General features: G+C 39.0%; 4 protein-coding genes across 5 annotated transcripts; 1 reads left to right on the top strand and 3 right to left on the bottom strand.

The window, feature by feature from the left end:
• Positions 1–78,343: 78,343 nt before the first annotated feature.
• Positions 78,344–199,254, top strand: LOC108714928 (anoctamin-3). 2 transcript variants are annotated; one of them, XM_041560858.1, is made up of 27 exons: positions 78,344–78,557; positions 114,827–115,015; positions 118,675–118,799; positions 120,402–120,467; positions 128,673–128,831; positions 129,314–129,414; positions 133,357–133,401; positions 141,261–141,392; positions 144,590–144,696; positions 145,603–145,658; positions 146,904–147,025; positions 149,120–149,254; positions 152,451–152,547; positions 156,433–156,493; positions 176,584–176,666; positions 180,192–180,332; positions 181,852–182,016; positions 184,240–184,276; positions 185,714–185,825; positions 186,675–186,732; positions 188,038–188,135; positions 189,425–189,570; positions 190,250–190,402; positions 191,318–191,465; positions 192,723–192,803; positions 195,000–195,105; positions 198,420–199,254. In XM_041560858.1, the coding sequence occupies exons 1-27, from the start codon at positions 78,512–78,514 to the stop codon at positions 198,600–198,602; spliced, it is 2,952 nt and encodes a 983-aa protein (XP_041416792.1). In that variant the 5' UTR covers positions 78,344–78,511; the 3' UTR covers positions 198,603–199,254. The 2 variants fall into 2 exon arrangements, with proteins under 2 accessions (XP_041416792.1, XP_041416793.1); XM_041560859.1 differs by lacking the exon at positions 133,357–133,401.
• On the bottom strand, positions 160,834–171,191 carry LOC108715187 (mucin-15). The gene is made up of 4 exons (XM_018260096.2): positions 171,096–171,191; positions 165,254–165,911; positions 163,031–163,186; positions 160,834–162,282 (listed from the first exon to the last, which is right to left on the bottom strand). Exons 2-4 carry the CDS (start codon positions 165,894–165,896, stop codon positions 162,128–162,130), a joined length of 954 nt encoding a protein of 317 aa, XP_018115585.1. The 5' UTR covers positions 165,897–165,911; positions 171,096–171,191; the 3' UTR covers positions 160,834–162,127.
• An 8,214-nt stretch (positions 199,255–207,468) lies between the features above and the next one.
• On the bottom strand, positions 207,469–227,599 carry slc5a12.S (solute carrier family 5 member 12 S homeolog). Its single transcript, XM_018259907.2, has 15 exons — positions 227,055–227,599; positions 225,075–225,140; positions 223,543–223,594; positions 222,935–223,002; positions 221,882–222,036; positions 220,198–220,338; positions 219,493–219,622; positions 218,167–218,255; positions 216,799–216,911; positions 215,952–216,019; positions 215,439–215,525; positions 214,569–214,774; positions 214,192–214,295; positions 211,907–212,034; positions 207,469–208,045 (listed from the first exon to the last, which is right to left on the bottom strand). Exons 1-15 carry the CDS (start codon positions 227,409–227,411, stop codon positions 207,881–207,883), a joined length of 1,929 nt encoding a protein of 642 aa, XP_018115396.1. The 5' UTR covers positions 227,412–227,599; the 3' UTR covers positions 207,469–207,880.
• Positions 227,600–236,939: 9,340 nt separating this feature from the next.
• On the bottom strand, positions 236,940–275,545 carry LOC108715183 (mucin-5AC). The gene is made up of 50 exons (XM_041560857.1): positions 275,433–275,545; positions 273,552–273,813; positions 273,188–273,302; positions 272,340–272,427; positions 271,511–271,617; positions 270,935–271,151; positions 270,477–270,602; positions 270,174–270,291; positions 269,942–270,080; positions 268,113–268,223; positions 267,876–267,945; positions 266,321–266,458; positions 265,891–266,055; positions 265,650–265,744; positions 265,367–265,493; positions 264,980–265,235; positions 264,586–264,638; positions 263,813–263,913; positions 263,095–263,246; positions 262,625–262,763; positions 262,316–262,426; positions 261,895–262,074; positions 261,512–261,751; positions 260,793–260,949; positions 260,483–260,611; positions 260,081–260,231; positions 259,917–259,960; positions 259,118–259,330; positions 252,959–258,942; positions 251,744–252,091; positions 250,119–250,524; positions 246,482–249,595; positions 245,865–246,160; positions 245,577–245,751; positions 245,081–245,328; positions 244,638–244,821; positions 244,055–244,448; positions 243,376–243,554; positions 243,156–243,225; positions 242,849–242,961; positions 241,728–241,759; positions 241,212–241,389; positions 240,586–240,690; positions 240,440–240,480; positions 239,740–239,868; positions 239,519–239,617; positions 238,198–238,326; positions 238,078–238,117; positions 237,844–237,967; positions 236,940–237,749 (listed from the first exon to the last, which is right to left on the bottom strand). Exons 1-50 carry the CDS (start codon positions 275,506–275,508, stop codon positions 237,074–237,076), a joined length of 16,944 nt encoding a protein of 5,647 aa, XP_041416791.1. The 5' UTR covers positions 275,509–275,545; the 3' UTR covers positions 236,940–237,073.
• Between the last annotated feature and the right edge of the window lie 12,813 nt (positions 275,546–288,358).

The raw sequence follows: 288,358 nt of genomic DNA, 5'->3' as shown, positions 1-288,358 counted from the left end.
TTTGTTTGGCTGCTGGGGGGGGAGGGAGGGTGGCGATATCACTCCAACTTGCAGTACAGCAGTAAAAAGTGATTGAAGTTTATCAGAGCACAAGTCACATGACTTGGGACAGCTGGGAAATTGACAATATGTCTAGCCCCATGTCAGATTTCAAAATTGAATATAAAAAAAACTGTTTGCTTTTTTGAGAAATGGATTCAGTGCAGAATTCTGCTGGAGCAGCACTATTAACTGATTCATTTTGGAAAATAAATTTTTTCCCATGACAGTATCCCTTTAAGTACATATTCATGAACTACATTAATATGACAATTACAAACGGTCTGTTGGGTTCAATATGGAGATCAAATACATATTCTTGAATTGCATATATATTATATTATATTATATATTATATAAATAATTATATATTATATTATATATTATATAAGATATTATTCAATATCCATTCATTAATTTAATTTAATATACTTTCAATTATTACATTCATATAAACTACTTTATTAAGAGCAGGTTATTGAAAAAGTTAAAAGTTCATTTCTCCTAATGTGCTTTCAGTTCAAAATTCCAATAAACAGCAATAAAACTTAATTACCATAGATATTATTTAATGGATCATGCAATTATTTTTCTTACATCCAATTAGGAAGAGAAAACAACATTTCCAGAATAAAGAAGAAAAAATGAATAATTTTGACTGATGATCACAAAATGTAAAATCAAATTAGTTTGTAATGAACTTCTTTATAAAAAAAATGGAAAGTATACGGGGGAAAATATGCTCAGATCCTGGGGCTTTCTGGATAGCGGATCTTCATACCTCACGTCTACTAGAAAATGATATAAACATTAAACAAACCTAATAGGCTGGTTTTGCTTCCAATAAGGATTAATTATATCTTAGTTTGGATCAAGTTCAAGATACTGTTTTATTATTACACAGAAAAAGGAAATCATTTTAATTTTTTTTGGCTTATTTGGATAAAATGGAGACTCTGGGAGACAGCCTTTCTGTAATTTGGAGCTTTCTGGATAACTGGTTTATAGTGATGGGTGAATTTATTCGCCAGACGTGAATTCGCGGTGAATTCTGGCGATTTGCCGCCAGCGAATAAATTTGCGAAACTGCCGCGAAAATTTGAAAAAACACCACCGTTTCACGAATTTTTCGCCTAAAATTTGCCCATCACTACTGGTTTCCCATACCTATTTGAGTATTTTAGAAAAAGAAATATTAAAAGTTTATATTAATAGTGGCATTGTAGAGTGATCATAATTACCTTGAGTGCAATATTTTAGCCTTTAGGAAAAAACATGCTCAATACAACCATTTGTGAATAAATATGCACTGCGCAATCTTTAGAAATGACCCTATCTTTATTTTCCTTCTTACTAAATGACCAGAACTAAAACTTTGCTCGAACAAATTCAGTTCTCATTTGCCTCATACTTTAATGAACAGGCATGTATAATTACCCAATCAGTTTAGGTGAAAGCATAATTATTTAGTGACAAAATAAATGAGTGCCTAAATTACTGTTGTCATTTGTAAATATCACTTTCGTTTGCATAATTCATATCACCCAACTTTACCCGGCACCAACTCAGCAAACACACAGTTTGTGTAAATATATTCTGTATCTGTTTATTTTTATTTTTGAAGATGCTCAAGTGCATCCAGAGTTCCAGAACACGGTGTATTTTATAGTTGTGTTGACTGATATTTCATTCTCGCTTTGGGACTGTTTTTGCATAAAAAAAAATCCAGAGCAGAAATTAAACCCTGGGAATTGTGAATATGAATGCAATGTGAATTGTTGTCCCCTTAGGCTCACTCCATCTTAATGAAAACTCTACTTCCAACAAGGGTTCAATAATTGATTTACATGAAGCTTTGGGAGTGCAATGCCTTGGAAAGGTCATAAAATAAGAGTGAATTAAGAACTGTGATAAATACAAATTGCCCTGGAAAGCTTTGTATATCCCTGCATATCTGAGCACACATGTGGACGCACAGAATTACTCAAAACAAAATCATTATACCTATACTGTATGTACTGCATATACTGTGCTAACAAAACAAACTGCTAACAGGGAGAGTAACAGAAGCTTTTTTGTCTTGTGTGATAGATTTATACCTGTAAAGGAAGACTACCATAAATCTGACACACAAGGCTACACGAGTGCTTCGGTTACACTTTGTAAAAGCAATTAGGGATATTAGCACATCCATTGTGTCACAATGCCTACAGAAACCCAACCATCACTAACCATTTCTTCAATAGATGCTCCCCTGCCATCTCCAGTCCAACACCCATTGCAGGGCTATCTAGGTATTCTTTGTTTCTTTACCTTTTTCTCAGGTATTGCAGTATTATATTATGACAGATGTACATATTTACAAAGTTACTAGGACTCTAGAACAGTGATCTCCAACCAGTAGCTCATGAGTAACATGTTGCTCTCCAACGCCTTGGATGTTGCTTCCAGTGGCCTCAAAGCAGGTGCCTAGTTTGGAACTCCTGGCTTGGAGGCAGGTTTTGGTTGCATAAAAACCATATCTACTGCTATATAGAGTCTCCTGTAGACTGTCAATCCACATAGGGGCCACCAAATAGCCAATCACAGCCCTTATTTGGCACCCCAGGAACATTTTGCATGCTTGTGTTGCTCCCCAACTCTATATTTTTGAATGTGGCTCATGGGTAAAAAGGTTTGGGGACCCCTAGAACAACAGTGCTCTAACTTTGATGGGTAAATGTTTTAGTTATATGTAGTTATACATATATTTTTCTAGCAGAGCCCAATGTGAGTTGTAGCATAATAATGGGGAATGAGCAAATTTATGCTGTCATCTCACATGTTAATGTCAATCTTATGAAAAAACACATAGGGGGTTATTTATCAAAATGCAAATTTTTCTGATTATTTAATTAAAAACAAGTCTGACCAAACTAGAATCCGTGATTTGACCTTATTTATTATTAAAAAAAAAAAAAAATCACAATTTAATCGGACCGGGGAAAAACTCAATAGAATCATTTCCCTCATTTGACAATTCCTTGAATTTTACACTGTCCATTTTTCTGTATAGAAATATCTATCTATCTATCTATATATATATATATATATATATATATATATATATATATATATATATATATATATATATATATATATACATATATATATATATATATATGAATTCATGGTCAACTTTCATACAGGTTCAATTCTAGTTAAGCAGCAATTTCTAGAATCCAATTTACACAATGTACTGTTCTTCCTCGTAGAGAATCATTCCCAATCTCCACGCAGATCATAGTGTTCATTTTAATTGTTAATATCCGGTCTTTAATTATAGATAAAGAAAACAGTTGGAAAGAGAGTGGAAGCCCCAGTGAATGACTTAAGGGTCTTGTTGTCTCCTATTTTATGACTCTCATTAACACATACATATTTCTCATCTCACCCCTTGGTAGAAGTATCTGTCTCAAAGCAAAGAAATACATTACTTTATATAAAATACTGCGACATACAATATGTTCCCAAATACAATCAAGTCATTTTTATTATTCATAGACTTGCAGCTACTTAAGCATTATTTGAAAAAACTTAGAATGTATTTTTCTTGCTGAGCCTTTAAAGGAGAACTAAACCCTAAAAAATTCATATTTTATACAGTATAATGGCCTAATTGCACCATTCTAAAGATTCAGCTTGTCAGTAGCAGCAATGATCCAGGACTTCAAACTTGTCACAGGGGGTCACCATCTTGGAAAGTGTCTGTGACACTCACATGCTCAGTGGGCTCTGATTGGCTGTTGAGAAGCTAAGCTTAGGGCTCGTCACTAATTATCCAGCAGAAAATGAGCTTCCCTGTCCCTGGTTGTAATATAAGCTGATGCTACAGGTTTGCTGATTATTCAATTCTGATGCTAATTGCACTGGTTTCTGTGCTGCCATGTAGTAATTATGTGTATTAATTACTAATCAGCCTTATATTGTGACATTTCTATTCTATGTGTACTGTATATTGTGAGTGGCTCCCTAAGCTCAGTAAGTGACAGCAGCACAGAGCATGTGCAGTGAATCAGCAGAAAAGAAGATGGGGAGCTACTGGGGCATCTTTGGAGACACAGATCTTTACTGCTAAAGGGCTGTGGTTGCCTTGGGCTGGTACAGAAACCCAGCATAATGTACAATATTTCTAGCCTACGTCTTCGGTTAAACTTTAGTTCTCCTTTAATACAGGTTCAATACCACTGATTGGCATTTGTTTAACAGCTACATTAAATAAGCATGACTCCTAAATTACATTTCCCAGAAATCTCACTTGCCCCTTAGCAAATAGCCAGACCCATCATGTGAACTGACAACAGACAAAGAATAGCCCATTTAATTATGTATGTGTAATTCTATCACTAACGGAGATGTGAACAATATCCCCTTGGACAGGGTATTGAACAGGGCGTCAAAAGAGTGTGGCAATGCTCAGGCCCCTTACACGCATATAATTGGAGGATGGTGTATTTAGCTATGTGGTGCTGTAAGTAATTATCAGAAGACAGATTTTCTGGGTGACAACAGATGATAGAGTACAGCATTATATCAATGTGAAGCAATATCACTAATAGATCACAAACATATAGTCAATCTTTGTAATCTGGAGTATCGCTAACCCTAGGCTTTTGCAATGGATCTGCCAACTGATGCTTATCCTTCTCAGCAATCATTGGATGAACTGAGGACTGCTCAGCTTCTAGTCCTAATTCCTTTTGCTCCTGAAACATCTCTGAATGCAACTCTTAAATTGCTTATTTTAATTCAAAAAGTGCTTAAAGTATTTCTGTTTAGACCTGTACTGTATCTCTGCTTTGGTTCCTACTGGGATATACACTACCCTAAGCTATCAAAATATTGATCCTCAAAAACATTTAGAAGGAAAAACAGCAGCCTGCCAGAAAGCATTTCTCTCCTGAAGTGCAGGCACAAGTCACATGACTGGGGGCATCTGGGAAATTGACAAAATGTCTAGCCCCATGTCAGATTTCAAAATTGAATATAAAAAAAATCTGTTTGCTCTTTTGTGAAATGGATTTTAGTGCTGAATTCTGCTGGAGCAGCTCTATTAACTGATTCATTTTGGAAAAAAAAATTTTTCCCATGACAGTATCCCTTTAAATAAACATTGTTTTTGAACAAGCAAAACTGTGCGTTAAGAAAGAATGACCTTTTATGAATCAGCCCCGTAGTGTTTTAGCAAAGCCAATTATCGCTATTGTCTATTTTGTAGCCATGAAAAGTCACTGCTATTAGTAGCTTTGTGTGTCTTCACCTTAAGACCTTATGGAATACTTATGTACATTTTAGTATCAGAGTCCCTTTTTTATCTATAACACTTGCATATAAATATTACTTGTATTTTAGAGGCTTTTTTCTCATACAAATGATACATATCATGCACCTTTGCAAGCAGTGGGTGTTCATTTATTGCTTGATTAATCCTGAATATGTTGTTAGAATATTGCTTTTAAATTGACTTGGGAAATATTTATACCATTCAGCAAACGTAACAGAGCAGGATAATGTAGAAATTATGGATTGCTCTCACCTGGTGTACGTATTACTTCCTAAAAATGTTTATTTGATCGTGACCCAGTAACTTCTAAAATTGAGCAATTTACGAATCAGATTTCTATTGATGGTTCCGAAAGGGGGGTTCTTTAGTGAATTTCTGATTTCTTTCAAATTTATTGCACTTGAGACATAATTTTGAAGGATATTTAGTAGCCCTACAACTGACCAGGATGTAAAATCACTGAAAAGTATTTCTTAATTGTGTTCAGATAGATAAGGGAAAAGATTGAGTCACATTTCGGGGCCCATTCACTAAGTTCGAGTGAAGGAATAGAAGAAAAAATACTTCGAATTTTGAAGTGTTTTTTGGCTACTTCGACCATCGAATGGGCTACTTTTGTGCAAAATCCTTCGACTTCGATATTCGAAGTCGAAGGATTTTAATTCCCCAGTCGAATATCGAGGGTTAATTAACCCTCGATATTCGACCCTTAATACATCTGCCCCTTATACTTTGCTTTTTCTTGAAATTCAGAATCCCGTGTACTTTCCACCAATCAAGGCCACGCCCTAGCAGTATGTATGCTTGGACATTGGAACAATAAAGAGCACTTATCTTGGAAAAGTTCCCCTCGCTTGAGATGGGGGCTAAGAACGCATGTGCATATTCTGAGCTATTAGGGGGAAATATAATAAAATTTGCAAAGAGCAAAAATGTGTCTGTTGCAGTGTAATATTCTTCACAAGGCTTTTATTGCATCGCAAATCTTTTTTTTTGTTTTTTCCATTTCCATTTTTATTCATTTTCTTAAACATAACACATACACTGCGATTGTTCGCAACAGCAATTTGGTTGCAAACTTTTCGAGGAAGAAGCTAAGGTCTTGAATCAGTCAAACATGGTCGCTAATGTTTGCAAACGTGTTTGTGAATGTTTCAAAACGCATCAGTTAATAGTGCTGCTCCAGCACTGAAATCCATTTCTCAAAAGAGCAAACAGATTTTTTTATATTCAGTTTTGAAATCTGACATGGGGCTAGACATTTTGTCAATTTCCCAGCTGCCCCTGGTCATGTGACTTGTGCCTGCACTTTAGGAGAGAAATGCTTTCTGGCAGGCTGCTGTTTTTCCTTCTCAATGTAACTGAATGTGTCTCAGTGGGACATGGGTTTTTACTATTAAGTGTTGTTCTTAGATCTACCAGGCAGCTGTTATCTTGTGTTAGGGAGCTGCTATCTGGTTACCTTCCCATTGTTCTTTTGTTTGGCTGTTGGGGTTGAAAAGGGAGGGGGGTGATATCACTCCAACTTGCAGTACAGCAGTAAAAAGTGACTGAAGTTTTTCCTTAAGATGGACAGCGAGAGACACATCTTTGCTAAAACAAGGACGATGATTGGATGACACAGGACCTGCCCCTTGTGGGAAGAAATGGTTAAATGGCAAAGTTTTTGTACAGGAATGGCTTCCACCATTGTCATGAACTCTCCCAATGTAAGAACTATTATTTAATAGTCCGTATTGTATTTACATTATTATGTATGTCTCTAAAAAAGCTGGTTAATATCTTCAGTGGAGCATAATGGCTCTAGTGAGGCCCACTGGGGGATCTCCTAGAACCTGTTTGGAGTCAATTGGTGGAAGTTTTATTTTTTGGGGGGGAACTTTGATTCGAATTCGATCAAATGTGCTATTACTTCGATTCGTATGATTCAAATTCGGTCAAATACGGACCTATTCGATCGAAAATGGACCTATTCAACTTTTTTCAAATTTGAAATTTGACCCTTGATAAATATGCCCCTATGAGTTACAACAATATTCTGGGCTCCACTAGGCTCTTCATTAACAGTAATTTTTGTATGTTAACTAACAGCGAGATGGCTGATGAAGATCTATTGACATGCTTAGGCTGTCTATTTTACAAACCCTAGGGGTGTGATGGTACCATTTTATGGAGGGTTTATATTCCCTTTGCATATTAAGAAGGCATGTCACAGTTATAGCTCTTGTTCAACAGAGGATGCAAAATTCTTTACGATTTGGAAGATCTAAAACCGCAGTATATTTATTCATATTGTCAGATGAGATTATCATATTTGCAAGTCTATGTCCTGTTGACGTCCTTTAATTTAAGCTTTCATATTTATGATTAATTATAAAATAATATCTGTAATTAAATGGAGGATTGTGAAAAGAACATCGGGAGCCAGAAAGTCTTAATACCTAATGTGCCATGAATAGAAAAACTGTTCTTTTTCCCCATTTTCCAGCTACTGAGCAATTGAAAGCACAATTTGATTTAATGTGCTGGCTTGCCATGAATACCCCTTTGGATCTTATACTTTATTAATATGCATCAGCATTAAAAAGAAAAGCAGATAATACATCGCACATTCATCCTCTTTACAAGATAGTCTGAATTTAAATAAAAGTCAAAGTGGGGAATTATTACAAGATATGAGGAACATAAATATTGCACAATTAATCCCCTGTACTATTAATTTAAATTTCCAACGGAACACGTTTAAAATAATATCTGTACTAAAAACATAAAATTTAACTAGAATGTATATATTGCTTGGCTACCAATGTATCTCTGCTAATGAACAATTAGTGAGTTAACAGTCTGCTCATTAGAAAATACATGGTTTGGTCACTGGACGTATATTCTTCTCCAGGAGATATAGAGAGAAACAAAAAGGTCTATTATTAGTGCTTCAGAAATGGGGAAACTAACTAACCCACACACAAGTTTTATAGATCATGAAGAAAAGGTGTTGAAGTGATTTAAGAGAATTTTACATCAAAGGCCATTGAGATGATCATGTCAAGGATAGAAGCACATCTCCTATTATGGAGACCTTGATGTATGAGAAGGACTAGCTCAGTCCTTGTTTTATAGAGGCACAAATTGCTGATGTGGAAATTAAGTGGAACATTAAATGCTTTCAGTGCCCTATCATTTGGAGCATTTTTTTTTTAAAGAAATATACGTTCATTTGTAGAAATAATTTTTTGGTATGTGATAGATCTAAAATTCTAAGCAACATATGAATCAATCTTCAGCTGGTTTGTTGCATTATTATTATTACGATTCTACTTTGAATTGCAGCTGAATATGTTTCCTGGTTATCTCTGACCCCAGCAAACAGAAATGTATCCTTATTGTTAGTCTTATGTATTAATGCCTATTTTTCTTTTTATGTTCCTTCATATTTATTTTATATTCTGACTTCCAAACTGCCTGTTAATTGCTGGTGGGGTAATTATGCTAGAAGCTAATTTTAAGGTGATGTACACTTTTAAATAAAGTAGATATCAAAATAAATAGAGGCCAACACTTTTAGGGGCCGATTCACCAAGGGTTGAATATCGAGGGTTAATTAACCCTCGATATTCGACTGGGAATTAAAATCCTTCGACTTCGAATATCGAAGGATTTTAGCGCAAATAGTTCGATCGAACGATCGAAGGAATAATCCTTCGATCGAACGATTAAATCCTTAGAATCGAACGATTCGAAGGATTTTAATCCAACGATCGAAGGATTATCCTTCGACCAAAAATACTTAGTCAAGCCTATGGGGACCTTCCCCATAGGCTAACATTGAGTTCGGTAGCTTTTAGATGGCGAACTAGGGGGTCGAAGTTTTTTCTTAAAGAGACAGTACTTCGACTATCGAATAGTTGAACAATTTTTAGTTCGAATCCTTCGATTCGAAGTCGTAGTCGAAGGTCGAAGTAGCCCATTCGATGGTCGAAATAGCCCAAAAAACACTTCGAAATTCGAATTTTTTTTACTTCGAATCCTTCACTCGAGCTTGGTGAATTGGCCCCATAAAGTGCTAAATATTGTTCAGAGGCAATTTTTTAGAAACTCGGTCCTAATCACTGGCAAATTTTGAAAAAAAGCTTAAATCAGAAAAATCAAGTACAAAACTCAATCACCATGAAAATCCCATTATTCTATTTATTATACAAAAATCATTACATAATAGCTTCAGCCTCCTACAGCCGCCAAATTTGTTTATCGACATTTCAAGATTTTTTCGCTACATTTTAGTTCAGAAAGCTCAAATTCAGTCATAACAAACAGCAAAATGGACATGAAGGTTCAAAAGCTGGACATAGCTGATAAAAATATGCACTAGAGTGGCTGTTTGTAGGCAAATGGAATATATGCTATTATTTCAGTTATGTGCATACAGTATATAATAGGTTTCCACAGTTGGATGGAATATACAAAGTTTTAGCTGAATTTAGAAATATGTACTGTAAGACACATGACTCAAGAAGGTACTCATGGAATATCAAGCATCAAAAAGTCAGCTGTGACCACTTGTTCACATGCTCTTACATTTCTGCTCATACCACATAGTATTTTTGTGTAACTAAGGTGCACAACAATTGTCAGGGTGATCAGCTGTTCTGTATTTCAGATATTTGTGACTGCTTCTTCCTAGACAGCATGCAAGAATGAAATGGCTCAAACAGTAGCTCATTTCCTTATTTCCGTCTTTGACTAGACAGAAGGATCAATTTTCCATTTCTGTTCTAAGCAAAATGACTATATAACCTGCAGTACAGTCCTTACTACTGAGTCATTATTCACTTTCTACTCATTAAAATATATCTCTAGTGATGGGCGAATTTATTGGGCAGGCGCAAATTTGCGGTGAATTCCCGCGATTCGCCGCCGGTGAATAAATTTGCGAAACTGCCCTGACAATTCGTAATCATACCAAGGTCTATAAGTTCTTCAAATTTTAAAAAATTTGGATTATTTGGATAAAATGGCGTCTATGGGAGACTCCGAGACTCCATTCCATAATTCGTAGCTTTCTGGATAATGGGTTTCTGGATAATGGATCCCATACCTGTAACTGCTATGTAAATGTGTAAGCCTTCTTGTCTTATTCAATTTGAATGGCTGCCCCAGTGGCTACACAGCAGCTCATTTATATAAACTATAGAAGTATTTTTGAAGGAAAGAAGCACATTTTACCAATTCACCATCATATTAATTTAATTTTACTTGACCATTGAAAGGACTTTGAATTAGGGTGATATAAATTAAACAAATACTTAATAAATTCTCCAAGGCATGCTAATAAATAAAAAAATACTTTATTTACATCAGTTATTAAAATACATGAGAGATAACCCCTCTAGCGCCTAACGCGTTTCATGCTTACCCAGCACTTAGTCATAGGCAGAATCCTTACAATTGATATCAATTAAAACCCTTTTTAAAGTTAGAGGTAAAGATGGAGGTTAAACGGAACTTAAATGAATCCCTTCTCTGCAACACAACGCAGCTAAAATACGGATACAAATATGTTGTGCATTCTTAACCCTTTAAATGTTTTAATAATAAAAAAAAATAAATTGATTTATATTCAAGGCACAACCCCCGTTTTTTAACATATGATCATTGTTATGGTCCTTTTCTAAAATCAAAAACACTTATGTGCAATTATTTTATTCAGCGAAGCAACGGCTCTAAATCTGAAGTAAGTGGATTAAAATTGATTCTGTGAGTAGATTCATTTGGATTCATTGGCAGTAATTACAAACAGTACTGTGGGCAGAGGTTTAGAATTGAAAAAAAAAAGCCACTTTCAAGCTAAACTTTAAATTAATCACCAGGACAATGCGCATTATTGATTTTGTAGTGAATGATGCCTGGAATTATTTGAATGTAGAAAATAAGTCACCTAATAGATTGCTTTATATTTCACCAGTCATCTGATGAAGAGACTTGAGCAGTCTTTAAAGGTCATGTATCAAAGACCTTAATAGGATTTCTATGTTGATCCGGTGAATGTATGAAATGTATCAGAAATAACTAACAGTGCAACATCTATTGCATGTTGATGTACTCACTCGGAATAGCAGCATAAATTAACATCCCAGGAGTTTATTAATCAAAGTCTACAGTATAAAGCAAGGGACAATTCTCTTTAAATAATTGTTATAACAACCACTGTAAAATTCTCCTTTATAGAAGTCCACGTTACAATCTTTGGACACGTAAGCTGTATAATCCTGAAACATTATGACATGAATTGACTTGTCTAAAGACAAAGGTTTCTGATCTCATCTAGAAACAAAATGAAAGAACACAACTATGAACAAGCTGAAAGATTGAAGTCATTAGTGATATTACAAGATATCATCATGTTTGCAGAAACATAACATCTAGATATTTCTAAAGCTTAAGATATTTCTGTCACGGCCGGCACCCGATACCAGAACAAATGCCAAGCACCCTGGTCTCGGCTCGGCTTCACCAGTAGTGTGACCACCGTTGGGCTTCGGGAGGAGCCCTCAGCTTACTTGGGTGCCACCTGGACTTAACAAAGGGTGCAAGGCAAGATGTTCTGGCTGGCGAAGGGGCACGGCTGTTAGCAGAGTCTTTTGGGCCGAAGGTCACGGTTCAAATGGAGCAGGCAAGAAACTCGTCAGACAGGCAAGGTCGAGGCAGGCAGATATCAAGAATCGTCAGGCAGGCAAGGGTCAAATCGGGTTGTCAATCAAGGGGTTAAGCAGGAAGAGTTGTCGTAGGCAGGCAGGGTCAGGATACAGAATGCAGAATAGTTAGGAACAGGCTGGGTCAAACACGGGTAATCAAACAGACTAGATTCAGAACAGATCAAACGCACAAGGCTCAGGAACCACTAGAAACAAGTTCTATCACGGGCACTGGCTGGGAGTATGAATGGGCCTTAAATACATTCAAATTTCGCGCCAAAACGTGCGCCAATGCGCGCTGGCTTAATCGCGCCAGCGCGCCTGTACCTTTAAGAGGCGCGCCCTAGAGATCAAGATGGCGCTGGATCCGGCGCCACAGAACCACGCGGCGGGCGTCCCCGTCGATGGCGTGGTGGGGGACCCCGCCGCACAGGTAATATTATTACGATTTCATACTTCTTTCTTTACTAGGGATGTAGCGAACCGCCGCCGATGTGTTCGCGAACGCCGTTCGCGAACACCGGCATAATTTGCGAACTGTTCGCGAACTGTTCGCGAACTTCGATCATCCGAAAATCGTTCGATTCGAACGATCGAAGGATTTTAATCGTTCGATCGAACGATTTTCGTTCGAATCGAACGAAAATCGTTCGATTTTAGCGATCGAATGGTCGAATGGGCGACCGATTTTGACGCGAACGCCTATTGGCGAACGTCGCGCGACGTTCGCGAACTTGCGGCGGACGCGAACAGTCGAAGTTCGCGCGAACTAGTTCGCCGGCGAACAGTTCGCTACATCCCTATTCTTTACTTTGTTAAGTAGAACATTCCTAACCAATATCAACTGAAACATTCTGGATTTATCCGGATCACGCCCTAGAGATCAAGATGGCGCTGGATCCGGTGCCACAGAACCACGCGGAGGGCGTCCCCGCCGATGGCGTGACACCCCGCCGCACAGGTAATATTATTACGATTTCATACTTCTTTCTTTACTTTGTTAAGTAGAACATTCCTAACCAATATCAACTGAAACATTCTGGATTTATCCGTTTTAAACAGTGTAGAAAAGCCTGGAATGTATCCATAGCCATTGCCTCAAATTGAGAGAAGCAAATAGACGTTGCGTGTTTTAAGTGACAGTGATGTTTCGGCCAGAAATGCTAGGTATAGGTAAAAACAAAGTGAGACAAAGGAAAGGATATATAGGGGGGGGAAAGGGGGGAGAGTTGTAGGGGGCCCAGAGGGTAAGGGGGCCCAGCCACGCCACACTTACTTGATTATCCGGCCACCCATCTTTCTTAGAGCTGCTGACTTCGGGAAGGCATGGACGTTTAAGGGGCACTGGCCACCAATTTTCTTATAATGTGGGGGGGGGGCCTGGTGCATTTTGCACCATGCCTTACATATCCTGAATGACCTTTTATGAGTTGCACCATAATAGTTTTCTGCAAAAACATGTGACACACATGCAGAAAATGTTACAGATTAAATTATGAATTATTGGCCTCCTTGGATAAAAAAAACTGGTTGAAAAACAGATTACAATAACATTTTCCATTTGGAACAATGTTTTTTGTCTTGAAAAAAACTTTGATTTTGGAATTATTCAAAAGCAATTCTTTACTCTCATCTGTAGCAACAGTCTTGATCTAGCATTCTAGTGGTAATATTTACCATTCAAAATGGTATACTGTCATTAGTAAAAAAAAAAGCCTAGTAAGAAATCTCTGGCGGGATGGCACTCGGATCACTTAGTTTTCCGAAGTCGCCCAAAGTTTCCTTGTGAGGCAACTTTGGGCGACTTCGGAAAACAAAGCACTCCAAGTGCCATCTGACTGGTGATTTAGATTCTAGCTGGTGGGAAGGCTTTTTGGGGAGATTAGTCGACCAAAGAAGAGGCGATTTGTCGCCCAGCGACTAAATCTCCCCGAATCTTAACATGTGCCCTAAAGCAAATGCTAGCATTTTACCATTTACTGTTAGGCTTTTGGCTCATGCATAAATAAATGAGTCAAACTAAAAAAGTTTTTTTAAAGGTTCACAGGTAAGAAAACTAAGTTGTGGTGTCTACAAATATATCAAAGAAAAGAATTCAGCAAATACTGTCATGTTGCTAAAACTGACTGCAAAGAAAGACATGAAACACATTAAAATAGAACAAAATGCTACCTAGAAATCTATTTCCTATAGGCTTCCCTCCCTGCCCCCAAACTGTATCACCCATTTAGACCAATTCTGGACAAATCAGCTTACCTGGCTAAAAAATGAGTTATGTAGCAGAGTTGACATGCGCTACCTTTTGTTGCTTTGGGTCCTCTTCTATTGATCCAGGAGCATATCCAGTTGAAGATGATCTGGACCTGGCTTCCACTATGTATGCTTAAAGTCAGCAATCAGAATATTAATGCACCGATCCTGATGTGGGCATGAGTAGCAGTAGGGGTATGATATAAAATGTCTATTTCAGAAACGCAGAGTTGATGATTAATATAGCATGAACTTTTTAAAAATGTAATTTTTGTGACTGGCTGAGAACTACTTTAGAAGTGATCTAATGAAAATATTTAAAATTAAGTTTCAGGGAGCCCATGTGTGTCCACAGGTAGTTGATAAGCTTTTTCAGTCTACTACTCTCAATCTTCAAGGACCACTTGATGTTTGGAAAAATGCCAAGGAATGGAAGTATTCTGTGCCTAGTGCCATTATTCAGCTATGGAAAAGGATCTCAGCTAGAACGGATTCAGCTTGACATCTGTCGCAAGGAAGCAACATGATACATTATTAAGAGATAATCTGCAGGAATGAGTTTCGGTATTTAATTTTATCAGTGGGATTTAACATGGGTTTATGATCTATAGATCTATAGGGTTTTTTGAGCAGATGAATGACAAATTAAACAAAGTTTTTGCAAAAGATTTCACTAAAACATTCAATATTTTGCCTGAAATAAGGTTATTTCAGAATGACTAAGTGACTGTGGTCTGTCTGAAGAAGACTAGTAATGAATACCAGTTTGGTTGACTCATACAGAAATTCTCACAAAGCCATATTTATATATGACTCAGCTAGAAGACTCATATTGCCTGCCAGCTGAGACAAGTGCAATTCCAATCCACTGAAATACTCATGCCAAAGTTGACACTTATTAGGCACGGGGAAATTGATTAAAGTATTTCTCCAGATCAGTGGCAACATGTATTTCTGAGCTGAAGACAGGTTTGAGGACATTTTAATTTACTCTGGGCAAGTTTGAATTTTACTATAGCCTCAAAAATACTAGAATGTTGCTACTCAAGAGATATATTATGTTTGTCATTAACTACCTAAAAATTTAACTGATTTATGTTTTATGACTAAATATAGCATAGTTATTTTTGGTTGAAAAGGAATGATAGTCTTAGACCTCCTATCTCAGGATCTCCAGCACTCCTCCTCCTCCTCCAGCAAGTGAGATCCAAAAGGACATACCTGCAAGTTGCAGTACTTTCAGGTAATATTTCAGCCTGGAATGGAAAATAGCTCCATCTCCCAACTCTAAAACTAATCCAGTCCTTGGGTAGACTTTAATGGAAATCAGGGGACCCTTGGTGGGTTGCGGGGCCCCTGGGGCGATAGCCCTAGCGGGCAGGCTCGGATTTGTGGTGAGGCCGTGGTGCTCATGGACCGTGGGCACTAGGACCGCATGGCCTTGTATGGCGGGCGCTAGGACTGCAAGGCCTCTGGGCTCCTCGTACACAAATTCGGCCCTGCTTGTGGGTCCTGCACCGACCCTGGACCTTGTAAGATAGGGAGCAGTGCTAAGTTAAAATGCCAGCCCCCTCTTGGGAAAACAAGCAAGCATTCTTTATTAGTGACGGGCGAATTTGGGGCATGTTGCTTTGCTGAAAAATTTGCGAATTTCCTGCGAAATTCACGAAACGTCGATAAATTAGCAAAATGTCCCTTTTTTTACATCGGCATCCGTTCTCTGGCGAAAGTGCGCCGGCGTCCAAAAAAACAAAGCCATCGAATCTTCGCAGGAGTTTCGCGAATTTATTCGCAGGCGTCGAATCGTGGGAATTCGCTGTAAATTTGTGCCTGGCGTATAAATTCGTCCATCACTATTCTTTATTGAAAGAGTTAAATAATATATTTCACATATAAGCTTGATGTAATGCTACAGTAACAATCAATTACTATTAATTGAGGGTCAATGTTGGCTCATCAGTTATTTATTTTACATTTTCAATAATTACGTGCTGTAAGCCTATGGCTCAAGGAAAGTTTTCCCAGGCAAAAAGCATTCCTTTGTTCCTATGTTAAATGTTATTATATATGAAAACACTGGCAGTCTTAGAATGCTGGTTTTAAACACTTTCAGATTAAACTGCATATTAAAGCCAGTAATTGATTGACCGTAATTAATTTAAACTGATGGATTATATTGCCATTTCTGTTGACATGACATCCTTGTAATATTCATCCCTAAAATTTTGTATAAATTATTTTAACTGCCTGCCCAGTTAATGTCAAAATGATTTCACTAACGTGCCCATTATAATTATGTGACTTGGCATATGCGGTCTCATGCTCATCAAAATTCTGATTACCGTATATACTGGAGTATAAACCGTCCCGTGTATAAACCGAGGTACCTAATTTTACCTCCAAAAACTGGTAAAGCTTATTGACTCGAGTATAAGCCTAGGGTGAGAAATGCAGCAGCTTCTGGTAAATTTCAATCAAAAAATTGAGGGTTTCTGCTCCCATTGGAGGTGCCGGCGTCTCGTTTTTGGATGCCAGCAACCATTCTTAGACGTCGGTGAATATTCTTGGAGACTATTCTTGGACACCGGCGACTATTCTTAGACGCTGGCGACTGTTTTTGCGCTTGACCCGCGTATAAGCCGAGGTAGAGTTTTTCAGCATATTTTGGGGGCTGAAAAACTTGGCTTATACTCGAGTATATACGGTATGTTGGCTAAGAGGTGTAACATATCTTAGTAACCATTAAACTGGCATTACTTGCACTAAAGTCATGTTATCTGTTCTCAAAAACACACAATGTATTTGGTTTCTTATCATCACCATGGCAAAAAGTATAAAGTTAGTGTATGCCGAAAAAACACAGGCATGGCTAGGGGATCAGAGAAATCCTTCTCCTGTTTTTCTGTCTGTGACTTCATCCACACCAGTTACAGGCTGGAGAGCCATCTGATTGGCTGGGCGCCCCAGTGCATCCTTGGGAGAGAGGGAGTGCCTGACTTTGGAGCCTTTTGTACAGGGTCTCTGACAGAGTTTAACAGGGGTTGTGTGGTGAAACCCAGGAACAAGCCCTTGCTCAGATATACTGTACATCTGTTTGAAATATAAAAGGAAACCGTGAGGAGACATAGGGGTTAAAACACAAAAGCTGCACATAATGTATAATACTATAACCTGAATTTGTTGAGGTTGTCCCCAACATACTAGAAATATATATAATAATTAAGCAATTTGCTAAAGAGGAAAGATTTTATTTCAGCATAAAGAAAACAATTTTAGGAAATAACATTAAGACGACTGGGGCCAGATGCCAGAATTGCTTTATTCTCAGGTGATTAGCATTCAGATACTGCCAACGTTCTCAAACTTGGCACATGCTTGAAAGACAGTTTGTTTAAATCCAGGGAATGGCTGTTGATCAAACACACATAAAAATATAAATTATTTTCATCCGGTATTGCTAATATTAGACCTGGAAAAATGCATGGCATGTCATGAGTTCCGAAAATACTGGATCATTCGGTATTGTAAAATATCTAACACACGGGAGCAAGATAAATTCATTTTTATATTTAAAAAGTGTACTGAATTTTACCCAATCTTACAAAAACGACTAATTCTCTTGCTTGTAACAATGTGCCTAAATTTTATTATTTTTATTAACATGTATTTTTAGAGTGCCAATACGTTGAGCAAACTCTGTACCCTAAAAAACATTTACGATCTTTTTCAGCCTATCACCCTGAAAAACTGAAAAGTCGCCAGCGTTTTTTGGGACTTGGAGGAAGTCCTATCTACTGTATTGCACTTCGCCTGGTCTGAGGTGGCGAAGGCAAGTCTGGCGCAAGAGGTAATGTTCATTAAAATCCGCATCTTACGTCTATTTGCCAGAGCAAAAATTCGGCTGGCATTAGAGTGCGAAGTAGCGTTACAGTCTATTTCCTTCGCTAGCGAATTTACACCAAAATATTTTGATAAATCAGGCCCTTAGAGTTTTGCTGGTGTGCAACTTTTCTTTCCTGTGAAAAGATGCATTCGTGAATATTTTGTTGCGTTTTTTTTCTAAAATATGCTAGCATTTGAGAAAAAAGTTGCACAATTTTTTTCCCCACGATTTTTTTCCCAAACTTGATTTATGATAAATCAGCCCCTTAATATAACTTTATAAATACTTTATAAAGTGTGCATTTGTGTTTACATTGGATTATTATGGCATGCTGCTTCTAGAGTGAGACTGCTACGAATTACAGGGTCATCACCTGCCCGTGAAACAACCAATTTGGTTTTCTATGTTGTTAAAGAACAGGGAAGTCAGGGACCCAAACATTTCACAGAGATTAGTTCACAAGTACAGTGAACTTTTTTTTGTTAGCAACTATATCTTGGATTTGAATCAGATTATTTTTTCCATGTAATTTTTACAGATGAATCTTATATTGGTATTACATACCAGCTGAGTTTAGTGCTTTGGGGTTTTAAATGTATTTGGTTTCTTTTTTTTTTTTTTGGCATTGCTGCTCATTATATTTTATTTTTTTAATGCAGATTTTTGCATTATGGCAATTAGGCCCACAGTTTTACATATTCTGGGTTGAACTGTAATTTCAATTTGATCTGCCGACGCATAAAATCCCCTGTACAGTTACTTTTGGCTTTGACTAATGCAATGATCTTAAAAAGGCGCATAAGTGATGTCAACTTTCTAAGCGCACTATAATTAATCCCCGAGTACTTGATCGCATCGCATGCTGACAGCACACTTTATAGTATTGAATTCTAAAAAAGAGATGTAGTGACCCATAGGCTTAAGCTTTTCTGTATACTGTATGTGCAAATGAAGTCGTATTTATAGTTTAGTTTTCAATGGTGAATTCATCATATCATTTCCTGGGAAAAACTACGAATTTAAAGATTAAGAAATAAATTGGCTTTTAGAAAATGTAATAGTCTCGGGTATTTTCTTTTCTTCTCCAGTTTTACACATCCTGTTGGCCATAGCATATGCAGATATTAACAGCCATTAGTAGACTAACCATGAGAAATAATAGAATAGTAGAATAATAGAAGGACTGAGGGACTGAGAAAAATATTCCATTCGGGTTATTTTTCTTTTAATATTTCTTGTGTTCAATCTGAAAGGCATCAGTTCACATAATAGTTTGTATTTTTAAAGGGATACTGTCATGGGAAAAAACATTTTTTTCAAAAATAAACAGTTAATAGTGCTGCTCCAGCAGAATTCTGCACTGAAATCCATTTCTCAAAAGAACAAACAGATTTTTTTATATTCAATTTTGAAATCTGACATGGGGCAAGACATATTGTCAATTTCCCAGCTGCCCCAAGTCAGGTGACTTGTGCTCTGATAAACTTCAATCACTCTTTACTGCTGTACTGCAAGTTGAAGTAATATCACCCCCTCCCCCCCCCAGCAGCCAAACAACAGAACAATGGGAAGGTAACCAGATAACAGCTCCCTAACACAAGATAACAGCTGCCTGGTAGATCTAAGAACAACACTCAATAGTAAAAACCCATGTCTCACTGAGGCACATTCAGTTACATTGAGAAGGAAAAACAGCAGCCTGCCAGAAAGCATTTCTCTCCTAAAGTGCAGGCACAAGTCACATGACCAGGGGCAGCTGGGAAATTGACAAAATGTCTAACCCCATGTCAGATTTCAAAATTGAATATAAAAAAATCTGTTTGCTCTTTTGAGAAATGGATTTCAGTGCAGAATTCTGCTGGAGCAGCTCTATTAACTGATGTGTTTTGAAAAAAACATGTTTTCCGATGACAGGATCCCTTTAAGTGTAAAATGCATTTACACTGGATTGTTGACTATTTAGCTTTCAGTGATTCATCAATCTCAGCCTATGCTTAAAGGGGTTTGTCCACCTTCCAACGCTAATGCAGCAAAATTATAACAGTTGAGAATCTGCACCTGGATTACTGAGCTGACTGCCAGACTGAAACCCCAGAGAAAGGAGCATTCAACTTCAATTCTGGGAAAAACTGTCAAAAATAAAAAAAATGGAGAGCAACTGTAAAAAAAAGTCTTTATTTCTGGTGAACTATCTGAAAACAACTAAACTGAAAAAAAAAAGTGTTTGGAAGGTGCTCAGGTGCTTCAGGCTTTTGGCCCTTAGGAAGATAATTTGACACAACAATCCCTTCTATAGGACAGAAGTTGTGTTAGAAGGTGGAAAAACTCTGCAGCGAGGATATCATTATACATTGAACACTTAGGGGCACATTTACCATGGGTCGAATATTGAGTATTAATTAACCCTTGATATTCGACCATCGAAGTTAAATTCTTCGACTTCGAATATCGAAGTCGAAGGATTTACCAAAATTCGTTCAATCGAATGATCGAAGGAAAAATCGTTTGATCGAACGATTAAATCCTTCTAATCGAAAGATTCAAAGGATTTTAATCCATCGATCGAACGATTTTCCTTCGATCCCAAATTGCTAGGAAAGCCTATGGGGACCTTCCCCATAGGCTAACATTGGTGCTCGGTAGATTTTAGGTGGCGAAGTAGGGGGTCATAGTTTTTTTTAAAGAGACAGTACTTCAACTATCGAATGGTCGAATAGTCGAACGATTTTTAGTTCTAATCATTCAATTCAAAGTCGAAGTCGTAGTCGAAGTAGCCAAAAAAATACTTCGAAATTTTAAGTATTTTTTATTCTAATCCTTCACTCGAGCTAAGTAAATGTGCCCCTTATTATTTCTTTAACAAATAAGCAAAGGGGAAACCCATAAAAAAATATATATTTTAGTGACTTTAAAGATGATACAATATTCTTTCAATAAATAAATAAAATGACTATATGATCTGCTATCCTTGACGAATAGGAGTCAGTTATTTTGCACAAATAAAAACTCACATAAAAAGACTTTTATTTCATATTTCCTAACTTTATATTTGCAAATTTTTCATACCATAAAATCTCACACTAGGTTTAGAAATTGCAAATAGTTGTTTAAGAGCTACTGCCATCTACTGGTAGAATGTTTTTCAGCCGTACTATGTGCAAAAGGCTTGATGAACCCACGCCATGCCAAATGAAGGTATTATTGCTTATATTCATATCTATAAAATTAAAAATCACTGTTCATCTCATGTGCTTTATGTATCTGTATATGAGCAAAACAATTATCTAAGTATGGAGCTAAAGCTAGTATTTCATATTAATCAATTTATTTTGGGAATGTTTTGCATGATCTTCTGGAAGAGGAAACACAGTTCTAATACACAGCAACCAGACCCAATATACGGCTTTTTTTATTGTGCCAGTTTATTTTACATTTAAAATAGCTGTTTGAGCTGGTCCCTTTAAGAGGCCCATTTATCAAAGTCCGAATTCATCTCAATATTTTCTAGAAAAAACTCAGACCAAATCCGCACAGGCTTTTTCACCTATTTATTAATACACTTTCCCAGAAAATTCAGTTTGTGGGAAAAAATCCAAAAAAAGTAGTGTAAAAAAAGAATTTTGTGAATTTTTCGGAATTTCCACATGAAAACTCAGATTTTTTTTGATTTTTGCCCGAAAACCCGGAAAACTTTTTGCACGAAACCCAGCGCAGATCAAAAAATCTTTGGGACTTCTCCCATTGACTTATATGCAACCTTGGCAGGTCTGAGATGCCAGATTTTCGGATTTGGACTTTTCCCATCCTTGACGTATAATAAATTATGAAAAATTTGTGTTTTTTTTTAAAATTCAGATTTGTATTAAAAAGCACATTTTTTTTTAAATCTTCTGCATTCGGAGTTAAGTAAAAATTAAAAAAGTCCTTGGCTATAGATTTCACATGAAGGAGAGGCACAGAAACATGTCCAGGACCCATTTTCTTATCTTAAGTTTATGGAGTTTGGTAACCTAGGGAAAAGAGAGCCAGTTAGTGAAACAACTACTGTAATTACTCTAAGGGGTTATTTATTAAAGTTTGAATGCTCAAAACTCGAAAAATTTGAGGTTTTTTTTTACTATAAAATCCAAAAATTTTGTGATATTCAAGATTTATTATACACCGAGGATGCAAAAAGTCCAAAATCAAAAATACTCCATCTTTAACCTGTCGAGGTCCTGTAGAAATGGCAGAGGCCCTATTTGCATGGTCAGCACTGGGTTTTGTACGATAATCCAAACATTTCAGGCTTTTCAGACTATTTGACGAAAAATTCTGAATTTCCGGGTGTCACATCAGATAAAATTCAGATTTTTCACGAGAAAAAGTCGCGTTTTTCATGCAGCAATCCAAAAAAGTTGCTGTTTTACCTAATCCAATTTTTTGGTAGCATTTTTTAATGATAAATAAGACAAAATCATAGATTCTAGTTTGGTCAGACTTTTAATATTTAAAACATGAGAAAAATGTGGATTTCGCTAAATAACCCCCTTGGCAGCAAAATGTGGTACTAGAGACCCCCCCCAAAAAAAAACTTTATTTAGAAATATGGGAAATTCTACTACACTGTTGCAACTGTCTTAAAAGCATAAGTTAAAAATGCAAAATTTCTCAGGGTTCTTCTCTAAGCACTTTTACAATTTATTTTGATTATTTCTTTTTTTCAGTTTCCGAGCTATTTAAGTTTTTATTAAGTGCTAAGATTCTGCATCTTGTTACAACAGTGCCACCTGCTGGTCAGTTCCTTTACTTGTACAGTTGAAGAGATATACCTTCAGAAGGAAAACAGAAACGTGTTCTGATATTGTTCTACTCAGGAAAGAAATCAGAAGCCACAGAGAACCTTCTCTTCAGAACATTATCATTATTATTTGCTGGTGCCAATGTGAAGAGACTTTTATAAGTCTGTAAGAATCCTCAGGCTCACCTTGTCCTGTTCTCCCACGTAATGCTGGGAGTGAATCCTTGTCTGGTAGGGTTAGAGAATGAGCTTTCTCTAAAAAAATAGAGAGAAGTCTGTGAATATATTAAAAAAAAGTTGACAGCTTACTGGCTAGATCAACTTACAGACCTCATTCTGTCCCAGTGTTTATTATATTTTAAGTTTATCTGTTTGCCTTCTACATTAAAGAAGAAGGAAAGGCAATTTACATTGGGGGTGCCAAAAGTTAGGCACCCCAAGTTATTATATTTACTTATCTGACACCCCGGGCTCCTATCAGGAGAAAACTTAATGGTTCTGGGGTTCTTCCGGTGAGCACCATGGAGTGATCCTTTTCCTTTGGTTTTCAAATTTCCCAGGGCAGACGCAAGCGCAGTAGAACGAAATAGGTGGCTTTTTCGGTAAAGTACGGCTTTTTGCTCTACTGAGCATGCGCAGCCGCGACAAAGACAGAGAAGAAGCAGTAAGAGGATCACTCCATGGTGCTCGCTGGAAGAACCCCATGCTGGATCAGTTTTCTGCTTATAGGAGCACTAGCCCTGGGGGGTGTCAGGTAAGTAAATATAATCACTCGGGGTGCCTTACTTTTGGCACCCCAAGTGTAATTTGCCTTTCGTTCTCCTTTAATTAAAAATAACATTTCAAACAAGTGTATATTTTATCATTTTGCAAGTTCCCTGCATTGTGACATCCCCGGCAACTCCTGAGTGATTTGCCATTTCAGTAACCGAGAGAGTTTTATTGTACAATGACAAAGACCTTTGATCCGAATCAACTCTGCATGAAAAATACAATGTTAACATTTGGGTTATGTTGAAAATACATTGATACCAGGAACAAGGCAATGGAAAGGGCATGGACTTTTATGAAGAATGAGAAAAGTAACACATGGGACAAGATAAGCCTTTAGTAATTCATACTGTAGGTATTCACTAAAACCTAATCCTCTGAGTTGAAGGGAATACAAAGCAAACTCAAACAGCAGGGAATTCTATCCGATCTGTAGCTAAATAAGGAACGTGTGTATTGTTCCCTGTATTTTCTGCTTCTGCTGCTACATTCACATTTCAGCAAGTGGAAATCACAGTTGTATAGGGATTGAGTTAATACGTACAGTACTGTTTATTCTCAAACTCAGCAAACATTTTTCCCTCCAGTTGGCAAGTTTTTGGTGTTGAAGTATCATTATCCTTGGGTTTCATTTACCATTGGTAGGTCCATTGTTGGAGCCGAAACATGTGCAAACTCAAGCATGTTTGTAAGACTACAAATAAAGCACTTTTACATATATTCCCTTGCACCTAGCATTAATAAATCTGTTGCCCCAATTTGTGTGAATTAAGTGCAAGGCACAGCACAGCAAGACGAATGGAATTATGAGCTTTAAACCTGCTATTTATGATAAATGTACAGTCTTTTTTTTTAATGCAAGATTGTTTGCAATTGGAGGCTGTGTAATATAATGCTCATATTCCACCTTCATTTTACCCATTTGGAATTGAACAGCATTTATAAATTGGCTCCAGTTTTGCATGTCAGTTCTTCAAAGCTTGCTAACTGCATTGGGGACTGCGAAGTGTTAATTTAAGTTAAAAGAAATAAACAAATAAACTGATACAATAAGCAATGAGGGCCCAGCCAGCAAGGACATACAAGTTCAAGGTATATGGGGTTGCCAACGGTGTCAGACTGGGGTATCAGAGGTGCATGCACACATCTCTCCTGAAGCCGCAGACTAGTGATGGGCGAATTTGCGCCGTACGCAGGAAAATTTGCGAATTTCGCGAAACGGTGAAAATTTGCGAAACGGCGCCGGCGTCTAGTCTTTGGCGCCGGCGCCCATTTTTGACGCCGACGCCGTTTTTTTGATGCAGGCGCCCGTTTTTGACGCCTCTAAAGCGAATTCGCGCCTGGCGAATAAATTCGCCCATCAATACCGCAGATCTCTACCCACATGGGCACTTTCTCCAAAAGACATCCGGATTATTTACTGCACTTGCACAGTCGGATTTTAAAGAGAACCTGCAAAAAAAAGGGAATTCGAGGGAATGCTTTAAATTCAGACGAACGTGGCAGGATTACAGGAGAGGATGACGGAAGTGCAGTGGTATAACTAGAATGCAACAGGCCCCCCTGCAAAAAACCTTCAGAGTGGCCCGGTGCACTCCAATCCCTATCCTTCTGCCCACTTCCCAGCCCACCCACATCCCTCATCCACCCCACCCATGTCCTGCCTTCACTCTGCCCACTTCCCGCCCCAAATTGTGTCCCCTTCCTCACAATTAAGAGAGCGCCTGGGAAGGAGGGGGGTTTTCTTATTAGCTATAGAGGAAGCAGACCCCACAGTCCAGGCACCCCTGTGACTATGGGGTCTGCTTCCTCTATAGTTACACCACTACATAAGTGCATCAATAAACAGGAGACTTATTCTTATATCTAATTAAATAGAAGATAAATTGTGCTTAAAGGAGAAGGAAAAACTGTATTTACTTGGCGGTGCCAAAAGTAAGGCTCCCCTAAAGTATATACTTACCTGAAACCCCGGGCTGGTGCTCCTATCAGCAGAAAACTGCACCAGTCGAGGGGTTCTTCCAGCGAGCACCACAAATCGATGGGTTACCGGTAGTGATGGGCGAATTTATTCGCCAGGAGCGAATTCGCAGCGAATTTGCACGATCGCCGCCAGCGAATAAATTCGCAAAACGCCCGCGAAAATTCGCGGCAAAAATTAGCCAAAAACGGGCGCCGTTTCGCAAATTTTTCGCCGTTTCGCGTTAAAATCACTAGTTACCGGCTTCTTCTTTCTTCGTGTAGGTGCGCATGCGCAGTAGTGTGAAAAGCCAAACTTTAACGGACGGCTGTTTCGTTCTATTTCGCATGCATATGCCCCCTTAAATTTGAAGAAAGAAGAAGAAGAAAGCCGATCACTCTGTGGTGCTCGCTGGAAACCCCCCGGAGCGGTTAAGTATATACAACAATACTAACTTTTGGCACCCCCCAAGTAAATACAGCCTTTCCTTCTCCTTTCAGATATATGATGAGTGGTTGTAGAATTCTCAGCTTCTGGCTGTGTTGGAAGGTGAGGGCATTCCTTATCATAGCATATTTTATTCTTCTAGAGCAAGAACTAGTTAAAACCTTTATAAAATGAAATGTGGACTTGGCATCAAGACCGTGGCATGACGTCCTTCCAAGAGTTTGGCATTCCTGCCATAAATAGCCACGTGTGGCGTATTTTGTCTGTTTACATTTTTTCGGATATTGCTGATAGTCTCATTCCATCACCTTCAGACTATCCAAGAACAACACACACAGAAAGGTATGCCCGTGCTGGCTCGTCCATACATTCCAAAACACAACGAACTGCAATAACGGTTATGTATAATGCACAGTGTTGAAATAAGATATACCATATACAGTAAAGCACCCAGCATTATATTATATACTGCACATGATGCTATGGAAGCAAGAACATTATATATTGTATGGGCCTTGCAGTCCTATAGTTGTAGGTTCAATTCCAGCCAGGGTACCATCTGCAAGGAATATGTGTGTTCTCTCTGTGCTTTACAAGTCTGCAACCTCCAGAAAACCAGATTTCTATTGTTATTAGTGATGGGCAAATAAATTCTCCAGGCATGGATTTGCGGCAAATTTCCAGGTTATACCACCATGAATAAATATGTGAAACTGCGCCAAAAAAATCTTCCATGACAAAAAAAAATATTGTGCGTCAGAATTTTGCGTTTCAAAATGATTCGGACTCCCATTGACTTTAATGCATTTTGACAAAGTAGTCATGCGTATAAAAATTGTCAATTGCGTAAATGATTTTGACGCTCATTGACTTCAATGCGCTTAGCAAAGTTTTCGCAGTTTCACAAATTGTGTGGTAAATTCGCCAATTTTTCATAGTTTACATATTTTATTTGATTTTCACATTAAACAAATAAAATCAATAGACAGCAAATATTATGCAGAAGAAGGAAATACATTACAGTCGACTCAATGGTGTGTTATTATCAGAAAGTATAAGAAAATTAACAAGAACTAACAGAAATGAACTAAGCCAGTGGATGAAAATATAATAAAAGAAAGAAAAAGTCCATTATTCATCTGGAATGTCGGATAGATCTTTTTACAATTGAAGAAACCACATTATTTGATCACCAGTGTTAGAGTTGCATATTTCAAAATAAGGAGACCAGATCAACCTAAAAGAGTCTTTAGAATTACTTTCTTGAGATTTAATTATTCTTGTCAGCTAAGCTGATTCATATAAGAAATGGTGTCCGATATTGAGGGGGGCGCAAATTTTTCATCACTAATCACTAATTGTTATTATACAGACATTAATTTACTTAAGTTTCTAATATCAAACTCATCATATTTCAACACACAACTGCCTGGTTTCTAGGGTCTATGGAAACAGAATTGTAATAGGGGCAGCAGACAAAGCAACAGCTCAAGAGTTTAGAAGGCTAAATGGGATCCCAACTGGGGAACCATTCACCAACACCAAGTTTGGAATCTTCCAGAAATGTTCATGTTTTTGAAAGTAATTGATACCTTGATTTACCAGGGTATAATTACATTGATCAGAAATTATAGCCATTGCATTGACAATGTCATGCCACCCGTTTCATTTCATACTGTTCTATTCATGGATCCGTATATTAAGGGGCAGATGTATCAAGGGTCGAATTTCGAGGGGTTAAATCCCTTGAAATTCGACTGGGGAATAGAATCGAATAGGGAATTTACGCGCTGGCGAATAGTCGATTGGGCGAATATTCGCCCGGCGAATGAAGGATTTTCATTTGATCGAATGATCGATCGAATGCCTTTTTATTCAATCAAAAACAAAGACTTTCCCATAGGCTTTTAAAGCAATTTGGTAGGTTTAATCTGGCGAAGTAGGCAGTCTAATGATTTTTAAAAGAGACAGTACTATCGAATGGTCGAATATTTGCAGCGTTTTTGCGCTCGATCTATTCGAATCATTCTACTCAGGCGAATTTATGCCAATTCGATAGTCAAGGAGCACAAAAAACTACTCGAAATTCCAGTTTTTTCCCTCTATTCATTCACCCGAGCTTGGTGAATGTGCCCCTATTTGTTCCACTTATTGCAATTCAAGATTTGCAGATCTTTGGTATTCACCCAGTCATTTTCTGAGAATACTCAGGGGACATTTCAACCAGTGACTTCTATACCGTAGCTCTTCCTAATGGTACATCTGGCTTGTAGGGCATTGTTACTCTGACCTTAGGGGTGAAGCTCTTCCAGCAAGAGCTCAATAGGGTTGAGATGGGACAATTGTACTGGTCAGTGTATCAAAAGAAAAATATTCTGGCTTCTTGTTTTTCCTCAAACTTATTTTGCCTGTCTTAGAAGTCTGTTTTGGGTAGTTGTCCTGCTGTATGTTGACTTCAGTGGATGGCATGATATTGTATGTTACATCATGTTTTATCATGATGGGAATACCCCGTGCCATGCTTTGGAACTAGTGATGGGCGAATAAATTCGGCTGGTGCAAATTTGTGGCAAATTTCAGTGTTTTGCCGCCGGCGAATAAATTCCCGAAACCCCCGTGAAAATTCACTGGTGTCAAACAAACTTGGATGTGTTTTGGAAAAGTTGCATGCGTCAACACTATTCGTATGCCCATTAACTTTAACGCTGGTGCAAAATTGACTTAGGCATCAAAATTCGAGTTTTGCTAATTTTTTGCCATTTCGCAAATTTAGTGGTAATTCGCAAAACCGGAGAAATGCGCCCATCACTATTTAGGACAGCTGTCTACATGGTAAATAAAAAAATGTGTAAAAAAATGTATCTCCCCAGCCTCTGCCAGATAATTGAGGCTAAATCTAGCAGTGAAGCTTAGGGGTGGGAGTACCTGGATCTATCACATATAAGGAAGGACCTTCTGTGCCAATTGGTCCTGACAGAGCGGGATTTAGGCCTAGGGCAGCAATGGACTTAAAAAAAACCTGGAAATGGGTTGGAAGTTTTAAGTCATCTGTAACCATACTAAATTAAAACTGTATCATTGTTTAAGCCCCTAATAATGAAAGTGCCCTCTGGGTGCAGGCTGTATAGAGGTGGGTTATAGAGGTATTTTTTAACTTCTCACCTAGGAGTCAGTATTACATTACAATGTAAATAATAGCTTCAAACACTGCTGACCTGCCATGATTCAGTGCTATGACTCCCGTTGCCACAATAGGAAATATTTACATATCTACCAGGGAGTAAATAGTGATGATGGAATTTTTAAGCCATTTATGGTTTCACAGTAAATTTTTGATTTTCACAGAAAGAAATTTGTGAATAATTTCACAAAATGGTGCCAACTATTTGGTAGGCAATAAAAATGACACGTGGTAGAAAAAAAGTCATGCATCACCCACATTAACCAATGGGATTCGAGCAACTGGGGTTTGAACACCCAGATATTATCTGTTGGTAGTTGGATTTATTAGTTGTGCCTGTCTTTGTAGGTAATATATAAACTATACAAGGTACTTTTTTGTTAAGCAGCAACATAATTACTATTGCGGTCATTTATCAAAATGCAAATTTTCTGATTTTTTAAAATAAAAACTAGAATCCACGATTTTCCACGATTGTCCACGATCCACACTGCCAAGAAATTGGCAACATGGGAGCCATTTTTTCTATTGAACTTTATACTGAGCAAAATATGCATGTGATTTTGCCTTCCCATTGACTACAATGCAATTTGTATGCAAAAGGTATTTTGTTTAAAAAAAGTCAGCACGAAAAATGTCGCTGCAACAAAAATGTCGCCCATAGACTTTGATGTGTTTTGCAAATTTTTCATCTTTCTCAAATTTTCCCACAGTTTCCTAAATTTTTGGCAAAACAGATTTACTCATTACTAATACCCTGTGTTAGAATTTTAGGGATAAACATTTCATTTTAAGGTTATGCATGTTATTTCAAAGCAAACCAGAAGGAGTCAGTCTTGCAGCAGTCACTTTATAAATTATAGTAAAGTGTATTATATTAAAGTATAGGCACAATGTTGAACTGATGGGTCGGAGGCCCACCGGGGCTTCCACCACAGGGGCCCCCACCCCCACTCCAAGCCCCCCTGTCTCCTCCCTTCAGGCACCCCCACCTCAGTCACAACCCCCCTCCTCTGGGACGCCACTCGTACCTGTCCTGTTGTTGTACCTGCAATCAGGGCAAGATCAAGGGGCAATGCGGGTCATAGACAGATGAGGATCTGGGTCAGTAGGGCTGATGATGGGCAGGGCCAGCACGGTTTTATCCAGTGTCCCACCCAGTGGTGTTACTAGAGTGTGCCGAGCCCCCCTGCAAAAAAATCTTAGAGGGGCCCAGAGCACTCCACAAGAAATAATATGCCTAGAAATGCTATGTATTATATTCTGACCTTCCTGACAGTGTGCACCCCTAGTGCTTGGGCCTTGCAGCAAAACCCTGTCCTTAATGCCTGCCATAGGGCATCCTACTTGCATCCCCGCCCCCATGTCCTCATGATTCGGAGGACACCTAAAGCAGCCAGTGTACTCATGTGCACTGCAGTAACTATAGAGGAAGCAGACCCCAAGGTCGTAGGGGGGCCCAGTGAACAGTGGGAGGACTTAAAGAAATCCCCACTCGTAAGGATGAAGCAGAATGGGCAGGTGAAAGGGAGGGAGGACGGGCCTTGGCCAAGAGGAGTGCAGAGATCATGGGTGGTCAGCTGAGAGGGAGGGAGGATGGACAAGTGGCCGAGAGGGAGAGACGGAGGGAGGATGATGGGGCGGTCATGAGGGAGGGAGGATGGGTGGGTGGGTGAGTGAGTGTTCAAGAGGGAGGGATGAGAGGGTGGTTCAGAGGGAGGGAGGATAGGTGGGTGGCCAAAAGGGTGGGAGGATGGACCGGATGGCAGTTGAGAGTAGGGAGGGAAGGTGAGAGGAGATGAGGGTGGCCAAGAGAGGGGGAAGTTGGGTAAGTTGTGGCCACAAGGTTGACGAGCACTAAAGGGTGGCTGGGCCTCTCAAAAGTACGCTGCTGCTTGTGGGGGCAACCACATGTCCAAAACAGAGCACAGAGACCTGCAGCAATTAATTTTGGCATTTTTTTGTAGTTTGCACTTACCTTCCATATCATAAATGACCCCTATGGTGCAGCACTGATACCCTAATTCTTTGTTCAGTTTTAGTTCAACTTCCTTCCTCCCAAACTCCTCCTTTAAACTCATGTTATCCTTTTCATGCTTAAGATAAAAAGTCACAAACAGGCTGATGCCACACTATATCCCAGTGCTTGCTGGCACATCCTCAGCTGCACACAATAATATTCTGTTGTGTGGAATTCACTAGGAGTCAGATGGGCATTACTTAACTCCACTCGGTCGGTCTTTTGTTGTATACAAAAGTTGAATGGGTAAAAAAGAAACTGCTGCTAAAAGAAACTTAGACCTCGGAATATGCTAAACGTCTGAAGACTCTGCTGTTTATCCTTGTCCTGCCTACACGGGAGACGAGCTGCCTTGTCTGCTGAACAATAACTCCTTCCAGCCTGATGAAGTGATGAATTATTGAGGACACAATGGGTCACTGCTTTTAGGATGCACTGAACCTCAGTACCTGGAGTTAAAATTTATGAATTTTAAGGAAATCTCATTGTTTGCTCTTTTTTGTAAATACAATTTTGGGTGTGAGATAACTTTTTTTTGATTGTTTTTAATGGTGCAACATTTTGTTAACAATGGCAGTGGGGAGAGTTGGACTGTATAATCTCTCTCCAGAAGAAATTGAGTGTGAGAATATCTCCAAATCCAATTCTAACATGGGAAGCAGCAGAGAAGCAGGTTATATGGAACCTGAATTTCTGTCTCCAGAAGCTGATCCCCCTGGTAAGTTCCACTCCTTCACCTTGGGTCTCTATCTTACACATAATGGCTCTAATGATTAATAGTCTGTGTCTGCTTTATGTCAGCCTTATGGGGTTGCTACAGTATCAAGACTATCCCTGGATTGCTGTGTTTGCATTCAGCTTCCCCTACAGACTCAGTAAGTGGAGATATCACAGAGGGTCTAGATACAGTATTATTATATTTGTGTGCATACAGTGCTATAAGTCGTCAATAATACTGTTAGTGCCAAATTCCTTCGGTTAAAGTTAGTAATGGGCGAATTTCTTCAATTTTGCCTAAAAATTCACAAATTTCCTGCGAAATTCACGAAAAATATGCAAAATTTGAAAATTGACGCCTGCATTAATTTTGACACTGGCACTAAGTCAATGGGCGTAGCGTAGTGTTGACGTGCGATGGTTTTGATGAGAGTGACTTTTCCGACGCAAGTCCAATAGTTGAACCCAGAAAATTTTCAGTGGCGAATTTTCACGTGTTCGCCAGCAGCAAAACGTAAAAATATTCACCACAAATTCACGCCCATCACTAGTCAAAGTCAGTTGCTTCCATAGACAAAGGTCCAGGCTGTCCCCTCCAAGTAGTCCAAGTGTCGTAAATTAATACATTAGTTGATCCATTTCTTATATTTGTCCCTGCTGAGCAGAATCCTTGAGTTTCATTAAAGGCATCTGTTACAATTAATACAATAGTTGCTGATATTCCCCCACAGATGCTGCTGAGAAATGGATTAACTAATGGTGCATATTGTAACAGTTCAGAATGTGCACCTGGATCACTGAGCTGCCAGACTCAAACAACAGACACAGGAACATTGAGGGGGTTATTTATTAGGTCAAAAAAAATTAATTTTTTTTTTACTATAAAATACACATTTTTTGTGAGATTTATACTCCAAGGGTGGAAAAGGTCAGAAACTAAAACTTCAAAAAATATGAGTTTTTTTTTTAACTAAAAATATGTATTTTATAGTAAAAAAAACTCGAATTTTTTCAAGTTTTTGGCATTGGGAGAGGTATTATATGGATTTTCGCTCTATTTTTTTGTATTTGTCCCCAATCCAATTAAATAGTGGGGGTTTTTTATAATAAATAAGGTGGCGGGCATTTTTAATTAAAATAATCAGAAAAATTCAGATATAAATAAGGCCCTATGCAATTCTAAAACAGTCTTTATTTCTGGGGAATTTGAAAACAACTAAATTGAAAATAATGATTGTAAGATCAACTGCCCCTTTAATTTAAGTGCTATACAATGCAGTGGCTTACTGAAAGGGGCACATAAGATGCACAGTTTTCTAGAGTTCTTATCTAGAAATTCTTACAGTAGTGCTCCCCCACCTTTTTATACCCATGAGCCACATTCAATTTATTTTAAAATAGTTTTGGGGTTTTTTATAGCTTGATGATACCTTAAAAGATCCAAATATAAAAAGAACAAAAAAAATACGAATACATTGAACACCTAGAAAAATGAAAATTTCAGAGAGAGAAATCCAAAAAACCCTAAAATTGATTTCACGTGGTCCAATAGTAAGGGCACAGCTCCCTTTGACTTCTATAGCACCTCTACAACTTTTACTTGGCAAAGTTTTCATTATAGGTTTTTATGTTTTTTACTCTTAGGGACAGATTTATCAAGGGTCAAATTGAAAATCTAATTTTTTTTTTAAACTTTACTGAATAAAAGCTGTTGAGGTCCTGTAGAAGTCAATGGTAGCTGCACTGATCCAATTGGACCATTTTTAATCAATGCAGACTTTTAGAGCTTTTCTGATTTTTTTCACTAGTAATTTTCTGAAAAACTTTTTTAATAACTTTCATAGCATTCCTTGTTTTAGAGAAAGGAAGTTTATTTGTGGATTCTAAAACCTCTAAAAGAGAATGTTGATAAATGGGCTTCCAAGTATATCAATGCATCATTTACATAAAAAAAATCCAATTCTGTCTCTTCTTGCCAAACCTTGGACAAGGTTTGGTACACATCACTCCAGCCAACCCTGTTCTTGATACAGTAGTTATCTTGAATCCTGCCTGGTTGGACATTTGCAAGTAACCTCGATTTTGATGCTGCCTTATTACTGACTATGATATTTTTGAAACCAATTCTAGCAATGACTATCCTGTACAAGTAGTGATGGGCGAATACATTTGGCAGGCACGAATTTGCGGCGAATTTACGCATTTCACTCCTGGTGAATAAATAAGTGTCGCAAAAATTCGCCCTTGTCAAAAAAATTTGGACGTGTGTTAGAATAGTCGCTCGCGTCAAAACTGCCACGTGTCAACATTATTCAGACGCCCATTGAATTTAATGCCGGTGTCATAATTCCGCATTCCATAATTTTTTGCGATGTTTCACGAATATTGCCGGAAATTCGCAAATTTTTTGCCGAAGTGAAATTGGACAAATTCGCCCATCACTATGTACAAGTTCTCAACACTTCCATATTTAGCATTTGATAATTGAAGAGGTCTATGAACCGCCTCAAACAAACATGACAGTGAAACTACTTCTATAACATTCTGTTTAATGCTAATGTGATGTAAATAAAATCGAATGAACACCTGTATACATGCCACTGCTGATTATGTCTCCGTGTGCATGGGAAGTGAGTGGGCGACTGCTGAATTATTAACTGTGCCATTAGATAACATCATAATAAGAGCTGCTAAAAGGCAAACATATGTACGTACAAGATGATTAAGAGGGGAATAACAATGTGGCTGTCTTTCATTTACTTTTAAAAGTCACGGTAAATGTCATTCGCTCAACGTGATGCCTACGATTTCATGGATGTGCTCTAGCAAAGATGTTTAGATCAAACGTTTATTCAAGTTTCAAGACTTGAACGTTCCCGATTGGTGATAATGCTGTGACATTCACACCTTCTGAAATATATAATGACATCTGGCAAATATTTATACAAAAATATGGCACTAAAGGAGAAGGAAAGGTTAAAACTAAGTAAGTTTTATCAGAAAAGTCTATTTAAATACAGCAGTAAACCCTCAAAGCAGGGCCGGAACTAGGGGTGGGCAGAGTAGGCACGTGCCTAGGATGCAAAGATGGGAGGGCACCAGTCATGCACCTTCTCTGCCTCCTACCCCCTAGTCCGGTCCCCTCTCGCTGCTCTGCCAGGTGTGTGGGTCCTTTTTGTGCATGCGGTTGTCCTTTTCACACATGCGTGTGTGACATTTTTGTCCCTATTGGGCGCTGCAACGGTTCAGGTTGCATAGGGCGCCTGGACAGCCTGGCCAGTGCTGTCTCAAATGAATGCTGCTCTGAGTCCTCTGTCAATAGAAACACCAAATTTCTTTCCTTCTATTGTGTACTCATGGGCTTCTTTATCAGACTTCCTGTTTTCAGCTTAAACCTCCAGGGCACAGGCTTGAGCATGCTCAGTTTGCTCCTCTCTTTCTTCTCCCTCCTTCCTTCCTGTTGTAATCTGAGATCAGAGCTATGAACAAGCAGGGAGAGACTCAGGCAGGAAGTTATGTCACATGATATAGCATTCCAGCTTGCACCATTGTGGCTAAACTATTGGCTATAAATGGCTTTAGTAGCTTTCCTTCTCCTTTAAAACAATGTTGACATCGCACATTTATAAACCTTTGGTTAAAAATGTAAAACTATTTGACCTAGAGAAAACCATCATGAAAATGCAACCCTTGCTTTGCTTAGCTGTCATGTTAAAGTGACACTGTCATGGGGAAAAAATTTTTTTTCAAAATGAATCGGTTAATAGTGCTGCTCCAGCAGAATTCTGCACTGAAATCCATTTCTCAAAAGAGCAAACAGTTTTTTTTATATTCAATTTTGAAATCTGACATGGGGCTAGACATATTGTCAATTTCCCAGCTGCCCCAAGTCATGTGACTTGTGCTCTGATAAACTTCAATCACTCTTTACTGCTGTACTGCAAGTTGGAGTGATATCACCCCCTCCCTTTTCCCCCCAGCAGCCTAACAACAGAACAATGGGAAGGTAACCAGATAACAGCTCCCTAACACAAGATAACAGCTGCCTGGTAGATCTAAGAACAACACTCAATAGTAAAAACCCATGTCCCACTGAGACACATTCAGTTACATTGAGAAGGAAAAACAGCAGCCTGCCAGAAAGCATTTCTCTCCTAAAGTGCAGGCACAAGTCACATGACCAGGGGCAGCTGGGAAATTGACAAAATGTCTAGCCCCATGTCAGATTTCAAAATTGAATATAAAAACATCTGTTTGCTCTTTTGAGAAATGGATTTCAGTGTAGAATTCTGCTGGAGCAGCACTATTAACTGATTAATTTTGAAAAAAAAAAATTTCCCCATGACAGTATCCCTTTAAAGATTTTACATTCAGTTGGACCTGTTAAGGTTTGTTGCCTTGCAGCATTAGGGTCATAAGTTTGATTCTGGTCTTAGCACTATTTGCAAGGGTTTTTTTCCCATACCAAAAATACAGGCAGGTTAATTGACTTCCCTGACTAAATGACTTCCTCTTTTCTGTTCAAAGAAATGTTCCTTTGAATTCCAAACAATTATACTTTGCAAGAACTTTATCTGAATCCTGAACCTAATCTAAACCCTATTGTGCATATTACAATTTCAGAAAACTAATACATTTGCATGAATGGTGAACACAAATTCTTACATTCTTAGTTTGGTGGGCACATAGCATTCTTACATAGATTTAGGAGCCAGTATATTGAAATGATGTCGAGAGGCAACTGAAATTGAATTGAAAGAAATTATGTTTCAGGCAAAATCGGCCCTAAAGAGGAGGGAGAAAGGCTATATATATCTAAGGGGGTTGTTTATTAAATGAAACATTTTCTAAACTTACATTTTAGAGATTCACCAATTGGCAGCCAAAACCTGGCAAGTGTCTATATAAGACAATGGGAGGTGAATTTTCAACATTCAGGCTAGTTTATTTTTCTAGTATAGTTAAATATTTTTTAAAACATTTTAGTTTGCAAAAATTGATGGAGCAATAACATTTCTGTTGTGATCATGTTTCCCCACAAATCAAACGTTTCTTATCTTATGTTTTTTATATATATAAATATTAACGTGATAAATATAAAAAATTTGTATTTTCAAAAAAATCAAACTGAATCACATATTTTTGTGGTTGAATGTAAAAAAATAAACAGATTTTGAAACTTGATGAATTGGCCTCTTCTAAAAGTCCAACTTCTATTTTATTATTGCTTTAACATGTAGTGGGTTGTTTGCTAAACTCTGAATGCAAAAATCACAAAAAAATCGTGATTTTTTTAAAAAACAATTACGACTTTTTTGGAATTTATTAAACCCAGAGGATGGAAAAGTCTGAATCAGAGAATCCAGCATCTCAGACCTGTCGAGGTTGCATATAAGTCAATTGGAAAAGTCCCAACGATTTTTTGATGTTCGCTGTGTTTTCATTCAATAACCTGAAGTTTTCGGGTGAAAAATCAGAAAAAAACGTGAAAATCTGATTTTTTTTCCCCGCAAAGCAAATTTTCGGGAAAATGGAATAATAAATAAGCATAAAAAAATGAGCGGATCGGCGTTTTTAGCAGAAAATTTTGAGATAAATTTGGACTTTGATAAATAACCCCCGTAATGTTGATGAATTAGAATAATTAGCCGATTGTAATAAGTCTAACATTTCTAAATTCATATCATACAACAGATTTATTGTCTACCAAAACAAATAATGATTCCATGCAAAAACAAAACCCTTATTGTTGAACAGTTCTCTCTCACAATGATGATGAAAAGTACTTGGCTTACACTTTGATTTATGAATTAATTAACACTAATGAGGTGGAAGTTATCAAACCTTTACACCAATTTACAGCAATAAATACCAGCCATAGTTTTACAGCCCTAAGTTTTTTTTAAAATTTCGCATAGCTTCATCGTGGTTTTGTTGGCTATAAAGTGAACAGTATCATGGTGGGTAACTGAAATGATGTAGTAAGAAAATGTACGTCCTTAACGTTTCCCATAATTATAGCAACATAATTCTAATAAAACAGATTATTATTTATATTATTATATTATTTTTTTTGGACACAACAAATCATTAAATTCTTGTTTAAATTAAAATGGGGGTTTAATATGCAAGACAAATTCATGATGTTTGTGAGCTGCTCTAATTATTTGAATGGACGCTCCGAAAACACAACTTTAGAGTTGTTGCCCTAAAAACTCAAATTTAATGGATTATCAAATGAAAACCAGCAAAAACTGCTTGAAACTCTTGAGCATGTTCTTAACATGTTCCAAAGGTTAAAGGGACCATCTGCCATTGACCTTTACATGATTTCGACAGGTTTTACATGGAGCTTCAGCTACAAAATCTGATTTTTTGCCCCATAAAACTTGACCAGAGAAACTCGATAATAAATAGACCTCTTAAAGTATAAAAAGTATATAGTTACATAGTTAATTTGGGTGCAAAGAAAACAAGTTCAACCCCTCCAAATGAAACCCAGTTCACACATATAGATATATACACACAGATATAGACTACCTGTACCTATAATCCTGCAAATATAACTATATATCAGTATCTATATAGGTCTCTGTAGATCTTGAGATCACAAAAGACTTGGATATTATTCTTGTCCAAAACTCATCCAAGGCCCTCTTTAAGGGATCTTTTCTTTGGAGTAAAAAGATCCTTTGTTATATTTCTATAATGTCCTCTAATATACTTATAAAGTGTAATCACGTCTCCTCGCAATCTTCTTTTTTTCCAGTGAATACAAACCCAACCTTAACAGTCTAAACTCATGTTTTAAGGAAATTTAAAGAATTTTATTAACAGGTTTATGTACAGGTCTGAAGATCCAAACCTCTACTCATAAATATGGCAATAATGGTAGGAAGTAGAAAATAGTTAAATCCAATCTATCCCATATCCCACCGTGTTTTCTAACTTCTTACTGTATCTGCTACTGCTCCTCAATTTTTCTGCCTCGCCTACATTCTGGATAAGGGATATTTCCATAATTTGAATCTCCATTCTTTAAATCTACCAAAATACAATTTAAACATTAAGAGGCAGATTTATCAAGGGTCGAATTTCAAAGTAATGGCAGTTTTTTTGAACTCCCAAAACTGTGAAATTTGAAGGAAAAAAAAAAAGACCAACCGAAACTTATTAAAAAAATTAAAAAAAATATCTGCGGTTGAATAGTAGGGATGTAGCGAACTGTTCGCCGGCGAACTAGTTCGCGCGAACTTCGACTGTTCGCGTCCGCCGCAAGTTCGCGAACGTCGCGCGACGTTCGCCAATAGGCGTTCGCGTCAAAATCGGTCGCCCATTCGACCATTCGATCGCTAAAATCGAACGATTTTCGTTCGATTCGAACGAAAATCGTTCGATCGAACGATTAAAATCCTTCGATCGTTCGAATCGAACGATTTTCGGATGATCGAAGTTCGCGAACAGTTCGCGAACAGTTCGCAAATTATGCCGGTGTTCGCGAACGGCGTTCGCGAACACATCGGCGGCGGTTCGCTACATCCCTATTGAATAGGCTGTATTCAAATTGTTCTAATTAAAGTAACATCATATCGATCAAATTCGATTCAAAGTATTTTCAAAGTAAAAAAAAAACCTTTGATTTCTCAAAGTCCACCAATGGACTCCAAATAGGTTCTAGGAGGTCCCCCAAACAGCAATTCGGCAGGTTTTAGATGTCGAATGGTCAAAGTATGTATGATAAATTTTGATATTTAAATAGTGAATTTTTTTTCAAATTCAAATCGAATGTTGGGCTATTCAATAGTAGAAGTACACAAAAATAGCTTTAAATTTGAATTTTTTTACTTCGAATTTTTACTTCAATCCTTGATAAATCTGCCCCTAAAATAAACTCAAAATTTGAATTTAAAAATTCGAATTTTACAATTCTACCTCTAAAAGTTTATTATAGGCCAACAACCCCTTAAAGCTGAACTGCATTAGGTACGTATAAGCTGCATTAGGTATAAGCGGTTCTGCATATGGGACAGCTAAAGACATTCTTGGCTCTACTGTAACTTATACATAAATGTAGAAACCCCACAGTCAGTCATTAGCATTGAAAGTAGTTTTGATTCCTCTCTGGTTACATGCAGGAAAATAATACATTTTCATATCTATTGCTGCTCTTTCCTCTGAGAAGGAAACTATAGTAGAAGATAAATATTTCCTCACGCAGTACTTGAGTTGGCATATTGCCTCAGCACCGAATTCCCTGCGTATATGTTTAGTTGCATTAAAAATTTGATTGCGGAGAATTCCATGATATGTTCTGAGAGCCTGATATGCTGCATATTGCAGTAAATGATTTTTAAAGCCAGATGCTATGCTTGGGGAATTCTACACTTGTATAACATTAAGGATAGGAAGAATGCCAAGGAGATAACAAAGCAGAAGCATTACAGAATTTGGGTAGCCTTACGTATGCTACTAGGTAAGGGATCCATTGTCTGGAAACCCGTTATCCAGAAAGCCGCAAATTACAGGAGAGCCGTCTCCCTTAGACCCCCATTATAATCGAATAATTAAATTTTTTAAAAATGACTTCCTTTTTCTCTGTAATAATAAAACAGCACCTTGTAGTTTATTCAAACTAAGATATAATTAAATATTATTTGAGTCAAAACCAGCCTATTGGGTTTATTTAATGTTTACATAATTTTTAGAAGACATAAGGTATGAAGATCCAAATTACAGAAATATCCCTTATCCAGAAACCCCGCCATGTCCCAAGCATTCTGGATAACAGGTCCCAAACATGTACATTTCTCTTCTCATGTAAGCAAACCAAATCATAGGGTTGTTTTTTTAGTGCAAAACTCTCTCTTTTTTTTTTTCTTAAAACTCACATTTTTTGGGATTTATAGTATTAAAGTCCGATGCTGCAAAAAGTCAGAATCCAAAATCCCCCATCGTAGACCTGCTGAGGTTGTATATAAGTCAATGGGACAGGTCCCTATCCTATTTGGAAGTTTCCGTGGTTTGCACTGGTTAGCCTAAAAATCCGACTATTTCGGGCTTTCCGGACAAAAATCTGAAAAATAAGAGCTTTTCGTAAAAAAAACCCAAAGAAATCGTAGGATTCGGGAAAAAAATACGAAACTGAGCTCCAAATCGTAGGGTTTGGGTTTTTGCTCGATTTTATAAAGTAAGTCCCCGATCCAACTAAATTGTGCATTTTAATAACAAATTAGGTCACATCTTGGATTCTAGTTTGGTTGGACTTTTTTATTTTAAAAAAATTAGATCAATTTGGATTTTGATAAATAACCCCATAGTGTATGCAGTAAGCAATGGCTTTGGCAGAGGAAAAAAGATCCTAAAATTTTAAAAAAAGATTTCCTTCATTTCTGTAATAAGAAAACAGTACCTGGTCCTTGAACAAATCTGAAAAAAACAACCAAATTGAATCGAAATTTATATAAAAAAGAAATTTTTTTTAAAACGTGTGAATAGGATTGAGCTGCAAATCGATCAAATTCGATTCGAGTTTTTTCACCAAAATTTTATATATTTTTTTTTTTAAAAGTCCATTAAATGACTCCAAATTGACTGTAGGAGATCCCCCATAGGCTAAAACACCAATTTGGCTAGTTTTAGATGGCAAATAGTCAAATTCAAATTCTCAAAGGGACAGTACATGATAAATTTCAAAATTCGAACTACGAATCTTTTTAAAATTTGAATCGACTTTGGACTATTCCCTAGTCAAGTTACACTAAGGGGCCCATTCACCAAGCTCAAGTGAAGGATTTGAAGGAAAAAAACTTCGAATTTCGAAGTGTTTTTTGGGCAACTTCGACCATCGAATGGGCTACTTCGACCTTCGACTATGACTTCGACTTCGAATTGAAGGATTCAATCTAAAAATCGTTCGACTATTTGACCATTCGATAGTCGAAGTCGATAGTCGAAGTCTCTTTAACAAAAAACTTCGACCCCCTAGTTCGCCACCTAAAAGCTACCGAACCCAATGTTAGCCTATGGGGAAGGTCCCCATAGGCTTGGCTAAGTTTTTTTGATCGGAGGATATTCCTTTGATCGTTGGATTAAAATCCTTCGAATCGTTCGATTCGAAGGATTTAATCGTTTGATTTAGGGGCCGATTCACTAACTTCGAGTGAAGGATTCGAATGAAAAAAATTCGAATTTCGAAGTATTTTTTGGGTACTTCGACCATCGAATTGGTTAAATTCGTTCGAATTCGAACGAAATCGAACGATTCGAAGTAAAAATCGTTCGACTATTCGACCATTCGATAGTCGAAGTACTTTCCCTTTAAAAAAAACTTCGACCCCCTACTTCGGCAGATAAAACCTACCGAAGTCAATGTTAGCCTATGGGGAAGGTCCCCATAGGCTTGCTAAACTTTTTTTGATCGAAGGATATTCATTCGATCGTTTGATTAAAATCCTTCGAATCGTTCGATTCTAAGGTTTTAATCGTTCGATCGAACGAAAAATCCTTCGATCGTTCGATCGAACGTTTAGCGCTAAATCCTTCGACTTCGATATTCGAAGTCGAAGGATTTCAATTCGAGGGTCGAATTTCGAAGTATTTTTAACTTCGAAATTCGACCCTTAGTGAATCTGCCCCTTAATGATTATTCCTTTGATCGTTCAATCGCAGTTTTTGCGAAAAAATCCTTCGATTTCGATATTCGAAGTCAAAGGATTTTCATTCCCAGTCGAATATCGAGGGTTAATTAACCCTCGATATTTGACCCTTGATGCATCGGCCCCTTTAATAAACTCCAATAAATTCGAATTTAAAAATTCTACATTTTCAATTCGACCCTTGACCAATCAAGTTTCCTTAAAGGTGAATCACCCCTTTATATTATTTCTATAGCATACCAAAAGTTAATTCTAAGGTGACTCTCCTGATTGACATGAGCAGTTTTATCCTTCCTGGAGGTGCTGTCTTTCATCAGTCCCTGTACAGGCAACAGATGAGGAATGTCTACCTGCCATAGAAGACAGATATAAAAAAACACAAACAATACCAGTGGCAGAAATAGTCAAGGGTGTCCAGGGATGCCTCTAGATATAGTCTAAGAACAGCTGGAGGGCTGGAGGCTGAATTGCAGTGATCTCTTGGCTGCTGGGCTGCATATCTGATCACAGCTAGAACAATACACTATGAATTAATGTAGCTGAGAAATATATCTCCAACCCTTCTTTTTATTATACAGCTGTCACCCCGTCAAGCATTTTGTCTCTCTCCCTGTCGCCGCTATTTTATAGTACTCGGCATATGAGCTTCTCTGTCAGAATTCTGTTTTATCTTCATCAATCCGGGGGAAAGTTTAGGATCTCGTAAAAGGTTTACGCTGACGTTTGCCCATCTGTCGGTTGATATTTAGCTTTAATAGGGATGTTCAGGCACTCACAGCACTTTTTGAAGTTCTGAGTTCCAAAACTATTATTTAGATGAGTTTTTGAGACCAAGATCACGTTAGCATAACATTTAACAGTGAATAATGTGTGTGGGATCTTAAAGCAGTGGTTTCCAAACTATGGGGTAGGATTCTTTACGGGGTCATGCGCTGTGATCAATAATCAGTCTCTTCATAAATACTTCAGACAATGGAACACATTTACTAAAGGCCAAATTGTTGATGTCTAGCAAAAATTTGCCAAAAAGACAATTCGCCATGACTTCACCCCATCACAAATAACAGGGTCCTCCACCTCAGGGAGCATTAATTATTAGCTCATTGGTCGCCTGGTCTCCTGTGCAGAAGGTCCTAGCAACAAGTAGAATGGTGGCCCTGACTGAAGTCTCCAGCTTTGAAAAATTAAAAAAATTCAATGTCATTATTTGGTAACTGCTTTGACCTTTAAAAAATATGGGGTCGGGGTGTATGCATGTTGAAAGGAGAAGGAAAACTACAGAGGCAGATTATTGCCAATAGATTAGCTGCAATAGTGCAAACTAGAACACTATTTATTCTGTAGAATGCTTTACCATACCAGAGTAAACAGTTCTAGAAGTTCTGGTTGTTTAGGATAGCAGCTGCCATATTAGCTTGGTGTGACATCACTTCCTGCCCGAGCCTCTCCCTGCTCACTCATAGCTCTGGGCTCAGATTACAGCAGTAAGGGGAGGAGGGAGGGGGAAAAAGAGGGGGAGAGGAACAAACTGAGCATGCTCAAGCCCTAGCCCTGGAGGTTTAAGCTGAAAACAGGAAGTCTGATACAGAAGCCCATGAGTACACAATAGAAGGAAAGAAATGTGCTGTTTCTTTTGACAGAGGACTCAGAGCAGCATTACTTTGAGGGTTTACTGGTATATTTAGGTGGACCTTTCTGATAAGGCTTACTTAGTTTTAACCTTTCCTTCTCCTTTGAATACTACCATCATTGTGCAAAGACTAGTGATGGGCGAATCTGTGCAGTTTCGCTTCGTCTAAAAATTAGCGAATTTACGACGAAATTCGCGAAAAATTCACTAAACACATTGGTGTCCAAATAATTTTGACATGAGCAACAATTATCATACGCACGACTATTTGGTCCAAATGCATTAAAGTCAATGGGCATCTGAATAATTTTGACACGTGCCAATTTTTTTTATCGGTGGATTTTTCGCTGCCAAATTGAGGTAAATTTATTCGTCCATCATTTGCAAATACTCTGTAAAGGAATAACTAAAATAAATCCCTATTAAGGCTCGGAAACAGGATTTATAATTGCATTTCTATTTCATAGATCTGTCTGTCAGGAATGGGTCCAAAAGATTTATGGGTGCGTAAGGCACTGTTAGCTATAATTCCTTTGCTTTGTTTTGCTGTTCTGTGTTTCTAGTTTGGTGTTAAAAGCACTTTAGGGATTGTTTAATTTAATAGAGATTTATCGATCTGTTTAGAACCACGGAGAGCTCCACCCTTGGCTGCATTTTTCTCTTTGGATCTAGATTTTCATTTATAGACGGAAGTGCTGATGGAATCTGATATATATTGTAGACTGTATCAATACCTGGCCCCTTCTTGTAGATTGAGCCTTGGTTTTAAAAAGAATTGATTTTACATTGCTTTCTCATTGCGCTTGTCTTGTATTTATTATGCCATTAAAGGCTTTGAGGTCCTGTAGGGACCAGTGACAGAAAATGCTTTAGTGAACTAATGAAACTTTCTGGAGAACTGTTATTGGCCACTGTAAAAACTTAAAGGGAAATGGCATCAGGAAGAAAGTAAATGTGTTTACATTTAAAAGAATTCTATAAATGATAAATGTGCTGCAGAGAATCATAATAATTCAGGATTCCCAGCCCCCCAAAGTCTACTGTTTCTTTGTTCACCGTGCCAGTGGCATGACACCTTCATCTACTGCATTGTCCAAGGTGGCTTTATTCTCTCATCCTGGGGCAAATTATTTTCACTCTATTCACAAGCAGTAGGCCTACTGTGCAAGTACCTACTATGGGCGCAAGAGTTACGTACAATCTGCTTGACCTAAGCAATTGTTGTCATGTCTGGTATCCCAAAACCAAGAGCAAACCCCAAGATCCCGGTCTCTGCTCACTCTTCTGCCTATAGCAGCCGCCTTTGGCTCTGGGAGGAGCCGTCCGCTACTCAGATGCCGCCAGGACTAAAGATGAGAGGACCAAGGGGGAAGCTCTGGGCAGGCAAAGAAACCGTAATGTATACTGAAAGGACGGAGAACATGGAGCATGGTCAAGGAACAGGATGGGTGTAATAACTCACCCTGGTGGTCTAATGGGGGTGCAATGGGGACAACTGCCGTGTCTTTTCTCTCCTGCACCGATACGCGTTGTGAAGGGCTGACCACACTGCTCACTTCTGGGTTTAAGAGAGCGGCACGGATGACGCCATTGTGCATGCGCGTGAAGTTCAAATTTTTAAAGACGCAGGTGCCTTTCAGTAGATGCCCAATGTAAAGGTTCTTTATGTGTTTCTGGGCGCTATCTGGTCGGACTCTGAGTGTGTTTCCTGTGTATTGACCCTTGCCTGTCTCTGACTTTGCTTATTGCTGCCTGAACTGATCTCTGCCTGGCTTGACGACTCTCCTGTTTCTGAATTGGTTCCTGTGTTGAATTCTCTCTGTGTATGACCTTAGCCTGTGACATTGACCTTGCTCCAGCTACTCCCTTTTGTTACTGCATAGCTCATGTGTGTTTGATCCGGCCTGTTCCTTGACTCTGTTATCTGCTCCGCTGTCCTATCCATACACGTTCGGTCCCTGTGCTTGCTCAGAACTCTCTCCCTGGTTCTCCCGCAATAAGACCTGGCGGCATCTGAGTAGTGGAGGGCTCCATCCAAAGCCAAAGGCAGAAAAGCCGGCTGAGACTGGAACATCAGAATTAGTTCTGGGTTTTGGAATACCAATCATTTCACACCAAACAGACATGAGGTACTGAATCAGGAAGTGTAGTCGAGTTCACAGGCCTGCATTGTTGGTAGGGGAACATGACCAGAGGGCCAAAGGCATATATATATTTGAGAAAGGCTAGAGTGCTAGCCGAAACGTCAGTTGTTTTTTGATTTAATAAACACTTGAAAATTTGGGTCTTCGTGCCTTAAGTCTACTAGAAATTCATTTAAACATGAAATAAACCCAATAGTCTGGTTTTGCTTCCAATAAGGATTAATTATATCTTAGTTGGGATAAAGTACAAGCTACTGTTTTATTATTACACAGAAAAAGGAAATCATTTTTAAAAATTTGGATTATTTGGATAAAATGGAGTCTATGGAGTCTATGGGAGACAGCCATTCCATAAATCATGGTCTAGAACCTTTCTCAAGATTAGGGATGTCGCGGACTGTTCGCCCGCGAACTAATTCGCGCGAACATCGACTATTCGCGTTCGGCGAATGTTCGCGAACGTCGCGCGACGTTCGCCAATTTGGGTTCGCCTTAGCTGGCGCTTATTTTTGCCCTCTCACCCCAGACCAGCAGATACATGGCAGCCAATCAGGAAGCTCTCCCTCCTGGACCACCCCCACACCCCCTGGACCACTCCCCTTCCATATATAAACTGAAGCCCTGCAGCGTTTTTTCATTCTGCCTGTGTGTGCTTGGAAGAGCTAGTGTAGGGAGAGAGCTGTTAGTGATTTGAGGGACAGTTGCTAGTAACTTTGCTGGCTAGTAATCTACTTGATACTGCTCTGTATTGTAGGGACAGAACTCTGCAGGGGTTTGAGGGACATTTTAGGTTAGGTAGCTTTGCTGGCTAGTAATCTACCTTCTACTGCAGTGCTCTGTATGTAGCTGCTGTGGGCAGCTGTCCTGCTGCTGATCTCTCATCTGCATCTGTTCTTCAAACAACTGCCACCTAGCTGTCTAAATATCAATAATAATACCGTCTCCAGAAACACCACCCGAGTGACGTTTTTCAAGCAGCAATAATATATTCCGTATCCAACGGCTGTAGTGTATACGTTGACCTTGCAGGCATTATTTGCCCAGTCTTTAACCAAGTGCCACCTAGCTGTGTGAGCTTTTTCACATTCCGTGTCCAGAAACATCACCTGAGTGACGTAGTGTGATTTCTGCCCTTTACAGCACAAAACGCAGCGCTGTGTCAACAATGGATTTTTCAGATACATTTTTGCCCTTGATCCCCCTCTGGCATGCCACTGTCCAGGTCGTTGCACCCTTTAAACAACTTTAAAATCATTTTTCTGGCCAGAAATGTCTTTTCTAGCTTTTAAAATTCGCCTTCCCATTGAAGTCTATGGGGTTCGCGACGTTCGCGAACTATTCGCATGTTTTGTCGCAAGTTCGCGAATATGTTCGCGAACATTTTTTCCGCCGTTCGCTACATCCCTACTCAAGATGTATAACCATATAAAAGCATTGTTACAAAATTACAAAATTTAAAACCAGAGTTGCTCCTCCCATGGTGTGACCTCATTTCCCCACCTGTCGAGGCAAATCCCCTCAAAAGGATTAAAGGGAAAGATAGGCCACCACAGTATGTCTAAATACACATGCACAAGTACATGTAAAAAATCAATGTTACACCCACAACTCTAAGAAATGCTTTGCTACTGGTTTGGTGGTTTTCTGATCTCGAAAAGCGGTATTTATAGCTGATCTATGAGCATCCATTCGTAGCCGAAGCATTATATATATATATATATCATCTATCTACTGAATCTATTTCTACCAATCACTGCTGTTGTAGGTGAAAGAAAAGCAAAGTGACCCTTCCGACAATGTCTGCACTTTTCTGTACCTTATTCATATCCTCTTTTGTCTCAGTCAAACAAACTACCACTTCCCCTGGCTTCTGTATATGGCGGCAGATAACGCTGATATAAATGAGTTTCCATTAAAATCTGACACAATATCATAAATAAATTGGCTTTTAGCGTATTTCTCACAATGTTTCATATCTATCTGGTCACATATTATCAAATTGATTTCAGGGGTGACAAAACCTTTTTAAATGAGTCGGATTTTAACGTTTTACACATAGTCTCACTTATCTGCGGCAATTGGCTCGGGGGGGAATTGTATTGCCTTGTTGGGTTCAGAAATGATTCTTTTCTTGCCATCTTTGCTGATTAAAAGGCTAATGTCTCTGCGGTTGTTGTTTTGTTTGCCTTCCAGCAGAGCAATATAAACGGGATTATTGCAAGTCTGTTCAAGTTTAAGTGTGATGGACACGTGTCGTTTGTCATTCTCAACTACAATTTGAGTTTTTAGTGCCGCAAATAGCTTCCAGCCCAGAAGAAAAGACTTGATAATTCCCTGTCTTCTTCATGCTTTTTATGAAAAATGGAGCCATGCATCCGCTATTTACCTTGTATAAACTGTCTGCTATTGCTCTAAACAAAAAATCAACCATTTTGGTTATATCCTGATGGACTAAAACCTCTGTACTGCTTATTGCAATCTTTACATTTCTCAGATTTTCAGTGAAAATCTAATGAAGTGAACCAGCCCCAGACCCTCAGTTCAGGGAGGGGCAACTCAAGGGAATCCACAGGGCCAAAAATATAGAAGTAAAATCAATATTTATTGCTATAATAAATTATTATAATATTCCTGCGAGAGAGATTTGAGTACCTATTGAGCATGAAACGCTTAGGACCTATGGAGATGTATATTTTTTTAGGAATGCACCGAATCCAGGATTCTGTTTGATATTCGGGCAGGATTCTGCCATTTTCAGATGGATTCGGATTCGACCAAATCCTTGTGCCTGGCCGAACCCGAATCCTTAGAACTATGTTACTTTTTATTACAAAACAAAGACAGTAACTCTGATTTGCATATGCAAATTTGGGTTAGGATTCAGTTCGGTTTTCAGCCAAATCTTTCACAAAGAATTCGAGGGTTCGCCTCAATCCTAAATAGTGGATTTGGCGCATCCCTAATATTTTTTAAATATATCAACAAATATTGCTTTTACTTGTATATTTTTGGCCCTGTGGATTTTCTTGAGTGCTGAAAAATGAAATACTTTTTAATAATCTGGATTATTTGAATATAACGGAGTCCGTAATTCAGAGTTTTCTGGACAATGGGTTTCAGGATAACGGATCCCATACTTGTATTGACAATTATAAAATGGCATCTCACTTGATGCAGCCAACCACCTATGCCTTTCAAATATTCTCCATTTAATCCCCAAAACAAGGTACTTTCTATCCGCAATTGATTCAAATTAACGGATTCTATTGAGCGCTGAATGGCCCATTTCTGTTTATCTGCTCATAACAAAATGTGGTTACACGTTGAATCATATACACATGGTATTTACATAATGCCAACTAAATATGTAAGAAAGGGAGGCATATTTCTCTGTAATTATGAGTTCACAGGAAGGGGTGGACTGTCCCTTTATTACCAGGAAATGAATAGAAATAGGAAAAAACTAGCAAAAACAATTTGCATTTCATACCTCTATGACTTAGTCAATACCAGACACTTTTTTTTTTTTTTTTTAGAAACAAAAAGACCCTTTTTGCTTTATATTCAAGTCCCTGTATTTATTTTAGCTTTATTGACGGACCCGTGAATGTGAGGGATGATGCAGGGGCATTGCAGCCACAAAAGCAGATAAAACCAATAAACAACATTGATCATTTTTCCTGTTCAGTTCCTCAGTAATGCCATAAATCAGATTGTTTTTTTACAATGTCCTTTTTCTGGCAGCCATATATCTCTCACCAGGGAGCCTAACAGGGTTTTTTATGTCTTTTAAATAAACAGTAAGTTTTTGTATATATCTGATGTAGACAAGGGCTTGCTAAAATGAACAGTTTACACCTTAAATAAACTGCAGGTTAAAGTCTCATATAACAAAGGGCCTTAATGTAATATAATGAATTACTTTTAGATCTGAACCGAAGATTTAACTAAAATCTACCTTGGTACTGGTAGGACATTTTTTACTGGTGGCAGGGGCATAACTACAGAGGAAACAGAACCTTCAGCTGCAGGGGGGCCCAGGAGGTATCGAGCCCCATGAGGCCCTAATTCATATATTATTTCAATAAATATTGGTAAAAGAGGTCAACCTCTAGACATTTTGGGGGCCTGAGAAATAATTTGCTGTGGGGCCCATTAATATCAAGTAACTCCACTGACTGGTGGGTAGTGATGAGCGAAATTTTTTGGCTAGTTTGGCCATTAAAAAATACCAATCAAAATTTATCAAAAAATCAAGGTTTTTTTTTTTGGCCGAATAGGTCCATTTTTCGAATCGTACTAATCGAAGTAACAAAACATTTGATCGAATTCGATTCAAAGTTTTTCCAAAAAAAAACCCTTTGATTTTTCTTCCACCAATTGACTCCAAATGGGTTCTAGGAGGTCCCCCATAGGCTAAAACAGCAACTCGGCAGAATTTTTAAAGAGACAGAGATAAATTTCAATATTCGAATTTTCGATTTTTTTTTTTTCAATTTCGAATCGAATTTGGACTATTCCCTAGTCGAAATACACAAAAATGAGCTGGAAATTAGAATTTTCACTTCGACCTTTGATAAATCTGGCCCTTAGTATAGTTACTGAAATATTTAGTTATATATGAGTGTATAGATAGGTCTAAATGTGTAAATATGTGCACTGGGGTTGAAATTGATGGAGTTTTTTGATGGATCAACCCAAATGAACCATGTAATGCTGCCCCAATGTGTCAAATATTAAAAGAAATAACACAGACCAACGATATGGCATTTTAGAAGATGTGTAGAAGGTTAACTTGCTTTATTTTACACTGGTGAATCTCTCAATAAATCCTAAACTTTATGAGCAGGTAAAGTGCCCTGTAAACCAGTAAGATTACCTTTATCCCCTGTCAATCCTCGCTCATTACACCAGGAACATGAAGTTGTTTTTTCAGCTTACGTTTGCCTAAGAGAATTGCTTGGACAGACGTGCTTACATAGAAACTTATTATGTTTAGAAGGGAACGCAACTGTTGTATCAACCCTCGGATCATAATACCGAGCACAGCGATCGGATTCCACAAATGGAAGGTGTCACATCCCTAAACACGGCATCACTATTGTCCTCACCTCTTTGTGCTCATTGATATTTAATACTGAGTTTTCTGTAGTAATGACATGATCCCTTGTTTAGAGGGATGTAAGATGAGGCAATTAGGCCGGGAATAGAGAACTTCTGTACAGTCATGTCCTTGTGGCTCACTTTTGTAATGAAATCCCTTAGGCATTGATGATGATTTTACAACTCCTCTGCAACTTGAATACATGAGTAAGAGAAGCATATGCTTTTAAAGGGACTCCTTTTTAAAAAACTGTGTCTTATTATGGCAACACTGTTACTATTATAAAGGCCTGCTTACAAGTTCCTTATACTTGTACAGTCCTTACTCAGTCTGGCTTTGGGCAGGAGCAACTCCCAGTAGAACTCTACTCTTTCCTCTCAGGATGGCCTTTATTGCAGTTTTGGAAGAAGAGTTAGCCATAAAAGCCCATGTGTCTTCCAAGTAGGTCATGGGCTAAACAAGATCCATAGAGAATGAGCTGTGAGTTTTGCTATATTTCTAATTAATGAATTTTGTATTAATTAATTGTAGTGTTCTGTTGATTCAAAGGTGTAGGAGTCTTTTTATTTCCGAACAACCTACATTTTCTTAATCAGCCATTGCCCTAAAATAGAACCCTGGTTGGCTCTGCTTTGCTTAAAACAGAATAATCTGCAAATTGTGTTATTTACAGTATTTTTGTTAATGCCGCTCCATGTCGTAAATAATAGAATATCCTTTGTTTTTAAGGTAGTCAGTCGTTAATCTTGCAGTGACCTTTTCTTGACTGAGGAACAAAGGAAGCAGAAAAATAAATTACTGCAAAAAAAAATAATAATAACGTAATTCAGTTTGGTACAAGATGTTGATATTTTATTCAGCTAACACTTGGTTTTCACAGAATTAAAAATGTGCTATTTTGAGAAGATCCTAAGAAACGCTTTTGTGTATAGTGCCTACCAGCCAAGTGGATAACAGTATAACATTTGTTTGCAAAACAGAGGTATTAGGTTGCTACACTGACCGCTATTAATTAGTTAGTGCAATGCTTTAATGTTCGGTAATGTAGAAGAAAACATTGTTGTTAAACACAAGCAGCGATTTAAAAACACAAATTCAGCTAGCCATGCAGCATCCGCTTTCAGGGTATTAATAGCTAAGAATTTTTTAGAATTATTGCTGACAATAATCAAACAATGACTAAACTGCAAAGCAATAAGAAAAATTAAGTTCCCCCAAGAACGTTTGATTTATGATACATTTGCAAATAGACCTTCAGAATACAAAAAGAACATGTCCAAAGCCTAATGCAGCCATCAGCTGAGTGGATCTTCCAGTCTTCTCAAAGGATATCTGAATAAGTCTTTGCCATTGGTTGGCAAGACCATTATTATGGTTCTTTACTGTCCGTTTGACACTCTGTTCCTCTTCATTGCCGGATCCAAAATGGCAAATCCTGTGATTGCCCCCATCAATACACCACAATTAAAAAAAAAAATAGACACTGAAGAACCAAGTTAAATTCTTGTGAGTTCCTGGAAGCACTCTATATTTACCCCTGCCTGAATAAATGGATCTTGACCCTTTTGCATGAATCTGACTTGTCTATTTGCTACTAGTCCTGCCAACTGCCCGAATACTGATTATTCTACTAATTAACTCTCCTGACATGACACTTTCAGTCAATCTTCCTCCTTGGTCCTCACTCAGAAGGTGGTGTGACCCTGACACATCAACTGACTGCTGACTTGATCAAAAGTGACTAGTCCAAAACAGTAAGCTGCCCTTGATCCTATTTTATGTAAAACAGCTCTGTTGGCCAAGTTTGCAGAGCTTCCATATTAAAGGTGGTGGGTGCGTTGCTGAGTTATGTTCGTTTTGGGTTCTACATGGCACAGGTAGACATTGACTGTCATGCGTAGAAGAAAGCAGATTTGACTGGTATGCCTGAAAGACCTCAATTTGTAAACCAATGTATTGGCATGGCTAAAAACATAATATCATCAGGTACAAGGCAGCAGAATGATAGTTCTGACCTTTATGAAAAATTGGACAATGGAGGCTTGGCTATAAACTGTTCTCAAGTAGCTTTTAAGCTCCTATAAGTAACCTTGGTGGACTCATTCAACTGTAATGGTTTGCTCTATATATTCGGTTTAGGACTAGACCGGCAAAGTTGCACCAGACAAGTTGCAAGTGTTGCAGTTTTCTGTGAAATGTATGAACTTCGAGAAACATCTAATTGTAAAGGCGGATGGACATTTGTCCTTCAGTGAATACCTTTCCAACTAATAATTCGGGAAGCTGTAGTTTACCAACAGTTGGAGAGTATTAGACTCTATTAGGAACAGTTGGCACCAGTTTATCTATTAGGCTTTGTGTTGTCTATTTGTAGTATTTCACAAGTTTGTTGATGGAGCTGTATTCCATTGTCGTATTCTAGAATGATGTATAGCCTTATTGATACTGGTAACCTGCAAGAAATAAAACTGGGTAACCTGGGCTACCAATTATACAGATCTATAGACGGCTTGCCTTTTTCTAAAGTACATTTTTAACCAGAATTCTAATTCTAACCTTCTACACACTACAGGATAAATGTTGAATGTACAAAATAATTGACAATATAGACAAGGTTGTTGTAGATTTTTTGTACAACTTCGTAGACATAAATACTGCTGTCTAAGGCTCTTCAAAGATTGCTCTACCAATAAAATTTGTTGACTTCAAAGTACGGTAAACAACAGTCTATGTACACACTGACTGATCTTTTAGCACATAAGGTCTTGCCATGTCAGCTTCCAGCACAGTTCACTCACCAGTGAAGATTTTGGAGGTCCTGCAGATAAGCGCCACCGAGTAGTTATCCTCTGGTCAGTTGTTCTAGCGAGGCCTGTAAATTCGTGAAATTCCGGGAGGAAATTCCGAAAAATTCTTATTTTTCACGTATTTTCGGCAAAGTCCATTAATAAATGAGCTGAAAAAACCTGTGTGGATTTGGTCTGAGTTTTTTTCAGAAAATATTAAGATAAATTCAGACTTTGATAAATAACCCCCTTAAAGTTGACTGATATGTGGGCACATTAAAGAGGAGGTAAGCCTCTTAGAAAAGCAGCCTGACTTGGAATATCCCTGCAGATGATATAACTTTATTTACCAAAATGGGACTAAAATCAGGTACACTATTTGGTTCTCCGTTTTATATTTTTTACATTTTGTTTACAGTGTAATCAGGAAACAGGAAGATAAATTGGAAAAGAGATGCAGTGAAATAAAAATGTAATAACACTGGGAAAAAAAATCAGCTTTCAATTAATGTAAAAGAAATGAATTTAGGAATTGATGGCATCTCAAATCATGTATAACATCTATATAACATTCTTCTCCAAATAAAGGGAAAAAAAAGGCAGTAAACTGCAAATTGTTTCTGTTCCTTTCCATATAAGTCACTAAAAGGTGTTTTACAGATTGCAAATAAAATACTTTAGTTCTGCATTAAATACCCAAACCACTTACAGCCCAAAGGCCACTGGGGAAACAAGGATTCAAGCCCTCTGTCATCTCATTGTAGTCTTTGTGCTCAGGAATCTCGGCGAGGAGAAAAAGCAATTGTTTGGTGTGAACTTTACTTCCCACAGGGAGAGTAGGCTGAATATGAGCACAAGAGAGAGGAACATTATTTCCCTTCCACCAAGATTTTTTTTTTTTTGCATGAAGCAATAGAACAGACGGACTTAGATTATAAAGTAGGTGAACGGATTTTGGAATATTTCAGAGAAATAAACACAGAAATGTGTAACTCAAGTTAAATGCAAAACGATACAACAATCATCACACAACTTGACCTTGTCTATGCTGGAGAGGATCTGCTGCAAAGTATTCATCTTATAGTTAACAATAAAAAATGTTCAAGAATTGTAGGGAAAATGGTTTTTTAATGCCCTCTAGTGGATATTTTGGGGCACACGCTGGCCAGTGCAACCTATTTTACTCTGCTTTTCTGGTGGAAGTATATTTTTTAGATATTTTGAAGGACCTAACCTTGGCATGATAGACACATTCTATAATTGGGGCATATTAGATCAACCGCGCTAAATAAATGATGATGATGATGATGATGATGATGATCAACCATTGGCTTTAATACTTGCTTTAAATAGACAGACACAGTATCGGACTGGGATGCCAAGGGCCAGCCAGAAAACCTTAGTCCATGGGCCCACTCTTCAAACTATATCTCCTCTTCCACACCTCACTCAACCTCTATTCTTCAAGACTCTTTTCTTTCTATTCTATTATTTATTATTCTATCTATTTAGCCTCTCTGTTCCCATACAGAAGTAGGTAATGAACATAAAACAGACATACACTTCATGAGTGCTTCATAAGCCTTAACAATCTATAGGGGTCATTTACAAATGCAAGCACTGTATGCAAAGAGCAATGTTTTTTTACCCATAATGTAGCATTTCCCCTATAATTCCACCAACAATCGGGTCCAATTTGCATCAAGCTTTTTGAGAGTGTAGGTTCCATCACTTCCGGAGCTCAAAAATTGTGTTTGCATCTGATTTACTGGGTTCAAGTCTCAGGATGGCAGAAACTGCAGGGTTCTCCAGTGTCAACTGGCACAGGTATCCACCATTTATCAGAAGAGGCAAGATGGACACATTGGCATCAATATGGAAGTGTTTGGGCCCAATTAGTTTGATGAAGTATGTTAATATGTGACTTTAATTGCATTCATTCTAGAGCACCCGCTCTGTTTATTGATGACACCTAATGTTTGCGTCCTGCCTCTTCTGATGAATAGTATGCAATGGCACCCAATAATTGTTTTATACCCATAATGGATTTAATGGAATAGCTTCTATTTCTTTATGATTGGTCCCTATTAAAGGGTCTTTATAATAATTAACTGTGAATTTACGAGACACAACTTACTATTTGCCATCGGATTCAATGAACATCAACCATGGGAGCCAAGTCTCTGAAAGCCTTTGCTCCATACCCCTGTAGGATTAAACCACTTTAAATGCAATCAAGCTATGAACTGAACCAAAGGGGATTTTGAAAAATGTGCTCATCTCCGACAAAAGCTGGCGTCTTTATGGCACATTTATCAGTAAACATTAATTGAACATATCAATCGACTCTTGACCAGAATATCCTGGGATAAGCAGTGGGACATCTCCAAAATGTTTGTATTAATACAAATGTATAAAGAATTTCGTGTGTGTAAATTAACGTTGAGTTTATTAATTCAGTTGCTGTTTAAGTCAAACTAAAATCATTAACTGAAATATTCCTTGGGGCATTTTTCCATTATGTATAATGCAGCAACAATGGCTTATAATGAAATATGAATGTGTCCTTTCTCAATGGGCTGCCTAAAGACGGTCACACTTGATTTAACAAAGACAAGAGAAATCTACTTATGTCCCTGTCTTTAAAGTGTTGAAACCACAATGTAATTGTCTGCATTAAATATATTCCATATTACACCCTGCAGGGGTGTCAATGTTTCTGGTTTATGCATATATTTGTAAATACATAGTAGCAGAATTTAAGTAATGTTATCTCATAGATTGAATATAGAATCTGTCATTTTCTTAGAAATCATTCATTTGCAGATGTGTGTGTGTCCTTTAACCCCTTGTGTAACAAACCCCTACTGTTCTGTCTGGATGTGGGCTGGGCAGAAATCAACCGGACTCGGGAATTACTAGTTCAGTTATTGTGGGAATCCATTACCTGGTCATCCTGTGACTCTGTCCTTTATGACAATTATCTAAATGTAGGCTTGATACAGGGACCAGGGGGACCCAAAACATTGCCTTTTGTACATGTTTGGGCTGAATAATCATATTTTGCACTTGCACTGGATTTTCTTGCATTGACTTGTTGACCACTTTGGGGAAAAGTGGTCTTCTGGATCAGCACCCAGCACATTTGAGTGTGATATTGCCTGGGGTTTGAGCCTTCCACTATTGTGTATCCAATGATTCTAGATGTAATCATAGTATAATCTCAGTGTTTGAGCCAGTGCCCTGCAAGAATATGTAGGATCATTTACCCTTTATCTAAAATGATTAATGATCATTACAGTATTGAAAGGAGATATAGTAAGTCTAAAATAACTGGACTTTCTGAATATTCTTGAAAACGATTCAGCCCGCACCTGCATCAGTTAATAGTGCTGCTACAGCTGAATTCCACACTGAAAGACATTTTTCAAATGAGTAGGGATGGAGGAATTTTTTCACTCGTTTCACTGAAAAAATGACGCCCATAGACTTGTATGGCGCGCGACAAAATTTTTTTGACGCCCACAGACTTTAATACCCGTCTGCGACATTTCGCTGGCGGCAAATTTTTGGCGAAACGAAACGGGTCAAATTCGCCCATCCCTACAAATGAGTAAACAGATTTGTTATATTTAATTTTGAAATCTGACATAGAAATGTTAGTTTCCAAGGTGCCCACAGTCATGTGACTTGTTCTTTGTAGATACTGTAGGAGGATAACACTCAATAGTAAAACTGCAAGTCCCACTGTGACTCTTCCTTTTACACTGAGTAGGAGAAACAATCTGAAAGCAATTCTATTGTGAAGGGTTGGCTCTTTCTGAAAACACGTGATCAGGCACAATGACCTGAGATGGCTGCCTACACACCAATTTTATAGTTAAAAAAATACATTGGTTAGTTAGCGAATAACATTTTATATGGTAGAGTGAATTATTTGTAATGTAAACCAGGGATGGGCAAATTTTTTCGCCTTGTTTCGCCTCAAAAATGACGCCCATAGACTTGTATGGCGTCATGCGTCAAAAAAAAAAAAAAGACGCTCGTCAAAACTATTTTGCGGCGCATCAACATTTTTTCGACGCCCATAGACTTTAATGGGCGTCAGCGACATTTCGCCGGCGGCCAATTTTTGCTGAAACGAAACGGGTCAAATTCGCCCATCCCTAATTTAGAAATAAAAAGTGACATCCCTCACATGTCTTTCAAACCATACAGTATGTCGTCCCAATCCAAAATATGCTCATTTTCCTCCTTAAATGAGTGTCCCTTTCCTTTAGATGAAGATAGACTTTTGAGTCTTGTCCTGAGGAACTAGTCCTCCTACTAGGGCCATTCTTAGAAAGTCCACTTGCTTTCGACTTCTCACCATTAAATACTGTATATCATGACCTGGTTTATGGAAAACCCTTTTTTGATATTAGTCCAAAAGTCCTTTTATGAAATCTTAACCTTCAATTGTCTCCATTCATTGTCTCCAATGTCTAAAAAAGTAACAATAAAAGAGGTTATTATACAGTATCAGTACCCCTTCAAGTTTTGTGGTTTCTCTCAAACATTCATTCAATTGTACTGAGCTCAGGTTTTTCTTCCACCATCATTTGGGCAATTCATAGCCTGATATGCACAAGGCGTCTTTGTAAAACCACCAGCACTTGGGCACAGCGACGAGCGCTTTGAATTATATAAAATCATTAAATTTTTCAATTTACAATTCTTATTGATTTTCAGCTCACTCCATGTCTCAGAGGTGGTATCAATTTTGTGCTATAGCCTATCACTTGTATTTTTGTACTTAGCAAACACACTATTTCAGGCATCAATGCACATCAATACCGAGTAAAAAAGAGAGATATTACACTTGAAATTCAACTTAATAAATTAATCATTAGATGAATGCAGTTTGTGCAGAGAGTCCTTGAACTAGAACATGTGCTTTAACTGCAATGATAGAAATAATGTTGTCTCCTAGGAAACAGACAGTCTAGTAGCTATATTATTGTAGCAGTTTGCCTCGTTGCGGTAACCCATAGCTACCAATCAGACCTTTTCTTCCATTATTATAGTGGCATTAGACCAATCAAAATTAATTCTTTATATTTATGGGATACTGCACTGGAGCAGTTATTACTATGGTCCATGCATGAAAACTCCACCTACCATCATCACTTTCCATGTTTTTTTAATCTATTATTTCTAAATATGATGATTAATGTTTATAACACATTTTCTACAAATTTTATATTTAAAGCAGCTTATCTTTCTATTTAACCATCCGTATAACACCTTTTTGAAGATGTAGTACCTCCACTTTACCCTCCTACACAAAGAGGTCCATTTATCAATATTCACATTTTAGTGGTTTTAGAGTTTTATGATTAAACTCTATTTCTTTGAAATCGCGAATGCCTTACAATTTATGAAAGGATTCAAATATAAAAATTACCAAGAGAAAAAACAGTGTGTTAAAAATACGAAACTGCCGAAAAAAAATGTCCAAAAACCTGTAAAAGTCCAAATGGCTAAAAAAAAGTTCAATAGGATCAGTAGCTTCTGTAGAACCTCAACTGCTTTTACTTGCTGAAGTTTTGTATTAGAGTTTTTTGGGGTTTTATACTTTACAAATCGCAAATTTTTAAAGTTTTAGAGAAATAAACACAAATTTTTAGCAAAATTTCTATTTGTGAAAAAAAATAGAAATTCATATGTCTGTAAATAGGCCCTATAGTTGAAGTGGCAGTGTATACCCTTGTTTAACGTTAAGTTCAATAAAAAGGGCTTGTGTTGAACATTTTAATCATAGATCATTTTTTTGTCATTTACTCAAGCTACGCCATATTTAATTTGAAAAGATTCTTTTCTAGGTCACTAATTAGGATATAAATAATGTATTGATTAATTGCATGTTTTTAATACCCATCGATACTTTTCTTTTAAATGCTTTACACATTGTTCAGGCAAACAGGAATAGAGTTCAATCCAATCATAACATGAAAATTAAACACGTAGCAAACAGTCGTTTGGACTAGAGTAATTGCCAGCGGTAACTGCAATAAACTGATCTCGGCTTCTGCTTAAGGATGAGTTAAAGCTTCGCCTCAAAGAGCATTTGAAGAGACAAAAAGAACTAGAAATATTTGTATATAGAAATGACAGTGAAACTATCCATTCATCAACAGCTTACTTAAGAAAAGAACTCTGGCGCCATTGTCATAATAGAGGTTCTCTTGGAGGATTCCTTAGTAGGAAGCTCAGTGTAAGTAGTAAAAAAATAAAAAGTGTAAGAACTAGTATTGGATATATGATATTTGTACTGCAATCACATTAGGCAAGAGAGAGCATTTAGTAAGGGCTCTTAGCTTTAGAAGGGTCCCCTTGACCTTAGGGTTTCTTCTGAAACGAAGCATCCTTGCCAAGTACTCTACAATTCCAAATAATGTTTCTTTTCCAAGTTTTACTGCATTACCAGAGAACCCACGTCTACACTGTACTTATTACAAATTAGACAATATCACAGAGACAGATGCAGGGGCGATTCTGCCCTAATAGCCACTCCCTAACTCTCACAAGGTAGGCTGTATCACCAGTGCAAAGAGTAAAATTATACTCTCTAACTTGAAGAGCTGAAATCTCACTTTAAAATCATCATTTCAGCACATCAGTTAGAAGGAGTGGCTTCTTGCATAACTTTCTGAACCTGCCTTATGGCAATATGGATGGACGTAGTCACATAAAGAACTTTAGCTTTTAGTATACCGCCTACTAATCAGAAAACTACGAAGGTGAAACAGAGCAAGTGGAAGAGTGGTAGGAGTGCCAGATAAGGTCAAATAGGAGGCAAGAGCTTGGTCAAAGGATGGGCTAGAGGTCAAAGGGCAAGAGGCAGAAGACTTGGTCAGACGTTCAGACCAAGGTTCAGGGTAGGTAACAGTAATCAGAGTGGTTAAAACCAGGCAGAAATTAGCAATGGAAAATCCAATGGAACAGGAGTCCCCAAACGTTTTTTACCCATGAGCCACATTCAACTGTAAGAATAGTTGGGGAGCAATGCAAACATAAAATAATTTTAAAAATAAGGGAAAGGGAATCATTTATGAAGCAATTTTATCCCATGGGACTCTAGGAACTTTTACAGCAAGCAAGGCAGCTGTATAGGCGCACTAAGTAGCCGGAACATAAGACTAAGTGACTTGTACAGGGTCACAAGGAGTTGCCACAGGGAATCAAACAAGGGTCTCTAGGATGAGATCCCACATCAAAGGCTGATCATTCAACCTCTAGGTCAGCTCCACCGCCTAATAAGGGGTGTGATTGGCCATTTGGTAGCCCCTATGTGGACTGGCAGCCTTAAAAATGAGGCTTTGTTTGGCAGTACACCTGGTTTTTATGCAACCAAAAGCATCTGCATTTAGGCCATGGGGAGCAACATCCAAGGAGGTGGTGAGAAACGTGTTGCTCGCAAGGCACTGGTTGGCAATCAATGCAATAGAGCTACAGCATCCCATAGCAGGTAGGTAAAGATAGTATCAGAATGAGGGAGACTACTGATGAGCTTAAAAATAGTGATGGGCGCATGGCAATTTTTTTATCTATTTGAGTCTATGGGCCTCTTTTTTGCAGTGAAACCTGGCGAAAAATTCTGCTCATTGCTGCATAAAACTGATTTTGCTTTTCGGCTCCATCAATATGATGTGGCTGGAGTCAAAACATACATACAGTACATATTGTGGCATAAATGCTCAGGGCCTGGAGTTTCAGGATAACAGATCTTTCTGTAATTTGGATCTTCATACCTTTAGTCTACTAGAAAATCATGTAAATATGAAATAAACCCAATAGGCTGGTTTTTCCTCCAGTAAAGATTAATTATATCTTAGTTGGGATCAAGTACAAGCTACTGTTTTATTATTACAGAGAAAATGGAAATCATTTATAAAAATTCTGTATTGTTTGGATAAAATTGAGTCTATGGACATGGTCTCCCCATAGTTCAGAACTTTCTGGCTAACAATTGTCGAAACAATTTTCTTACCACACCCTTAAAGGGAAAATAAACATGAAATACACATTTAAAAAAGTTTCAATTGTGGATCAGACTAAACATATCTGAGAAGCCATATTTCCTATGTACATTGCACTTAATGCCAATTTTAATATTGAAGAAAACGTCAGTAAACCTCTGTTTATATGGTTACTAAACTACTAAACTGTTCTCCAGGTTTGTGAATGATGACAAACAGGTATAATGTGTATAATTTTTACTTTAGGTTTAGTTTTCACTTATTCATTCTGGCTCATGTATTTTAATTAGCTTTTGCACTACCGTAACTACTGTGGGTATCAAAATATAGAACTATGTAAGTGTTGGGCAGATCGGTTTGTCCTGTTTATCTCTTGTTTCCTTTTCAACAATACAGTATCTAGGAGAGAATGCAGGACGTACTCATAATGTCCTTTGACATACCATTCATTACATATCATTTCCTACTGGAGTTTTTAGGTGTTCCTGAACGTATGACTTGTTTACATTCAGTGTTTCCCTACAAACCTATATACATCCTCACTTAAAGTGTTTTTACTGAAAAAGAAACTCCTGTTATGTAATCATTAGCGATTATGATTGACAACAAGAAACAAAACGTCCCTGTGCTAATTATAGTCTCACCCGGCACCTGCGTGCTTATGCTACACCAGAGTTTTGCTTGACTTGTCAAATATACCAGTGATTTCATATAGCCTTTGGCCTGATCCTACCCATCATGCACACTGATCTGCAGTAAACTCTGTGCATTTTCCACTAATTGCAACCACTGTTTAGATCTGTGAGCATGCCCAGTGATGTACAAATTTCACAAAAATCCACAATTGAAACAGGCCTCCCCTAGAAGGTCCAACCTTTGGACACAGCTCCCTTGAGAGTTCCACCTTTGGATAGTGCCCCTTAAAGGTCCAACCTTTGTACATGTTCTCCCTTGAATGTCCAACCTTTGGACATAGCCCCATTTTAGAGCTAAACCTTTGGAGAGAGCCACATTTAAAGGTTTGAATAGGCCTTCTATTGAAAGTCCAACCTGTGTTCAGGGCAACGTTGGACAAACCCGTTCTTGAAGGTCTGACCTTTGGACATACTCCCTCTTTCCTTGAGCATCCAACCATTAGACATGCACCACCCTTTACCTTGAACTTCCAACATTTGGACAGGACCATACTTAGCTTATAGAATGAGCACAGATATAGGAAAATATATCAACAGTAGTGATGGGCGAATTTGTTTGACAGGCGCGAATTTGCGACAAATTTCCACGTTTCAAGTCGGTGAATAAATTCATGAAATTGCAGCAAAAAAATGCCGGCAACAATTAATAGGCGCCCATTAACTTTAATGCGCATCGGGACTGGCGTCAAAATTTGGTTTTCGCAGTTTCGTGAATTTCGTGGGAAATTCTCACATTTTTCAGCGAAGCAAAATGGGAGAAATTCGCCCATCACTAATCAACAGTCATTTAACCACAGTTACAATATCTTGGGCAGCAAATGCGTTACACCAAACGTTTCCTTAACTAACCTTCAACCTAGACTTTCAGGTTCATCTATTGGAGCCCATGACCATTCTCTCCAATTCTCAATCTAGTTGGTCTTCAGGCTGAGCTTTACTTGTCACTGCTCCAAGACCCCCAGGGGGTCTAGATCTACAATACCATTATTACCCTACAGAAGCACTTTAAAGCAAATTTGGAAAAATTCAGAGCTAAAGAGAAGCTTTGTTTAAAACTACTTTGTATAGACTTCTTACCATAGGTGCCCCAGTGTATTAAACCATTGCAATCTACTAGATATTTGCTTTCTTATTCTAACATTATGAGATTAATTAAAGCTAATTGCTGATTAGTTTCTCAAGGTTAATGCACTTCTGCTCCTTTGCAGTTATCTTTGCAAATGTAAGCCAAAAACTAGCAGGTGCTCATTGTGACCTGGGTCAACCCTTATTCCTGTATTAGTGTTAGTGTTCCTTTAAACATAATAAATCCTAGACAATTTCTACCTAAAATAGCAACAGTGACTGCGCTGAAAACACATTAAGCGTTGAGGAAGTGCTTTAGTAGGAAGTGTATTACGGCCGGCAGGAAAACATTCAGTAACCTAAATAAATGTCTGCAGAATCCCAAATGGAATAAACTTCTGTTATACATATCCCACATACTGTAGATGATGAGTATGATTCATTTATTCTCATTTTACTGTTTCTTAAAGGGGCAGTAGACTCCTCTGTTCAACATGAGTGCAATGAATAGGACTTCTGCTAAATATACTGTAGGTTTTGCCCATTGTTTTTATCACAAATAATCGATTTTGTTATTTCTTGAGCTAAATGGGGAGTGATTTACTTTACTCTGCTTCAGATAAGGTTTGTCTCTTCTATTCTTTATAATTCCCCTCCTTTTTTTTTTAAAGTGAGAAATGTAAATTTATTGTATCTTCTCCCTCAATTTGTACTGGCACAAATATTGTAGTAAATAAAACAGTTCCAAAACAATGCTGGATTTTTTTTTAGGAAGACAAAGAATATGTATATTACAAGGCACAGATAACCTTTAGGCACTGGCATATGTACTAAAATTAGTTGCTGGGACCCTCCTCTAGGAGTCATTTACTGTACCTTCTGTATGACAATTTCGGACATAATTGCCATGTTTTTTTTACCCACAATGCAGTGTTCCCCCCATGATTCCAGCACCATTAGGGTCACCAGGGGAATTGTCGTCTGATGCAAATGCAATTGTTGAACTTTGATGAGCAGTCTGGTTGGCATCATTTCCGATGTACAGTGACTAGTGATGAGCAACATTTTTTGCTAAATTTCCCAAAATGATACCCATAGATAGTGATGGGCGAATCTCTCCCATTTCGATTCTCCAAAAAATTTGAAATTTTCAGCTAAATTCGTGAAAGGTCAAAAAATTTGTGAAAAATCGTGAAATAACGTATTCACGAAAAAATTGTGAAATTCAAACGTTTTCATGAAAATTTTTTGAAATTCTAATGTTTTCACAAAAAATAGAGCAAGTGAAAGTTTTCACTAAATAATCGAGCATTTCGAACGTTTTCATTAAAAAAATCTAGCAATTCAAAATTTTCACAGAAAAATCATGAAAATCGGAAATTGACGCAGGTGAATTTTCACAGCTGAATTTTCGCTGGAGATTTACGAATTTATTCGCAGCGAATTTGTGCCAGGAGAATTTATTCGCCCATCACTTCCCATAGACTCTTATGGGTGAAAAAATTTGTTGCTTAATATGTCGCACTAAAAAAAAATGTTGATGCCCAAGACTTCAATGCATTTCTGCAAATTTTTGCCGTTTGGCAAATTTTTGGAGAAGTTAAATGGGTCAGATTTGCCCATCACTAAGGGGCAAATTTACTTAGGGTCGAATATTGAGGGTTTATTAACCCTCGGATATCGAAGTCGAAGGATTTAACGCTATTCGTTCAATCAAACGAAAAATCGTTTGATCGAACAATTAAATCCTTCGAATCGTTCGATCGAACGATTTTTCTTCGACCTAAAAAAGCTACCAAAGCCTATGGGGACGTTCCACTTAGGCTAACATTGACTTCGGTAGCTTTTAGGTGGCGAACTAGGGGGTCGAAGTTTTTTATTAAAGAGACAGTACTTCGACTATTGAATGGTCGAATAGTCTAATGATTTTTAGTTTGAATCGTTCGATTCGAAGTCGAAGGTCGAAGTAGCCAATTCGATGGTCGAAGTAGCCAAAAAAAACATTTGAAATTTGAACTATTTTTCCTCTATTCCTTCACTCAAGCTAAGTAAATGGGCCCCTTAGAGTGACCTGCAAACTCTATTGGTTTGGTTCAACTATGCTGCTGCCATTGTGGGAGCTCAGGAACTAGCACCTGGTTTGGAAGTAGTAGTGTCTGCATGAGTTCATTGGCTTGATTATGGGGGGTGCAGAAGGTGCAATGGCTTCCGAGCCTGCCAAAGCTGTAATAAAACATACTACTGGTGAAACAGAAGGGGTTTGTTATGTGTGCATCCGGGTGCTGGAGGGGTAGGGAGCACAAGTTTGGTGGAGGGGTCTGGGTGTGCCAGAGTTTTTATGAATAAAGAGGTGCAACTTTGAAGCAGGAGGTAGAGAACAGCACAGAACACAACTATACGGAAGTGCAGGGAGCACATGTTGATGCAAGTACCTTAAAAGGAATTTTTTCATGACTTTAAGGGCAGAGACAAACATGGAGATTTGGGGAGATTTAGACGCCTCTTCTATGGGCGACTTTAATAAAACTGAAATGGAGGTCAATTTCTATGTGCAAGGCAGGGAGCAAAAAATGCAAACAATGAGCACAATCCCCCAAGTTTACACCCCACTTTGCACCTTGTTCTGCATGTACAGGAATTTCTGCAGGTTTCTATGCTTCGTTTTGTCTATAGCAAGTTAACCCCAAAATAAAAAGTAGCCTAATAAAAGAGAACATAACTCTAAGCATCTTTCCCATACACGTTCATTACACATTTTCAGTGTTTTTAAAGTTATTAGAGAGGAGACTAGACAGGGACAGACACTGCTTTCAATATCAATACATATAAAATTAACTATAGAAATTTGTAATGAATATATATTGCAAAGTTGCTTAGAATTATGTTTATTATTTACATAGCAGCGCTAATATACACGAAGCCAAACAGAACATTACCTCCACAACAGTAACACACATGAAATACTGATATTTGTCCAGCAGAGAGCAGCATTACCTTCTGGAAAACGTAAAAAAGTTCTGAAAATACCCTTTTCATTGAGCGTTTCCCCAAAACTTGTGAATTTTATACCAAAACTCAAATTGCATAAAATTTACCTGTTTCCTATACTATTGGGGGATGTAATATTGGTCGCTAGCACAAAATTCATTCGCAATTCGTTCGCAATGTGAATAAATGTGAGCAGTTTTGCCTATGAGTACTCATAGTAGTGCTGAGCAACATTTTTCACCAAGTGAGGAAAACGGCAACCATATTGAATTCAGTGAGAAAAAAATGTATCAGGTGAAAAGTCATGGATGAGGTTCAATTCAGAAAAAACTTATCTTAGGGTTTATCACGATCCTCCTAATTCACTGGAAGTTTTTTCTCCTCAAATTAAATCTCGTCCATGAGTTTTCAAGTGATAAGTCATGAGATAACTTTTTATCACTGAATTGGATCTGGTCCTATGTGTATTTTTCTTTTAGTGTGTTTTGCAGCAGTTTTAGAAGTCTACAATGGTTTCAAGGAAGACCGGACTGTCCCATAGGATTTGTATATCAGCATTTTTATGCAAATAGACCTGAGCAGCCTCACATTTGCTTCATCTCCTCCTTGATCCTTGTCACAGTCAGTTGAAAAATTCCATCATGCAGATTCCCCATGGGAAACCCTTGACTAAGACTTTGTAGGTCGTATTCCAAATCAGATAATACCAAAAAGTTTTTTGTGATTCAGTTATTAGTGATGGCCGAATTTATTCGCCAGGCGCAAATTCGCAGCGAATTTGTGCGATTTGCCGCCAGCGAATAAATTCGCGAAACGCCCTCGACAAAAATTCGCCGGCGTCGAAATTTCTTTTTACGAAAAAAACGGACGCCGGCGTCAAAAATGAGACGCCGGCGCCGTTTCGCAAGTTTTTCGCAGTTTCGTGAATTTCGTGAGAAATTCGCTAATTTTTCGGCGAAGCGAAACGGCGCAAATTCGCCCATCACTATCAGTTATGCATTTCTTTGTTTCTATTTCCTCTGAGGTTTCCTCATGTGTAGTGTACTTCCCTCTGATGGACTTAGGGAATTAGGAGCAATCAAAGAGGAGGTCAATGTTTATGTATGGATCCTTTTTGACCCTAAAAGTGAGTGTTAAATCATCTTAATATCCCGTCACAATAACATGGTTGCTTCAAAGACCAAATGGCTCCTGTAACAAACAGGGTCTGTAAATGCACTTGGGCCCTGGAAGTCATACAGAATCTATAAGACCTTTTACCATGGAAGAGCCAATGGAAGGAGCCAATACATGACCCTATATACAGGGACTGAGGTTTATGGATACATAGAAAAGGATTGGAGGTGTTTAAAAAGGTAGGTAGAGAGCCCTTTGTAATTTCTTTTTAAAAAATATATCCTTTTTTAGATTTAGCTAAGAGAACAGAATAAAGAGGCTGTAACATTGACATAGGGGAGGTTAGACAGATGATAATATAAGCAGAAATGTAAAGCACTGTTTTTTGCTACAACATTTTGTGCAAGGTACCAAGGGTTTCTACCTTTGTATCTGCTGAAAAACTCTGGGAATTATACTGGGTGGAATGCTTTTTCAGGCATTGAATTATTGAATTATTATTAATGAATATTAGTCTACTAAAAAAAATAGTTAAACATTAAACCCAACAGGATTGATTTGCCTCTTCTAAGAATTAATTACTGTTTGGGTCAAGTATAAGGTACTGTCGTCTTATTGTAAGGAAAGGGGAAATAATTAAAAAGAAATGTAATCATTTGATTAAACTAGAGTCTATGGGGCAAATTCACTAAGCGCCAAAGCGGATTTCCGGATAAGGAATCCCATACATGTACATGTGTATATTGAAGACCATAACCCAGCTATACTTTAAAAAAAAAAAAAATTAGGTTAATAAACCTTTGATACTTGGATTCATGGGATAAATAATGAAATTTTTGTTTAAAAACTATACACTAAACCAAATATACATATTCAGTTTGCGACACCATTCAACAAACTATTGGAGAGTTTAAAGGGATCCTGTCATCGGAAAACAAGTTTTTTTTTAAAACGCATCAGTTAATAGTGCTACTCCAGCAGAATTCTGCACTGAAATCCATTTCTCAATAGAGCAAACAGATTTTTTTATATTCAATTTTGAAATCTGACATGGGGCTAGACATTTTGTCAATTTCCCAGCTGCCCGCAGTCATGTGACTTGTGCCTGCACTTTAGGAGAGAAATGCTTTCTGGCAGGCTGCTGTTTTTCCTTCTCAATGTAACTGAATGTGTCTCAGTGGGACATGGGTTTTTACTATTGAGTGTTGTTCTTAGATCTACCAGGCAGCTGTTATCTTGTGTTAGGGAGCTGTTATCTGGTTACCTTCCCATTTTTCTGTTGTTTGGCTGCTGGGGGGAAAAGGGAGGGGGGTGATATCACTCCAACTTGCAGTACAGCAGTAAAGAGTGATTGAAGTTTATCAGAGCACAAGTCACATGACCAGGGGCAGCTGGGAAATTGACAATATGTCTAGCCCCATGTCAGATTTCAAAATTGAATTAAAAAAAAAACAGTTTGCTCTTTTGAGAAATGGATTTCAGCGCAAAATTCTGCTGGAGCAGCACTATTAACTGATTCATTTTGAAAAAAATGTTTTTTCCCATGACAGTATCCCTTTAAGAGTTGGGATAACCCCGCAGAACATGCCCTGGCCACAGCAGCAGCCTGTCTAAAAGATAGTCTAATTATACCCTGACCATAGAGCAACAACAACTTTGCCTTATCTGAGCAAGGTTTGAAATACGAACTATACAAGGCAAGGTAAAAAATTGTAATTTTGACATTAATAATGTAGTAAAAAAAAAAGAAAAACGTTGTTTTTAAAAATGCAAAGCCACATGAGAGCTGGGAATCTGCTTAATGTAAATGCACTGTATCCCATGCGTTAAAAATGACCTTAAAATGCACATTAAATGTTTTATCAAAGCTTGGTAATCTAAAGTGTCTCTAAATTCCACATTTTAAATCCATGGATGAAGGCTCCCATATTTTATTAATGCTGCATCGTCTTTAATTCCTATCATCCTTGGCTGTAAAACACAGAAACAGTTCCTATTTAGTAAATAAAAATAGACAGCTTACATATACGCCGGTTATTCACCCATCTGCATCAAGGCAAATAGAAAAAAATCTCCCTTAATGTTTAAATATTGGTTCAAGATATTATTTTTAATGTTAAATGTAGCTTAAATATAAAGCCTATCTGACGCATTTTAATATTTTAGAGAAATTGACATAAATGGGATTTTAGATTTACTAAATTACTCTCAAATCAATTGATCTACTGAAAAAATTATTTGATATTGACAAAACCAGGTTTCACAAATGTGATTTGATTGCGTTGATGTCTTGTTATGGCTACACAACTGTGATTGGTCCTTGTATATGTTTTCTTATTGGCCACAGCTCCTATACAAGGAATGTACAGGGTGGGGGGTGTCCACCAGCGTATGCGTAAGACAAGAAACGGGTTAAACCTTTTGTCTCTCATATCCTAAAGAAATAATTTAGTATTTGTAACTATTTTTGATCTGCAAGGTTTTTTCTCTGCTTATTTATTACTACACTTTCCTGAAAATTTTGTTTGCGTGAAAAAAACTTAAAAAAATTTGAAAAATACAAATTTCCACTCGAAAACTCAGATTTTTGCCCGAAAACCAAAAAAACTTTCCACCCAAAAACTCAGATTTTTTTCGGATTATTGCATGAAACCAAAGTACAGACCACAAAAAATCTTTGGGATTTCTCCAATTGACTTATATGCCACCTCGGCAGGTCTGAGATGCCGGATTTTCAGATTCTGACTTTTTATCCATCCTGGGGGTGTAAAATAATTCCAAAAATTTGTGATTTTGTTTTCCACTAAAAATTTGGATTTTATACAAAAAAAACACAATTTTTTTTAAATTGTTGGCATTCGGAGTTTAGTAAATAATCCCCTTAGACTGGGGTGATTTGTGAGATTTTGCTCTGATTTAGATCTGGATTTATTGCTGGCAATTGTCTAGCAATTCCCATTCCTTGGTGTTTTTGAAGTGTGTTTTAGATTATTGTCCTATTAGAATATTCAATAATGCATTCAAAAATCCTTTGGTTATTTCCAGATTTCATGATACCATGCAAAGACTCAAGGCACCCAGTTTTAAGGGCAACAATGCATCCTCAACACATCAATGACCCTTCATGTTTGACTATAGAAATGGCGTCCCTCATTTTTTTCCTTTAAACCAATAGATGTGCTTCACAAAAAAGCTCTAATTTTTTCTTACTGTATCTGCCTAGAGGACATTCTTGCAGGAGGATTTTCACATGTTCAGCATGTTTTATGAACTCTACTCTGGCTTTCTTATGTTTTTCTGTCCATCATTGTGGTTCTCCTTCCATTAGGCCCCCTTTCATTGAATTAAACACCTGCAGCTGTGTTGTAGTTGCCCAGAACTTTATTAGAAACACATATTTTTTTCCTTACTTGAAATGAATTGTTACTATTATGTACTGCTTCCCAAATGGGAAATCTAAAGGACAGCTAGACAGCACAGTTCCAGTTTGTGCCAAAAAGGGCTTTTCTTGCTCTTCAAGAAGTAGAATGGTGGTACAGTATATCCTTGCACCTAATCAACAATGCTGAAAACAAATCTGTAGTCATCTCAATCTACTATAGGCCCATAATCCTTCCCAGGTTAAGGTCCACCCCCTAGTTCTGTCCATGTTCTATGGATAGATACCTTCAAATAAAATGCATCTCACATAGGCACAAAAATGCAAATGTACACTGATAATAAAATCATCAAATGTGGATGACATACAGGGGCCGATTCACTAACTTCGAGTGAAGGATTCGAAGGTAAAAAACTTCGAATTTCGAAGTTTTTTTTGGGCTACTTCCACCATCGAATGGGCTACTTCGACTACAACTACGAATTCGAATTGAAGGATTCGAAGTAAAAATCGTTCGACTATTCGACCATTCGATAGTCGAAGTACTGTCTCTTTTAAAAAAACTTCAACCCCCTAGTTCGCCATCTAAAAGCTACCGAAGTCAATGTTAGCCTATGGGGAAGGTCCACATAGGCTTGGCTAACTTTTTTTGATCGAAGAATATTCCTTCGATCATTGGATTAAAATCCTTCGATTCGAAGGATTTTATTGTTCGATCGAAGGAATTATCCTTCGATCGTTCGATAGAACTATCTGCGCTAAATCCTTCGACTTCGATATTCGAAGTCGAAGGATTTTAATTCCTAGTCGAATATCGAGGGTTAATTAACACTCGATATTCAACCCTTAGTGAATCGGCCCCTAAGTGCATACCTGCCCCAAACTTCCTTTTGCACTGCCAAATACGTTGTGTTTGGTTTAGTCGACATTTCCCTAAAGGAAGGCCCAGTCTGAAGGTGACATTTTGGATCAATTATCTCTTACAGTATATAAACTTGGAGCATAGTTTAAAGATCAATAAGGGTAAAATTTGGAGGTTCAAATGTATTTGTTATCTCGATATTTTTGAAATTGTGACTGCTTGATTATTACAATAATGTTTTTCTGTACAATTTACTGCTCAATCGTTAATTCCTTTAAGTGCTTCTATGCTTTTATTTCTTGTTTTAGTTATTCGTCTCTTTAGCTATTTATATAACCCTTAAATTGCTCAAACACATTTCCCATTCAGACACTCACACATTTTATGTTGTGGTTTGGATGCTTTAGCTCCGAACCTGCTGCTGGTTTAATATCATACATAGTGATTGGCGAATTTGCGCTGTTTCGCTTCGCCAAAAAAAACGCAAATTTCTCGAAACAGCGAAAAATTCGCGAAACGGCGTCGGCGTCTAGTTTTTGGCATTGGCAAATTTTCGCGGGTGTTTCGCAAATTTATTCGCTGGAGGCGAATCACGCAAATTTGCTGCAAATTCGCGCCTGCCGAATAAATTCGCCCATCACTAATCATACACAGTTTTTAAATACAGGGTCACTCATCGCTCTCCAAAGGTGGTTCAGGTGTTACACCCCGAACCTGTAGCAAGGGGAGAAATTGTCCGACAAAAAATCCACTTTTAGGCACACACTCCCGAACTTCCTGGAGGCGATGAAGATCTCCAAAAAGCTTTATTTTACATTAGTGCAGCCACACATAGTCATAGATACTACATAGATACTTTGGAATTCTTCATTGTCACCAAGAAATTCGTGATTGCGTGCCTAAAAGTGGATATATTGGTTATGACCTAAGGGAGCACTGATTAAAGGTTAGGCCTTCAGAAATGTCTGAAATTAAAAGATCCAGTTCGATTCCTGCAGTGGATCGGGTACCTGTGGGTTACCCGCAATAAAAGCAGGTACCCTGTGGAACGAGGGAAGGATTTTCAGGTGCGGGCATAGATGTGGTTCACGGGTCTGCGGATTGCGGGTCTCATCTAAATTTCTTATCTTATAATATATTGTCTATATTTCAGTCCTTTTAAATTTTACAATTTCCCTGCCCACTTTTGATGTTATCACTTCCAAGTTGAAGCAGCATCACTTCCTGTTTAATGGTGGTCAGTAGGTTGCGGGTCAGGTTGCTGATTAGTGATGGGTGAATTTGGGGCGTTTCGCCCACGAAAAATTTACGAAACGGCGAAAAATTTGCGAAACGGCAACAAATTTGCGAAACGGTGAAAAATTAACGAAACAGCGCCGGCATCTCATTTTTGAGAAAATAAACAAATTTTCGTGAATTTATTTGCTGGCGGTGAATCGCTGTAATTCTCAGCAAATTCGCGCCTGGCAAATAAATTTGCCCATCACTATTGCTGATAAGGCAGTTGCAGGTCCGGGTCGGGTAGCGGATCAAAGTACATGAAATTATGCAGCTTGCATATAAGTACTTTGAAATTCCTCCTAAAAATATAACATAAACTCTTTAATAGGTTAAAACAGTTAAAGTTTAGGCAATGCAGTATGCATCTCATTTAGATGTATTTAATGGCACCTACTGTGGCAAAACAGTAGGTTTTGATTTCTGCATGTTTACATGTATAATACTGAAAAGGATCAATATTAATGATGTCCTATAAATATTTTAAAACACTGGAAGGAGCCTACCCACTATCCTCTTAATAATATGAAAGTTATAGTCAATAAACTAATACATTTCCATAGGTTCATTTTGACCCTTTTAAGAATTGTTCCATCTTTTGGAGACTGATGGCTAAAAACATTTATGGCATTTGTGTAGACCTAGATAACTCAGGTATCTGATTATAACTATCTTGAGAACTAGCTTTTGAGAAAAACAGTATTATTACGCTTTAAGCGTTGAAAACTGTTGAAACAGGAAACGGAAACCCTTTGTTTTGTGTATGTACTAGTGATGGGCGAATTTGCGCCGTTTCGCTTCGCCGAAAAATTTTTTTTCAGAAAATTGTTTTTTGATGCCAGCGAATTTTTGCCGCGAATTTTCGCGGGCGTTTCGCAAATTTATACGCTGGCAGCGAATCGCGCAAATTCGCCGCGAATTTGCGCCTGGCGAATAAATTCGCCCATCACTAGTATGTACTTATTTATCCAGTACGTATGGATATAGATAGAATGAAAAACAGAATATGTTATAGAGAGATCTGTCAGTTGCTGAGTTTCTATTTATTGATTCCTTTTCTGAAGGTTACAAAGGACAGGTCATTGTAAGGCGGGTAGGTTAGCAGGGCAGACGTTATGAGTCTATTGGGAGAAAACAACTTCCCTTAGGAACAATTGTAATAAAGTGTATCATAAACAATAGTTTGAATAACAATAGCTTGAATAACCTCTTCCTATTACTGACTTCACTGAGAAAAGGAAAAGAGATGCAACATCTCTTAGGGCAGAGACAGTCAGATTCGGGAGATTAGTCATCCGGGCGTCAAATCTCCTCTTCTTCGGGATGACTAATCTCCCCGAACTGCCTTCACCTGCCTTCCCGCCGGCTAGAATGTAAATCGCCAGTGGGATGGCACTCACGAGGAAACTTCGGGCGACTTCAATAAACAAAGCGCTCTAAAGGTGGCCATAGACACACAGATCCTATCGTACGGATCGAGGATCGTGTGTGGCGAGTGCCGACATCTTTCGTCCGGCGGAGATCGGTTGTTTGGTCGATCGGTCAGGTTTGATTTTGACCCGACCGAGCCCACGGCACATCGTAATCGGATCGTTCGGCCATATGGCCGAACAATCAGATTATCCCCGATATAGCCATGCTCGTTATTGTCATATCGGGGAAAGATCCGCTCGTTTGGCGATGTTGCCAAACGAGCGGATCTTTGCATCTAAGTGCCATCCCGCCGGCAGTTTACATTTTAGTCGGTGGGAAGGCAGTTCGGGCAGATTAGTTGTTCAGGCACATTGGGATTACCATGTACCTACTGATTGTTAATTACCTGCGATATTCTTTATTTTGCATTATTAATGTTTGTAATTCAGCCTCACTCAATGTAAAACAACATTTATACATTTAATAAAAAGTCACACAAAAAAAAGAGGATTTGATGTATTCCTAAGGTGGTCCCAAAATAATCGGAACATAAGGTGCGACTATCATTGGTGCCCTGAATTAGCCTATCACTGGCATGTGCTTGTTAAGATCTAAATATGGCAGTCGGAATTGATTTAGTGGTTACTGTACTTGCAATAATGGCTGCCTCTGTTTATGTGTTAACTACTCATGACCTTCAGTGGGTCATATAAATATATTGCAAGCAAAGCAGTAAAAAGACAAGATCTCACTGCATCGAAAAATGATTTATAGAGCACTGCTAGGGACATGTCTGTTACATATACTGTATATATATATATATACACTTGATAAAATGTGTGATTATCTTGCAATGAAAATATCTGACTATGTAAGTCATCTGCAATACTTTATATATTATGTTAAAGAGGGTGAGTTCACCTTTAAGTTAACATTAAGGGGCAGATTTATCGAGGGTCGAATTTCAAAGTTAAAAATACTTCGAAATTCGACCATCGAATTGAAATACTTTGACTTCGAATATCGAAGTCGACGTTTTTTTCATCGAATTTTGGTATCCTGCGGTCAAAGTAAAATCGAACGGTTCGAAGGATTTCAGCGATCGATCGATCGATTTTACTTTGACTTCCAAAAACTTAGAAAAATGCTCTAGAAGGTCCCCATAGGCTAACATAGCACTTCAGCAGGTTTAATTTGGCGAAGTATTGAAGTCGAAGTTTTTTTTAAAGAGACAGTACTTCGATTATTGAATGGTCGAATATTCAACCAATTTTACTTCAAATCGAATTCGAAGTCGTACTATCCGATGTTCGAAGTATCCAAAAAATTACTTCGAATTTCTAATTTTTTTACTTTGAAAATTCCCTCAAATTCACTTCGACCCTTGATAAATCTGCCCCTAAGGGACCAGTAACATCAATTTTTTTAAAAAAAATATTCGTTAGTATACATCGAAAAAAAAAAAGTCAAATTAAACTTTAAACTCACAAAGTCTTTATGAAGAAATAACTTTCCAAAACACCGCTTGCGCTCCTTTTTAGAAAGTGATTGGGCCATCCATCGTGCGGTGCTCAATTTCTCCTCCCTGCCTTCCTTATAGGAGATAGCCAGGGAGGAGTAATCGAGTGCTGCGCAATGGATCATCGCCGCATTGCCTTTTCTGAAGAGGAGCAGAAGCAGAGTATTAGTAAGTTATTTCTTAATAAAGACTTTGCAATTTTAAAGTTTAATTTGTCTTGGAGTTTTTTTTTTCTATGTATACTAACACATTTCTTAAAAAAATTTATGTTACTGGTACTTTAAGGGGTTATTTACTATGCAAAAATCACAAAAAATTTGTCTGACTTTTAAAAAATCACAAATTTTTCGGAATTTTTTAAACCCCGAGGATGGAAAAGTTGGAATCAGAAAATCCAACATCTCAGACCTGTCAAGGTTGCATATAAGTCAATGGGAGAAGTCCGAAAGATTGTTTTGATGTGCGCTGGGTTTTCATGCAATACCCCTAAGTTTTCTGAGTTTTTGGGCAAAAATGCATAAGAAATCTGAGTTTTCGGGTAAAAAATTTTAAAAAAATCATGCAAATCAATTTTTTCCTGCAAAGCAAATTTTCGGGAAAATGTAATAATAAATAAGTTTAAAAAACCAGAGCGGAGTTTGTAGCAGAAAATGTTGAGATAAAATCGGGCTTTGATAAATAACCCCCTAAATGTCCAATTTTAATACAAAAAAATCAAAAATTTTTTGTGATTTTTTCCGGCAAACCACATTTTCGGTAAACTGTAATAATAAATAAGCGTAAAAAACCTGAGCAGATTTGACCGGAGTTTGTAGCAGAAAATGTTGAGATAAAATCAGACTTTGATAAATAACCCCCAAAAAGTCCAATCTTCTACAAAAAAATCACAAATTTTGAGGGATTTTTACCGGCAAACGACATTTTTAGGAAACTGTAATGATAAATAAGCGTAAAAAACCTGAACAGATTTGATCGGAATTTGTAGCAGAAAATGTTGAGATAAAATCAGGCTTTGATAAATAACCCCCTAAAAGTCAGATTTTATACTAAAAAATCACAAATTTTTGGGGATTTTTTTCCGGCAAACAACATTTTCGGGAAACTTTAATAATAAATAAGCGTAAGAAAAATGACGAGATTTGACCGGAGTTTGTAGCAGAAAATGTTGAGATAAAATCAGGCTTTGATAAATAACCCCTAAAAGTCCGATCTTATACAAAAAAAAATCACAAATTTTTGGGGATTTTTTCTGGCAAACCACATTTTCGGGAAACTGTAATAATAAATAAGCTTAAAAAACTGAGCAGATTTGACTGGAGTTTGTAGCAGAAAATGTTGCGATAAAATCAGACTTTGATAAATAATCTATTACAAAAAAATTGCATTCGGCGTTTAGTAAAAAACCCCCTTAAACTTAGGAAAGTTGAAAGTGAATTGGATGGGGGATATCTCTCGTTTGTCTCTGCTGGTTTAAAGCCTCAGTCTATTCTGCAGCATGCGGAGAAAGGGGATAAAAACACAATAAAAACAGCATTGCCGAGAATGATCCTTCAAGCAGCCACTAAGGGGAGTCTGACGCTGGACCTCCCTCTATGGTTTCTATGACAACATATGGGAGTAGAGTCTTTGAGGCTAAGTGCTTTGCTAGAGCAGGAGTCGTATTCCCGAGCTCTCTGGATTCTATAAGTAACGGCAGCCCAGGATCTTCACATTTCGCTCCCTCATTCTCATTTTCCTAAATTTGGTTTCATTCATTTGTATTGGGGCACCGCCGAGAGCATCAGTGGGAGAAGATGGTTCACCACTCGGGGTCGATTCAGTGCTTTATGCAGCATAAAGGTCAGTAGGATTGTGTGCTTTGTGCAGGGGGTCCCCGTGCAGCAGTGTGTGTCCCGGGAGGGGGGCTTGTGTCCTGAGCTTCCACCTGCACTTACCCAATTATACAGTCAAACTTCACTGCAACGGATGCCGCAATAGAATCTCGCTCTCAACTCGTGCAACTTGCTTCCGCGTCCCGACTCCTGCGGATCCACAGTTCAGGCGATGTTAACCCCTGAGTTGCAAGGCAGTAATATTCTTGCTTCTTTTTTTTTCCTTGATAAAGGAACAAACTGGGGGATCTACGAGTTAAACAAATATTATAATGGTGCTGGCATCATTAACCCTTTCCCTGCTGGCACTCTTTTTTTTTTCCGAATGCTGCGCCACGTGTTTCCTGGGGTAACCTGGAAATGTAAATTCTAGTACAGGGAGTCCTCGAGTTACATACAACTCATACAGTACTGACAAACAGAGGCTGTTACAGTAACATACTGTGGTTGGCTTGGCCTTTATTAGCATTTAGCTTTAAAAGGGGAACTAGCACGAAAATGAAAATGTAATATAAGCTTCATCATACTGAAATAAGAAACTTTGTAAATACAATCAATTAAATATTCTGCATTGTTTCTGAAATAATCAAGTTTATTTTCACTATTCCTCTCTCAGTATCTGTTTCTCTTCATTAAGTCTTCATGCAGCAGTTGGGTGTCAGATATTCACTGACAGTTAGATCCAATATATCTTATAGGGGGGCTCCTTTTGCCTAGAAGATGTATTAGATCTCACTCAAATAACTGATTCCAGTACAAACAAAAATCTAACAAAATAACTGCCTTTTGCACAAATTCTGCATGTAGAGAGACATGATGTCTGGTGAGTTTAATATAGTGAGCTCTAATACATCTTCTAGGCAAAAGGAGCCCCCCTATAAGATATATTGGATCTAACTGTCAGTGAATATCTGACACCCAACTGCCGCATGAAGAGAGAATGAAGAGAAACAGATGCTGAGAGAGGAATAGTGAAGATAAACTTGATTATTTCAGAATTAATTGTATTTAGAAAGTTTCTTATTTCAGTATGATGAAGCTAATATTAAATTTTCATTTTCGCTATAGTTCCCCTTTAATAAATCATCTGCCTTTGCTGTGTGTTATCTACTGCAGAGCACAGAAAGGTGAAAATAAAGACTATGTTATGACAAATGAATGTGTAAGTTGCATTTAGTAAGTAAATGTACCTGTTCCAACTTACATACAAATTCAATTTAAGAACAAAACCTACAGATCTCATACATAACCTGGGGACTGCCTGTCTTTCTTTCCTACGGTGGGGAAAGAGTTAAGCCCATACAGTTGCTTTAATTCTCCCCCCCCTCATGTTACTAAAGGTATCTTTTGTATTGATCCATGAGCTTGCTCTCTTTTCACACATTGTGCAAGGAATTTAACTTTCATTTAACTCCTTCCCTGCCAGGGTACTTTGATCTTGCCATGCAGAGTAGTAATGGGCGAATAAATTCACCAGATGCAAATTTGCAGCAAATTTCCGCATTTCAGCGCGAGCAAATAAATGTACAAAACTGTCGCGAAAATTCGTCGGCGTCAAACAATTTTAGACATGCGATGGAAAAGTCGCTTGCGCCAAAACTTTGGGCGTCAACACGATTCGGACGTGAATATTGACCCGAGCATCACAATTGCCGCGAATTGATGCAGGTGTCAAAATTTCGCAGAAAATTTGTGAATATTTGGGCGAAACAAAACGGGAGAAATTCGCCCATCACTAATGCTGAGTTTTACCAGTAAACCAGCAGTACAACATGGTTTAAAAAGTAACTTGGAAATTTAATTAATGTAATGTAATGTAAAAAGTGATGGGTGAATTTATTCGCCAGGCGGGATTCACCGCCGGCAAATAAATTCGCGAAAAGGGCGCGAAAATTTGCCGCGTCAAAAAAAAATGCCGTGGTAAAAAAATAGACGCCGGTGTCAGAAACTAGACGTTTTGCGAATTTTTCATGGTTTCGCGAATTTTGCGGGAAATTCGTGAATTTTTGGGCAAAGCAAAACCGCGCAAATTCACCCATCACTAAATGTAAATTCTACAGCACCATCAGTCAGGTCCCTGACAACCAACAACATAGAATTTATATTCAATGGCAAACAAGCAGTTAAACCATTACTATAACTTTGAATATCCTCAAACTCCTCCCCTGTATTGATCCCCAACATATTTGCTGGAAGGTTGTTCTGTGAATTTATTTAGTCTGTTTTATAAGTTACAGTACCAGTTAGGTTCTACTTGCTGCAACTGTGCCCTCTAGTTTTAATACTGAAGAGATGTTACCTTGTTAAATTCCATACACTGCCTTAAAGGGACACTTAAAGGGATCCTGTCATCGGAAAACATGTTTTTTTCAAAACGCATCAGTTAATAGTGCTGCTCCAGCAGAATTCTGCACTGAAATCCATTTCTCAAAAGAGCAAACAGGTTTTTTTATATTCAATTTTGAAATCTGACATGGGGCTAGACATATTGTCAATTTCCCAGCTGCCCCAGTCATGTGACTTGTGCCTGCACTTTAGGATGTAATTACTTTCTGGCAGGCTGTTTTTCTCCTACTTAATGTAACTGAATCAGTTTCAGTTGGACTTGGCTTTTACTATTGAGTGTTGTTCTTAGATCTACCAGGCAGCTGTTATCTTGTGTTAGGGAGCTGTTATCTGGTTACCTTCCCATTGTTCTTTTGTTTGGCTGCTGGGGGGAAAAAGGAAGGGGGGTGATATCACTCCAACTTGCAGTACAGCAGTAAAGAGTGACTGAAGTTTATCTGAGCACAAGTCACATGACTGGGGGCAGCTGGGAAATTGACAATATGTCTAGCCCAATGTCAGATTTCAAAATTGAATATAAAAAAATCTGTTTGCTCTTTTGAGAAATGGATTTCTGTGCAGAATTCTGCTGGAGCAGCACTATTAACTGATTCATTTTGAAAAAATATTTTTTCCCATGACAGTATCCCTTTAACCTTACTGTACTGCACTCAGGGCTGCCATCAGAAATGAAGTGACCCCGTACAGCAAACTGTTCTGATTCCCTCCCACCCCAGATCCTGCCCCCTATCCCCAACCCCAAAAAACATTTGTGGTCAGGGCTAAACACGGAAATTCGCCCCGAATTTGCACCTGGAGAATTTATTCGCCCATCACTAATGGCGAAGCCATCCGATGCGAAAATTCGCCATTTAGTGAATTTCCCCCCATATCTCTATTGTTTTAAGTTATTTGTACCAGCCCAGGGCATGTCATGTTCTATAACAAGCACCTGTGCCAGTCATTTGTGCTGGTGCAGCAATAATTCAGCACAATGATGTGACTCTAGCACTATGGGAAGCTGAATACTTGATTAGATGCAGATTACCCTTGCTTTCATGCAAATGATCTTTTACTGTCTAATTATGAAATCCGAGGGGAAAAGCGGTCAGAGCTGTGAATTTACATAAATGCATAAAATCTCCAATGGCGGTAAAAAAAAACTACTTTTTATAGTTATCCCAGACAAATGCGGTTCCAGTATCAAATCCCTTGCCTTCTCTTGAAATATGTATATGTGTATAATGTTACTATAATATCTGTTCTATTAATTAAGCTTCTGTCCCTTAATTAGTCATGTTCAGTCTAATGCAGGGGGAATACAGACAGCAGAAGCCCAAGAGCCTACAATATTTTTTATTATACAAGTTATAGATTAAGACCGGTAAAGGGTGGCTGTTGGTGACGGGCGAATAAATTCAGCAGAATTTCCGCGTTTCGCTGTCAATGAATTGTCGCTCATCAAAATTATTCAGACGCCCATTGACTTTAATGCATTTGGCCAAAATAGGCGCACATACAATAATTGTCCAATTGACTTTGATGTGTTTCGCAAATATTTTGCAGTTTCATGAATTTTGCGGGAAATTCGAAAATTTCTTTTGGTGAAACAGGACCAATTCGCCCATCACCTACTACTAGTTACTCCTTATTCAGTACTGGACTTAACCCCACCCCAAGCCCCTCCTACCCAGCCACAACCCCCTTCCATCTCACCCCTACACTTACCTTATTCTTGCAGCTGCATCGTAATGCCTAATGACCTTCCAATGAGAATCCCAGTAGATCTGTGTATCAATCTGGCTCCATGTTCTGTTTCTGCAACTTTAAGTGGAAGCTTTCAGCCCAGTTTCCCAGCAATGAACAAGTCTGTCCTTTATCCCCATGTCTGACTCCAGTGTCATATAATGAAGCCAAAATGACACAATAATCTCTATATGTAAGATGACATCAAGATGCTGGAAATCTGCATTCTAAGTGGTAAATTCTCTTGAATCTAAATACCTCCCAACTGTCCCGATTTTTGTGCGGGACAGTCCCAATTGTGACAGCTCAGCCCGCAGTCCCGGATTTCTTACTGAAATTTCCCAAGTTTTTCTTTGATCTCCTGCAATAACTCCAAAAAAAAGAGACAACATTTCTGAAACTTAATTAAATAAGAGGGTTTTTTTTGAGCAGAGAGCCCACAAAACTCCTGCATTTTGATACAACGGTAACTATTAAGATAAACAAGTCTCTTGGGTGAACTGAGTCACAGTTATCCCGAGCTCTCTCCCAAGTCACAACTTAAAGGGCAATTTCACCTACATTGGCAAAACTGTTAGAAAACATAAAACATGGCCCTAACCCCCCAGAATTGTGTTGAAACGTTTTATAACCTGCCACATTTTGGTACGAGCGGCAGATATTTTTGTCCCTATTTCCATTTTTCAAATGTTGCGAGATATGCATCTATAATAACGTTTTTTGTTTTGGTACAAATCTCAATGGTGTATTGTTTTCCATGTGTAATTGAACTGCACAAATACACAACTTATGGTTTTTGAAAAGTAAACATAATTTCAAGCAACTTTGCAATATACATCAATTAAAAAATATGCAGACTTTTCATGATTTTAATGGTTTGTGACAGTTCCCTAAGCCCAGCCCCCTGCTCTCCTGCTGATCTGTCTGACTACTTTGCTGAGCTGTCTGACTACTGTTACTTTGTATCAACAGCCATCTGTCCTCAGCCTGCATTCTCCAAACCCCACAATTCCTTGTGCATGTGATTCCAATAAGGAAAGGAACATCCCAGTGCAATGCATTGTGGGTTATGTAGTTCCTGCATGCTGCTGTAAGATGTGGAGAAGTTGTTACAATTTGTAACATCAGTGTTTAGTCCCTCCTTCCCTGCCAGGATTTCAAATGATGCAGAAAGAGAAGAATTGTTAAACAGCTGGAATTCAGTATAGAAAATGCCATTTATTCAGACTTTTTGAAGAAACAGGTAACTGTGATGGGTATATTAGGGGTTTCTCTGTTATGTGGCCTCTTTATCAAATGTTGGTTTGGAAGCCGGAGTTCCCCTTTAAGCATACAAATTTAAACACAAATACAGATTCAAAAAAAATCTAAAAATAATGTATCCATAAAGTTTGTGCCAATTTCACTGGACATTTATAGAAATATAGAATTTATTTAAATCCATCTTAAAAATAGGACATATTTTCACCTTCACTGTGTCAAGAATCAAGTGTCAGCCCCGAGAGGCAGTTCTTAGTATTCACATCTGTCACAGACCTGGAGAAACAAAGGGATGAAACTGAGACAGAAGCTTCTGCTAATGCCTGTGGGATTTGAGAAAGAAACCTCATCTTTCCTCCTAAATTTCACAGGTTTAGATTGGCTGCTTGTTGGGGCTGTGAGTAGAAATGGGAAGATATAATATAATGTATCTTGGATGGTGAGATCTGAACGAGAACTGGGGGGAAGATATTTACACACATTCATGGGTACAAACTGGACAATGAAAATAATGATAAACCTGGAGCAATTATCATACGGAAGAGTGCAACAATTGTCTGTGCTCCACAAAAACTGAGAAGCCATTCGAATCTTGCAACTTTTTCAAAAATTCCCAGAAAACTTTGAATTTATTGGATTATCGAATTAAAACCAGTTTCAAAGACCCTGGGGCAAATTCACTAAAATTCACTCTTCAACACACTTTGCACCACATTGTCAGGCTCAAATTCACTACCATTATGCTAATTCACTAAAATGCCAAGTTGCGTCTCTTCAGCCGAAAGTTTTGTAGCGTAAATTTGTCAGCGCGAGCATTTGCTAGCGAGCTTTCACTAACATTCGTTTCTACCTAGTGAAACTTTGTTTGTACTCTTACGCTTAGGTACATATAGGTCATATATTTATTAGAGATGTTGGTGCAAATGCTTGAAGTGGCCACTTATTAGTAAAAATGTCCAAGGAAGCAAAATAAAGACAAAAGAGATCCTCTTATGCCTTAGACATGAGCCCACCCTCAAACAAATGTGGCATACCCTTCAAATGGTTAAAAAAAATTAATTTTAATAATTTTTATGACTCTTCGTCATACTTCCCATACCTCCCCAAACATTCTCAATGTCCTCTGGCTCATCCCCATGTGATCTGCTGATTCATTGGTTTCAGTCATTGATGTTTAATCAGGTGCAAATAGTAAAGGCTCTGGAGAAATTAATTCATTTTGTAATTCTTTTTTCACATTATAATTCAAATATCTGCGTTTTATATGTTGACTTTTGTGGTACAACAGAAAGTACTGAGGTGGAGGCTCCTAAAGTGGAGTTTTTATATAGAACTCCTTCTCTTTTAAGCCATTATTCTTGCTTTGTGCATATAGTTTTTGATGGTAGACTCATAGCTGTAGGACCCTTACAAGGGAGATTGACTGTGTTATGGGAGCCACTGAACTTTCCTAGTGTAACCCTAAGCCACAGCAGAGGTTCCCAGGTTTGCCTCAACAGGTAACCCAAGAGCATTACCTTTTGAACAATGTGTAACCGTAAGCGTTTGATAGAACCGAGGGAAGGTTTGCCTGTGTATGGTTACGCTTAACCTCCTTCTGTATATTAGACCATACTGAGTGATGATCACTTTGCTCTACATGTATCTGGTCATTCGATACCAAGTGAATAGTAATGAGGACATTGAACACCTCTTCTCTTCTTGATGGAGGGTTAGTGATAAAGAGATAATGAATATTGGCTTATAAAGCAGGAATTGCCCATCTTACATTGGGTTAGACTACAGTGAACAAATGAAATCATTTTCTAATTGGACCAGTGTTATTAGTGGAGTACCGCAGGGCTCTGTACTAGGTCCCTTGCTTTTCAACTTGTTTATTAATGACCTGGAGGTGCCATTGAAAGTACTGTTTCTATTTCTGCAGATGAGACTAAATTGTGCAGAACTATAGGTTCCATGCAGGATGCTGCCACTTTGCACAGTGATTTGTCTAAACTGGAAAACTGGGCAGCAAACTGGAAAATGAGGTTCAATGTTGATAAATGCAGGTTATGCACTTTGACAAAAATAATATAAATGCAAGTTATACACTAAATGGCAGTGTGTTGGGAGTTTCCTTAAATGAAAAGGATCTAGGGGTTTTTGTAGATAACAAGTTGTCTAATTCTGGGCAGTGTCATTCTGTGGCTACTAAAGCAAATAAAGTTCTTGTATAAAAAAGGGCATTAACTCAAGGGATGAAACATAATTGTGTCTCTTTATAGGTCCCTGGTGAGGCCTCATCTGGAGTATGGGGGCAGTTTTGGACTCCAGTCCTTAAGAGGGATATAAATGAGCTGGAGAGAGTGCAGAGACTAAGTGCAACTAAACTGGTTAGAGGGAGGGAAGAGTTAAATTATGAGGGGAGACTGTCAAGGTTGGGGTTGTTTTCTCTGGAAAAAAGGCGCTTGTGAGGGGACATGATTAGACTTTACAAGTACATTAGAGGACATTATAGACAAATAGCAGGGGGCCTTTTTACCCATAAAGAGAATCACGTACCAGAGGCCTCCCCTTCAGACTAGAGGAAAAGAAGTTTCATTTAAAGGAACAGAGTAGGGGGTTCATCACAGTGAGGACAGTGAGGTTGGGGAATGCACTGCCGGGTGATGTTGTGATGCTGATTCAGTTAATGACTATAAGAGGGACTTGGATGATTTCTTGGACAGACATAATACAAAGGCTATTGTGATACTAAACTCTATAGTTAGTATAGATATGGGTATATATCATTTATGTGACAGTAGGGAGGGGTGTGTGTATGGGGCTGGGTTTTCATTTGGAGGGGTTGGACTTGATGGACTTTGTCTTTTTTCAACCCAATTTAACTATGTAACTATGTAACTATGTAACTATGTAACTATGTAACTATGTAACTATGTAACTATGTAACTATGTAACTATGTAACTATGTAACTGTGTAACTATGTAACTATACAAGAAGCTGGACTTTACTAACTGTGCTCAGAACATTTATGGCAAATCATGTAGAGCTCTTTGTATGGGGTTGCATGATACAGTGGGGCTGAGTTATAAATAGTGATGGGCACATCTGACCCGTTTCCCAATTTGCCAAAAAAAGCATTGAAGTCTATGGGCGACAACATTTTTTTTTTGACTTGTGACAATTTTTTTTCTCCCATTATATCAGGGATCCCCAACCTTTTGAACCCATGAGCAACATTCAGAAGTAAAAGGAGTTGGGAACATGTTGCTCAGGAGCTACTGGTTGGGGATCACTGCATTATAATCTATGGACGTCATTTTCGTAGTGAAACTTGGGGAAACATTTTGCTCATCACTAGTAATAAACATTGGGCACATTTGCACCTGGGCAGTAACCAATAGCAACCTATTAAATATTTGCTTATATTGTTCCACCTGCAGGTGCCTTAAAAAAAACAGATTGATTGGTTGCTATGGGTTACTGTTCATGCGAAAATGTGCCCTGTCTTTATAGATGAGCCCAGGCCCAGACTGGCAATCTGTGGGTTCTGGCAAATGCCGGAGGGGCTACTGCTTTATGGTTCCATAGGAAGTTACCATATAGTGGGCTGGTAGGGGGCTGTTTGGGCTTCTGTGTACTTGGAATGGCAGGGCCTATTTTGACTCTCAGTCCAGACCTGGATGAGCCCCAGTGTTTTTTCCATAATAGGAAGCAACCCAAGCTCCATAGGGAAGCACCGAATCCAGGATTCTGCCTTTTTCAGCAGGATTCGGATTCTGCCCGGCCGAACTGAATCTGAATCCTAATTTGCATATGCAAATTAGAAGCTACATGTAAGGGTGACTTCTGCTTCATTGTTTCAACTGATAGAACCAGGAGTGCAGAAAGGGATGCTTCAATTCAAGTTCAATTGCAATTGCGGTTAAAAAAGGGATACTGTCATGGGAAAAAAAATTCAAAATGAATCAGTTAATAGTGCTGCTCCAGTAGAATTCTGCACTGAAATCCATTTCTCAAAAGAGCAAACAGATTTTTTTATATTCAATTTTGAAATCTGACATGGGGCTAGACATATTGTCAGTTTCCCAGCTGCCCCAAGTCATGTGACTTGTGCTCTGATAAACTTCAATCACTCTTTACTGCTGTACTGCAAGTTGGAGTGATATCACCCCCTCCCTTTTCCCCCCCAGCAGCCAAACAAAAGAACAATGGGAAGGTAACCAGATAGCAGCTCCCTAACACAAGATAACAGCTGCCTGGTAGATCTAAGAACAACACTCAATAGTAAAAACCCATGTCCCACTGAGACACATTCAGTTACATTGAGAAGGAAAAACAGCAGCCTGCCAGAAAGCATTTCTCTCCTAAAGTGCAGGCACAAGTCACATGACCAGGGGCAGCTGGGAAATTGACAATATGTCTAGCCCCGTGTCAGATTTCAAAATTGAATATAAAAAAATCTGTTTGCTCTTTTGAGAAATGGATTTCAGTGCAGAATTCTGCTGGAGCAGCACTATTAACTGATTCATTTTGAATTTTTTTTGGAAAAAAAAACATGTTTTCCGATGACAGGATCCCTTTAAATTATCATTTTGTTTCATTGGACAAAATGTTATTTATTGGGATTGCAGCCCCTTTTCTAGTTCTGCATGAAAATTTGAGGGTATGCTGGCTCTTTAAATCTACTGAAAGGGAGTGCGGCAGTGCGTATTTCAGCACTATTATGCGGTGTTCCGTATTTTGTGTAGGCATTTTATATATAATAGCTACAGCAGTTAGTAATGGAGAAAGTTCGGCATGTGGTTTAATCCAGAAAATGTTCACATTGCTATAATGTATTTCTCCCCTTCACATTCAATATACAGTAAATCCATCAGCTGCTTTTATATACTTTGCACTTACTTTATCAGCACGGGGCATCCCATTCTAAATATCTCAATATAATGTCCATGCAGTCAGATTTCTATCTTACAGCTTTGGCTGCATTCTCAGTAAATATGAACAAGACGCGCAGTCGAATGAGCATTGCGGGCGTTTAAACGAGAACTGTGTGTGTCTGGTACAATTTAATTAACAATTGAGTAGAGAACGGAAAGGCTAATTCATACCATTCTCTCGGTAGAACTCCAAGTAACTGATCTAATCGCAGGCAATGCTTATCAGCACTCATCAGAATTCCGAGGATAAACATCTGCAGTGCTGAAAATAATAAGTGCACTGTAGGTGCCAAAGCCTTGGCTGCGGGTGCTGACAATTAACAGATGCCTCTTTTATTAACCCTAATATAGTCGTTTATCCATATGAAATTATATTTCAGTTGTGTTTTGGACTGTGCTAATCCATCATTTGCAAGACAGAGCCACAAAGACACAGTGGGACATTCACTAAGATTCGTAGTTGCGCCAGCGTCCGCTTCGCCGCACTTTGCCAGGCGTATTTTCGCCAGCGTTACGCAAATTCACTAAAATCCGAAGTTGCACTCAGGGGAAGCGTAAGGTTGCGCTAGCGTTAATTCGCCAAGCAAAGCGGAGTTACGCAAGCGATGGTTAATTTGCATACGGCGACAAATTGAAGTTACAATGGAGGAATATGTAGCAACACTACACAAACCTGGGAAACCTTCAAAACAGCAAATAAAATTATTATTTTGCCCTACACATGTGCCCACTGTATAGTTAAGTTGCCATGAGTTAGGAAATGTAGGGGGGAAGGAGGGGAGCCCCAAAATTTTTTTTTATCTTTTTCAGCCTATCACCCATAAAAAATGAAAAAACACCAGCGTTTTTTGGGACATAGAAATTTTTTTGAAGCAATCCCTATCTACTCTATTGCGCTTCGCCTGGTCTGAGGTGGAGAAGGAAGTCTGGCGTAAAAGGTAGCGTTCAGAAAAATGCGCGCGTCAGTGAATTTGCGTAGTTACGTCCGTTGCGCAAATTCGCCAGGCGTAAGGGTGCAAAGTAACACTAGTGAATTTACAGCAGTGTCCATTAATGAATCAGCGATTAACGAAAATGCGCTACGCTGGCGCATTCACGCTTGCGTTAGGCACTTCGCCCTTTAGTAAATTTGCCCCACAGAGAGAACAGACAGAAAGACCGTTGACCGTCAGGGAATAAACTTCAGAAAGAGACAAGGGGAAGAAGATCCATTCAAAATAACTAGTAGGAAGATTTAAATAGGGACATTTTCCCACAACTGCAAAATATTAAAAATACAAATTGTGCTTATATTTGAGTGGGGTTTGGGTTTTAAAGTTGGAGGTGGTGGGTCTCTTATGTAGGTGGGAATAGACACCTTTGAGTTAACTTTTAGTGTGATGTAGAGAGTAATGTTGTGATACGATTTGTTTTAATTTTTTATTATTTAAGATTTTTGAGTTATTTAGCTTTTTATTCAGTAGCTCTTTAATTTGCATTATTATTGCATCTGGTTGCTAGTGTCCAAATTCCCCTAGTAACCATGCATTGATTTGAATAAGAGACTGGAATATGAATAGGAGAGGACCTTACTAGAAATACAAATTAGCAATAACAATACATTTGTAGTCTTACAGGCTTTTAGATGGGGTCAGCGACGCCCATTCGAAAGCTGGAAAGACTCAGAGGGAAAAGGCAAATTATTATAACTATAAAAAAATAAATAATGAAAACCAATGTTCGTCAGACTCTTAATTTATTGGCCAAGCTTCGGGTATAGGTGAAAGCAGTAGGGTTGACAGCTGTCTAGTTTTCACATGGACAGCCTGGTTTTTGGGAAATTCCAAATTAGGAAATCCAGACAGGTTTTTATATTGAATGGAGCAGTGATTAGCCAATCAACGATCACCAAGTCATAGCCCCACCCTTGGTGTCAAGTCACCTGACTCACCCCCTCCTCACCTGAGATCACAAGGTCCACCCCATGCCCAGTCTGCCTATCGGTAAAAGGCGACAGCCCTAGAAAGCATTTAGAATAAGAGTAGGGTTCACTCTCAGTGAAGGTACTGGAGATTATTCAAAACACAAAGGGGATTTATTTTATTACACTCCTACTGAAGCAGAAGTGTAACTGCCGGGGGGCAGGGGGAGTGACTACACCCAGGCCCACACCCCCTGGGGCCCACAGGAGACACAACACTGTATCATGGCAGCCAAATCTGTAAGGAATCTGTTTGTCGCTTCCGGAGGGAAGGGGACCCGGTGGGTGGGACCTGGGTGCACATCATGGACCTGGGCCTGCTAAGTAGAAGTTACACCACTGTACTGAAGAATCAATGGGGTCCTTTTGTTCCTTATAAGAGTGTTAAAAGTTCTCATAATTATGTAACCACTCAGCCTCCCTTTACTTCCAACATTCACAGCTGAAATTTGGTTGGTTCCTGATCTAGATATATACAGTGTATATTTATATAGACAATTATCTATGTAGTTTTATCTATTCATTTTTATTAGGGATGCACCGAATCCACTAATTTGGATTTGACTAAATCCTTCGCGAAAGATTCGCCCGATTACCGAACTGAATCCGAATTTGCATATGCAAATTAGGGGTGGGAAGGGGAAAACTTTTTTTACTTCCTTGTTTTGTGACAAAAAGTCTTGCGCTTTTCCTCCCCACCCCTAATTTGCATACGCAAATTAGGATTTGGTTCGGTTGGGCAGAAGGATTCGGCTGAATCTGAATCCTGTTGAAAAAGTCTGAATCCTGGATTAGGTGCATCCCTAATTTTTATAATGTGCCTTTGGAATCTGGTGTAAATTTGCTTTTTTTCACAGAAAGACTTAAAAAATAGTGATAAAATGTGTTGCTGATGTTGTTATTGTTGTTCAGCCCCTTAGTGATATGGTTGGGATTTACCATTGCCGGTAAAAATCAAGTCATTTGACTCCAGCCATAACCATAAACTGGAATTGCAAAAACGAAGTGATCCCAAATAAACTTAAATTCGTCCCACGGCAGAGGCAGAGGTCTGACCTAAGTCAGTAAATTTCAATTAATTCTATGAAGAGAGAAAAGAACCCCAATTGCCTCTCACTCGTTCAGCGGTTCCTCGATTATTAGATTACCTATTAAGTGTTTTTGTGATTGTCAAATGGCAACCACTGACTAATTAAAATATAGTGCTTAATTTTACCAAAAATAAATTATATATATTAATATAATTTATTTTTGGTAAAATTAAGCACTTTATTTTAATTAGTCAGTGGTTGCCATTTGACAATCACAAAAACACTTAATAGGTAATCTAATAATCGAGGAACCGCTGAACGAGTGAGAGGCAATTGGGGTTCTTTTCTCTCTTCATAGAATTCATAAACTGGAATTGGCCAACTTCTTTGCTCCATTGAAATTGTTCTACTCGCAGCTTCTCTGCTACTTAATCACTTACTGTACTTAAGAGCCGGCAGACTTGTTCTTCCAGTAAATAAAGATGCACTTATCATTATAACTGAGAATATCCATAAACTGGACAATCTGAAATTGATACTCTAAGTTGTGAACTGAAGTTGTGTTTTATGATGGAGGTGGCACCAGTCACCCTAAAACTTTTTTTTACCCAACTAAGGTGAAGCATGTTTTGTGAAAGTGAATTTTCCCTTTAAAAGGAGAATAAAGCTTATTTTTAATATGTTGAAGATGGTTTGTAAAAAACGTATATACAATTTACAAGTTACACACAGCTTTGCCTTCTATCCTCTTTTCCTCAGATGAAATTGTGATTTCCTTTCTCAGCAGTCCTCCATTTTTGGAGCCCTTGATTTATAGCACTGGAAGTCCCGCCAACTCTATTAGGAAGGTATTGCTGCTCAATGTGAATGCTGGACAAGGACCCTGTAAACAGATTCTGTTCTTCTATGCGCAGCAGTTTCAATGCATCAGTGGCAAATAAAATCACCTTAAACCCTTGGCTGATCTGAAGGCATGGGCCCCTCTGTTCGAGGGTCAGAACTAATCCTTACTCTCCCACTTTACAATATAATTACTAATCCCAGCTTACTTGGTGCCTGCTTGAGTCCATTTAGTTACTTGGTAAATGACTAAGCAGGTAGTTATGGGAAATAAAGAGTTGGTAAAAATAAAAATTCTCTAGGGGTCATTCACTTATACCCAGGGAAGAGTTTGTGGCTTGCACACATCACTTCTCCCTAGTTTGTAAATCTGCATGAAGCACAAATTAGGGGATGGGTAGGGGGTAGCGCATGGCTACTCCAGCCTGCACCCCCCCTCTGCCTTGACGCATGCTAACATGAGCGTGAATACAACAATTTAATAAGAAAAGTGGAGGGAGTTAGGCTCTATAAATGCTATAGAGCAGTAACCCGAAACAGTGGCTCATGAGCAACATGTTGCTCACCAACCCCTTGGATGTTGCTCCCAGTTGCCTCAAAGCAGGTGCTTTTTTTTGAATTTCTGTCTTGGAAACAAGTTTTGGTTGCATAAAAACCAAAGTTCACTGCCAAACAGAGCTTTCTGTAGGCTGCCAGTCCACATAGGGGCCACCAGGAGGCAACACAGTTTATAATCGGCATCTCCAGGACTTCTCCATGCTTGTGTTGCTCTCCAACTTTTTGTTAACATTTGAATGTGGTCCGAGACCCCTGTTTGCCATCCCGGGGTCTGCTTCCTCTATAATTATGCCACTAGGTGGAAGAGGGTATGACTATGTGTCTCTGCCCCACTCCTCATGTAAACAGTACTGCTGGATGCAGGCATTGATGCATTCATTGCGGTGGCCGCTGGTCAATATGCTCCAATTGAGTGCAATCCAAGAAGCAAAGAAGTGCAGAAAAGTGCCAAATGTCCCCCTGCCTTCCCTGATAACTTATCCATCTATCTTCAAGCAGCTCATGATCTTAATTTTGTTAATTTTACAGCTTGCATTACAATCCTCGTGAACCTGAAGTTCCCTTATGGCTTGCATTGTGTCACCAGGACACAGTGTGAGTAGTGTTTGTGTGAGTAGCGTTTCCTTAATGATGTTTTTTGTTGCTTAATTAACACTGAGCACCATGCCCCATGCTTGTCCATGCTTTTCAAAACTTTGCTCACCACCTCGGAACCCCTATGTCAGGAGTCGAGGCGAGTCCGAAGGTATGAGCCTCCCCCACGCTTCCCACTGAGTTGCGCCCTGAGGGTTGAGACAGGACGTTCCCAGATAAGGAATAGCAGGAGTGCTAGATGAGCCCACAGAAATAACAGTTCGTAATAAGGGCCAGCACTTATCTGCAGGAGACGAAGCGAAGTCTGGAACAGGCCGGGTCATACACAGGAAATGATCAAGAAGCAGGAGCCAGTTGAGGGAAATCCAGAAGAGTAGTCAGAAAGCCAAGGTCGAGATCAGACGAGCAAATACAGGAATCCAGAGATAATCAGAAGAGTAGTCAGGAACAAGCCGTGGTCGAAATCAGAATAAACATCAGTAGTATACGCTTAGTGTCAGTATGACGATCACCTCGCACTGGGCCTAGGTCGGAGTGACCTTTTAACCCCAGGACGCATGTTGGCGTCAGAACGCGCGCCTGCGTCAGAACGCGCGTGCGCACGTAAATGCGCGCCCGCGTCAGAGCGCGCGCCCGCGTCAGAACGCGCGTGCGCACGTAAATGCGCGCCCGCGTCTAAACACACGCGCGCATCAGGACACGCGCTCGACCCCGCAACAAGCGCCGGAGTGGAAGCACAGGCCTGGGGAGATGTCGGCTCAGCTTGAGCCAGATCTTCTGGATCCCGACATTGCCCCCCCTCAATATGCAACCTCCGGGTGCATGTGGAAGCCGGTCTGTCAGGATGAGATCTATGAAACAACTCAATAAGTTGAGGAGCATGTAAATTACTCACGGGTTCCCATGAATTCTCTTCTGGAGGAAAACCTTTCCACTGGATTAAATATTGAAGCCGACCTCGCGGGTACCTAGAATCCAAGACGGCCTCCACTTCGAATTCCTCAACCCCTTCAATAGTTACTGGAGCTGGGGGACTGTGGTCTCTTCCCGAAAAAGTGTTCTTCACCACGGGTTTCAATAAAGCTACATGAAAAACAGGATGAATTCTGTAAGTAGCAGGCAATTTAAGTTTGAAAGTTACCTCGTTCACGCGTTGAACAATGGGGAAGGGACCCAAAAATCGTTGACCCAGCTTCTTAGACGGACACGGAAGTTTGATGTGCCGCGTAGACAACCACACCAGGTCTCCAACTCGAAACTCAGAACCCTTCCTTCTCTTACGATCAGCAAAATCCTTAAAATTGTTCTGTGCTTGGGCCATTGCTTGTTGAATTCTTAGGGTATTATCAAGAAGAAAATAAAGTCTTTCTTGAACCGCGGGCACACGGGCACCTCTATACCTTTAGGAAGATTAGGAAGCACGTGTGGATGGAAACCATAGTTAGCGAAAAAAGGAGTTTGCTTGATGGAGGAATGAAGAGCATTATTGTAGGAGAACTCAGCCAATGGTAACAGCTCACTCCAATTGTCCTGGAGGAAGGACGAAAAACAACGTAGATATTGTTCCAACGTTTGGTTAGTCCTCTCTGTCTGCCCATTGGATTGTGGATGAAAAGCCGTGGAAAGAACCAGCTTAATTTTCAGAGCTTTGCATAATGCCCTCCAGAACTTAGATGTAAACTGTACTCCCCGATCCGACACAATCTCGTCTGGAACTCCATGGAGTCTGACGACTTCTTTAATAAACACCTCAGCCGTAGAAGGTGCAGAAGGTACTCCGGAGAGGGGAACAAAATGTGCCATCTTGGAGAGTCGATCCACAATTACAAAAATTGTATTGTATCCTTGCGAGGGAGGAAGCTCTACAATGAAATCAACGGAAATGGAACCCCACAATCGAGTAGGCACTGGTAAAGGACGTAGCAACCCCAGGGGTTTAACATGTGAATCCTTAAACCGAGCACAAGTCTCACAAGAAGATACATAATCCTTGCAGTCCTTAGCCATGTGAGGCCAGAAGAAGAACCTTTGAGCAAGATCTAAAGTCTTAACATATCCCATATGACCCGCCAATGGGTGATCATGAAGTAATTTTAGGGTCTCTAAACGAAGTGTTTCTGGAATGAAGACTTTGTCTTTCAAAAAAAATAACCCATCACAAGCTTGCAACTCCCCGTGTGGAGATAAAGAAGAGGATGCCTCCTTGATCTTTGAAAAAAGTTCACTCTGAAGAAGAAAGAAATTCTGAGGACGAAGTATCGTATCCGGGGGAAAAGGATCCTCTTCCTGACTGTGTAACCGTGAAAGAACATCAGCTTTCTTATTCTTAGAGCCAGGCCTATAGGTTATATGGAAATTAAAACGAGAAAAAAACAATGCCCACCTGGCTTGTCTTGGTTTGAGACGTTTGGCGGTTCGTAAATATTCAAGATTTTTATGGTCTGAAAAAATAATGATCGGGTGTGATGCTCCTTCCAACAAATGACGCCATTCTTCAAAAGCTGCTTTAATGGCTGTGATACAAATGTGATGTGTGTGTCTATGACTGACTAATTGATTAGCCAGAATAGAAAGGACTGGGGTCAATACAATGAAGCATAGGCAATAGAGATAATGATTAAGGCTCCTGTAGGTTACTAAAAGTCAAAAGAACAATTCATATAAACATGTTGTTGCAAGCGTGAATCATAGTTATGAGACTGATATTTGCTGCCAAATTCAATAGTTCCTGTAGGTTACTAAAAGTCAGACTCGCCTGATGTTGTTGTGCAACATCAGGCCCAATCAGTAATTGCCTTGTGGGATCAACCCCACGAATGAAGTATAAGGTTTGAGATTTTCCCATAATAGCTAGGGACTTTGCCACTGCTGACGAGCTGTGTGATGTTGTTATGGTTTGCTGCCTCCAAAATGCCGTGTCCCCCGGTTGGAGTGATGATATAATATCTAGGTAACGTATTAATTCATTAACCCTGTATATATTAACTCTTTTCACTGATAAGTGTAAGTAATAAAAAGTGTTGCATGACAATTGATTTCCTGTTTTAATACAGTGAGGTGTGGGTGGGGTAGGTTAAGCTACCAATCATAGCAATACAATGGCCAAGAGTTCTCGGTCAGAAACATCATAATTCTTCTCTGAAATGGAGAGTTTCTTAGAAAAGAAAGCCACAGGATGAAGAGCATTGTTATCGCCGGTCCTCTGGGATAAAATAGCACCAATAGCAGTTTCAGATGCATCAACCTCTAGAATGTAAGGCAGAACAGGGTTAGGATGCTTTAAGACAGCAGCAGACGTAAACAGATGTTTTAATTGGTCGAATGCTTCTTGTGCTTGTGTAGTCCACTGAAAGTGTTTAGTGGAACTGGTTAAATCTGTGATAGGAGCGATGATCTTAGAAAAGTCCTTAATAAACTTTCTATAAAAATTCGCAAACCCGACGAAACTTTGTACTGCTTTCCGAGAAGAAGGAACAGGCCAATCTAGAATAGCGGACACCTTCTTCTTGTCATGCAAACTCCGTCAGAAGAGATCACAAACCCCAGGAACTCCACTGAAGACTTGCAAAATTCGCACTTCTCCAGTTTGGCATACAAACGATGAGTTTGCAGACGGTTAAAAACCTTCCTTAGTTGCACCTCATGGTCCTGTTCGGAGGAAGAAAAAATTAAGATATCGTCTAGATAGACAATCAAAAATTGATCCAAAAAATCTCTGAAAATATCATTAACAAAATGCTGAAAAGTAGCAGGAGCGTTGCACAAACCAAATGGCATAACGAGGTACTCATAATGTCCAAAACGGGTTCGAAAAGCCGTCTTCCACTCATCTCCTTGACGAATCCTTACCAAATTATACGCCCCTCGCAAGTCTAATTTAGAAAAAATCTTGGCCCCACGAAGGTTTTGGAATAATTCAGGAATAAGGGGTAACGGGTAACGATTTTTTACAGTGATCTGATTCAAGTGTCTGTAATCAATGCAGGGCCGTAAGGAATGGTCCTTTTTCTCCACAAAGAAAATACCCGCCCCTGCAGGTGAGGTGGAAGGACGAATAAACCCTTTCTCCAAATTCTCGTTGATATAATCTTTCAGGACCAACAGTTCAGGCTCAGACAGAGGGTAGATACGTCCGAAAGGAATTGGAGCCCCAGGAAGCAAATCTATAGGACAATCATAAATTCGATGAGGAGGTAGTGTGTCAGCTCCCTTTTGATCAAAAACATCCATGTAGTCCTGAAGAAATGAAGGAATAGCCTGTAAACGAGAATCTTGAGGTGAACACAAAGCAAATGCTTTAGAAGTGGTCTTGGGCATGAAGAAATGAGAAATACAAGCCACAGACGAAAATTGTAATACCCCAGTGCTCCAATTTATTGAAGGATTGTGTAATTTCAACCATGGGAACCCAAAAATTAATGGGAAAAGAGGAGAGGACACCACATCAAAAGATAAAGTCTCAATATGATTAGAGTCAGTGATAACAATAAGTGGTGTGGTCTCTAACATCACTGGTCCAGAGGAAAGTTGGGAGCCATCTGCTGTTCTCACCAGAAATGGTTGAGTCTTGGGTCGGGTCGGAATATTGTGAGCTTTAATAAATTCTTTATCGACAAAACAACCACAGGCTCCCGAGTCTATGACGACTTTACTCTCTAGGAACCCTTGGGGCCACTGTAGAGAAATAGGAACAATGAGCATAGGTAATTCTCGAGAGGAGGAGGATGAGGATGGAAAATAAGTCGGATGAATATGCTTACCCCCTGGTCGGGTAGGACAGTTCCTCAAAAAATGACCAGACAGACCGCAGTAGAGGCATAGATTGTTCTCTCTTCTGCGAGACCTCTCCTGGGCAGAGATAGCTGTTCTCATAAGTCCAATCTGCATAGGTTCAGGAGCAGTTGTTATAGAAGCAGGGGAGGAGATAGATGATGAAGTTGCAGAGCATATGAAGACAGAGGGGCTTTAGGTAGTACCCAGGATGCTCCAAAAGAAGTTGTTGCAGCTCTCTCTGCGCGTCTCTCCCTTAGACGACGATCAATCTGCACACACAGGTCGATCAAAGACTCCAATGAATCAGGTACTCCTACTCTGGCTAACTCATCCTTCAGAGTAGGACTCAAACCCAAGCGGAATTGATGTCTGAGGGCCTTGTCATTCCACTCGGTGTCAGTGGCATAGGTGCGGAAATCCGTCACATAATCTTCTACTGGGCGTTTGCCCTGACATAGAGTCCGTATCATAGTTTCAGCAGTGTCGGACCTCTTAGGATCGTCATAGATCTGAGCCATAGCTGAAAAAAATATATCCACACTAGCCAATAGGGGACTTTGGGTTTCAAACAGACGATGAGCCCAAGTCTTGGGTTCTCCGGACAATAGGGACATAATCACTCCCACCCTGATTTGTTCTGTAGCATAAGATTGACTTTTCAAGGAAAACATGAGTCGACAGTCATTTTCAAAAGCCCTGAATTTAGCTCGATCTCCCGAAAAGCATTCAGGAAGTGGTATCTTGGGCTCGGGCGTCGGATGTGTGGAAGAAGAAGCTACTCCCGGGAAAGCAACCGAAACTGGGGGTCCAGGAGGAGGAGCGGCAGCAACAGTCATGTCTTGCATCTGGGTCTGTAATTGTTGATAGCCCCCTTGTAAATCTCGAACAGCCCGAGTAAGGCCAGCTAATTGCTGAGCAACAATTTCTAAAGGGAAAAGGGCCGGTTCTTCGGACTCCATGGCGAGGTGATACTGTCAGGAGTCGAGGCGAGTCCGAAGGTATGAGCCTCCCCCACGCTTCCCACTGAGTTGCGCCCTGAGGGTTGAGACAGGACGTTCCCAGATAAGGAATAGCAGGAGTGCTAGATGAGCCCACAGAAATAACAGTTCGTAATAAGGGCCAGCACTTATCTGCAGGAGACGAAGCGAAGTCTGGAACAGGCCGGGTCATACACAGGAAATGATCAAGAAGCAGGAGCCAGTTGAGGGATATCCAGAAGAGTAGTCAGGAACAAGCCGTGGTCGAAATCAGAATAAACATCAGTAGTATACGCTTAGTGTCAGTAAGACGATCACCTCGCACTGGGCCTAGGTCGGAGTGACCTTTTAACCCCAGGACGCATGTTGGCGTCAGAACGCGCGCCTGCGTCAGAACGCGCGCGCGCACGTAAATGCGCGCCCGCGTCTAAACACACGCGCGCATCAGGACACGCGCTCGACCCCGCAACAAGCGCCGGAGTGGAAGCACAGGCCTGGGGAGATGTCGGCTCAGTTTGAGCCAGATCTTCTGGATCCCGACACCCTACTACCAGAAACTGTCACTGGTGCAGCAATTCCTAACCAGAGCTAGCTCCATCAGATACACACCACTGTGAGTGATCACTGCAAGATGAACCTACTCCCTTCTCTCCATCTTCCCCATTCTAGAAGAGGATTTCACAATAAATGACATGAGTTTGTAAAGGTTGATCCTATCATCTCCCAGCATCACACCTCTAGCTGTACATGACAAATGTTAACAGAACATTCCTTGCACATGCCATTAGGTTCCTGCCACATTTGCTAAGCCTGGTTGACATTATGTTTAATAGCATGTTCTTAAACAGAATCTATTTTACAAATGCCATTGTGAACAACGTTTAATGTTCCCATGGTTACCAGGAGTTTTAAGTGCTTTTATAGCCTTTATATATTTTTATTCATATGGAAGATGTGTTTCTTTGTGGGTGGCCTTGATGGGATCATTTTCAAACTGTCAGTTTGTATATGCTTTCTGAACATTGACAAGTACGTCTTCCATTAAAAGGCTTGCTGTTTTGCTCTCTTATACCTTTGGTAAGTTAGGTGCATTAATAGGTTTTGCATGGATTGTAGAGGGTAGATATCTGTCAAAGATCAAGTAAGATCAAACTGATTCTCCAACACTTAATCTTTGAAAGAAATGTCATCATTGTCTGTAGGATTTATTACATGTGCTCGGTAACTTATAACAGTGAATTTGCTGCAACATCAGGACATCTTTTACATTGCATCATGCACAACATATGTGAGGTAGAAGGGTAAATATCACTGTAGTCAACAATTATAAAACACTATATGAGTATAGAACATTTTCGGGACATGAGCCAATTATGAATTATTGGAGTCTGAAGGGTTTGAAAGAAAGGACATCTCTTGACATACTTCTAGCCATGGTCAACATGGCCTCATATGTCAACTTGATCACAGGCAGCTTCTAATGTATACGTTGAACCTACTATTGTAAAGATCAATTATTCGGAAACACACCCCTGGAAGCTTGGAGGAAACTTAAGGTTGATTTAATGCCTAAAGGGCATGAAACGTTTAGGGCCCATGGAGATATGTATGTTTTAACTATATCACATAAACATTGTTTCTGATTCCATATTTCTGGCCCTGTGGAGTCCCTTGAGTGCCAGATGGCCCATTTTTGAGAGTCTGTGGCTGGTGTACCAAGACCACTAATTCTAGTTGGTGAGTTGTCTGTGGCACCTCTTCCTTTTCTTTGGAAACATAAGGTCAACCAGTTTACTTTTAATGGTGCTTTTAAAACAACCTATTGCAGTCTTCCAAGTTTCTGTTGTGTGCTGGCGAATAATGGACTTTAGCTAACTGTGTCTCCCTTGACTATGGCAAACACGTCAGAGGAAAATAGAGATAAGCAAGATTTATCTTCATGTTGGTGAACATGATAGTTGTTTGGTCAGGTTCGGGGCAGAGTACACACAACCCAGAATGCATAAATGGCGAGTTTCTTCACAGCTTCTCAAAAACATGCCTTCCTCTGTTTGTTATAATTGTGTAGCACACCCTTGAGTGCCAGCAGCAATGATTCACACTTCAAAGGATAGTTACCCTCTCACTAGGTAATATCCCCTCTCAGGTGGATGGCACTAGGTCCTGGATTTCCCAGCCTGGGGTCTTGTTTCTTGGCACCCGATTTGGTCCTCACCTCACCCACTGTATTCAGCCTGGGGTCTTGGGTCTTGGTACCCTATCTGGTCCTCAACTCAAGCACTGGTGTCCCTGATCTAGTGGTTCACACACAACGGGGTCCTAACCCCACTAGTTTTATTCGGTGAAGCCACAGCTGCTCTCTAGCTACCCTGAGCTTTGTTTCACTCCTAGAGTGACTATAACAGTGACTACTAAAACTGTCTAAACTTAACTTTCAAGGAACCAGAGCCCTGGTCCTGTTACACCTCACTGGGAGGCATGGTCCCAGGGGAAAGACCCTGAGCACATGGGGCTAATCCCCTTTAAATTATTAAGCAGTGGCACCTAGTGGACAAACTCGGTATATAATAAGACCAGTGGACCCAGGAAGGGAAACCTAGCTGCCTGGACATACTAAAGGACCACATAGGTGTCCAAATACTAAAGGGGAGATGCCTGACTAATTCAATCCAAATCTCAGGGTCCCTACAATTGTATTGTATCACATTACCCTGCCTCATCTGGTTTTATTTAACGGGACTAGGTTGTGTACCAATATAGCTCCCCCTTTACAAAATGTCCTGCAAGGAGATGTTTTGATTAAATATTTTGTTAACGTCTTTAAGAGGGACTGGGATGTTTTGTTGGACAAGCGTAATATCTTGGGCTACAGTGATCCCCAGGACTATGGTTAGTTGAGTGGAGGCAAATGTATAGTAGTGATGGGCGAATTTGTGTCGTTTCGCTTCAACTAAAAATTTGTCAATTTACCGAAAAATAAGCGAAATGCATTGAAGTCAATGAGTGTCAAAATAATTCTGACACGCAGCAATTTTAACGGGAGCGTCAATTTTTATACACGCAACTGTTTTGACCAAATGCATTAAAGTCAACGGGGGTCTGAATCATTTTGACATGCAACATTTTCTATGCATGCGACTATTCTGACGCACAAAAATGTTTTTGGTTGTTACAGCGGATTTCGCCGACAAATTTTCACCGAATGTATTCGCTGGCAGAAAATCCATATCTGGCGAATTTCTTTGCCCATTACTAGCCATGAGATATAACAAGAGCATGTAACTATATTTATGACAGTTTATGGGCAATTTTTAGCCAATCATCACTGCCACAGAGAGAAATGTATCAGAATGAAGCTATGCATGGCATACAGTAGAAGATACGAAAAATCTTTCAAGTCTCTTTCATTTGGCAAATTAAGGCAACATCGAGAAGCAATTCATTTGAGTTTCAACTGAATCTGATCTTTCTAAGACACTACAAACAGTTACTATTCTGAATTATGGGTTTGGCTTCTTGCCTCATGCAGAAATATAATATTTCTCTTCCACATCAACACATTTCTTGGTGTTTTAGAAAGTAACTTGAGAAATCGCCAGTGGAGGGTTTGGCCTGACCGATCAATACAAAGAAGTGGTGCAATTTACTGTGTTTTGCAAAATAAAAAGACTTAGAGCTAATCTTACACTGTTTATACTCAAATGGATCTGGCATCAGTGTAAGTTACTGTGGCAATTACAGGCAAGCAATAAAGCAAGGCTTTTAAAGGAGAAGTTATCAGAAAAAACACAGCATGTTGAACTTTTATAAAAGGAGAACTAAAGCTTCAAAAGGAATATTGCTGGCAATACTCTATTATATATATATTGAACATACTGTATCAGCGGAGAGGTTTAAAAACATACAGTAGTAATCATACAGGCTTTAAAAGTTGTTCAAACCATCTAGGATCTTGCTTGGCCATCTATTGAGTGTCAGTGGCACTGCACATGCTCAGTGTGCTCTGGGAAGCTGTTGAGATTTGTCTGTATTAGAAGCTGATGTCACAGGGCCGATTATTAAATAGTGATACTGCACTGGTTTGTTATGTAATGTCATTAATTAATTAATTTTCTTGTATAATGACATTAATAAGCATTTATATAATAAGCTGGTCTGTAAACTTAGGCGGCTATCGGCAGCTTATAACATGTGCTATGCTTCCAAAATGCATGGACCGAATTGCAATAAACAATATAGATATATAGATATACATATATATATATATATATATATATATATATATATACATTTTTGCTTACAAGAAAAATATATTTTTTATGGAAAAAATACAGGATTTATTAATCTGGGCGCAATAAAAACTTAATGGGAAGGAAACATTTGGCACCAAATGTAAAATCCTTAATTAGAGGGAACACTGTATTAGGATTGAGGGGGCGAAAATAGATTCAAGGGCAAAAACCCTGGTATACCCCACTTTAAAAAGGGGCTATGATGTGGCAATCGCTGATTGACACATCATAGCCCCACCCACATGACATAGCACACCTGCCTGCAATGTTACTGACCCGCCCCCTTGATGTCATGGTCCCGCCCGTGCACGGATCATGAGCCGTACAAAGTTGGCAACCTTAGTAACTATAGATTGGTCAGACCTCGGGGAGGGGTATGGGGAAAAGGTGCTTACAATGCGATTCCATGCAGGGGTCCGGAAAAAAAAAGGGGTCCTTTAATATTTGAATGAAGGACATTTAAGTTCCTATATTCTTGTGTAGACAAAAAAATATTTTTTTCAATTTCAGTATGTGTTAAAAATTAGGTAAAAATGTATCCATGTTTTTGCAGGATCTCAAGAAGGTAGAGTAGTTTGTCTCCTGCCTTTTGGCCATACACAGGCTGATAAAAGCTGCCGACAGACCGAGTTGGCAGCTTATTGGCCCGCGTATGGGGCCAGATGTCAATCGGGCGAGGTAAAAATCCCATTGGATCGTGGACCTCATCTGTTCGTTGATCATTCCTAAGGCCCACGATTGGATTAGCTTGATATCGCCAACCTCAAGGTGGGCATATCGGGGAGTGATCCTCTCTATATGTGTATGGCCACCTTTACTCCTCTAGTACTCCCAACTTTGGTCCATTTTATTGAAGTAAGACATGTCCCAAATACCTTTAAGGTCTCATAAATAGGGTAAAATCACTGGGCAAAGTGACATCTGGGCAGAAACCCATAGTAACCAATGAGTGGGCAGCTTTATTCAGAGACAAATTGACATCTGCCAATGTGCCCACTGTTGGTTATTGAGCCCCATATGAGTCATCATAAAAATATAAAAGGATGGCACCCATCTAACTGAGCCCAGAATGGAAAGTAAGTAAAAGCCATCAGCCACAACATTTTTGTATATCTGGTTTATAAACATGGAGTAGAGCCTGTTTCAGGATTTGACAACGAATTTCTAATTTCTAAGTAAAAAATGTTTTTATATGTTTGCATTCTGCAAGCTTGGCTTTTCAAAAGCTGATTTGCTTTTATCTGCTAAAGCTGCCTCAGCTTCTTCTGCATATAATTGCTTCTTACCTTCTTAACTGAGCTCATGGCGGCACTCGGTGCATTACTATATCCACTCTGCCATTAATGTAAATTACTGCAAACATTTTCATATTGAAATTTTCATTGACTGATAAAGGAGGGCAATGTTTAGTTTGTGTACAGAACTTTCCTTTTCCTGCATATTTCCATATATAATGTACATGAGTTGGAGTTGTCCTCCTCTGAAGACATGGCTGGAACAAGAAGTAGACAACAGAGACACCTTCACTAGAAGTAACAATTTGGGGGAAACACCTGTATTTTGGTGTCCCTTATTCTCTGCACCCCATGGATTAATCTGCACAAGCTATGGATGGACAGCTCCTTGGCCAAGCTCTAAATGAGGAATTCCCTCTAGATTCCCAAAAATGTAATTTCCCCTGTTTAAGAGATGACAAATGATAAGCTGCTTACTGATAAATAGAAACGAAGGCCTCATGGAATTTAAGATGTAATTTTTTTTTTAATCTTTTTAAAAGATTTTAATTTTTTTTAAATTTTTTTTTAAATTTTTTGACAGTTTTTGACATCACTACTCACCAGAATGGGATCAGCTGAACATAAACAACAACTGGGCACTTTTCATATTTCATGATGGATTGGCAACGTGTGAGTGTTAAATATCATCTTGTATAAAATGCAGAGCAGAAATATAATACATATTCAAACTCCAATAAAGGCTTAGGTTACAAAACCATATTGATAAATGACATGTAGAATAATTTATGTGACCTTTGATATTTCAGTAGGTGCACGGAATCTTGCCAGTCCAATTATAATAGGCACAGAGCAGCTTCGTAAGCATTTTCTCCTGGCAAAAAAAAAAAAGAGCAGCCTTAACAAAGCAAAGTTTTAAAGAGGTTTTATATTGAGAAATTGAAAACGAAATAGTCACGCGTAGGGATGGGTGAATTTTTTCGCCTTGTTTCGCCGCGAAAATGATACCCATAGACTTGTATGGTGTCGTGCGTCAAAAAAAAAAAAAAATAGCTGTGAGACAAATTTTTTTTTGACGACTACAGACTTTAATGGGCGTTTGCAACATTTCTCTGGCGGCGAATTTTTGGCGAAATGAAACGGGTAAAATTCGCCCATCCCTAGTCACTCGTATTAAAATTGTCGCTCGCGTCAAAATTGTTGCACATCAAAATTATTTTGACGCCTATTGACTTTAATGCGTTTCATGAATTTTTTCCGGAAATATTCGCCCATTACTACAGTCAAGTAAAAAAAAAATAACTGTCAAAAATATCAATTTTAGACCTTATGTACCGTCAAAGGGTTAAAACAGGAGCACCAATAGAAGGGTGAGAAACTACACCACCCACCAAAAATGTTGTGTTTTGTTGTGAATTTACTGAGAGTGACCAAAGGCATTACAACCTGGGGAACCATTTGTCTTTGTTAAAACACGAGGTTCCAGTAGTTACACATTAACCAGACTATTTGCATACGCAATGCTATTGATTATGGAGTAAAATGCAATACATAATACAAAATATGGCTCGCTGCCATTTACAGAATCTGTTCCCTATGAATAAACCAGATCACATCTATTGATTGATTGCTTTTGTAAAATGTTAATGGAAGTTATATTGTCATTACAGTGATTCTTATGGAGTAAACTGAGAGCTGAACAACATACTAAACTGCTAATACTACTGTAAGGGGCCGATTCACTATGGGTCGAATATCGAGGGTTAATTAAGCCTCGATATTCGACTAGGAATTAAAATCCTTCGACTTCGAATATCGAAGTTGAAGGATTTAGCGCAGATAGTTCGATCGAACGATCGAAGGATAATTCCTGCGATCGAAAGATTAAATCCTTCGAATCGAACGATTCGAAGGATATTAATCCAACGATCGAAGGAATATCCTTCGATCAAAAAAAGTTAGGCAAGCCTATGGGGACCTTCCCCATAGGCTAACATTGACTTCGCTAGCTTTTAGATGGCGAACTAGGGGGTCGAAGTTTTTTTTAAAGAGACAGTACTTTGACTATCGAATGGTCGAATAGTCGAACGATTTTTAGTTTGAATCCTTCGATTCGAAGTCGTAGTCATAGTCGAAGGTCGAAGTAGCCCATTTCGATGGTCAAAGTAGCCTAAAAAAAACTTCGAAATTCGAAGTTTTTTACCTTCGAATCCTTCACTCGAAGTTAGTGAATCGGATAAATGATTGGTCACTTCCAGGCCTGACAATTAGGGACAGATTTATTAAGGTTCGAATTCAAATTTTCTAAATTTTGTTTGGGTCGAAACTCACAAATTCAAATTCACCAACTCAAATTTCAATGTGAATGTGAACTTGACCCAGTTCTAATTTCAATATTCGCCACCTAAAACCTGCCGAGTTCCTTTACAAGTTCAAGGTTTTTTTTTTTTGGAGGAAAAAAATATTAGACGTTCAGGTTTTTTCATAAATGACCTCCCATTCGAGTTGTGATTAAATTCGAATTTATTGGAGTAAAAAAAAAATTCACATAAAGGTCCCCATAGGCTTGGCTAACGTTTTTTGATCGAAGGATATTCCTTCGATCATTGGATTAAAATCCTTCGAATCGTTCGATTCGAATTATAGTTCGATCGAACTATCTGCGCTAAATCCTTCGACTTCGATATTCAAAGTCGAATTTTAATTCCTAGTCAAATATCGAGGGTTAATTAACCCTCGATATTCTACCCTTAATGAATCGGCTCCTTAGGGGCACATTTACTAAGGGTCGAATATCGAGGGTTAATTAACCCTCGATATTCGACCCTTGAAGGAAAATCCTTCGACTTCTTATTTACCGCAAATACTTTGATCGAACGATCGAAGGAAAAATCGTTCGATTAAATCCTTCGAATCGAACGATTCCAAGGATTTTAATCCATCGATCGAAGGATTTTCCTTTCGATCAAAAAACCCTTAGAAAAGTAATGGGGAAGGTCCCCATAGGCTAACATTGTAGCTCGGTAGGTTTAAAGTGCAGAAGTAGGTAGTCAAAGTTTTTTTTAAAGAGACAGTACTTCGACTATCGAATGGTCGAATAGTCGAAAGATTTTTAGTTTGAATCATTCGAATCGAAGTCGAAGTAGTAGTCGAAGAAGCCTATTCCATGGTAGAAGTACCCCAAAAAAAACTTCGAAATTCAAAGTTTTTTTTTACTTTGAATCCTTCACTCAAGCTTAGTAAATGTGCCCCTTACAGAAAGGTTTCAACTACAGGTAAATCCCTGCACATAATAAAAAACAACAATTAAAATGCCAAACCAAGTGAATTCTCCAGTTCAGTAAAAAGTAGGTTCTCTCCAACCTCCAGTAAAAAAATTTTTGAGAGAAAACTGTTTTGAGAAGACCAGTTACTTGATTAAAATAGTCCGTCTGTTCTCTTTGCTGACTTTGGAGATTAAAGAGGTCTGAGGAACGCCACGGACATCTCAACACAAACGGCGGGTAGCACCATTCTTAAGAAGAACACCGTAGACATCTGAGCACACATTGGGGAAGTTTGGCGTTGGTTTTAAAAGTGAGATAAATGTTGCAAAATACAGTCATTATTTTTTTTTTTTGTATTCCAAGATATTAAGGGATACATGTACTGTTAATATGAATGAATTTTGTTACAACAGCGCCACCTGCTGGTCAGTTTCCCACCAGTCTGACCACCAAGTAGTCAAGGAAGTTGTCAGGAGAAAGAAAGAGGCTGATCTGATGGTCTTTTGCTTAGGAATAAAATTAGAAACCTTTCTCACATTGTTCCTAAGCAGAAGAACATCAGAGCAGCCTCTTTCGTTCTCTTTCTTTCTTAACTTCCTTCATTCATATTAACTGTACATGTATCCCTTAATATCTTGGAATAAAAACAAAATATATAACCCCCTATGTGTAGGGCTTTAAAGCAGAACTGTGTTTTGGCCTTGCATGATGGATAGAGCATGTCTCTGCCCATGGTGCCTTGTGGGAGAGTCAAAACTCTCATTTTTGGTATCTAGGCAGTAGTGATGGGTAAATTTTGGGCGTTTCGCTTCGCTGAAAAATTAGCAAAACGTCGCCGGCGTCTCTTTTTGACGCCGGTGTCTCGTTTTTTTATTCATCTGCGACGAATCGCGGGAATTCGCCTCAAATTTGCGTGTGGCGAATAAATTCGCCCATCACTACTAGCCAGTGCTGTGTGTATGGCATGAGACAAGTAAATACCTTCTGACTTCAGTAGGCTTTGCATGTAATTGCTAGTGAAGGGTTTTTTGGCTCCTTTCAGCCCTTCTCATCCTAACCAATTTCAGTTTCCTACTTATCAAACATATAGGGGCAAATTTACTTATGGTTGAATATCGAGGGTTAATTAACCCTCAATAATCGACTGCCGAATTGAAATCCTTCGACTTCGAATATCGAAGTCGAAGGATTTACAGCAATTCATTCGAACGAACGATCGAATAAAAAAATCGTTCCATCGAACAATTAAATCCTTCGAATCGTTCGACCTGAAGGATTTTAATCCATCGATCGAACGATTTTTCTTTGACCTAAAAATGATAGCAAAGCCTATGGGGACCTTCCCCATAGGCTAACATTGTCTTCGGTAGGTTTTAGGTGGCGAAGTAGGCGGTCAATGTTTTTTTTTTAAAGAAACAGTACTTCGACTATCGAATGGTTGAATAGTCGAACGATTTTTATTTCGAATCTTTCGATTCAAAGTCAAAGTCGTAGTTGAAGGTAAAAGTAGCCCATTCAATGGTCGAAGTAGCCAAAAAAAACATTCAAAATTCAAATTTTTTTTTATTCTATTCCTTCACTCGAGTAAATGGGCCCCATAAACTGTCTCCAGGGAGAACAATACACATGATTTATGAAATTAAGATTTGGGCAAGTTTTCACAGAGGCTTCAATGTTTTAAATTATTGGCCAAGCTTGACAGAAAAACATGTAATCAATTTTATAAGCGAGAATATTTTATTTGTAGGCAACTTGGAAATATTTCTGTTTCACCAATTGAAATAAACAGCAAAGCACTTATAGCTCTTTTTACTCTGCTATAATTTACCACTTACAGAGCAGAGTTATTGACTTCACTTGAATTCAGCTGCTGTAAATAGGCTATTGCTGTGCATGGAAGCACATCAGCACCTGGAGATTGTAAGCCTCGCAACAAGCTGAAAGACAGCCAAACAATGGTTCAGGATTACATTTTTTATTTAACAGATATGGAAAGAAATTCCATTGCAGTTAATAGTTGGATTTTTCCAGTTTGTGTTGTTTATTGATATGGAAATGCCAAAATACCTTCCTTTTATTTCTTCAAGTCAATGTAATGCTCTATTTGCTAATTCACTTTCCTTTATTGTTGATATTTCTTCTTGAATCTGTGCCTAAAACCGAAATAATCTGGATTGTGGGCATAGTTCTACTGAATTGTCTCCAGGTAGGATGCTGGGTAAATTTACTAATTCTGTTGGTTGTGGCTGAAGGATTCACTGGTGAGATGAGGATGATATTTCTTTTTTAAAATAAATTCAATATTCATGGCATAGACTCTCTATTCTTTACACCAGGGATCCCCAACCTTTTTTTACCTGTGAGTCACATTCTAAAATAGAAAGAGTTGGGGAGCAACACAGTTATGCTAAAAGTTCCTCGGGTGCCAAATAAGGGCTGTGATTGGCTATTTGGTATCTCATATGTGGACTGGCAGACTACAGGAGGCTCTATTTGGCAGTACACCTGGTTTTTATGAAACCAAAAGTTGACTCCAAGCCTGGAATTCAAAAATAATCACCTGCTTTGAGGCCACTGGGAGCAACATCCAAGGGGTTGGGGAGCAACATGTTGCTCATGAGCTACTGGTTGGGGATCACTGCTTTACACACTTGGTGAGCTCTATCACAACACTATTTCTGAATTCTTCAGGAGACTGGTCAGTTTCATTGAATTACTTTCACTCCACCAGTTGCTCCCTCTGCTCCTTGTACTGGAGAATAGGGATGGGCGAATTTGACCCATTTAATGTCGCCAAAAATTTGCCGCCGGCGAAATGTCGCAGACGCCCATCAAAGTCTATGGGCGTCAAAAAAATTTTGTTGCGCAGAGAAATTGTTTTAACGCACGTCTTTGTTTTTTTGACGCACGTTTCGGTGAAACGAGGCGAAAAAATTCGCCCATCCCTACTGGAGAATAGAACCCCTTCCCTTCTGACAGTACCCCCATCCTTTCCATCCACAAACAGGTCACCTTATTGCTTTGTGTCCTGGTCGGAAACAGGTCACAAAGGCCAGGCCTAAGGCGGCCGATGGGCAGGGGACGTAGAGGGTAAAGGGTAAGGGGAGGAGATGGGAAGGAGATGGGGAAGGGGGGATTGGGAGGAGAAGGAGATGGGAAGTGGATGGGGGGGTGGAGAAGGAGACGGCAACTTTTTTGTCTTGGAAAAATTTTTCTCTGTAAAGATTTTTGCTTGAGATTTTTGTCACTGTGTCTCGAAAAAATTAACAGATGCGAAGTGTGGAATTTCACCGAAAATCCATGCCTGTGGAAAAAATTCGCTCATCACTAATCAATGCACTACAGGTCGAACAATGATAGCAAATCTCTGATTGCTGGGGAGTATTGTACATGGGCAGATTCGGCAGCATTAGTCAGTGAGGGTGCTAAAGTTATACAAGATCTTTTCTTAAATGCCTAACAAAAGAAAGAAGTGGTAGGGTTTCCACCTGTTCGGTTTTGACTCGAACAATTAGGGTCACAACTGCCTGTTTGGGTTTCACTCTTATGAAACTCTAGCAATAATGTGGCCAATAACCACCTCTGATATCAAAACCCTGCCCATGTGAGACACTGACACGCCCACAAATGTCATAACACCACCTCCATATGCCCCTGATACCATCATCATGTACCCTTGTTCGGTTTTTGTGGAATTCAAAGATGTCAACCCAAAGGGGCCGATTCACTAACTTCGAGTGAAGGATTCGCAGTAAAAAAACTTCGAATTTCGCAGTGTTTTTTGGGCTACTTCGACCATTGAATGGGCTACTTTGACCTTCGACTACGACTTCGAATCAAAGGATTCGAACTAAAAATCGTTCGACTATTCGACCATTCGATAGTCGAAGTACTGTCTCTTTAAGGAAAAAACTTCGACCCCCTAGTTCGCCATCTAAAAGCTACCGAACTCAATGTTAGCCTATGGGGAAGGTCCCCATAGGCTTTCCTAAGTTTTTTTGATCGAAGAATATTCCTTCGATTTTTGGATTAAAATCCTTCGAATCGTTCGATTCGAAGGATTTAATCGTTCGATAGCAGGATTATTCCTTTGATCAAACGATCGAACTATTTGCACTAAAATCCTTCGACTTCAATATTAATTAACCCTCGATATTCGACCCTTGGTGAATCAGCCCCTGTGTGATGGGGCTGATTCCAGCTCTAGTCATGGAACATAATGAGTCAATATCCATGATTGTAGATGATTTCCTAATTATAAGTGTAGGTGCAGAAAACACAGCTAATCAGATTTTCAAGCAGGAATCCATCCTAATCATGTTTCATTTATTACATTCATCATTTATCAGTGAACTGGAGAAGAGTTAGACACACATTTCAACTTTCAATTAAAAACAAATCTACCATAGGCCCTGCAATAAGTGCTTAGCAAACAGATTGTGTGCCATTCATTGATCACTGTATGAGCAGATACTGCAGGGAATGGAAAAGGAACATTTTGGCATTTCGGTGATATTTTTATGATTATTTGCTAAATTTGGCAGATTGTTGTAAGAAATAACAAAATACATACCTGTACATGTTTTTTTTAATTTATAGGAAAAAAAAGTATATTCAGCCCAAGGCCTGTTCATTACACTAATGTAGAAAAAGGGGGGATACTGTGCCTTTAGAAGGGGATCTTTGCCCAAAAATGGCGTTTGCATAATGAATATAGATATATATATAAACACACACAGTCCATGAAAGCACTCACAGCAAACGCCATCCAGGTGTATCAAAAGTTATTTATTGGTGCATGGTGTATCAACGCGTTTTGGCTCACCTGGAGCCGTCGTCAGGTGAGCAGAAACGCGTTGATACACCATGCACCAATAAATAACTTTTGATACACGCTGGATAGTGTTTGCTGTGAGTGCTTTCATGGACCAGCAATTGACTCTCTCTCTCTCTCGTTTTTGACGCCGGCGCCCGTTTTTGACGCGAATTTTCGCGGGCGTTTCGCAAATTTATTCCCTGGCGGTGAATCGCACAAATTCGCCGCGAATTCGCGCCATCACTACTGCTGAGATTATGAACAGCCAGACAGGTACTAGGGCTTATTCAATAGCATAATTACCAGGGGTGCACCTGGACCCACCAGAACTGTGATAAGCATATCCAGGAGGCCTAGGCTCCATCCTGCATTGGGCTCATTTATGACCACTAAATGCAGTTGGGTTCCTGCACATTTCTCTACCGGTGGCGTAACTACTAGGGAAGGGAGGTGCCATTCCCTCAGGGGGATCCCGAAGACCACACCGTAGCAAAATCGGTAAGGAAAACACGTGTCTGTGTCCCACAGCCGGTCCTGTAGAAGGGAAGTCACGTTACTGTCCTCTGCAGTCAGTTGTGTGTAAAACCCCATTCATCAAAGTGAGCTCCTCGCTTTACCATATAGTTGTGCTCACAACCCCTGCCTTCCTATTCTGAATTGAGCCCTGCTGCATTTTGAAGCAGAGGAACCCTGCAGCTACCACCATCTCCAGACTAGGTGGTAGCTCCAGGGTTCCCTTCCAATGGGCCTAGCGCACTTGCCTCTTAAGAATATAATGCACATGTCAATTGCACGCTTAACTCCTGAAATGATGTCAAATGGACTTGCAAAATCAGCTGTAGACACTTTTTTTCGCACTGGCTGCTATTGCGCCAGACACACATGCCTCTTGCAGCTTTTATTTATCTGAGAAAAACATGGCAATTGGAGAAAGCTGCTTAGATTTACATTTTTATCTTATTCAACAGCAACAAAAACATTTTGGGTGGACATTCCCTTTAATTCGGCCAAAATGACGGATTCAGCTAAATCCAATTTAAAAACAAAACCAATGGATTCATAGACCACTTAGAGGCTTCGCCATACTTTGTGCAACTACGTCAGATGTTATTTTGTGACGACTACGCATCAAAAAACGTAATTTCGAGGCCTGAAGCTGGTTTCTTCTCTACAGAAAAGTAGTTTGCTTCCAGGAAGTTCAAATCTTCAAAATAATACATGTTCTCTGTGTTTATTCTTTATAAACAGAAAATATCATGATCTGCAGCTTTGGATATTGGTCTTTGTTTCATTTTGAATAATGTGTCAAAAATAGTGACACAAACAGAGACTTCTCAAAGGGTTCCTGCAAGACACAGATCATGAACACGTCCATTATTGATGTTGATGCAGTATAGATAAACTTGTAAGTGCCTCGCCTGTCAAAGAAGCATATACACAATGCAATATTCAATGGGATATTATGACAGAAATTACTTTAATAGTTTTTAATATACTTTTCAATCAAATGAAGATATGGAACGCGGATATATATGTCAAGTGAATAAATATAATATGGGGAGGATTTGCAAACAACAATGCTTAGTTGTATAGTCTTTTGCAGGGCTCAATGACTTTAATGAAGATGTGTTTCTGTTCCAGGTATGTTTAAAAGTAAAAGTGGAACTGATAAGGTGCATCAAATGAAGCCCTCAAGGAGGAGCATGCCATGCTTAGCCCAAAGTCAAACACATCCTCAGCATCTCAACAAACACACTTCAGTACAGAATCGAGTGCAAGCACAGCCGGTTAGCGAAGGAACTACAGAAAGTGACCTAGAACAGCACAGAGGTAAGAATTATTTACATTTATCCTTAGTTTATATTGTGAAGGATATTTATTTGATGACACCAAAACTGGGTCTCCATGCTATTTGAGGCTGGTCTTCATAATCCCCTAATAATATGAAATGTCCTGCTAAAATAGACAATCATAATTATAATAAGGTGTATAATTTAAAGTAAACCAGTTCTTGAGGAAGCTGACTTTTTTTTAGATGGTAAATAGGTTAAGAATCCCTGAATTTAGACAGGAGACTAGATGGATGTATAGACATCCATCTGTGAAAATTATTTTATAAGGTAAAAGTCAGATGATAGAGCATTGGCATAGAGAATTATAGAGCAGTCAGGAGAAGAACCTGTACTCAAGCATTGAACCCAGGTCATCAGTGTCCATTTATTTTAAATGTTGCCGCCAAAACATAACTTGATGATGTCACATGTCTACACTATGACGGCACCACACTTGCTGGCTATGGGTGCATTTATCTTGGACATGGTGACAAAGAGGAAGCTCCTTACATAGTATTCGTTGGGGAAAAAGTACAATAGAGGTGAAAAATTAAATAAATAGATATATAACAAACCTTTTAGGGAGTTGAAACACTTTAGGCTACTTTATGTAACATTTTCTCACATTGGAGTCATGATCCCCAACCAGTGGCTCACAAGCAACATGTTCCTCTCCAAACCCCTGGATGTTGCTCTCAATGGCAAATTTTCCCGCGAAGCGCAACGGCGCAAATTCACCCATCACTACTTCTGAATGGTGAAGCTGTAGGTTTTTCCTTTTGATTCTACCTTTCATTTATTTAGGGAGTCGACGAGGCAGAAGATACAGTGCATTACTTGTAGAAGTGTCAGTTAAATAGATGCTCCTGTTTTTAAATGAGTATCTATCTGAGATCAGAGATATTATTATAAAACAATGTCAAAGCAAACTCAGATCCCCTGTAAGTAAACCGATCCGACCCTGGAAGTTTGATTTATTACAATGCGAGAAAGAGCCGAGAAGAATTGATAAAAGCTGTCATGAATTCCCAACCTGCCGGTGACCTAGATCTAGAATAGTAGACGGCATCACTGCTTCAGAGACAGGACAGGAGCAGGAGTAGCGTTGGAGTCCTATAATGAAATCTGTCAAATTTTTTGACGAAGCGAAAGGGGATAGATTCGCCCATCACTAAGTTGGGGCTATTGCAAATGCTCTCTCTACCCTATATTAGAACTATACTTTTCTTAGTCATTTCTCCAGCACTATAATGTCCATAGTAAGGTGTAGTGATGGGCGAATTTGCGCCGTTTCACTTCGCCGAAAAATTTGCGAATTTCCTGTGAAATTCGCGAAACGGCGAAAAATTCACGAAACGGCACCGGCGTTTAGTTTTTGACGCCATCGTCCGTTTTTTTGGACCCGGCGACTTTTTTTTTGACGCCAGCGAATTTTTACCAGTGAATTTTCACAGCTGTTTCGCAAATTTATTCACGCCTGGCGAATAAATTCGCCCATCACTAGTAAGGTGAGATGTGTCAGTAATAGAGCTCTTCTATATGGGATAGCTAATGCTGTTGTTCAACATCAACTCCCAGCAAGTTCAATAAAAGCCCCTTAGAGGCTATTTCCTTCTCTACTGCTGAGGCCCTGACCTGACCAATATTGAGGCTTACAATTTTGTTCCGAAGCAGAATACATTTTCCATTCACAATTTGTGGTTAATTATATTTCTGTTTACTGTCTCAGTACTAAATAAGGTTCTTCTCCTTGGTCTTCCATGTTAATTGCTGTAAAAAGGGACGATCAATTGCTTGTATGGCTTCTCACCTGGGATTGAGTTACCAGGAAGCAGAAGGTGTTTTTCCTACAGTAGCTGCATCATGTACTGATATATCAGGATCCCCCAACTTCATTAATCCCACTCCCAGCCATGTAATTAATGATGGGCGAATTTATTCGCCAAATTTGAGGGATTTGGCGCCGGCTAATAAATTAGCGAAATGCCCGCGAAAATTCGATGTTGAAAATTCACCGGCGTTAAAAAAATTTGACGCCGGCGTAAAAACAGATGACAGCATTGAAAAAACTGACGCCAGCATCAAAAATGAGACACCGGCGCCATTTTGTGAATATTTTGCCGTTTCGCGAATTTCGCACATTTTTCGGCAAAACGGCGCAAATTTGCCCATCACTACATGTGATTACAGCATTATTGCTTGGCACCCAAACCCCAATGTTTACACTGGTAACCTTTACTGATTTATGGTCTTGGGGGCAAATTCACTAAAGGACGTATTTGCGCCAGAGACCACTTCGCCACACTCCGCACCATTTTGTCCGATGCAAATTCATTACCACTACGCTAATTTGCTAAAATGCGAAGTTGCATCTCAGCAGTTGAACGCTGTCGAATTTTCGCTAGCGTTACTTCGGCTGGGTGAGCATTGCCCCTCAAATTAGTTTAAAAAAATGGTTCACATGTAATAGTTTAATAGTTCAGACTTTTGCAAGCAATCCTGCCTTGAAAAAGGAAAAGTCGCCAGCGTTTTTTTTACAACTTTAATGCATTTCCGGCATACAGGATATGATGTCACTGAAATAAGACTGAGGAGGATGTAGCTTAGTTTTATCAGTTTGCCTGGTCTGAGGTGGCGAAGTAGACTCTGGTGAAAGAGGTAACGTTCAGTAAAATTTGCATCTTAGTGAATTTGCAGAGTAATGACCGTTCGTCAGAGCGAAAAGTCGCTAGCAACGCTTTCATTCACTAGCGAATTGTCCTCTACGCCTGTTAGTAAATTGCCGATGTTCCTGCGGATGAGATTTCTGGCAAATTGTCGCAAGCAACGGCCACTTCACCCTTTAGTGAATCAGCCCCATTGTGTTCTTAATTTGGATGTAAGTGTGAGCATTAGTGATGGGCGAATGTATTCGCCAGGTGCGAATTTGCGGCGAATTTGCCGCCAGAGAATAAATTCGCGAAACGCCTGTGAAAATTTGCCCGAAAAATGCAATTTTTTTGATGCCGGCATCAAAAACAACCACCGGCGTCAAAAACGAGACGTTTCGCGATTTTCGCGCAAAATTCACGAATTTTCTGGCGAATCGAAATGGCGCAAATTCGCCCATCACTAGTGAGCATGCAGTTGTTTCATTCCTCCTTAAATGCAGCAGTTATGTCAGGCTTTAGGACTATGGGCATGTTCTCCGATGGCAAATTTCAGATGGCGGAGAATGATCTGCCATTAATTTCGATGGAATGACAATCATTGACCGAAAAAATGCACCCTGTAGACCATACGTTTTCTAGTTGAGATTCTATCTATATTTCTAAGAAATCAGACCTTTGTAGTCTGTAGTACTGGGCCCCGCAGCAAAATCATGAGATATTTTTGTGTTTAACAAAAAAAAAAATTTATGATGTAGTTCCTCTTGCCTCAAGCAAACGAGACAATCGTATCAAATATAAAACAGCATAAGTGCCTCCTTGTAAGTATTAGCTGCATTTGCAGAGTTTCCCATGACAAACTCTTACTATATTTAAATATTTATGTGCCTTTAAGAAGGAGAGAGAGAGAGACGTGGCATTTGCATTAGTGAAGCTCTGTACTACAAGGTGTTTCCGTGCCAAATAGCAATATTATCGGCAACTTTTACCATCCTTGTTGTCTGTTTAGATTCAACAAAGGAAACTTACACGGATGATTCTGAGCACGGGGCCTACGACAGCCGCACAGATCAATCTCTACTAATTCAGCAAATACTCACCAGCCAGAAGCAAGGCTCTCGGAAATCCCAAAAGGTAATCACCAAAGCTTTTCTTTCTAAATCAATATCTGTGTGAAATGTTGTACATCCATATACATGGGGTATGAATACATACACCATGTATGTATATTATATATATCCTTATAAATTATATGTACTATATATATAGTGAACAAAGCACCCCCTATTGTAAGGATTTTATGAGTCACCAAAGAGTTCTATGACCATATAAAAGCACAAGGCCAAAGGCCGATATATATATATATATATATATCCCATAAAAAGCACTCAAGGACAATATATACAGAAGATGTCTTTTACCAGTCTTTATTACTAGTGATGGCCGAATTTATTTGCCAGGCGCGAATTCGCTGCGAATTTGCGCGATTCGCCGCCAGCCAATAAATTCGCAAAACTCCCTCGAAAATTCGCCTGAAAAAACGGGCGCCGGCATCAAAAAAACGGGCGCCGGCGTCAAAAGCGGGCATCGGCGTCAAAAACGAGACGCCTGCGCCGTTTCGTGAATTTTTCACCATTTCGCAAATTACGGGGGAAATTCGCTAATTTTCCCGCCGAAGCAAAACTACGCAAATTCGCCCATCACTATTTATTACACCATGTTTACGTCTACGGAGATTGATGCTGCGAAAAGCGTAGCTGGTGAGACTTGTAAAAGACTTCCTCTGGATATATAGGCCTTGAGTGCTTTTTATGGTATATATATGGATACATACTGTATATATGATTTTTGGATTAGCACCCGGCATAAGTTCCATGATGAACAAACCTGTGGCTCCGAAAACTTAAAGGAGCATAATGACGTCAGATCTTCCGTTAGTTGCAAGCTTCAAACCCTTCATGGCTTCCTTTTAAAGGAGAACTAAAGCAGATGTCTCCATACCTCCTTGCAAATCACATGACTGCACCGATTGCTGTACCTGGTTTAAAATGCAAAGTATCATAGTGAGGGTTGGTGGGTGCCATCCTGAGATGTTTTAGGTTTTCTTCTCTGTAATGTTGCCTTGTGAGGAGCATGCACAGATGAAGGCATATCAGACCTGACTTCAACTAAATATATACTGTGTGGAAAAAGAGAAGAGGAGATGGTGCCGTCCTACCTTGTTGTGCTTCTTTATATTTTTTAGCCAAGTACAAGGATCAGTGCAGTTATGTGAGTCCCCTATGGTGCAGTTTGGGAGGCTAGAAGGTGGGCTTTGGAGGGAGCATGGATAGGGACATTAGATGAACCTTGTGGTCACACAGCCCAAAGATAATATCACCTTGGGAAACAATAACATAAGCTAAAGCTGTAACACCTTCATAGAAGCTGGAGGTGGGAGTGCTAAATGGAGTCATGCAACTCCCCCTTAAATGCAGAGCAAAAGTAAATAATGGTGTCAATGTTCTTTGTCTGGAACGCAATGGTTGTTTGTGGCTGGGTTTCCTAATTGACTCTGAATTAGAGCCGCCACAGATAAGTAGTGATGGGCGAATTTGGGCCGTTTCCAGTGAAACTGCAAATTTTCGCTAATTTATTCGCTGGCGGCGAATTGCAGGAATTTGCTGCGAAAATTCACAGGCACTACAGATAAGCCTATAAATAAATGCAATTATTCTTTTCTCCAATGTTTTCCAGTCTAAAGAAGATTTGCTGAACACGGATAAACACATCTTTGAAAGATTTCCAACAAAACCAGTTCGGGTAGGAATGACTTTACTGATTATACCACACTATCCCATCCACTGCACCCTTCTTAAGCAAATATATGGTTTAGGGTTAAAGTTTGAACATCTGAGTGATACCTGTACCCCTGGCTTGTAATGTTTGTAATGGTGCTACATTATACCGGATGTTCTTTTGGTTCAAGCAAAAAGGTTCATCACATCATGGAGGAGCCTTGATTGTTTTTTTAATCAAACTATACAGTATGGTGGTTATTTATCAAAGTCCAAATTTATCTCAATATTTTCTTCTACAAACTCCAATCAAATCCGTTCTGTTTTTTTGCGCTATTAATTATAAGTTTTCCCGAAAATTTGCTTTGTGAGAAAAAATCATATTTTTACCGTTTTTTTCGGAATTTTCATCCGATTTTCACGTTTTTTTGGGATCTTTCACCCAGAAACTCAGATTTTTGCCCCGGGTATTGCATGAAACCCAGCACACATCAAAAAACCATTGGGACTTTTCCCATTAACTTATATGCAACCTCAACAGGTCTGAGATGCCGGATTTTCAGATTCAGACTTTTCCATCCTCTGAGTTTAATCAATTCCGAAAAAATTAGTGGTTTTTTAATAATCCAATTTTATAAAAAAAAAAATCTAAATTTTTTTCATGATTTTTGCATTCAGAATTTAGTAAATAACCCCCTTAGTATTGTCTCACGATGCAGAAACGACAGCATTTTTTCTTCTCTAAAGAAAGGATTAACTAAACTTGGGGGCCTCAAGCTACTAAAACTTTCAATTTCTAGTAAAACTTAATTGGTGAACTCAACAAAGGACTGATTGGGGGCTCACTGTGCAATAAATTGTTGTACAGGTAGGGGACCCTTTATCTGGAAACCCATTATCCAGAAAGTTCTGAATTACGGAAAGGCCATCTCCCACAGACTCCATTTATCCAAATAATCCAGATTTTTAAAAATGATTTCCTTTTTCTGTGTAATAATAAAACAGAAGCTTGTACTTGATCCCAACTAAGATATAATTAATCCTTATTGGAAGCAAAGCCAGCCTATTGGGTTTATTTAATGTTTTCATTATTTTCTAGTAGACTTATGAAGATCCAAATTACTATTATCCAGAATGCTTATCCAGAAAAGCCCCAGGTCCCGAGCATTCTGAATAATAGGTCCCATACCTGTACTATCAATGTTCCAATGGTAGAGTCAACAAACAATACAGTTTTAGGCTGCATCACTTTAGTCCAACTGGAATGTGTCATCATAATAATTACTTCTTTATGAAGAAGCACTTAAATAAATCTAGGAACAACGTTTGCCAATATCGATCAAATAGGATGCATTCCAATTAAAAAGATACAGGTGACTGCACTGAATTATTGTCAATGATGTGCATTTGGAAAACATCCCCAGCAGTTATCCTCTGGGCAAAGTACACGTTTCCCATCATCTGCTACATTAAAAAAGTGAAAGGGGCAATCCATCAACGAAACAAATTAAAAGTACTAAACCAGATACAAGCATTTGTCAGCTTTTCCAGATTTTGAAGAATTACAGATCCCAGCATCTCTAGAGCAGTTCTGGTACTAGGATCTCTGAAAGCATTTCTCAAAGCATCACAAAGATTCATTGTCTTTGAAACTCACACAAAAGGTGACAGGATCATCGTCCACGGGGAAGCCCACACTTCTAACCTGTTTGCGTCCTCTTCTTTTGCTTCTAGGAAGCACGTGGCCAATCACTTCTGGGTTTATTCGGCCCGCACGTGATGTCATCACGTTGAAGTTTGAAAATTTCTTGGGCCTTGGGCTAGTTTTCACTGCCCAATGTAAAGGTCTATTCGTAGTTCCTGGGTTTGATCCTGCCTGATCTTGACCAAGTCCTGTTCTCAACCTGTACTTTGACCACTCTTTCGGATTCAGTCCTGACAATGTATATTTGGTATTCTGACCCAGCCTGTGACCCCGACTACACTCTTGTCTCCTGGAAATGTTGCTCTGCCCGTTTGGTGTTGACCCGACCTGTGATTCTGACTACGCTTCTTGTTCTCCAATTCCGTACCACAAGTGCTTCCCTTGCCAGCCCAGAACTCTCCCCCTAGTCCATGCTAAGACCTGGTGACACCCAAGTAGATTGAAAGGTGGCTGATAAAGGCGGAAGATTGAGCCGTGACTGAGACCTTGGGGATTGTTCTGGATTTTGGATACCAATCGTAACAATTAGTTCTTTGAAGTGCCCCCCAACAGGTTCAAATAATGGCTATAGAAGAAGCAAGTAATTATTACGACTTGATAAATATGGATTGTGAATTATTCCATCATATTGTATATTTCAGTGCAGGGCTTGAACTAGGGGTGGGCAGAAGAAGCACCTGCCTAGGGTGCCAGATGTCGATCGGGCAGGGATAACAATCCCATCTGATCTGACCACCCCTATGATCCGATCATTGGGCCCTAGGGCCAACGATCCGATCAGCCCAATATCGGCCACCTCAAGGTGGGCAAATTGCGGAGAGATTGGCTCATTTAGCTAAATCGCCAAACAAGCAGATCTTTATATATATGGCCACCTTAAGAGTAGTACAAAGAACCACACTTTGGACTTGGTCATCAAACGAGGAGATCAGTGCCTATTCAAGTTAAAGGGGTTGTTCACCTTCAAACACTTTATTTTAAGTTCAGTTGGAAATAAACTTTTTCCAATTACTTTCTGTTTTCTATTTGTGACGTTTTTCTAATATTGAAGTGTGAAGTTTCATTTTTCACCTCAGGGGGGCGGGGAGTCACCGACTCTTTAACTATTCTAAATTGATACATTTAGTTGACACATTTGTTATCTTTGTCCCTGCTGAGCTTGGAATTTCCTCCTTTCTTTGATGTTTAAACACGTTACAGTCAGATCAGTGAGGAAGGCAACTGATTTGGGCCCATCCACGGGACAAGAGACCGTCTCCTTATTGTACAGTATGGTCGTTGCATAGCTGACTTATATGTCAATGTCAAGAGGTAATTAAACAAAGGATTACTTGTTTTGTATGAGCAGTAATATAATAATATAGTCATTCCTGCAGTTATTGCACTTGCCTTACTTGACAGTCTCATTAAAGATTTAGTTACAGTTTAATAAACCTGGGGTCATCTTTCTTTTATCCTTGCTGTTGTTAATACTTTATTCCAAAGACCCGTGAGATAAACTCCCACGTAGAGGTGAGAGAGGCTGAGTTCATTATCAACACAGCTGAGACATTGGGCTCACTGGATCATATAATTACTATCTGTCAGGGGGCCAAACAGGGTCGGACTGGGGGGCCCGGGGCCCACCGGGACTCCAGTCCAGGGCCCCCCTACAGGCCCCCGTCCCCCTGCTGCAACGCACCGTGCGGCGCCCTTCAGTGTGTATGCGCACACGGTGGCACCCTCTGTGTGCATGCGCGCACGGCGCTGCGTCTGCACGCATGCGCACACTGCGCATCGACGAAGATTTTTTTTTTTCCTCAAAAAACAAGATATCGGTCGAGGGGGCCTGGCCCGGCGGGGGCCCACGAGGGTCGGGGCCCACCGGGTTTTTTCCCGGTGTCCCGCCGGGCCAGTCCGACACTGGGGCCAAAAGTTCTGCTATCTAGATAGAACAGAATAGGAAAACGCATTTTTCTTCGGCGGATTCATGGCGAATTTCTGTGTTTCGCAGATGGCGAATAAATGTGCCAAACTGCGCAAAAATTCGCCAGCGACACATGTTGAAATAGTCACTCGTTTCAAAACTGTCGTGCGTCAATATTATTCGGACGCCGATTGACTTTAATGAGGGCATCAAAATTCGTTTTTCGTGAATTTTTCACCGTTTCGGGAAATTCGCAAATGTTTCGGTGAAGCAAAGGAAGGAAACCTGTTATCCAGAAAGCTTTAAATGACTGGAACGCCATCTCCCATAGGCTCCATTTTAAAATTCACATTTTGTTTTAATTATTTAATTTTTCTCTGTAATATTAAAACAGTGCCTTGAACTTGAATCCAACTTAGATATTATTAATACTTAAAAAACAATCCTGTTGGGTTTAATTCATGTTTAAAGGGGTTATTTATTAAAGTAAACATTTTTTTTACTATAAGATCCGAATTTTTAGTGGAAAAAAAACCCCTAAAATTTGGCATGATTTGTTATACACCGAGGATGGAAAGAGTCAGAATCCGCAAAATCGGAGATCTCAGACCTGCTGAGCAGGGATGGGCGAATTTTTTCTCCTTGTTTCGCCATGAAAATGACGCTCGTAGACTTGTATGGCGTTGTGCGCCAAAAAAAAAAAAAGACGAGCGTCAGAAAAAATTGCCGCGCAACGGCGGCGAGTTTTTGGTGCAATGAAACGGGTCAAATTCTTACTGCAGAGGTTGTACATGTCAATAAAAGAAGTCCTGAACATATCCTGATCTGCGCTGGGTTTGGTGCAATAATCCGTAATTTTGTGGTTTTCAGGCAAAAACCCAAATCTGAGTTTTCGGGTGGAAAATCTGAAAAATTTGTACGATTCGATATTTTCATGATTTTTTTCGAGTTTATTACAGCACATGAAATTTTAGGGAAAATGTATCAATAAATAAGGGGAAGAAACCCATGCGGATTTGGCCGGAGTAGTTTTCATCATTTTGACGCCCATTGGCGTTTCGTGAATTTTGCGAAACAGGAGCAGATGTACTCAAATTCTGCTGTGTCCCTTTTAGAATCAATGTGAAGTAATCTGCTTTTATTTGAAAGGACTAATTACTATAAGTGATACAGCTGTGTGCTTATATATATATATATATATATATATATATATATATATATATATATATATATATATATATATATATATTTGTGTGTGTGTATACACATGGTTCCTATGTGATAACTGAGACTATTTACATTTCAAAGCCTTTTTTTACGAAGGTCCTTTTCTCTATACAGCAGTGGTTTGTCTGCTTGATTGCTCGGGAACAGCACTCGCTTTAGGTTTTTGTTCAATTGAAAGAATCTTTGATTCCACAAGTGTATCGTCTGGGCCCGCTGAGCTTCCTTTATTATTTATTTCTGTGTTATAGGAACAAAACAAATGTTAAAATCATGAATTTGTTCAAAGCATCACCTTCTAGAAGGATGCAACTTTGTGCACGTACTTCTGGGGTTTGTCCGCACTCTGCAACTAGCTCCAGTTTGGAAATCCAATGGTGGGTTCAGAGCACATAACCGGTGTGGTCCAGGATAATAAATGGGCATTATTATACAGTATCACTGTGCATCTGAAGTTGTTGCACTGGTGGGACTAAGAGAATTCTTTCCAGTAATCTCTCTAGTTATTATTTGATGCTGCCTTCTCTCTTTTCCCCAAAGATAACCTAGAAAGTTACAGTGTGTTAGTGACAAGATTCTATAGAAGCTTTTATGAAAGATTTCTTGGGTATTTCGCTACAACGCTTGACATTGAAGACATCTCTAGTCGGCTACTTTTAGGTGCAGCAGGCCTAGGGATCTCTTTGGATATGAATAAGGTAGACTTGACATACTGTATGAGTTTCAAATGAAAACAAAGTTGAGCAGCGATTATGGTTATGCTGCTTTATTGCACTCAACAGGAACTGCTACAGGAAGCCATAAAACCTGGCTCATTTCATGCCAAACGCAACGCTATTGCATTCGATTCAAGGCCCCTTTGCGTCCACAATGATGCAGGAATTCTGGGAAAAAACACTGCAATGTGGTTAAAAAAAATGGCTATTGCGCTTAAAATATCCCTTTGCTCACTGCACTTGCAGATGTAGATGAGCCCTATAGGGTTTTTCTATGTCAATAGATACAGTTGATTTCAATGCAGAATGGCAGCCACTGTGACACTGCCCCCTCCCTGCAAAGCAATATTTGGAGGGGCCCAGTACATGGTAGTAACTATCCTCCATCCACCTGCCCCGCTTCCCCATGTCCACCCATTCTCCACCCTGTGCCGGAGTCTCCAGCCCAACTGGAGTGTTCCACAGGTAGGGAAGCGGCTGGGGAGGGGGTATTTTTTAAAGGAGAATTCAACCTGTTACTAAAAAAACCCTACACCCCTACCCTACGTAGACCCCCCCAGTCTAGCTGCCCCCCCCCAGGGAAATTCCCATAACTTTTTACTTACCCCTTGGTGCAGATTCAGGGATCGCAGTTCACGGCAGCCATCTTCCGGGTCTTCGATAATCTGAGACTGAGACAGGTGAAGCGGCACATGCGCAGTTGGATCAACTTACCGGTTTGCACATGCGCCGAAATGGACGGAAATTGCCAAAGCACCGGAAGAAGACACAAAGACCCAGAAGATGGCTGCATTGAACTGCGATCCCTGATCTGCATGGAGGGGTAAGTAAAAAGTTAGGGGCATATCCCTGGGGGGGAGGAGGGAGGGGGGTCTACAGAGGTGAGGGTGGTAGGGTTTTTTTTAGTTAATGGTTGAATCCCCCTTTTAAGCTATAGAGGGTACAATGTGTCCAGTGTATATCTCTTTAGTTATGCCACTGGGGAGGTGAGAAGGAATGAGCCACAACAAGATCAACTATACAGAAGTGGGGTTAATGGCCAACTCACCATAGGGGAATTTGTACAAGTGCAACTGTGCTTGTGGACATAAATGACCCCTTTAGAAAACAAATGCTTTACATGTGTTTGCTCCATCTGTATGTTTGTGAACCATACAAAATACCATGCCATTTTTATTTAACAGTGTAACTGTTTACTATCAGACCATTACTGGCAATTAGCAGCAAGTGAAAGCTGAAGCTCCAGTTTGTAATTGCTCCAGATTCAAATCTTCTAAGAAAGTGTCTATCAAAATCAAGTGGAACTGATCTCACACTATGTGAGTCATCAAGGAACATTTTCCGCTACCAACTTACACTAAAATACATTCCGACTTCAAGTTGTAAACACATTACTCAGACAATGAGAACATCACTGTGCAGCAGGGATATTTACTCCAAATGGCCTTTAGCTAGTCATGGATAGCTGGATCATTTATTGACATATCATTCTTGCATGGCTGAATGCCCCAGAACTTCAGATGTGTGACTGTCAATCTTATATATGGAAGCTTTAGAACTCACAAAGAGAAGCAGTCCCAGCTTATATACACTGATCTCTACAAAGTGTCTTCTACATAAGTGTCTATGGACAATAGTCTGTTTACAGCTTCTTCTTACAAGGAGCAATTTCTGAGGTTGATGCAACAACCAATCAGGTTAATGCAACAAGCATAGACAGCAGTTTCCCTGTATTTTATTTAAACAAGTAACAGTACCCGAGAGACAAAGAAGAAGTGAGGGAAGGAGCTGTGTCTTCCCATGAAGGTCAGACTCATAAAAATAATTAGCATGCTTCAGCCAGTGATATAAATATTCTAGTTTCACTGAAGCAGAGACTGAATATAAAGTACAATGAAAGAAATGTCAGCAGTGCCAAACATTGTTACTACTGAAAATGGTATTTTTGAGCTCATTTCAGTACTCTTAAAGGGACACTGATGCAGGAGATGGAAATGCAATCATGACTTATTCATAGATTTTAATTTAGCTATGGTCAACTGTAAGCTTTGAACCAAAATAGAGCCCTATCTAAGATGGTATCAACTGAGAAACTCGTTTATGGATTGAGCTGGAAGTGTTTGTTCAGAAATGGCTTCCGTTTGGAAGGTACAAAGACCTTAGGCCACCTAAGTCGCTGGACAGGGAAGCAAAGGGCTATGTATGCGTTTATCAACCCAGTCACAATGAAACCTGCCTGTATAATGCATGAGGTGATGATGAGTTTCTAAATGAAACCAATGAAATATCTATTGAACTTTCCACATTGTTCAGTGTAAGGCCCAAAAATGCATGTGTATGAGGGGCCGTTGGTCAATCAAGACCCAAGAGATCGGGTTGCATTTCTGGTGCAATAAATGAACAGTAGTACATCCAGTTAAAGTAAAATTGTAGTTTATTGGCTCAACATTTTAAAACAGGCAGAAGGGCCAAGGCCTTACTCGTTTTGGGGCTCTTAATTATAGGCTCTATAACATTTTATTGCTTGGTTGAAAAGAGAATTGGACTATATGTGTATGCCGTACATCTTTGCAGAGTTCAATGCTGTTACCTTAATGACTTTGGGCACACTTGAGTCTAAAAAATAACCCAGGAGCATGCATATTCCAATCTCCCTATTATTCTTTCTCTATATTGCAGGATGAACTGGGCACTGTTGCGTCACTGGGACTCTTCTTCAAAGACGGAATAAAGCTTATCGATTATATCTTGGTGTATAAGAAATCAAGTGCACAACTTGAAAAACGCAGCACCTTTGAAAAGAATCTCCGAGCTGAAGGTCTAATGTTGGAAAGAGAAGTAAGATGGTCTTAACTGCGTGCCCCTAAAGGGATTCTCTTTGCTTTATTTCCATTATCATTGGGCTCATATAAAATTGAACAGAGTTTATGTAGAGAGGAGACTTGGCAGTGTATCATTTTTTTCTAGAATGGAGCAGTACATTGGGCCTCACTCTGTATGATGCCTGCCTCTGTTCAGGGTGGACAGGAGGTTCCTGGAGTTTGGAATTCCCGTGGAATGCTCCCTTTCTTGTGCTTCATTCAAGCACATATTTTCATTCAAATGCAGATACAATACTCTATGGATGGGTTCTCTTAGCCATTGATCAAGATCCAAGCTTTCTGTAGGCACATCACTGAATAGAAGGATATGTGTTCAGAATGTTTAATTGGGGAAATGTGAGTGCCGGTGCATTTTCTAACTGTTCTATCTCTAACTATTGACTTTTTTCTTTATTAGGCTGGATTACAATAACATGATTTCTTTCCGCCCTCATTTAGACTGCCATAACCAACAATGATATCATGTTCGTCAAAATCCACTGTCCGTGGGACACGCTGTGCAAATATGCAGAACGGATGAACATCAGAATGCCCTTTAGGTATTGTTGCCCTTTAATATGTAACAGTTGCATTGCTTCAGGAAGGTCTGTCTCTTTGGGAACTTTGACTTGATTATATCAGCCTGTCGATTATAACCACACAACTTAGTCAGTTAAGAGGAGAATTTTTAAAAGGGGATCTAATCCCTCGGTTGGGCCATTTTGGGGCATTCTTTCCTTGTATCTTGCTCTCTCCCCATTGCTCTCCCCTTCCAGTAGCCCCTTTTGAGGGTGGAAGTAGATAGACAAGATATTTTCTGGTATGAATATGTTAGGATGCTGGGACTTATCGGAAAAGAACACATTGTGGCATTGAATTTTGAAAACTGTTTATGAAATTTAATGAAGTCCCCGTGTCCCAGATCCTGCATGATCCAGGTTCTATTCTTTCTTATGTCTTCTTCTGTACTTTGTAACACAATCAGCTCTGATAAGGAGAAGACAGCAGGTTCCAGCAAATAACATCACATTGCAACATTAGCTCTGGGTATTCAGTAGGCAAAGTATCCTGCCATGCAATTACTGCCAATAAAAGTGCATTAACCATTATTACATTAATACTTCAGTTGGAAAAGCACTACCATCACTTCTGTTAAATTAAAAATAGAAACCTATTGGTTTTAGGGTAACTGAATGTTATGTACATTTCTGCTCAAGAACCATGTCACTGCATTATTAAGTACTGCGATACTGTTTATGTTGGCTTCATCTCGCACTCTTGTCCCGCTACTGACCCTAGCTCTTATATTATGTGTTACATCTATGTTTCATTCAGTCTTTACGGAATGATTAGAGTTAACAATGTGTTTCATTACAAGGGAACTATTAGGAATAGGAATCTATGTATAATCTAGATACCACCATACGGAAACCCATGTCCATTAAATACCTTAATTCTGCACACGTAGGGGCCGATTCACTAACTTCGAGTGAAGGATTCGAAGTATAAAAACTTTGAATTTCAAAGTGTTTTTTGGGCTACTTCGACCATCGAATGGGCTACTACGACCTTCGACTACGACCTTGAATCGAACTATTCGAACTAAAAATCGTTCGTACATTCGACCATTCGATAGTCGAAGTACTGTCTCTTTAAGAAAAAACTTCGACCCCTAGTTCGCCATCTAAAACCTACCAAACTCAATGTTAGCCTATGGGGAAGGTCCCCATAGGCTTTCCTAAGTTTTTTTGATCAAAGGATATTCCTTCGATCGTTGGATTAAAATCCTTCGAATCATTCGATTCAAAGGATTTAATCGTTCGATCGAAGGAATAATCCTTCGATCGCTAAAATCCTTCTGCGCTAAAATCCTTCAACCTCGATATTCGAAGTCGAAGGATTTTAATTCCCAGTCGAATATCGAGGGTTAATTAACCCTCGATATTCGACCCTTGGTGAATCGGCCCCTATATGTTTGTTTATATAAAATATATCCTTTTTTTAAGCCTATATAATAGCAGTTTAAAACTCCTAATAGCTTGACGTTAATCAACAAAGGAATTTTACATTAATTACTTTTGTGGTGTTTAGGCCCCCTTTTAAAACCTAAATATATGTTTCTTTTATATTTGCTTTAATGCCCTAAAGACTCAAAGAAGGCACTGCTGGTCCCCCTGCAAGTTCAACCCTATATAAACAGCTATTGTAATATTAGCAGGCTGGTCACAAGATCATTATCACCTTTCATAGGGCTTCTATTTTGTTTATAAGTCCATTCTAATATAGGTATGGGACCTGTTATCCAGGACCTGGGATTTTCCAGATAAAGGGTCTTTCTGTAATGTGGATCATCATGACTTAAGTCTGCTAGAACATCATATAAATATTAAATAAACCCAATAGGCTATATCTAGTATAAGTAATTCTAGAGCAATTGACCTTGCTGACTAATCATTGAAGATGTAATCATCCGAGCAACTTCTTCAGTTCAACTGATATGGGAAATCCTCGGCATATAAACTCTTCCACTTATCCAGTCACAATGACACATTGTAACTCTTCAGAGAGGTGACACCTGAAACTCACAGAGGTGGGATTCTGTGGGGCTACTGTGATAGGATACCCAATAGTCTGGTTTTGCTTCCAATAAGGATTAATTATTTCCTAGTTTGGATCAAGTACAAGCTACTGTTTTATTATTATAGAGAAAAAGGAAATTATTTAGATAAAATGAAGTGTATGGGAGACAGCCCTTATGTAATTTGAAGCTTTCTGGATAATGGGTTTTTGGATAGCACATCCCATACCTGTAATCTAGTTGGAGGTGTGGCTAGCGTTTCTACCTTTTTAGGAAAACTTTGCCAGCTAGGGTGGGGGGAAGGTCCATGAGGGGGAGGATTGTGATGTAAATCGGTGGTTCAGTGATGTCACAGTGGTGGGGCCATGATGTCGAGGGGGAAGAGTCGAGTTTTTGAGCATGGAATCGTGAGGGGGATATGGTAAGTATTGTAGCTAGAAAGGGAAGAAAATGGCAGGGGGAGTGAAGTGGAGGCCAGGAGCAGTTTGACCCAGCCTTGCAGGTATTTTACCGGCAGGTCTGTAAAATAAAATAAAACTATTCTACTATACTAATACATGTACAAAGTAGAATTCTGCTGGAAAGCATATGTGTGTGTAGGGGGGGGAGGTGTCTACATGTGGACAAGAGTGTGTGCATTTAGGTGCTTACAATGCACATGATTTTCTCATATATAAAGGGTTGGATTCAATTCCATGAGAAAACATTACTTTATGCCTTATCTTAAGGGCGAGATTCAATATGAGGGAAAAAAAAAAACTTTTCCATAGATGTGAGTACCTCCAAAAAGTTAACCAGTGAGTAAAAAAAATGCAAAATGTTTATTTGAGACACCTAACGCGTTTCGTGCCAGTTGGGGCACTTACTCTTCTAAATAAGTGCCCCCAACAAGCATGAAACGCATTAGACCATTTTCTAATATGTCCTTAATAAACATTTTGTATTTTTTTACTCACACGTTTTGGAGGTACTCACATCTATTGTTTTGTTCTTATGCACATGCACCCTCGGAATGGGGTGAACTGTGAGTATATCCTCCTGCCTACTTTACGCTTTTTTTCATTTATTGAAAGTGTTTTTACTTTAGTAGTGCTTTCATGGCCTTTGTGCACCATTCCTTATTGTAAAAAAAAACCTTTTCTCCTAATTCAGTTCCACTTTTTTTGCCATAGACTTCAATTGAGTTTTCATGTGCTGAACAGTGAGATAAGTTTCTCTCATTGAGTTGCATCTAGCCCTATGGAAAAATCTGGAATTGAATTTGTAGATAAGCTTTTCTCATCAAATTGAATATGGCCATAATATTATATGTATTTATCATATATTACCGTATATACTCGAGTATAAGCCGAGTTTTTCAGCCCCCAAAATATGCTGAAAAACTCTACCTCGGCTTATACTCGGGTCAAGCGCAAAAACGGTCTCTGGCGCCTAAGAATAGTCGCCGGCGTCTAAGAATAGTCTTCAAGAATATCGGCATCCAAAAACGAGACACCGGCACCTCCAATGGGAGCAGAAACCCTCAATTTTTTGATTGAAACTTACCACAAGTTGCTGCATTTCTCACCCTAGGCTTATACTCGAGTCACTCAGCTTTCCCAGTTTTTGGAGGTAAAATTAGTTACCTCGGCTTATACACGAGTATATACGGTAATAATCCCTGTTTATAGACTCTGCAATTAAACTAGAAACGTAGATATACAGTAAGTAGTATAACTCTGCAGCAATATTTTAGTTGAATAGCAGCTTGTTACTATATAGCATGGTTTCGAATTTTATTTCAGTTGCATCTATGGTTCATCTATCGTCAACAGACTCTAGGATTTGCATTGTGTCAGGTATCTTCTGTTATATTAAAACTCCTATGAAAAGGAAGCCATTCTCACCGTGTCTGCTCATTTAACATTCAATGCTATTCTTACAGGAAAAAATGTTATTACACTGACTGGAGGAGCAAAACGATGGGCAGGTTGGTGGGTGATGCAGTTTTTTCTTTTGCCAAATACCCATCATGCAAAACAAAAACCCTAATCCGCTGCAGTTGTAAATTTATGCTAAAAGTAAAGTAAAGCTGGACTTGCATTGAGATGTGTTGATGGTGCTATCAAAACCAAAGGATCATGTACATAAGAACTGGAAAAATGCTTTATTTTAGTCTTTACCAAAGGCCTTGCAACCAATTTTTTTAAGTTTGTGATAGTCATCCTACCAAATATTGAGGTTATTGGGAGATAAGTATCTGAAAATGGTTGTGGAGATAACTATCTGAGATACCTTCAAGTATAACATTGGATTCCTCTTGATACACCTCTAAGATAGTATTTGGTTTTTACCTGCTTTCACAAGACATATTGCAAATATACTCTATGTTGTACATTAATTCATGGGTAAATACCAGGACTCCTAGAGGCAGATTCACTAAAGGGTGAAGTGGCTAACTCGAGAGACTTTTCACCAGCGTTGCCAGGTGAAGGCGCCAATTCTTTAACGAACGGGACCGTCGATAGCTTTCATTCATTCTTTTGCTGTAACGAACGATCGTTACTTTGCAAATTTACTAAAGTGCGGATTTTACCGAACATTACCTCTTTTGCTAGAGTTGACTTCGCCACCTCAGACCAGACAAAGTGCTTAAAAGAAGCTAGATCTTCCTCAATCTTCTGTCACTTACATCATATCCTGTGTGCCGAAAATGCATTAAAGTTCCAAAAACTAAATTTGCGCTTGGTGAAGTAGTGTGATGCGTGTGAGGCAGTCGCTGGAGACAATTTGCCCTTTAGTGAATCTGCCCCCTAGGTTGGTGGGCAAGTGGGAAATATTTAAAGGGGTCTGAAACCTTTCAAAGAAGTGCCAGTAAATATTTTGATGGTGTCCTTCTCTTGCTTTTATTAGAGTGTGTAGAGAAACAGTCACCACTAGTGATTAGTAGAAAGTTTTGAAAAACATTTACTGGAACATCCTTTGAAGGTTTAGGGCATCATTAAATGCAGGTAAACTATTTGGAAGCTGCATTAATCCATATTCTGTGGTTAAATTGGAACAAGACATTAATAAACAGATGAGAGGTTCCATGGGCAGGTGATCACAGATACATCTAATAACCTTCTAGGGGAGACACAATGGGGTATATTTATCAAAGAGTGAAGTTAATAGTGAAATTCTGCCACTCTCCATTCATTTCTATGGGATTTTTATAGGCGTATTTATCAAAGGGTGAACTTTCACTTTCACCCATTGATAAATACGCCTTTCAAAATCCCGTAGAAATGAATTGAGAGCTGCGGAATTTCACTCTAGTGGCGGAACTTCACTCTTTGATAAATTTACCCCTATAACTCAGATCCTGAGAACACTGCGGCCAAGCAGCTCACCATTCAATAATGGTTAATCTAATTGACTGTATTGTAGCTGATATGTTCTATATCCCTCGGGCCAATTCTAATTTCAGCATATTTAGAATAATGCAAAACCTTAGTCTCAATACAGTGATCCTCATATGATAGAACTTCAATGACCACCAGCAGCTGAAATGTGATGGGATTATCCTGACTGCATAATGTATAAATTTACAACTGCTTCAAGCCTTTTCCCAGTAATGCTTGTGCTTGCTTATATTAGCATATCCTAGAATGCAATACCTAGCTCTTTGTAGAAAACATTGGAAACATCTGCATATTAAAGGGCCCCTGAAACTAACGTGGAAATGAGTTTAAATGGAAGAGCTGTTGGTTTAATCTGCCAATATGTATGTAAATATGTGGCAATGCTCAGTATCAGCCTTTTTTTTTTAACTAAATACATTTAAGTTGTTGTGACTTTCAGCTGGTCCTACAAGACTTCTGAATGACTATATTGATTGACAGTTTAACCACATAGAGTGCAATGTGGACCAAATTGACTCAAATTGAATCTGAATGTTTAGATGAACATTACAGGGGCAGGGGGGCACCTGCCAATGATGGGTTCTATATGAGACCAGACAGATGATGGTCTGACTTATTGTAATATTTTGGTACACTAGTGAGATAGCAAACGCTACTTACAAAGGTTGACCATTTTAGATCATCAGTGGCCATCTTAATGCCTTCCCCACAGTCTATAAGGCTTTATACAAATTCATGGACAAAGTAACTAATAACAACCAATCATTACGTTCTTTCTTTATTCTCACAGCAGTTAACCGGTAAATGCTAATTGCTGATTGGTTGTTATGATTCACAAGTTCAATAAAGTTTTTGCCCATTGTACATGCATATGTTTGCTTCTAACAAGTAACTATACTCTTTGGATATATATTTGTTATTTTTTATCAGCAGCTCTTTCTGATAGTTTAGCTTTGGTTGCCCTTTACAACATAAATGCAAACCCTTGCCTATTATTTTTTAATACCTTTCTTCCTCCATATTTAGTGCATGTTTCAGAAATACAGCAAATTCACCTAAACAATTTATTACCATGGCCTATAATTATCATAGTATGCAATTAGATACAGAATGAGCCTGATTATGTTCATATTGTTGCAGGTAAAGATGACACATGGCGTAAAAATCATGTTTAAAATAAAATAAGCATGAAGAAGAGATGTGTGAATCAACAGGTTAAGGGATAAGACTAGTTTTACTAGTGTTTATTATTATAGGGAAAAAAGGAAAATCAGATTTTTGGATTATTTGGATAAAATAGAGTCTATAGGAGATGAGCTTTCCAAACATTGGAGTTTTTTGGATAACAGGTTTCCAGATAACGGATCCCATGCCTGTCCTTATGGACGTGTGTGAATGAAGAGCATACAAACGTATGATGGCAAGACAGATGGAAGTATTGACAAAGGATTTATTTTGTGAAATCTACTCACTCGCTGAGACTCAGACACTCCTGCTCACCCTTTTTGGAGAAAATTGCATCACCCCAATGTAGCTGCTCCCTAGGCATTTACCTATCTTGTGTACCCCTAGTTCAGGCCCTGATTGCAAAGTTTTGCAAAAGCCAGACAGGGTGGGGTGATGCTATGATTGAGGGCTGGACTGTGATGTCAAGGAGTGGGTTGGTGACATTCAGGGGCAGGACCAGGGACGTTGTGAGCAGGGCTATGATGTCACAGGCTGCACAGTTGGACAATGTTTGAGTTTTATGACCAGTGATGGCCGAAAAATTCACAAATTTACTGAAAAATTCACAAAACTCAAAACAGTTTGATGCACGCCTATTGAATCCAATTTTATTAAAGTCAATGGGCGTGCGGTAAAATGTCGCCAGCGTTGAAAATGTGACCGGCTTCAAAGGCTTAAAAAAAAAAACTTTAATGGCGGTGAAAATTCACAAACGCCACCAAATCGTGCCATTCAAATAAATTCGCCCATCACTATTTACGACTCTAAAAACAGCAAGGTAGGTAAGCCCCGTGAAAAACCAAACTATCCAGGTGCCAACCATAGTTCCACCTTTTACCAGACCTCCATCCAGCCATTGTCACGTCATAGGATTATTATACCCCTTGTCACCCACCCAGTGCTGCAAAATCCATGCCTGGTGGGCATTTTATATAGATATTTAAATGTTTCCAATCCTCCAAAACAAGCAGTAATAACAGGGGAAAGCTTTGTAAGGGTTAACTTTTTCAATATTCTCTTTTTACTTTCCTTAGGTTTTTCAATATGTTTAGTTCTTTAAATAAATGCACCCTGACAGTTGAGCTGCTTTGTATTCCAGCATGTGGGTGGTGTGGGTGGCCGGTTAACAGATATTACATATCCCCATATTGTATAACATCGCCCCCAGCTTCTCCATCAAACACATCAATTCCAGCAAGCTGTTAACGTTCCTCTAACTAAACCTCATTCATTCTCAAGCTGCTCATGGTACAACTTTTAAAATGATCACTAGATGACAATATAACAAAGGCAACACACTCAATACAATTCTGCTCATAAAATATTAAGGCAGACAATTAACACAGAACGAGCTAAAAGAATATTAAACCTTTCCAGCTTAATACGTTACACACAAGGACTAAAGATAAAGATATTAGTAGGGTAAGAGAAGAGGGAAAGGATAGATATTATGAAAGGGGACCAATTGCCAATAAATAATAGAATATATAACGTTATAATCCTCATCACATGGAAATGATCAATTCACAAATGCTTGCCACAGGGGATAAGGTAAAGGCCCCATTGCTTGGAGGAACACAAGAGGAACACAGGACAACCTGAGCTACTGTAGTTAATCATAGGGTTGATTCCTCTTTTAGTTCTGGAAGTCCCAGTTACTGTTACTTATGCCCATTGAACATGGCAAAAACTAACCTGTCCTGCAAGCATAAAATTAAAAATAATTCCAAAGTTTTCTATATTTTTCCCAGACAGGGAAAAACCTGCTTGGGTTGAAGGAACTTTGGCAAGTTAGTAGACAAGGCTTCTAGCACACAGTGATCTAATACCAGGGGTGTAACTTTAGAGAAAACTTTAGAGGAAGCAGACTCTGGGGCTGCAGGGGCCCATCAGTCATAGGGGGCCCCATGAGACCCAAATAATGAGCAATTTCAACATATATTGGTAAAACAGGGCAATCTCTGGATACGTTGGTGGCCCTAAAATTATTTAGTTACACAAATGTCTATTACCCCACAAACATCTGAAGACTCCACTATTGATGTATGTAACTGTCCCTGTATGCCACCATTCTTCCTACATACAACTCCTGCAACACTGTGGGGCCAATTCACTAACTTCGAGTGAAGGATTCGAAGTAAAAAAACTTCGAATTTCGAAGTGTTTTTTGGGCTACTTCGACCATCGAATGGGCTACTACGACCTTCGACTACGACTACGACTTCGAATCGAACTATTCAAACTAAAAATCTCTCGACTATTCGACCATTCGATAGTCGAAGTACAGTCTCTTTAAGAAAAAACTTTGACCCCGTAGTTCGCCATCTAAAAGCTACCAAACTCAATGTTAGCCTATGGGGAAGGTCCCCATTGGCTTTCCTAAGTTTTTTTGATCGAAGGATATTCCTTCGATCGTTGGATTAAAATCCTTCAAATCGTTCGATTCGAAGGATTTTATCGTTCGATCGTAGGAATAATCCTTTGATCGTTCGATCGCACTATTTGCGCTTCGATATTCGAAGTCGAAGGATTTTTATTCCCAGTCGAATATCGAGGGTTAATTAACCCTCGATATTCGACCCTTTGTAAATCGGCCCCTGTATGTCAGACTATGGGTGGGCTCTCTTCATTGGACCCTGCAATGACAATTCTGAGGACAACGCAAGCAATATGAAAACTGCAACTCATGGGGGGGGTTGTTTACTATACTCTGAATGTCATGTGTTTTTTTAGTATAAAATACAGATTTTTAGTGGAAAATTTTTTCGGAATTTATTATACCCCGAGGATGGAAAAAGACAGAATCCGAAAATCTGGCATCTCAGACCTGCCGAGGTTGTATATGTCAATGGGAGAAGTCCTAAATATTTTTTGATCTCCGCTGGGTTTCGTGCAATAATCCAAAGTTTTCAGGCAAAAATTCTAAAAAATCTGAGTTTTCAGTTATAAATTCAGAAAAATTCGTATTTTTCACGATTTTCCTGATTTTTTCCCCGAAACAAAATCTTCGGGAAAGTGTTTTAATAAACAAGCCAAAAAAAAAACCTGTGCGGATTTGGTCAGAGTTTTTTCAGAAAATATTGAGATAAATACGGATTTTGATAAATAATCCCCTTGGTGCTAACATTAACTGGGTTATTTATCATAATCCAATTTTATCTCAACATTTTCTGCTACAAACTCCAAATCCGCTCGGTTTTCTATGCTTATTTATTATTACATTTTCCTGAAAACTTGCTTTCCGAGAAAAAAAATCAGATTTTCACAATATTTTCGGATTTTTCACCCAAAAACTCAGATTTCTTATGCTTTTTTACGGTAAAACGCCGAAAGCTTTGGGGTATTGCATGAAACCCAGCACACATCAAAAAATCATTGGGACTTATATGTAACCTTGACAGGTCTTAAATGCCAGATTTTCTGATTTGGACTTTTCCATCCTCGGGGTTTAATAAATTCCGAAAAATTGGTGATTTTTTAAAAGTCCAATTTTATTAAAATAAATCTCCTATTTTTCGGGGTTTGCATTTGGAGTTTAGTAAATAACCCCCTATATCTCTGAAATCTTCTCTGAAATTTAATTTTGAAACTCCTAAAACTTTGCGGTATTGCACGAAACCCACCGCACATCAAAAAATCATTGGGACTTCTCCCATTGACTTATATGCAACCTCAACAAGGTCTGAGATGCCGGATTTTCCGATTCTGACTTTTCCATCCTAGAGGTTTAATAAATTCTGAAAAATTTGTGATTTTTTTTTATAAAAGTCAGATTTTATCAAAAAAAAAAAAATCTAAATTTTTTGGGGATTTTTGCTTTTGGAATTCAGTAAATAACCCCCTATATCTCTGAAATCTCTAAAGTTTCTGGCTTTTAGTTAGAGGGTGATGTGATAACTGGAGTAAAGATTTAATCAGGTCTAGAAGTAACTTAGAGCAACCAGATCATATGCTTGCTATCAAACAGATGACCAGTAAATGCTACCTGCTGATTGGTTGCTATGTTACTAGCTCTATTTTACTACAATATTATTACATTATTATTATATTAGATATTTCTATAACCCATGGTAAAAGTGAAGTAATAATTGCCTCTATAGCTTTCGGTACCCGAACTTTCTTTTACTTGCAGTTAAGCCAAGAGCAAATTTTGAGATAGTTTAGTCAATAGGATTATCCATTAAATTACTTTTTATTCATTTATTATTAAGTTAATTATTAAGTGCCGCTGAAGGTGCGTGCCAGGCGCCTCTGAATATATGTTTGTGGTGGGGCTGAATGGCTGCATATCCTGGGACTAACTAGTCTATGTGAACCCTTATTGGACCCCAGATGTGTCAACTCTTCAGACTAAAGGTGGCCATAGATGCAAAGATCTGCTCGTTTGGCCACATCGCCAAACGAGCGAATCTTTCCCCGATATGCCATTAACAAACATGGCTATATCGGGGGTAATCTGATTGTTCGGCCGTATGGCCGAACGATCCGATTACGATGTGCCGTGGGCTCCGGCGGGATCGTTCGGGTCAAAATCAAACCTGACCGATCGACCAAACGACCGATCTCCGCCGGACGAAAGATGTCGGCACACGCCACACACGATCTGAAAATCGTACGAATCCTCGATTCGTACGATAGGATCTGTGTGTCTATGGCCACCATTAGACTTCAGAGTAAATCACTGATATCATGTTGACCCTAATCTCTGTTTTAATGTTGATTTAGTGACTTAAACATATTTCTATCGCCTCATTGCTAAAAGGCAACTAGAGAAAAAGGGTAAAACTGATAAAGGAGACATGGAAATGGAAAGATAAGGAAAAAGCACAGGATATTCACCATGAATAATAATAAAGTATAATCATTGTCAATAGATCATATATTCATCTAATTAACTATTATACCCTGAAAGATCATGTACTTGCTAACGACTAATATAAAGAGAATGCTTTGTCATAATTGGAATCAGCCTTATATGGTCAACCATTTAAATGTCATCTTTAATCTAACACTGTACCCTATGATTTATGCTAAACATAAACTTGTCCTTTGCTTTCCCTGCTTATTTCCTCTGCTGTTAGTGTCGCTGCAGAACCATTCTGTAATCATAATAACCAATAAAACAGCATGTATATTTCATTCTTCTGTTCCGTAAAATGGCTTTAGACTAGTGTTTTCGTACACAGCAGTTTGCTAGAAAAGAGTTTTTCTTTTTCAGTTTGCAAAGGAACATGAGGCAGCTTAAAAGCTGGCTACCCAGAAACCCAATGAAGCTTGACAAAGAAGCCCTTCCAGACCTCGAAGAGACAGACTGCTACACAGCTCCCTTCAGCCGTGCACGGATGCACCAGTGAGTTCATTTCAGTGAGATACAGTAGCTGCTCTATATCTGGGAAAAGGAATTTTACGGCAGCCTACCTCTTACGAAAAGTCTACAGCCAGATGAGCTAGGGGTGATGATCATTCTATGACAGTCTTGCTTTCTACATTCCAGTAAACAAGAGGCAGTTCAGGTTTTCTGTAATGATAAAAGTTATCCTTAATTTGCATCTAACAACCATCATATTGTCCATAGGATACTAAAATAACTTGGCTCTGTGTGATTGCTGGATCCTTTTACTTATATTTAGTCATGGGCGAATTTCTCCCTTTTCGTCAGATTTTTCTAAAGCTGTTGATAGAGTGCAAGACAGAAGTCTACTCATTTACTCATTAAATTAAGAAATATTGTCCTACAGTACATCTCCTTTGTACTTGGAAAGACAACTGCCTTAAGGATAGGATACATAGAGCATTGATACATGGATGAGTTTGTGTTTTTGGTAGAATATCTTAAGGATGACTGTCGGACAAAGCAACTGGCTTATATTGGCAGGACATTCTCATTAAATGAACTTCAACAACAGTAGCTTCCCCTCTCTGATCTGAGCTAAATGTATTTTAGAACATCAACTTTTTTACTCTTTTAAAATTCAAGGAATCAAAGTTCTTAAGGTTGATATGGTGGACATCTTATTCCCAAACTTGTTTAAATAACTTTAAAAAGTTCTGCAACCAAAAATATATCTCATGCCACGAAATTCAGTCCACCAGATGGCACTAATCTGCAATCTAAAGATTTGGAAATCCATATTAGTAACAAGTTATAGGGGCCCATTTACTTAGTTTGAGTAAAGGAATAGAATAAAAAAAACGTAGAATTTTGAATGTTTTTTTTTGGCTACTTCGACCACCGAATTGGCTACTTTGACCTTCGACTACGACTTTGAATCGAACAAATCGAACTAAAAATCTTTCGACCATTTGACCATTCGATAGTCGAAGTACTGTCTCTTTAAAAAAAACTTCGACCCCCTAGTTCGCCACCTAAAAGCTACCGAAGTCAATGTTAGCCTATAGGGAAGGTCCCCATAGGCTTTCTAAGTATTTTTTGGTAGAAGAAAAATCGTTCGATCGATGGATTTTTCGTTTGATCGTTCGATCGAACGAATTGCGGTAAATCATTCGACTTCGATATTCGAAGTCGAAGGATTTCCATTCGGCAGTCGAATATCGAGGGTTAATTAACCCTCAATATTCGACCATAAGTAAATTTGCGCCATAGTGTTACAGAAAGTATATTTTAGCAATGAGGGGACTGGTGCATATTAATTCCCTTAAAGGAGAAGGAAAGCTACGGAGGCATTTTATTGCCAATAGATTAGCTGCAATAGTGAAAGCTAGAATGCTATATTTATTCGGTAGAATGTTTTACCATACCTGAGTAAAAAGCTCTAGAAACTCTCTGTTTGTTTAGGAAAGGAGCTGCAGTATTAACATGGTGTGACATCACTTCCTGCCTGATTCTCTCCCTGCTCTGGGCTCAGATTACAGTAGAGAAGGGAGGGGGAGGGGAAAGAGAAGCAAACTGAGCATGCTCTTGCCCAGGGCAATGAGGTTTAAGCTGAAGGGAGGAAGTCTGATACAGAAGCCCATGAGTACACAATAGAAGGAAAGAAATGTGCTGTTTCTTTTGACAGGGGACTCAGAGCAGCACTACTTTGGGGGTTTACTGGTATATTTAGATGGACCTTTCTGATAAGGCTTACTTAGTTTTAACCTTTCCTTCTCCTATAAATTGCTTTCCGAAATCCATGTCACATATGCATTTTATGAATTTTATGTATGTATGTATATCTTTATTTCAGATTGCTAAGGAGCCGCAGTGCTGTACAATGCATAAGTAGTGATGGGCGAATTTGTCCCATTTCGTTTCGCCGAAAAATTTGTGAACCATTTTAAAGTCAATGGGCATCCGAATCATTTTGCCGCGTGACAATTTTAAATGCACACGACTAAATTCGCGAAACTATAGAGAAAAATCTGCAGCATCAAAAAGTTTTTGATGCTGCAGATTTTTCTCCATAGTTTCGCGAATTTATTCACCCATCACTATGCATAAGTACAATATATATAAAATTATACATGGGAAGACAAATCACACAATAAATATACACAGAGCTCATATCAGGACAAAGAGCTTAAGTGCTATGTATTTTATTTTTATTTATGCTCGTTATTGTCTTATGTCAGTCTTTCCACTACTTCATTATAAGCTGCCATATTGTTTGACATGGAAATATGGCTTAGATTTGTTTGTATGAAGGAAGTATGTTTACTGGTTCTAACTTGGTCCATTTGACTACACATTGTAGTGTCCTTGCAAGCTGCTTCCATGAGTTTTACATTCATCTCCCTTATTCAACTAGTTGGTCTTATGAAAGAAGAGGTGGTGGCATCTGAGTAGCTGTAGGCCAGGCCCAAAATCAAAGGTGGTTGTTAACGGCAAAAGGGCATATTTAAACAATAATCCAGTTAATTCTCCCGGTGTTCACAATAGCCTTACATACAACAGTACGGGCCAGATTTACTAAGCTCGAGTGAATAATTCGAACAAAAAAACATTCCAATTTCGAAGTAATTTTTTGGGTATTTCGACCATCGAATTGGTCAAATTCGATCAAATCGAACGATTCGAAGAAAAAAACGTTCGACTATTCGACCATTCGATAATCGAAGTACTGTCTCTTTAAAAAATCCTTCGACTTCATACTTCGCCACTTTAAACCTACCGAAGTCCAATGTTAGCCTATGGGGACCTTCCCCAGCACTTTTCTAAGCTTTTTTTGGTCGTATAAAAATCCTTTGATCGATCGATTAAAATCATTCGAATCGTTAGATTCAAAGGATTTGATCGTTCGATCAGACAATAAAATCGCATTTGCGCTAAAATCCTTTGAATTCGATATACAAATTCAAAGGATTTTACGTAGAGGGTCGAATTTTAGTGTTTTTTAACCCTTGAAATTCAACCCTTGATAAATCTGCCCCTACTTGTTTGGATTGTGCAAACCAAAATCAGTTGCACCAAAATCAGTAAGCTGTTGCTGTATAAACTGGCCCTTGGGTGAATAGATATTTTTGGTCTTGTGGTGATTCATTTTTTGTGAAAAATGTAAATCAGTAGTGCGTTATTACAATAATTCTTTTCCTTGATGTTTTTGACAGCTTTACAATAAACAACAGAGACACATTCTTTAGCAACTCCACAAGAAGTCGGATTGTGCACCATGTTTTGCAAAGGACAAAATATGAAGATGGGAAATCCAAGATGGGTACGGTGAAGTATTAGGAAAGCAGTCTTTTTAGCTAGTATTTTGTTTTGTAAAATATAGTCTCTTGCTTGATATATTTTAAAATGTTGGGTTGAAATCCAAATTGCTCTGAGGGACAAAGCACTTGTGATTGTGATCTAAATTCAGGGTTTGACTGGCCTTCTGGGATGCCATGAAAAATCCTAGTTGCCCTGGATCTGCCCCAACTATTCACTCCTGATATGTGCCAAAGCATTGCTGGAAGTGGGGGGGGGGCTTTGCCAAAGTGATCAATGGTGCTGGTAGAGTTTGTGGGGCATACAGAAGACCTGTGATAGTTGACGAAAGATATGGTCCTAGAGGTTGGATTCCCAGTGGGCCCAAACGACTTCAGCCTGACACTTTCTATATTTATATCCTGATTAATATTAAACATAATATGGGGATAATGGCCAATGGTCAGTATGAAGGCATTACACCAAACATTTATCAGCTGCAACACTTTTCATATAGACTGTATGTGTTAAACTGTATTCAGAATCAACTTCATGTTTATGAATTCTGTTTATCTGTGATATTATTAAGTCAGATTCGAGTGAAGCTTTGAAGGCTCCATTTTTCACCACCAATATCTGTTCATCCATCAGAGCTGGTGGCACTCGGATCAGTGTTAAAGCTCCCTGTTTCCCGACAGTATTTGATTTCCGTGGAAAGATATATGAGTGGCGAGTGTTGAATATATAGGTCAAGGCCTATTTCTCTCAGCATTCCTCCTTATTATTGAAGGATGCAAAAGTAGCTTGTGTACATAGCAAGAAGGGGATTGCTGAGCTAGATTGTTATCTAATGGCAGAATCTCCTGTACCATGAGAGTTATCAATCGCCAGCAACATATAAAGTAAAATAAATGTATGTCTCTTTTTCTAGGTATCAACAGACTGCTCAGCAACGGCACATATGAAGCTGCTTTTCCACCACATGAGGTACATCTGGCATATTAAATATATATATATTTGTGTTATCGATTAAATCTGTTGAACTAAGAAACATTGATTCCTTCCAGGACTGACAATGAAGGTTAATAGAATGGATTATAGACAAACTGATTCAGGGGTCCCATTATTAGGAAATACTTGGGGGCCAATTCATTAACTTCGAGTGAAGGATTAGAAGTAAAAAAACGTCAAATTTCGAAGTGTTTTTTGGGCTACTTCGACCATCCAATGGGCTACTTCGACCTTCGACTTCGACTTCAAATCGAACTAAAAAACATTCGACTATTCGACCATTTCGATAGTTGAAGTACTGTCTCTTTAAGAGAAAACTTCGACCCCCTAGTTCGCCATCTAAAACCTACCGAACCCAATGTTAGCCTATGGGGAAGGTCCCCATAGGCTTGCCTAAGTTTTTTTGGTCGAAGGATAATCCTTCGATTGCAGTTTTTGCGCTAAAATCCTTCGACTTCGATATTCGAAGTCGAAGGATTTTAATTCCCAGTCGAATATCGAGGGTTAATTAACCCTCGATATTCGACCCTTGGTGAATTTGCCCCTTAATGTAATGGGAAGTATTTTTGCTGCTGTGAAACAAGGAAAACTGACTGTCCCACAAAAGTCTAGGGGAAGCAAACGATTTTGTACAATATTGATGGCTGTTATCTCTAAGATAATGCTAATTTCTGTGTTTGAAAATATAGCAATATAAAACTAAGAACAACCCAAATCTTATTGAATTGGTGTAATCATACCCAGACAATATGACACTGGAATTTGGTAAAAATATGCAGCATTGTTGGTTAAAATTGTTTTTACGAGATGTGGCCTAGATTGTAATTTGCCCACATAACTTGAGGTCATAGATGAACACAATATACTCAATATATATATACAGGTTTGGGATCTGTTATCTGGAAACCCATTGTCCGGAAAGCTCAGAATTAAGGAAAGGCCGTCTCCTATAGACTCCATTTTATTCAAACAATCCAAATTTTTAAAAATGATTTCCTTTTTCTCCGTCATAATATTTTAGTGGATTTTTTTGTGAAACAGTATTCAGCTGTATGGAATTAAATCAAATGTGAAAAACTGGCTGTGCAAAAATGTGGGTACCCCTAATTTGAATGCATGTATCCTGATTATCACCAATGTGGTAATAGGTAAAACATGGCAAGTAAGATTTGTAATTAATAATGAATGGGTATTGATGCTGATGACGGTTTTCTTCTGCAGGGAAGTTACAAAAGTAGGCACCCAATCAAAACCCATGGGGCACAGAATCACAGGCATTTGCTTTATGAACGCTGGGCTCGATGGGGAATGTGGTATAAGTATCAGCCATTGGATTTAATCAGGTGAGCCTTGGTCATTGATCCTCCACTAGAAGCAATAAGTGCATTCCGCACAGCCTTGTAGTGCTTAACAAATATTTATTGAAATCATTCTCATCTTCTGTAGGTTGAGAGTGTAGGATATCTACAAGATATCAGTAGCACCATTTGTGTAACGTTACGTATTATTTCAATGAATCATTTCCTCTGACCATCATAACTATATATTATAATGTACACGTTACTAGACAACACTCAAACACTTCTTTGTGCCGTATCTTGTGCCAGAACTGTTAAATTCCATGAAATCTTTGATATGCAAATATACTATATGGACAAAAGAGTCCAGACACTTCACTAGAATATTCACTTATGAGATCCAAACTGTCAGAACAAAAACTATTTGTAGGGGTATTTATTAGTGATCAACAACAAAAAAAACCTAACTCCAGGGATTGGCTGGAGTGATGCAAAGGTCACTACCATTGAACTTTGGAACAGTGGAAATGTGTCCTCAGGAGGGTTAAACTACATTTTCCATGGTAAAGATTGGTGGATGAGTCTGAGGCTTCAGCATAAAGCAAGCCTTAGGGTAATAGTGTTCAATGACATTCTTGGCAACTTGCTTCCTTGTGGAAACAGTTTAGGGTTGGTTTTAAAGGAGAACCAAACCCTTTATATTAAAATCCCCTACCCCCTACCCTACATGGACCCCCCTCCCTGCTCCCCCACAGCCTAGGTGTTACCCCAGGCAACTTCCCCTAACTCTTAACATACCCCTCAGTGCAGATTCAGCACATCGGAGTTCAAGGCCACCATCTTCTTCTCTTCTACAATATTCTGGTCTTCTTTCGGCGATTCAGCAATTTCCATGGCTTTTGGCGCATGCACAGTTGTTATAAAACCGGCAGAATGCTCCAACTGTGTGTGTGCCGATACGGCGCTTACATCGCAAGATTACCGAAGAGAAGAAGATGTCGCCCGTGAACTCTGATGCGCTGGATCTGCAACAATGAGAAAGGAAGGAGTTAGGGGCATTTACCAAAGGTTTTTAAAGGAGAACCAAGCCCTTTATATTAAAATCCCCTACCCCCTATCCTACATAGACCCCCCTCTCTGCTCCCCCCCAGTCTAGGTGTTACACTCTGTAAATGCCCCTAACTCTTTACTTACTCCCTGTTGGAGATTCAGTGCATCAGTAATCTTCTTTTGGAGTTTACAGCAACATCTAGGCTGGGGGAGCAGGGAGGGGGGTCTATGCAGTGTAGACCCCTTTGAATTAAATTTTCAAAAACTCGAATGTCTGGTATTAAGCAAAAACAACCTCAAAAACTTGAATGTTAAAAAAAACTGCATCTAAAAGCTGGTGAATTCATGTAGAAGTCACTGTGAGTTGTCCTAGGCACAATTCAAGCCATTTTTTATTCATTTGAGTTTTCGAGTTTTAAGTTGAGTTTTTGCGTTTCTAAACTCAAAAATTTGAGTTTTTTTAAGCCAATAAACTCGAAAAATTCATGGTATTCCAGTTTTTTTTATCACTATTGTATTCAATCGAGATTTTTGAAATCATATTCTTTCAAAAATAAGCAAACATTTGAGTTTATTCTAAGTAGAAAAAACCTCACAAACCTCACAAATTTGATTTCTGATAAATAATTCCACCGTTGTTTTTTTACACTACATAATGAATCTGCCCCATAGTGTTTCTAACATTATTGCATGGGAGGGACTTCAGGCATCCAAGGAGGGCATACAATTTCCTATGAAATAATATAGGGAGTAATGACCACAAAAAAGCAAGAGTGATACAGTCAATTTCAAGATTATATTAGATCTAAAATCTTCATATCAAGTTGCCCCTAAGCTGTATTTTGTGATTGGCAATGCTCAGGCCTTGCAAGTAGGAGAAACCACAGACATAACAATGCTTCTTTCAGATCACTTGGATGGTGCTCAAGGTAAATCAAAATATCTTACTTTTCACTACATATATTAGGAAAAAAAATACAAAAGCCAGAACCTTAAAAAATGAGATCAATCACAATAATGTATTTAAAAAAAGGTGTCTATAATTCTTTGGTCTCCTTCAAAGTTTCACTGAATTGCTTTTTTGTGCAGGAGATATTTTGGAGAGAAGATCGGCCTTTACTTTGCATGGTTGGGCTGGTACACTGGCATGCTTATCCCTGCCGCTCTTGTTGGATTGTGTGTGTTTCTGTATGGATTGTTTACCATGGACTCCAGCCAAGTAAGGTGAGATTTGTCAGGTTTCTGTTCGCCTTAAACTGTTGAAGAACACGTCTTTGACCCCATTGTGCCTGTTTGCATCACAAACACTCTTTAGTTGTACAAATACAAAGAAAGACTAAAGGATTCATTGACTAATGCAAGTACAGATTCCCTGCAATTACATTCTATTCATAGAGGTTCTTGCGTTCATACTCTCCCAAAATGCTGGTTTTGCTTTTCTGAATAAGGTTGAAGGTAATACGTACAGGGCACATGTATGTGAGAGAGTGCACCAGGTAAATGTTAAATCCAGGACTATCTTTGCTAGAGATAACGTACATCTGACTAGCACCTAATGAATTGCACACAAACCTCTTTGCCGAACTAGAAATGACACCATTGACTCCATTGACACTCCATTGACACCAGCAAAATTAGAATACACTGTAATTCTAAGGGGAAGTACTGCATTAAAAATGGTATGGTGTGCTTGCATTTGTAAGCAAGCCATTAAGTAAACATAACTGGTTTCAATGTTGGTGCACAAAAAAAAAAATACTGGATGAATGAGGTTGTCTATGTCTGAGATCCAAAACCTATAGGGCCAATAAGCCTCCACCAGAGTATTGTTAAAGACAATCTGAAAATAATTGTAAATAAATAAATAAATAAGATTTGTTGTATTGGAATTAAGTATTTAGCACAGTTATTGAGTAGTGGCAATCAAAATGGCGAATGTGTCATAGTAATGATATTAGTTTTGCATGTTTATTAGATTAGACTTATCCCTGAGCAGTGAAACATTTTGTTAGACCCTTTGAGGCAGATTTATTAAAGGGCAAAGTGGCCGTCACTGGCGAAAATTCGCCAAAACAACAATTTTCAGGTACATCGCTAATCTAAAAGGCGTAGAGGACAATTCACTAGTGCATGGGTCAGCAACCTTTACTATCAAAAGAGCCATTTTGCCCCCTCTTCCACTAAAGAAAAATAGTCTGGAGCCGCAAAACATAAAACAGATTATAAACTTTTAAAAGTTTTAACCTTTTTTTAATTTTAACTGTTACAACAACAGAATACAACAAACAGAAGTGCCGTGTGTAGGTGTAGGCCTACTTTGAAATAAATTAAACACTGAATAGCCCTATTAAAGGAGAAGGAAACCCCCTGGGCGCAAAAATCCACCCCCTCCCCTGTGTTGCCCCCCCTCCTCCACCCTGGCCTACCTGTCCCCCCGGGCAAATGCCCCTAACTTGTTACTCACCTTTCTGCGCAGGTCCTGTCCACGGAGTTCACAGGCGCCATCTTCTCCCAAGCGGTCTTCTTCCTGGATTAATCGGCATCTTCTGGCGCATGCGCAGTAGGAGCATTTACCGGTACGGATCTACTGCACATGCGCCGAATGTCACGAAAACTTGGAAAACTTTGTGACTTTTGGCGCATGCGCAGTAGATCCGTACAGGTAAATGCTCCTACTGCTCATGCGCCAAAAACGCCAGTCAAAGCAGGAAGAAGACCGCTTGGGAGAAGATGGTGCCTGTAAACTCCCTGGACAGGACCTGCGCAGAGGGGTGAGTAACAAGTTAGGGGCATTTGCCCAGCGGGACAGGTAGGCCAGGGGGGAAGAGGGAGGGGGGCAACACAGGGGAGGGGGGAGCTTTTTGCGCCCAGGGAATTTGCTTCTCCTTTAAATGCTAGTGTTCTCATCTGTTTAATGTAAATTCTGTTTCTGAAGTTCAATGCTGATCTTCCCTCTATTGTCTTGAGTTTGTGACCGCGGTAAGGACCATGATGAATCATCTTGCTGCGGCTCTGTCTTGCCTGTCACTCCTGGGACATCTATACAGCCCTGCGAGCCAACCTGAGCTGCAAGACCGAGCCGCAGCAAGCAGGATGAAGAGCCGCATGAGGCTCCGGAGCCTACGAATCTTCTCGCCCTTTTGCCAGGTGAATTTTTGCTCAGGCAAATGAACGTTACTCTGCAAACTTTCCAATACGTTACCCTTTTCGCCAGAGTTTACTTGGCCAGATATAACCTGGCTAAGTAAACGATCTTATGTCAGTGACATCATATCCTGTATGCAGAAAAATCATAAAAAAGACAAAACTCTGGCATTTTTTCATATTTTAATGTGGGCTTATGTTTAAAAGTTGTAACTGTTAACTATATTTTTTGTCAAAAAATTCATTTGAAGCTCATTCCACATTTGTTTTACGATGGGCTCATGTCTAGGACAATAATGGATCTTTTTTTGTATTTATTTTGATTCCTTGGACATTTTTAATAAGAAGTGCCCACTTCCAGCAATTCCACCAACAATATAAGACAAATATATAATCTTTAAGTACCAGCCATATTGAGACTGACGTATGCGCAATTATGTTAACAAAGTTTACGGTAGGAAGAAAGTAACGCTAGAGAACATTCGCTTAGCAATGTCAGTGCCGATGAATTGTCGCTGACGAATTTTCACTGGCGAAACTTCATCTGTCAAGACGAGACTTTGCATTTTAATAAACGTATTTGCTGAGTATTAACATTAGCGAAGTGTTTCGGAGCCTTCCGAGTAGAAAATTCGCCCTTTAATAAATGTTCTTCTTTATATGAAGTGTGCAATATCCAGAAGGCCATGAAGACCGATCCATGTTTTCAGAAGATGCATTCTGGGTTTTCCTGATCATCTATACAAAAGAAATCATATTTGCTAACTCACCACTTTAAGTTGAGAGTAAACATTGTTTTGCCGCTGAGTCTAAAAAATAACCTACTACTTATAAAAGCCTTACGCTGGCCATACACTGGCAGATTTAAGCTGCTGATTCAGACCCTCCAGGTCCTCTGCTTGTTTATGGGTCCTTCCTGATGTCCACCATGAAAATCTGGTTTAAAAATCTAGTTGGGTGAGGAACAAATAAGCATTTTGATGCGGCCCTCTCCTGACAGGTCTGCATAGACCTCTGTTGTGATCCAATTGATGGCTTGAAACCAAAGTATTGGATCATCTAGATTTGGTCCTGCATGTAGGCAGCCAAATGGGGCAAGTTCTTCTCATTTGGTGCTGTGTATTTCAATGTGTGTGTCTAGCTTCAGGCTGTGACTTTCTCTTACCAAGCTCATGCTGAACTACCAAACACTAGGACGTTTTACTATTAAAACTTAGTAGGAAGGCCATATCTAATTTAATTTTGTTTTATATTTCCTTTCTCTATTTGTTAAAAGCAAAGAGATTTGTGAAGCCAATGAAACAATCATGTGCCCAATGTGTGAAAGGAACTGTACCCTCCAGCGGCTGAACGAGAGCTGTATATATGCAAAGGTAAAGGCTTTCTCTCTCTTTTGATTTGCAATTTTTTTTATCTGGCGCATGGTGCAGATTGTAGGAAGCAGCAAAAAAAGAAAAACTTACACTCGCACACCCTGGCCGTCCAAAGTCACACGAATTCCAGGTGCTAGATGTTTAGAGGAATTGGACAACCTTGAAAGCAGTGTAGATACAAGACACACCAGCACAACATGGATTATTCTAGCAGGATTTGACCTTGCTCGTTTATTTGCGGATGCAACGTTTCGGGGCGTGAGAAAGGGGTCACGCCCCGAAACGTTGCATCCGCAAATAAACGAGCAAGGTCAAATCCTGCTAGAATAATCCATGTTGTGCTGGTGTGTCTTGTATCAGCAGATTGTAGGAAGACCCTGGGAAGAAATGTTTTTTGAATGAGCATTAAGTGGTGTGTTTTTAACCTAGCTTGCTCTAGCATTTGTCCTCAGGCTCGTGGTAAATAACCCTTGCATCGTTGACCAAAAAAAGTCGTTGTCATTTTGTACCATTGAGAAAATATGCTGACTGTGTTTGCATTTGTGGCCATAATCTGCCCTGCGGACGGTGATCGGTGGATCTCATTTATATCTGTCAATACACGCAGGACAAATTGACTTTCTTCTGCCGAGGTTTTTAGGTGGAAGAAGAAACGCAGTTTCTAAAGAACTTTTAATCATTTTCTAAGGAACTTGTGACCTTAAAAAGTTGATTTGTTTTATGAAATATTTGCATACGGTGTCCTGTGTAGGTCATACCATAGATACCTTACAACCACGTTTCACGGTCAGACAAATACATCTTGTAGATTACCTGAGTCCACTGAATATGTTTGACTTTATCCTGCCTTTCCCCATGGATATTAATTATGCACTTGACGGCTCTAATCTACAGTAAACTTTACTGAATCAACAAGCATTGACTGAGCTATTACGTGGTATAATGCAGGATAATCATTGGCCATTGTATATTATAGTTTGGATATAAAAAACACAAAGTACAGTAGGCTTATTTTTGACATTATATTTGCAATTGCGAGTGCAAATCACTATGTTTTAGCCTATAATTGCAGTATCATTGCACCCTGCAGGGAGAGCTGAGCTTGGCACAGTTGCATGTAATGAGTTAAATGAGCACAATTGAGTATATGTTTGTTGTACAGTATCAGACACAATTGCACCGAAAATTTTTGTAGTTTTTTTTTTTCATTTTTGCTGATCAGCATCAAAATTGTGTCTGCGCCCAATTCCAGGGCTGGACATACCCTGAGGGCACCTGGAGGCCTTCCTCCTCTGGCTCTCCCCTCCCTCCCACATCCTTTTCATACCGGAACACTAACCACCTACTGATTGGTGCTCCAGAATTAAGCAATTACATGTGCGCTACACTAGGCCTGGGGCCTGGGTCCCTGAAAATCCAATTCTACCCAAATATTTTCCATGAACATATTGACATTGACTAGTGTGACAACTCTGGATTTACTACAAGGATTCCCCTTGTGTCAATTGCCGGGCGACTAATCTCCCTGAATCTGAGCGTGTGCCCTGACCTTAGTATGACGTAGAGAGTGACATTCTGAGACAATTTGCAATTGGTTTTCATTTTTTATCATTTGTGGTTTTTGAGTTAAGCTTCAAATTTCTTCCACCAGCCTAGCCAATCCTCTTGAGGCTGTACCGGGATCTTGAGGGGGAAAAACAGGAAGTAAAGCTTTTTTTTTTCTATTTTTTTCCTTTTCTTGATTCTTTATTATCACATACCTCCCAACTGTCACGTTTGTCGCGGGACAGGCCCGATTTTGTCAGCTCAAGTTGTAGTACGGGATTGTTACTGAAACGTCCTGACTTTCTCTTTGATCTGCACTGAACAGCCAGAAAAAGATACAATGTTTCTGAAATGTAATTGGCTTTTGGCAGAGAGCCCAGAATACCTGGCAGGTGCACTTGGATACTTTTGTAACAATTTAAGATAAGCAAAGAAGAAAGTGTAACAATTTAAGATAAGCAGGTCTCTTGGGGAATCTGTGTTTTGCAGCTTAAAGGCAATTCACTTTCATTAGCAAAACTGTTATAACACATAAAAAACCACAGAAATGTGTTCAAACTTTCAAAGGAAACCTTGGGATTACTGGTATGTCCAATCTTCCAGCAATTCCAGGGTTGTCTTGCAACATTTAACTCATGAGAGCAGGCTGGGTGGGTGCATTGGTGCTCACTAGAAGATGCAAAGGGAGGAATTTATGAATTTGTTTGCAGATTATTGTGTTTTGCTTGGTCTTGTGTGATCCCTATTGAAATTTCCCATTCTGCTTGATAAGTACTAAAACATATTTTTATTTGAGGCTATTGACAAACCAACAAAGAGCAGTTTATTAAAAATGTACTGTATATAATTTATAATATTTTCAGATAATTTGGCACATATTGTATTGCCTATTATTAGTGATGGACGAATTTGCGACGTTTTGCCGAAAAATATGTGGATTTCGCGTGAAATTCGCGAAACTGCTCCGGCGCCCGTTTTTTTTGACCCCGGTGTCCGTTTTTTCCGACGCCGGCGAATTTTTTTTTTTTTTATGCCGCCGAATTTTCGTGGGCGTTTTGCGAATTTATTCGCTGGTGGCGAATCACGCAAATTCGCCGCAAATTCGCGCCTGGCGAATAAATTTGCCCATCACTACCTATTATTCAAATAAGATAGATCATTTATTCTACAATTAATTCCTTTTCACAATGTTTTGAGATGTAAATGACTCAATAGTGTTCTTCCTCAGCCTATTTTTTCCTGCTGCAAAAAAACTCTTCTACTGTATGCTTTTGTCAGTTTATTATAATAATGTCAGTTACCCTTTAAAGAATATTCACTAACTCTCCTTAGGGAAAAGGACGTTCCTTATTGTTTGGTGCCATTTCTTTGCACAGCTCACGTCTGCTATTAGTTTGTTCAAACAAGCATTTGGCACATACTGCAGATCTTAAGGGAATTGGTGGCTGAAAAAATGCGCTGACACGTTCTGAGCGTTTTATCCTGAAGAACAGAGAAGCGGGGGGAGAGTAAGGCTTCCCAACGGCAGATTGATGTTTCCAAAGACAAATATAGTAGAGTGCTCAGAATTCATATGAAGCAGATTTCTGCAGGGTTATTGCTTTATTTTATAAATATGAAACAAATGAAAGAATTGATCTACAGACTGAAATGAAGCACTTTGAGGAGACACGCAGAACTGATAAAGGGGAGAGATAATAACCCCCAATGTTCCCCAAAACAGCAGTGGTTATTACATCAGCTAAACTATGGGCCAATTATCATTCCATCTCTTTTGGTTTAGGGTCTACAAGTTCTTATGGATGGGATCTATAAGCACAAAAAATTGAAATAGCCTTTGTATCTAGTGATACGCTTTGCCACGAATTTCTTGAATTTCCGGCAAAATTTGTGAAACTGGCAAAAAATTAGGGAAACGCAGATTTTGACGCCATCGACAATTCGCCGTCATCAAAATGGGCGCTGGCGTTGGAACCGTTGCCCACGCTGAAAAAGGCCAAATCTTGGCCGAACCCCAAACCGAATCCTGGATTTGGTGCATCCCTTCCATGAATCCTACGATCCCAGGGGGCGGCCCTTATTTTATAAAATGACAGTTTTCTATTTATGATTACCCAATGGCACATATTGCTAAAAAAGTATATTATTATGAAAATGCTTTATTTACTTGAAGCAGGGTTTTACACATGAGCTGTTTTATGCAATACAGTTTTATAGAGGCCGACATTGTTTGGGGGTATAGTTTTCCTTTAAGGAACCTTTGAATGTTTGTGAAAGAGAAGAAAAGACAGTAACATGTAGACATTATGCCTAACATATGACAAACGTTTTATTTTCCAGGTGACAAATTTGTTTGACAATGGGGGCACGGTGTTCTTTGCAATATTCATGGCCATATGGGGTAAGTTTTTTATCATTATTGTAAATTTGTCTGGAGCAGAGCTGCTGCATGGGAGTTTTGTTTTTCTGCTTAGAAACAAATTCAAATTGTGAATCATCCAAACTTGATTCGAGTTTGAATCATAAGAGTTATCATACTCTGGCCCTTTAAGAAGTCGAATTCGACTATTCACCACCTTAAACCTGTCGAATTGCTGTATAAGTCAAGGGGTGAGGTCCAGGGATCATTTCAGCCTTCCTGAATCAAGTTTTTTTTTTCATTTGATTTGAGTTTTTCCAAACCAAAACGAATTTGATTCGAGTTTTCGGTTCGATTCAATTCCTCCGAGCTGAAAAAATTTGATTTTATAAATAAATTTCAATTGGTTACGAATCCCGAGTTCATGTGAGTTTATGGGAGTTTTAAAAAAACTCACACAAATTCGAAATTCGACCCTTGATAAATGTGCCTCCCCGTGTTTGTGAGTTTTTCCATTTATGATGGTGATTTATAAAGACTTTCTTGTCTATTTGAGTGGCATAATAACTCAACTGACTTTATGGGGCATTGGGTCTAAAAATGCAGTAAATGCAGCAAAGACTAGTGATGGGCGAATTTGCGCCGTGAATTTTGCGAAACGGCAAAAAATCGTGAAACTGAGTTTTTTGACGCCGGCGGCCGTTTTTGACGCCGTTTTTTTTTTCGGTGAATTTTTACAGGCGAATTTTCACAGGCGCTTCGAATTTATTCGCTAGCGGCGAATCGCGCAAATTTGCCACGAATTTGCGCCTGCCGAATAAATTCGCCCATCACTAGCAAAGACCTATTTGCAGGAAAAATATTCTCCATATACTTTATACTGAAGAAGTGAGGTAGGCCCTACTGATACAGGGAAGAGATTTTTTAACTCCACTAAATTGTATTGGATTTCTTCCATAGTCACTAAATAGATCAAACGCTGAAAATAAGTCAGTATATCTGAAGTTTGGGGTTGCAGGGAAGACTGACAAAGTGAGGACAATACTGGGAGTATTAAGTTATTAAGGTTGTAAGGAAGCGAAACAGATGGAAATAGAAGAACATGTATAGATCAGTAATGGGCGAATAAATTTGGCTGGCACGAATTTGCTGCGAATTTCCACGTTTCGCCGCCGGCGAATAAATTCGCGAAAATTCACCGGCATCAATTTCCGTTTTTCACGTTTTTTTCCGGGAAAATGATCGAATGTCACGATTTTTGGTGAAAACATTCGGATTTCACAAATTTTTTTGGGAAATCGTTAGAATTTCACGATTTCTTAGAATTTCACTATCGTTTCGTGAAAATGGCCAAGTGTCGCGATTTTTTCTTGGAAACATTCATGAATTTTCCGTGAACTTTCTGATTTCATGATTTTTCGAGAATTTTTCAGCAAATCGAAACGGGAGAAATTCGCCCATCACTAGTATAGATCAAAACATTTAAAGTGCTAGCATATCAGCACATGAGATAGAGCACATGAACAAGGTCCAACAGTCACATAAATAACAAGCCCATGAGCTACTAAAGACAACCCTGTCTGTGGATTAAAATGTAGGGGGCATTTACTTTGAATAGCCTACTGTAGCCCAAGGGCATAGGGCACACATACTGAGAGTGCAGGGACTATGTCCCCTACCCTGCATTTAATAAATAATCCCTTGCGTGTTTTGCTTTTTTTATCCCTTTAAAGGGATACTGTCATGGGAAAAACATTTTTTTTCAAAATGAATCAGTTAATAGAGCTGCTCCAGCAGAATTCTGCACTGAAATCCATTTCTCAAAAGAGCAAACAGATTTTTTTATATTCAATTTTGAAATCTGACATGGGGCTAGACATTTTGTCAATTTCCCAGCTGCCCCCAGTCATGTGACTTTTGCCTGCACTTTAGGAGAGAAATGCTTTCCGGCAGGCTGCTGTTTTTCCTTCTCAATGTAACTGAATGTGTCTCAGTGGGACATTTGGGGTTGTAGGGAGTTCTGTACTTACTATTGAGTGTTGTTCTTAGATCTACCAGGCAGCTGTTATCTTGTGTTAGGGAGCTGCTATCTGGTTACCTTCCCATTGTTCTTTTGTTTGGCTGCTGGGGGGAAAGGGAAGGGGGTGATATCACTCCAACTTTCAGTACAGCAGTAAAGAGTGATTGAAGTTTATCAGAGCACAAGTCAGATGACTTGGGGCAGCTGGGAAATTGACAATATGTCTAGCCCCATGTCAGATTTCAAAATTGAATATAAAAACATCTGTTTGCTCTTTTGAGAAATGCATTTCAGTGCAGAATTCTGCTGGAGCAGCACTATTAACTGATTCATTTTGAAAAAACAATTTTTTCCCATGACAGTATCCCTTTAAGCACAGACGTATATGTGAGTAATGTAATAACACATGCCAAGTTTGCTCAAGGTCTTGGAACCCATGGCAATCAGTGAGATACTTGCATTAAAACAGAATGCCCTTAAATCCTAACTGCTGGGTGCCGGCTACAAGCACTAGAGCAAACTTTGTACTTTTTATCATATTCCCCCTTATCATCATTGTAGATTTAGGGCAAACATCAGTTATATTTACATTACAACGACATGGTGCTGCAGTGCTGAAAGGAACAGTAACACCAAAGTAATGAAAATATCATTGTAGTGTTGCCCTGCACTGGTAAAACTGATGCGTTTGCTTCAGAAACACTACTATAGTTCATATAAACAATCTGCTTCAACAGGCTACACCTTTCCTACCCTGGTTTTGGTTTGTCCAAACATATTATTTATACCTCTGTTGTTTTCTATAAATTGGTATAAGGTTTCTAATTGTCAAGGATGGGTCATTATCTGACTGACAATGAGTGAGCTGACACTTTCACTCAGCAGGATCATGTGGGAAGTATCAATGATCAAGATGTTTAGAACAAATTCTGCATTATCCTCAATTGAACAATAATTTCAGAGGAAGGGTGTTTACTGGATTGAGAAGAACCAGGCAGTGGACCAGGGTTGGCATAATGTAACACAAATAGCTTACGTTCATTCGTTTTATTGTCTATTGTCAAATATCAACCTATTACTCCAATTAAAATAATTGTTTTATCTTCTACATTGCTTATGTACGGCCTTCTTAAGACCATTGTGTCTGTAGTTCACTGTAGGACAGGGCTCAAAGTCTGCCTACATTGTGCATTGACCCCTCCATCTTCTCGCACCATCCCTGCACAACAAACCATCATGTATTTAGAAGAAGGAAAGTCATCCTGCACTTGGGGGTGCCAAATGTTAGGCACCCCAAGTGATTGTATTGCCTTACCTGAAACCCCGGACCGGTGCTCCTATCAGCAGAAAACTGCACCGGCCCGGGGTTATACCAGTGAGCACCACGGAGAGCTTCTCTTCCGTCTTCCACTTTCTTCACGTGACTGCGCATGGTCAGTAGAACGAAAAGTCAAACTTTAACTAGAAATTTGGCTATTTCGTTCCACTGCGCATACGTTTGCCCTGGGAAATTTGAAGCAAGAAGAGGATCGCTCCGTGGTGCTCGCTGGAAGAAACCTGGGTCAGTGCAGTTTTCTGCTGAAAGGAGCACCGGCCTGGAGATTCAGGTAAGTAAATACAATCACTTGTGGGTGCTTTACATCTGGCACCCGCAATTGCAGGATTGCTTTTAATATAAGGATATTAGAAGTCACATGGCCGTCCCTGGCCATTTACATAATACCTAACCATTATGCTCTCAAAGAGGTCATTAAAAACCCCATTTTAATTTTTCTAGTAACTAATAATATCTAACAATACAGTGCATCTACCGTATATACTCGAGTATAAGCCGAGTTTTTCAGCCCCCAAAATATGCTGAAAAACTCTACCTCAGCTTATACTCGGGTCAAGCGCAAAAACGATCGCCGGCGCCTAAGAAAAGTCTCCAAGAATATTCGCTGGTGTCCAAGAATGGTCGCCGGCATTCAAAAACGAGACGCCGGCACCTCCAATGAGAGAAGAAACCCTCAATTTTTTGATTGAAACTTACCAGAATCGGCTGCATTTCTCACCCTAGGCTTATACTCGAGTCAATAAGCCTCCCCAGTTTTTGGAGGTAAAATTAGGTACCTCAGCTTATACTCGGGACGGCTTATACTCGAGTATATACGGTAGTTATTTGAAAAATCTTAGATCAAATTTAGGAACCCGTTTTACGGCCATTAAGGCATATATGATACACACACACAAACACACACTTGGAAATTTGAGTGGAGAAATATCAACAAATTAAAAGCATTGCTATAAATTTCACAAATACATTTTTAACACGTTTGTTTCTGGTCACTTTAGGTCATATTTATAAACAACTGCCAACAACCAAGTTTTGTTAATGTTTATTAGTTGCATTAGAAAGCGCTTAGTTGGCTTTGTTACATTGTTTATGGTGTGTAAAAAAGTGCAAATGTCCTAGGGGGCGTGCCACAGACAGACTATAAGTACAGGACTCCCTACAACCCCATGGGTGCTCCCTGGCTTGGGTGGCTGAATGAGGTGCAAGTTAGGGGGCACCCAAAGAGATGTTCAAATGGTGCTTCAACCATCCCTTATGTATAATGTGGAACCAAATACAGATAGCACTTTATTCAGGGAAAAGTCGCATGGTGCAAAAAAAAAAAAATTAAGTTTTGTGCCTGTCTTTGCACTTTGCACCCTGCCATTAATCAGTGAGTCAATTAATATGCAGTTACATGTGTTGGCAATACAATAGCATTGGCATCAGATTGTTTGAATAATATTGGAGTAATAAATGTGCAGATGTAGCAATATGGCAAATCAACAATAAATAAACATAATTAGATTAACAGCAGCTAAAAAATAAGTGTCCTCCATGTAAGATCATCTTTTAGTACAGTATTCTTTCCATATGTTCTACATCAGAGCTATCCAACTAGAGCCCTATGGGCTGAATATGGGCCTCCATAGGTTTTTTATGGCTCTACAGACTAATTTATATAAAATAATTACCAAAATATAATCCAAACCACAAGCAGAGAACCAGAAATTATCCCTCTACATAGAAACGTTGGACAGCACTAGTCTACATTAGTCTTCTTCTATTAAACTCACAATCCTGTTTTAGCAGCCACACTATACAAGATGCTTTGACCTGTATATCAGCTCCTATGACAGAATCTCTATGGGAATCTGGCACCACCCAAATAGCAACAGAATTGAATTTGTCCCGTCAAATTATAGGTCTTTAAAAAAAGTAAGACTGCAGTTTATTCACTTAGAGGCTTGGAAGGTTGGCAGAATTCTGTGCCAGCAAATTCAGCGAGTTCCAGTAAAATGATTTCCTAGTGCGGCAGATGTACAGACTCATTTGTAGGAAGCAGACGTTGCTCTTCCTCAGGCTTGGATGTGCAAGCAAAACAATTCTAAAGATGAGATTGCCCATGCTCCGTGGGCATTAAATAAAACATTTTAGGTTAGTAGAAATATGACTTAGGGCTAAAGTTTTCCGATTGTTAGGACTGAGTCCCAAGAAGATTAAGTAGTCTAGATATTTCCCTTAAGCATGAAACACTTTTTTGGGAAAGCCTTCATTGCAATGAGAATAAATGTCTACAAGCTATAGAGCAATGGATCTGGAATATCTTCGGAATTGCCTTCTATGCATTAGGCTGGGGAGGTGACATGTCGTCCATTGCAATCACTTCTCGGGGGTGGTTGTTGATTGAAAACTCATCTAGAGCAGTTGGATTGGAGTAGGATGAATCCCCGTAGCTAACGTCATAAGGGTTCACTGGGTTATCCAGTCTTAACACTAAAAAAAAACCAATCAGTTTCAGTTTTTGAAGGAACATTTGAAAAGAGAAGAACAGTGTTGGTTAACTGATGATGTCTTTAATAGATGCAGCAAGAACTCATGAGGCATAGCCTTGTGGCAGCCATTCTACTTCAGAAACCCAATAAAAAGATCATTCCCATTCACTCTCTAATTCTTTATATTGCAAGTGGTCAACACAAAAGTCTATTCTACTGGAAAATAATTTAATACATTTCAATAATAATTCAATAATACCTCCCGTTCTAGCGTCCAGCACTAAAAGGGTGATGAATTAAAGTCTAAATGCCAAAAACATGTGGCTTTTTGAACGTGGGAGAAAGAATCCCAAGGCACACAGGGTCAATGCAAGCAAGCTGCCTTGCGTGTTTATTGCGAAATGCAACGTTTGGGGGTCATGCCCCTTTCTCAAGCTGTGTGCCTTGGGATTCCTTCTGCTATACTGTTTGAGAGGCGGCTGATCCTCTACCTTTGTGCACCAGGTATCGTCTTGATATTTATCGGAGGGTGTGCGGGAGCCAAAGTTGAATTATTTTTGAACTTGGGTGCTGGCCCTTGCCACTCCTTAGTTGCACCTTGAACGACTCCCAAAAGGCAGTTCCAACTGTCTCTCTCTATATGTGCAGGTAAGCAAGATAAAGTATATGGATGCTCTAGTACTTGCTCCCCTACAGTACTAAATAATCATAAGATTTATTGTTCTTTAATGTAAATTTACTTAGATTACCTGGCTCATTCCTGATGTCCTCATTAAGTCTGCGATGGGAAAACGAACTGCCTTTCTTTGTACCACACAAGAAGTAGACAAGTAGGGAAACGAGTGCAATGCCCAGGATTGAACCAATTATTGCACCCAGTACCACCCCAGCACTTTCAACTGTATCTGGAAATGAAAAATATACCAGTTTAGTTCCAATATTTCCAATGAAATCCCGCTCACAACAATTAGGTGCTTATTTTTTAATTCTAGGCTTGAAGGCACTTTGTATAAAAACCAGGTGTACTGCCAAATAGAGCCTCCTATAAACTACCATTTCAGACAGGAGCTACCAAATAGGCAATCACAGCTTTTATTTGGCATCCCCAGTAACATTTTCTATGCTTTTGTTGCTCCTCAAATCTTTATATATTTGGATGTGGCTCATGGGTATAAAAGGTTGGGGACCCCTGTTCTAGTCATTGGTGGTGATTTTGCCTCTGTGTCGACTGGTCTATACAATTCGTTATGATTGAATCAAAGTTCTCTGAAGTCGAATTTCCTAGATTTAGCCTGGGCAGTGCTGATTTATCATTTGAGTTTTTATTTTCAAAAATGGATAAATCGCCTTCAAAGGGCTGCTGTTAGATTGTATGCATGCATCAATACTTGTGTCAGTGAGTGCAAGGTAAAAAATATCACGGGTAGTGATGGGTGAATAAATTTGAATTTCCGCATTTTGCCGACAGCGAATAAATTTGTGAATCTCCCGCGAAAATTCGCCTGTGTCAAAAAAATTTGGACACGCGTCCGAAAAGTTGCCCGCGTCAAAATTGGCGTGCGTCAACACTATTCGGACTGCCATTGACTTTAACACCAGCATCAAAATTGACACAAGCGACTTTTTGGACGCGCATCCAAAACTGGACAGGGGGCGTCAATTTCGATTCTCACAATTTTTTCATGAATTTTGCTGTAAATTCACCAATTTTTCAGTGACGCAAAACGGGAGAGATTCGCCCATCACTGATCACGGGAGAGCCATTTGTGAAAGAAACACTGGACCTCAACTATTGATGCAATCTCAGCTATTATATAAAGGAATCACATAGTATAAAATTCAGTCAGTGAGTGGAAACATTTGCATAAATGTAATTGCAGCTTCTGCTTTAAATTCATATGATATCATTTCGTTTTGCCCTCCTATTCACTAGAGATTCCGAAATGAGTTGTCAAGATTCAGAATGTCAGTATTACATAAGCATGTACTGTTATCCTATAATTACTTTCTATATGACTGTAACCAGTGCCTTCATGCAAGAATTACCTCTCAACCTCCATATTACACCTGCTTTTTGTATTTTTGTGACTAATGAACAGCAAAGATCCCTAGTGACTAAAGTTATGAGATTACAATATTCAAGCCATGGTAGAGGATCAATGTAGTCATTATTAACTCATTCACATTTACAAATGTACGGGTATGGGTTCCATTATCCGGAAACCCTTTATCCAGAAAGCTCCGCATTATGGAATGGTTGTCTCCCATAGACTCCATTTTATCCAAATAATCCAAACTTTTAAAATTGATTTCCTTCCAGTGTTTCCTTCACCACCTTAGACCTAGGGGCCGATTCACTAACTTCGAGTGAAGGATTCGAAGTTAAAACACTTCGAATTTCGAAGTATTTTTTGGGCTACTTCGACCATCGAATGGGCTACTTCGACCTTCGACTACGACTTTGAATCGAAGGATTCGAAGTAAAAATCGTTCGACTATTCGACCATTCGATAGTCGAAGTACTGTCTCTTTAAGAAAAAACTTCGAACCCCTAGTTCGCCATCTAAAAGCTACCGAAGTCAATGTTAGCCTATGGGGAAGGTCCCCATAGGCTTGGCTAACTTTTTTTGATCGAAGGATATTCCTTCGATCGTTGGATTTAAATCCTTCGAATCGTTCGATTCAAAGGATTTAATTGTTCGATCGAAGGAATTATCCTTCGATCGTTCGATCGAACTATCTGCGCTAAATCCTTCGACTTCGATATTCGAAGTCGAAGGATTTCAATTCCTAGTCGAATATCGAGGGTTAATTAACCCTCGATATTCGACCCTTAGTGAATCGGCCCCTTAGTGAACTGATAAGATGAAGCTACATCCTCCTCAATCTTATGATAAAACCTAATAAACACCTCCTTCTATTAATCAGCTGTTTATCTATTTCTTAAAGAGATTCCCTTTGCACTCAGTTACCTTTTGGTTTTCCCGAAATCCCTGCATCACTTGTGTTTGTTGCTGTCAATGGGTTACTTGTAGTATAAGTTGATAAAGTAGTTGTTGCTTCACTTGTGTTGGCTGTTGCCGCCGTAGACTGATTGGTGCTCCCTGGTGTTGGGTTTATTAGAGTTTCTGTTACGTTGCTACTAGTAGGGGAAATACTGCTATTTACTGATGTGCTTGTCCAATTTAGGTTTGTGGTTGTTATGTTCTCATGAGTTGTACTGGGAGTTGTAAAATGAGTCCTTGTAATGTTAATGGTTGTGATTGTGGTGACATTCGCTGTGAAGTCAGTTGTGGTGTGGTTTGTGCCTGTAGTTGGAGAATTAGTTGTGGTTGTAACATTTTCGGTAGTACTCTCATTCACCGTGCTTCTTAAATAAGCAAGTGAATCGACAATGCTTGTTAATCCCATAGTGCTTTTAGGTCCTTCATTGGTGGTGGTGGTTGTATCAGTTCCGAAGCTGTTGGTTAAACTTGAGGTTTCATTCAGCATGGTACTAGAGGTATCCGGGTGCATAGTAGCTGAGGAGGTAGTCACATCTGCTAAAGTAGACTCTCCATAACCAAAGCTAAAAAGCAGGGAGAAAGCCAACACCAATCTGAATAGAAGGAGCATTCTCTTATTTGGTATCTGGGGAGAAATATACAAATGATAGTTAGGTAACACATTTGGACAATTGGTGTAATGTATATGTTCACATATCATATTTTCTTCCAGGGACTCTCAAATTACAAGCCCATGACATGTCATTTTTAACCATGACCTAAATCCAAACATGTTCTTCATAACTTTTAAATTGGACAACGGCCACCTTTGACCATTGACATCAGAAGGGCTGTTCAAGGAAAGAGAGACCCCTACTGCTACAGCAGTTGGATATTCCCTGTTGCTAGGATTGTGATTGTATGGCAGCCCTACAGAAAGCTAGATTGTTTCCAAATATTATTATTTATGTGCCCTTTAATTCAGAGGAAATAGTAAAACTCATGCCTTCTCTTTGGAACTGGGAGTTTTTATACCAAATATGTCAGTTTTAAATGTTTTCATTTAGTAACAGAAGAGTGTAAATGATGAATTAATGAAGATAATGGGCCTTTCACCAGAACTAGGACATCACCTTGGGAGCTTTATTAAAAATACTTATGCCCTTTGTTTAACACCTGGGGGAGGAAGCCTGGCAAGAACTCACATATTGATGCAAATACAAAGTAGATGCATACCTAGGGAGCAAATATTTGCTAGAGGGGAGAGGGGCAGTTGGTATGTTAGATGTTAGATGTGGGTTGAGTTTTTCCTCACTACAGGACATAGGTGGTTCATGGGCATCTCCTGGCATGCCCCTAGAGTCATTTAGAACAAGCAAGAGGTGAGCTCCGGTGGGTAGAGGGCACTAGCCCAGTAATTATCATATGGTAATGCCAGTCTTTCTTGTGCCTAAAAGTGCTTGATCCTCATAGAATAAACAAGAGACATGGCTATATCTTAAAAATGATATCCTAATAAATGGTGCTTAGTGATGTCATTGGTTATAATCGGTGCTCAGTGATGTCATTTTTATCACATGACTCACAGCAACTTGAGTATTATAATAAATAAATAAGGTACCCCCTGTTTGAGCATATTAAATGTCATATCAGACCTGTTTAAAAGCCTTGTGGTTTTTTATATGGTTATTGAACTCCTCAGTGAATTATAATATCATTATATTTTACAGTAGGGGGTACTTTATTCACTATACAACCTTGTGATGTGAATGGGGAGATGGACAATAGACATTGTTGTTATACTGTGCTGGTTGACCAATGGGCCAATGGGATTTAAAATGTGATGTAACAGTTACATATAAGCATGGAGCCACCAGGTCACATGGACTACAAACGTAAGTGCAGACTGGCACATAATGAAGTATTTTGTAGGCTGCAACAATAAGTTGCCTACAAGTCATTCTTTAAGCTTATTCCTAAACCTAGACAGTTCTTTATTACTCCACTGTTGCTCTGCAGTATAGTTTTATAGGTGGTGTTCAATGTATTACTCCAAACACCAACCCAAGCACTTCCGCAAGGAATTATTCATATTCAGATGTTAGTGGACATTTTAAATACATGAAGACCTACAACTGAAAGATGTGTATAAACAGGAATATAAACTACAGGAGAAGAGAAATGTAAATATACTTTGGACACATGCAAGTCTAACCTGAGTATAAAATGAAAATCAATAGGACGTAAATTCAACAGAAATGTATTTCCTCACACATAGGTCAATAGTAACATGACCCCTTGCCTAGATCGTCTGTTAGAGAACATACAATACATGGCTGGAAATTGAAAGCGGCTAATTAGATTGCAGGGCACTGTTTCCATTCAATTTTCCTTGTAAAAGTCTGTTTGAACAATTTTAAAGGAAAACAGAGCCTGCTTGTCAGTGCAAACTCTTCTTATACCATCAAAACATGTCATAGCAACAGAAACCATTGTAAAAAATGATTGTCTTTGTCAGTGTCTTTTTATCTGTTTTTATCTTGGGCACTCATAAATTAGTGCATATGTCACGCTGCGTGGATGGATCTGTTTACACCCGCTGAGATTAATTTTGTAAGTGGTTCAATGGCCCACTGGCTGTTGGACCATTAAACTCAGTAATAAATGGTTTTTAATTTAAAGAGTGTGTTGCCTTTTATCTCATGATAATAACAGTGCATGCATTATGTATGTATTAGAAATTGTCCTTAATTAAATCTAAGGTCTGGCCAATGTGTTGCAATGATTATATGTCACCTCTCCACCCTTGTGGTTAACTAATGGCACAGAGTAACAAGAGATGAAGGTAGGCTTGGGTTACTCATGGGGTTAGCCAATGGCACAGAGGAAGCCTAGCAAGAGATAAAGGTAGGCTTGGATTAAAGTAATTTTATTATTCTATCCAGATGATGTTAAAATACAGCACCCAGCATTTTACTCACAGTTAAAGCCAGAGTACTGCAGAGTTCCAACCATGGGCTACACAACATCTTTCTATTCTTTGCTATAGACCCCAAGTTTCTCAGCCTGACCTTATCTCCATGCAAAGTCTGCTTAATTGTTATGACCTCAATGAGAGTAGTACCCTGTGAACTACGCTGAAAAATCGTGCTCTGAGTCTATTGTCGGGATGACCCAAAGTGGAGTATCATGCACAGCACAGTACTTCTGTGTACCCGGTTAACATGTAGCGAGTATTAAAGTGCAATGACCTAGATTTGAGTACAATGCTCTGGATTGTATAGTCATGACCCAGATTGAAGTATTGTGCCATAAGCTAAAGTGTTATGATCTAGATATGAGGACAATGCTCTGCACTGTAGTTTCATGACCCAGACTGAAAAATGATTACCCAAATTAGAGTTTTGGAGTGTCATGAGCCAGAGTCGCCATACCATACCCTATATTGGTGAAGGAGGACCCAGAATCCAGAACCTTCTCTGAGTGTGCTAAGACCTACTCCTTTGCACAGTTCAAGTATGACCCTTAATCCTACTAATTTCTTACTTCTCTTCCACCGCACTTCGAAATACATAATGCTTCATCGACATGTGAAAGTCTAGTTCACTTAGCTGCTGCTTATTCTTTCGAAAACCGATAATATATTAAGCTAAATTTAAGTTTTAGGAGGAAAAACACATTTTGATATTTTTTGGTATGACATTCATTGGTTTCTAACATACTTCAGTTGTGTTTATATATACAAGTCAGTAGAAATGTTACTGTTCAGTTGGCCATTTTGAAATGTCCATTTCACTTGTTCAGTAAAACAAGAGAGGGTTCTGTATGTAAAAGCAATCTGTTGGGCAGTATGGCAGCTCCCGTCTCTATAAATAAACAAAATCATGATGACCATGACAAAGTGTTTGCAGCACCGGTCATGTTACAAACACCCTGCCAGTTCAGCATTCCATTCATTTAGGTAATAGGAAACTCTCTGAAATATTTTATTTGAAAATTTGGTTATAGAGTCACCAATGACATGTGTCAGACTAAGGGGTAGACAAACTTTTGTGCTGCAGATATTGCACAACTACCATTCCCCGAATCCCTTTTTAGCTGAGATGTTAAAGTGACAGAAGAAAATGTACAGTAGGTTGAATCGTGGAATTGCCTTTGGTTGCTCTTGGTTGAATGATTTGAATCTCTGTATAAACTACTGCATAGGCTAAGGGGCCGATTCACTAACTTCGAGTGAAGGATTCGAAGGTAAAAAACTTCGAATTTCGAAGTTTTTTTTGGGCTACTTCGACCATCGAATGGGCTACTTCGAGCTTCGACTATGACTTTGAATCTAAGGATTCGAAGTAAAAATCGTTCGACTATTCGACCATTCGATAGTCTGTCTCTTTAAAAAAAACTTTGACCCCCTAGTTTGCCATCTAAAAGCTACCGAAGTCAATGTTAGTCATGTTAGGCTTGCCTAACTTTTTTTGATCGAAGGATATTCCTTCGATCATTGGATTAAAATCCTTCGAATCGTTCGATTCGAAGGATTTTATCGTTCGATCGAAGGAATTATCCTTTAATCGTTCGATCGAACTATCTGCGCTAAATCCTTCGACTTCGATATTCGAAGTAGAAGGATTTTAATTCCTAGTCGAATCTCGAGGGTTAATTAACCCTCCATATTTGACCCTTAGTGAATCGGCCCCTAAATGCAATTTCAGGAGGCTTAATCTCCATGAAAAAAGACCAACTTATACTGTATAGGACTTATTTATCAAAATTCGAGTATTTTAATAAAAAAAAAAAAAAGTCAGACCAAACTGGAAACCATGATTTTTATTATTTTATTATTAAAAAAGCACAATTTAATCAGATCGGGGACAAACATGAAAAAACCAAGCAAAAATCTGAATCATACGACAGGATTTTTTTTCTGAAAAGCCCAACATCTTCGGATTTCTGCTCGAAAAGTCTAAAATAGTTGGATTTCCAGGCTAATTCCAGCACAAACCACAGAAACGTCCAAATAGAATAGGGACCAGTGATGGGCGAATAAATTCGCCAGGCGCAAATTCACGGCAGAATTCCGGGTTTCGCTACAATAAATTTGCAAAACTGCCGAGAAATTGCGATGGCAAAAAAATTTGTGAGTGCGCGGGCATAAAAAATTACGTGCATCAAAATTGCCATTGATTTTAATGCATTTGGACAAAATGCGTCAAAATAATTTTGACACCCATTGACTTCAATGTATTTCGCAAATTTCTCCCATCACTAACAGGGACCTCTCCCATTGGCTTATTTATGTACAACCTCGGTAGGTCTGAGATGCCTGATTTTCGGCTTCGGACTATACTATTAAGATAATAAATCTTTAAAAAAATTTGTTTTTTTTTCTCCCACTAACATTTTTGATTTTATAGTAAAAAAAAAAAATAGAATTTTTCAAGTTTTCGGAATTCGGACTTTAATAAATAACCCCCTATGTGTTTATCATTATAAAATCTCCAATGAAAAGCCTTCTATTAGTAGTCTTTGCAAATCACTGTCCTGAATCACGGCATGATATAAATATAATATACATAAAGAGCCCAATATTGTTCATAGCAACAACTATAATTCATTGATTTGCCACATGTGCTTCAAGTGAACAATTATTAAACTATCCAATAATAAAAACACCCATTCATCTAATATATTTGAGTTCTGAACATTTTCTGAAAGAAACTACTGAGCTACAAAGTAAAATACCTGTATGCTGTACACCTCAGATACATCTGATATTAAGATAAAAAATATTCTTTGATATAAAAAATTAATAAATATGAATGAAATATATTACCTTAAAAGTGCTAAGTGTCCCAAGACAGTTGAGTGACTTGAGTTATAGTCCTGAGCCAACGGCAACGGGCAAATGAATGACACAATGTGATATGGAAAGGAAAATAAGGGAGGCAGAAATTTAAGGTGGGGCCGGGTTTCCCTGTGTGTAACAGAGCACCTAAGAACCAGACAGACCTGATTCTCTTATTGTTCCAAGTTAATTTTAAACAGGGCAATCAGCTTAATAATGACAATTGTATATACTGTAAGAGCTTTCTACTCAAAAATGAGGGTTTAACATTACTAACGATATCCTAATAAACTCCAAATATATCAATGGTGAGACACTAAAAACCTGTAGTTCTAGGACTCGCTCCTGCAGTTTCGGAATATTTATATTATATTTAGAGCCCCAGACTGCCTAACCATTGCCTCTCTAGCTGCTCATCTCCCAGAATGCTTGGTATAACAAGTCAGAAAGCTGTGCAATAACACAGAACATACTACACTTGCAGAGCTGGGACAACTAGAGATCAGATATTAAATGCAGTTGAAAAGTAACACAACTGCAGAGTTTTGCCATCTGGGGAGAGAATTTTAATTAAAATATTCTAATTTACAATATATAGATCAAACAAGGAAAACTGTTACAATCTGTTACATATTACATATTTGATATTACATATTAGATTTAAAAAATAAAGCCAAAATCCTTCCACATTTCTTACTTTAGAAAGCTCAAATTCCTTTGATTTAATGAAAATAACATCCCTATAGATTATCTCTGCCACTGACTACAGACATCTGTATCTGGCTGGTAGTCATCTTACACCTCATGTGCCATAGGTGGTAAAGTATGACTGTGATAATAATATACAATGTTGCCTTCTGGGGAGGGACAGTAAAGCTAGCTATACATTGGTGAGGTCCCCAAAAGAGCCAGAGTCAGTCCAAGATGTACTAGCACTAGGGTTGCCACCTGTCTGGTTTATAACTGGACCACTTGTGTTTGTCTGGGTTTCAGTGCTAATAAAAAGGACACAAATCAACTCTATTGGCCTAGTGATTTAATAGCTCTTTCCCCAGTGTCATGGGTTTACCTACCAATGACTATATCATTGTTACACTCCATTTGTCCAAGTTTTGGCCCCGGGAAAGGTGGGTGAACTAACTTCAACAGTGATGTGTGGGTCGACAAAAAGCCGACCCACACCAGACCCTAGCCAGCCCCTTCACCATCTGTACATGGCCCTAACCTGGTGTGCCTCCATATTTATAGACTCACAGCCTCCCTGTCTGATTTGGCATCATGAAAGGGCAGGGCACATAGGCACAAGTCTATAAAAAGCACAGACTAAATGCGTAAATTGGCACAGTAAGGTCATGGGCCAGATTAGCTGAAGGATAAGCTCAACCCAAACCCACCCAAGAATCTTGTGCGGAAGTCAACCCAAACCATCCAAGTGGAGGGTTTGAGGCCAGCTTGCACATTACTACAAGGCAAAGTACCTCTTGAGCCTCTCCTGCTCTACACCCTCCCCTTACTTGCCTGCCCCCCAGCTTCCCAAAACAGAAAACAAATCTGCTAACATGCTGGCTACTCCTATGCATACCCATTTGGGGAGGACAGCATCATCCTCAGCAGGATTTTTGAACCTGTCAGATATTTGGCTGAATATTGTCAAGATATTGATCCAGTAGGGTGTTACAAGTATACTATGCATGGCTTATTAATTTGCCATTGTGATCTGTTGGGGCCACATCAACAGTTTATGTTGCCCCTGTATTATCAGCTTCAGGCATATGGTGTTTGGTGTATGGTATGTAGGAACTAGGGATGTAGCGAACCGCCGCCGATGTGTTCGCGAACGCCGTTCGCGAACACCGGCATAATTTGCGAACTGTTCGCGAACTGTTCGCGAACTTCGATCATCCGAAAATCGTTCGATTCGAACGATCGAAGGATTTTAATCGTTCGATCGAACGATTTTCGTTCGAATCGAACGAAAATCGTTCGATTTTAGCGATCGAATGGTCGAATGGGCGACCGATTTTGACGCGAACGCCTATTGGCGAACGTCGCGCGACGTTCGCGAACTTGCGGCGGACGCGAACAGTCGAAGTTCGCGCGAACTAGTTCGCCGGCGAACAGTTCGCTACATCCCTAGTAGGAACCCATGGGGTTAATAGCCCCAATGGCTTTAAATCCCTACAGGTTAATTTCCATAAGTGCTGGGCAGAAGGGAATGTAAGAGAAGTAATTTAATTTGAACATGGATGCTATTGGCTAGCAGGTAGGGTGACCACTTCCTGCCACACATTGATATAATGCTGGGGAAGGAATGACGCTTCCTCTTTGCCTTCCACTTAAGGAACAGGGTGGATGTTTGCTTTGGTCCTGGGCCAGTTAAAGTTGGGCCAATCACTATTTATAACCATTTTGAAGTCCCACATATCTAGCCCATAATCCAGATCAGCTATGTAATGTACAGCGTTCTGTAGGGTTCATTTAGCATCAACTACGTCTATTTTCCCGAAGGAGTTCAATGATGAACTGAGTGATCAAATAATAATCAGAAGCTGTTTCTTGCTGTTTCAAGTAAAACACATGGAGTGTTAGTCTTGGGCAGTGATTCATCATCATCATGGTGTCTGAAATATCTCTGGTTGCTAGATGGGACAGACCCGTAGCTGAGTTGCATTTTTCTGATCAAAAATGACTTTCATAAATCTGCTCTTCATTAACAGAGCACAGGAGGAGCAAATTGGTATTGACAGTGCCGACATCATCCCCAGAAAAGAAAACAAAGATCTTGAGAGAGAAATATGGACGTGTCAATAATATAATTACTCAGAGCACTGCAGTGCATTTCAGCATTCCATCTCCTCATTTAATTTAAGAAAAGTGAAGTCTAAAAAAAAACAATACGTCTAGAAATGCTGTATTTTATATACTGATCTTTAATGGGTTGCAGCAGGGGTATAAACCTTTTTTGTAGTATGGCTTTACACCACTGTTACAGGGAAATACTTAGGTAAACAGGGATTCACATTGTTTTCAGCTTCTCCCAATAATCTCCTTCCTGATATTCTCCTTTATCAAGGAGAACACAAGTGAATGGCTCAGAATGAAGCCAGTGTTGGACTGGGCCAGTGGGGAAAAATGTTGCTCCCCTGACCTCTGCTTGATTGTGGTCACAACTGAGAAGTACTGTATAAGGTACATGTGGGAGTGAGTGGAGTAGGGCTGAAGTGGCAGCCCCAGAGGGTCCCAGACCCCATGGTTTGGCAATGGATAAAACCCATAATCAAGAAGAATATTAGGATCAGTAACCTACTTAGCCGTTTATCCCTTCCACTGTGGCCCTGACTGATACAGCTGGGATACTGACCTCATGCGTCTACCTCAGTGGAGCCTAAGCTGCCCAACTAGATGGACTATTCATAACTCTTACCAACTAACGTGAACTACACAATATCTGCATAGTGATGGCTCAACTTGGGCACCTAGACATCATTAAAACATCATTAAAACCTCTGTTCTTCCTTGTAAGACAAAGAACCTGGGGCAGACTATACAATGCCTTTTGAAGAAATACGCCTCCTCTCTTATGATAGGATCTAAGGGACCTGCTCACATGAGCTTACAATCTAAAGGACGAACAATACAATATGTGACTGCAGCAGTAGTCCTCATACTGTTTATGAATGAAAATAGAAAGGGGATCATAAGAATTGTCCTAGACTGGGGCCCACAAGGAGGAACAGAAAGAGACCATGTTGTCTTTCTTATTTCGTATTATCTTAATTAATCTCTTTTCTGTTCTTGAGTATAAGTTGCTTAAACCCGTGAAGGGATCCATTAGCCCAACCCAACATTATTGTAGATGGGACACCATATTTTTTCCCCAAATATGGTATGGTAATAAATGTAGGGCTCCCCTGCAGATTTCAACATCATGCTTCTGTCTTCTGGTGGGCAATGAAGCTTAAGGCACTGTACTTGAGAGTATATGCCTCCCAAAATACTGCTTCTCGAACTGCATGAAAGACATGATGGTCATAGTAAATTAAAAGTTTATTTTACATCTGAACCTTATGAATCACAGCAGATATTGAGCATTTACAGAGGGGTCATCATAATTACTTGCTTGCAGATTCCACTTCTCACTTCTGCTTTTATAATGAATAGCCTGATTCAAGAAAAGTGTTCTTAATGGCTCTTGAATTACATGGCTCAGCAATCTTCTCAGTGCAGAGGAAAGGGCAACACTTCAAAAGCAGGTTCTTTGTGATGGATTCCTACCTTACTTTGCAGAACTGCAAAATAAAGAAACCCTCGGAAGACGCTTCACATCAATAGTTTTAAACACCCATGCAAAAAGAGAAGTACTGTAGGTTGCCGCAATCCAGATAGAAGTGTTGGACCAGACAACTGGCTGCTAAGCACAAATTCATTGGTTGAATAAAAAAAAACAGTCTTTATACATTCTGAGAGTTGGACAGAGTATTTGCTCAGATGGTGCATCAGAGTGCGAAGGTTATATTTAATATCAGTGGTTTTTTTACCTTTATACTCATAAAAAAAACCTCTGCAAGGCAATGAAGCAAATCTACATCAGTTTTAAAGAGTCATTTTATAAAAACCAAATATAATTAGTAAAATGGCTGCATTAAATGAAACAAATGCTCCAAAACTGGTAGATTTCGTTGTAATAGTATCATTTTAAGGCTGAATAAAATATCTTAATGCATTTATCTATTTAGTAATAGTACCAGAATTGGTGGGCTATACCTCAATGATGGGCCTTCCAAAGGGGTGGAGCTTACAAGATTGTTTTGAGATTGATTGAGGGAATATCTGGGGGCAACTGGGAGTGGACAGGGCACATCAGTGGCCAAAATGATCAATCTTTTACTGTATTTTGGAAATTTGGCTGAAAACATATCGCAATACATTTGCCTAAGTGCAGTCGAGCTATAGCACAGCAAGGGAGATCCATTGTTTTGAACTGTTTTTGGTGTTGTTTTCATTCACTGGAACTCATTGTTGGCATATCATAATTACTGACTTACATTGGTGCCATATTTGTTTACAGCACCATAAACGTCACCGTTCTGGAGAACATATCAAACCTAAGTAACTATATTGTCCCCTTCCACGTTCTTTTGCCATGTGAGTTAAAGATATCATTTTAAATGCAACTCAGACTTCTATCTTTTCAACCATAAAACAACCTAACATTGTGGAAATGAAACACAATTAATCAAATACAATAGAAATTTAAAACTCTAGTGCACTGGAGATTTGAGTAGTAATTCTAGTTTTTGCCCCACTGTGCTTGATTTGAATGGTGGAACCTCAAAAGCATGATGACCTTTGTGGAGCCTACTGTATTTTTAAAAAATGTTTGTTGTTGTAACTGTGGCAGTGCTGAAAACATGAGGATTTTACTTATTTGTGTTGTCTATTGTTTTATAACTAAGAATATGTGTGTCTGTTTCAGCTACTGTCTTCCTTGAGTTTTGGAAGAGAAGAAGAGCTGTTCTGACATATGACTGGGATCTCATTGACTGGGAAGATGAAGAGGTAGAGCTCATGCAGTTTTTTACTATTATCAATAAACCATTCCATACCTGGCAACAATTCTAAACAGAAATATATTGGAGAAGTAATTTACAGAACAGTGAATGCAAAGAAGTGGGAGGAGGTTCAAAACTTTTAGGGGCAGATTCACTAAGCTCGAGTGAAGGATTCGAATGAAAAATACTTCGAATTTCGAAGTATTTTTTTGGTACTTCGACCATCGAATTGGTTAAATTCGTTCGAATTCGAACGAAATCGAACGAATCGAACGAAAAATCGTTCGAATATTCGACCATTCGATAGTCGAAGTACTTGCCCTTTAAAAAAACTTCGAACCCCCTACTTCGGCAGGTAAAACCTACCGAAGTCAATGTTAGCCTATGGGGAAGGTCCCCATAGGTTTGCTAATCTTTTTTTGATCGAAGGATTTTCCTTCGATCGTTGAATTAAAATCGTTCGAATCGTTCGATTCGAACGATTTAATCGTTCGATCGAACGAAAAATCCTTCGATCGATCGATCGCAGGATTAGCGCTAAATCCTTCGACTTCGATATTCGAAGTCGAAGGATTTCAATCCGAGGGTCGAATTTCGAAGTATTTTTAACTTCGAAATTCGACCCTTAGTGAATCGGCCCCTTAGTGTGTGTGGCACCTTTGACCTGAACCAGGATACCAGGTAAACTCCTGGTGGGCCCAGGTATCAGTGGGCCCTCTTGCTTCTAATCATTTAGCTTATTTAATGGTCATTCCCTATTTCTTTATGGGGAAAAAAATGCTTAATAATGGAAGAGAATAGTAAGTAGACATAAAAGACTAGGAAATAAAGAGGTTGAGTGAGGAGAGGAGGAATAACAGTTTGGAAAGTGGGCTCACTGTCTAAGGTTTTCTGGTAGGCCCCTGGCATTCCAGTCTAACACTGCTTTGGTATTGGTTCCATCTGACATCTACTACTAGTGTATATAGAACTTTAGGAAGGAAGAGGGTTTCTTTAAACTCTCATTGGCTAAACATGGACATTTCTGACCATGTCTCCAGTCTACTCAAAGTTCAGCCCTGCCATAATTCTTCTCATTCCAGAATTTGGAATTTGGAAAAAACAGGACATTAGGCAATAATGTAGTTGAATGCTTTTCTTTTTTTTTAAGTTTTTTTAGTCCATGCTTCACGTTTCTATTTGCAATAACATCATTTTCTCACCCATTTTGGATAATGCACAATATGCAGACATCTTTCCTCCGCCTTTCCAGAAGTTTGCTTTTTACAAAGGGAACTAGACTATTAGGTACTGCCATGTGAGAGGAAATCTATCAGAAAGGGAAGAATTAGGTCTCTCTTTTTTAACAAAACACTTATTTACTGCTATACAATGGTACAGTAAGAACATATTGGGGTGGAGCAGAATGTGATGATCCAAGTACCAGGGAAAGAGATGAAATGAAGATGAGAACTAGGTGAAAGGGAACAAAGAATGGTGAGGATGTGGACAGTGCTATAGAGTTACACGTAGAGTCTAAATGACATACAAGTTAGAGGACGGATAGGGGATAGGAGGGAGTGGAAGTGCATAAAAATGTCTGTTAACACTAGGATTGTCATGATGATAACTAGCATGTGACACATTTACAAGGCAAATACTCTTGAAATCATATTACATAGAACAATGAGGAGGCCAATACAATGCAGTCTCAGAAATGGTTACATGAATCCAGTCCCGGAACAAGGGATAGGCAGAAGAAGCACGTGTCTAGGGCTCAACAGAGTTGGGGGGGAGGACTACGCACTTCCTAACTTTCCCTTGTTGTCTATCCTGTTTGCCATTAATTATAATAATTATTACAAACAATATTATTAACACTATTAGCATTGGTTCATTGTTATTTGCTTTGGTGATTTTAAAGCTTGCAGGAAATCCACTACAAAAGGAATGCACAGAGCCGATAATAGTAAATAGCTAATGTGCAAACACTGTTAATCTGACACTAAATAAACATAATTAACGTAACCCCAAAAATGTAGCCACCAGTTATCCAGCCACAGTTTATAAATTCCAACTGGCACAGATACATATCCTGCATCTTAGATTCTTTATTTCAGAGCACAGAACATAAAGGGGCAGATTTATCAAGGGTTGAATAGAAAATTCGAATTCAAATTGTCGAGTGTCAAAATTGACACATTCAAATTGTAATTCCGCTATTGAAATGTAAATTCGAATGTGAGATTTATCACAACTCGAACATGAAAACAGTCCTAATTCAAATAATGATCACCTGCTGAGTTGATGTACAAGTCAATGGCCGTTGAGCCATTTGGAGAACAGTCTAGGCAAGTTATGAATAGTGATGGGCGAATCTGTCCTGTTTCACTACTCCGAAAAATTTGTGAAACGGTGGAAAAATTTGCGAAAAGCAAAAAATTTACGAAATGCATTAAAGTCAATGGGCGTCCGAATAATGTTATGCGTGCCAATTGTGATGCGCGACAATTTTTTTGTGGCTTGATGAAAACATTCACCATTGGCAAATCCATGTTTGGTGAATTTATTCGCCCATCACTAGTTATGAATGACACACTTTGGTTTATAGATGGAATTGATTATAACAAACATTTGATTTAAATGTATTTTTTTGAAATAATCAAATACATCTAAGATGTAAAGTGCATTATTCATGAATTACTTATATTACTATATACACTACAGCAAAAGAAGGGAAAGTTTGCTACATTTTAAATCATTGGGTGGAGGGAGGCTGTGACCACAAAATTCATACAGACAAATACAAGATGTCCTCTGCATTCAATCCAATGTCAATATATTTAAGACATTGAGACATTTTTTATAAGCTACTAAAAAATGCCTTACACTAAACAACACAGGAATTGTTTGTCCATATATTGCAATATATTTAAGCTGAACAACTACGTCAAAGTCATCCTTGGTCTGGCCAGTCCTACACTCAACTTTCATCTGATACATTGAGGGGCCGATTCACAAATGGTCAAATATCGAGGGTTAATTAACCCTCGATATTCGACTGGGAATTAAAATCCTTCAACTTCGAATATCGAAGTCGAAGGATTTTAGCGCAAATAGTGCGATCGAACGATCGAAGGATTATTCCTTTGATCGAACGATTAAATCCTTCGATCAACGATTCGAAGGATTTAAATCCAATGATCGAAGGAAGTTTTTTCTTAAAGAGACAGTACTTCGACTATCGAATGGTCGAACGATTTTTAGTTCGAATAGTTCGTTTCGAAGTCGTGGTCGTAGTCGAAGGTCGTAGTAGCCCATTCTATGGTCGAAGTAGCCCAAAAAACACTTCGAAATTCAAAGTTTTTTTTACTTCGAATCCTTCACTCAAAGTTAGTGAATCGGCCCCTAAGAATTCTATTGCTTCATTATACATGTAACACACAAGTTTTATCTGCAATTAACTATAGCAAAAAACAAGAGAAAGGTATGTTCACCACTACATCTTAAATAATTGAATATGTGTACTAAACAAATTTGCACTCTTTTTCAGGAGGAACTGCGTCCTCAGTTTGAAGCCAAATACTCCCAACTGGAGCGTGTGAATCCAATCACTGGCAAGCCAGAGCCTTTCCAGCCTTTCAGTGATAAGCTCAGTAGGCTGATGGTGTCTGTGTCAGGGATATTCTTCATGGTAACCGACATTTTTCTTTTAGTTGTTTCCTTGAACCCAGTTGAACTCGAACTACTTTCTCAGTCAGAAGACTGTACTTACTTTTTCATAGGCATCATCAAAATAATACAAAAACTTGTAGTCTATGTTGCCTAATACGAAGCTTTCAGAATAATGCACTAAAAGATGAACTATTGGTTATGCATGGGGGGGCTGTTGAGGAGTGCCATGTGGGGGAGCAGATAGTGAAAAGATCCAGGAGTAGTGATGGGTGAATTTCTCCCGTTTTGCCAATTGTGATGCTTGCGGCAATTTTGATGCCAGTGTTAAAGCCAATGGGTGCACAAATAATGTAGATGCCCATTGGTTTTGACGCCATCAACTTTTCCAACGAGCGCCCAAAATTTTTGCCGAAACGAGGAAATTCGCTGTGAATTCGAGCCTGGCAAATTTATTCGCCCATTACTATCCAGGAGTTACAAACTGGAGTCAATTGGATAGAAGATGTACGTGCTTGGCATCCCACCACCATTGCACCCTACACATGTGCCTCTTTTTCCTACCTCTAGTTCTTGACATACAGTACAAAGGGATTGTGTTTTTTTTTTCAGAAATGAAACCAGGAAATGTTTTACTAAAAGAGTAACTGCATTGAGCTTATTTTTTTCTCATTAGTTAATTGCTTCTAATAGTTGCTAATAGTTGGTTCCTCAAACAAACTTTTTTTTCCCACTGCAAACAACTCAACCATTCTTTCTGTGAGTTTTGCATTGCTAATTGGACACTCGTGCTGTAATCAGCCAATAACAGCAGGTGAAATTTGTTAGTGTCTCACAGCATGATCATGTTGTCTATAGTCATAAAAAAAAGCTAGGTTGAGAAATTCACATATAATATATAAGCAAAGAAGAAAAATAATAAGACTGTTTGAAAGCATATTTGTTAAACATCTACAACAGTTTGGGGGTTATTTACTAAACCTTGAATTTATCTGGTTGGACTTTTTGGGGCAAAAACTGGAATTTTTGTGGAAAAAAAAAACCCTTGAATTTTTCAAGATTTATTATACCCCGATGCTGCAAAAAGCCAGAATCCAAAAATCCGCGATCTCAGACTTGTCATGGCCCTTTATAAGTCAATGGGAGAGGCACCAATCTCAATTTGAAGATATTGTGGTTTGCACCGAAATTGAAAAATTTCGGGTTTTCTGGAAAAAATCCCCAAAAATTGAGAGATTTGGGGAAAAAGTCCAAAAAAATTAGATGATTCCTGTTTTCACACAATTTTATCGGGTTTTTTCCCAAACCAATGAATTTGAGTTTTTTTAATTAATAAGTACAGTCAAATCGGAGATAGGAGTTTGGTCATGCTTTTTTTTTTTTTTTTTATAAAATATGGGATAAATCCAGAGTTTAGTAAATAACCCCCTTGGTCTGGATTGTTTTTTAAATAGAAATTGTTCTCCTGAATGTTTTGTCACTGATTCTGATCTTATACGATAATAATGTTTGTGGTGCATGACTCTCCTATTTGCTTTCAGATATCGCTGGTGCTAACGGCAGTGTTTGCTGTTGTTGTCTACCGTTTAGTTGCTATGGAGCAATTTGCATCATTTAACTGGCATTTTATTAAGAAGTACTGGCAGTTTGCAACATCTGGCACTGGGGTTTGCATAAACTTCATGATCATTATGTCACTCAATGTGGTAAGTCTGCACTATTCCAAGTTAAAATGCTATTTGTTATATTTAATAGATTACAGGATAATGTTCCAAATCTGAGCAAAGTTTACAAGGGATTCCTGGTAGTTCTTCATGCCCAAACTGGCATCTGCTATTTTTGGTAGCCTGCTTAAGACCTAGGGGTAAATTTATCAAAGAGTGACGTTCCGCCACTAGAGTGAAATTCCGCAGCTCTCAATTCATTTCTATGGGATTTTGAAAGGCGTATTTATCAATGGGTGAAGTGAAAGTTCACCCTTTGATAAATACGCCTGTAAAAATCCCATAGAAATGAATGGAGAGTGGCAGAATTTCACTCTAGTGGCGGAACTTCGCTATTAACTTCACTCTTTGATAAATATACCCCCTTATTCCCACCTGTTCTTATTCTCTGGACCATGGTCTGACATTGTTCTTATTTCTGCAAAGCATTACTTTACTGGGATTACTGTATAGTAAATAGGGATACGTATTATAAATTTGATGACTCCTTCAAGATCTTTGAAAACTTGCCAATGAAAAAGAATTGTCAAGTAGACATGGAAAGAATTTGGTACTTGAATCCCTAATCTCCCTTATCTCAGCCCAAGCACCTATGACTTATCATTCTAAACATGCTAGCGATTTCATAGTTATTCCTACCTTTTGATCTTGGCAGCCACTAGAAGACCAGACTATACAGTTGAGCCAATCAAAATAATAAACCTTGCTTAACCTCTATGAGAATATACACTATATGGCTAAAAGTATGTGGGCATCAGCCTGTCTACTGTCTCATTCCATAACCATGAAAATTAATGTGAACTTGGTCCTCTTTTTGCTACTGAAACAGCCTTTACAGTCTACTCTTCTTGGAAGACTTTCCACTAGATATTGGTATAGTGTTATATTATTGGTGAGATTTGCTTTCATTCACATGTAATAAGTTGGGCACTGATGTAATGAGGCCTGGCTCACATAGGTTCCAACTCATGCCACAGGTGTTCACTTGGTTTAGGTCAGGACTTTGCAGGCCATTCATTCTATTTAACTCCACCACTTCACCACTTCCACCACTTTATGGACCTTATTTTGTGCAGGTGGATATTATCATTCTGAAATAGGAAAGAACCTTCCACTATGTGACACCTTAGGGGGCCGATTCACGAAATTCGAGTGAAGTATTCGAAGTAAAAAAACTTCGAATTTCGAAATATTTTTTGGGCTATTTCGACCATCGAATGGGCTACTTCGACCTTGGACTACGACTACGACTTCGAATCGAAGGATTCGAACTAAAAATCGTTCGACTATTCGACCATTCGACCATTCGATAGTCGAAGTACTGTCTCTTTAAAAAAAACTTCGACCCCCTAGTTTGGCAGCTAAAAGCTACCGAAGTCAATGTTAGCCTATGGGGACCTTCCCCATAGGCTTTCCTAAATTTTTTTGATCGAAGGATATTCCTTCGATCGGTGGATTAAAATCCTTCGAATCGTTCGATTCGAAGGATTTTATCATTCGATCGAAGGAATAATCCTTCGATCGTACGATCGCAGAATTTGCGTTAAATCCTTCGACTTCGATATCCGAAGTCGAAGGATTTCAATTCCTAGTCGAATATCGAGGGTTAGTTAACCCTCGATATTCAATCCCTTAATGAATCAGCACCTACTGTAAGTCTTCAATCATGGGAGCTAATCTTGTCTATGGACCAGAATGGGGGACCTAATGCCCATACACAGTGCCCTACATAATTATAGAGAGTTAGGGGGGAGGAAGAATGTGAGGAGTGCAGTAAAATCTAGGAAGTGCTGAATGGAAAGTGCAAGTAATTGACTGCTAAGATATTTAAACACCTTGATAACAGGGATGGATGTTTTAATGAAAAAAATAACCTGGGTTCTATGTTTAACTTGCAAACAACTTGTATTATACTGCTTTTTATGTGTAGGTGACAGGTTCGTTTTAAGCTATATCTCTCCTTTAAGAAATTCTGATATCAATAATTTAGGTGTTTTATTTTATTTAATGAATGGAGATTAGAGATTGTGATTATGTAGGCCATCTATGTAGACTTTTCTGATGCCTTACGGATGGTCTGCCAATTCAGCAGATGTACTGTATGCTAAATATAAAACAATGGGGGTTATTTAACTAACATAGGTGCTAAAGTGCACCCGTGTAGTTGTGTAGTCATTTTCTTATAATAATTTCCTTTCTTTTTAGGTTTATGAAAAAGTTGCTTATCTTCTTACTAATTTAGGTGAGTACAAATGAATTGCTTTCACATATGACAATGGACTGTACACGCTAACTCCTAATGTTTGTCTGATGGTATTAATACAATGCATCTAGTGGGTCATGTTGTGCTACAAGATCGCAACTGGCACATCAGGGATCAGTCATGTCTAGTTATAGTTCAAGGAAATTCTTTTTGAATTTCTAATTATTCAGATCCATTTCTTTGTGATTCCACTAGGACATCAAATACAGATATCCAAAGTACCAACAGAGCCAGTAGCACAGCTATTTAGAGGTGATCATAAGCCATCATAACTCTCCCAAAGTAAAATATCACAGTATTGTCTTGTAACATAAATCTACACACTCAGTCCCTCCATTGGCGAAACACTCACAACAAGTAATAACCTACTACTTGCCTCAATGAAGCCATAGAATATTCACTCACTGGCCCTCTCCACTAGAGTGCCCATTCTTATAATTGAAAGCTCAACTGGTGAATCCTCATTCATAAGATCCTAGACTTGGGATCTCACTGGACACACACATCTTCACTAGATACTACCCCATCCCAGGCTCAGGACACACATCCACCCTCCTCCTGAGGCGATCCAAACAACACCACATACCTACGCTCATCCATTTTATGATACTCTTGTCCTAATGGGACCCACCTACAAGGTATGACCACCCGTTGGACATCACAGCTATTCCACCCATGCGTACATTAAAGAAAAAGGAAAGGTCACTATATTGTTAGGAACCTTCTACCCTTGACTGGCGGTCCTCCTATTCAAAAATGCACCCACTGCCATCTTTTTCCTGTTTTCCATTTTTTCTGAGATTTCTGTTCTGCATGTGCATGTGCAACATCTTAGAATTGCCTCAGTAGAGAAATCTCGGAAAAAGTTCTGTGCAGGCAGGGAAAACCTGGAGGATGAGAAGATGATGTGTCCACCAGCCAAGTAGAAGATACGTGGCTAGAATCACTGGGAGGGTCCAAACTCTGAGGCATACCCCACCGATTTGACATTTTCTTCTCAGAATTCTGTTCATACTAAAGAGCTCACTTTATGGAGTTCAATGCTGTTTGGTAAGAAATTTGTTATTAAAGTAAACCAGTTGCAAGCCAGTCTTCATCAAGAGGAGATATTGCTAAAATGACCTATAATTGTTAGAAAATGATGAGAAGTTAATTTTCTCCACTAAACTGATTTTATTATATTTTTATATATATTTATATATATAAAAATTCTGACTTTTCAGGAAAAAGCCTGAAAAATGTCATCGAGTTTTTCCCCGATCTGTTGTGCTTTTTCCAATCAAGAATTTCCAATCCTGGATTCTAGATTGGTCGGACTTTTTTATTTACATACTTAGAAAAATTCGGATTTTCAGAGATAAGGCCCCCAATGTCATTAACTTATATTCATGTGCTCTTTTTTGATTCTTTTTCTAGAGCACCCAAGAACAGATTCAGAATGGGAAAACAGTTTCGCCTTGAAAATGTTCCTTTTCCAATTTGTCAACTTAAACAGTTCAATTTTTTACATTGCATTTTTCCTGGGCAGGTATGATTCTATCTATCTATTAAGTGATGGGGGCATATCTGTAAATAATAAAGTATGTTGGCAATCATTAAGGTTGGGGGCAGTAAAAGCTACAAGGCTTGCTAAAAGTGATGTGCGAATTTGTCCCGTTTTGTTTTGCCGAAAATCGCGAAAATGGCGAAAAAGTAATGAAACGCAAAATTTTGACGCTGGCGTTAAAGTCAATGGGCGTCCAAATAATGTTGATGCACGATGGTTTTGATGCAAGCAACTTTTCCTATGCGCGTCCAAAATATTTTGACGCATCGAATCTTCGCGACAGTTTCACTAATTCATTCGCCGGCAGTGAAATTTGGAAAATTGGCCCTGACGAATTTATTCGCCCATCACTACTTGCTACTGATTTAGTAACCTCTCAGCAGCAAGCATTTACTGCCAGGCCTGGATTTGTGGAGAGACCACCAAGGCCCTGGCCTAGTGTGGCAGGATTTTAGGGGGCAACATGCTGCCCAACTCCACCCATATTTATAGCCAGAACGCCCCCTTCCTAAGCCACTTTCTTACCTGCAGCGGGGAAGTAGAGCACGTTGGTGCAGGGTGGATAGTTGGGTGGGAAGTGGGAAGTGTCTGGATGGGAAGCGGGCGGAGTCCGGGTGGGAAGTGGGCGGAGGTGGGAAGTGGGTGGGAGGATGGGGATTGTATTGTGCTGGGCCCCTCTGAATTTTTTTGCACTGGGGGGGCACTCTACTTATGCTACTGGACATGAGGGTATTTGGGGAACCAGGATTGCCCTAGGACAAAATTCTACAGGTCCTATGTTCTTATTTTTATTGTTATAGGATTGAGCTGCAATATACGTTTTATTTCCAGATTTGCAGGACGACCAGGGAAATACAACAGACTGTTTCAAAGGTGGAGACTGGAAGAGGTAAATAAAAACCTTTTGCATGTTATTTCTCAAGGAGTACTGACAGAATAAGGGACAACTCATGCCTACCCAGGATGGGGAATAATGGGAACTGAAGTCCATAATCAAATGCAGACACATATACTGGATATTACAAAGTGGTCAAGACTCCAGACTCCTTGATACAGTGAGGGGGTTATGGATTAACAAGGATAAAGTTCATATTTGCAAATGTGGCCTACAAGAAATTAAAAGGAACATTGCTTCCCTATCAAATACATGATATATTAGTTCATACAGTACATTTCTTTACTAATGCTTCCCACAGTGACCGTTGATGCATTGATTGGTATCAGCAGCTTCAGCTCCTACTGAGCATGTTCCTTTAGCTTTACTAGAAGATCAGCTACTGCAATTGATACATTTTCTACCGCCATTACTCTGATGCTGCAGAGAATTTCTCCACCAATCTACGCCGAGCTGAGGAGGAAATTAAACAAATTCATTTTTAAACCCTACTGTACATTTCATAAAAATTTGACAGTAGGGCCTTAATGGGACTAGATACATGAAAGAGGCATGAAAACAGCCTAAGCTCTGCCAATACTGTTATTTATTTAATATTTTACCCTGGCAGTAATTTCTGTAGCACAAGGAATTGTTTAGTTGTTAGTCTGTTCTATAGTCATTACGCAATTATTATGTTGTAAAAAAAAAAATGCACATCATAAAATATTGCAAAACAATGTCCCCAGCAGTTTGCAGTCAGTTGTGTAACAAGAACAGCTTTGTTGCTAATATGAGACATGACTAGTGATGGGTGAATTTGTCGCATTTAGAAAAAATTTCGAAAATTCGCAAAAATTCTAAAAATTCTGACACTCACATCAATATGGACGTCTGCGTTAAAATTAATGGATGTCACAGCGGTTTAGACGCAATCGACTTTTCCGTCTCACTTCCAAAATTTTTGGACGCAGAGAATTTTAATGTTCCTTTTTGCGTAATAAAACTTTTAATTTGCATCTATTTTGGAGTGAAGTCCAGTTTTTGTGCCAGCTTACCACTGAATTCTACATGCTGGAGAATTTTCGCCTACAAAATTTTGCGGCATTTTTGCGAATTTATTCGCTGGCGGCAAAACATGGAAATTTGCCGTGAATTTGCGCCTGCTGAACTTATTCGCCAATCATTAGACACGACTCATATTAATATGACTTTTCTGCATATTATACTTTATTACTGTACCATATTAACTGAATATATTACATTAATATTAAAGTTAGCCTTTAATCTTTGGTTAAATGTCTCATTGTTTCTGCTCAGTGTCATCCCAGTGGCTGCCTCATAGACCTGTGCTTACAAATGGGAGTCATAATGGTATTGAAGCAAATGTGGAATAACTTCATGGAACTTGGATACCCGTAAGTTTGGCGTATTAAACTCCTTTGTTGGGTGGTGGTGGACAAAACATAGCCATAGTCTATTTAAAGACTGATATTGGATGGTCCATATTTATGAAAAACGGTTGACCAAATTGCACAGATCCACCATCTGAATTGCTATATAAGTATTGCTGTTTGATTCTCCAGGTCAAGTGATGATCTGGTGACTCGTTCACACACTTAGGGGGTTATTTATTAAAGTCCAAATGCCCAAAAATCAAGGTTTTTTTTTACTATAAAATCCAAATTTTTAGAGGGAAAAAAACCCTAACATTTTTTATCATGTATTATACCCAGAGGCTGCTAAAAGTCCAAATCCGAAAATACTCCATCTCCAAGCTGTCTGGGTCCTGTAGAAGTCAATGGCAAAGGTCCCATTTCAAATTTGAAGATATTATGGTCTGCGCTGAGTTTCGTGCAAGAATCTGAAAAAAATCAGGGGGTTTCGAGCGATTTCACAAAAGAAAAAAAAATTCTCAAAAACTTGAATTCTTCAATTTTTTTTCCAAACTGATTATGTAGAGTTTTTTAGATAAATAAGGTCGAACTGTGGATTTGGTCGTACTTTTTTTTACTTAAGAAATCAGAAAAAGTCGGATTTTGATAAATCACCCCCATACAGTACACACACATATTGTTGCTTTTTATATTAAGGGGGTTATTTATTGTAGGTCGAATTTAGAAGTTATGTGAATTTTTTTTAATATTGAATAAATTCAAATGAATTCACAACTTGAACGGGAGTTTATTTATGAAAAAACTCGAACGTCTAACATTAGATTGAATAGGAATGACTTGAAAATTCAAATCATAGTCGACTCGAATTCGAAATGAGTTTTCCTCCAAAAAAGCCTTTAATGTTAGGAAGGCAATTAACATCTTCAAATGGTTCACTGGACCTCTGACATTGACTTCTACATGAACTTGGCAGGTTTTAGGTGGCGAATAGTTGAATTAGAACTGTTTTCAGGGTCGAGCTGTGATAAATCTCACAGTCTAATTCAAATTCAAGTTGGTGGTCTTAAATTGTATATTTGTGAGTTTTGACCAATTTTTTTTTCCGAAAATACGAATTTGAATTTAATCTCATGCAACTAAATTAGATTATAAATGCCATTAAGCAGTAGCCCTACACAGAGAGGGATAGTCATTGATTTTGGTTAAAAGTTATATTCCTACAGAATATTTTATGTATACACCAGGTATGTGCCGCTAAAGGGGTAGATGTAGATAGTCTTGTAATTCCTAATGCCCTGTGCTTTTTTTAGACTGCTACAGAACTGGTGGTCTCGGCGGAAGATCAAGAAAGGCAGCCAGATGGCAGAAAACAAATGTACAATGCCCCAGTGGGAAAAAGACTGGAACTTGCAGCCAATGAATGCACATGGCCTTATGGAAGAATATTTAGAAATGGGTAAGCATTTCTACCAGAATATCAGAGTAAACTTTAAAACTATGCTAGGATTGTCATCTGACTAGTGATGGGCGAATTTCCTGCGAAATTCGCAAAACGGCAAAAAAATTTGCTAAATGTTGACGCGTGACTGTTTATTCTGACACGCATTTCGCCGGAAATTTTTTTTAGCAGTTTCAAAAATGTATTCACTGCCGGTGAATTGCGGAAATTTGCCTCAAGTTCACGCCTGCCGAATTTATTCACCCATCACTACATCTGACTAATTAAGCCCTGCATAGGCAAGCATCATGCAAATATCTATGGAGCACCTTGCACCCCATAGTATTCCTTCTTTTGCATGTCATAAATGTGATATGCAAAGAAACACCGCATTACTATTTTGATGCGTCACCATTGTTTTTTTTTAGTCACAGTGGATTTTTGCCACAGTTTCGCAAATGTGAAGAAGAAATTCATCGCAAATCCATGGCTGGCGAATTTATTCGCCCATCACTAGTCAAAGTGAGAAAGTGAATTTTGATGTTAGTACAAACTATCATTATTCTGTAATAACCACTATTAGCAGGAGAGCGCTGCTGGCTATGGACATGGACAACCTAAATATCTGTGTTCACAACTTAAATGAACCATAAATCAACTATGTTCTAAATAAAATAACCAAACCAAACCTTTTCAGTTATACAGTTTGGCTTCACTACAATATTCGTTGCTGCTTTTCCTTTGGCGCCACTCCTTGCATTGCTGAACAACATCATTGAGATAAGACTGGATGCCTACAAGTTTGTAACACAGTGGAGAAGACCCATGCCAGCCCGGGCAACTGATATCGGTACGTGTGAGAATGTCCAGCAGAAAGTATGAGCTTAGAAAACTTGCCTACTGAAACAAGGGAAAATAAGTAAATACGTAAATACCGTTTATATAATTCTCTTCTTCATCTGCAGGTAATAGCAGAATTTTGAAATAAATTCCCTTCATTAAAGGACATGTAAAGCTTGTATATAAGTTGGGCATATCTTCTCCACCCAATCTACATAATTTATACTGCATATACTCCCTCCATTTGCCAGCCCCATCACATTTTCCTAAAAAAATAGCTTTCACCTGGCGGCCATTTTCCCTCTGACACATCAGTAACATTGAGACACGTATGCTGTAAAGTTCACACAATGCATAATGCAGGTTTACACAGGCACAATATACTTTAATAAACAGTTCTGCTGGGGTTGATCACTGTAATGTTAATTTGGACCGGAGGAGGAGTGGTTAGAGGAAAATAATAGGATCTGACAGCTAGAGTTTCTATGGGAACCAGCAATGCTTTCTCTTCATTGGCTGTTAGACTGGAGGGTGTGTTTAGTAATCTGAGCTGAGAAGAACTGAGCATGCTCATGAGCCAACAGCCAAAGCAAATTCCTGAGGGAGGAGGCAGAGTGGGTTAGAGGAGTAGAAGAAATTCTAAGTGATTAAGGGGATGCTGCAGCCTTACTGTTAACCTTTTAACAACCAGAGTGGCAGTTATCTAAAGATTTCAAAGAGGCTGGTCACTGATTAAATTTGTGTGGTGGGTTTACATGTCCTTTAAGTGAACGTAACTCATAGGGATGCTTTTGTTTTAATTAATGAGAGGGAAAATAAAGTTCCTGTACATGGAACCGCAGTGCTTTCAACAATATGACAAGGAAACATATTTCCTTCCTGCTTTAACATTTTATCTGTTTAATCTGCCGTTTTTTCCCCCCAGGTATCTGGTATGGCATCCTGGAAGGGATTGGCGTCCTTGCTGTTATCACCAATGCCTTTGTTATTGCCATCACCTCAGACTATATCCCCCGTTTTGTCTATGCATTCAAGTATGGTCCATGTTTAGATCAAGGATACCGACATGAAAAGTAATTTTCTCATTTTTAAAACCTCCTTTCCCACTTCTGCATGTTCACTAATCCTACTATTTTATAAATGGGGTCATTTCTCAAATCACAGCACTTGGAATGGTTTGGTCATAGTTAGGCCCTTTCTCACTGTTTATTTTATCCTGGATTAATTTTTCTGCATCACCATTAATAGTAAATAGTTATGGACGAATAAATTCGGCAGGTGCGAATTTGCGGACATTTTATGCGTTATGCGAATAGATTTGTGAAGCTGCAGTTAAAATTTGTGGGTGAGATGGAAAAATTTTGTCTCTCATCAAAATAGCCACATGCATAAAAATTGTCGCAGGTTAAAATTTTTAGGTTGCCCATTGACTTTCAAGCATTCGGACAAAAAAGGTGCGGGTATAACTTTTTTCGCAGGCGTTAAAATTGACGTGCATCATAATAATTTTGACACCAATTGACTTCAAAGACTTCAATGCGTTTTTAGAAATTTTCGCCCATCACTAATCGTAAACTAGAAAAGGAAATTAAAATTGTCACTTTGGCCATTAAAATTTGATTGGTCTTTTGGGTTCACCAATAAGACTGCAGGGTTTCTGGTGAGCCATTTACTTAGGCTAAATTGTTTGCTCTCAGCTCTCTAATTTGTCCAGTTTGCAGCGAATTTCCGTGTTTTACCGCCCGGTGAATAAATTCACAAAACTGCGGTGAAAATTTGCCGGCGAGAAATGCGCTGTGTCGAAAACTGCAATCTGAAAAAGAGGAAGGCAAATAATTTAGAAACTATAACATCTACAAAAAAATAAGATTGGATGCCCATTTAAAAGATGCTAAGGATATTTTTTGGTTTTCAGTACAGCAGTATAGAGTGACTGAAGTTTATTAGAGCACAAGTCACATGACTGGGGGCAGCTGGGAAACGGACAATATGCCTAGTCCCATGTCAGATTTCAAAATTAAATATAAAAAAATCTGTTTGCTCTTTTGAGAAATAGATTTCATTGCAGAATTATGCTGGAGCAGCACTGTTAACTGAAGCGTTTTGAAAAAAAAAAAAAAAATTTATCCCATGACAGTATCCCTTTAACCAAGAATCTGTATCAGGAGAACACATTGCTCGTCCCTACTTGGTGAATGAATAGTAGAAACAATAGTAATTAAGCTAATGTGACACAGAAAATATGTTTGATTGTTCCAGTTATACACATGATAATTTGTTTTTAACATAGACTGTATTTGATCAGAATTCTTGTCCTTCTTGTTTTTCAGATGCCTTGAAGGTTATGTAAATAGCAGTTTATCTGTATTCGATCTAAAAGAGCTCGGGCAGGGATATTCCGGATACTGCAGGTACAGAAGTGCTCATTAAATCTCCTTATTGGAACAATCTTTGTTATTTTATAGAATGCCTGGATGGAAGTGGTGCAATGTGAGAAAGAGGTTTTTAAAAAGCTAATGCCGAGCTATGGGCAGTTTTTTACCACTGTGTTTATACAATATCTATTCATGTATAAATGCGCTGGAGGTTTGGGGAGAATACTTTATGTAAGTGCCAAACTACGTCACTAGTATTATCCATCAGAACTTGTGCTAGAAGTTGGAAAATAAAAGCAGATACTTAACTGGTTACTTTAAGTGACTGCTCCTGCTGCAGTTTACTCTCTAGTGTATTTTTGCTTATAAGAATAAGTTCACAAATATTCCTTTAGAACAGGGTTCCCCAACCTTTTTTACCCGTGAGCCACATTCAAAAATGAACAGCGTCAGACTCTTCACTTGCGCCCTTCCCGTGGCCACAGAGTCCTAGCGCCGGTGTCCTAGACACGGAACCCCGCCGAGTGCATACTCAAGAACCGGAGTACCCATTGCTCCTTAGGATGCAGCTGGGAAGCATGCACCCCTTTTTTTTGCCGCCCTAGGCCCAGGCCTGGTTGGGGAGCAATACGGGCATACAAAAACATCCTAAAAAAAGGGCTGTAATTGGCGATTTGGTGGCCCCTATGTGGATTAGCAGCCTACAGGAGGCTATATTTGGCAGTACACCTGGTTTTTATGAAACAAAAACTTGCCTCCAAGTCTGTAATTAAAAAATTAGCACCTGCTTTGAGGCCACTGGGAGCAACATCCAAGGGGTTGGTGAGGAGCAACATGTTACTTGTGAGCTACTGGTTGGGGATCACTGCTTTAGAGCATTACTGATAAGGCCACTCATTTCTTTCTTTGCCAGCATAAGCCAAAACATCCATCATATTGTTACCCCCAATCTGTACCTATCCCAGCAGCAGCCAAAAAAATCCATCATTTTGCCCCTAATTTGTACCTGTGCCAGCAGGAGCCAAACATCCATCATATTGCCCCAAACATTTGTGTACCTGTGCCAACTGCCACCATATTGCTCCATGTACCTGAGCCTGCAAAAAAATAAAAAAGAAGGTAAAAATATTCCCCTCAAGGGTCAGGGCACACAGGCAGATTCAGGGAGATTAGCCAACGGCGACAAATCTCTTCTTCGCGGCGACTAATCTCCCGAACTGCCTCCCCTACCTTCCCGCCAGCTAAAATGTAAATCGCCGGCGGGATGGCACTTGGAGCGATTCGTTTTCTGAAGTCGCCTGAAGTTGCCTCACAAGGAAAACTTGGGGCAACTTCGGAAAAGGTGTGATAAAAGGGGTTCAAAAAGTGTGCCCCCCACCATGATTGCACCCTAGGTGCATAATACTCTACATGCAGCACAGAAGGCTCATATATCAACACTCTGGACTGTGAACTTGTACCCCTTAAGGTGGCCATAGACGCAAAGATCCTATCGTACGAATCAAGGATTCGACTGTGTGTGGAGAGTCCCGACATTTTTCATCCAGCGTAGATCAGTCGTTAGGTCGATCGGACAGGTTTGATTTTGTCCTGACCGATCCCGCCGGAGCCCATTGCGCTCTCATCGTAATCTGATCGCTCAGCCATAGTTAATTAACCCTCGATATTCGACCCTAGGTAAATGTGCCCCTTAGGCTAGGGGCACACGGCGCGATTTCGCCGCGATTCTGCGCTGGGCGAGTTGTCGCTGCGTTTTTTAAGCCGAAATAGCTTTGCTAACTTTGGCGCTGGCGTCAATGCAAATCGCGGCGAAATCGCTGCGCTAATTCACACGCGGCGATTCTTTTTCTACTGTCGCCCGGAAACGCCCAGCGAGGCAACTTCGGACGACAATAGAAAACGAATCGCCGCGTGTGAATTAGCGCAGCGATTTCGCCGCGATTTGCATTGACGCCAGCGCCAAAGTTAGCAAAGCTATTTCGGCTTAAAAAACGCAGCGACAACTCGCTTAGCGCAGAATCGCGGCGAAATCGCGCCGTGTGCCCCTACCCTAAGTGTGGGGCAAAAGTGCAAAAAACTTTTTTTGTGCCCATATTTGCACCAGCCCTGCAGTCAGTAAATGAGCCCTGGAGCCCCCTATCACACACCTTTCTGAAACATTAGTTGAGCATGTGAATATTACTACAATAGTTACTGGTTTCCGGCAGTTACATGTGCAATCGTCATTCACAGATACAGAGATTACCGAGAGCCTCCTTGGAGCTCCAACCCCTACGAATTCACGTTACAGTTCTGGCATGTTCTCGCTGCACGGTTGGCTTTTATTATTGTTTTTGAGGTAAGATTTTTTAAAAAATAATAAAGTTAATTATTTGCTTTGGAGAAACCATGAATGGCTTCAAGATCACCTATATCCTCTTATATATTTTACCCAAAAGTCTTTGGACTGACACAGCCTTCTTGTATGAAGTAAAGCAGGTGAAAGCCAAGGCAGGGATGAAGCTTTGAGTCCAATTTACCTTTTTGCTGCAAAAAGATGACATAGATAGTGATGGGAGGATTTCTCCCATTTTGTTTCGCAAATTTATTTGCCTGCGGCAGAACACGGAAATTCTGTGCGAATCCATGCCAGGCGAATTTATCAATAGACATTGATTATGACCTCTAATTTTTCATGATAAACATAGGCATGGGTCTACAACTGTACCTGGGCAGTCCAAGGTTTTGACCCTCTGTCCAGAGGCCCATAGTAGGTAGAAATGACCAAATAATCAGTAGAATGCTCCGTCCTGCATTGTGTAACTTGATGTAGGCTTCTGCCCTCCATTTCTAAGCACAGAGACCTGTGCAGTATGACTTTTGGATTAAGTGCTGCCCAAGCCCAGATTTGTGGGCAGGTCACAAAGGCCCAGGGTCAAGGGTTGCCACGTTTTCTAGGAAAACATTGACATCAAGCATCATTTTTACCCACCAGGCTGGTATAATACTGGCCAGGTAACATCCCTACCCAAGCCTAGTGCAGCATTAATTTGCTGGGTAGCATGCTGACCATGAGCCACATCTCCACTGGGGTCTGGGCAGAAGATTTTGACAGCAATTTGAGTCCAACTCACAGAAAAGGTGATCATACTTAAGCAGAGGAAGCAGGGGTGGTGTGAAGCAGCTGGGGGGAGGTGGAGTGCAAGCAGGGGGAATAAGGGCCCAAAATCTAAATATCTGGCCCTGGTTAGGAAGTGCTCCATCTAAGAAGGGTAGGCAGAAACATGTAGATGTCCCCTCACCTACCCTCTACCTGCCCACTAACTTACAGGAGCTCAGGAGGGCTGTATCAGGGCCCTATCTTGCTGCCTTTCTCGGGCTCTCCTGGCACTACTTTCTGCATACAGATTTATCAAGGGTCAAACTGAAAATTAGAAATTAGAATTTCGAGTTATTTTTTATGGTCAAATTTTTATACTGTCAGATTCGACTAGGGAGTTAATAAAATTAGTTTAGATTTTTTTTTTAAAATTCTAATTAGATTTTTGAAATTTATCATACACTGGCCATTTAAGAACTCAAATTCGGCTATTTGCCACCTTAAACCTGCTGAATTGCTGTTTTAGCCCATGGGGATGTCCTGGGATTAATAAGGAGTTGTTTGTTGCCTTCCCGAAAATCAGATTTGATTCGAATACGATTCCAGTTTGTGGGTCGATCCTATCCACCGGAGGACAAAAAATTAGATTTTTTAATAAGTTGGTCGAATTTAGAGTTCATGGGAGTTTAAAATAACTCCCATGAACTCGAAATTTGAACCTTGATAAATGTGCCCCTCAAGGGGCAGATTTATTAAGGGTTGAAATCGAAATTCGAGTTCTCTGCCTCTTAGTACAGAGAACATCATTCCTCTGGGAGCAAGAGCTCATTTGATTTTTTGATTTGATTCGTTTGGAAAATGTCCCCCGATAGTGTCAGCAGATTTATCAAGGGATGAATTAGAAATTTGAATTTTCAAGGTCTTTTATGGTCAAAACTGTCAATTTCGACTAGGGAGTTATTAAAATTTGATTAGAGTTTTTTTTAAAAAAATTAGATTTTCGAGATATATCATACTCTGGCCCTCAGAACTCAAATACGACTATTCGTCACCTTAAACCTGCCGAAATGCTGTTTAAGTCAATGAGAGACGTCCAGGGATCAATTTGGAGTTTTGTGTAGCCTTCCTGACATTCAAGATTTTTTCGGAGAAAAAACTCAAATCAATTTATTTGAATTGTAATCGAATTCGAATTGAGTTTTCGGGTCGATTTAAGTCATCCAAGTTTTACAAATTCAATTTTTTTTAATAAATTTCGATTTGGAATTTATGGGAGTTTAGGCAAGTTTTAAAATTCGAAATTCGAACTTTGAAAATGGGCCTCTTACTACAGAACTTCATTCCCCTGGGTGCAAGTGCTCATTTGATCATTAGTGCAATGAAGTTCGCTCTTGTACTTGCACCCCGGGGGTTGAAAAATGTCCCCCTATAGGGTTTTTACTATGAAAGTAAGTAAATATAAACAGAACCATTAACAACAACAAAAAGAAACCCATGATGAAAGTTGCTAATTCCCATGTTCACCACTTCCAAAGGCTCAATTACAGCAAATCCCCAGCAGGTTTAAAGAAGCAGCTTTTTGGCAATTTACCATCCAAACTGACAATTTCAGGATATGATTCGCTGATGCAAAATTACAATAATTCCTGCTGAGTTTTTTCCTTAGAATCCATGTGAACGCAGCACTTAGGCAGCCACGCCATATTCATTTTAAATGTAATGTATTGGCTGCCATCTGCTGCTCAGTTACTATACTGCTAGGAATATTTTAGTACAGGTATGGGACCTGTTATCCGGAAGCCCGTTATCCAGAAAGCTCCCAATTACAGAAAGACTGTCTCCCATAAATTCTATTTTATCCAAATAATTCAAATTTTGAAAAATTATTTCCTTTCTCACTGTAATAATAAAACAGTCACTTGTACTTGATCCCAACTAAGATATAATTAATCCTTATTGGAAGCAAAACCAGCCTATTGGGTTTATTTAATATTTATATGATTTTCTAGTAGACTTAAGGTATGAAGATCCCAATTATAGAAAGATCCGTTATCAGGAAAACCTCAGGTCCCGAGAATTCTGGATAACAGGTTCCATACCTGTATTACACAAATACCACAATGCTTGACTAAAACTACACAATGCAGTGATACTTTGTGATGGCAAGGAAAATACAACGTTACTTAAATAGTGATGGACGATTTTGTCCCATTGTCCCAAAATTGGTGAATCTCCCGTGAATTTCCCACGAAATTCGCGAATTTCCTGCTAAATTCACAAAATGTTCAAAAAATATGTGAAATGGGAATTTTGACGTCGGCAACAATTTCAACGCCAGCGACAATTGATGCACGTCGTCAATTGTTGTCCGTTTAATTGTCACCGGCGTAGAACCCGCCACCGCCGTTTTGACGTGGCAAATTTCCGCTAATTAATTTTTTCAGCAAATTCGCCCATCCCTTAACTGATGATCACATCAACTTAAATACAACTTGTTATAATTGTGTATATTGTTCAAGGTATCGTTTGTATCTTATTTATAATTCAGAAAATTGTTCCTCTCGATCTCTTAGCACCTTGTATTTGGAATCAAATCCTTCATTGCCTACCTGATCCCTGATATGCCTAAAGACTTGTGTGATCGAATGAGAAGAGAAAAGTACCTGGTCCAGGAGATGATGTATGAAGCTGAGCTGGAACATTTACAGCGGGAGAGGAAAAAGAATGGGAGGCACTATAACCATGAATGGCCTTAGCTGACAGCACAAGATTTTGACTCTGCACAAACCGAATGGATCATGATCTTATTCTACATATACAGTATATATGCGTATATTGTATTTTTTGAAAACTGGAACAGAAGCCAGAATGGACTGGTCCATTTGGTGACCTTTCGGAAGAACCTCAAAGCAGATACCTCGGGATAATTGAAGATGTGGCCTCTTATATATTTTTACTTGTTTCATGGCGATGCATGAAGATCTTTTTCAGTTGGGGCATGTCCAAAGACCACATTGACTTGAACATACTATTTGCTTTGTGCTTTCTGGATGAGGAAAGAACAGAGTTTTGTTTGTATTTTGCAGGCTGTGTACTGCCCGGAGCAAGCGCAGCTCCTGCCATTGATATCAGCAGCTTTAAAATGCCTTGTTACCATGCAATGCATGGAGATACCATTTCAACTTTAATTCCATTGTGCTCACCAACTACTTAAGGTTTCATAACGTGAGGACAGACTAGGAGGATGTGACTTGGTAACATATTAAATCCACTGCCCCAATACTGTATTTATCTTAAGTACCAGGACCATCACACTAAACTCACTTTACACTTGAAGGGGAACTATCTCCAAAATGAAAATTTAATATAAGCGTCATCATACTGAAATAAGAAATTTTCTAAATACAATCAATTAAAAATTATTTTTTGTTTCTGAAATAATCAAGTTTATCTTCACTATTCCTCCTTCAGCATCTGTTTCTCTTCATACTGTCTTCATGTCAGATGTCAGATGAATGATCCAATATATCTTATAGGGGGGCTTCCTTTCCTAGCAGATGTATTAGAGCTCACTCAAATAACTGATTCCAGTACAAACAAAAATAACTGCCTTTTGCACAAATCCTGCATGTAGAGAGACATGACGTCTGGTGAGTTTAATAGAGTGACCTCTAATACATCTTCTAGGCAAAAGGAGCCCCCCTGTAAGATATATTGGGTAAAAACTCCATATCGTGCAAACATTCAAACTGTACAATTCTTTTGGATTTTACTTTTTTGATCTGACTTTTTCCCTAAAAAGGATTTTTGCCTGAAAAGCCAAAAATAGTGTGATTTTGGGCTAATTCCAGCGCAGACCACAGAGTCTTATCGGATTCAGACTTTTTCCATCTGCTGGGCATAATAAATCTCGAAAAAATTAGAGGTTTTTTACCACTAAAAATTCATATTTTATATATATTTTTTTTTGGATTCGGACTTTAATAAATAACCCCAAAAGTGTTCATTTTTATGTTTTTTAAACAATTAGCTTTTCCTTTGTGCTGCTTTGTAGCATGAACTTTAAAATGCTATTTGGTTGCTGAGTCAGTGACCCCAGCAAACAGACAAAAAAGTACTCATGAAGCTAAAGACACTTAGGGGGTTATTTATCAAGGTCCGAATTTATCTCAATATTGGCTTCTACAAACTCCGATCTAAACCGCTCAGGTTTTTAACGCTTATTTATTCTTACATTTTCCCGAAAATTTTCTTTGCGTGTAAAGATTTTCACGTGAATTTTCCCCCGAAATCTCAGAGTTTTCACCCGAGAGCTCCGAAAACATTCTGAAATTGCCAGAAACCCCAACGCAACCAAAAATCAATGGGACTGTTCCCATGGATTTTTATGCAACCTCGACAGGTTTGAGATGCCGTGTTTTTATATTCGGGATTTTTAGCCCTCGGGGTTTAATAAATTCTGACATTTTTTTTTGATTTTTTTAAAGCCTATTATAACAAAAAAAATCACACATTTTTCAGATTTCGTGGGAATTTCGGGTATTCAGACCTTAGTAAATAACCCCCTGAAAGTTAATTTCAAAGTTATATGCCCCATCTTTAACACCCAACATTTTTATTAAAGGTTTTTTACATTTTCTGCCAGAGTGGGTGCTGCATAATCCATAGGTGCTCACTCTTGCAGCTTTTGATGTATCATTATTATTATTATTATTATTAACAAGAAGAAACCTTGCTGAACAAGAGACAATAACTATGCAGTTTACCCTGACGGGACGAAAAACGTATGCCTTGTGGACATGGAAAAAATTAGGTCTTAGACAAATATGTCTTGGTACAAAAATAAAAACCAAAAAAAAAAAGCAACATGGAAAGATATTGACATTGTGATGTAACAGCAATGTATCTGAGTGCAGTTGGCAGGTTTTTTTTTAATGAATTTACAAAGTATATGCATTGAGATTCAGGAAAACGACTCATTTTTATGCTTCCGTAAAGCATGCGGCTGATTTTTATAAGCAGTATTTTCTAATTGGTTTGTTAATGTCAAGTAACACAAAATAAAGATGGGCTTTGCCATGCAAATACTTTGTCCTTACAGGGGTAAATTGGCAGTTTTGTAAATGGTGCTGGGCAAAGTAGCCAAAGCAGTGATAAATGGCCACCAGTTACTCTCTTGTCTGAAAACCCAAAAAACCATGATACTTATTTATATTACAATTATATTAGAGGCTGACTAGTGATGGACGAATAAATTCAGCAGACGAGAATTCACAGTGAACTTCCACGTTTCACCGCTGGTGAAGAAAGCCATGAAGCTCCCACGCAAATTTGCCAGCAAAAATATATATATATATATATATACGGTATATATAGATAATTGAAAGCTTTATAGTCGGATTGTGGGGCCCGGGGCCCCATAGTGTGGGGTAGGGAGCGGGTCTAAGTCAGTGGGGCCAACAAGGGTATGTGTATGTAAAGTTGTTCGGGTTGCATTTCTAAGAAATTTACATTAATTATATTTTTTTAGTTTCAGAGCTATTTAAGTTTGTATTAACTGCAATATAATTAATTTTGTAACAATAGTGTCACCTGCTGGGGAGTTCCTGTAACTCTACAAAGACATTTAGTTCCTGTAACTGTTCAGTCAAAGAGATGCCTTCAGAAGGAAAACAGAGATGTGTTCTGATATTGTTCTGCTTGGGAAGGACATTCTAAAGGGCATCTGAGGCTTCTGATCTCTTCCCTGAGCAGAGCAACATCAGAACACGTCTCTGTTTTCCTTCTGAAGGCATATCTCTTTGACTGCACAGTTAGAGGAACTCACCAGCAGGTTGTGCTATTGTTACAAAATTCATAATATTGACAGTTAATAAAAACTTTGCTCTGAAACGGAAAAAAAATAATATAAACTGCAAAAGTGAAAAGCACCCTGAGCAATTTTCTATACTGTTTTTTTTTAAGGTTTACTTATTCTGTACAGGGAGTCCTCGAGTTACATACACCCGACTTACATACGACTCATACTTACAAACAGAGGCTGTTACAGTAACATACTGTGGTTTGCTTGGCCTTTATTAGCATTTAGCTTTAATAAACCACCTGCCCCAATCCACTTTGGTGTGTGTTGTCTACTGCAGAGCAGAAAAAGGTAAAAATAAATACTATGTTAAGACAAACATCTGTCTTGTTGAATTTAAATGTAAATGTACATTTTCTTACATATAAATTCAACTTAAAAACAAACCTACAGACCCTATCTTGTACATAACCCGGGGACTGCCTGTACTGACAAAGGCCATTTTCTGAGTGTCAGTGACACTGCACATGCTCAATTTGTCTAGACCGGGGGTCCCCAACCTTTTTTCCACCTGTGAGCAACATTCAGATGTAACAAGAGTTGGGGAGCAACACAAGCATGAAAAATGTTCCTGGCTAGAGCCAAGTAAGGGTTGTGATTGACTATTGGAAGCTCCTATGTTGACTGGCAGCCTACAGGAGCCTCTGTTTTAGGACCTCTGCTTTTAATGCAACCAAAACTTGCCTCCAAGCCTGGAATTCAAAAATAAGAACCTGCTCTGAGGCCACTGATATTAACATCCAAGGGGTTGGGGAGCAACTTGTTGCTCACGAGTGACTGGTTGGGGATCACTGGTCTAGACTGTTGATGAAAAGCTAAGCTTAGGAGTTATCAACTGTCATAGAAGCTGACTCTACAGACTGTACTATTAAACAGTTCTGGCATTACCAGAAACTCAACACATAGGGGCAGATTTATCAAGGGTCGAATTTCGAAGTAAAAAATACTTCGAAATTCGACCATCAAATTAAAATACTTCGACTTCGAATATCGAAGTCGAAGGATTTTTCACCAAATTTGGCCATCGAACGATCGAAGTAAAATCGAACGATTAAATTCTTCGAATCGAACGATTTTATCGTACGATCGAACGATTTTATTGTACGATCGAACGATTTTTACTTCGACTTCAAAAACGTAGAAAAATGCTGTAGAAGGTCCCCATAGGCTAACATAGCACTTCGGCAGGTTTAATTTGGCGTATTGAAGTATTGAAGTCAAAGTTTTTTTTTAAAGAGACAGTACTTCGATTATCGAATATTGAATATTCAAACTATTTTTACTTCTAATCGAATTCGAAGTAAATTCGAAGTTGTAGTATCCTAATCGATGGTCGAAGGATCCAAAATATTACTTTGAATTTTGAATTTTTTTACTTCGAAAATTCCCTCGAATTCACTTTGACCCTAAATAAATCTGCCCCATAATGGGTAGAATTTCTAGCCTACTCCTATAAGTGCTGAATATATTTATCCTTCAATCGTAATGAAATAATTATCTCAGACAAGTCAGAGGGGCACTTTGCCCAGCTACCATCCAAGCCAGCATTCTCCTGCCATTCTAAGCATATTATATGAGCAAGATTTTGTAATGAAGTTATTATCTGTCAGAGTGTTATATAAACCTTTTTTGAATACAAAAGATGAAATAAAATAATTTTTGCATGGTCCTGCTGAAGGATATTTTCCTGCACTGTCACCTTATTGTTCATTCTTACCTATTATAGCACCCCCCCCAAACAAAAGTGATAATTTCAAATGAAAATAACAGGATTTGTCATTATTTTAAACAAATAAATATAAATAAAGAATAAGAGCTTGTGCCTGTGTCTGACATAAGGAACTCCCAGTTTCAAGAACAGTTGAATAGAGTAATAGTAATCTCAAGCCGTGGCTTCATTTTTATTGATCATTGAAGCGGAGAAAGCGTAGTAATTAATATCACTCCACCACTGGAGGGAGCTGTTTCTTTACACTCCATCGGTGACATGTTTTGCAGATCTGACATTTTGTGTAAAGAAGAAAGTTTTTTGTTGTTGTTTAAGTATTCTTAAATGAGAAGGAAAGGCTAAAAGTAAGTAAGCTTTATCAGAAAGGTCTATATAAATACACCAGTAACCCCTCAAAATAATGCTGCTCTGAGTCCTCTGTCAAAAGAAACAGCACATTTCTTTCCTTCTATTGTGTACTCATGGGCTTCTGTATCAGACTTCCTGTTTTCAGCTTAAACCTCCAGGGCTAGGGCTTGAGCATGCTCAGTTTCCTCCCCTCTCTCCTCCCCTCCCTGCTGTAATATGAGCTAAGAGCTGTGAGTGAGCAGGGAGAGACTCAGACAGTGATGTCAAATCAAGCTAATATAGCAGCTGCTATCCTAAAGAAACAAAGGTAATGCCTAGAGCTGTTTACTCAGGTATTGGAAAGCATTTTAAGGATTAAACATAGTTTTATAGCTTGCACAGTTGTGGCTAATCTATTGGCTGCAAAACAAGGGCCCTCCTGGCAGTCCCCTCCCAACTTTAAAACTCATAGTGCTAGTGTGAATGCACCTGTGAAGGCCGCAGCTTTGGTGATCCTTATGGGGCAGCAGGGGAAGCAGGTCTTTTTCCCTTTTTTTCCCGGTGTCCCACCAGCCCAGTCCAACCCTATTCTCATACCGAAAAACTGATGGGGCTTGACAATTTTTTATGCGGGCGACAAGTCAATGGGGGTCATTTATCAAGACTGGACAATATTGCCTGTGGGCAGTTACCCATAACAACCAATCAAATTGTTGCATTCACTGTTCTACCTGCAGCTGCCTGAAAAAAGCCGAGCACTGATTGGTTACTACTTGCCCAGATTTGATAAATGAGCCCATTATTTGTTAGGACTACTTTTTTATCTTGGAAACTTTTGTATTGTGGCAAAATCCCCCCCCCTCCAAGGGAAACAACTAGCCTGGAAAAGACTCTGTATGACTAAAAAAATGAGTATTTGTGCCTGCAGAACTTGCCTCCACACTAGGAATTTTAATAAGCATGTTGAGGTCATTCGGAGTAACATCGAAAGGGTTGGCGAGCGACATATTTCTGACTACTAGCAGCACAATAAATATCATTTCAAATAAGTCTTTTTTAGGCTTTTGCAGAAAGAAGTACAAGAGCACCATCTTGTGGGGGAACACTATTATTGTTTTTCCAATGGGATAGTCACGCGTTTCATGCAGCTGAACATGTACTGCAGAAATAAGACTTAATATAAACACTGGTTTATCATTGTTACTGTGTAATACAATAATAAGAAGGGTTTATGTTATACGTATCTATTACTAATGTGATTTACAATGTAATATTTATACATATATTTTAATTATGCAAATGAGTCCTTTTAAATTGTTTCAACAGAAAGGCTGGTTTTGAAATACACAGTTTGACACCACCTGCAAATGAAACCATTTATACCATTTTCCCTTTAGGTTCAAAACCCAGTTTGTATTTTAATTTTTGTCCTGGACCCCATTTATTGACATTAAGGTTACATAATAATAATAATAATAAAAAAAATCTTCACAGTCATACTGTAAAGTTGCAGGGCACCCAGGACTTCACATCTCACTCTAAACTAGTCTATAGTTTTGCCTCTCAATCCAGAGCAGAAGAAGAAGAAAGTAGGACTTCCCCAAGGAAACAAAAGTTGGTAGATCCAGGGGAATAGTGATGGGCGAATAAATTCAGCAGGCGCGAATTTGCGGTGAAAATTTGCCAGCATTAAAAAATTTTAGACGCACGCTGAAAAAGTCGAGCACGTCAAAACCATTGCGGGTCAACATTATTGAGATGCTCATTGACTTTAACTCAGGCGACAAAATTGACGTGAACGTCAAAGTTGATGCAGGCAAATTCTTCGGCAAATCGAAACGGGACCAATTCGCCCATCACTAGTGGTGAATTAACTGGTAGAACTAAATTGTTCATTGTCTACTCAACTGTAGACCCCATATCCATCGCATAATCCATTGCTCTGCAAAGGTAAATGTTATAGGTATAGGTAATCTTCCCGGCATCTTCCCGTGGCAGGAAAATGGTTCATTCAAAGACAGGCACTTTTCTGCTATAAGAATCCTATGCCAAAATAAAATAATACTAAGCATGTTTAGAACTAAATAAAGGGGTTCTACACCTTCTTTTTCTATAACCCCTCTTGGTTTTATGATATATAGTCTATACTGCCCCTTTAACCAATCAACCCAGAGCCCCAGTCCTCCATTAAACCGATCTAAAATATCACTGATCTAAAATATCACTGATCTAAAATATCACTGCTCACAGTAAATAAAAGCGGCACTGAACACATGAAACTATCATAAGAAACAGAAACAGAGCCATGAAACAGTCAGAAAGGCTTATGACTTGTTAATCATTTGTAAAAACAGTGCTGTACTCTGAGATACTTAGGATAAAGGTCACTACATGTTAACCTTTACTTGCCCTCAACCCAGCTGAATGAGGGGCAACTCCCAAGAGTAGTCGGCTGTACCACCATTGTTATCATGGATGGTCCCAATCTTCTTGCCACTTTTCAAATCAGAATCATTTTCTGTGTCTCTTCTCACCAAAGAGCCAGTCCTCCTACATAGCTACTTACTGAAATACCCACAAGGGTGAATGATGTTCTCCAACACAAGATGAACATGACAGTTAGTCACCTGCTGCACACAGGAAACAGCTTTGAACATTTTGGCATCTGCCCTTTCAAGTATCACCCAGCAATCCTTTTCCTTCTCTTCACAATCTTTGGGGAGCAGTTGTATAATATTTCAGGTTAACCTTGTTAGATGCAGGGATACCCATAGTGAATGCCATCCAGGTGTAAATAGGTTCCCCTTGGTTCTTTTCCAGTCCTTGTACTAGGCAAGTATTGCATGGGGAATACCAATCCAGTTACCTCTCCTAAGCTTCCCTTGTTCACTGATTCTTATCAGTTGTTATACTCCTGGGTTGTACCATATAACATACTAATCCTCGTTTACAGGGTCCTGATACGCCAGCTTAATGTAGAAAAGGAAGTGAGCAGAAACCTAGACTTTGGGATGGCAGTGGATATGACCTACTTAGATTTTGCTAAAGCCTTTCATACAGTTCCAGTAACGGAACTAAGGAGGGGCAGGCCTGGGCACAGGCCTAAACTATGTTAATATGTAGGGGTAATTTATGTATGTGCAGTCAAATTTCATGGACAATTGTTAAAGGTACTTGGGTCAAAATGCACTTCAGTAATTGCCCTCGCAGCTACTGCCTTCCTCCTGCCTACTGTTTCAAATGAAATGCTACTGCACCAATTGACGTTGAGTTTTGTGGGAACCCTAGAATTACTGTCACCCCGGGACCAGGTGGTAGCTCCAGGGTTCCTGCAACACACAGTGCCAATAGATATGGCACACCTACATCTAAAGAATTAGGCACACGTCACTCTCATTCTGAACACTGTAAATTAAGCTAACCAGACTTTGCAATTTCAAATATTTTAAACCAACTGCAACAACTGAGTCAAGCACAACTCCCCCTGGCGAGCACAGATGACACTTGAATTCTGGGTAAATAAACACTGCAAATCTGGCCGATTGTGCTTGAAATGCTCACGGCACTTGCAGACACGAATTACCTCTAGAGAGTAGGCATAAGAGAAAGCAGCCAATGGGTAGAGAAAAGAGCCATGATACTTTATCTTTCTTCAGTTAGATAGTAAAATAAAATTAAATCGTTGTCTTTAGTACCACTAATGTAATCTTTATTTTTTTAATCAGGCAAAATAATGCAACAAATACATTAACAGTTGCATAACATCAAACATTTTTATAATGCTTCAGGGTCCAGAAAAACTCTCTACAGCCGAAGAAAACATCCAACTTGCAATTTAAAAAGTTTTTTCTGTTCCCAATCCATTTATTGCATAGGGTGACTTTCTCTTCATAATCACTGCATCTAAGATAGCACAAGAACGGATAAATACTATACAGGTCATAGTTACAATTCCTACAGACCCAACAGGTGTACAAAGTAAGGAAGGCTTATATTGGCACACACAGACACCAACTCCAAAGGTGACATCTTCTAACTGAATTATAAATGGCGTGCCATGTGCTTGGTCCATCTGTATAACAGTTGGGAATTAGTTTGGGATGTTTTATTTACTAGCGCTACATATAACTTATTTTTTCCTTATTCACATTTGTGTACGACTTCTCTGCTTCATTATAACCAGTTGGAAGCTTCTTGCAGAAGTTGTTTTCGTATCCATTCTGACTGCATTTCTCAGTCCCAGGAGCCATCTTGATATCGTTTTCAGGGTTATCTTTAGGGTCCTTTTAGAGAGATGAAATCATTTTAAAACTAGCTTAGAAACTGTCCTTAAATGCAAGAAAATGGTTTAGATATAGTTGTACATGTATAAAATTAGACTCCTGTTGACTAGCCAAGTCAGACATAAAAATGTATGTAAAAAAACAAAATATTTCTAAGCAGGTCTGTATTTACTATATAAATTTTACATTTTAAAAAGTCCAACTCCACTGCCAAAAACTTGTTGTCTAAATCTGTTAGTGGAGCTGGGGTGGGTCTCACCCATGATTCTCTCATATTCATATTGGTATCCATTTTGATGCCGAAAATCCAAAAAAAGCTGCGGCAAACAAAGACAATTGTGGGGCAAGATTCGTAGTTGCACTGGCGTGCGCTTCGCCGCACTTCGACAGGCGTAGTTTCGCCAGCGCTACGCAAATTCACTAAAATCCAAAGTTGCGCTCAGGGGTAGCGTAAGGTTGCGAAGTTGCACTAGCGTTGATTCGCTAAGCAAAGCGAAGTTACGCTAGCGATGGTTAATTTGCATACGGCGCCAAATTCAAATTTCAATGGAAGTATTAGTAGCAGCACTACACAAGCCTGGGAAACCTTCAAAACATCAAATAGAATTTTTATTTTGCCCTACACATGTGCCCACTGTATAGTTAAGGTGCCATGAGTTAGGAAATGTAGGGGGGAAGGAGGGGAGCCCCAAAAAAGATTTTTTTTCAGCTTATCACCCATAATAAAGAAAAAACGACAGAGTTTTTTGGGACTTAGAAAATTTTTAAACTTTTTTTGAAGCAATCCCTATCTACTCTATTGCGCTTCACCTGGTCTGAGGTGGCGAAGGAAGTCTGGCGTAAAAGGTAGCGTTCAGAAAAATGTGCACGTTAGTGAATTTGCGTAGTTACGTCTGTTGCGCAACTTCGCCAGGCGTAAGGGTGCGAAGTAATACTAGCGAAGTTACGCCAGCGTCCGTTAGTGAATCGGCGAAGTAACGAAAATGCCCAACGCTAGCGAATTCACAATAGCGTTAAGCGCTTCGGTGCTTAGTGAATTTGCCCCTTGATATTTTCATGATTTATTATGCCCCGAAGTTGTTCCAAGTCTGCATCCGAAAACCTGACCGATTAATGTAAAAGTCAATTGCAGTTGTCCCCTTAACCATTTGAAAATCTTTTAACCCTCACAAAATGTTCGGGCGTCAAACTCGAAAAAATTAGGGTTTTTTACACGACAATCTGAAAAAGTTGCGGTTTTTCCCTCTCCGATTTTTTTTGTTTTTATTGCAAATCGGGGATTCTAGTTTGGTCAGACTTTTTTTGTTTAAAAAAATTCCAAAAAATTTGGATTTTGATAAATAACCCCCTTAAATTGAAATGGCTAAACTGAAAAGTAATCGACTCTGAAATTATAAAATGCTAGTGAAATCCCATTGCTTTAACATAACAATGGTTTCAGATTTGTTTTTCACGCTGGAACAACATTTTCCAAAATGTTAATTGTCGCTTAATATTTGCATCAAGGATATGAGATTCAAACTGGTGTTAGAGTTCAGCTCTATGAACTCTAACACCCATAGAGCAAAATATGTTTGACTGCTCAAAGTTCACCAAATGCTGTTTTAATAAATGTGTCAGTTTTATGCTTTTTTTCTTTTGTAAATGTATTAAAATTCAGATTGTGGAGTATCCTTTATAATTATTATAATTTTGTAATTTGTGGAAAATGCGACTTTTATATAATAGAATTTCACAGATTTGAGATAATTTTTCTCTTAACTATTAATGCTTAAGTCAGATAAAAATCTTAATAAATATCTGGCAACAGAGCAAAAGTCAAATAGTTTAACAAAGTGAGATCTAAACTTTGCACCTATTAATTGCTGAAGATATTTTATGACTGGTAACTTTTCGGTTTAAGTGATTGTCTGTTACAATAGTCCAATGCATGTAGTTTCATGTTGCCCACATATGCCAGGGGGCAAATGGAGTGCAGAAGGTCTAGATGTCCATTTAGTAGTAGAAACCTCTAACCATTATGCCTATGTACAGTGCTGAAAGTTGGAGAAGCAGGAGCTGGAAGGACAGGACATTCCTCAAACACCCTACAGATCTTAAGGCACAATAACAGATTGTCTTACCCACACATGGAGCCCAGTTATTAATTATTAAACAGTGTGTTAATCATAGCGATTGGGAAATTATTTTCTAATATGTCATTTATTTTTCTTACAATAGCCAACAATTTGGAGAGAGATAGAGATTAGTGATGGGCGAATTTGCGACGTTTCGCTGAAAAATTAGCGAATTTCGCGAAACTGCAGAAAATTTGCGAAACGCGCCGGCGTCTCGTATTTGAAACGAGACGCCGGCGCGTTTTGCAAATTTTCCGCGGTTTCGCGAAATTCGCTCATTTTTTCCGACACCGACAATTTTCTTTTTTTTTTTACGCAAATTTATGACGGCGAATTTTCGCTGGCTTTTCGTGAATTTATTCGCCGCAAATTCGCGCCTGGCGAATAGATTCGCCCATCACTAATAGAGATGTAGAGGACTCTAGATAAAGAAAAAGGGAAGAGAATTATGGAATGGGGGTTACCAAACCAGTGTGGAAAGAGCTTTGCTCTAGATTTAGCTGTGCTTGTTTCTAGAAGCAATGCTTGTATTGCTACCTTGGTGCTTTGGTTCTCAACTATTTTTACCATGAGCTTTAGTCAAATATAGAAGGTGTTGGGGAGCTACACAAGCATACACCTGCATATAGGGACTATGATAGTAGCTCTATGAGCCAGTCCGGACTGAGAATTAAAATAGAACCTAGCATTTCAGATACACAGAGGCCCAATCAACCCACACCAGTCCACTAATTACTGAGTTTCTATGGCAACTTATAGCAGCCCCTCTGGCATTTGCCAGAACCCACAGATTGCATATGAGGACTGCCAGACTTCAGGGGGCTTTTTTAATGGAAATACCTGTAATCTTGATTTTTCTGCCTCTGCTGTGTATCTTGCTTTTATTTCCTGGGTGACCCATGTATCAGTAGTAGTATTACAGAATTTAAGGAATTTAAAAAAAAACAAAAAAAAAAACAAGTGCATTCTTTGTGGCCACTTGAAGCAACATAAGATCACTGCTTTAGATGATCCCATGGTGGGTAGCTCTGACTGCTCCAGGCACTCCAAAGGGTCTATTATATAAAAACATTTGTACAATTGTACTCTTCTAGCAGAAATGAACTCAGATTGTGCATCTGTAGTGATGGGTGAATTTATTCGGCAGGCGCGAATTCGCTGCGAATTTGAGCGATTCGCCACCAGGGAATAAATTCGCGAAACGCCTGCGAAAATTTGCGGCAAAAATTCGCCGGCATCAAAAAAATGTTTCCGCCAGCGTCGGAAAAACGGACACCGGCGTAAAAAAAACGGGCACCGGCGTCAAAAACGGGCGTCAAAAACTAGTTTTCCGGCGAGGTGAAATGGCGCAAATTCGCCCATCACTATGCATCTGCTCTGATTGCTCCAGAAAGTCCAATAGGTCCAGCATTTAAATACATATGAACAATTGTACTGTTGTAGTAGCCATGAGCTCAAATTGGGGGTTAAGTTTTTTTCTGTGTCTGGCATCTAAGTGTGATGAAAATGATGTGCTGTAGAAATGAAAGGGTTTTGTTGGGTGTGCTTGATTGTGCTATTCCCAGAAGATAGTTAGTGACAGGGGTTACTAGGATTTAACAAATCAGTTAGTCCACATTGTTCCAAAATGTGCAGATTTCCAGTAGAAGTCCATGGGGGCACCCGTATGGTCACATAGTCTCCAGTATTTATTGATGTTATTGGGATAATACTTCTTTTTTTTTTAAATGAAAAATATACTTACAAAGTCTTCTTCTCTGTCATGCTGCACGCCACACCAGCACTTGGATTTGTATTTGTCAGACCAAAAGCAAAAAAGATTGCAGACGGGTCTGATCAGCAGGGGCTTAATATTCTTTCCATGCTCATGACCTGCATAAGGTAAATATTAGGGTTCAGACAAAGCCTTGCCTGCTAAAGCAGATAGTCAAGATCAGGGATCCCCAACCTTTTGAACCCGTGAGCAACATTCAGAAGTAAAAGGAGATGGGGAGGAACACATGCATAAGAAATATTCTTGGGCTGCCATATAAGTGTTGTGATTGGCCATTTGGTAGCCCCTATATGGATTGTCTACCTACATTGAGGCTCTGTTTGGCAGTACACCTGGTTTTTATACAACCAAAACTTGCCTCCAAGCCTGACATTCAAAAATAATCACCTGCTTTGAGGTCACTGAGAGCAACATCCAAGGGGTTGGGGAGCAACATGTTGCTCAGGGGCTACTGGTTGGGGATCACTGGTCAAGATTATAAAAAGTACTGGTATATAAAATGGGGAATTATAGGCTTTATAATAAAGTCAGATTCATTCTGAAATAAAGGTTAAAACTTTAGAATCTCAGGTATTAACATTTAAAGGATAAATAACATTCTATATGAGTCATTTATTCTTATATGGCTCTTTTGATAGACCAATTGTATAAGACCTGCTGAGTACAGTACTACAGGCATTTGTTTTTTGTTTGTTAAATAAAAAACAGTTCCTTGTGAATTTCTAAAAATCCTGAACACCAACAAGAGCTTGGAAGCGATTGTCCGTAAGAGCAGTTATTTGCTTTTCAGTGAAGTTATATCTCTATGTACTCTATCCACAAAATCCCTTTTTACACGTCTATACAATATGTCTGGTAACTGAATATCCCCGGCACAGGAAAACTCTGAATCTCAAAATAGGCTTAGGCTCTGGTGTGTTCCAATCCAGAACAATAAACTTCAGTTCTCACTTATTTCTACCACTGAACAGTATCACAATAATAACATAGCAAAAATAAATGAAAGCAGATTTAAAGAATCTTACAAAAATATGTGGTCACTGTATTTTGAAAAGTTTGATTCCAAAAATAAAGATTTGATTGTTAAGTTCCTCCATTTCTAATTTAACGCACTCGTTTGGAAACAATGGTCACTTTTAATTTAGTTATATTTAATTTTTATGTCTTCGCATCCATTGGGTATAGTTTTACTGATACGTATACTTATGTTAATTTTTCTCTTATTTTTGATGTTTCAACCTTTTTCTATACCCCTTTAAAGGAGAAGGAAAGTCTTTTTCCACTTGTGGGTGCAAAATGTTAGGCACCCCCAAGTGATTGTATTTACTTACATGAAACCCCGGTGCTCCTATCAGCAGAAAACTGCACTGGCCCGGGGTTCTTCCAGCGAGCACCACGGAGCCACCCTCTTCCGGTTACTTCTTTCTTCTCATGGCTTCGCATGCGCAGTAGAATGAAAAGCTGAACTTTAACTAAAAAGTCGCCTATTTTGTTCTACTGCACATGCGTCTGCCCCGGGAAATTTGAAGAAAGAAGAAGCCAGAAGATGATCGCTCAGTGGTGCTCACTGGTATAACCTCGGGCAGTTTTCTGCTGATAGCAGCACCGACCCGGGGTTTCAGGTAAGTATAAACAATCACTTGGGGTGCCTAACATTTTGCACCCACAAGTGGAAGAAGACTTTCCTTCTCCTTTAAAGAGATATAGAAAAAGGTTGAAACATCAAAAATAAGAGAAAAATTAACATTTTTTTTTTAAAAAACTCCGAATCTCAAAATAGGCTTAGGCTCTGGTGTGTTCCAAAAACATTTAATATTACATCTTACTAATTGTAGTGTCATTTTTGTCACGCGTTATCAATACTTCATGTTATATCGATCAATTAAACTTTCATGTGCTATTATTGTAAAACGTCAGTAAAATGTTTGAAACACAATAATAACGTTTATGACATTTTGGGGCAGATGTATTAAGGTTCGAATTGTAAACTCAAATTTTCAAGATGGATATTTGGTCAAAACTCACAAATTCTAGTTGGGAATAATCCAAACTCAAATTCTAATTTGAGATTGATCATACCTGGACCCTGAGAATAACTCGAATCCGACTATTCGCCACCTAAAACCTGCCAAGTTCATGTAGAATTCAAGGGCAGAGGTCCAGGGACCCATTTGAAGATGTTAATAGCCTTCCTGACCTTCGAGTTTTTTAGAATAGAAACATATTTAACCAGTTGTAACAAGAGGAATTCTTACCTGTAACAAAGCTGATGAACAGGCCAGATATAATGCATGCTAGGCATCCAACAGCGCTGTAGTACAGATAGGACAAGCTGTACCAGTTATCTGCTAGTACTGACCTGGAAATAATGGATTATACACTTAACCAAGTAAACCATCATATCTTATCCAAATGCGTTCCTGCTGTCAAGCATGCAGTGAATTCAACAGTGGGTAGTCCACCTTAACCATAACTTTGAGTACAGTATGATGTAGTGAGAGATATTCTGAGATAATTTGCTAATTATTTTATATTTTTCATTGTATGTGATTTTTTAATTATTTTTATTTTATTTTTTCAGCAGATCTCCAGTGTGTGAGTTATATAAGAGACATATGTAATATAATGTTACCTTGCTGGAGGTGGAGTGGTGGCCAGTACTGTGGTTATCGTTGTTGAAAAAGTCTCTGTCGCATTCACAGTCATGTTGGCTAGCTGGCACCCATCGGTTCTCAATAAAAGTGGGAGTGATTTCGATACTGCGGGTGGGAAAATAAATCCTCCAATGCCAACCCAAAAAGACATGGTGATTCCTATCAGGAGACCTCCTAATGCTCCCTATAAAAGTAATGCAGGCTTTTAACTAAAATAAAATATATATAATATATATATACAGTATATGGTTTTCACAATTTTAAGCTAAAGTTGCATACTTTAACAATACAGTTCTGAATGGAGATTAATGGGAATAGAGACATTGTTTCTAATTATAAATTTTGACCTCATGGAAATTCACAAATGCTCTTTCGCCTCACAATTCAACATGTTGCTAAATACCAGAAACGGTCCTTCACTTCTTTGTATAAGCAAGCAGGTATACTATTCTATCTACAAAGTGGGCCAGAGTGCTACAAATGCTTTAATGAAGTCTGGAGGAACAGTTTACAGTACAGGTGTGGGACCTGTTAACCAGAATGCTCAGGACCTGGAGTTTTCCAGATAATGAGTTTCCAGATAAAACAGGTTTTGCTTACATTAAGGAGAAATTATATCTTAGTTTGGATTAAGTACAAGGAACTTTTTTATTATTATAGAGGAAAAAAAATTGAGTCTTTGGGAGGCAGCCTTCCCATATTCGGCAATGGGTTTCCAGATAATGGATCTCATTCCTGTAATAGCAACTTATTTTATCTAAATGGGACCAAATGGTATCTGCTTGGGGCAAAGCTCAGTCACTTAAATAACCAGTACTAATAAGTCATCAAAGGGGTTTAAGTTTTACCTTCCAGTTTGTCCACGGGAATACAATACCCAAAGTAAATAAGCCGAGCATAGGTCCCCCACACATTCCATGAATACTTAGAGCAGCCTACATGGGAAATAAATAATTTAGGGGCAATTAGGTGAAAAATGTACTTTGAAATTACAATCCATTTTAGATATTACATGTTGTTGGACAGACAAACAAGTCATGAAATGCCTCATTAGGTTATTACATCAGCCCAATGTCTTTTAAAAATAGAATCATAAAGTAATCCCCTGGTAAGTGCCAAATACAGACCCTGTGCATAAACATGTGGCCATTCAAGAAAATGGAGGGACAAGTATGAAAACCATGGTGGTTGGCTCTCATTTTTGCACTTGGCCCACTGTTCTGCACTTTGTAAATTACCCCTATATCGTTTTTTTTCCTTCGACTAAAGTAGATGATCCAAGAAGCTCCAAATGACTGAAGGAAGTAACCTTCATTCTGCAACACAGCACCACGATATAGGCAATATGTAGTGCTACTTACCTGCACAACTCCACCCATAAAAGATGCTACAACAGCCATTACAGTGCACAGAATACCAAATAAAACACCTAGAAGAAAACAGATACAGTAGTTTATACATACATTCCAAGTCCATGACATTTTAATTAGCTTGTAGGAATTTTTAATGAATCATCTTTTTTCATGTATGCCCAAAGTCACTCATGGGCATGGACTGTGAGTGCTGTGAGTATTGGAGCATATGGAGCCCATTGTTTAAATGAGCTATTAACAGTCTCTGTTGTGTGATGGATAAATGTATTAAGTACATGAAGGAGATAAGTGCTTAGTAGTCCCCAACCAGTGGCTCGTGGCAATGTTCCACCAACCCATTGAATGTTGCTCCCAGTTGCCTCAAAGTAGGTGCTTATTTTTGAATTCTCAGCTTGAAGTCAAGCTTTAGTTGAATACAAACCATGTGTACTGCCAAACAGAGACTCTTGTAGGCTGGCAGTTCACATAGGGCTACCAAATAGGCAATCACAGAACATATTTGGCTCCCCAGGAATTTCTCTCATGCTTGTGTTGCTCTCCAACTTTTACTTTTGAAAGTGGCTCACTGGTAAAAAGGGTTTAAGATCTCTGGCCTTCAATATGCAACCCTATTAACATCCTTAGAGAAATATTTATTTATTTATTTCACTATATGTCCTATTGCTACATGAGCTACATGAACTTATGGAGGTTTAACCTAGAGTATGAAAGGGAAGCTGTTGACCATGAGTCTTTTCCCCTCTTGGACCTCCATCCTGGAGGAGAGTGGATATGGGTCAAGAGGCTTGCAAAAAAGGAAACATACAGTACCAAGCATAGATAACTAAGTACTCACATAATCCCTTGCTGATCCAAGTACTTTTCTGATCAGAGATATTCTTGAAAATGCTCTTGACGATGTCTTCAAAAGTCACAGTAGCAAGAGCATTGATACTGGCAGCCACTGTACTGCAAGACACAGACACATTTCATATGTTAGAAATCAGTAGGGGAAATAAGAACTGAAATCCTTTAGCGTGTGATGAGGCATATAAAATAAATAGCTAGGTAGTGCCAAATCATTTATATTGGGTACAATTGCTTAATTATTTATTAAACGTGTATGTGCATGCTATGTTTCACTGTTGAACTGGTCAAATATAAAAAGGCATTGCCTTTCACAGGATCAGTTTCTAAGTCCAGCACTTTAAGGGCCTTATTTATCAAGATCCGAATTTATCTGACTTTTTCAATAAAAAAGTCAGACCAAACTAAAATCCATGAGCTTATTTATTATTTAAAAAGCACAATATGATCAGACCGGGGATAAACACGAAAAATTTTGTGAAAATCTGAATCTTATGATTTTCTTCTGAGTTTTTTTTCCCCAAATCACTCGATTTTTTTCTGCCTTTTTCCAGAAAAGCCAGATTTTTTGGGATTTTTGCCCGACAAGTCCAATATTCTTCATTAGGCTTTTATTGCATTGTTAATCTTAATTGTGCACTGCAAACCTTTAACACCTTCTTGAAGGTGGCATAAACTTTTGATGCAAAAATCATACTCCTATTCATATTGCAGTCTCTTATTCAAATTAGTGCATGGTTGACAGGCTAATTTAGACTATAGCAACCAGATGAATAAAAAGCTAAATAACTTTTCCTTGACCATTGCTGTTTTGCTGCCTGAACCAACCGTTGCCTGGTTTCTCATTATTCTGGATCCTGACTGATTGGTTATTGACCCAGGCATGCTTCTTCGACTACGCTTTGCTCTTTTCCCCATTCCTTCTGTCAGATGTTCTGGTTCCCTTGCCTGTCCAGAACCCTCGCCTTGGTTCTCTCACTTTAAGACCTGGTGCCATCCGAGCAAAGAAGGGGACCTCCTCACATGAAAGGCGGCTGTTATAGGCAGAAGCGTGATCCATGAACTTGAACCTTGGCGTCTGTTCTGGGTTTTGGGATACTGAACATGGCACATTCATTCATTGGAGTCTAAGAATAATATTGATTTTTACCTCAAAAAAAAGTAAGCAGTTTGACATTTTCCACTTCTATTAGTAAATAGACACTTTGTTGATAAGTAATGTTCAACCTGTAGCCTGTTCTTATTTGTTTAATTGAACATATAAAAACATAAACTGAAAGTAAGTCTTGCCTATGAATAAGCTGCATAATCATTTTTATTCAGTTTTGAACATCAACATAAAAATATCATCATGTACCTTAATGTTCCACTGAAGGCACATGCAACAAATAATCCAGGGAGTCCTGGTAATTTTTCAAATATGTTCATTACAAAATATGGCATCATCTAAAAAAACACATACAAATTACAAAATATAAGAAGCCTTTTGGTAATGCTCTGCATATGAGTATCTACTAAAAGCAGGTTGTAATAAAGCTCTGATGCCAAAAATCTGTGTCTCGAGAAAAAATAATTCCCAGCCATCAAGTTGAGTGTTCCTGCAGAAAAAGTCTTGGCCACATTATTTCTGCATTGATGTTATTTATGCCCAGGACTACAGTATGTTGACATTTTACTACTGTACATTTTTTCTGGTCCCCTGACGACTCCACTGTAATCCCAGTGTTAGTAAATTACTTTGATGGATGGCAGAAGTAGGGAATGGAAACTCATAGAATGGCAAGAGATACACAGAAGAGTAGATTTATAAAATATACAAATTTTATTCAAAAGATTTCTCTCCAGAGGATCACTTTTTTTACTGTCAATTAGAACATTTCTTAAATCTGCTCAAACCATCCAAGATGCATTCAAACCAATAAATTAATCTGGACAATTCTAGATGTGCTTTTTCAGAAAATCAGTTTGTTCTTAAACCTTCCATAGTAACATAGTAAATTAGATTGAAAAAAGACACGTGCATCAAGTTGAACCTTTCAACATATAACCTGCCTAACTGCCAGTTGATCCAGAGGAAGGCAAAAAACCCCATTTGAAGTCTCTCCAATTTGCCTCAGAGGGAGGAAAAAATCCTTCCTGACTCCAAGATGCAATGGGACCAGTCCCTGGATCAACTTGAACTATGAGCGATCTTTAGTGATGGGTGAATTTGAGCATTTTGCTTCTCCAAAAAATATGCGAATTTCCCACGAAATTTGGGAAATGCCGAAAAAATTTGCGAAACGGCACCGGCGTCCATTTTTTTGACGCCGGCGCCGTTTCGCAAATTTTTTTGTCCATTTTTTTTGATGCTGGTGAATTTTTGCAGCAGTTTCACAAATTTATTCGCTGGCGGCTAATCGCAGGAATTCGCTGCAAATTCATGCCTGGTGAATAAATTTGCCCATCACTAGCGATCTTCCATATCCCTGTATTCCTTCACTTGCTAAAAAGCCACCCAATCCTTTCTTAAAGCTATCTAATGTATCATTCAGTAAGTATTACAAAAACTGAGAATTGCAAAAATTGCATTTTAATTAATCTCGTTCATAGCTTCATACTTGTCCAGTCATTCCAAAGTCTTTTCTGCTAGATATCTGCAATATTTCTGAATCTCTGTTTAAAATAATTATTTGATTCCCACCTGGTCGGGTGCTGTTATAAAGCCTGCAGTCCAAGGGTCACAGCTCACAAAATTGGCATACATGATCAGTCCAGTGAATATAGAGCACACCAATATTATCCACAGTCCAAGCAAGTTCAGATACAGTGCACTTGAAAACAAGAACACATTAGGGTAATGTAGAAAAATATCTGGATTGGACCTCACGTCTTGTAAGAAAAAATATCAAAAAGGATGTGGAGACATTAGGGCTCATTTATCAACACTGGGCAATGAATGCAGCAAATTTGCTCAGTGTTAATGAATGACCCCCATTGAGACTACCCATTGTTGAGTCCTGACTCATAGGTTAGAAACTCTTTCTCCAGAACATGGCCAAGAGAAAAGCTTTGCATAGTAGAGGCAATATATGTCTCTATTAGTATAGACATAGTTATCCTTCACGACACAGAGGCTGTTATGAGAATAACTGAGTGTTCTTCACTAGACATACTAAAGAGTATATACTATAGCTATAAAGTAAATATCAGTATTACTAATCTTGCAGTAGCCCGATTAATTTTAACAGTACTACCCTGAAATTACCACAGTCCAGCAGTACTGACCCCTTCAGCATGTAAAGGTCATGGTTGGCTGGAGTCGGTGGAGTTTAGGGACTGCTTTTGTGCGATACTTTTGTAACTATTACTGAGCCTCAGAACACAATAATAAATTAGTAAGACTCACAGTTTAGCATGCTTCTCGGACTTGCATGATATACATCTCTGTACTGTCGACTGGTTCACTCCATAGATACCCAGCCATGTAAAAGTGCCTCCCACAGCAATGGTCCAAAATGTGTGTCTTCTTAATGGGTCTACATCAAAACTAAAAAACAAAAAATAAACATGCAACAGAAAGTTGGATTATTTTTAAGCAGTCCTACTCTTCTTTTATGACCATGTAGAACAAACTGGGTAGCATTTGGGGCTCCCAAGATGATGCATGACTATAATTAAGTGCTGAACGTACAAAATGCGTAAAGGTGGCCATAGATGTAACATTTGCAATATAAGTACGAATATCTTACAATGTTATCAGTGTGTCTGTGGCCACCTTTATTCAGTCTTGATTGTGATTGTCTGAATAAGAATAGGTTCATGGATAAGATTTCGCTTGATGCTACAGGTTTGAGGCATACGCACCCAGACCATCTACACTCGCCGGTGAGTTTTCTCTAATTTATCATTCAGTACCTGGAAAGCATAGGTGTTTGCAGTTCTCATTTGATTGACTGAGCATGATACCCAGGGTATTGACACCAATGTCTTTCCTTAGATCAGACCTTTCTGGATAATGTTTTTTTTTCGATAACACATCCTATACCATTCCTAACTATGTATAAAGGTCCAAATCTAAGTAGAATTTGTGTGATGGAACAACTACACATAGTAAAGGTTGACATACATTAGCTAATAGTTGGTAGCTTTTTGGCCTGTGTGTGGGAAGCAGTTGGATGACAAGGGTAATATTGACCAGCTATTTATAGGACAAATAAACATTCTTTTTCTACTGTTTCAGAGAGAAAACTTATTAAACCAGCCTAAAGGTTGAGCATCTTTGTAGGAGTAATGATCCAGGCCTTCAAAGCTGTCACAGGACTTTTTCATGTGGAATTTTGTTAGTAGGGTCTGTGACACATGCTCAGTGGTCTTTGAGCAGCTGTTGACAAATTAAGCTTAGGGGTCATCACAAATCATCAAGCAGAAAATTGTCATATAAGATGATGCTACAGGGCTGATTACTATATTTTGATGCTAATATTGCAGGTTTCTGAACTTCCATGTTCCAGCTATCTGAATTATTAATTAATCAGCCTTATATTGTGACATTTATAGTCTATATGTACATAATATTGTGAGTTATAGTTAAGCTTTAGTTCTCCTTTAACAAAACAGGGATCCCTGAAATTTTAGCCAATACACGTGTTGCCAAAATATGCAACATCTACAAAAAAAAGCCTTAAGTTTCACAAACGACAAAAAATAGGAGAGCATGGGCCTAATCCGGACCAGCGACTACAGAAATATGGATCAACACTAGTGATGGGTGAATTACGGCAAAAAAATTCATGAAACGCAAGTCAATGGGCTTCAAAATTATTTTGATGCACCACAAAATTTTTATATGCATGACGATTTTGTCCAAATGCATTAAAGTCAATAGGCGTCCAAATAATTTTGACACGTGACAATTTTTATGCGCGCGACTATTCTGATGCGTGCCCAACTTTTTTTGCAGTGTATGTACTGTAATAATGAAGCCCACTGTAAAAAATCGGACGATGAGATCTTGCCAATCATAATTATTACAATGTGACGTCAACCCCTGCTCTATATGTAACTGAATATAAAAATATATGTATACTCACTCAACAATATCTACACGGGATCCGTTCATGGCCGTCTCCCAGACCTTAGAAGGCCCTCCATTTTGAATTGTTCCTTGAATTAATACAGATAAAAATCCAACTATCATCACGACCATCTGGAATGCATCCGTCCATACAACGGCTTTCAAGCCCCCCTAAGGAAAAAATAAAAAGTAAGATCATATTTATGGCTAGGCCTTCATCTGTTGATCAATGGTAGGATTTTAAGACCAACAACAACTAGAAGGTGCAGGTTCTACAGCTCCTTACATATTGCTCCAGAGCAGTGATCCCCTTTCCCTATCAAGTGTCAGTGTTCTAAAATGGACCCAATAGATAGGTGCTCCAAAATGGACCTATCACTCACAATTGTGGCAAACACAACTCAAAGCATAACCACAATTAAACTGTTATTATGGGGGGAGGGTTGCATTATGTGTAAAAACATGGAAATAGGTCTCTGGAATTACACACTGCACCTGCTGTAGAGAATGATCTCTTAAACTGGCCATACACGGGCTGATAAAAGCTGCCGACAGACCGACAGTTTATCGGCCTGTGCGTGGGGACCTCTGACAGGCTTCCCCGGAAAGTTGGCCAGATGTCGATCGGACAGGGTTAAAAATCCTGTCGGATCTGTTCATTGATGCGGTCCCACGATCCAACCGCCCGTATTTCATACATTATGATCAGATGGTTGGGCTCTCGGGCCCATGATTGGATCAGCCCAATATCGCCCAACTCAGTGTGGGCACATCAGGGAGAGATCCACTCGTTTGGTGAAATTGCCTTCCCCTGAGCTCTGGGATGATCCACATAATTGATCTTTAATTCCCTTATCCCCCTTTCCTGGTCTAAGAATTTTTAAAAATGTTTTTGAAAATGTAAATTATTATTGTTATGGCCAGGCCACACCAAATAACCAGTACTTATAAGGGCTCATTGATAAGGACTCGGGGAGATCACTATTTTCCCTTCACCCCTCACATGTAGTAAATAAAGCTAAAAAAAGTATTTTTTCTATCATATTTTTGTGTTATTGTTGATACATACCAGAGTACAGTAAAAAGTGCAGACAATCCCAGTTGCAAATACTGATCCCCAAAGATCAAATCCAGTCACTGTAAAAATAGAAACAATTACTTTTTTTTTTTATCATTGTATCGATTACCAAACGTTACTCAAGTATAATGTAATGGACTACTGTTTACTAATGTTTACTAATATAATGGACTACTGTTTACTAATGTTTACTAATATAAAGGACTACTGTTTACTGTTTACTAATGCTTACTGTTTACTAATGTTTACTAATATAATGGACTACTGTTTACTAATGTTTACTAATATTACGGACTAATGTTTACTGTTTAGTAATGTTTACTGTTTACTAATGTTTACTAATGTAATGGACTACTGTTTAAAGTGCTACATGTGTTGTTTTTTTCAGAATTAACAATCATTTATCAGAAATACATGTTCTTGCCCTAAGGCTAATGACACTATAATGATTATTCACATCAAATCAGCCATCAACTAATCTCACTAAATCGTACATGAATTGTAGCCAAAAATGCTCAAAGGAGACTAGCCCTTTCTAACTGAATTGTGGAAGAAAATGCCCCATTATACCACAATGCTCTGGCATTTGCAATACTTACCTTGGTTGAGGGCCAAAGCAGGAGCATACACCACCACTCCAGTGTAAAGTATCTAGAGATAATATTTGGAAGAAGATTAGTGCTAACTTTAATGCATTTGGACAAAATAGGTGTATAAAAATTGTCACTGGCATCAACATTGCTGGGCGTCAAAATAATTTTGACGCCCATTGACTTCAATACGTTTTGCTAATTTTTCGGCGAAACAAGACATATTTGCCCATCCCTATTGGAGAACAACACAACCATGTAAAAAGTTCCTGAGGGTTTTTTTTTAGTTTATATAAACAAACTGCTGTGTAGCCATGGGGGCAGCCATTCAAGCACAGGATACACAGTAGATAACAGATAGGTACTACTATAGTTTATATAAACAAGCTGCTGTGTAGCCATGGGGGCAGCGATTCAAGCACAGGATACACAGTAGATAACAGATAAGTACTACTATAGTTTATATAAACAAGCTGCTGTGTAGCCATGGGGGCAGCCATTCAAGCAAAGGATACACAGTAGATAACAGATAAGTACTACTATAGTTTATATAAACAAGCTGCTGTGTAGCTATGGGGGCAGCCATTCAAGCACAGGATACACAGTAGATAACAGATAAGTACTACTATAGTTTATATAAACAAGCTGCTGTGTAGCCATGGGGACAGCCATTCAAGCACAGGATACACAGTAGATAACAGATAAGTACTACTATACTTTATATAAACAAGCTGCTGTGTAGCAATGGTGGAAATTGAAAAAAAGTCTATATGGCACAGGTTAAATAGTGGATAACAGATAACACCATTATGTTCTACAGAGCTTATCTGCTGTGTAACCTGAGCCTTTTCTCCTTTGCATGGCTGCCCCCATTGCTACACAGCAGCTTATTTATATAAACTATAGTAGTACTTATCTGTTATCTACTGTGTATCCTGTGCTTGAATGGCTGTCCCCATGGCTACACAGCAGCTTGTTTATATAAACTATAGTAGTACTTATCTGTTATCTACTGTGTATCCTGTGCTTGAATGGCTGCCCCATGGCTACACAGCAGCTTGTTTATATAAACTATAGTAGTACTTATCTGTTATCTACTGTGTATCCTGTGCTTGAATGGCTGTCCCCATGGCTACACATCAGCTTGTTTATATAAACTATAGTAGTACTTATCTGTTATCTACTGTGTATCCTGTGCTTGAATGGCTGCCCCCATGGCTACACAGCAGCTTGTTTATATAAACTATAGTAGTGTTTCTGAAGCAAACACAGCATTTTTACCAGTGCAGAGCAACACTACATTATTTTTTATTACTATAAAAAACTTTCATTTTTTCATGTTACTGTTCCTTTAAGCCCTTTAAAAGGAACCTTTTACTATGATTTAATATAGTTAGGCAAGATGAAATAAATCTTCCGGGCAACCTGCTGCACTTTTCGTGCACCAGTGATACAATACACAGATTGTCAAGCAATAATATTATCAAGACGATACATGTATTATTATATTTATTACACGTCCCCATATTGAAAGTTCTTACCGTTTGCACAATATAGATCATTGTTGCAGCATATCGGACAACTCTGTTGAATCTCAGGTCCAAATACTTGTAAAAAAAATATATATAACTTTAGAGTTCATAGGAAAAGACAAAATAGACCTCAGCTTCCAAATATTTGTATGTGTTCAGAGTATAAGACATTAGAATACATTGCAATATATATGTAACCAGCTCTAATACTGTTTAAACTCTGCAGTCATTTTTGCTTTGCCGAACAATTTGCGAACCATTGAAAACTTGTGAAATGCACTGAAGTCAACGTGAATTTTTTTTTTACAACGTTGGCATCTATGCGGGTTTTTTTGCGGAGAAACCTTGCAGCTAAAATAGGGGCCCTGGAGGTGTGGGGGGCCTTATGCAGAAGACCAGTGGGTCCAACGCTGGAATCAATTTATCCCAATTCACCTGCAAAGATGATTATTTACAACATTTTTAATTGTACCAAAAAGGGATCTCCAGTCATGTCTATCACTGTTATTAACAGAACCTAAACCCAAAATAAATAATTGATGTAGATTACTCCGAGTTCTCTCCTAAGCAATTTTGCAGTTTATCAAGGGTCGAATTTTGAGTTCCCTTCAACTCCCATTCGGAAAAAAAAAGAAATTTTTAAAAAAAAATAAAAAAAATGTTTTTTTTTAAAAAAATGGGTGAATAGGATCAAGCTGCAAATTTGTGCAAACACGAATTCGGCAGGCTTTTAGACGGCAAATAGCCAAATTCAAATTCAAAGGGACAGTACACAATAAATTTCAAAATTAGAATTCCGATTTTTTTTTAAATTTGAATTGAATTTGAACTATTCCCTAGTCGAATTACACTAAAATAAACTCAAAATTTAAATTTAAAAACTTTCAATTTGACCCTTGATTTATCAAGGGTTGAATTTAGAGTTTATGGGAGTTTATAAGAACTCCCATAAACTCAAAATTCGTAAAAAAAATGACTAATTGAAATGTATTAAAACATTTAAATTTTTTAAATTCAGGTTAACAGGATCGACCTGCAAACTCGAATCAAATTCAAATAGAATTCAATTTGAGTTTTTTCACTTTGAAAAAGTCCACCAAAACACCAATGCGGCAGGTTTTAGATGCCGAATAGTCGAATCCGAATTCTTAAAGGCAAAGTATATGACAAATTTCGAAATTTGAATTTTTTTTAAAACTATTCCCCAGTCGCATTATACTAAAATAAACTTGAAAAAAAATTGAATTTCAATTCACCCCTTGATAAATCTGCCCCTTAGTTTCTATAACTGGATTTTTCGGAGATATTTGCATTTTTAGACTGCTAACATTGGCATAAATTAGAATGTAGAGTAGAATAATTCAAATAGATTGAGCGAAAAAATGCTGCGACTATTCGCCCATTCGATAGTCGAAGTACTGTCTCTTTTAAAAATCATTCGACTGCCTACTTCGCCAGATTTGCTTTAAAAGCCCCATATGGGAAAGTCCCATAGGCTTTTTTTCTAAGTTTTTGATCGAATAAAAAGGCATTCGATCGATCATTCGATCGAATATTCGATCTCTCGACTATTCGATCTCTCGACTATTCGCTGGGCGAATATTCGCCCATTCGACTATTCGCCAGTGCGTAAATTCGCCCGAATTCCCTATTAGATTCTATTCCCCAGTTGAATTTCGAGGGATTTAACCCCTCGAAATTCAACCCTTGATACATCTGCCCCTTAATGTTTATATGATTTTCTAGTAGATTTAAGGTATGAAGATCAAAATTAGGGAAAGATCCATTATCCGGAAATCCCCGAGCATTCTAGATAACAGGTCCCGTACATGTATTAGTATAAGTCAGACAAATGTAATTAAACAAATAAATAAAAAGAAAAAAAAGTCCAGGTTTTTACAATATATTTTCAATTTGTTTCATGAACGGAAAATAATCCTACATCCTAGTGGGACATAAAGCACATAAATTGAAGGCAGAAAACCTTACCTCGTATGTACTTGTAATCCCAGACCTGTAGAACACAGGGATGAATAGTTCTGCTGAGAAGATAATTACAAACGTATAGGAAATGATGAAATAGAAGTAATATGCTCCAAAACGAACGACTTCTGCCGGCGTTCCAAGGACTGTAATAGCCGACATAAAACTCGCTGTGAGTGACAGGGCCACGGGGCCACATGTCATCTGTCTTCCTCCCACCAAAAACTCACTCGATGTTTTTCGCTTCCTCTCCTTGATGGCAAAGAAGACTCCGATTCCAGCCGAAACGACGAGCAGAGCGGCAAAAACAACATAGTCCAACACTACAAAGTTTTTTATATTGGGTTTTGCAAATTGGGACATGGCTGGGTGTGTTGGTAGGGCAGAAATAGGATGATACGATATTTCCTTTTTTGAATTATTAAATTTAAAAAAAAAAAATCTATTTTATTTAATTGAAATCATTCTGAGGGGAGACAATTAAGAGGACAGACCTGCTTTGTAAAATAAAGGATTTTCAGCTAAACAGAGGATAATGTTTCAGCAGCAGCGAATGAAAGGGAAGGCAGGGAAATAAAAGGCAGCCAATGGTATCGCTTGATCTCTTGATAACACTGTTTTTTTCCCAGCTATATTTTTTTGAAGTTAAACATTACTTGTAATAAAACACATACAGTACAAGCATCTTGACACTTTTTTTCCCTAACAACAGCAAGGGTTGTAAAATAGATAACCCAGCCAGAGGCTTCAATTTTTATGGACCTTTATCTTACTCTGCTGATTTCTTGTCACTCAACGGCTTCTTAGGTTTAGTCCACACTGGGCGTTTTGGGGAGATTTGGTCGACCGAAGTTACCTCACAAGGAAACTTCGAGCGACTTTGGAAAACGAATCACCGCATGTGATTAGAGCCAGCGTTTTTTTCATTTTAGCCGGGACAGAGTCAGGGAAGGCGTTTGGGGAGATTAGTCCCCAGGCGACCAAATCTCCCCAAAACGCCCAGTGTGGCCTGACCCTTAGAATATACACTGATAATGGGTAGAAAGGAACCCTTTTTTTTGTTTATTCTTATGAAGTGCAAAGTGTTTTCATAGATTATAGTCTCTGAGGCTCACACCAGTTTACCCCAGTGAAATAAACAATAACAACCTATTTGTTTTTGAGTCAATGGCAACTGGTTTTCCTTGTTTATTATTTGTGGTTTTTGAGTTATTTAGCTTTTTGTTCAACAGCTCTCCAGTTTGCAATCTCAGTTAGGGGGCAACTTGCGCTAGCAACCATGCATTGATTTGAATAAGAGACCGAAACATGAGTAGGAGATGGCACCAGATAGAAAGATGAACAATAAAAAGTGGCAATAACAATAAGGGGCAGATTTATCAAAGGTCGAAGTGAAAATTGGAATTGAAAAAAAATCAAATTTCAGGCTAATTTTTGTATACTTCGACTAGAGAATAGTCCAAATTCAATTCAAATTTGAAAAATTTATAATGTACTGTCTCTAATAATTAACCCTCGATATTCGACCCTCAAAGTTAAATCCTTCGACTTCGAATATCGAAGCCGAAGGATTTAGCACTATTCATTCGATCGAACGATTGAATGAATAGTTTTTCCTTCGATCAGAAATTGGCTAGAAAGCCTATGGGGACCTTCCCCATAGGCCAACATTGGTGCTCTGTAGGTTTTAGGTGGCGAAGTAGGTGGTTGAAGTTTTTTTTAAAGAGACAGTACTTCGACTATCGAATGGTCGAATAGTTGAATGATTTTTAGTTCGAATTGTTCATTTCGAAGTTGAAGGTCGAAGTAGCCAAAAAATACTTCAAAATTCAAAGTATTTATTTATTCTATTCCTTCACTCGAGCTAAGTAAATGTGCCCCTAATTCATTATTACATTTTCCCGAAAATTTGCTTTGCGGCGAAAAAATTTGATTTTTTTTTTTGTCCATTGTTTTTTGCCCCAAAACTCCAAAAAAACTTCAGGGTATTGCACAAAACCCAGCACACATCAAACAATCAAAAATGGACGCTGGAGTCAAAAACTAGACACTGGCACAGTTTTCTTGAATTTTTCGCCGTTTTGCGGGAAATTCACGAATTTCGCTGGAAATTCACATTTTTTTCAGAAAAGCGAAACGCCCCAAATTCGCCCATCACTAGCTTTCTCAATTCAGAATAACTTGTAAGTCTTCCTTTGAGAATTGAGAAAGCCAGTTGGATGACTAGTGAAACATCTTCAAGTAGAGAAAACACAGCGAGTCCAGTTGATTTGACTTAGTTCTATAGATAATAAAGGCTACAGTTCCCAAGTGTACAGCTAATGTAATGTAAATCCCTACACTTGCTAATGGATCTAGTTACTGGGCAAACGCTCATGTATCCATTTATTCAGTTACATTCTTCTATCATTGGCCCATAGGCTCATGACCACTTCCTGCTACATTTTGATAAACCGTTTTTGAGAAATCAGGGCCACTTTTCGTATATCCATGTGGCTGCACTGATTGCAAACACATTCCTTAAATGACATCAAATTTATGCGGCTCTTCCAGCACAATTTAATGTATTTGGTAACTGTACCTTTAATATACAGTATGTAGCAGACCTGGTAACTAAAACATTTTTATGGTGCCTATTGCTGCATGTTTTCAAGAGGTTTTACTGCAGTCTATAATTATACAGTCACACCTATTGTAGTTTACAAGTAAATTCATACAAGAAGTGCCTGTAATAATCTTGCAGGTGTCCTAGACGCTGTCAGGTTATTGCTCTGCTGTTTGTTGTGGATTTGAATTTGTTTTAAAGGAGAAGTAAAGCCTAACTAAATAAGTAGCTATAAATGTTGTACATGATGTTTTGTGCTTCTGTACCAGCCCAAGGCAACCACAGCCCTTTAGCAGTAAAGATCTGTGTCTCCAAAGATGCCCCAGTAGCTCCCCATCTTCTTTTCTGCTGATTCACTGCACATGCTCTGTGCTACTGTCACTTACTGAGCTTAGGGACCCACTCACAATATACAGTACACATAGAATAGAAATGTCACAATATAAGGCTGATTAGTAATGAATACACATAATTACTACATGGCAGCACAGAAACCAGTGCAATTAGCATCAGAATTGAATAATCAGCAAACCTGTAGCATCAGCTTATATTACAGCCAGGGAAGCTCATTTTCTGCTGGATAATTAGTGACGAGCCCTAAGCTTAGCTTCTCAACAGCCAATCAGAGCCCACTGAGCATGTGAGTGTCACAGACACTTTCCAAGATGGTGACCCCCTGTGACAAGTTTGAAGTCCTGGATCATTGCTGCTATTGACAAGCTCAAACTTTAGCCTCGTGCAATAAGTTCACTATATAAAACATGCCATTTGTAGCCATTTTCATTTTTAGGGTTTATTTCTCCTTTAATGTGGCCTACATCTTTTTTTATAAAGGGGTTTATATGGTCTGTTTTAATATAGTAACTGTGAATGTTTTATGGGTTTTTTTTCAGAAGGAAGGGTGAGTTTACAGATACCTTACTCTGATTATAAGCATTGTTTGTACACTATAGGGAAATTGCATGTTGACCATACTTGGCATATATAAATGTTTTTATTATCACTTCAACATCATAAACCATATAACAACCTTGTAACATAATTAGCCACTGACATTTTCCAGAGTCAACATATTTTAGTGCCTACTGTCCCCACTTTGGACTTTGCTATGACATTTTATCATCCAGCTCAGATTCATAATGACTGTTTTATCATAGGGAAACTGTGATGAAAGAACAGAATTTCTCATAAATATAGAGAAATTCATAGAAAATATGCTATACAATTATTGATGGTCAATCTTTAAATCTGCTCAGTCCACTACTAGCAGAGCTGGTAGATTTCAAAGTCCCCAGTCTACTTCCAAATTTGCCAGATTGTTAATACATGGGAAGGCTGTCGTTTTTTAAACTTTTTTCACCACTGCTTTGACTCTCATAGCAGAGTATCCGATTTTACATGGTTATTCCCCTCATTTCTCCTAAAACAGGCTTTAGCTTATTCTCTTCTGGGAAGGGGTCTACTAGCTTCCAGAACATTGTTGAATAAAGGTGGCCATACATGGGCAGATTAAAGCTGCCGATATGGGTCCTTTAGACTGATTCGGCATCTTATCTGCCCAAGTGTGGGGGCTCCCAACGGGTCCTCCTGATCAATATCAGGCCAAAAATCGGTCAAGTTTGATTTTTTTCTGCAATTCTGGACAGCGTCGTCTACTAGACCTGTTGGTGTCCATTCGTAGCATTGTAATCTGATCGCTTGGTCCCAGGGCCGAACATTCAGATTCACCCGATATCACCCAGCCGTTAGTGGGGATATTGAGTCATGATCCGCTCTAATAGTGTATGGCCACCTTAAGATTTAATTCCTATCAGAGATTTGGCATTGTTGTTGGCTTGGCTCACACAGATGTTTCATTGTATTTCCTTAGTGCTTTATCAACACCAGTCAAGTTCCTCAACCAATTCTGTTTGGAACTCACTTTGTACGTAGAGGCATTATGGTGTTGGGACAAGAAATGGCCTTCCCCAAACTTTTGCTATAAAGCAGTAAGCATGGAACTGTCATTATATGATGCCGGGGCACCCGTGTCAGAAGGCTAATATGGAATTAGAATATAAATTAGAATATAAAATACCATTACTAGAAGAGAAGACTTCTTACTACATACTTTTTTCCGTGTAGCATTTCCATGCCATACATCAGTAGCCAGATCCTTCCACAGTTCTCTCACCCACTTTACTCAATAAAAAAATAGAATTCGAATTGAAATGCATCCATCTGTGTGTGTAACTATCATTCCAGGACTAAACAAGTGCCTATTAGGTATTGATAGAAAAACAGGAATCTAGGTCATTTTAAAATGTTTGTTAAACTATATTCAATTTTCAATTAAGATGAAGACTTGCTAACGAATAACACATTTTGACGATCGTTTAAAAAGTCCTGTAGTGCTCCAGATCCCTGTTTATTATGTCTTTGTGACCCAAAATGCCCTGCACTAAAGATTAAGGGGCAAATTCACTAAAGGGCGAATTGTTGTCAGTGACTGCTTCACACACATCGCACCTCTTTACCAGGCACGAATTCGCTACCACTACGCTAATTCACTAATATGCGAAGTTGCGCCCTGGGCGCCGAACGATGGTGACTTTTCGCTAGTATTACTTCGGCAGTGTGATCATTTCATAGCAACGATATGCTAGCGTTCGTTTGTGCCTAGCGAAAATTCACTAGTGATCTTGCACTTAGGTCAATTTGCATATAGCGGGTAATTTAAAGTTGTATGGACGTCTTTATTATAAATGTTGGCGCAAATGCTTGAAGTTACCACTTTTTATTACAAATGTTCAGGGAACATTAATAAAAACAAGAGAGTTTATATAATGCCTAGAGCACAAGTCACATGACTTGGGGCAGCTGGGAAATTGACAATATGTCTAGCCCCATGTCAGATTTCAAAATTGAATATAAAAAAATCTGTTTGCTCTTTTGAGAAATGGATTTCAGTGCAGATTTCAGTGCAGAATTCTGCTGGAGCAGCACTATTAACTGATGCGTTTTGAAAACATTTTTTTCCCCATGACAGTATCCCTTTAATAAAAAAACTCCATTGTCAGTTCAATTTAAATTTAGAACAGGCATTCCTCACCAAATATATTTTTTCTGTTGATGATTAATGTTTTACATGGCCAAACATAATGAGTAAATTGTATGACATAAACATATGTAAAATATAAATTCAAACAGCAGAGTTGCAATAAAATATATACATTCCTGCAGAGTCACCTTGGGGATTATTTCATCTGTGGTGAAGCTTGATTTTCTTTTACGCCCAGAAACAAAACGTTTTGGTCAAATGGAAGTTTTGTCTTTACATTTACTTTTAGCAACGTACAGATAGAAGTCATCTCAGCAACTTTACAGCTGACCTTTATTTTATTTTTTTGTTTATGGGTTTGGAATAATTTATTTTTGCTTTCTCCGAAGCAAAACATATAATATGAGTTTTCTGGTTTCAAGGACCCTTGAAACCAGAAAACAATTAGATAATAATTTTTTTACAATTTTTTTTTGTACCTTGAAAGAAGAACTAATAAAAAAATAATTTTAGAACCAGCTCAGAAGCCCTTCTGGTCTTTTTCCATCCACATTACTTGAGCTTCCTGCAGCTAAGGAATGACTTAGTACCTTTCCAAATGCAGCGGGTTTGGAGATTCAGCCTCTGGCAACAATACTTCCATTTCCAGCTTAATAATGGAAACTGATTAGCAAGTAGTCACATACCCATTGGAAACCAACCCTTGGCCAGTAAGCATCCTTCTGGTTGCTGATAATTGACATTTGTACAAGCTGGGAGCAACACAAGTATGCAGATCTACAGATTGGAAGGCACTTAAAGAACATGGTTAATATGGGGGTAGTGTCAAATATGTTGTTGGGGAGGCTGGGACGGTCTTTGTTATTAGGCTAAAATTTAAAAAAGGTAAAATGAAAAATATATAAATGGGGTTTATTTTATAATAATAAAAAAGGGGCTTAATTAGTGATGTGTGAATTTCTCCCATTTCCCATGAAACGCGAATTTTGACGCAGGTGACAATTTGACGAGCATTAAAGTCAACAGGTGCCTTTAATTGTCACCAGCATTTTTTGAAAAGAAATTTGCCGCAAATTCGCACCTGGCGAATACATTTGCCCATCACTAGGGTTCATTTACTGTATAATCAGATCAGAAACTGTTGTATTTATCCTAAATGTTGATGTTTATACTAGTGCCTGTTTCTTATTTTTTACAATAAACCTCAAAATGTTGCAGCGACTGTTTGAGAAATCAGCCATCTCAATTTTAATACATTTCTCCCTTGGGGGCAGATTCACTAACTGGTGAAAAGTCGCCAGCAACTGCTTCTCATCCATCACTACATTTTGCCAGACGAAAATTTGCTCAGATAATGCTAATTCACTAAAATGCAGAGTTTTGTCGTGGGCAGCGAACGCTGAGGCCTTTTCACTAGTGTTACTTCAGTAATGTGAGCAATTCAAAGCGAAGATGCACTAGCATTCATTTCTACCTAGCGCAAATTCGGTAGAGGTCTTGCGTTCAGGCTAATTTGCATATGGCGGAAAATATAAAGTTGAATGACGTCTTTATGTTAAATGTTTCAGCAAATACATAACATTTCAACTGTTAATTACGCATATCCACGGAACCTTAATAAAGACAATAGAGTTTTTATAATGCCCTGCACATGAACCCACTGTATAGTTAGGGGCACATTTACCTAGGGTAGAATATCGAGGGTTAATTAACCCTCGATATTCGACTGTCGAAGTAAAATACTTCGATATTCGAAGTCGAAGGATTTTACTTCGACGGATGCTTCGAAGGATTTTAATCCACCGATCGAACGATTTTCCTTCCCCATAGGCTAACATTGATGTTCGGTAGGTTTTAGGCGGCGAAGTAGTTGGTCGAAGTTTTTTTTAAAGAGACAGTACTGTCTCGAATGGTCGAATGGTCGAATAGTCGAACGATTTTTAGTTTGAATCGTTCGATTCGAAGTAGAAGTTGTAGTCGAAGGTCGAAGTAGCCAATTCGATGGTCGAATTAGCCAAAAAAATAATTCCAAGTATTTTTTCTTCTATTCCTTCACTCGAGCTAAGTAAATGTGCCCCTTAAAGTTTCATATGTTAGAAAATGTAGGAAGGGGCAAACCAGTAAACCAAAAAAAAATTTTAGGGCTTTTGCAGCTATCACTCTGAAAAAAGGAAAAGATGCCAGCGTTTTTTGAACTTTGATGCTGTTTCCACTCACAGAATATCATGTAAATAACAGAAGATTGAGGAATATCTTTGCACTCCAGTGCTGGTGAAAGAGGTAATGTTCAGTAAAATCGGCATTTTTAGTGAATTTGCAGAGTAATGTCCATTCACCAGAGCAAATTGTCACCTGGCGATAGAGTGCGAATGAGAGATAGTGTTACCGCCTGCGAGCAGTAACATTGGCTAATTGTCGCCAGCGTTTGCCACTTCGCCGTTTAGTAAATCTGCCCCTTAGTGTTGGTAATATTGTGACTGAATACTAGGTAGAGTTCAAAACCAAATATTCGATGACCCTTTGAAATTAAGTTATGAAACACTACATTTGGTACGATTTAAACCAACCGCAGTCTGAGCTGCACCACAGTGTGTTTCCCTGGCTGACCTAACATTATTGCATAAAAACAAGTTTACAGACCGAAAAGTTGTTAGAACTTTTGGTCAAAGTGTCTTGCTATGTTTTTGGTATCTCGGCTGTTGTAAGGAAGTTTCAGAGAAAAGCTATAAAATTGCTTTTAATATGAGATGCTACGTGAACATTTTAAGTCTGAATTACTGTGAGTCAACCGTCATAAAGCTGTAAAATATCTTGAGGTTATTCGATTGCTACAGCAGCATATCTGTGGTGTTTATAAAAGAGAGTGAGCAGGGGATGAGAAAGTGGAAAAATAAAACATTAGATGGCCAAAAGCAGTGGGGTGAATCCCATGTAGGCTGAGAATTGGAAATAAACACTAATATGCTTGGATAGATTGCATTGATATAACTGTAACCAGATATTGGACCTCAAGTGGGGTTACCTGCCAGAAAGTCTGAAGCAGATTTTGTGATCAGAACTCAGGGAACTATTTAGTGTAGCATATCAATGCTCAGGAGAATGGGTTCTAGGCCATCATGTAGTACAGTGATCACCAACCAGTGGTTCGTGAGTAACCCCTTAGTTGTTGCTCCCAGTGGCTTCAAAAAGGTGCTTATTTTTGAATTTTTGACTTGGCGGCAAGTTTTAGTTGCATAGAAACAGAAACAGAGACTCCATTAGACTGTCACTGCACACAGGGGCTACCAAATAAGTTACCACAACACTTATTTGGCATCACAAGGACCTTTTTCATGTTTGTATTGATCCCCAACTCTTTTTTTACACAAATAAAGAGGGAAACAAAGGTTGTGGAAAGTGAGATCTAGATGAACCTGTAGAAGTGCTAGATGATACCCTGGGGGGTTACTGCCAATGTTCCAAGATGGCTCACTGCAAATTGCTGCTTGCCAATATTTGATATATAATCTTTTTTTCACATTCAAATGTAAAGAGCTGGAGAGCAACAAAAGCATGTGTTGGGGACATCAAATAAGGGCTGTGATTGACTATTTGGTAGCCCCTATGTGGACTGGAGACTACAAGTGGGTCTGTTTGGCAGTACACCTGGTTTTTATGCAACTAAAACTTGCCTCCAAGTCTGGAATAAAAAATAAGAACATCATTTGAGGCCACGAGGAGCAACATCTAAGGGGTTGGTGAGCAACATGTTGCTCCCAAGCCTCTTGTTGAGGATCAATGATATAGGCTATAAACCCCACAATGGTTATAAAAAAGTAATAATATAATCTTTGTCAGTCTTGCACGTAAATATTAGTTGTAACTGGGCTATTAAAGTAGGCTATAACACTTTGATAAACATTCCTAAAACTGTCATACACAAGGATGTTGGGTGTACAGATTGCCAATTTTTTACTAACAGTAAATATTAATCATATTAATCAGTCTAGGTCATATTCGAAGTTGAGGGGCCTTTACTATGCTTAGTGAAGGCTCATGTTTATAGCTGCACTATATTGTATGAGAAAAGGGACTCTGCTGTAGATTATGACATTAAGTCAATGCTAGTTTGTAACTATTATGGGATGACCTCTTTATCTCTTTATTATTTATAATTGAATACTACTTGATATTCTTTTTACCCAAATTTAGCAACTGTCTTACATTGAAAACACAAACACATAGGATTAAATGACAGAAACATTGCTCATTGCTCAGTATTTAATAGATACATGTTTTAAATAGAATATACCCCAGGACACCGTTAATTAAAAGACATTGACATTCATCCAGAATTGATTGGAAACAAATGTGCATTGCACTATTCCTTAATAATTATCTTCAAGGTTTTGGTGTTTTTTTTCCACCCTGGTTTGTATCTTTGGACATCTTTGTAGACTTTACTGGTTTTCGTGTGGTTTGTGGTACTTTGCTAATTTTCAATGGAATGGATACTGTTACGGACCTCCGTGGAGGTTTAATGTCAACTTCTTTCAGTAATCCTTTAGAATTCTTCTCCTTCATTTTTTCATTAGACTCTGATTCTGAACTATTTTCTCTTGAATTTGAGTTATTTCGTTTTCTAGTACTCTGAGTTTTATCTTTGTTTTTGTTATTTTCTGTACTTTCTCCACTTTCTTTAGATTCCCTCTTATCTGACTTTCCATTAACATATTTTTTATTTTTGTTTTTGTCATTTTCTTCACTTCCACTTTCTTTTGACCCCCTTTTATCTGACTTTCCGGTAACACGACTTTTGTTTCTTTTATTTTCTTCACTTTCATGTTCTCTTGATTCTAATGTGTTTAACTCTTCTGAATTCTCTTCCTGTGAATGATTCTTCCGAGTATAGGTCTCCTTGCAGTGTGTTTTATGACAGCCGCAGCTCTTGACATTAATGTATGAATATTTTCGTTGCTTACCAGTGGGGCATTTTAAAGTGATTGTTACATTTTCTGTTTCTCTCTCTTGACAGCAAGTACACGTTCTCTGCAGGGTCCGTGTTTGCTGAGAATACCTGCAAAAAGGATATAGCATGGAGTTAACAAATGCTCAGTTATGAAATGAATGCAGGACAAAGTTATGGACTTCTCACGTTTAAGGCCACTCACATTGAGTAACTGTCACAGCTGCCTTGGCAGTAGGACGTCACAACAGGGGAGAGAGATGTGCAGCCATTCTCAAGAATAATTTTCTTTGTCTGTTTTATCTGGCATTTCTTAGGCTCCTGGATACCTTAAAACATAAAAACATTCAAGTGTTACTACTTTTTTATTTTTAAATATGATTTTAACTCAAGACAACCTGTAAAAAAAAAAACTAAGGTTTATGGTGTAAATACTTACAGGTTAGACAACAACCCCTGGCATCCTTTTGAATTGTCCCCTAAAAAAAGAAAATAGAATATTTTTTGAATAATAGCCCTATTGATATATGGTATGAAAGCATGTCAGAACTATACATACCGACTGACAGTCATCAATGTTGATTCTTGGACAAGATATTTTTGAGGCCACGGGCATCAAATTGTCCATTATCTTTACACACTCATAGTTAGTGCAGTTGTCTCCAGGAAGGGGCATAATCTCTCCAGGCTGAGGAAGAACAGAGCACTTTGCATTAATATCCTTTTTTATCCAACCTTATATGTTATTTGTTTAATTCATTCTTCTCCTTTATATTGTATATGCTGTCACGTTAACACATTTTTAGATATCACATTCTTACAGAACCTACACAATTGCAGCTCGCCCACTTATACACCTAAAATTACTCACTTGGCATATGACAATTGGCTGATTGCATTATAGGCAAAATAAATATTCATTAAGTAAATCACTTACTACCCAATTACAAAGATTTTCCCATCATGGTATACTCCAATTATTTAGTTTCTATTATACGGCAAGTATTACTATACTACAAACACTTAGGGGCCGATTCACTAAGGGTCGAATATCGAGGTTTAATTAACCCTCGATATTTGACTAGGAATTAAAATCCTTCGACTTCGAATATCGAAGTCGAAGGATTTAGCGCAGATAGTTCGATTGAATGATCGAAGGATAATTCCTTCGATCAAACGATAAAATTCTTCGAATCGAACGATTTAGAACGAAGTTAGCCAAGCGTATGGGGACCTTCCCCATAGGCTAACATTAACTTCGGTAGCTTTTAGATGGCGAACTAGGGGGTCGAAGTTTTTTTTAAAGAGACAGTACTTCGACTATCGAATGGTCAAATAGTCGAACGATTTTTAGTTCGAATCCTTCGATCCTTCGATAACAAAATAACTGCCTTTTGCAAAATTCTGCATGTAGAGAGACATGATGTCTGGTGATTTTAATAGAATGAGCTCTAATACATCTTCTAGGCAAAAGGAGCTCCCCTATAAGATATATTGGATCTAACTGTCAATGAATATCTGACAACCAACTGCTGCATGAAGAGAAAATGAAGAGAAACAGATGCTGAGAGAAAAATAGTGAAGATAAACTTGATTATTTCAGAAACGGTTCAGAATATTTAATTTATTGTATTTAGAAAGTTTCAGTATGCTGAAGCTTATATTACATTTTCCTTTTCGTGATAGTTCCCTTTTAATGTGTATAACTGATAGACACATTTATATAATTTATTTCTGCTTTTTATTTAGGCCCAATTTTAAATTTCATCAGAGAAGAACATTTTTTGGTGTGACTCCAGACTCAACAGGGATCTTGTCAGGTCATTGGCAAAATAACAAATTAGATATTCATTCACATGATTCATGAAAATTCTGCTTACCTGCAGCAGGTATGTAGAGTTATCAGGCAGTTGCATTATACAGTGAGTCTGGACACACTTTCCGCAACACTGACCTGGGACATTCTGATATTCATAGCCCTGGAAAAGACAAACTCTTTGATTTCCTAGCAATCTAAATTGGTTTCTTCCACTGCACATAGTTCATGTAAAATAGGCGTCACATCCCTGGTTGCCATGCTGTATATACAGTAAGTACTTACCTCTGTACAGTGTAAAGCACAAAGAATTGGAGTGCAGGAAACAGGATGTGGACCTGGGGAGGTCTGGTCCATTTCCATGCTGCAAGTACAGGTTTCACAATTGGTCGGCTCAGAAATAATACTTCCCGGCTAAGACAAAATGAAAGAAATATTTCAAAAGACAACAATGAATGTATATTATCCAAAAAAATCTTTAGATAGTTGCCATAGTTATTTAATGGGTTGGTTCATAAACTGTTAGTATGTTATAGAATACTGAATTCTAAGTGGTCATAATTTTTTTTATAGTTTTTAATTTATTATCCTTCTTCTTCTGATTCTTTCCATCTTTCACACGGGGGTCTCTGACCCCAGCAGCCAAAAAAAATATCACCCTATTGGTATTGTTGTTGTTATTATTACTTTTTATTACTCATCTTTCTATGTAGGTCCTCTCCTATTTATATATCAATGTCTCACTGAAATCACTCCATAGTTGCTAAGGTAATTTGGACACTAGCAGCCAGATAGTTTTGAATTTCCAAACTGCAGTGTTGCTGAACAAAACTTGAAATAATTAAAAAAAAAATGAAGACCAATTGCATATTGTCTCAGAATATTACTCTCTACATCATATGAAATGTTAAATCAAATAGGAACAGCCCCTTTAAAAACAAAAATAAATGTTAAAAATAAATGTACACAATAGAAAGTGACTTACCTGGTACTCAGTGTTGTTATATACACAGACATTTTTAGGCGCTGCAAAGGAAAATAAATAAATACATCAATAAATGAGGCCATTGTCTTTCTAAATAAGGATCTTTAGCAGCATTTTAAGGAAACATTTTAAGGAAAAATACATACCACAGTGTTGTACAGGGCAGCATTTTCCTTCGACAATCTCTGTTACAAGTTCATATCCAGGCTTGCAAGTCTCATGGTCAATGGTGCAGAGGCTGATGTTACATCCTGTCAGATAGGAACATTCAAATTATATTTTTTAGGTCTGAAAATCTTCTTATGATGCTTATATGTTAATTTGAAGGTGAACTACCTCTTTAAGATAAAAAAAAACATGTGCTTCATAAACTAGGGACAACTGGGAACAAAGGCACATACCACTTGGAGGTGATTAGCTTAAATTGGACATGCATAGAGGCCCATAAAGAGACTACCGTAAATATAAATTTAGAATATAACCAGGAAGTCCTGAAAAACATTTTACAGGGATATCATTGCATTATGGTGTGTCATTCAAGTAATCATTCATAAACAGTGTCTTCAAAGGAACTGCAGTAGTCATTGTAAACATCTACAGGTTTAGGTCAAGGCTTTTTTCCATCTAGATTACTTATTAACCCAGATTAAGATTTGGATTCGGTTCAGTATTTGGCAAAATCTATCGCGCAGGATTCGGAGGTTCGGCCAATCCAAAATAGTGGATTTAGTGCATCTATAGTCTTTACTACTAAACACAGATAGACACTTACTGCACTCTGTGGTCTGGCAGCAGGGGTTTTCAGGATCAGGCATAGTCACAGACATAGAGCCTTCTTCAGAGCAGACTTCAGGGGTTGGGAGGATGCAAGATTTTGCTGCACACATCACAGTCATAGTGGTATTATCACAAACACATGTCTGACAATTACTGTCCCAAATATCTCCAGGCTGAAAAAAACAACATTTTAATAATGTTAATTCCACATTATACGATGATGTAATGCAAAATCATATTGCCATCAAGGAGCATACTTTTCCTTCAGTTTGCAATACTGTATAATTATATTGACTTACAAAGAATAATTTGTGTGGTTGGAAGCAGCATAACAACTATTTTAATGTACAACACAACTATGATAGATAGAGAGTGTGTGAGAGAGAGAGAGAGAGAGAGAGAGAGAGAGAGAGAGAGAGAGAGAGAGAGAGAGAGAGAGAGAGATGATAGATAGATAGATGCTAGATAGATAGATGATAGATAGATAGATAGATAGATAGATTTGGATTACCTCTCTAGGCATTCCATCAGGGCCAGTGCATCCTACAAGAAAGAATATCAAAAATGTGAATTTTGATTAGCAAATTACATCCTCCTGTTGGAAACTTTTGACACGTGCACGGGGCACATTTACTATTGGTCGAATATCGAGGGTTAATTAACCCTCGATATTCGACCATCGAAGTAAAATACTTTGACTTCGAATATCGAAGTCAAAGGATTTACAGCATTTCATTTGATCATTTGATCGAAGGAAAAATCGTTTGACCGAATGATTAAATCCTTCGAATCGAACGATTCGAAGGATTTTAATCCATCGATCGAACGATTTTCATTCGATCAGAAATTACTTAGAAAGCCTATGGGGACTTTCCCCATAGGCTAACATTGGTGCTCGGTACGTTTTAGGTGGCGAAGTAGGTGGTCAAAGTTTTTTTTAAAGAGACAGTACTTCGACTATCGAATGGTTGAATATTTGAACGATTTTTAGTTTGAATCGTTCGATTCAAAGTCAAAGTCGTAGTCGAAGGTCGAAGTAGCCAATTCGATGGTCAAAGTAGCCAAAAAAACCTTTGAAATTCAAAAGTTTTTTTCCTTCTAATCCTTCACTCGAACTAAGTAAATGTGCCCCATAGTGAATGTGTATAAGAATTTTTCAGCTTGCAGTTATGTTTTAGATGGTTGATAAAATATAGATATGGGATTTATTACATGTAGTTTTCTGGATAATTGTTATATGCCTCAAGGCTACTTGCCAGTAAAATCAGTAAAACAATTTAAGAATACTTTGAATCAATACAACAATATGTGAAATGTAATAGTAGCATGTTATAGCCAATTGGATAATATATTCCATATCTGTACTGATGTTTATTTATTGATATAGAATTACGTTGCTACTTGTTAACATAAATTGAGTATGCCACTTGGTAATTTAAAGGATAAATATTACTGGCCTGCCTAATAATAAAATATATCCCCATTGTAAATAGTAAAGATGTTCCATCAATATAGGGTCAAAGCTTGGACTCTGGTTGTGATAAACACCAGAGACAACCATTCTTTATCTTTCTCTGTCTGGTTTCTGGGCCTGCATCTGTTCTGTTAGTTCTAAGATCAAAGACAACTTACCACAGCTAGAGACACATTTATTGGAGGTAGAGCTGAATCTTGTAGTGCCCTCTGGACAGAAACAGCCTTCAACATAACTTTGCTCCCCATTTTCAACAAACACTTGATTATACCTGGAACAACAGGAGAACAATTGTTGAACGGATACTTGTGCAAAACTAAAAGCATACCCTTTATCTGAAAGGCCACATGATTAGCAATGAGAGCGAAAGAGAAAAGAAAGCTTTCTTGAGTCTGAGAACTCTTACTTATACAAAGTGACAGTTAAAAGTGGCACTATTCCGAAGCTCCACAATTATACACTTACTTGGAATTGCAAGTCGGTTCCACTGGAGATGCACATGCCTTATAGACCATTTCTGAAGAGCAATTTGTAGCTGCAAATAGAAAAAAAAGTAAATTTTTATATCTTAATTTTGTTTTAAAGAAATACCATAACCAACTACAAAATCTAGAGTCCTTAATGGTAAGGAACATTACCAACAAGTTAATATACTGTCTTAGGTGATATAATGTGCAATACTTACAGCAGGTACCGTTGGTGCTGTCTCTCCAGTCCACACAGACACCCTCTAGAGAACAGAACAATGCATAAGTCTGCAAACTGGAACATAGAAGTGTTCCCTCAGGATTGTTGCAGCCATCACTAACACAGGACTGGTAGAATGCTTCTGGTGGCACAATATTGTGGCATGGTTCAAAGACACTGGTGAAAAAAAAGATGTATATTATTGTTTCAATGAGGCTTACTGAGGTCTACCATACAAACTTACATTTATAGAACTGAATAAGAAACTATTTTTTCTATGTCATGTTTTAAAAATGTCTGTTTAATCTCTAGGAACATTTAAATTGTATTTTGTTGGCACAATAGAAATAGTTTCTTGTAGAAATGGGCCTCTGGGTTCGTTTTCACTCTATGGAGTTTTCATATTCTCACTTTATCGAGGTGGACTTTTTCTTAGCCGATAAAGTTCCTTCCAACAGTACAGAAATATGATTGGTACATCGGATACTAAAAGAACTGACCAGAGTGTGTGTTTGTGATGAACAGGGAAGTCTTTGAAGCTCAACTGTGGCAGTAGTTAGTATTCATTGTGTAAGTCATACTAAATTGTTTAAAATTAATCTATTAAAATAAATCTATTAAAATTAAGAAATAATTCAGATTTTTCCCTAAACATAATTACTTCATATGGTAAGTACCTGCTTAGGATAATTCTACAGAGGTCTGGAGGGTTACATGGCTTCTCGTCAGTTGGACGAACAGTTGAAGTGAATGTAGATGGTAGAACAGAGGTTGAAGTGAATGTGGATGATAGAGCGCTATATGTAGATGGTAAATGGGACAATTCAGTAGATGGAATACGTGATGAGAATGTTTGAGGTAAAGTGGAGAGTAGAGTGGAGAAATATGAAGATGCTCGGGTAGATGATGGGATTGTTGGTCTGGTTGTTGCAGGGGCACTGGTAGATGGAGCACTGCAAGAAGAAGAATCCTGACTTGGGACACCCCATTGTCCTGCCATCTGAGTACATGATGGAGCCAACTGTCCATTTGGCAGGATACAGTCATCAATGCGATTATTGGAACATTTCCCTTTAGAATCAGAAAGATTAAATTAGGCTTCCCCCAAAAAACAAAAGAATATGTTTATTGTATTTATAAAATATATAGTATGCCCTACAAATAGACCAATACATAAGCCAAGGTTTGAGTTAAGACAGCAATTCTAGCAGACTTCAACATCAAAAACACTAAGTTTTTACTACTTTCCTCATTACTTACCACAATGACCTTCAGTGTTGTCTGAAAACTTGTTCAATGGTAGCTTTATTGTAAAACTGATAACATTAAAAGAGATGTACACGCCCAACTCTGGTATCTCAACAATCAAATATATGCCACTGTTGGTGATTTGAATGCCATTTCTGGTCAGTGCAGGATAAACTCGCTGATCATTGAAATATACCTGTAATGAGGAAATCATTTTTTACAAATAGAAATGAATGTAGGAAATACTGCAGGTACAACTGTTCATTGTTTGGCACAAAATTGTCACTTTTATTGATGGTTTATGTCCCCTTGAACTTCAATGAAATGCACCACAGTTGAACCATAGGTCCTGACTTGTGTGGGGTATACAACTTATTCACAGCATCCTGTTAGTATATATTATATAGATCACATAGGTAATTAAAATTATTGTTTTCAATTGAACAGAATATTACCTTGCCCACTGGCTGTTTGTTCACCTCTTGGGATGTTAACAATATATTATCATTATTGTACATAATACGAAGACTTTTAACACAGGTGGGGTCTTTTGGGATACATGAGAAATTGTCTATGTAAACCCGGAAATGATCGAAGCGTGGTGTAATTTGCTGAACCAGAACGTATGTGCACTGCCCAGTAAAGTCATAGTAGGTTCCATCAAATGTGATGTAATGTGATGTTCCCCATCCACCACAGACACCTATTTACACAAACAAAAAAATATATGAGCAGTGAATCAAACAATTAAGTTAATACATAACAAAGGGACCAAATGACAAATTGATATCTTCATCTAAAGCAATTCTTAAATTCTATTGGTAAAATAAACCACATTCTTACAGCTATAGTAATTTAAACATAGTATGTATATAACTTTATTAACAATTGACATGCTGTACAGGCATCCAAACCATTGTTCCTACATGAAGTGCCATTCAATGAACTTACATTCACATTGTTTCTGATAGCAGCAACCACTCTCATCAAAGGTTTTCTTTGGTGCCATGCGGTTGGCACAAACTACTTCCTTAATGGGTGGGCACTTTGTCTTCATAATAGCAATATTGTTTCCACCTGTGCAAGTTGCCACTGTGCATTTGTCTATCATCCATGTTTCATTTATCTGTTGGGTAAAAGAAAGAAGTGTAAAATTTTATAGTACGTCATAAATGCACAGACATTATTATTATACATATTATGAAGGTAGAAGATCAAGATTAAGAAATAAACACATACCTTTCTTGGAGGCATTAAAGCACCACATTCATAAAAGCGTGTGCTACTGGCTGGAGTTGAGGTCTGTGTATATAAAGTTTTTGTGCTCTTCACATTCATTGTAGTTCTGCTTGTCATTTTCGAAGTTGCAGTAACAGTACTGGCTGTGACAGTCTTTGCTGTCTTGGTACTGCTTGTGATAGTTGGTGCAGTGGAACTATAGCATTCTTTGCTGTACCTCTCAACGTGGCAACTATCATTGCAGTGGGCATAAAAACACCATCCTCCATTATCAGTAGTGTTATATATTATTTGGCCTGTTAAACAAAAATATTATGAAACTGTAGTATCATAGATGTGGAGTATATGAAGTCTTATTCAAGCATCCCTGTTATATTTTGTTCTAAACATAAATATCAATCACTCATCACCACCTCCTCATGACTGTGGTGTTTAGTTTGTATTTCATAGTTAAGTTGGCACTTAATGTGTAAGTTTTTTTTTAATTATAGTGTTGCTTTGACTACTCATTAAAAATGTTCTGCTATACTTTGAAAACTACATATAGAGTAACAGAAAATGCTGTCAAAATGTATAAAAGAATAAGGAACCTGACAATTTTTATGGACAAAACTTACCAGGTGGTACAAACACCCCATTAACATTGCACATGCATTTGGTGGTAAAAAATGTTTTCTCTGTTGTTGTTCTTGGTTCTGAAGAGGTGCCCACTTTCTCAGATGTTGATGAAGGAGTGCTTTTGGTTGTTTTGCTGGGAAGGCCAGAACTGATTTCCCTACTTGTAGAAGTAACAGTTGCTCCAGTGGTGCTCTTCTTAAGAGGTGTGGTTGCCTTGGTTGAGGTGACTTTCCCAGAAGCAGTGTACACCCTGGTGGTTTTCAGGGAAGTGGGCTTGTGAGATGTGGTTTCCTCTTCACTTAATGAATCAGTTGTTGATTTGTGAAAGCCTGCTGTTGATTTAGAAGAAGCTGCTCCAGTAGTGCTTTTCTTAAGAGGTGTGGTTCCCTTGGTTGAGGTGACTTTCCCAGAAGCAGTGGACACCTTGGTGGTTTTCAGTGAAGTGGGTTTGTGAGATGTGGTTTCCTCTTCACTTGATGAATCAGTTGTTGATTTGTGAAAACCTGCTGTTGATTTAGAAGAAGCTGCTGCAGTGGTGCTCTTCTTAAGAGGTGTGGTTGCCTTGGTTGAGGTGACTTTCCCAGAAGCAGTGGACACCCGGGTGGTTTTCAGTGAAGTGGGTTTATGAGATGTGGTTCCCTCTTCACTTGATGAATCAGTTGTTGATTTGTGAAAACCTGCTGTTGTTTTAGAAGAAGCTGCTCCAGTGGTGCTTTTCTTAAGAGGTGTGGTTCCCTTGGTTGAGGTGACTTTCCCAGAAGCAGTGGACACCCTGGTGGTTTTCAGGGAATTGGGCTTGTGAGACGTGGTTTCCTCTTCACTTGATGAATCAGTTGTTGATTTGTGAAAACCTGCTGTTGATTTAGAAGAAGCTGCTCCAGTGGTGCTCTTTTTAAGAGGTGTGGTTGCCTTGTTTGAGGTGACTTTCCCAGAAGCAGTGGACACCATGGTGGTTTTCACTGAAATGGGTTTGTGAGATGTGGTCTCTTCTTCACTTGATGAATCAGTTGTTGATTTGTGAAAACCTGCTGTTGATTTAGAAGAAGCTGCTCCAGTAGTGCTCTTTTTAAGAGGTGTGGTTGCCTTGGTTGAGGTGACTTTCCCAGAAGCAGTGGACATCCTTGTGGTTTTCAGGGAAGTGGGCTTGTGAGATGTGGTTTCCTCTTCACTTGATGAATCAGTTGTTGATTTGTGAAAACCTGCTGTTGATTTAGAAGAAGCTGCTCCAGTGGTGCTCTTCTTAAGAGGTGTGGTTGCCTTGGTTGAGGTGACTTTCCCAGAAGCAGTGGACACCCTGGTGGTTTTCAGTGAAGTGGGTTTGTGAGATGTGGTATCTTCTTCACTTGATGAATCAGTTGTTGATTTGTGAAAACCTGCTGTTGATTTAGAAGATGCTGCCCCAGTGGTGCTTTTCTTAAGAGGTGTGGTTCCCTTGGTTGAGGTGACTTTCCCAGAAGCAGTGGACACCTTGGTGGTTTTCAGTGAAGTGGGTTTGTGAGATGTGGTTTCCTCTTCACTTGATGAATCAGTTGTTGATTTGTGAAAACCTGCTGTTGATTTAGAAGAAGCTGCTGCAGTGGTGCTCTTCTTAAGAGGTGTGGTTGCCTTGGTTGAGGTGACTTTCCCAGAAGCAGTGGACACCCGGGTGGTTTTCAGTGAAGTGGGTTTATGAGATGTGGTTCCCTCTTCACTTGATGAATCAGTTGTTGATTTGTGAAAACCTGCTGTTGATTTAGAAGAAGCTGCTCCAGTGGTGCTCTTTTTAAGAGGTGTGGTTCCCTTGGTTGAGGTGACTTTCCCAGAAGCAGTGGACAACCTGGTGGTTTTCAGGGAAGTGGGCTTGTGAGATGTGGTTTCCTCTTCACTTGATGAATCAGTTGTTGATTTGTGAAAACCTGCTGTTGATTTAGAAGAAGCTGCTCCAGTTGTGCTCTTTTTAAGAGGTGTGGTTGCCTTGATTGAGGTGACTTTCCCAGAAGCAGTGGACACCTTGGTGGTTTTCAGTGAAGTGGGTTTGTGAGATGTGGTTTCCTCTTCACTTGATGAATCAGTTGTTGATTTGTGAAAACCTGCTGTTGATTTAGAAGAAGCTGCTGCAGTGGTGCTCTTCTTAAGAGGTGTGGTTCCCTTGGTTGAGGTGACTTTCCCAGAAGCAGTGGACACCTTGGTGGTTTTCAGTGAAGTGGGTTTGTGAGATGTGGTTTCCTCTTCACTTGATGAATCAGTTGTTGATTTGTGAAAACCTGCTGTTGATTTAGAAGAAGCTGCTGCAGTGGTGCTCTTCTTAAGAGGTGTGGTTGCCTTGGTTGAGGTGACTTTCCCAGAAGCAGTGGACACCCGGGTGGTTTTCAGTGAAGTGGGTTTATGAGATGTGGTTCCCTCTTCACTTGATGAATCAGTTGTTGATTTGTGAAAACCTGCTGTTGTTTTAGAAGAAGCTGCTCCAGTGGTGCTTTTCTTAAGAGGTGTGGTTCCCTTGGTTGAGGTGACTTTCCCAGAAGCAGTGGACACCCTGGTGGTTTTCAGGGAATTGGGCTTGTGAGACGTGGTTTCCTCTTCACTTGATGAATCAGTTGTTGATTTGTGAAAACCTGCTGTTGATTTAGAAGAAGCTGCTCCAGTGGTGCTCTTTTTAAGAGGTGTGGTTGCCTTGTTTGAGGTGACTTTCCCAGAAGCAGTGGACACCCTGGTGGTTTTCACTGAAATGGGTTTGTGAGATGTGGTCTCTTCTTCACTTGATGAATCAGTTGTTGATTTGTGAAAACCTGCTGTTGATTTAGAAGAAGCTGCTCCAGTAGTGCTCTTTTTAAGAGGTGTGGTTGCCTTGGTTGAGGTGACTTTCCCAGAAGCAGTGGACATCCTTGTGGTTTTCAGGGAAGTGGGCTTGTGAGATGTGGTTTCCTCTTCACTTGATGAATCAGTTGTTGATTTGTGAAAACCTGCTGTTGATTTAGAAGAAGCTGCTCCAGTGGTGCTCTTCTTAAGAGGTGTGGTTGCCTTGGTTGAGGTGACTTTCCCAGAAGCAGTGGACACCCTGGTGGTTTTCAGTGAAGTGGGTTTGTGAGATGTGGTATCTTCTTCACTTGATGAATCAGTTGTTGATTTGTGAAAACCTGCTGTTGATTTAGAAGATGCTGCTCCAGTGGTGCTTTTCTTAAGAGGTGTGGTTCCCTTGGTTGAGGTGACTTTCCCAGAAGCAGTGGACACCCTTGGTGGTTTTCAGTGAAGTGGGTTTGTGAGATGTGGTTTCCTCTTCACTTGATGAATCAGTTGTTGATTTGTGAAAACCTGCTGTTGATTTAGAAGAAGCTGCTCCAGTGGTGCTCTTCTTAAGAGGTGTGGTTGCCTTGGTTGAGGTGACTTTCCCAGAAGCAGTGGACACCCGGGTGGTTTTCAGTGAAGTGGGTTTATGAGATGTGGTTCCCTCTTCACTTGATGAATCAGTTGTTGATTTGTGAAAACCTGCTGTTGATTTAGAAGAAGCTGCTCCAGTGGTGCTCTTTTTAAGAGGTGTGGTTCCCTTGGTTGAGGTGACTTTCCCAGAAGCAGTGGACACCCTGGTGGTTTTCAGTGAAGTGGGCTTTGTGAGATGTGGTTTCTCTTCACTTGATGAATCAGTTGTTGATTTGTGAAAACCTGCTGTTGATTTAGAAGAAGCTGCTCCAGTGGTGCTCTTTTTAAGAGGTGTGGTTGCCTTGGTTGAGGTGACTTTCCCAGAAGCAGTGGACATCCTGGTGGTTTTCAGGGAAGTGGGCTTGTGAGATGTGGTTTCCTCTTCACTTGATGAATCAGTTGTTGATTTGTGAAAACCTGCTGTTGATTTAGAAGAAGCTGCTCCAGTGGTGCTCTTTTTAAGAGGTGTGGTTGCCTTGGTTGAGGTGACTTTCCCAGAAGCAGTGGACACCCTGGTGGTTTTCAGTGAAGTGGGTTTGTGAGATGTGGTTTCCTCTTCACTTGATGAATCAGTTGTTGATTTGTGAAAACCTGCTGTTGATTTAGAAGAAGCTGCTCCAGTGGTGCTCTTTTTAAGAGGTGTGGTTGCCTTGGTTGAGGTGACTTTCCCAGAAGCAGTGGACACCCTGGGTGGTTTTCAGGGAAGTGGGTTTGTGAGATGTGGTTTCCTCTTCACTTGATGAATCAGTTGTTGATTTGTGAAAACCTGCTGTTGATTTAGAAGAAGCTGCCTCCAGTGGTGCTCTTCTTAAGAGGTGTGGTTGCCTTGGTTGAGGTGACTTTCCCAGAAGCAGTGGACACCCTGGTGGTTTTCAGTGAAGTGGGTTTGTGAGATGTGGTATCCTCTTCACTTGATGAATCAGTTGTTGATTTGTGAAAACCTGCTGTTGATTTAGAAGAAGCTGCTCCAGTGGTGCTCTTCTTAAGAGGTGTGGTTGCCTTGGTTGAGGTGACTTTCCCAGAAGCAGTGGACACCCTGGTGGTTTTCAGTGAAGTGGGTTTGTGAGATGTGGTATCTTCTTCACTTGATGAATCAGTTGTTGATTTGTGAAAACCTGCTGTTGATTTAGAAGAAGCTGCTCCAGTGGTGCTCTTCTTAAGAGGTGTGGTTGCCCTTGGTTGAGGTGACTTTCCCAGAAGCAGTGGACACCCTGGTGGTTTTCAGTGAAGTGGGTTTGTGAGATGTGCTTTCCTCTTCACTTGATGAATCAGTTGTTGATTTGTGAAAACCTGCTGTTGATTTAGAAGAAGCTGCTCCAGTGGTGCTCTTCTTAAGAGGTGTGGTTGCCTTGGTTGAGGTGACTTTCCCAGAAGCAGTGGACACCCTGGTGGTTTTCAGTGAAGTGGGTTTGTGAGATGTGGTTCCTCTTCACTTGATGAATCAGTTGTTGATTTGTGAAAACCTGCTGTTGATTTAGAAGAAGCTGCTCCAGTGGTGCTCTTTTTAAGAGGTGTGGTTGCCTTGGTTGAGGTGACTTTCCCAGAAGCAGTGGACACCCTGGTGGTTTTCAGTGAAGTGGGTTTGTGAGATGTGGTTCCTTCTTCACTTGATGAATCAGTTGTTGATTTGTGAAAACCTGCTGTTGATTTAGAAGAAGCTGCTCCAGTGGTGCTCTTTTTAAGAGGTGTGGTTGCCTTGGTTGAGGTGACTTTCCCAGAAGCAGTGGACACCCTGGTGGTTTTCAGTGAAGTGGGTTTGTGAGATGTGGTTTCCTCTTCACTTGATGAATCAGTTGTTGATTTGTGAAAACCTGCTGTTGATTTAGAAGAAGCTGCTCCAGTGGTGCTCTTTTAAGAGGTGTGGTTGCCTTGGTTGAGGTGACTTTCCCAGAAGCAGTGGACACCCTGGTGGTTTTCAGTGAAGTGGGTTTGTGAGATGTGGTTTCCTCTTCACTTGATGAATCAGTTGTTGATTTGTGAAAACCTGCTGTTGATTTAGAAGAAGCTGCTCCAGTGGTGCTCTTCTTAAGAGGTGTGGTTGCCTTGGTTGAGGTGACTTTCCCAGAAGCAGTGGACACCCTGGTGGTTTTCAGTGAAGTGGGTTTGTGAGATGTGGTATCTTCTTCACTTGATGAATCAGTTGTTGATTTGTGAAAACCTGCTGTTGATTTAGAAGAAGCTGCTCCAGTGGTGCTCTTCTTAAGAGGTGTGGTTGCCTTGGTTGAGGTGACTTTCCCAGAAGCAGTGGACACCCTGGTGGTTTTCAGTGAAGTGGGTTTGTGAGATGTGGTTCCTCTTCACTTGATGAATCAGTTGTTGATTTGTGAAAACCTGCTGTTGATTTAGAAGAAGCTGCTCCAGTGGTGCTCTTCTTAAGAGGTGTGGTTGCCTTGGTTGAGGTGACTTTCCCAGAAGCAGTGGACACCCTGGTGGTTTTCAGGGAAGTGGGCTTGTGAGATGTGGTTTCCTCTTCACTTGATGAATCAGTTGTTGATTTGTGAAAACCTGCTGTTGATTTAGAAGAAGCTGCTCCAGTGGTGCTCTTCTTAAGAGGTGTGGTTGCCTTGGTTGAGGTGACTTTCCCAGAAGCAGTGGACACCCTGGTGGTTTTCAGTGAAGTGGGTTTGTGAGATGTGGTTCTTCTTCACTTGATGAATCAGTTGTTGATTTGTGAAAACCTGCTGTTGATTTAGAAGAAGCTGCTCCAGTGGTGCTCTTTTAAGAGGTGTGGTTGCCTTGGTTGAGGTGACTTTCCCAGAAGCAGTGGACACCCTGGTGGTTTTCAGTGAAGTGGGTTTGTGAGATGTGGTTTCCTCTTCACTTGATGAATCAGTTGTTGATTTGTGAAAACCTGCTGTTGATTTAGAAGAAGCTGCTCCAGTGGTGCTCTTCTTAAGAGGTGTGGTTGCCTTGGTTGAGGTGACTTTCCCAGAAGCAGTGGACACCCTGGTGGTTTTCAGTGAAGTGGGTTTGTGAGATGTGGTTCTTCTTCACTTGATGAATCAGTTGTTGATTTGTGAAAACCTGCTGTTGATTTAGAAGAAGCTGCTCCAGTGGTGCTCTTTCTTAAGAGGTGTGGTTGCCTTGGTTGAGGTGACTTTCCCAGAAGCAGTGGACACCCTGGTGGTTTTCAGTGAAGTGGGTTTGTGAGATGTGGTTTCCTCTTCACTTGATGAATCAGTTGTTGATTTGTGAAAACCTGCTGTTGATTTAGAAGAAGCTGCTCCAGTGGTGCTCTTCTTAAGAGGTGTGGTTGCCTTGGTTGAGGTGACTTTCCCAGAAGCAGTGGACACCCTGGTGGTTTTCAGTGAAGTGGGTTTGTGAGATGTGGTATCTTCTTCACTTGATGAATCAGTTGTTGATTTGTGAAAACCTGCTGTTGATTTAGAAGATGCTGCTCCAGTGGTGCTTTTCTTAAGAGGTGTGGTTCCCTTGGTTGAGGTGACTTTCCCAGAAGCAGTGGACACCCTGGTGGTTTTCAGTGAAGTGGGTTTGTGAGATGTGGTTTCCTCTTCACTTGATGAATCAGTTGTTGATTTGTGAAAACCTGCTGTTGATTTAGAAGAAGCTGCTCCAGTGGTGCTCTTCTTAAGAGGTGTGGTTGCCTTGGTTGAGGTGACTTTCCCAGAAGCAGTGGACACCCTGGTGGTTTTCAGGGAAGTGGGTTTGTGAGATGTGGTTTCCTCTTCACTTGATGAATCAGTTGTTGATTTGTGAAAACCTGCTGTTGATTTAGAAGAAGCTGCTCCAGTGGTGCTCTTTTTAAGAGGTGTGGTTGCCTTGGTTGAGGTGACTTTCCCAGAAGCAGTGGACATCCTTGTGGTTTTCAGGGAAGTGGGCTTGTGAGATGTGGTTTCCTCTTCACTTGATGAATCAGTTGTTGATTTGTGAAAACCTGCTGTTGATTTAGAAGAAGCTGCTCCAGTGGTGCTCTTCTTAAGAGGTGTGGTTGCCTTGGTTGAGGTGACTTTCCCAGAAGCAGTGGACACCCTGGTGGTTTTCAGTGAAGTGGGTTTGTGAGATGTGGTATCTTCTTCACTTGATGAATCAGTTGTTGATTTGTGAAAACCTGCTGTTGATTTAGAAGATGCTGCTCCAGTGGTGCTTTTCTTAAGAGGTGTGGTTCCCTTGGTTGAGGTGACTTTCCCAGAAGCAGTGGACACCCTGGTGGTTTTCAGTGAAGTGGGTTTGTGAGATGTGGTTTCCTCTTCACTTGATGAATCAGTTGTTGATTTGTGAAAACCTGCTGTTGATTTAGAAGAAGCTGCTCCAGTGGTGCTCTTTTTAAGAGGTGTGGTTGCCTTGGTTGAGGTGACTTTCCCAGAAGCAGTGGACACCCTGGTGGTTTTCAGTGAAGTGGGTTTGTGAGATGTGTTCTCTTCTTCACTTGATGAATCAGTTGTTGATTTGTGAAAACCTGCTGTTGATTTAGAAGAAGCTGCTCCAGTGGTGCTCTTTTTAAGAGGTGTGGTTGCCTTGGTTGAGGTGACTTTCCCAGAAGCAGTGGACACCCTGGTGGTTTTCAGTGAAGTGGGTTTGTGAGATGTGTTCTCTTCTTCACTTGATGAATCAGTTGTTGATTTGTGAAAACCTGCTGTTGATTTAGAAGAAGCTGCTCCAGTGGTGCTCTTCTTAAGAGGTGTGGTTGCCTTGGTTGAGGTGACTTTCCCAGAAGCAGTGGACACCCTGGTGGTTTTCAGTGAAGTGGGTTTGTGAGATGTGGTCTCTTCTTCACTTGATGAATCAGTTGTTGATTTGTGAAAACCTGCTGTTGATTTAGAAGATGCTGCTCCAGTGGTGCTTTTTTTAAGAGGTGTGGTTCCCTTGGTTGAGGTGACTTTCCCAGAAGCAGTGGACACCCTGGTGGTTTTCAGTGAAGTGGGTTTGTGAGATGTGCTTTCCTCTTCACTTGATGAATCAGTTGTTGATTTGTGAAAACCTGCTGTTGATTTAGAAGAAGCTGCTCCAGTGGTGCTCTTCTTAAGAGGTGTGGTTGCCTTGTTTGAGGTGACTTTCCCAGAAGCAGTGGACACCCTGGTGGTTTTCACTGAAATGGGTTTGTGAGATGTGGTCTCTTCTTCACTTGATGAATCAGTTGTTGATTTGTGAAAACCTGCTGTTGATTTAGAAGAAGCTGCTGCAGTGGTGCTTTTCTTAAGAGGTGTGGTTGCCTTGGTTGAGGTGACTTTCCCAGAAGCAGTGGACACCCTGGTGGTTTTCAGTGAAGTGGGTTTGTGAGATGTGCTATCTTCTTCACTTGATGAATCAATTGTTGATTTGTGAAAACCTGCTGTTGATTTAGAAGATGCTGCTCGAGTGGTGCTTTTCTTAAGAGGTGTGGTTCCCTTGGTTAAGGTGGCTTTCCCAGAAGCAGTGGACACCCTGGTGGTTTTCAGTGAAGTGGGTTTGTGAGATGTGGTTTCCTCTTCACTTGATGAATCAGTTGTTGATTTGTGAAAACCTGCTGTTGATTTAGAAGAAGCTGCTCCAGTGGTGCTTTTCTTAAGAGGTGTGGTTCCCTTGGTTGAGGTGACTTTCCCAGAAGCAGTGGACACCCTGGTGGTTTTCAGGGAAGTGGGCTTGTGAGACGTGGTTTCCTCTTCACTTGATGAATCAGTTGTTGATTTGTGAAAACCTGCTGTTGATTTAGAAGAAGCTGCTCCAGTGGTGCTCTTTTTAAGAGGTGTGGTTGCCTTGGTTGAGGTGACTTTCCCAGAAGCAGTGGACACCCTGGTGGTTTTCACTGAAATGGGTTTGTGAGATGTGGTCTCTTCTTCACTTGATGAATCAGTTGTTGATTTGTGAAAACCTGCTGTTGATTTAGAAGAAGCTGCTCCAGTGGTGCTCTTTTTTAGAGGTGTGGTTGCCTTGGTTGAGGTGACTTTCCCAGAAGCAGTGGACACCCTGGTGGTTTTCAGTGAAGTGGGTTTGTGAGATGTGGTCTCTTCTTCACTTGATGAATCAGTTGTTGATTTGTGAAAACCTGCTGTTGATTTAGAAGAAGCTGCTCCAGTGGTGCTCTTCTTAAGAGGTGTGGTTGCCTTGGTTGAGGTGACTTTCCCAGAAGCAGTGGACACCCTGGTGGTTTTCAGGGAAGTGGGCTTGTGAGATGTGGTTTCCTCTTCACTTGATGAATCAGTTGTTGATTTGTGAAAACCTGCTGTTGATTTAGAAGAAGCTGCTCCAGTGGTGCTCTTCTTAAGAGGTGTGGTTGCCTTGGTTGAGGTGACTTTCCCAGAAGCAGTGGACACCCTGGTGGTTTTCAGTGAAGTGGGTTTGTGAGATGTGGTATCTTCTTCACTTGATGAATCAGTTGTTGATTTGTGAAAACCTGCTGTTGATTTAGAAGAAGCTGCTCCAGTGGTGCTTTTCTTAAAAGGTGTGGTCTCCTTGGTTGAGGTGACTTTCCCAGAAGCAGTGGACACCCTGGTGGTTTTCAGTGAAGTGGGTTTGTGAGATGTGGTTTCCTCTTCACTTGATGAATCAGTTGTTGATTTGTGAAAACCTGCTGTTGATTTAGAAGAAGCTGCTCCAGTGGTGCTCTTCTTAAGAGGTGTGGTTGCCTTGGTTGAGGTGACTTTCCCAGAAGCAGTGGACACCCGGGTGGTTTTCAGTGAAGTGGGTTTGTGAGATGTGGTATCTTCTTCACTTGATGAATCAGTTGTTGATTTGTGAAAACCCACTGTTGATTTAGAAGAAGCTGCTGCAGTTGTGCTCTTCTTAAGAGGTGTGGTTGCCTTGGTTGAGGTGACTTTCCCAGAAGCAGTGGACACCCTGGTGGTTTTCAGTGAAGTGGGCTTGTGAGATGTGGTTTCCTCTTCACTTGATGAATCAGTTGTTGATTTGTGAAAACCTGCTGTTGATTTAGAAGAAGCTGCTCCAGTGGTGCTCTTCTTAAGAGGTGTGGTTGCCTTGGTTGAGGTGACTTTCCCAGAAGCAGTGGACACCCGGGTGGTTTTCAGTGAAGTGGGTTTGTGAGATGTGGTATCTTCTTCACTTGATGAATCAGTTGTTGATTTGTGAAAACCCGCTGTTGATTTAGAAGAAGCTGCTGCAGTTGTGCTCTTCTTAAGAGGTGTGGTTGCCTTGGTTGAGGTGACTTTCCCAGAAGAAATGGACACCCTGGTGGTTTTCAGGGAAGTGGGCTTGTGAGATGTGGTCTCTTCTTCACTTGATGAATCAGTTGTTGATTTGTGAAAACCTTTTGTTGAGTCTGAAGAAACAGTGGCAATTATTGGCTTAGTTGTACTTAATTTAGTTGGTGTTGTTAACTTCCTACTTGTTGCAGCAGATTCTGTCATTTTTATAGAGATTGGCTTTTGAGATGTAGTTTCTGCTTCCTGTGAAGATTCTTTTGTTGTCTTTTGGAATCCTGTTGGTTTCGGAGAAATTGAACTTGCAGTACTCTTACCTAGAACCTTTGTTGTTGTCACTGAAGATTCCATTTCTTCAGATGAGGTAGATGCAGTCAATGAAAAAGGTGTCACAGATACTGTGTGAGTTGTGTATAATGGTGATGATCCTGTAGATCCACATTTAGAGCAGCAGAAAATTCTAATTTCATAATTGAAACAAAAGGCAAAAGGTCCATATTGTTTCTCACTGTAACACATGAGACCACTACTGACATTGCACTGCACATTTTGCTGTAAATCTTCTATTGGTATCTCTGGAAAGTCAGCAGGCCTGCATTGGATATCAGATGGTTCTTCACAGATACTAAATCCAGAATTTTGAATGTTTTCATAAGTTTCAAAGTCTCCATTTGTTTCATCATTTGGGAAACTAACATCGAACCATTGCGACCACTCACATATGGGTTCACAGTCTTCCTTAGATGAAGTGACTCCTGAGGTAAGTACTTTGGAAGTTTGTGAAACAGTCATCTGTGTGGTTATGGGATTGGTATGACTTGTATAGGCTGATGTTACTTTAACTGATGCAGTGGACATTTTTGTTGTTTTTAGTGAAGTGGGCTTTTGAGATGTGTTCTCCTCTTCATGTGAGGACTCAGTTGTTGATTTATGTGCACCTGTTGTTGATTTAGAAGAAGTTTCTTTTTGTGATGTTGACGTTTTGGTTCCTATATCAGTGACATACCTTGATGTGATTATATTTCTGGTTGAAAATATGGTAGTTTTTTCAAATTTAGAGGTTTGCTCAGAACTTCTGGTTGTCCTCTTATCATGTGTAGTAGATGAGCCACAATCTTCCAAAGAGCAACATAGTACCCTAATTTGATAATTGTAACACAGGGGAAAATTCCAGTCTTGATCCTCATTCTTGCAAATCAGACCATATGTAACATTACAGGTAACCATCTGGCTAATTTCAGCTATATTTTTAGTAGGGAACCGCTCAGCTCGGCATTCAATGTTATCAGGCTTTTGACATATACTATTACCAGCAGCTCTAATATTCTCAAAGGTCTCAAAGTCACCATCAGAACTGGCAATACTGGGAAAATGTACATCATACCATGGAGTCCAAGTACATTTTTGCTTCTTGCATGGTGTAGTGTTGGTTTTGGTACTATATTTTGAAGTAGATGTTCCAGTTGTTTTTGGAGAGGTTGTCTTGCTTCCAATTGCACTTGTTTTATAAGAGGGGCTGTCAGTTATGCTTAAAGTATACTTAGATGACAATGTTTCAGTGTGAGCAGTCTTTACATGACTGGAGGTCATAGATATAGGTTTTGAATAAATACTGGTAGCAGGTGTTGGAGAAATGGAAGACTGTCCACAAGGAACATAACTACAGCACAGAATCCGAATTTCATAATTGAAGCAGAGCTGTGAGAATTGGTCTTGGTTATGACACACAAGACCCACTGATTTATTACACTGGATGATCTGACCTAAATCCCTGACTGGAATTTTAGGGAACTTCTGTGCTCGACACTCCACATCTGATGGTACTTTACACACTGAGTATCCCTTTTCTCTAATCTTCTCAAAGGTTTCAAAGTCACCCTCATTTTCCCCATACCTAGGGCAAGTAACATCGTACCATGTCGACCATTTGCAAATTTCCTCAACACAAGATACAGAGGTCGCTGAAACAGGTTCTGTAGTGAAAATTGCAAAAAAAAAACCATGAATCAGTAACACTCAAATCATTTGTCAAAGGCATATTATACAAGTCAAAATATAATGTACTGTCCCCAAAACATCATCAGTTTTGAAAATCTCTTAAATAAAGCACAGAAAAAATTACTTTTCATGATGTCAAGTTTTGCCTACCAGTAGTGGTGAGATTTACAGCAGGTGATGTGGTTGTGTCAAAGAGAAATGTTGTGGTAGGGGCCACAGTTGATGGAACACATGGGTAGACACTTCTGTTAATTGTTCCATTTGCTGAACAGGTAGCTGTGATGCATCCTCCAATTCCATCAGTAGTATTGTAGATTACATCCCCATAATTGTATTTCATATTTCCATAATAGCAACTGCAGGCTGTGAAATTCAAGAAAAGTAGATGTAACAGGTATAATTGTACACAAACCATACATATTACATATTAAGTCTGTGATCTAAGACACAGACTAGAAAATATCAAGGGTTAGAAGAAATGGTGGGAATGAAAGGTTTCAAATTCTATCCCAACTTTGTTATGAATTGTTGAAATGATTTATTTGAAATTTGCAAAACTTAACATAGGTCCAGAATTCTGTAGTAAAATTCTCTCATGTATGCACTTGCATTAGAGAGTATTCATAGTATAACTGTAATTAAACAACATAATCAATGTCATCATTATTTTATAACTCTTTTCTGCAGATTGGAGGTAACTGTAATGTATAGTCTCAAAATAATTTTCTAAGTGTCAGTATTAACATCTAACTGGTTTAGGAATAAGATATTTTAAGACATTTCACAAGAGACATAAAAACATGGGATTTGGAGAGATGCTGCCACTGATTTGTAAACTTACAATGGACCTCAGAACACTGTCATGCTATAGAATTGAAGTAATTTATTATAATAGAATACTGAGGGGTGTAGAAGAAATATGTGTTGCAAAAAACTGATCTCAACTCACCTCGAAGGTCCATTTGGCAACGACGTCCTTTCTTGGTGCAAATGCTGCAAATAATTTAACCAATATAAGTCAAAGGTGTTGATTTATTTATACAGACATACTGTAGATAGAATCACTTTCTGCAGTTTCTGAAAGTGTTTTTCAAAAAAGTAAAATGCACGCACCATGATTCACAATTCTTGAAGGATTGTACCATTTCACCAACACTATAGCGCTTTCCATCATCATCATAACAGCCACAGTTAGCCTGAGCAACACATTTCATGACGTCCTCATCAAAGAAAGGGCGGTTCTTTGGGCATTTTGGGTAACAACCTAAAATGGGCAAAACATTTTATTTTGGTTTCAAACTAGAAAATTCATATTTATTAATTACAAAGCTGATAAAATTGCTAAGTAGTTCACCAATAAAACCCCACCCTATGCTTATTGTATGTCTGGCAACATTTGAGTATATCTGTATAACTTACACAAAAATTTTATTTATTTAAGAGTGAGCACTGTGATGACTGTTATTTAAAATGTTTAAATATAATCCAAGCAAACCAACACTTTTTCTAAAATACCTTCAAGTCCAGGAAGCTGATTCTTGCAGTTCCCAGAAGGATTTCGGCAGGTCTTCATACAAGGAGCTCCACAAGGCTTGTAATGCCATTCACACTCACCATCAGGGTTGTAGTAATCGCAGAACAGAGCTGGTTAGAGATATGTACAGGGTTAGATATCGCTAGTGGTTTTCCTTATATAACAGGGATTCATTTAAATGCATCATTAAGCAAATTAAGGCAAACTTTCAGAAATAATTAGAGGGACAATCATTTTTTCGAATTTAAAAATATGGGATACATTTACATAAAATGTTGTTAGAAAACTTACGGCACATTTCAGGGGTCCTCCATGCTATGCAAATTCCTGCTTCATTGCAGGCTGCAGCATAGGCTGCAACAGAAGTACAGAAGCACTCACAGTCACCTCCAGAGTCACATGCACAGGAGTCGTGGACACAAGCTTCATAGAAGGGAGCTGGATCAACCTGGAAAATGCTCATAGTTAGAAAAAAGCCATATCATGAATGGGGTTCACAAGCTGTAATCAAAGCTCTGTCCAAGTGTGAATGTAACCAAATCATCACAGGAAAGGAATTTATCAGTAGCGTAACCACCAGGGGAGCAGGAGGTGCAACCACACCTGGGACTGAACCGGACCTTGGGGCCCCGCTGGAGCAGCGATAAATCTTATCTCGGGTGGCATGGCAGGGGGACTTTTTGGCGTGCAATCCCAGAGCGTGCTGCCGCACATATTTAGAGAGGGGGTCTGGTGTGTGTGTAGGGGGGGCAGGGGCACATCCTGCACCCAGGCCAGCAAGTGCATAGGTACGCCACTGGATTTGTACTATTCTATTTTCTGAGCTGGGCTAATTCCCCTGGAGAAAATCCCCAAAAGAGAAGACTGCCAAAAATGTTAATATTTGCTCCCCTATTCTGGTATTAGACATGTAAAAGATGTGAAATGAGTTACATTTTGAATTAGAAATGTAATTGATAGACATTGTTTTTTTGTATGCAATGTAATAGGAAAGTATAACCATGACCTACTTTAGACTGACACTTGGCGAAGACAGAACTTATAATAATGCTGCAGTGTTTCTGAGCCCAGCTCTGTCTGTATGGGTTAGCAAGACAAGGGTGTCTAAGAGGCTGGGCATCAGGACAGGTTGGAGAGTCTTTCCAGCTGTTTCCAAATTCTTGAACATTGACTACCACGGACTGGCTTCTTGTTGTAAACTCATTGTACACACTTCCATCATAATTGCCGCAAAGACCACAGACATTTCCCTATCAGAAGGAAAACATAGGCATAAATAAAATTGGATTTAAGGCATCTGCTAGAATAAGCAGGCTGTCTGAAGGCCCACATGACTTAAGGTGTGGGGGCTGTATATAATGAATTTTTACTACTGCTTTTCATAGGTTCTTACTTCAAATTCAGCGCTCAGCTTGATGAAGATGCTAGTCTTTTTGTCCCACATGAGAATCAATCCATTCTTAGCTTCGATCACAAAGTAGATGCCCATTTGTCTAATCTGATATGGGACTTCACTGCCGATGTCTCTTTCAATGACGTCAAAGCCTCCATCACTCAGTTTTAGCTCAAAATGCTGTAAAATATATGGATTTGATGATTAAAATATGACTGAAAAACATTTTTCTTTGAAAAATTAGTGGATCTCTTCTAAAAAGGTTTTACATTTTTTATTTCTCAATGGATTTTTCTAACCAAAATATTAATATCTTTAATTTCATTCTGTGTATTTTTAGCCCTATGCTAATTTTCCAGTTTAATCTGTTGAAGTAGCTAATAATTAAAAGTTAAATAGGGGTGAACAACATTCTACTGACCCCAAGGAATACTTTGATAGACTTAGAGCAAGTTGCACCAGTGCTGCCACATGGGATATTCTCGGTAATGACTCGGAAAGACCCATTTCCTGTGTTTGAAGAACAATAGTCCTGAAAAAGAAAAGATTGACATAAAACAATCAATATATTAGCTGTAAATATATAAAATTTCCAGCTGTCAATGTGCATCTCAACTTGCTTTGTTTTTAAGATGTCGGAGTTTAACTTAAGGATATCAAAGAGCTATAAAGAGCTATAAAGAGTCAAGAGACACTTTTATGAATTCCCAAGATTTGATTATATATGTACCTGAGTCAGTGTATATTCACAGTCTCCACTGAAATCAAACCGCTTGCCATCAAAGGTTTTATAATGGCCTTCGCCATACACAACACAGGACCTGTCACATGCTTTCTTCGTGCAAATCCACTTCCGATCTTTACAAATGCTGAAAGACAAATTTTAGTGGTGATATTTTTGATACCAAAAAATATATACATTCAGGCATGTTTGGTTCAATATTCCAAAACTTATATGTATATATATTTTTGTTTTATGTCTGGGGGGCTGGTTCACAGCATTAAGGCATAGTATTCCAAATTATGGAAGGGTCTCGTATCCATCCAAAGGATTTTAGTACCCTACAGGAATAGAGCTCCAAATTACAGAAAGACCCATTATTTGGGAAACCTGAGGTCCCAAGCATTATGGATAACAGATGCCATACCTGTACGAAAAAATTGGACCATTATATGGCTATTCAACCTGCTGTCACTCACCAAGTATTGCAGTCTTGCTGAATAGTCTCTCCACTGTGATACATTTCACCATTGTGCATGCAAGGGCATTGCTCCTCAGGCACACAGCTGCCATTGTTATTGAGCACAAGACCATCAGGACAAATGCAGCCAGAAGCACACTGGATACTGATCTGCATATACAAGACACAGAGCAAATCAATTGTGTTAGGCTTTACACAGGATTTAGGCTTGGCCAATTATCTCATTGTTGCAAAGCTTCAGTATATTATAGAGGATTTCCACCCAAATCTCTCCAGAACGTTTTGTAATTTCAATCCTTTAATGTTCTCCTCCAGTTCTTTTAATAAGATGAATTCTGCTCTGTTTATGAGTCAGAACCAGCAATGCACAGAATCTAAACCTCCAGGCAGATACTGCTTTTGATAGAATTGAAGCTGCCACCAGTAAATAATGTAAATGAATGCATATTGCTAAACTGTGTAGAATTACTTTCTGTATGGAAAACCAGTTCTTGGGAGGACAATAGTAAACAAAGGGGACAATAGTAAACACAAGCTGCTGGCAGTAAATTTACAACTCTTCATTGCTCACACAAAATAGCTGGATTTGCATAATCTACTGTATGTACTACACAGCAATACGCATTTTCTGGAATTAAGCACTCCACCCCTTTCTGGCAAATTTGGGAAGTGCCTCTGACTTTGTCTATAAAACAAAGTCTGCTCATTTTACTTACACAGTCCATGTCGAGGGTATGGCAAGTCTTCTGACACTCTGCCCCTCTGGCACCCATAGAAGCATTTGCGCAATCAAAATTCACCATGTTTTCAGGGCACTCTGTAAGGCAAGAGACATTTCATGATTCTGTTAATCGGTCATGCTCCTTTTTCCTACTGCTCTGCCATTCTGGACAATTATTGTTATAGAAAAATGAAAATAAAAACAAATGGGACACGTGAACCAAGTTATATGCAAACTGTCATATGGAAATCATATGGAAATCCAATGCTCCATACTGTATGTATAAATAAACAAATGTGGTGTTGTGGGATGGTATATAAGATTATACATTGCAGTGTGGTCATGGACAGTATTATAAGTCATGGGTAACCTCTAGCTGGGTAACCATTGGCAATGGGACTTGGGTTTATTTATGGGCTCAGTCCCTTGAAAATTGATTTAATAGCAGTGTATATGGCAAAACCAATGGAATGTGCATATGATGAGCTAGAACTAGCAACTAATGGATGTAGCTGGCAACGAGCAGACTGACAGCGGATCTACATTTTCAAGGGATTTCCGTGGAAGTGTTAAAACAATAATTTTAGAAAGTATGTGTAATTTAAATTAATAAACATAATTTAATAAAATGTAAGTGTATATAAAATTGGTTGTGTTCATTTGTGTATTTGTGTATTTAGTGAAGTAATATTCACTGAGTGCTGAGTGCGATTTGGAGATACTTTTTCAATTGAATCGAATTTTAGAAAGTATATTTATTTGAATTACCTGCAAGACCTGCGGTTTTCCCAGCACATCGCAGTCTACCACTCTGGCATGTGCTGAAATAAAAATTAGAAATAAAAATGATACATAAAAAATAAAATAAAAACTACAGTTCTTGATGAACCAGTTAAACATGGAGGACATAGGTACAGTACGTGTTTGTTTAGCTCTAATAACTCCTCTTACAGATGACTTAATTTTATTTACAATGAATAGTTTAACAGAACCACCTTAAAGTTTATGATGGGCATTGCCCACAGTTATCCTACTGTCTATTCCTTATGCTTAGCGAGAGACTATTATACCTCCTAGGTTATTCTTTATGAACGAGAGAAAGGCTTTCATAGCAGAGAAATTGTGCCACCCAGTGGCAGCTTTCATATGGCACTATACTTACCACATGGCACCATTATCATAAATGACTTCTCCTGCTGGCATTGGAGAGCCCTTGTAGTAACAAGGACATTTTTTGGCTGGTACACAGGAACCACTCTCATCCAAAAATGTATCATCTGGACATCCACAGCCATCCACTGGAGGGAAACTGACACTGCAGGTGGGGTCAGGCTCACTAAGGGAACGGCAAGTTGTCTGGCAGGTGCTTATGGAGTATTTATAGGTAGTGTTCTTTTTACAACTCTTTGTATATTTGCCTAACAGAAGAGACAAGCCAAAATTAGGGATACGGTAGGTGGAAGCTTTGTTGTCTAAAATACCGGATGACTTTTCCCAGCTACCATTCTTCAACTCAACTCAACTGCAAAGGTGTTTCATCTTGACTTACCGCAGACAGTTGTTCTCCATCCATTCAGAGTTATTCCTTCGACGGCACAAGCATGGACATAGTATGAAAGTGCTGCACATACACTGTCCTCACTCCTCTCATAGTTACAGCTATCGTACATACAGTTCTATAGGGAAAAGAACAGTCTCAGTTCCTGCATAATTAAGGGTGGATTTAGCTCTACTGTATCAACAACTTCAGTATCCGAGTGGTATTTCTAGCACTTTGAGCTTGACTGAAATATTGTTTCTACTGCTCAAGATTTATTATACATGCTCTTTACCTTTTCATAGAGAGTGGGATTCACAACGGAGTGGCAAGGGGCAAAGGGTCCATTGGCATCCGTGAGCATTGAGCACCAGTACTGGGCATACCTCTCTGTAGAAAATAAGTATATAAATAATGTTTATGGCCTATAACTGCTTTAAAGACAAAAGGAAGAGCTTATGAAGTCCTGAATGGTCCCATAATAACAAAGTATTGGGTATAAGGATTGATACGGGGTATGTGGAACTGAGACTTACCGTTCTCTACACTTAGTGCACATGGGTTGCCATAGCTGTCTTTTACATTGTCGCATTCCGCTTGACTTTTCCACGTGTTAGCAAAAGCAGCGGCGGTGCCCTCCACAGCTCCACTCAGAGAACGGAAATCATCTTTACGGACATTGTTAAAGTCTCCGCAAAGACCTACAATAGAATAATATTTATTTTGAAGACAATAGACAATGTGGGAAACTAAAGCTGTTACAAGTTGGTCCATTGTTTAGTTGGCATGCAAATATTGTGATCTGACAGCTAAATCAAATGCTAAAGCAAATAAAAATCTGTGATTATATTATATATATCTATAGCAATGGGACATCTGGAAATACTTCTGCTTTTTGGGGCAATGATGTTCTCTAGATAAGTCTTGCTGAGGACCCCAAAAATATGGATCAAGTTGTCTTCTTACCGCATGTGCTTCCTTGGTATTTAGGGTCCAGGTTCACATACAGCTGCATAACTGGGTTAAGCTGAACTTGAATTTGCAGTCCACTAAAGCTCTGAATGATCAGGTAGAAAGAAGATGCTTGGAAGACGGTAAGATTTTCTGAAAAATAGGTAAATGCAAAAGTTAGGAAGCAGCCTTTAATCTAATCCTGGTTCCTGTGTTACGTGCCTGAAATGATTATTGGGGGGAAGAAAGACATTATGAAAAAATCTCAGACTGGGGTTAGAAATATGTATATCTTATTGTATCTACACATAAACAACACAACGGGTAAATAATTCTATAGGTTGGACACGTGGATATCAATGAAGCATTCTTCCTTTTTATTGGACAGAATTTTAGCGAGCTTTGTCCAGCTCTTTCCAGGTATAGGTATGGGATCCATTATCTGGAAAACCTTTATTACAGAAAGACTGTCTCCCATAGACTCCATTATAATCAAATAACGCAAATTTTTACAAATAATTTCCTTTTCGTACCCTGTACTTGATCCAAACTAAGATATAATGGATCCTTATTGGAACAAAAACAGTTCATTGGGTTTATTTATATTTAAAATATCTTCTTGTAGACTTAAGGTATGAAGATCCAAAGTACAGAAAGATCTGTTATCTGGAAAACCCCAGCATTCTAGAAAACAGGTCCCATACTTGTAATACACCAATTAGCTGACACTACGACCCAAATTCACTCGCCGAAGTGCCTAACGCTAGCGTCAATTCGCTAGCGTTGGGCATTTTCATTACTTCGCAAATTCACTAACGAACGCTAGTGTTACTTCGCACCCTTACGCCTGGCGAATTTTCGCTACAGACGTAACTACGCAAATTCACTAACTTGCGCAGTGTACTGAACGCTACCTTTTACGCTAGACTTCCTTCACCACCTCAGACCAGGCGAAGTGCAATAGAGTAGATAGGGATTGCTTAAAAAAAGGCGTTTTTTCTATATTATGAGTCCCCTCCTTCCACCCTACATTTCCTAACTCATGGCAACTTAACTATACAGTGGGCACATGTGTAGGGCAAAAAAAAAATTTATTTGATGTTTTGAAGGTTTCCCAGGCATTTGTAGTGATTCTACGTATTCCTCCATTGAAATTTGAATTTGGCGCCATATGCAAATTAACCACCGCTAGCGTAACTTCACTTCGCTTAGCGAATCAACGCTAGTGCAACCTTACGCTACCCCTGTGCGCAACTTTGGATTTTAGTGAATTTGCGGAGCGCTGGTGAAACTACGCCTGGCGAAGTGTGGCGAAGTGCGGTGAAGTTGCGCCTGGCGCAACTGCGATTCTTAGTGAATTTGCCCCTACAAGTTTGTATAAAAAAAGGGATGTTATACATAGCAGTCAATGGAGCCAATAGACAATCAGGGATAAGTAAAGAATAGCCTGCTGTCCTGCAACTTGACTGCCTTATTTGAATTAATGGAGTATAAACTCACTATGTGACAATAGACACACATTAACATCATTATATGGCTTTTATAACACATGACTGTTGCACAATTTTACCTGTAGTCAGAGGGATCTGAGCATAGATTCCATTTATCAACACAGTTCCTGAAGACTTTACTGTGACAACCTATAGAGAAACACATGATACGAGTTGAGAGCTGGAAATAATGAATAACTGCTGTGGATGCAAATGACTGAAAGATCATTGCAGACAAGTGTGTTGCCTATAGAATATATAGAGAGTGCGTGTAACTAGCTCAGTTGGCTTTAATAAAGGGTTCAGCATAAACTTACAGTTTGTCCTTTGTCCAGGGATAAAGTGATGCTCTTCAGACAAGTCTCAGTATCGGTCACACCACAAATAAGTATTTCCGCCAGCACTGTGAACATGCTTTCGGCACAGTCCTAAGGAAAACACCGGTGTTCAAAAAGGCTTTGTATCTGCATTACTTAGCTGTGATATCTGTCTATCAATTTATCAAATTCATTTTTTTTGTCAAGAAGGAAACACAGAGGTTACAGAAAAAACAGAAAAGGGTGGGTGGCGTAGCAAGAAAGAACATTGCTTGTAACTTAAATAAACCAGTGTAGACAATTATATTGTATATTGTTTTACTAAAAGCGTATTTGGTAACATCGTAATAACAGACAGAGAAAAAGTAGTCCCATCTTACTCAGGAATATTTTTTTCTATTTGCAGCTTTTTAGTTTTAATATTCTTTTAAGAATCTTTTGTATATGTGGGTGTTACCCTGTATGACGGGTGCAAGCTTAGTTTTATTGAGAAGTTAACTGGAAGTGTTTTATCCAGGGATTTCATATTTTCCAGTATTTCTGGTCGTTTTTTGGAGCATTGCTGTTAATTCCTCCATTGTTCTAGTTTCTTCCATACGTTTAACCCAGTCCTGATATGTGGGGGGTTCTGTGCTTTTCCACTTCTCGAGGATAAGAGCCTTTGCTGCCTGAAGCATGTGTATTAGTAATCTGTTTTTTATTATTTTGTTCATCTTGGTGTCTTAATAAAGTGTTAACTTAGGTAAAAACTCACATTTGATTTTTTCCTGTGTGATAGCCTCTATCGTTCCTAAGATTTTCTCCAAATAATTATCCAGAATCTTGCAATCATACCATATATGGGTACATGTGCCCTCTTACAAGTGGCATTGCCAACATTGACAGGAGATATTTGGGAACATTTTCTTTAGTTTTATTGGTGTGTAGTACCACCTAGATAACAATTTGTAACTCGTGTTTTGGATGTGATGGACATTTTGTGGAATGAGCTGGAGATTGCATAACCACATTTTTCTGTTCAGGATAGCTTTAGCTCCTTTTTCCATGAAGCTCTAAAGTTGTGAATTATTCTTATACTATCTGAGCTTAGATATTTTCATATTGAGGACACTGGCTTGTTCGTATTCGGTGTTACAGATAGGATTTGTTCCTACCATGTTTGTTGGCATTGTTCTGGTTTACGTGACAAACTATTAATATAGCGATGTATTTGGTTGTAACACCTAGGGGCCAATTAATTAACTAACTTCGAGTGAAGGATTCGAAGTAAAAAAACTTCGAATTTCGAAGTGTTTTTTTGGCTACTTCGACCATCGAATGGGCTACTTCGACCTTCGACTTCAAATCGAATGATTCGAACTCAAAATCGTTCGACTATTCGACCATTCAATAGTCGAAGTACTGTCTCTTTAAGAAAAAACTTCGACCCCCTAGTTCGCCACCTAAAAGCTACCAAACCCAATGTTAGCCTATGGGGAAGGTCCCCATAGGCTTGGCTAAGTTTTTTTGATCGAAGGACAATCCTTCGATCGTTGGATTGAAATTCTTCGAATCGTTCGATTCGAAGGATTTAATCCTTCGATCGAACGATTATTCCTTCGATCGTACAATCGCAGTATTTGCGCAAAATCCTTCGACTTCGATATTCGAAGTCGAAGGATTTTCATTCCCAGTCGAATATCGAGGGTTAATTAACCCTCAATATTCGACCCTTGATGAATTTCCCCCCAAGAGATGGAAATGTATCTAATTAATTATTATGCATTAAATACTCTAGTTTTAAGGCTGATCAGTTTAGGTATTATAATTAGATAAGGAAAGTAAAGCACCTTAGTAAAGACATAACTGCAGTCTCCATGGAAATTGTAGTGGCTTCCATCATAGGTGTAGATGTGAGATCCTCCTTGAAGAGAACAATAACCAGGACATGGCAAAGCCTGACAACTCCACTGTCCTCCAACGCAGGTGCTGCATAAGATTAAGAGTTATGTAGGTTTTGAGAGGATTTTACTTTTGTAAAAACAGTGAGACAGATATTTATGAGATCGAATATGTTCATACCAGTTGCGGCAGTTGGTACTGTAGGATTCTCCAACAGCATAATTCTTATTGTTATAGGTACAGGAACATTCACTGAGGGGAACGCAACCTCTGTTGTCCATATCATCGAATACAGTTCCTATGAAGAATAGAGACAAGTTACTAAAGAACAAGGTACCACTGTGCAATTCACAATTGATTTGGTTATTTTATTGTAACACGGCAGAGCCGAACTAGACTTTAGCCACCGTGGATCACTGGCTATATGTTCAAATAATCACAGGCCTCATGGATGAACACTTAAATCAATCAGACAAAAAGTACCTGGAGGACAGAAGCAGCCATCTATACAGTGATCAGCACAGGTGGTTTTCCGATCTGAATTGGAGCAAGTATCTGCACAGGGTGAGCCACATTCTTCATATGTCATGTTCATGGGACAGGATCTCTCTAAAAAAATTAAAAGTTCCTCATCAATGTGGGTGTAACAAGGTACCAACTGTACAGGTTCTAAAGCAACAAGGGGTTGTAGAGTGTGACATCTTTCCACGGACCCACGGAAAATAAGGAATGCTACTTCTTACTGTAAGTTTGAATGCTACAAGTAAGTAACATATGATACTGCTATGCAAATGTAGAAGTAGCTCTCATCCTTATGTGATAATCTCTCAGGCACGCTTGTCCATAACAAAAAGAATATAAAGGGAGCAAGTAACAATTATTTGTAGAGCACCTACAGTATCTTTTGGGTCCAGTGATAAAAACATTATTATAGCACTTACGACATATTAGATGGGATCTCCAATTTTGGGGCTTCCCACCAGCATGGCCACACTGTCGGGAGTACTCAGCCAAGGTATCACATAGACAAGTGACATCAGAGGAGTTCTGGCAGTTGCACAGATCCATCACACAGGATTCTACATATGGATCCACTGGGATACGCAGCTCACAATCAGCAAATGCGGGATTGGACAGCATGCGGAAACAGGCTTCTCTCTATAAGGGCAGAGCAATGAGACAAGATTTTAAACATATCTAGTAGAGTAGATTGGTGCTTTAGGGAAGGCAAGAGGCTGCTTACTTGGAGCTTCACCCAATAACACGTTAAACAGTACTGAAGACACGTCAAACATTTCCTGATTGGAATAACTTGTAAATCTGACGTGGCCATTAAGGGCACTAGCTACGATCTCATGTATCAATGGAAAGGCACCATATAGCCACTGCTTGCCCTAAGGTCCTTGTCAAAGACAGGTCCAGTGACTTATAGAACAACAGTGGTACTGATCCTAAAGGTCATATATTATTCATTTTAATATAGTTTTACTGGTGTTATGTTTAAAATGCAATCGTACCAGGTCACTGCAGTTTTTAGGTGGAGATGGTGTAATATGTTCACATTGCTCTGTGGGTCCATCCAGTTTTTGAAGGTTTCCATACTGTAGAGGTGACAGCTCAATGCCTACAATAAATGAGCAAAATGTTTTTAGGTACCCACATTCTTAAATTTGTATTTGCATATATCTATTTTATTTTCAATCTGGCAAACTTGGCTATGAAAGAATACATGCTCTAGTCAAGGGATCCCCAACCTTTTGAACCCATGAGCAACAATCAGAAGTAAAAGGAGTTGGGGAGCAACACTAGCATGAAAAATGTTCTTGGGTGCCAAATAAGTGCTGTGATTGGCCATTTGGTATCCCCTATGTGGATTGTCAACCTAAATTGAGGCTCTGTTTGGCAGTGCGCCTGGTTTTTATACAACCAAAACTTGCTTCCAAGCCTGGAATTCAAAAATAAGCTCCTGCTTTGAGGCCACTGGGAGCAACATCCAAGGGGTTGGAGAGCAACATGTTACTCACGAGCTACTGGTTGGGGATCACTGCTCTAGATTAACCAAATCGGTTTAATGTAGAATTTCACAATGGCAAATAAACATAAGTAGTGATGGGCGAATTTATTTGCTAGGTGCGAATTTGCGGTAAATTCCCATGATTCGCCACGGGCGAATAAATTTGTGAAACCACTGCGAAAATTCGCCAGCGACCAAATAATTTCACGAATTTCGCTGCAAATTCACAAATTATTCGGCTAAGCGAAATGCCACAGATTCGCCCATCGCTTGACATAAGAACTCAAAAAACTGAGGACCAAATTCAAGTCTCACCAAAATTCAAGACTCACCATTAGCCTTAAATTCATCCTGCTTCACCTGATTCATATTCCCACACAAGCCACATGTGCTATTAATGTATTTGGGCTGCAGTTGCAGCTGAAGAACGAAAGGGAAATAAATAGTGTGAGAAATAAAAGGCAGAATAACAAACTATAAATATAATTACTGTGTTGCATATACATGGCAGTATACCCTATGGGACCTTCAGGGTTATAATGATATATAGTTGGTAACTGGTATTACATATTGTTATCAACGAGTTTTCTTTTGAATCCAAAAACATAATACTGAAAGGAGGAGGAGGAGCAGTACAGTTATGGGATTTGCTATCCAAAAAAAACCTGTTACCCAGAAAGCTCCAAAACTAAGAAAAGGCCACAAAACTATTTCCTTTTTTTGTAATAATAAAACTGTAGCTTGTACTTGATCTAAACTAAGATATAATTAATCCTTATTGGAAGCAAAACCAGCCCATTTGGGTTTATTTCATGTTTACATTATTTTCTACTCATAGTAACAAGATACGAAGATCCAAATTATGGATAGATCTGTTATCTGTAAAATCCCAGGTCCTGAGCATTCTGAATAACAGGTTCCACACCTTTACATTGTATTCTGTGTGTTTTATTTCAGTATGCTATGTATTTATCTCTGGGTATTGGATATGGCCTTCGTTTTTTAAAATAAAATACGACAAACTTGAGAAAAAATACTCTGTGTTAGATGCAAGTTCCTAATTATTGGGCAAAAGAGCTTATTGTCCATTGATAAAAGAGACATAAGATGTTAATGAGGAACATTGGGGGATTGAGGTGGGAGCAATGGAAAATATAGCAGCCTTGGTCTTTTTACTCACTGATAAAGCATCATCTTCATTCCAAAAGAGGACCAGTCCCAACTTAGCTGCCACCTTCACATAGATGCTACTGATCTGTATATGTACCCCAAGCTGATTGTATGGCAGAGTAACCCTGCAAAATAATGTAGAAGTATACTATATTTACCCTGTTAGACTTTACACTCACACATTTTGTTAGTTTGGCATATAATAGAAATGTATTCTTGATATTAACTTAGTTACTAGTAGTAATGTAGCAATGATAAAATCAACCATGGGTCGTGAAAATGGGTACAAGATGCATATACATGTATTTACTAGGAGTCAAGAGAATCCTGGCCCAGAGTGATCATTTGCTGTGATTATACTTCCACCCACTCACCTTTCCCCTCCTACAAGGACTTGTCCTTTCGTCAGTTCAATAACTAGACCTTCTATCTTCATAGTCACATAGGAAATAGTAGGCCTCTCTGCAGAAGTTGCGCGGCGGATCTGAACGTTGAATTCCTCGTAGTTAGTCATGCAGTGGGAGGCAAAGATGTAATTGCAGGTGCCCGGGAACTGAAAGATGTCTCCATCAAAGGTCTTGAAGTGGTGATTCCCCCAGGTGCTGCAGACTTGGTCATTGTGTGCAGGGTTCATTCCTATTGTGAAATATTCATTTAATGCTATGCCAGGTAAACACAGTAAAGTATTGGTTTTACTGTATGTGGGATAAGTAAGAACCAATAGATATTTTAGTATAATAGGTTAGGTGAGCCATTCTGATGTTCCATGATTTAAGGATAAGTATTGTCCTTCACAAATTTTCAAAGACATTGTCTCAAAAGTGTCCTTATTTTTCAAGTGCAAGCAGCATGGAAAAGTTAAGCTGGACTAACTGCTCACTTGGCCCCTTCAGACCGTGTATGAAACTTACTAGCCTCTGTATGGGGCACTTGATATGTGGCTAATAATCTGGTTGATGTGGTTCTGTCCTCTGTAGACCCTCAATAGGATCCAATCCTAGGCCCAGAGTGAAAACAATTATTTTTGGTAACCTCAACAAACAAATTAATCTTAACTTGTTTTCCCAGATTTAGACTCTCTGCCTATTGGCTATTCTCACTGAACTCCTATATTATGGCCACTTTATAGTCAAAATATTGATGATGGATATTTTTTGGTCCCATTAGAAATGCGATCCCCAACCTTTTTTTCCTGTGAGACACATTTAAATGTAAAAAAAGTTGGGAAGTAACACAAGTATCAATGCTTGTGAATGGGGATGCTAAATAAGGGCTGTGATTGCATATTTGGCAGCCCCTATGTCGACTGGCAGCTTGAAGGAGGCTCTGCTTGGCATTATACCTGTTTTGTATGTTTAAAACTTGTCTCCAAGCCTTGAATTCAAGGATAAGCTCCTGCTTTGAGGCCACCGAGAACATCCAAGGGGTTGGTGAGCAAAAAGTTGCTTACAAGCCTCTGGTTGGGGATCACTACTTAAGAGTGATAGGCATATGAGGGTATACTGTTCTATCAGTAATGCAACCCATAGCAACTAGTCAGGAGTTAGCCTTGGCTAGTTATTTAGTACAGTTGACAAAATGAAATGGAATATAACTTTCCCTTTTGGCACATAGAGGAAGCTATGGTTTCCTAGTGTCTATTACAAATTCATTTAAACATTAAATAAACCCAATAGGTTTTGCTTCCAATAAGGATTGATTATATCTTAGTTGGGATCAAGTAAAAGGTACTGTTTTATTATTTCAGAGAAAAGGAAATGATTTTTAAAAATTTGGATTATTTGGATAAAATGGAGTCTATGGGATACAGCCATTCCGTAATTCGGAGCTTTCTGGATATCGGGTTTCCGGATAAGGGATCCTATACCTGTATTGACTGTTCCTTGTCTCTTTATGTTTACAGTTAAACAGAAGATGCACTTCCAAGAGACTACAAATACAAATCATCTTCTTTTTGTAACTACTATATGCTGTTGGATTGCTGACATTTCTAGAAAGTGCTTTAGTTGAGGAGGCAGTATGGCAGCTCTCGTAAGGGCAAATATGCTAATAATGAATGGTCTTTACATAGATCAAGTTATGCCTTCATACTTTGCCTACATGTCATTTTAACAAGTGATACAGGAAATGTAAAGCATTGCAATAAAATGAACTAGCTACCCTTCAATCCTTCAATAGCTTTCACTCATTGACCAAGGTATTTGTCCTACCTGTTCAAAGACATCAGCCAAGAATTAACATAAGAATGTACTTACCTCGTGGGAGCATATTTGCCAAGCAGGTAACCGTCAAAGTGCTCAGGATCCAGAGGACTGGACCCATTATCCCCATATTGATCAGTCAGTGGGGACAGAGGAACCTCAGCAAGTTGCTTGGCCTTCTGAGCACTGCCTGGGTTTATATAGTGAAGCAGCCTACATCTAAGTCAGGGAGTGGACAGTGGGATCTTAACTGTGATCCCAGTAATAACACCAAACCTAAAACTTTAAATCCTTAATTTCAACATAGATCAGAACTGACTAGTTGGGATTACACTGATCCTGGATGGTATATTTTGTGTTTTGTAAGTCATAATCATTATAGCTGTCAAGTAATAATAAATACACATAAAAAGCACGAGTGTTTTGAGAGTTTGTAGCAGAAAATGTTGAAATAAAATCAGACTTTGATAAATAACCCCCCGTGTGCCTGTTTTTTTCTACTTTTCATACTTTCCTGTGTTTGGCAGTTTTGTACAGTAATGGGACCTGTTATTCTTAATGCCCAGGACCTGGGGCTTTCCAGATAACAGAATTCCATAATTTGGATCTCCATACCTTTAGTCTATTAAAAATAAACCCAATAGCCTGGTTCCAATAAGGATCAATTATATCTTAGTTGGGATCAAGTGCAAGCTACTGTTTTATTATTACACAGAAAAAGGAAATTATTTTAAAAAATGTGGATTATTCCGATAAAATTGAGTCTATGGGAGACAGTTTTTCTGGATAATGGGTTTCCAGATAACGGATCCCATACCTGTATTCATGAAGGGATGGTGGCAGGCACTTAGGCACCCATCCCCTACCTGTACCTTAACTTGCACACCATTCAGAAGTTAGGGCACAATGTGTTGAAAATACTGAAATATGTTAGCAAATAAAGGGGTGAAAAAAATTGTCACGTAACAAAATAAATTTGATGCCCATAGGCATTAATGCATTTTGCTGAATTTTTACCATTTTGTGAATTTTTGGCAAAGCAAATAGCGTTAGATTCGCCTATCACTAGAACAACTAATCCATTAATTTTGATGAGCAAATCTGTCCCGTTATATTGAAATTTTTTTTTTGCTAAACTGCAAAAAATTTGTGAAAAGCATTGAAATCAATGGGCGTCAAAATATTTTACGCTCAACATTTTTTATTTTTTTTTTAAAGTCAATTGGTCTGTTTCTTGTGGCGACTTTTTTATCTGAGACAATTTTGTTTTGGCAACTTTTTCAGCTCTTTTGAATTTACTATATTTTAAAATTTCAGCTCTACATTATTTTTATTATATTGTCCATAGCTAAAAATATGTTCAAAGTCTTGCACAAGGGACTTTTAGTGATGAGTGAATGTTTCAGGCTGATGCTAATTCTCAGCAAAATTCACATTTTTATTTGCCATCCATTCCATTTTATAGAAAAAAGAAATTTAAAAAAAAACATTAGAAAAAGGTCTTGCATTTGGCAAAAAAAAAAATGCCCGTTATTGACTCCAATGCATTTGGTGTGAGTAAAAACATGAAAAATGGCTATTGATTCTAAAATATTTGGTTAATAGTGATGAGTAAATCCGTCCAGTTTGGCTGAAAAATTTGTGAAACGGCGACAAATTCTCAAAACACATTGAAGTCAATAGGAGTCCAAAAAATTTTCTCACTCCAAATGCAATTAAAGTCAAAGGATATTTTTCTTGTGCCGTTTTTTTTTGTCTCAGCAACTTTTTTCTAATGGCGACAATTTTGTCTTGTCAACTTTTTTGTCGAGGCAAATAATTTCCACGGTAGATTTTTGCCGCAGTTTTGGAAACAATTTGCAGATGGCGAAGTGCACAATTTTGCTGCAAGTCCCTATTGTTAAAAGTTCATTTAAATTTCACAATATTCCGAACATTTCAGCGGTTTCTGGAACTTTTAAGCAAAATGAAATGGGCAATTTTGCTCATCACTAGTCCATTTGATCACCATTTAAACTCAATTAAATGAACTTTGAATTAATTAATTGGGTTCCCATATATCCGTGCAATCACGTGGGTTGATTTACTGAGAATTTGGTTCATTAAAACTTTCTCTTTTTTAACACTGAAAATTCTAGTCAAGTCCAAGTTCAGATTTTTGTGTGAAAATACTCATTAAAACATTCAGATACTGTATTATTTTTTATTGTCAAATTATTATAAAGTTTGATTCTTTATATACTGAATGTAGGCAATGATGGGACAATTTATGTTACAGGTGCACTAAATCTAGAGCCGGGATAACATCTTTAGGAGTTAGTGTAACTAAATAGAAAGTTAAGACTCCAGACTCTCCCTTTTCCTCATACAGTATCTGTACGTCACATTTACTGATCCTCCAAAATCCTTGTTATAATTCCTGAAATGCAATTAGGATCCAGACAGACTAATGAGTCATGTGACTCACTAGTGGGAAAAAAAAAACCTTTTATTTTCTTTCTCCCTTTTTTCAGGTCAAACAAATGGAAAATATTAGTGTTATTGACCTAAACTTGTTTTCAGCAGAACAAAATGCAGGGTGGAATCCTAACGTTGTCATGGAATTTAGTAATGGGTGAATCTAACTCGTTTCGCTTCGGTGAAAATTTGCATTGAAGTCTATGGCCATTTTTTGGACGGGTGACAATATATTTTTTTGACGCGCTACAATTGTTTTGACTCGTGACAATTTTTTTCACCCATTGGAGTCTATGGACGTCATTTTCGCTGCGAAACTTGCCGAAAATTTTTGCTAATCACTATTTGTATTTTTCCTGCATTTATTTAAAGCCCAACGACCCTAGAAAAAAATTCTTTGTGAGTATGAGTTTCCTCTCAGTCCCCTCAACCTGCTACAGTTTTATGGCGGAAATTTTTGGGATCCACTCTAAAATCTTGCTAAAAAGAAAACAAATCTTGCTAAACAAGAAAAAAAGCATAAAAATGTCAATGTATTTATTAGAATTTCACCATGTTTCAAAAAATAGTGTTTTTTTGCACCGAAAAAAATAATCATAGAATAGCACTATTCGATGGGGGGAAAAGTGACAAATTTCAGAAATATATTCTGTGGTTTTGCTAATTTTTGGCAAAGTGAAACGGCCCAGTTTTGCTCATCACTGCACGTTACCCATGAATACCCTGCCCCCATGCCCACCTACTTGCTCACCCACTACTTGCTCTGCCCACATGCAGCTATGTTATCTATTGTATGTAAGCCATTGAGAATTTATCTCAATGTGAGGAAAATAAAATTTTATTCAAAATTGGATGGAAAATATATATGACCATTAGTAAACCTGGCCCCAGGGGCCGGGCCAAGTCTACCAGGCTCCCTAGGCAATGCGGCCGGCCAGCCCACTACCCACTTTGCTCATGATGGAATGAGAAGCGGTGAGGGAGGGGAGGGTGGACAAGGGGAAGAAGGGGAAGGAGGGAGGGGAAGTGGAAGGAGGGGGAGGGAGGGGAGTGAAGGAGAGTGAAGGAAGGGAGGGAGAGGTAGAGAGAGGGTAGCAAACACGGACTAGGTGTAGGCAGACTACGCTTAATAGGTACCTGCCAAGTGCCCCCTTATTGTTGTGCCCCAGGTAGGTGCCTCTTCTACATCCCTTTAGTTCTAGCCCTGCCTGGCCCATAACATAAAATGTAGATGATGGTATTGTAAGAAGTCCCCTCTTTTTATACTTCAATACAAATGTCCATTACAGCATGCTAAAATTAATATTTATATGAATTTGGTTATTTAAATCGGAGATGCAGATATGGGATCCGGAAAATTGTTATCCAGAAAGTTCTGCATTACGGGAAGGTCATCTTTCATCTATTGGATTCCATTTTAATCAAATAGTTACATTTTTAAAAATGATTTCATTTTTCTCTGTAGTAATAAAACAGTCGCTTGTATTTCATCCCAACTTAGATATAATTAATCTTTATTGGTGGCAAACCAATCCTATTGGGTTTAATTATTGTTTACATGATTTTTTAGTAGACTTAAGGCATGGAGATCCAAATTATGGAAAGATCCCTTATCTGGAAAACCCCAGGTCCCAGGCATTCAGGCATTCTGGATAGCAGGTCCCATACCTGTATAAGAGATCATTTATGACAGCAGAATGCTATTCTATAAAGTCTTGAGATTGATGCTCTTGTCTATGCTTACCTAGGGCGGTTTAAAATAAGGGGTGGCTTTCTGTCTAACCACACCTGAAATAGGGTTACACTGGGGTCCAGTTGCACAGGATATTTCTGCATGTCCGGTCCCCTGTATTAGATCATAGGATGCTCTTGCACGAGATCCTAGAAGACGGGTTGGCGGGGGGCAGGCGGTGAAGGCGTGGACAGTGGAATAACTAGATGTTACGGGGACCCACAGTGAATTCATTTTAGGGACCCCAACATATACAGAGGTTGTCCTGTTTTATCAATTTATGTTGAAATTGCTCATTAATTAGGGCCTCCTTGGGCCCCCTATACCTCCTGGGCCCCCCTGCAGCCGCAGGGTCTGCTTCTTCTGTAGTTACGCCCTTGGGCGTGGAAGATTCTGGCCTATGGGTGGTGCAACATTTCTGGTGCATGAGGTCCCCTGTCTTGTGCAGGCAGTAATTCAGTGGATGCTGTTGTTTGGCACCTCATTTCTACTTGCCCAGGCTGAATCGTGTTATTGGCACTGCACTGTCAATAATTAATTGATAATAAATTGATCAATCAGATGCAAGTTGCAGGCAGATTGTTAAGATAAAACTTAGCTAGGAACACTGCATTGTGGATAAAAAAGCGTACAATAATTGCAACGTATTTTAGTGCTTTGCATACAGCTCTGGATTTGTAGCTGATCCTCATTAAGCGAGGACACTGCTGATATGAATTCCTCCCTGACTGTATCTGTATCCTTGACTGTCTTCACTATTGGCTATCTAGCAAATCCTGGTGTAACCTGTGCTCAGAGGTATCACAATGTCAGGGATACAGTATATGTAGCACAGGGGTAGATCCAGGTCTTTCCCTAGAAGTACCTGCGATAAACGACCATATAGATCCATTCATCCACAGCTATTCAACTCTCCCTTTTCATTTGCTCATTATCTTATATGCAGCATATTAATAAAATCAAGATATCATACAATAATGTCAATGGAGCAATGGACAAGCTAAATCCACATCCCTATGAAGAAGACAACACAAAGGTCTCACTTTATTTATTGAGGGACGTCTACTTTCTATTTATATAATGCATATAATAGAACAAGTTGTGAATGAATTGTTATTTCCCTCTTGCTTTTATTTTCCTTTAGCTCCTATATTGGCTGTAGAATAGCCCTCATTTTAGCAATTAAAAGCTGCTTCCTACAATAAGACAGGTCCCCTTCAGCAGCAAATGACCATCTTAGAATGCAAAATGAACAGTGTGAACTAACTGTGGGGTTTGGCTTGGGGATGTGACCATACGAGGGGTTCCCCACATGGGGCCAACCACAGGCAATGCAAGCTAGTAGCCTGTATGCAGTATATTGGGGTTCTCTTATTGGCCTGTGCTGCCAATATCTGATGAAAATCCGAGATATTTCCATTAGATGAGGACAAGATTAGACACCACCCATAACCTTGCAGAAGGAGGGTATTCTTACTGGAATTTCTATTTTCACTGGACCCCCTGCAGCCATATGGTCTGCTCCATATGTAATTACACACATGGGATATTGACAAAAAAGGCAGCCTTAGGGGGTGTGCTAACTATGCTTGGACCCCAGGTCATTAACAAATGGGTTATATTTCAGAGTTAAGACAATCAAGTTGGGGCCTGTAGCATGAAATTCATCATCAGAAGCTAAACCTCTAGACCAACTAAACCTATAGGCCAACTAAACCTCTAGGCCAACTAAACCTTTAGGCCAACTAAACCTCTAGGCCATCTAAACCTCTAGGTCAACTAAACCTCTAGGCCATCTAAACATCTAGGCCAACTAAACCTCTAGGCCAACTAACCCTGTAGGCCAACTAACCCTCTAGGCCAACTAAACCTCAAGGCCATCTAAACCTCTAGGCCAACTAAACCTCTAGGCAAACTCCTTTCCCTGAGCATAGAAAGTCACCTGTCCTAAGCACAATTCACATAGAAAAGTTTATAAAAGTGCACTCAATTTGTTTGTTTACCAAACCCACCACAAAAAATGTCGCCATGTCCAAACCCCAGTTAAGTATGAAAATGAGCAAAATACAGCCCAGAAATTGAAGGGTATGTTCTGCCATTCCCATAATGCCAAGCATGCTTCTTCACTAGTCTCTAAATCAAAGAGCATTCAACACATTGCAGGAACTTTAATTTTGGGCTGGTTTCTACCATGTTGTTCAGAAGATCTATCTGTGGTTCCTTTTGCTTCCCCTGTGACTTCATCAATGAATACATTAGCCAGCAATCTATTGCTCAGGTGTGATCCACATCCCCTTCTTAATCCTCTACCTATCCCCTAAATTGCACCTTAAAGGAGAACTAAGCTCCTCTTGATAGCCCTCTGTTTTTTTTCTTTGACTTGTAAAGCCAATTACAGACAATTGCATGTGACCCCTGTCTAATCCTCATATACCTTTGCAAAAGCATTGTACCCACTACTATATGAGCTGCCTTACAAAGACCTGTGCTTCTTAGGAACTGTTCTCCCTCTCCTCTCACTCCAATATGGCAGCCAGGAAGATGTGATTCATACTAAAGAAAGACAGCAGTGAAACAGAGGATCAGTTGAGGTATGTGGCATACCAAGTTAGCGTTTCAGCTGGGGCCCTCAATGCCAATGCACATTTGACAATTGAAAGGAAAAATTGTGGAGGGTTAAATGCTTCTTTAAGGTGGCTATACACGGGCCTATACCTTCGTCTAGATCAGTGGTCCCCAACCAGTAGCCCGTGAGCAACATGTTGCTCACCAACCCCCTGGATGTTGTTGAGTGACCTCAAAGCAGGTGCTTCTTTTTGAATTTCTGGCTTGGAGGCAAGTTTTGGTTGTATAAAAACCAGGTGGACTGCCAAACAGAACCTCTTGTAGTCTGCTAGTTCACATAGGGGCTACCAAAGAGTCAGTAACAGCCATTATTTGTCACCCCAGAGACATTTTTGTGCTTGTGTTGCTCCCCAACTCTTTTTACATCTGAATGTTGCTTACAGGTAAAAAAGGTTGGGGATCCCTGGTCTGGATCAACTAGCAGTTAGGCAGGTTATATATAGACTTAAAGGGTTGAACTTGATAGACGTGTTTGGTGACCTTGCCAAACAAGTTGATCTCTGTGTCTATGGTCACCTTTATTCAGACGTGTAAGTCAGGGAGCAACAGGAGGTGCTGGCCATAACAGGGCCCAATCCTTACCACCTGCCCGATGGGAGACAGTAAGGACAGAGCTTACCAATAGTGAAGCAGAGCAGAGCTTTCCCTATCGCAACTGCTTGTTCGATGAGCACTAAGCGAATTAGTAAATCAGGAACTGGCAGTTGCTGATTTAAATAACAATTTAATATATCTTAAAGGGATACTGTCATGGGATACTGTCATTTTCAAAATGAATCAGTTAATAGTGCTGCTCCTGCTGAATTCTGCACTGAAATCCATTTCTCAAAAGAGCAAACAGATTTTTTTATATTCAATTTTGAAATCTGACATGGATCTAGACATTTTGTCAATTTCCCAGCTGCCCCAAGTCATGTGACTTGTGCTCTGATAAACTTCAGTCACTCTTTACTGCTGTACTGCAAGTTGGAGTGATATCACCCCCTCCCTTTTTTTCCCCAGCAGCCAAACAAAAGAACAATGGGAAAGCAACCAGATAACAGCTCCCTAATACAAGATAACAGCTGCCTGGTAGATCTAAGAACAACACTCAATAGTAAAAACCCATGTCCCACTGAGACACATTCAGTTACATTGAGAAGGAAAAACAGCAGCCTGCCAGAAAGCATTTCTCTCCTAAAGTGCAGGCACAAGTCACATGACCAGGGGTAGCTGGGAAATTGACAAAATGTCTAGCCCCATGTCAGATTTCAAAATTGAATATAAAAAAATCAGTTTGCTCTTTTGAGAAATGGATTTCAGTGCAGAAGTCTGCTGGAGTAGCACTATTAACTGATTCATTTTGGGAAAAAAAAATTTCCAATGACAGTATCCCTTTAATTTCTGCTTCTGCCATGCCTTTCCATTGTTACTGAAATACAATTCCCTGATTACCCTGATGCTTAAACGCTGTACTATCTGCAATATAACTGTAAGCTCTGCTGGCTTCTATAACATGGTTCTCTTTTTATATTATGTCCTGTCCTGTAAAAAATAATAGCACTAATACGATTCATAATAGCTTAAAGTAGACTGGATATTTACACTGAGCTCATATGTGGAAAAACAGGAGTAATGTCCAGTAATAAGGAACAATGACATTACTAACAGTAGTGTGGAATGGTCTGCATTGTATGGGGTCTTTACATCCATTGTATTCCACTTTATTTGTATAAACACGGTTTTGTACATACAGGGTGGAGCTGTGCATCATCTTATTCCCCGCATTTGTAATTGGCAGTTTGCTTTGTGCTGTGTTTCAGGGCCTTGCTTTAATCTCTTTTGTAAGTAGTGAGATCATTAGAGAATTAACAGTCCCCTTTATCTTATCTGTCAGGCTTTTCTGTTTCTCTAATCTAGAAAACTGTCATTTGTATGTATATTTGTGTTTTGCTGTTCTTGACAAAGGTCCTGGTTTAGGAACAAAGCGTCAAATAAACTCTCCTTTTCTGCATAATATACAAACCCTGAGGGGCAGATTTATCAAGGGTCGAAGTGAATTCGAGGGAATTTTCGAAGTAAAAAAAATCAAAGTCATTTTTGGATACTTCGACCATCGAATAGGATACTATGACTTTGAATTTACTTCGAATTCGATTTGAAGTTAAAATAGTTTGAATATTCAACCATTCGATAATCGAAGTACTGTCTGTTTAAAAAAAACTTCGACTTCAATACTTCGCCAAATTAAACCTTATAGCCGAAGTGCCATGTTAGTCTCTGGGGGACCTTCAACAGTTTTTGAAGTCGAAGTAAAAATCATTTAATCGTTCGATCGTTCAATTTTACTTTGACCACAGAATAGCCAAATTCAATGAAAAAAAGTTTGAATTCAATATTAGATTTCGAAGTAATTTAATTTGATATATATATATATATATATATAGGTCTGGGGTTTCTGGATAACAGATCTTTCCATCATTTGGAGGTTGTCTACTAGAGAATTATTTAAACATTAAAAAAAAACAATAACCTTGTTTTGCTTCCAATAAGGATTATTTATATCTAATTCTAGATCAAGTACAAGGTACTGTTTTATTATCACAGAGAAAAAGAAAATCATTAAAAAAAATCTGGATTATTTGATTATAATGGAGTCTATGGGAGATGGCCTTTCCGTAATTTGGAGCTTTCTGGATAATGGGTCTCCAGATAACAGATCCCATACCTGTACCTATAATAGCTGATGATCCAAAGCATAGCACATGATGAATATGAATTCTGAGCTGTTCAAATTTTTTTGGCCATTTAGTGAATTTTTGGAGAAGCAAAATGGGTCTTTACTCAGCAACTACTACCCTTCTCACTTAGGGAGTTATTTATTAAAGTCTGTTTTTTTCTGGTCAGACTTTTAACGGGGGAAAAAAACATTTTTTTGTTGAAAAAAAAAAACAATTTATTAAACCCCAATGGTGTTAAAAGTGCAAATAAAAAATCACTCCATCTCCGACCTGACGAGTTCATGTAGACGTCAATGGTAGTGATGGGCGAATTTATTCGCCAGGCACGAATTTGCAGTGGTTCCAACTAAACAAACGGCGACTTCGACGCCGGAGCCAATTTGGACACCCGCGAATTGCCACCGCAATCAAAATCGCCATTTTGTTAATTTTCAGCCAGTTTCGCAAATTTCCCGTGAATACGTGGTGAAACGGGAAAAATTCAACCATGACTAGTCAATGGCAGATGTCCCATTTACAATTGGAAGATATCCTGGTCTGTGCTGGGTTTTGTGTAGTGATGGTGATTGGCGAATAAATTCGCCTGGCATGAATTTGCAGCGAATTTCCGAGTTTTGCAGCGAATTTCCGAGTTTTGCAGCTGGCGAGTAAATTCACAAATCTCCTGCGAAAATTCGTAAAAATAGTTTGGACGCACGTCCAAAAAATTGCTCACATCAAAATCAGTCAACACTATTCGGACGCCCATTGACTTTAACACCAGCGTCAATTTAGAGCAGTGATCCCCAACCAGTAGCTCGTGAGTAACATGTTGCTCCCCAACCCCTTGGATGTTGCTCCCAGTGGCCTCAAAGCAGGTGCTTAATTTTGAATTCCAGGCTTTGGAGACAAGTTTTAGTTGTATAAAAACCGGGTGTACTGCCAAACAGAGTCTCAATGTAGGTTGACAATCCACATAGGGGCTACCAAATCGCCAATCACAGCCCTTATTTGGCACCCCAGGAACATTTTTCATGCTAGTATTGCTCCCCAACTCCTTTTACTTCTGAATGTTGCTCAGGGGTTCAAAAGGTTGGGGATCCCTGGCTTAGAGGCTGGAGTAAGTTTCTGATTTTCACGATTTTCTCGTGAAAATGTCTGAATTTTCTTGATTTTTTTCATGAGACTTTCCGATTTCACAATTTTTCTGCAAATTTATCGATGTTGCGCGAATTTCGTTGGAAATTCGCTAATTTTTCTATGAATCAATATGGAAGAAATTCACCTATCACTAGTTATGTGCAGTAATCCGAAGATTTTGTGGTTGATCCAAAAAAGTCGAAGTTTTCGGTGACAAATCAATGGGGAGTTGCGGCTAGGGATGTAGCGAACTGCCGATTTGGTGTTCGCGAAACGCCGTTCGCGAACACCGGCAAAAAATGCGAACGTTCGCGGACAGTTCGCGAACTTCGAACACCCGCTAAAATCGTTCGATTCGAACGATCGAAGGATTTTAATCATTTGATCGAAGGATTTTCATTCGAATCGAACGATCGAAGCCATTCGATCGAATGCTTTTCATTCGATCGAATGCTTACAATCGTTCGAACGAATGTAAATCGTTCGATTTTTAGCGGTCGAAGGAATTCGAATGGTCGAATGGTCGAACGCGAACTCAAAATGCGAACGTTCCCAAACGTTCGCGAACATTCGGCGGACGCGAACGGTCGAAGTTCGCGCGAACTAGTTCGCAGCAGAACAGTTCGCTACATCCCTAGTTGCCGCCCGGGGGATGGTGTGGGGGGGCCCCTCAGTCTGACTCTGCCATGTCATATCACCACACAAAATACATATTCTTTAACTATCCACTTGATTCAATTATTTATGATACATTTTACTCTATATTTTGATTCCTTCGGTTGCTTTTGGACCAAGGGCACATGGGCTACAGTATCTGTGGCAAAACAAATTTTGAATTCAACAGAAATATATTTGCTTTTCTCTGAATGAAAATGATTAACGATACATTTTTTGGGACAGCTTTGAGAGTACATGTCTTTTCCGTGTTACCTGCAGGACGTAATTAGATGAAAGCTTATCAGCTGGGCTTAGCGCCACACCTTTTGTACTAATTGGTATTTTCTTCTGCAGGCCATGCATGAATTGCATGCAATGGGTTGTGACAGGTCAGATCAGTTGAACAAACAGAATGATTCGATCTAGTGGCGCAAATATTGACCCCAGGTGAATGATGGTAAACGCTGTGTAAATATGAGCACATTGACACACCGTTTTCTTATGTCACCCAGTATAACCAGGACAAACAGAAATTCCTGCATAGAAACAGAACAATACATCTCGAACCTTTTTCTCTCCTGGAAAAACATTATTTTCATTTCTTTGGGCGGGGGAGGGCGCTCAGGAATACTTGGGTATGACAGGCCACCCATGATTAAGTGCCCCGGGGGTGCACGAAACGCGTAGGGCCTTTTGTAATGAATCTACATTAAATATTATATTTGTAACTTTATTTTTGTTGGTCCTTGTGGAATCTTTCTGAGTGCCGACACCCCACTTTTTGTTCGTTGGAGGTATATCTGCTCCCTAAGCTGAGGGTCTGGTGCACCTGGACCACCTGTTCTACATGGTGAGGGATCAACCTATTCTGTATCCTGTGCCCCCTTTTTCAGTGGTTTAATGTTTATTATTTCCTCCACAGATTTTCTCCTCAGCTTCCCACCTCCACATCAAGTTCTGTACCCCTCATGGTCTCTTCTTGTAATCCCACCTTGGGAAGGTCACCTCTACTGTGACTGAAGTGCATTGAGACTGCAGGGGTCGTCAAGAAGAGCATGGCTTCAATAAATTAGCAGCTATGTAATGCCCATTGGCAGCAACATGTTTCAAGTGAGTCTATTTAGTGGCAAATCCAGGATGGCAATATAGGCCCTCATAACTGAGACTGTCCTATGAATATCGGAATATGGGAAATATTGGAACTTCCACAAATCTCCCCACTGTGTCAGCACACTGCTAATAAAACCCTTTTTCCCATAAATTGGATCCTGTGGTTTGGGCTCAGTTATGACCACAAGTCCAGTGCACTAACTACTATTTTATCAAAACCCACATCTTTTTTATCTATAATGCAATGTTTTCCCCTAATTCAAATGAAATTGTACCCACCTGGGAAGTTGTACCTGCCGCCTGAGACATCTAAAATGCGATTGTGCACTTGAGTGGTAGCAAGCAAGTCTCTGCTAATATTTTCCTTCAGGATTTAGGGCTCTTACTGACGAGCGTTTTTACCTGCGCTCCCCAATGGGACTGTACTCACACAGGCGCATGTAGGCGCCGAACGCAGGTTGAGACTCAACATGCTGCATTTTTCCTGCGTTCGGCGCCTACACGCGCCTGTGTGAGTACAGCCCCATTGGAAAAACGCAGAAAAACGGGATGCAGGGGAG

The sequence above is a fragment of the Xenopus laevis genome, chromosome 4S, assembly GCF_017654675.1.
Source record: "Xenopus laevis strain J_2021 chromosome 4S, Xenopus_laevis_v10.1, whole genome shotgun sequence".
NCBI lineage: Eukaryota > Metazoa > Chordata > Amphibia > Anura > Pipidae > Xenopus > Xenopus laevis.
The sequence above is the reverse complement of the archived record's forward strand: the minus strand, read 5'-3'. Positions and strand labels throughout refer to the sequence as shown.

Excerpts from the sequence above, each read along its gene's own strand:
- LOC108715183 (XM_041560857.1), bottom strand. The coding sequence starts at position 275,508 with ATGGGGATAATGGGTCCAGTCCTCTGGATCCTGAGCACTTTGACGGTT. Across the intron at positions 263,914-264,585 it reads GAAAACCGCAGGTCTTGCAG|AGTGCCCTGAAAACATGGTG; the intron begins GTAATTCAAATA and ends CTTGCCTTACAG. Across the intron at positions 262,427-262,624 it reads GTGAATATACACTGACTCAG|GACTATTGTTCTTCAAACAC; the intron begins GTACATATATAA and ends TTTCTTTTTCAG.
- LOC108715187 (XM_018260096.2), bottom strand. The coding sequence starts at position 165,896 with ATGCTCCTTCTATTCAGATTGGTGTTGGCTTTCTCCCTGCTTTTTAGC. Across the intron at positions 163,187-165,253 it reads GATTTCGGGAAAACCAAAAG|ATACAGTTGAAAGTGCTGGG; the intron begins GTAACTGAGTGC and ends TTTCATTTCCAG. Across the intron at positions 162,283-163,030 it reads GGACATCAGGAATGAGCCAG|TGTTAAGACTGGATAACCCA; the intron begins GTAATCTAAGTA and ends GTTTTTTTTTAG.
- LOC108714928 (XM_041560858.1), top strand. The coding sequence starts at position 78,512 with ATGGTTCACCACTCGGGGTCGATTCAGTGCTTTATGCAGCATAAAG. Across the intron at positions 147,026-149,119 it reads CAGCCATTGGATTTAATCAG|GAGATATTTTGGAGAGAAGA; the intron begins GTGAGCCTTGGT and ends TTTTTTGTGCAG. Across the intron at positions 195,106-198,419 it reads CTTTTATTATTGTTTTTGAG|CACCTTGTATTTGGAATCAA; the intron begins GTAAGATTTTTT and ends TCGATCTCTTAG.
- slc5a12.S (XM_018259907.2), bottom strand. The coding sequence starts at position 227,411 with ATGTCCCAATTTGCAAAACCCAATATAAAAAACTTTGTAGTGTTGGAC. Across the intron at positions 223,003-223,542 it reads TGCTTTGGCCCTCAACCAAG|TGACTGGATTTGATCTTTGG; the intron begins GTAAGTATTGCA and ends CTATTTTTACAG. Across the intron at positions 220,339-221,881 it reads TCCCGTGTAGATATTGTTGA|TTTTGATGTAGACCCATTAA; the intron begins GTGAGTATACAT and ends TTTGTTTTTTAG.